General features: G+C 42.4%; 2 protein-coding genes across 6 annotated transcripts; one reads left to right on the forward strand and one right to left on the reverse strand.

The window, feature by feature from the left end:
- The first annotated feature begins 5,833 nt into the window (after window positions 1-5,833).
- Window positions 5,834-24,081, forward strand: LOC115655754 (E3 ubiquitin-protein ligase RNF170-like). 2 transcript variants are annotated; one of them, XM_030571523.1, is made up of 6 exons: window positions 5,834-5,918; window positions 11,689-11,764; window positions 14,643-14,751; window positions 18,591-18,664; window positions 19,187-19,297; window positions 20,826-24,081. In XM_030571523.1, exons 1-6 carry the CDS (start codon window positions 5,881-5,883, stop codon window positions 21,129-21,131), a joined length of 714 nt encoding a protein of 237 aa, XP_030427383.1. In that variant the 5' UTR covers window positions 5,834-5,880; the 3' UTR covers window positions 21,132-24,081. The 2 variants fall into 2 exon arrangements, with proteins under 2 accessions (XP_030427383.1, XP_030427384.1); XM_030571524.1 differs by lacking the exon at window positions 5,834-5,918 and adding an exon at window positions 7,778-7,862.
- Window positions 24,082-24,172: 91 nt separating this feature from the next.
- Window positions 24,173-221,073, reverse strand: FGGY (FGGY carbohydrate kinase domain containing). Of its 4 annotated transcripts, none has more exons than XM_030571519.1 (15): window positions 220,957-221,073; window positions 203,315-203,526; window positions 199,373-199,484; window positions 198,628-198,779; window positions 182,968-183,056; window positions 123,193-123,317; window positions 108,732-108,838; window positions 80,991-81,098; window positions 78,537-78,598; window positions 74,036-74,183; window positions 71,628-71,702; window positions 67,609-67,729; window positions 63,520-63,614; window positions 26,157-26,218; window positions 24,173-24,818 (listed from the first exon to the last, which is right to left on the reverse strand). In XM_030571519.1, the coding sequence occupies exons 2-15, from the start codon at window positions 203,513-203,515 to the stop codon at window positions 24,737-24,739; spliced, it is 1,539 nt and encodes a 512-aa protein (XP_030427379.1). In that variant the 5' UTR covers window positions 203,516-203,526; window positions 220,957-221,073; the 3' UTR covers window positions 24,173-24,736. The 4 variants fall into 4 exon arrangements, with proteins under 4 accessions (XP_030427379.1, XP_030427380.1, XP_030427382.1 ...); XM_030571520.1 differs by having other exon boundaries at window positions 108,732-108,835; window positions 123,190-123,317; XM_030571521.1 differs by lacking the exon at window positions 63,520-63,614 and having other exon boundaries at window positions 24,732-24,818.
- Window positions 221,074-288,358: the final 67,285 nt, after the last annotated feature.

The raw sequence follows: 288,358 nt of genomic DNA on the forward strand, positions 1-288,358 counted from the left end.
ATAATCAGATGAAGGCTGTTCTGCATAGCTGAATTTTCTTTCTTTCTTTCTACAGACTCATTCTGCTGCTGAAGACAAACATAATTATTCTGGTGTGAATAAATCTGTCATTTGACTGGGGCCAGAAAATAATTACCAGTCTTTTACCAGACATCCTACAGCAGTGGTGGGCAACCTGCTGCCCATGGACTTGCGCCGCTTCCCGCAACTCCTATTAGCTGAGAACGGCGAACCGCGGCATTGGGAGCTGCGGGCCGGCGTGCAAATGTAAACAAACTGTCTGGCAGCCTGCCAGCAGATTACACTGATGGGCCGCGTGCGGCCTGCAGGTTGCCCACCACTCTTGTATGTGATTGTGAATGGGAGTAGAGGTGGTTTGTGAAATTGGAATAGGAGGGATGGTGGACAGACTGAGTTACCATTACCTGTCATAGGCATTCCTTGCAAATTGGGAAGGATAAATGTAGCAGATGAAACATTTATCCTCTGCCCTCCTCCCTGCCTGATTCCCATTGGTCACTCATTTAGGGGCTTCTACAGTGTTGGGGAAAGGAGGCGATAATGTCATAGAAATAAAATTCCCCTCATTCCTCTATACCCCTAAGTCACATGTGCCAGATTTCTGTTCCCTGCATGGAGAGAGGTAAAGGGGAATAATCTAGCTCACATATAGGAATCTTACTAAATAAAAGGCTGCTTGCACCCAGAATGCTCCAAATACATCTTTGTACTTGTACCTTTTTGGCCTGTGGCAGATACAGCAGCAAAATAAATTATTAACTTTTTCAGGAAATGATCAATATGGATCAGCTGAATGAAGCACGGTCTGATCCAACCAAGTGTTAAAAGATCCATCTGGGAGCAATACAGTAACTTTAGAATGATAAAATATTACACCTGTGCCATACTTCAGCATTCTATTTCCCTCCCGCCTTCTGACTGTAGCCTTCCCTTCTATTCCTTCCCCTCTTTCTGTCTGCTCTACCCCCCGCCAGTGGCTTGTCAATGCTCATATCTATGCTTTTCTACTTCTGGCTTTTTATTTACTTTCTTGTTGATATCTCTTCTTCTATTTTGGTGCTCATTCCTTCTGTATTCCTCCTTTTTTCTGTGTCTGAGGTCATGAATGAAAGAGAATTCGGTAGTTTCAGCATTGTCCCTTGCTGATGTTAGCTGACTTCACTGAACTGCTTACATAATGTGGGGCTGCAGTCCCTATTTTTAATCTTTCCTATGTACTAAAATTTGATCATTTGTGTCCGTGACAAAAACCCCATCTTCTGGGGACCAGGCTGACCTGAGCAAATGCTGGTAAATTATTCTGCCTGACACACAGTGGTCTTTTAGTGAGATTGAAAGGAGACCTATTACAAACAAATCTTACGTTCCCAATTTCAAATTGAGACATGACATGGCTGTTGTTTATGTACCAGCAACATCATTCAGCACTTAGTCCTGATTCTACAAAACTTTACGCACATTGTTAACTTTATGCATCGAGTTGTGTCAATTTCCACTGAAATCAGCGGGACTGTGCATAAAATTAAGTCCAATAGGGTTGATTCCAGTCTTAGGTGGAACAGAATAGATTACAGAGCAACATATGTTCCTTTAAAATGGATTTTACTTTGGCTGTAGAAGGGTTAGAGATAGTCCTATTGCTGTACACCACCTTCCTACTTACTGGAAAAGAAGAACTCTAAAAGGACACTTCCTTTCAGGAAATGAAGTTTTGCAATGTTACTTTTTAATGAACTCATAGCTCGTACTAGATTGGGACATAGCAGATGGCATCATTTACATAAGGAATACATTTGGTGTGCAAGAGTGATGAAATCTTGAACCCAATGTCTTCATCTTTTATTCTTTTAAAATATTGTGTCATGAGTTTGCTCGAGCATTTTGGCCATATTTTCGTCAATGCTTGAAGGTTCCCTGGATATATCCTATTCCAGCTACAAGAGAGGTCGCTGTAAGGATCTATTCTATTTATTCATTCTAATCTATTGTATCAGTATTTCCAACAAAAAATATGTTTTTGCACATGTATTATTTTCATGGCAAAGGCTCCAGTTGCTTAGATTTTACTAGCAGGCTGGCTTGTTGCTAATTAAATGGATACTTCTCTTGCTCTGATCCACTGACAGCTGGTATGTCATGTGTTGCTCTTGCATGGAAACCAGGTTAATAGCTGCCTTAATAGCTAAGATTTTGCTTTCAAGCAAAATACAGTAAGGCCTGCCTGTGTACACAGCAATCAGCACTCTCCACTCTCATTTCCCAGAATGGAACTAGGTCACATCTTGGACACATGAGATGGTCCTTAATACGAAACTCCATCTCCAACATAAAACCTGTAGGTTGCCATTGTGCTGACCTTGTCCCAAAGCATTACAGGGACAAGTTATTTCATATTGTTGCACTTCTTGACCCTAGTTTTGTTACTTAGAATCTTATTTTAAAACCCTGATGTCGAAAAGTAGGAACTAAGGCAGAGGCGGGCAAACTTTTTGGCCTGAGGGCCGCATCAGGTTTCCGAAATTGTATGGAGGGCTGGTTGGGGAGGCTGTGCCTCCCCAAACAGCCAGGCGTGGTCCGGCCCCTGCCCCCTATCCAGCCCATCTGCTGCTTCTCACCCCCTGACACCCCCCCAGTACTCCTGCCCCATCCAACCCCCCTGTTCCCTGACAGCCCTCCCAGGGCCCCTACCCCATCCACCCCACCCCTGCCCTCTCTGTCCCATGACCACCCCTGGAACCCCAGCCTCAGACTGCCCTCTGCCACCCCATCCAACCCCTCCTCTCATTCCTGACTGTCTCCCTCCCCCAGGACCTCTACCCCATGCAACCACCCCTTCACCCTGACCTCCCTGGAACCCCTGTCCCTGGTTGCCACCCGATGTCCCATCCAACCCCTCCTCTCCTTCCTGACTGCTCCCTCAGAACCCCTACCCCCGTTCAAAGCCCCTGTTCCCCACCCTCTGACCGCCCTGACCCCTATTCACACCCTGCCCCCTGACCATCAGCACGAACTCCCTTGCCTTCTATCCAACACTGCCTTCCCGCTCACCCCCTGCTCCCTCCCTGGAGCACTGGTAGCTGGCGGCACTATAACCGAGCCACCCAGAGCACTAGGACAGGCAGCCATGCCATCCGGCTGCCTCCAGCCACACCACCACGCAGCATAGAGCACCAGGTCAGGCCGCGGCTCTGCAGCTGCGCTGCCCGGCAAGAGCTTGTCGCCCCGCTGCCCAGAGCATTGTGCCAGCAGCAGGGCGAGCTGAGGCTTTGAGGGAGGGGGAACAGCAGGGGAGGGGCCAGGGGCTAGCCTCCCAGGCCATGAGCTCATGGGCTGGGCAGGAGGCCCGCGGGCTGTAGTTTGCCCACCTCTGAACTAAGGGCTTATTATTGCCTATGAGTGACTTTACTCATGTGAGTTGTCCTGTTGGTTTCAATTGCATTGGTTTACTCAAGTGAGTAAAATAATTCAGGCACATAGGTTTCTGTAGGATCAAACCACAAGGTACAAAACAACAAGTCCATCATTGTTATCACTAGTCTCTATTGTTTGTATCTTGGTGGTGCCTAGGGGCCCTAATCAAGCATCATCAGGACCTTTTTGTGCTGCCTGCCATACAGATCTGTAATGAACAAGTTAGCCTGTGCCCTAAAGAGCTCACCATCTAGATTTGTGCCAAGACACATCGGGTTAATGAAATAAATAGGAGGGCAGGGAGACGGGAAAATGAAGCAGTAATAAAACAAGCGTGTTTTTGCATAATGTCCCAGCTTGCCATCCACCTAGCTGTTATCAGCTGGCAGTCACGTTTCAACTGTTGATTTATTTTTAATATTCATACCACTTTACAGGGTTTTCTTGTCCCTAATCTATGTATTCAGAGTACATTCTGTAGTAATGAGTGTGAAGGTTTGCTAGCCTCTAACTATACCGAGTGGAAGGGATGGAATTTTGTTCTGAACCAGCAGCTAAGCAATGAAGTGAAAACGTAGGAGGGAAAATTGAAAACAGGAATTCCATTTTAATATTATCAATTCCAAATGTTTGCTGGGATCAAAAAAGGGGAAAAAGTGAACCTTTCTGCCCAGAGAAACAATGCAGAATGTATCATTCCCGTTCCTAAGACTGGGAGGTGTTAGTTATGGCATTAGCAGTTACAAACCACTCACTCAGCCCTCGGAACTTTCAAGTTAATGTTGCTTGTAGAAAAAAGTCTGTTGTTTCTCACATAGTCTTTTAAGAAGGGTTTATATATATATTACATTTTGTTTGTTTAATGAGAGGCAGCCTTTCTCCTTTACGTTAAAAGCAGTTCAGATCCAGCTCAGGTTCCTGGCGATCAAATGTGACCACAGTTAGTGATCTAACTAAAATGGCTTTGATAGTTTTTGTCCAGTTCCCCGGTGGTTAGGCATCCACATCTCAAAAACACGATCACAACCAGTAACAATTGACAGCCTTGCTGCCAATCTTAGCACAGATCGCAAAGCTTGAGCAGACAGTTGAGGGGCTTGGAGCATGAACTACCTTCAGATCCCTATGGGTGTTGGTATCTCTATGTCAGAGTTAAGGCAGAGGAGCACGAGGGAAGCTTGCATAGCCATTGTCTGTGCAGTGTCTGTTCCCTAGATAAATAGACTTCAGCCTCCACAGCTGTCAGTCTGGCACCTTTCAAAAATAATTAACTCACATTATATATCTTATTATACACACAGCTACGAATAACAAATTCTAGATATATACATTATACACAGACTGACACAGGTATGTGCATATGTGCACAGCCACACACACAGGTATGTAATTTGTCATCATTATATTTATAATGATCAAAGTGGAGGGCATTCCTGGAGATTAGTAACTAACAAGGAGTGCTGTGCAATTGCTCTAATCCCATCTGGTCATTAATCTCTAGGGTAGTGCTTTGTTTGCCATATCAAAACTGCTGTAAGGAATGTCACTCACAAGAACAATTCCAAGGACCAGTTTTTGCTATGAGTGCCATTATACTGTTACATTGCTGACATTTTTCCCCATAAGTGTCGGGGGGCTACTCAAGGGCTGAAAAATCAAGCGTGTTTAAATGTTTTGCAGGATCAAGGCCTGAGGGCTCAGCGCTATGCAGGACTGAGCCCTTAATAGAGCTTATTAATTTTTTCTGCTTTGCTCATTAAATTGTAAAAGAACCTTACAGGAATTAAAATGTATTCTTAGACTAGCTAGACCTTTTCTTGAGAGGTGTATACCAGAAAAAGGGACAAATCCTCTATGAAGATTACAGGTCTATCAGTTAACATTCTTTATTTCTTCTGCTGTAGACCAAAAAAGCCCAAATCACATGATTAAATTGGATTGTGTGCTGCACAATCAATTTAAATCGTTATGCAATATTAAGCTATCACAAGTGTCTGGCAAGTATTAAGCTTGTTTCACCACAGTACTCTAGCTAAACTCTTATCTGCACACTAGATAGGCTGCTACTGTATCATATGATCACAATACTAGTGGCACGACCTTGATCAAGTTAATATTTGAAGATAGTAATGCAATATTGCAGTTACATTTGTGTATCTTTTTAATCATGTTAAAAAAATGTTAAAATTCTAGAGGACCCTTGGGGGATCTTAAAAAAAAAGAAAAAAGCTAAGTTGCTTTATTTGAAAGGAGGTTTCTTTCCTTAGTGGAATTTAGACAACCTTACAAAACCTTGACATTAGGCAACGCAGTTAATAATTAACCAAGCTGAAGCCTGCCTCAATGAATTGTGTGTGATGACCCCACATCATAACACTTCTCTGTCAGCTGGCAGAAGAGAGAAGAAGTCTAGCTGTTACAGCCCTTCACACAACTATAAAAGTAGGAATGCTAAGCCATACTTTATGCAGACCTTCAGAACCAAGGTAAGATGAGTGCATTAGAATGATTGCTGTGGTCTTTTATAGTAGAGTAAATGTTCCAGGTAAAAAAGATCCATAGCATTTTAACTGTTGGAAACCTAAACTTAAATCTGTTTTTGAAAAGAGGGAACTTTGGCACCACCAATTTCTCCTTCCTCGCAGGATGTCTAATATTTTTAATGTGCTTGTGGCCAGTCTTAATATGTACGTTAAATAGTGATTGTGTCCGATTGCTGAAATTTATGTTCATGTTTGCAGCACAGTACAATCAGCTTTTGCAGTGTATTATTTATGTGCACCCCTAGCAGCAGTTTTAAAAACACTGTACTTTAACACAGCCATAGCTCATGTATCACAGGGGTTTGACCCTGAGATAATGTGGTACCATAAATTCTAGCAAGTTTAAACTTCAGAGAGAGGTCTGTTTTAATTCTGCATGTCAGATGTTCCTAGCAAAAAGCATTAATAATAGTTAACACTTTTCATCTACATAGTGCTTGGCAAACTTTAATTAATTCCCTTAAAACACCCCTGTGAGTTGGGCAAGTATTGCATGCTTCAAATTAAATAAAAATTGCATATGTAAAACTGAGAGGTTAAGTGATCTTCCCAAGACCACTGAGGCAGAAAAAGGATTACATTTTCTGGCTCCCCATTCAATGCTCCAACAACTAGTTCACACAATTCCTGTGTGCACTCTTCTTAACCATATGTAAGGCACAATAATGCCAGCTAAACACTATGGGTTGGATTTTTCAGAAATAGTTCAGCACACACAGTTAGGGACAGTCTCTCCACCCCACCCATCCCCCAAGAGCTCTGCTTGCATTTAGACCTCAAAATACATGACCAGATTATAAAATAGCTCAACTTTCTTGAAAATCTGACCCTAAGTGTCATATTGGGAGCTGCTGGGGGCTGAACATCTTTGAAAATCTTGCCTTTGTTTAGGTGCTTAAATGGGAGCAGAATTCGTTTGAAAATCTGGCCTTAAAGGACATAACTGTGCTCTCTGAGAAAAGTATATAAACATAAGGGTCTGATTTCAGAAAGGGAGACCTTCCAAACAATTTTAAAAAAGGAACAACTAAACCAACCCATATAAACCTGTAGCAAAGGTAAGATTTGACATCAAGCATTATATATCAACATCCAGTATAATTCTGATATTTTTAGTATACTAGTCTTCAAAGGCTGTCACAAGCACATGTTGCATAAAGAAGGGGTTCTAGCTCTCTTCCAGTTGGGAAAAGCTTGACTTAGAAAGGCTTTTTGAGCTGTCATCTATTTTTTCCTGTTAATAGGGACATGGTCTGGTTAAAATTATGAACCAAATTTTCTCACTTAGCTTTGTAAAGTTTAGCACTTAAGTCTGTAGGTAGGTACCTAAATAACTGTGGTCTGATTTGCAGTAATGCTGAGCACTCACAATTCCCAATGAAGTCAATGTGAATTGTAGAACAACACTGAAAAATCAGACCATGCTTTTTAGGACCTGAATGCACATTCTCATGCCAAGCTTTAAGCACATAGATTTTAAAAATATTAGCCAAAAATTTCAAGAATCAGATTTCATGGGCATGCTGCAAATAACACGTGAGGTTAGTAAAATTAACTTTTTAACCTTCTAATTTATTGTCACACTGGTTATCTAGTTTCTGGTCAGATTATAGTCAATTTCACTTTTAAATTTTACCATAAACTTGAAATATTTGGACTGCAAACACTGCAGCGTAGGACAGTATTTTAATTTAGTTAAAGCTGAATCTCTGACATAAAATTATGCTACCACCAAGAGGTGCTAAGGGTAGCACATCATATTCTCTCATCAGAAATAAGGATAAATTCTGCTCTCAGATCTGCATGGAGGATCTTAACTCTACTATTCTTTTACCCTACCCCTCCACCTCCGCCCCACTAACACAATGGGACTTCTCGAGTTATAAGGTGGGTGCTGACTATAGGATGTGATTAACTCTTTCAGATATATTTTTCATCATTTGTCTAATTCTGATCTCATACCAGCATTCTATCTATTGACATCAGTGGGGTTACTCCTGATTTACAACAGCATAAATGAGATCAGAATCTGGTCCAATGTATTAAATAAATGCACATATCATACATTTTCCCCACAGAATAATAGACTATAAGAAAATAGTTTACTGTGAGACAGATCCTCAGCTGGTATAAACTGTCAAAGCTCTATTGATGCCCACATGGAGCTCTCCTATTCCCACCAGCTGAGAACCCGTTGCTGTATATCTGTCACTAATAGTCACTAAACAATTTACTGCTCCGCATCTTGTCCTACTGTGATAGTTCTTCGCAAGAGGCCATACAAAATGTCATGGGCCTGATTCTGATCTCAGATACACCTCTATAAATTAGGGAGTAACCGCTGTGAAGTTAATGATGTTACACCAATGTCAGAGGAGGATCAGGCCCTGCGTTTTGGCAACCTCTGGGACAAAAGTTAGCATTCATCTGCGACCCACATCAGAGGATAATGGATTGTCTTGGTCTGTCCCTAATGTATACCCCAAAATGAGTGGCTGACTGGTTTTCTGGTAATTTTCAGCAATGAAAGGACAATCATTACCAGTTTTTCACATGTTAAAAATAAATTAAAATAATCTTAGATTAAGACTATAATTGTAATTTCCCCTTTATTTTGTTTCTTTTTTAAAATTAAACTTTCTACTGGGACATAAACAATTTAAATAGAATAAACATTTCAAGACAAAATGGGTCAGCAGCAATATGGGGCTAGCAAACAGAAGAATTAACCTGCAAGGTTAATAGATATATTATGATTCGGTTGTTGATTGGTCTGATAAACGTGGGGCGGGGGGAGGGGGACTGCATTAACAAGGACACACGCAGCTCAGGGACAGACTATTTCCCTTGCGGCATTCCAACTCTTTTCTCTTTGCTGAGACCTATTTTAGGTGTTGGATTTAGTTCAAGTTAAACAGATGGCAGCTCTGTTTCTTTTTTTAAACCACTAGTCACTTTAAACTACATGTGGGAGACTTGGGTCGGAGATAAGGATGCAGCTTATCTCAACTCACTTTTTATGGGAGTAGTCTGGCCCCATTATCCACAAGTCCTTTGCACTGCTGAAATCTACCCAATTCTGGGCATCACATTTGCATTGTTTAGAGAGATCAATACAACTGGCTTCTAGAAGATGCTTCTCTTTAACCTGCAAAAGCACTTAAACTAGAATTAAACCTCCAGGTGCAGTACAAGAATGTATCACCTTTATCAGGCACTTCTACCAGCACACCAGCTCACCGACACCACCTGGCATAATCAATCCTTTAGTGAGTGGTTTCAAATCTCACCCTGCATAAAGCCAGCCCAGATCCTGCAAACATAAATATGGTGCTTTACTCACGTGAGCAGTGCCGCTTCAGTGGGACAACTCACCTGAGTAAGGCTACCTATGCCTGTCAGCGTTTCCAGGAGCAGGGTCCAAACCTCTCACAGGACCACTGAGATGAGCAATAATAATCAATGTAAACTGACCTCTTTAAACTTATTTTTCACCTTGTGGCAGTTAATACCGCTACGCTAAGGAAGCTATTTGATATTCTTGTATTGAACGCTAATATTGAACCTTGCCTCTGCATCAAACATATTTTGTATCATTCTCGGGGGCATAGTGGATTGTTGTGACATTAACCAAAAAGAGCACATCTTGAATATTTAATATTGACTAAAGTCATCTTTCCAGACACTGCACACAAGTGATTTATCAAGACTGTCCCTGGTTTCCTTTGGGCTACAAAAGGCAGGCCTGCATCAGCAGAAAATTATCTATTGATTAAAAAGGGTTAATTCTTAACTATGACAATGAAAGGTAACAAAAGAGGGAGAGGCACCTGAGTTAAGTTACTTATTTCCTTTCCCAGTGATGACAGTTTATTTCTATATTAATGAGTAGTGCACTGGCCACAGAGTCCTCCGTTTGGAAATGGTGTGCTTTTAGTTCCCCTGTGTAAAGGCTGCATACCTGAATGCTCCTCACATACCTCACCATACTTGGGGTATGTTCCTACTTCCACTAAAGTCAACTGGAGTTTTGCTGACATTGACTTCAATGGGAGCAAGAACAGGCCCATGCATTTTTCACAAAAGCAATTTTGTTTCCCATAGGGGCAGATCAGTGAGCATCTAGTATCTAGTCATCTTGCATAAATAATTTTGCCATGTACAACACTGGCAGTATGGAAACCCAATGTGACAAGACAACATTCATTACCTGCTTGGCAGTCAGGCTGAGACTCCCCCCCCCACTCAACTGCCTTATGGATATGGGCTGTCCAGCTCCCATTAATTGTAATGGGAACGAAGCATCTAAATCCCTTACCTGGCTTTGGAAATCACAGCTTTATCACTCAAAAATTACAAAATCTAGTCCTCTTGGCTGACCCAAACACTTCTCTTGTAGCCACTGAATAGGAGATTTCTCTTGTTTCACTCTCTAGAAAGCCCCCAGCCTTCTTTCCCAGAATGCAGGTGCAAGCATTTATATGGAGGATCAGAAATGCACCTTTTAGGGATGGATTCTGACATCAGTTACACCACTATAACCCTGTAGAAGTTCCACTGGCAGCTTCAGAACCTGGCCCTCAGGCTTTGACTCTGCCAGGGAAAAGTCAAAGCCATTGTAGCTGTGGTCAGAGTGGTCTTCCTCTGGATAATTTTGTACAATCTGAAGAATTCCAAAAGGCTGGGCAGGGCAAGGAAGCAATGAAAGCTCTTCAGATGTATTTTTAGTTTATTTAAAGTGTGCTAATTTTTATGGACCTATTTCCCCCAGTCAAAAGACAAAAACATATAGGGGGTTGAACAAGCCACTCTAATAATGATTACTAAAAGCCTACACGTACCCACTTTCACCCTCTTTCCCCAAAGGGCATGGCTGTCCTTTTCTAAGATGCATATCCACAGAAAGATATTAGATTTTGTTTCTACTGCAGGAAAGCTGTTTTTATAGCTAATGGAGATTATTACAATATATGGCCAAATCTTGCAAGCCCTCTGCATTCTGAGTAACCAGTAATTTCAATTAGGGCTTTTATCTCAGTAAAGCTACTGCCATTCTAGTCTGGCCTTTTCTTTTGATTTGAAATTTGTCATACTGCATGAAATATACAATGAAACAAAATAAGATCTTAATCTTGCAAGTGTCCCAATGTGGGTAGATGCCTGAACTGTATGGAGCCCCTTTGAAATCAAGAGACCTGTATAGGTGCAGAGGTGCGCCCATGTAGAACAACTTGCAGGCTCAGGACCAAGAAAGTTAACACATTAATCTTATTGTGGTAAGATCACATTGCAGGAGTTAGAGAATTTTCCATCTCACTTCATTCAATAAGCAAATATCACAAGAAGATAAATAACTGTTTGCTTGGTAGCGCTATATTTAAATTTCTTGGCTTTATTTACATATTCTTGGGGTGTCATAATGAGGAGATCATTGTCAGATTGTCATCTGACTTTCTGATGTTTTTAAAAAAAAATGATTCACATGATGCCTTGAGTATAGTGGCTAGTATTTTCAATGTCTAACCACGATATCACTTAATGGCAGCTACTACTAGAAAAAAGCTTATCACTTGATGAGTTTATGCACCCATTTGTGCAATGACTCAACTCAGGAATTGGGACTAATATTGCATGACAACACAGTAACATCAGTCTCCCATTTTCTAAATGGCATAAACTCTGGTTTGCTTTTTTTTTTTTTTTTTTTTAACAGGTTTGCTAATTTAAGTCAGCAGAAGATGAGTCATCTGGAAAAAGACTATAAACATTTGTCCCCTAGGAATCCTATTGTAAGTTCAGTATTTTAAAACTTATTTCAATATAAAATACCCAAGCAGTTTATACTTGTTGAGGTCCAACAGTCAGGTGAGCTTTTGAGAATTTCCATCAGTTAGTCTGGGAATGCTGGGTTTCCCTTGATTCAATAGCTCAGTTACATAATTAGAAACACATTTGCTGCCTGTTTTTGTATCAGATAAAGCTTAAAGTGAGGGTTTTATTACTTTTCAAACAAAAGGCTGATAGATAATCCAATTAGGTAAAATATGCAACACATGTAAACAAAGGCTATGGACTCTGGGGCAGCTCCTCAACTGTCATAGTTCCATCAGTGGAGCTGTGACAATAAAAATCAGCTGAGGATCTGCCCCTTTATGTCAAATTTTGATAAAATAAGAGTTTACAAGTATCCGCCATGAATGTGCTGTGCCACATGTGTTTTTTAAGTCATATTGCGTTAAAATCTGTTTACTGTGAGGTCATTTTTCAGGGCTGCTGCTGCTGTTTGTAATTCCATTTCTCCTACTTTGGGCTACAGTGTTATCAGTATCTCAGCAGCTAAGCAGGGTGCAGCCTGGTCAGTTCTTAGGAGATCTTTAAGGCAAACCCAGATTGCTTCATGAAGTGGTGTTGGATTTTCATCAGGTGAGATTCTTCCTTCTAGATACTGCTGAACTAGGATCATTCCCGAATGTTAAGGTGGTCTATGCTGCTGGAAAGGTCTGCTCTGATGAGGGGTGTTTTAAGGGGTGAGGTTCTCCTAGTAATTTTTTCACAAGAACAATTGTTCCCAGTGACCTGGACAAATTCCAGTGGAGTAATTAACATTCTGTCCATCTTAAATTACTTTGTCACTTAACTAAGTGTGGTATGACACTTCCTGTCCCAAGGTGTTATGTTGCTGTGTACTATTATTCCTCTCCAGAGGTGGCTGCATTTCAGTGGTGGGTGAAGCAATTCATATGTCTCACACACAGCATGTACAAGAAAGATGCTGTACACACTTACAATATCATGACTACAGGAGGAAGAGAATTTTATCAATAGGTTTGATATATTTTTTAAATGTATTCGTCTTAGTTACAGATCTTTGTCATGCAAAGAAAAGAATTAGTTAGAGGGTGCTGATTTCAAACATATTAACTCAATGAACTGATAATTTTAGACTATGCTGTGGCATGAATACCTGGATTCATGCTCAGTTATTTTGCAGAAATACATGTTAGCCTGTCTCTTTCTGTTTTCTTGGAAGAGCAAAATTAATAAAAATTAAACCTATGCCTGATTTTTAAATGTGATTGAATCTTCATTAGTTTCTCTGGCTCTGCTGATGTCTGACATTCAAAGTTCTAAGTTCTATTTTTCCCTTTTATCACATCTTCCATAAATAGATCAAATATGTGTGAAAGTGGGTTAATTGATTTGTCAGGAAAGTATATGCCAACTTGGTGTTTGAACTACGAATCAGAGCAAATAAGAAAATTGGCACTTATGATCTTGTTGAGCAATAAGGTATGACAAGCATATGGTGATTGCATAAGATAATATGTTTGCCTGATTTTTCTCTGTGGGGGGGGAAAAAAAATTCCACAGAATTTTGTCCGTCATCATATGCCACAAATACTTTACACAGCTTTCTGATCAAAGTGCAAAATGAAATTGTGGAATTGATGCTAGTCCTCCATCTGTACCCTTTGGAAGTACATAAGACATGAATGACAAATGGCATTACCCACTTTCAGCATGTGCCTTAAAACAGATGAATGTCTGTGGAAGTTCAAATTCGGAAGACCCCAATACTTAATGCGAGTGACATGAAAATTAGAATAACTATATCTCCAGGAGGATAAACTAACTGCACTGTTATTAGACTAACTTCATTGGCTGATCTAAGAGTAGCTATGAGAAGTGATGATTACCTAAATGCAAGTTTTTCATTGATCTGTATAAATAATACAAGACAAGCATATTCTGTCTCATGATCCATTACAGACCAGCTCATAAATCAGAACAAGTGAAGCCGGCAAAAAGTGTCAATGACAGCCAGGATTTGAGATGCAGTAAGAAAAATTGCACCTGAGTGGTTTCCTCGCCACTCACTAAATCAGACTGGCAGAGATGAACATAATGCTAGGTAGACTGGCTTTTTAGCAATGGGTATGTGGGTAATCTAGAAAAAAAACATCTGGAAACCTTGGTAATCCCTATGGCTTTCACAGATTAGAATTGTAGGCTAGGATACTCTAAAGGTATTGTAACAAATGCCTGGCCACCTATGACCTCACAGTGCTCCTCTAGAGCGTCACAAGGGTAGAACTCGTTTCGTGCTGCTCTGAAACCATGCCCTCTATTTGAGGTGTTAGCTGTAGAGGGCCTATGACACACAGTTGACAGGTAACGATGCCATCCCACAGCAGGCAGTAGTACACATACATCCTATTCAGTTCATTCCAGTATATTTAGGACGTTCTTGAGGAAGATGGAGGAGAACAATAGTGGCAATGGAGGCCAAAGAAATATTTGGACTGCTGAGGCAGAATTTAGAGCTTTGAGTTAGTGGTAATGATGACTAATGGACTAGGCCATTTACAGCCTCCAGGAAAGAGGCATGATCTACTGGTCTGATCACATGACTGGAGGCAAGGAATCCCCTAATTCTACTTCTGACACTGATCCCATCTGTGGCAGTGGACAAATCACTTAACTTCTGTATGCCTCATTTTCCCCATCTATTTCTGTGGAGATGATTTCTCATGCGGCTGTTGTGTAGTGAATGTTTATGAAACCGCTTGAAGACAAAATATGCTATGAATAATTATTAATAAACTGAATATGTCAATCAAAATATACATCTACTAGAAATGTTTGATTTTTTTTTTCTCCTTTTAGGAAGCTCTCAGACATTGGCAATCTCCTTATCACAGTGATTTAAGCTGCCCAATCTGCCTCCAAACAGCTACATTCCCAGTAGAAACCAATTGTGGACATTTATTTTGTGGTAAGTTTTCCAGAATAGCATGCACAGTGCTTGTGTAAATGAGTGTGTACACCACACACATCACTGAAATCTCAGGATGAGTGTACTGTGGGCTCAGATATGAGCCCACTGAATCCATGGCAGTTCTGCCACTGAGAGTAGGATCACATTCATCTTTGTTAATTTGAAATCACTAGAAAAATCGGCAATAACATTTCTGTTTGCTCACTGCCTTTACATGTATGAGGCCGTGGAAAGGTTTGACATACCCAGAAAGTCTTGAGGCAATAAACAGGCAACAGATACCTCTGAAGCCAGTCTTATATTGATCAATTCCAGTGGAGCCCAAGGGATGCAAAAAGGGTAGGAAATACAGATTGTAATAGTTATGCAAACCAAAGAGTACAAATCCCGCATTCCTATAATGTTATGGTTATGATTTTAAACACAAAGAAACTAAGAAATGTAAAGTTCAATTGATAATGTCACATACATTTCACACAGGGGGCCCAGTTTTGATCTCACATCCATCTATACAGCTCCCATGGAAGTCCAGCTTGAATTACCCCTATGTATCTAAGAGAACCATTGGTCTCTCTCTATGGGTATACTTTTAAAATCCACAATTCTCAATGGGATTGTTCTGGTCACATTTACACTGGTATAAAATTGGAGTAAGAGAGATCAGAATCGGGCCCAATATGTGCCATGAGGTGAGTTAAGATGACTAGGAGAGCCTTAACTTCTGGATGTCTTGACTTATGAGTGTGTAAAATGGTAACCTTAATGTTACATAAATACAAGCTTTAATATTTTCCTATTTGTTTTAAAGTAGGGCGAGGGGAAGCTTAAATATCAGGGTGATTCTCCAGTGCTGAACTGAATTAAAATGCTGATGTAATTATTGACTTAAAAGGAATTACACTAGTATAAAACTGGAGCAATCTATGAACTGATTTCATGATGTACTTCCACGTTTCCATAGGCAAAAAAATTGTGCAACTATTCCACTCTGGCTGTGTAAAGGGGCCTTAAAGCAGATGTAAATTATATTTACATCCAACTGACACTTTAAGCTCCCTTGACAGTAGCGGAACGGTATGAAGAGACGTTAGTGTAAATGAAAATAAGACCATCAGACACTAATGCTGTGGCACAGAGGAGACACCCCCACACCCCCACCATAAGCATGTTCTGAAGAGAGTTGTGGGACCATCTTCTCCTAGAACATCATCACATCCACTACTATGTGCTTTGGAAAGAAAACAGATCTCCCACTAGATGTGGGTAGATGCATGGAAATGTGCTGGAAGATTTATTTTCTATTACAGAAACTAGAAAGTATCATTGTTCTGCACAGCTTATTCAAGAACACTACCTCCATCTTCACAATAAAAAGCACAGTGCAAATAAATAATTTATCAAAATCAGGGAGCACTTCTTAGGAACCAGCCACTATATGAGAGTCTACATGGGAATACTTGAGGATTCTCCTTGCATGGATTGGGTTGGTGTACATGCATTGCTTGATAAAATGCACGTGCATACAGAAAAAGATCTTGAATTTAATCCAAGTCAAAACAAATCTGAGCAAAACATATGGCCCCAACACACTTTTCAAATAATATCAGACAAGTTGCATTATACAGATTTTTTTCAAGTGAGGAGAAAGATGTAGCAGTGAAGAATAATATTATCATCTTTTCCTCTTCTCTAGACTTATTTCCCTTTCTTTCTTTAGACTTTGTTTTCCTCCAACTGTATAATCATTTATTCTTCAAAAACATGATCCCACCCCAGTATTGTGCTCATATTGTAAAATACCTTATTTATATAGAATTGGCCCCTTGCACAATGCCTGCTTTTCATGTCTTAAATGAATAAAACTTTAGGGTGGGACTATCAAAAAAGTGCAGCATAGGCCTAGATTTCCCTGACTAAAGTCAATGGTAAAATGCCCACTGGTTTCCATCAGAACAGGATTAGGTCAATGCTGAGCACTTTTGATGTATCCCACTCTGACACAAAGTTTTGTTTGTTTTTAAAATGTGGCCAACCCATAGCTGTTCAAGCAAATTAACTGGAGATTTACAGAAAAATCAGAATATATTATTATTGGTAATTCATACAGTTCGCCCCTGTGTTTTCATTTTCAGATTCATTTTGAACCGTATGTTCAGGAAGTTAGGAGGAAAACTGATCCTGAACCAATATTTCTTTTTTAATTACCAATAAGCAGAGAGTATTTCAATGACGCCCTGTGAACTCCCTCAAAAGGCAGTGTAGCAAACTTGATTAAAACAGGATTTGGTCTAATTTATGAAAACACACTGACACACAAATACCTGAACTTCAGAGGGTTCTTTCCCTTCCTGTGATCCTTTACAAATGATTCAACATGCAACATTTTTAATTGCCATGGGTTGCTTTCTTTAAAAGCCATTGGAAAGCTAAGGTTTGACTGTGCACTGAGATCCTGTTGTCTTCAGGAGGGGTTGGCATAAAGCAATCTGCCCACATGGATCCTAGTGCAGGGTAAGGGCTTAAATGGCCAAAGCAACCTCTGAAATCCAACATGAAGTTTTTTTCTATCTTAGCTTTGCACATGCAAAAACTTGGAGCTGGGTGCTGGGCTGCATTTATACAAACAACACGGGGATTTAGATCTAGATGCTGTCCGTTTTCAAAATTGAGATTTTGCACATGCAAACAAGAAATAAAGGCTGTAACAAACAAACCTGCACTCAAACAAAAACAAATGTTAAATATTGCAGCCATTGTTTCAGAAATTGGGGTGAGGCTCCCTTGCAAAACACAAAAAAAACCCAAAAACTTTTGGGCCAAATTTAATATCCCTAAGAGCATATCTATTATATAATATGCCTAACAGCTATATACTTGATTTCATATGCATCAGTTAAAACATGGTTTCCATATAGCCACCCTTCTGAAGCATGATCCTAAAAAAGAAAGTATAATTACTGATTTTTTTTCCCTAAATTGTGGACTCCCAAAGACTTGATATTGTAGGGTTGCTCAAGAGTGCCCATCGGCTGGTACAGGTTATTTTTAAGAATAAAGACAATTAAAGTACAGTTCAGCTCTATACAATGACAATCAAAATGGCATTTTGTGGTGCCACGGTTATTTTCACTGGTGTTTATAGCAAATCTGATCAGTTTACAAGTTAAAAGATTTGTTTTTCTCACGGTCAGGCTGGCAAGCAGAGCGTGGGATCTGAAAGTCAAGCTGGGCTCTTTCTGTGTTTCGAGCTGTTATATCAAATACTGCCCTCTGCAGCGCTTGTGCAATCACTCTGTCCTCAAACTGTGGCCTGAGTTATACCTGTGCAACCCTCTGTCTTCAGTGAAGTTGTGCAGGTGAAACTGAGGATATAATATAAGGACAGAGGCGTTGCCTTGATGGGCATGCAGTTGGAACTTACCCATTCTGTTGACGATGAGGACAGAACAGAATCCAGCAACTGTGGCAGTTCCACAGAGATGACAGCAATAAAAAGGAGTAAAAAAATTTTTAGTCACTAAGAGCCAGTTTCTCATCCCCTTATTCACAGTGATGAGCACCTTATTCCAAAAAAGTGGCCCTGTGGAGATCAATGGGGCTCCTTTTGGAGTCGGGTCCTATTGTACTTCAGAGTCTCACCTGAAAGACGCAGATACGTCTCTGAAAACACAGAAGGAACAGTGCCATTTTTCAGTCAGTCACTTTTCAGAGTGTCATCTAGGCAGATATAAGGGGAGGAAAGGGGGCTATTAACTTAGCTGGCCTCCCTGTAAATTCTTTTTACCTAAATATTCTCCAGACCATATGCCTTAATATACCAATTTTGCTTTTTGTAGGTTCCTGTCTAATTACATACTGGAAACATGGTTCCTGGTTAGGAGCAATAAACTGTCCTCTCTGCAGACAAAAAGTAAGAGTAATTTCTATTCTTTACATCTGCTTTTTGACAGTTAGTGAATTAAGAGCAGAGATACCAAGGGTAATATTTGTACAGCCTCTCATTTTCTAGCATCTCAAAACCCATTTAGGCTGGAATGGCACTACAGTCATTTGCCTCTATCATCTGAAGCCTGTCATATCAGGGAATGCTGTAAAATATTAAATGTGCTTTCTCTCCCCTCCCCCCGCATAGTCGTTGAATCTCTGGCATAAATATTTCATAAAACCAAGACAGAACTTCTTATCCTCATCTGACCCTTGCCAGAGGCTGCACATTAAATTGAGAGAACATCCACCCCTTTCAGAAGGAGAGAGTTTGCATGTAAGAAATGGACCCACTGACAAAACTTGGAGCCAGACAAAGGTCATTGTGACAAAAATATTGACAGGCATAATAAATTGCAGTGGAGTATTTTTCTTCATGCTGCAAGACCTGCATCGCTTTACATTCGGCTGCATAGTTCCAATGCTCATTTTTGTTTTCCATGGGAAGGTGATTCTTCTGTACAATGCCTCTTGTGAAAATCAACAAGATAAGCCAAGCAAACGGATTGTACGTGACATCAGAGATTACAACAAGCGTTTCTCTGGCCAACCTCGACCTGTAAGTGTGGATATTTCTACATTCACTTAATTAGCCCTGTCCCAAGCTGCAGTGAGTTAAAAGAGACTGAACAGTGTAAACTAATTGGTCAGTAAGGGAGTTCCGCCTTTGGGTGTTCACATTGTGTGTAGCTTTGTAACAAAGCCGTGCCAGTTACAGCAGGGCTCAACATTCCTATTAGCCAGGTGCCCTGCGGCAGGTGCTTCTGCTTAGGTCCCTGCTCAGTCATTCTGGAAGTGAGGGGAAAATAAGTGGGGAGATTAAGCAAGGGAGAGAAAACTGAACTAGAGATGGGCCAAACTGGAGTATGTGGCTCAGCTTTGAACCCCAGGATCTTAGCTTGCCTCTAGCGATCACTTCTAAGTCCGATCCAAAACCAGAAGGGAGTTATCATATTTCTGCCTGGAGGTGGCCAAACTCTCAGGGGTGAAGCTAGCATGGCTGTTCACAATGTCTACAGTGTAAACTACTCACTGAGGCCAAAATCCCAGCAGGCCTGGAGGCTCAACGGGCAATGGGACAGCTGTGTAAGATGAAGGCTAGATGTACATGTGCTCTATAAGTCATTCTCATTCCTTGCTAGACAACATACATTTCCTGCCTTAGGCAGCTCTTCCTTGCCTCCTGGTGGAGGGCCTGCAAAGGGCTACAGATCTTACTTTAGCCTCTGGACTGGAGGTTATTTCTTCAGGTTAATAGTTTTCCTTACTTTGTTAAACCATTACAATGGCCAAGGGAAAATCCAGATATTATCTTTCCTCTTGTATATTTACTCCAGGCATGGATTAGTACATAGTTTATCAATTTAATATACTAACAGAGCAACGGAGTATAGCAGGAGCTAGCGATTGCCTGTATCATATGGAAAAACTGGTTATCTTAAAGGGTCACTGGGTATCTTGGTATCATAGTACTAGGGTGACCAGATAGCAACTGTGGAAAAATGGGACAGGGGGTTGGGGGTTATAGGCACCTATATAAGAAAAAGTCACAAAAAACGGGAATGTCCCTTTAAAAACGGGACATCTGGTCACCCTACATAGTACTTGCTATTGCCAGTAGGGGCTCAGTCTTATGGTCCTTTAATATGTACCTCCCCATGCCTGGAGTTTGCCTGAGTAACGATTGCTGGATTGGGCTGCCAAGGCCAGATTTTGAAAAGAGCAGGCAGTCTGCCGTTGATGCACTCCGCACCCACACCTGGGATGACATTTTCAAAAGAGATCAGCAGTCAATACAATTGTGTGCCCTTTAAAAATCCCACCACCACATATAAGGCATTGTTTTGAAAATCTTTTATTTTGGTATCTGAGTGGGAGCTGAGCTCTTCTGAAAAAAATCTGTCTCTGAATCTTGGAAAATAAGTGAATAGTGTAGCTGGACTTGGACATTAGAGGTAAATCTTGCGATTAAGAAATTTTAGACAAAAAATGTTGATTAGAAGCTTATCTGGTAACCAAAAAAGCTCCATGAATTAGAGTTAGAGAAAATAATATCACTTCATAACCCAGTGCAACTGAATATTTAGTTTGCAGATTACCTTTATGACATGCCGCTACTCCTAAATCTTGCCTTAAGAGGAATCTTCACCCTGGGCAGTCTCGTATGGATCTTCTTCCTAAGAATTGTTGTTTGCTCCTTTGGGACCATCATGTGCTTAACTTCCCGATTTGACGTGATGCGTGAACCTCTTTGTGGAATCCTTGCAGCAGTCGATGACCTAGTTGTCGTTTTCCTCCTTTTAATTTGCATGTTTAACATTTGCCAGCAAATGGAATCAGAAGATATAAATATGGCAAGTTCTACAACTCAGACCATGCTGTCAGAATCCTGATAGACTCAAACTTCTACTTCTTCATGAGCCTTCATCAGACTGTGTCAGGCTTCTCCCTGACTCCGGGGGCAGCATGCGATGGACTGATCTTTTGAAGAACGTTTCTAAGAAGATTCTAACGTTGACCTATAGTGGAGTAAGACTCAGTACACTTGCCATGGCCAAGTGATTGATTTGTGCAAATGCTCACAAGCCTAGGTTATTAATACAGCTATGTATTTACTAGGTTCCTGCATGGTGAAGCAGCCTTTTATGTGACTTCCCTTAACATACAAGACCTGAAATGACAGTGTCTGGGAGCTACGTGTAACGCACACACCTCCTGGGTGTGGTGCTCTGTTCCATGCAGTGGCACCAAGACTACTTAGAGAGAGATTAATGAGTCTGTTCTACATCCTTCGCTAAGAGCCATATGGCTTTTAGCTCATGCACTAAACTCCAGAGGTCTGAGGTTTGATCCCGCCCACCGACAACTGGGGTCTGCTGGCGTTACATACGCACAAGGTCTAAAATTACAAAGCCAGTCACTTTATACCTGAACATTTTTTAGGAAACCACTTTACATCTAACTAGTTGCATCTCAGTTCTGGTTTACTATACTGTAATCTCGAGACCCTACATAGTCTTATTACTGTAGAACTTTCTAAGACACCACGCGTGTGGCATGGGGAATAAAATGCCAACTACGTGGTTCCTCTAAGCGGTCGTCTGTAGGTGCTTTGTGCCACCAACATTTATTATGATAAGCTCATCCATCGGATTACAAACTCTCTCAGGTATCTGTTTAACAATTGTAATCTTGATATTAAACAGACAATATGAATATGTTCATAGTATTAGCTTGAGTCAAAATACAAACTGACATAAAAGAACTCTAGGGAGAGTGAAATAAAAAGGGATTAAAAGGGATTGAAAGGATTATGCAAGGAATCTGAACAAATCTTTATCCAACTCTCAAATATATGAACACAAGGTACATTTTTAGCAGCTTCCTTAAGCTCTGTGCATTTGAGTTTTAACGAAGTCAGCATTGTTATTCGTTTCCTGTAAACTTTGTATGCTCCCTGTAGTTTCCTTGTAAGTCCCTGTACTAGGTCAGCAAAAAACATCAAGGCCAAATTTATGATGATATAGTAGGAAGCCCATGACAGTCTTGTGGGTTTGTTTTTGTTTTTCTTGCAAGTAGTTAAAATTATTGGGACACTGCAAGAAAACACTGCACTCTGTCCATAGATAATCTGTGATATGGATTGAAAATAACACAACTACTCTTCACATGTTACACGTGTGTGTGTGTATATGAATATTTATTGTTTACAATATACTGGTCTCTAACAGTCATGTTTGTTGGATTTTTTGGGTGACATTTTCAATTGACATAACTTATCATCCTCTTGAAGTTCATCCTATGCTATACCAATACTGAACCCCACTTTTCCCTGTTATTTACTGTGTTATGTCCCCCCCACTTTATACCTTTCAGCTGTCATTGGTTTTAATTATGAACTCAGAAAGCATAGATAGAGAACTCTTTCCTCATACTAAGTACTATGGAGAGGCCAGCACCTGCTTTTCCATGAGCTGCAAGGCAGGAAATATATTCTTTTCTTTTTTAAAAAAGAGTTGCCAGATGTTTTTGAGCACTGACTACTAACATTAATTTTTTTTCAGAACCTGGCTGTTATTTTTAAGGTACTCGGAGTATAATTTTGTCATCAGGTGACTCCTGTTTGCATATACTAAAGAATGGAATTTCCATTAAGCCCAGTGAATAAAGTTGGGGTCACATTTCATATAAATGTACTATAGTTATTGCTGTTGTATAGTAAGTGCTCAGTGTGAGTGGCCAAAGAATAGGCTGGGAGTCTAGGAGTTAAAAATGTTGTCACTGGTGATCTAGAATAGAGTCACAATTAGTTTGCATGGTCGGCTGTGTGCTAAGATACTTCTGTCTCTAACTCCACCTTTGTTCCCCTTTCATGGTGAATGCTGTCTCCTTTTGCTTTTTCAACAGAGTTAAAACCCTAACTTGCTGGGCACTGCTGTTCAAACAATAACAAATACACAAATCATGGATAAGTAACAGAATGTGTCTCCTATGAAACTCTTAGTGAAGTCACTGGGGTTGCTCAGATTCTTGCAGGACTGGACCCTCATATCTCACAAGGGAGCCCTGTTTCTCTTTGGTTTGCAATACACAGCATGGGAAGTCTTTTGTGCAGACACAAACGCAGGACTGTGCCTCTCCTGCACTTACGATATGTCGGGGCTCCATGCTCAACACTCTCAGTTTCATGTCTATTCTGTCACCAGACACAGACCCTGTCTATGATGCGAGGATGGGTACGGATTCATATGAACAGCTTTACTGGTGGCTATATGAGAAGCAGCCAGCAGGATGTTTTATTAGCATCCGTGAGTCATGGAAAGGTACCTGCATTATAAACATGCTTAAAAAAAATCGCTTCGGCACAATCTGATCTTTAAATATTAATGGCTGGCTGTTTTTCCATCTTCAAAATGATTGGTGCACTTTAAGGACGAATCACGTGCCATAGACAAAATGGATTGAGTTATCTGACAGCCAAGTGTCTGACACTGCAAGGAGGGGGAAATCACCCAAATAAAAAGCAATGCCCATCACACTTTTTCCCCTTGAAATTACTTTTGAAATTTGTGGTGTGTCAGAGAAAAAAAACCAAACACAAATTCCAGGTCACAAGCATGTCTCAAAAATATCAGCACCCAGACAGAAATGATATCATCAAATTTTACACTCTGGACAGTAGGAGTTTGACATTGAATTTTCATGGTAATCTTAACTGTATCAGGGGAGTGGTGCTAGAATTAAACCGAGCAGTAGACCTGCTTTGCTAGTCATCTTATGAAACAGTACAGCAGAATCCATGTTAAAAATGCAACAGCCTTTCTAGCCTAGCCACTAGTGGTTTGCTTTGGTGAGCCAATTAAATGCTTTCTTCTGCTTTTCCAGCTTATGGTCATTACCTGAGTGTTGGCCCTGGTGGCATGTCTGTTTTTTGTTTTTTTAACTGGAGTCAATGGTCTCTATAGCAGTGGTTCTCAAACAGGGGTCTGGGGCAGGTTTCAGAGGGTCCACCGAGCCTGGCCGGTATTAGACTCGCTAGGGCCCAGGGCAGAAAGCCAAAGCCCCGCCACGCAAGACTGTAGCCCAGGGCCCCAGACCCCATTACCTGGGGCTGAAACCAACAATTGAACAACTTAGCTTCGCCCTACCCCTTGTAGCATGAGGCCCTGGACAATTACCCTGCTTACTACCCCCTAATGCCGGCTCTGGCTTTTATATGCAGAAAAAACGTTGTTGTGGAGTTTTTATAGCATATTGGGGGGGCTCAGAAAGAAATAGGTTGAGAACCCCAATCTATAGTCCAATGGCGTGCAGTGGCTTGACAGATTACTCAGTGCAACGGCACGTAGTGAAAGTACTAGATTTTTACATTAAAATTAGAAAGAACAATTTTGTTTTAAATTGAATGACACAATGAGACAAAATTCCTATGAACTTTTAATTGTAAACCTCTGGAAATTCTTTGATCCCTGTAGTTCCCAGACTATATGACTGTTGATTATACGCCTTGCATGATGGCTTTATACTCTCTCTGATGTTCAACAAGTTTCAGAAACACTTCATACTTCTTGTCATAAAATCTGTGTAAAAAAAATTAAACAAATTTAAAGTTCTGAGTCAGTTTAAATACCCCACAATATGCATGTTTACTCTAGCCAGGGAAGCACCAGAAGTGGTTTGGATTCAGTTATAAATGACAAGTTTTATTGGCAGTAGAGTCCTGTGTTTTGCCAGAGCTGAGTTTTTACCCAGACAAGTGATTTCAAGTTATCCTAAGCCTAGCTTTGATTTTCAGACACCCTCTCCTATGGCAGAATTCTCTGCGGGTGTAAATGAAGGCAAGTCCATTGACTTTTAATAGCACATTGCCCATTTACACCCACCAACAGAGAGAACTTAGCCTCAAGGGCCTAATCCTTTTCAAATATGACTAATACCTCCCTTACATTTAGTCAAATCCTCCGTGCTCTTTGTGCTGTCTCATGTTAAGCGATACCGGTTACTCCTTGTTCCCCAGCTGCCTATGAATATGGGAGAAAGCAAGATTTTCACTCTATTCACTCTACAAGCCTGGAGAAAACTAAAGCAGTGGCTGCATCACATACAATAATTTATAGTTTCCCTCTAGCTGAAAAATGTTTTGCTCTCTCTGACTGAGTGTTCTTAAAATTTTGATTTGTCCTGCATTTTACCATAAACCTCTTCAGTTTCCTTCAGCAACAGAGGAACAAACACTTACTTCACTTTCTAAGCTGTATGAAAAATCAGACTGGATAGTACATGGACCTGAGTTATCTACAAAGCGGAACAGTCTATTAATTTATTTGTAGATCTCCTAATAGGCCTGCAGGTGGCGCTCACACACTGCTACTGCATATTCATCGCCTCCCCTACAGAACTGCTGTCTAGTTTAAGGCTAGTGATAAGGTTTAGGCATTTTTACTCAGTGGAATAGCTCAGAGCCTTGATGCTATGGTGATGGATGCCTTTGAAATACACAGCTGGAATGGAGCTATTCCAGTATAACATATAAAGCAGCATAATACAGGTCCTTAACTAATTCAGCACCTCAGAAATGTGTGTGTCCTTTTCTTTCAGCTGAAGACAGTTGTAGTGTATGGAGATTATACTGCTAGTTTTTTTAACCATGGGTAAAATTTTCAAAAGCACCTCAGTGACTTAGGAGCCTTCACCACTTCTGCAAATGAGGCCTAGACTCCAGAATCATTTAGGCACTTTTGAAAATTTTACCCCATGCCTTTTTACGCTTCGTTTGTGACATTTCCCTGCTAACATACAACAGTAAATAGGGACACAGCTGTTATTGCATTCAAACAGGGCTAGAGACAGAGAGGCATATACTTTGGTTGATGTGATTTCTTCACTCTCATCAATGGATACTTAAAAATCCAGATTACCTTTTATCCCTGTGGTTTGGTTGCACGATTTTCCCGATTTTTCCCATTCTCTCCATGGCCTCCTGTTACAAGATAAATACAAGCTGGAAATGCCTACTTTAATTTAAAATACTTTTTGACAAGAACAAAAAGTGCCTCAAAAAGCCAATCAGAACATTACTAATGTATTTTGTTTCAGGTTAACAGACCAGATGTCTTAAAATATGTTCAATCCCCTTACACAGCAGTCATGCGAACAACGTACAGTACTATAGACTCATCAGTGAGGCAAAAATCTGTTCCTTTTTCTTACTAAGAGTCTGGCAAAGAGCAGCCTCTCTTATTATTTATGGTAACTAGAGGAAATGTTACACACATCCCTGGGGAGCTGATTTCTCTAATAAAGTGGTATTTCAGAAGAGATCTCTTAATCCCTTTTCCGAAGTATCGATTCCCTGAAGAGAGGCAGGCCAAAATGTGCTCCAGGAACCAAATGTAACTTGTGAAGTTCTGCAGTGCAGCTCGCAGCTGCCCTCATCCTCTAGTACTGAGCTGCAGCAGGCAGAGCTCCATCCTGATTGGGGTCAGGTCAAAGCAAAGCCAGGTATGGAGACTCCCATGTTCCTGGAAAAGGATCCTCTTGGGCAGCCATGCTGCAATCAATAGGGCTCCCTGCAGGTGTCAGCGTATGGGGAGAAGGATCGCTGTGCAGGACTGAGGAATAATTTTGGGGGACTCGCACACATAGTCCCATTGGAGTTGGATGGATTCATCACCTCATGATTGAAGGAAACAAAAATGGCAGGGCTGTACCATTTCAAAGCACAACATTAGAGCTACGACCCACAGACAGTTCAATGTCAAGGAGCCAAAGAATTATACAGATCTAATCAGAACACTGCAGGCTTTTTAATTTCCCAAGCAGGAGCCTAAATCTGCCCTGTTATTAGTGCCTGTAGCACGGTACTCAGAGGGCCAGGTGGCCTAGTGGTTAGTGCACCGAGTTTCCAGTCTCTTGATTCCCAGGCAGAAGTGGGGCAGAGATGTCTGGCCCCTACCCCTAGGCAAAGGCATCACAGTAGTTGTCCCCTTTGGGATCTTGCTCTCAACCAGGTGTGGAATGGGGGACCCAGGCTGGCCCCTCCTTCTCCACCAGGTCCTGGCTCAGGGCCTTTTGGGGAGATGTACCAGCAGAGTATGTTTAGATCAAAACTGTTTAGGCTCATCTGTGAGCCTACATATGCACACACATATGTCACCCACCCTGACAATACATTTCTTATGTTTTGAAAAAGAGAGGAAGCTGGCACCCAAGCTGTCTTTTTAGTCTATCAGGTAAATACTTTCGTATTTTTAAATACATCGGAGTCACATTAATCAATATTTAGGTTTGTTAGTGATTTATATATAGTGTAAACTGATCCCAGTCAACGTGATAACAAAGCAAAGAGAGTTAAAAAAATGGGTAGTCAGAAATTTTCAAATAACAATTCACCCATTTTAGGGTGTTCAAAATATCCTGAGTGATTACTCACTGTACTTTCTTCTTCTCTTTTTTTTTTTGTATTTCAATGATTTTTTTTGTTTAAACTTAGCTTGGCCATTATTAATTTGACCAGAAACTTTACTCTCAGCAGAGATGTTATTCAGCAATTTTGAAAAAAAAAACCAGAACAAAACACTGAAAATATGAATTTATAATGAAAACAGAAACAAAGGAAGATTAGAATTAGATTAAATGGTCAATCTATTCCAGTATCCTGTCTCCAACACAGCCTTAAATATAGCAAATGCATAATACTGCTGTTCAGAAATAGTTTATTTGAGGTTTACATCCAAATCCATAATGCCAGTCACCAAGAATTGTGCGTTCTTAATTTGAATGATGATATAACTTCTTTGTTTGCCAGTCTAGACTCTACAATGAATACAGTGATTTAAACGCAATGAATTCTCTCTTAAAACAAAATATTTTGTAAAATTGCTTTTTAATCATTTCTCTCGTTCCATAAAAGCTACACTATAAATAAACCATGAAAGTTCACATTTGATCCTCATTTCTAAAGGCTGGGCAAGAGGCAAGTGAAGGGTTTTTGCAGAAAAAAATAGAGGCACTGTGGCGCATAAATAAAAGAATGCATTCATGATTACTAACCTTTTGTTATGGTGTCAAAGCTGAGACAGATACAAGCCAGTAAACACCCTGCTTACCAATGAGAAATGTAGCAGAATGGGAATACCCACTTCTGTATGTGGGCAGAAGATAAACAGGGCTAGTGAACACAGTTCTCTAAACACCAGTAATGTTCCACAGGAGGACACTGAACTACAATGTTGTGCTGAATAATACCAGTAATGCCCTTTTGTATTCAGAGGTCTAAAGCGAATCTATCCATACTATTTCTAGGGCAAACTCATTCTGTAATGACTAATGATTGAGCTGAATTTCTTTTCTATGCATGGTCTATGGGCAGAGATATACATTTAGGACTCCATACTCCCCTCAATAAACAGCAGATCTCCCCATAACGTCAATGTGGGGTTTGCTGGGTGCATGAAACCAGTCTTCTTCCAAATTATCCATCACTGAAGAATCTAAGTGATAAACCACTAGTAGAAGCGATTTACACAAACAAGAGCATATATTATTCAAACTGCTTATTTTGAACCCAAAACAGGACTTGAAAACCTACAGGTGGAGCAGAATTGTCCATTGGTCCCATAACACCAGTTTCCAGAGAAAACACTGTTTTAATATAATAGATAAAACATGAAGCAAATTCCAACCTCTGCCCCTTTAAAAATGGAAGGAACGCGAGAAAAAATATATATTTTCAAATCTAAGATGTAATGGGATGTAACTCAGCAAGGCTCTACACACATTGGGTAACATTTTGAAAAACACATACCTGAGTGAGGAGCTTAAGTCTAAATTTTCAAAAGTGAGTTAGGTTACATCTACACTGCGATAAAAGACCTACTGATTTGGGCCAGCTGTGGAACTTTTGCTGGAGTGTAGACCTACCCTTAGGTACCATGAGCTAGATCCACAGAGGGATTTAACTGCTACTTTTTAGCTATCTAAGTACAAAATTTAAAATGCTTGTTCAGTTGCTGCCTCACCTGGTAAGCACCTAAATTCCCATGGCATCTATCTTTTCATTGGTAAAGTCCCCTATATTTCTGCTACTGGGCATGCTCAAAGCCACCTAAGTCCTGATGTTGCCAACCTACTCAAAACCTAAGCACCAAGAGGATCCACAAATGTGGTTTTCCCCTGCCTCTCTTGCCTGTGTGACCAGATCTGGCAGGTGTTCTCAGGGTCAGCCTAAGAGTATACCTATCAGATCAGACTCCACATAAAGCAAGAGTGGTGGGTCGGCCCCCTTCCACCCTACAGTCTAGTGTTTAGAGCACTTAGCCAGGATGTGGGGATACATCAGATCAGGGACTGGAACATGGTTCTCCCAGGGGAGTGCCCTAACTGTTGAGCCAGAGAGTCATAAGAACAGCCATAATGGGTCTCCATCAGAGGCCTGTACCAGAGCTTCAAGGACAGCGTATAGAACAGAGCAGTTTGAGGTATCCACCCCATCGTCCGGCAATCAGAGGTTTAGGGTCACCTTGAGAATGCAACCATGACCATGTCGGCTAACAGCCATTGACGGACCTATCCTCCATGAACTTATTTAGCTCTTTTTTTTAACTTTGGCCTTCACAACATGCCACAGCAATGAGTTCCACAGGTTGCCTGTACATTGTGTGAATACTTTCTTTTGTTTGTAATAAATTTGCACCATAGTCTCTGCACATACTCCCTGCAGAAGCATTTATTGAGGGAAAAGAGTAATTTTGTAATGCTGATGGTTAGGAACTACTTTAAAATTGTCCTTGTAAGAATTCTAAACAACTTGCTTTTATTTAAGAATCAGTTTGTTTGACAGATTAATGATCCTGACTGTGTATTATCTGTGCTTATAGGACTCAAATAAACTTATTTATGTAACACTTCCTTACCAGAACATTGCTTTTTGGTGGTATATGACTACATGAAGAAAGTATGTGATGGACTGTCTACTATGTTAACGCTAGTCTCCTTTATTTCTGAAAGTTGTTTGGGTTATAGGGGCAGATCTTGGCAGAGTGTACAAAGCCTAGAGTCCATAACTCAATTTCCTCTGGCATTTGGATTGTAGCAAGCCAAGTTTCAAATCACATTATGTATCAATATTAGAGCTATACCAAAATTTCAAATTTAAGACTAAAGTGTGAAAATTTGGCCTTTTACTGGTTTGGTAGAAAGCTGGAACGTTTCACACTGTCCCCTTGTCCTGTTGTGTGTTTGTAACCCTAAGACCTCAGGAATCTTTGGCTGTGAATGTGTGTGCTTGCAAGTAAGAGTCAGAGAAGGCAATGGGAAGGTAGGGGAATAGATCTAAAAGATGGATAGTTAAGTGGTTAAGGAACTAGACTTTTCACAGTTCTGCTCTGCCACAGATTTCCTATGTGAACTTGGGCAAGTCGCTTAGCCTCTTTGTGCCTTGGTTCCCCAACCTACAATGTGGACAATAGCACTTCCTTATCTCAGAGGGATGTTGGGAGGAGAAATGCATTGAAGACTGAGAGACAAGGTGGGTGAGATAATCTCTCTTATTGGACCAACTTCTATTGGTGAGAGAGACAAGCTTCTGAGCTGCACGCAGCTCTTCTTCAGGTCTGGGAAAGGTACTCAGCCTGTCATAGCTAAACACAAGGTTGGACAGATAGTTTGGTATAAGTAGTCAGCATATATTCTAAGGGACCATTTGAGGTGAAGGCCGGGATTGACACGGCTACAACACTGCATACATCAATTAAAGATTGTGAGCCACTCTGGTGAGGGAGGCCATATAGTAGGTTAGATAGAGGAGTAAAGGAAAGAAGGAAACATGAGCCAAAAAGTATTATACCAGTAAAAAAACCAACCAAGTTTCCTTGGGAAGGGTGATATTAGATTAGGAGTTAAGTGGGGCCTGGTTCATAGACCTTGCATAGGCCTTTCATACCAAGGAAGGATGGTTTTCTGCTTAAGACACTGGACTGGGACACATGAGAGCTGCCACAGACTCCTTGTGTGACCCTGGGTATGTAATTTAATCTTTCTGTGCCTTAGCTGTCCATCTTGTAAAATTACTTTCCCTCTAACCCTTGCTTGTCTTGTCTAGGGCAGTGGCTCTCAACCTTTCCAGACTACTGTACCCCTTTCAGGGAGTCTGATTTGTCTTGTGTACCCCCAAGTTTCACCTCACTTAAAAACTACTTGCTTACAAAATCAGACATCAAAATACAAAAGTGTTACAAAACGCTATTACTGAAAAATTGCTGACTCATTTTTACCATATAATTATAAAATAAATCAACTGGAATATAAATAGTGTACTTACATTTCCACGTGTAGTATATAGAGCAGTATAAGCAAGTCATTGTCTGTATGAAATTTTAGTTTTTACTGACTTTGCTAGTGCTTTTTATGTAGCCTGTTGTAAAACTAGGCAAATATCTAATAGAGTTGATGTACCCCTTGGAAGACCTCTGCGTACCCTCAGGGGTGTGTGTAACCCTGATTGAGAACCACTGGCCCAGGGTACGTCTACACTGCAATTAATAACCTGTGGTTGGCCTGTGCCAGTTGACTCAGGCTAAGAGGCTTTAGTTGCGGTGCAGATATTCGGGCTTGGGCTGGAACCCAAGCTCTAGTAACCTGCAAGGTGGGAGGGTCCCAGAGCTCAGGCTGCAGCTCAAGATGGAACGTCTACACTGCAACTAAACAGCCCCATATCTATAGATGCTGACTGCAGGTGTGCTCTGGGGCTGGAGCACCCACGGGGAAAAAATGGTGGGTGCTGAGCACCCATGGGCAGCCCCCTTATCAGCTTCTCCCCTCCTCTGCCCCGGCGCCTCCTGCCTGCTGGCGGGCCCTGTGGATCAGCAGCTCCCCTTCCCTCCTAGTGCCTCCTGCCTGCCACAATCAGCTGTTTTGCAGCAGGCAGGAGGCTGGGAGGGAGGAGTAAGGATGTGGCGTGCTCGGGGGAGGGGGCGGAACTGGGTAGGAAGGGGCAGGGTGGGGGTGGAGCAGGGGTGGGGCCTTGGGGGAAGGAGTGGAATGAGGGCAGGGCCTGGGATCGACCACCCTCTGGCATATTGGAAAGTTGGCACCCAGGCCTGTATCCTGGGCCCCACAAGTTCAAGTCAGCTGGCATGGGCCAGCTGTGGATTTTTAACTGCAGTGTAGACATACACTTCGACTGTAAACTTCTCAGGGCAGGGACTGTCTCTCCCTATATGTTTGTACCAGGCTTGACCCAAAGAGGCCTCGATCTCAGCTGGAGCCTCGAAGCGTCACAATAATACAAATAAATATTACACTATATATGGGTGAATTTCATCCTAAACAAGAAGAGGCAAGAGCAGATGTACAAATGGTACCAGATAACAGCAAAGGCAAATGCAGAAATGGCCATGGTACTAACCAACTCCCCTTCCTAAGCACTTAGCTGTCCCGATTCAATGACTAGCACCAATGCGACGTACCCACCATAGTGAAGTCTCCCAGTGAACCTGCTCTTTCCCCACACTGGCAAGCAGATGGACAAAGCCGGAAGAGGAGCAGCAGTGGCAGTGCTGCTGTTGCCGAGGGTGACTGTCGTGCAGGCTATGATGTTAATCATTTATTCAGGAGGTCAAATTTAGAATGGGAATGAGGGTTGACTCTCATTGTCACATCATCTGTCAGCTGGAAAATATGTTTGGGTCTAAGTACTGGCCACAGTTACTAATTTTAGGTTGTTTTGCTGTTGATTCGACTCCATGCATTTCTGTGACCCCCTGAGTTGCCTGTGACTAACAAATCATTAAGCAGCTGGCTTTGTGGGTGCTTTATAGCTGGCACTTCACCGTGCCCACAGCAGGTCAGATGCCAGTTTGACCACTTAGGTGTGGTTTCAGTTTACACAGGCAGTGGGAGCAGCCCAACAATTAAGCTCTTGTTTCAGTTTCAAGGATCGTTGGCATTGAGTGCAGTGACTCAGTTGTCTTTGAGCAGTGCATCAGCAGTTCTCGCCCTGGTACAAGTGTTATAGCTATCCATATGCACACGCGTATGGAGTAATTGTGTCACTCACTGCTGAAATGCAGCTGCTTCTGGGGTGGAACAAAGCAGCTGTGTAACAGCACACAGCGGCACTACCAGAATATTTTAGGAGAGAGAGTGAAGAATACTGTATTTCATTGAAACTGCAGAGGAATATATGCTAACATGTCCCAGACTTGAATGTCTTGTGTTGTTTGGCAGCATGGTCTAATGGCAAGGGCACCAGCCTCAGAGTCGAGCAATCTGAGTGCTAGTCCAAGCTCTGCCACTAACCTGTTGTGTGACCTCGGTCAAGTCACTTCATCTCCGGGCTTCTTCTCTCACCCAGGAAATGTAGGCGCCTTGGAGCAGGTGTGTGGGATTGGGACCTCTGGAGTCAATACAACATTTTGTATATATATGAGGAATATAAGGAGAGAGGAGCAGGAGAGAGGAGCAGGCATCTTCTGGGGAAGACGGGGGATGGGTTGGGAGGAAGAGATTAAGAAATCGGCACCTCCTCACCTGGCTATGGATTTGATTCAATATTTGCTGGCACAGGATACAAGTTTATTCAACTGATTTCTTGTCATGTTCATACTGCACATACAGCTTTCCTCACCTTTAATTCAAACTTTTATTTGCCATCTGGCAACTGTATTTTTTAATTTTATTTTTGCATCTGTATTTGCTTTATGAGCAGGACAGGGTTTGGTCAATTCATTCCATACGTTCGTTTACTCTCATAACATTTTTTGGCTCTAGCCAATCTATACACATACCTCCCTTAACCCAGTCTCCACACAGTGTCTTCCAACCATGGTCCTGGGGTATCCAGCTGGGATTTTGTCTCGAGAACAATTTCTGAAGCCACTCTGCTTCACCATTATTGCATTAAGAAAACTGTCACATTCTCAGTAGCTCCTAGTTCTCTGTGTAAATGCAGCCAATTATTCGTTCACATCTTTCCAACACCAGCTTAGTGGACTTGACTTTACCTCCTCCCATTTCAAGTACATTCTTCACTATACTCCAGCAGCTACATGGAGGTTAACGTGTGAAATCCCAGCTGTATGTTTTGATTTGTGTTGATTTCTTTTCTAGTTACAGTTGCTTGAGAAACGCCAGAAAGCACGTGAGAATATCCAAGGAACAAGATCACCTTCTATACAGACTGGGTTGTATTAAGGGAATTAACCTGGATAGTGGCTCATATAAAAAATAGAGGCTTTTAAAAGGTCTTCTGTTATTATAAATAAGGATAAGAGTGAGATGTCAAAACTGAGAGAGTAGGCTTGCATGAAAGTATCAACAGATCTCTGTGTGACAGTCCTACCAATATCTATGTAAAGTCAAAGTTCACTTACATTAGCTTTAGGTAGCATAGCTCCATCAGGAGAAGTATGCTGCTTTTTGAGGTGCTAGAAGCAGAACCTGGAAGAGTTATGGTCTGGCAAATGAGTTAGTTGGAAATTTAGAACTGGGATGCAGGACTACTTTATCCTTGTGAAGCGCAGCAGAAGGAAGTCAACCGTCCAAGTCTGTAGCTCACTCAATTTCCGTGCCGATGTTATAATCACAATAAAGACAGACAGAAGTAGTCGTCCCCTGATCCTTTAAGCACTGTATTCTGGTCCCCAGACGGAGCCTATTCTCAAAATGAGGCACACACACGAGTAAGATATTTTAGAAACCTTTTGACGGTTGAATGACTGATGAAGCTTGAACTGGCAGATGGAAGGGTGATACTGCTGCCAAATGCACTTGGATGGAAGCAACAGAGAATCCTGTCCTTTTAAAGGTAAGTACAGAGACCAGAACATTGTGATTCACGTTAACCAAGGTGACAAATAAGTAGCCAGAGAGCACACTGACCTCTTCCACACAGAGTAACACTGCCTCTTTGACACTCTGCAAAACTGCTACAGCATGTCCTTCAGAGAAAGGCTGCCCTATGCCTCATGACCAAATGAGCCAGGGAATGGAGTCCTTGTGCCTGTTCACAAACTAGGGTCAAATAGATTTTGATTTCTGACAAGTTTATTCATTATTTGTATTTATCCAAATATCTAATACAACTCTATTTAGCCTACGCCTGTTTCACAGACTATCCTGCTCTGACTGTTGGTGTTATTAGTTAGATTGCATTGGTGCCCAAAATTTTCTAGGTCCTTTCCAAACACAGAAAAAAAAAAAGAGCATATCATCTAACCTTACATTTAAGCTCATCTGTAGCCCCATTGACATAAGCACAAACTTAAATGCTTTGCTAACTTGGGGACTCATCCCTCAAGTGCAAGGGACAGATTGTCTTCTCCAGCCATCTCAATCTGACTGTCCTTACACCCCTCCCTGCTGCCCTGCCACTCCCTCCCTTGACATAAATAGGTAGCTCACTCAGTAAATAAACAGATAACTGAAGGCTAGATTGGGACTTAATGATCTGCCTGAAGTACGGGGCAGAACGTTGATGCGCTGCCTCTGAAGCAGTCCGGGAGGGAGACTGTGACTTGGAGACGCAATCTCCCTTTTGGTCTCCCTGCTGCTCCAGGGAAGGAGTATCCCCTCGCTAGGTTTGTACCCAGCATCGTGTGTGCTATGTGATGCACTAGCTGGAGGGTTAGGTGGAAGCAAAGACTGGGTGCGTGCACCACCCACTTGCCCAGGAAAGGATCATAGTGGCTTTGTGGAGCCTGTTCCCCCTCCTGTGTTGCTTTGTAAAGTGGGCAGATGGAGCAGGGGGGCATCCCCTTACATGCCTGCACCAGCTGCATCACAATTTGTTAGTTTCTTGTAGATTTACTGGAAGATATGGGTCTTTAGGAGGGAGGATATTGTCATAGCCAAGTGGATCATCTCAGGGAGGACATTCCACTGCAGTGGGGAAGTCTGGGGAAAAAAGTACATAATCTTAAGGGAGATGCAGCCACATAGCACCTCAAAGCTCGTGGTGCAAAAGGAAGCAATTATGACACAGTCAGAGAGTTGTGTAGAGCCTCTTCTGACCTCCTTTCTCAGGCTGTTCTACTAAGGAAGCAGGTGCTTCTCAGTGGGATGCACCCTTATTCCTACTGTTAATTCTCTTGCTACCTCCTTCTTCTCACTGACAAGGGCTTCTCGGAATCTGGAAGGCTGCAGGTTTGTGATGAGCCTTTGGGCTGTGGCAAGGCTGTTGTCTCTCTGTTTCTGCATGTTGTCGATCTGCTCTCCCTTTCATCTTTGCTCACCCTGATTGTCTATCCGATAAGTTCCCCCTTGCTCACAGGGCAGCCCGCTGTGCTGACCCATTTATGTTATTTACAGGGGGAAAGGCTCGGCTTGTATTCAGAAATGCAGCACGAGGAGCTTTGCAGGTGCTGCTGGGGTAAGGAGAATACATCATGCACATTCCAGAGATTGTCGAACTGAATCCAGCCATTCTGAAATGAGAATAAAATTTAAGGAAACTCCTTAGGGTCTACTGCTCTTTCAAGATGTGAACTTGTCCAGTTCTGCTCCCCTGGTTATTATAAATGCTGGCTTATATCTCTTGGAGAGAGTCTGCCAATGGGAAAAATAGCTCTCTCTGTTAGTAAAACCTCTGTGTAGCTTACAGTGTCTTTTAGTATTTCAACAGTCTTTCATGCTGCAGAAAAAAAATGTGGCAAGTCAACTTTTTGGATCATATTTGGAAGAAGCTAGCCATCCTTGTCAACAAATGTCAAAACCTCCCGTGCCCTTTACCTTAGCTGTCAATCAGGCTTGACTTTTTTTAATATATGAAACAAAACCAATGACTATTAATCTCCACCTGTCCCAGAGCCACAAAAGAGTCTTTGATTTCAGTAATATTTCATAACCTGTCTTACTAGCAAATGTAAACATGCCGCACGGTTTTGCCACTTGGAATTTTAAAAGGTATGGAGTGTCTCCTTCCTAATGAGACCTTTAAGGGTATGTCTATATTGCAATAAAACACTGCAGTGTGGGCCTGGGTCAGCTGACTCAGGCTCACAGTGCTCGGGTTGCAGGGCTATAAAACTGCATTGTAAATATTCGGGCTTATTCATAGATTCTAGGACTGGAAGGGACCTCGAGAGGTCATCGAGTCTAGTCCCCTGCCCTCATGGCAGGACCAAATACTGTCTAGACCATCCCTGATAGACATTTATCTAACCTACTCTTAAATATCTCCAGAGATGGAGATTCCACAACCTCCCTAGGCAATTTATTCCAGTGTTTAACTACCCTGACAGTTAGGAACTTTTTCCTAATGTCCAACCTAAATCTCCCTTGCTGCAGTTTAAGCCCATTGCTTCTTTTTCTATCAGGAGAGGCTAAGGTGAACAAGTTTTCTCCCTCATCCTGATGACACCCTTTTAGATACCTGAAAACTGCTTAGGCTGAAGTGTGGCTGGGGGACCCTCCTCCTGCTTGTAGGGTCTCAGACCCTGGCTCCAGCCTGAGCCCAAAGGTTTACACTGAAATTTTATAACCTCCCAGCCTGAGCGCCGTAAGTCTGCGTCAGCCTAGCTGGGCCAGCGTGGGTGTAGATATACCCTTAAAGTGCATTTGTTTTAATTTGGTAAAGAGAGAAAGAGCAGATTTGTAACGGACTGTGTCCAAAACAATACACAGTTCTGTCTGAAAACATACACGTCAGAGTTAAAAGTGCAGTTAGCGTGTAAGTGAGTCATCAAGTGGTTGCAGGATTTGGCTGGCTTGCGGCTGAGATCTAATATAGCACCATCCTGGCTCAGGGGTTATCTTTAAAGTTTAAACCCTGCAGAAAGGAGATCAGTAGGCAGGACCCTTTGATTCAGGCTGGGTTTGTATTTTTTGAAGTTGTTCCCTTAATGCTGGGCAGAGGTGAACCAGTTCCTATATCTCCTCAACACCCAGATCTGTCCATAGAGGTAATTTCCTTCACTGAAAACCCAGGCTACTTGCCTTTCCTCTTTTTATGGGGTCCTTTACTGTTCCCTGCCACTTCTTGTTTTGCTAAGAGCAAGTAATTAGCCTGGTCTCCATGCTGGCAGCTATATATTACTTATGGGGTGAAGCCTATTCCATTCTTTCAATCTAGTTAGGCATTTTAACCCTGTTCTGTCAAATCACATATGGGGTATATAAAGCTCTTCATAGGGCAGTTCCAGTGAACTAAGGCTGGGACTAGGCGACATCAGCTCCTGAGTTCTAATCCTGCCTGTGCTAGTTGCACCCTTTGAGCCCTGGATAAATCATTTCAGCTGTCTGTGCCTCAGTTTCCCCTTGTGTAAAATGGGAATTAAAACTCTCACCTCACTGTTTCTATTAAGGGATTACTTCCTTATAGGGAGATTTGACTCTCAGTGAGAGTCAGCACAAATACAGCATCAAGCACAAAGCTAGATCGACTGAAGAGAAAACACATCCTGCCTTAAACTTCAACTGATTCCAAGAAGGGAGTTACACTGCAGCTGAGTATGTTGTTCCTGGTCTGTGGATAAACAATGTAATTCAGGCCCCAATCCTGCAAAGACTTGCACATATACTTAACCTCATATGTGAGGGGACCATTGAAGCCAACAAAACTGCTCATGGGAGAAAAGATAAACATATGTGTAGATGCTAGCAGGATTGTAGTCCTCCTCTGCATGGAATTCACCGTTAGAAATGAATGAAAATGAATATCATCTTGCTGAGATGTAAGCAGAAATTGGCGTAAAAATCCATATTGCTTACAGCAGTCCAAAACGAGTGTTACCCAAAATGAGTCTAATGGGTGCTGAAGGTATGTGAATGCTTAGCACATCCAGTACTAACATATTTAGTTTTCAATCTTTTCCTTAGTGCTTATTTGTCATTTCAGGATTAATGCTTCTTTTGTAAGGACTAGTCAATTGCACAAATACTGCACTGGCTCTAAATCCCAGACTTGTTTCGATTTCCCGTTAGCAGCTATTTTGTGCTGTGGAAATTGTTTAATATGGTGAATCTGAAAAAATAGCTAGTTTTAATTCCAAGGTATTTCTGAGGCTGTGCCAAGATTGGACTGGGGGAGGGGAATTTACAGCAGCATTCTTTTGAGGAAAGCTTTTCTCCTTTATAATTTTTCCAAAAACATGTTCCTGTTATTCTAACTTTGCTCTTTTTTCTTGGTCTTTGGGTTATTTTGGGTAGATTTATATAAAAATTTGATTAGATTAACAATTATCGCAACTAAGCTGTTCTCTCCTGCATCAGCAATCTTCTGCCTTGTATGTCAAAACCGTGGTAGAACTGATCCCTCTTCCTCCCCACCCCCCGCCCCCATGACACTCATACCCCACAACTGGAACTACAGGGGCATGTGAACGTGAAAATTGTCAGTCGTTTCATTTTACAGGAGTAGAAGGAATGCAGACTCTTCTGCAGTCTAATAATTTAATTTAAACACAAATACAACCCAGCCATGCAAGAGAAAGGATACCGTTAGAACACGGCATTCTGGTCATCCAGCTGTATATGTTTTATGGTTCTTTCATCTAGTTGCTGGGATGTCATAAAACAGCTTCAGATACGAGTCCAAAAGGCTCAGTGCTTCTAGTTATAACTGCTGCGGCAGTGCTGGTTGTTCTGACTGGGCCAAAGACTGGACCCACTGTAGTCAATGGGAGGTTCCGGTCTGATTTTCAGAGGTCACTTCTCAATGATGTCCAATGGAGTTCTGAATGCTCAACACTTTGGAAAAACTGGGCCTCTTATTTCAGGTGCCTAAATGTGGTTTTAGGTGCCTTAATCCTAGGTACTCAAGTTTGAAAAGCATGGCCTTTGGAGCTCTGGGGGACGGCCAGTGCAGCCACCAGCTGGACAAAATGTGAGCACCTCTGCTTTAAAGCTAAGGTTTGAGGTCTCTATGCTCTCCCCTAATCAACAGGGACACTGCATATTCTGCAAATATTTCACTATTACATTGTAGTCCATTTCACTGTAAATACATTTGGAAATGTCTAAAAATGTTGTAAATATAAAAATTGAAAATATGCACAAACATCTGAGCCATGCTTCCACCACTGACATATGGGAGTCATCTTTCAGAGCCGCGTATGATGAAATCAAAATCAGCACGTACAGTAGGTTGTTTCCACATGTAGGAAAACTGAGACTGTTGAGTTTCCAAATATGCGTAACCAGATTGCCTGTGAGTTCAGCTTATTGCTCCTGACTCCACCAGACAAATGTAATAAATAATACCCTGCAATAACATAGCCCCCTTCATTAATTGCCTTTAATTAAGCCACATAACAACCCTGTGGAATATATAAACGTTATTAGATCTGTTTTACAGATGAGTTGGGTGAGGAATAGAGCAGTGGAATGACTTGCTCAAAGCCACAAAGAGAGTCAGTAGTGGAGTCGGGAACAGATCCCAAGAGCTCTAATGCCCCAAGTCTCCCAGGTAGCACATATCATCTTCTCAATGGCAAAATCCTGCCCTGGTTTTCTGGAGTAAATTCAGAATAACCTCACTGCTTGCAGTGGATTTATGCTGGATGTATAGAAGCACCTTGTCTACACTTATGAGAGTGTGTAGTGTATAAGCATTACACATGTAGCTCTACATGCTACAGTGAAAGTCAGGCTGTGTCCACACTTGTTACTGTAGTGTGCGGCTACATGGGAGCCTTTCCCACTGCCTCCCTGCTGCCAGGTGCGTAGAGAGCAAAATAGGGTCTATACTTTAGGCATTCATGCATGTAGGTACTCTGCTTGCCTAAGGCGTGCTTACCTGTCTACACTGATATTTATATGTCTGTACTCAGCACACTGCCATAAGTGTACACCAGTAAAACCTGGTCCAATATGTATGCACTATCTCCTATTATTATTCTGCTAGTCAGAGGTACACAGGCAAATATACCCCTATGTATCCTATTCCAGTGAAAGCTACCAATCCTTTGAACCACTACACTGGAGTAGAGATTTTGTTTGTTTGTTCCTTAAAGCCAAAGTGCAAATCTGATCTCGGGGACATCCATGCAGCCTGACTGAGCAGAGGGCTCTCTCCATTCTGGGTGTTCATTTTTGTTCATATTTGATAAGAAATTACAATGAGAATGGAGACATTTTTAAGCAAAATGAAACTCCGCTTTCTTGCTGCTAAAGCCTCAGTAGAAATCAACTACACAGTTACAAAATATATGCAATTGTCTCTCCAACACCTGAAGTCCTATTGCACTGTATTTAAGTAATCCCATTACAAAAATAAGTATATTCCCTAACAGCTTTTTCTGCTTGTGGAAGCTATAATCAAAATGATGGCAAATGTCACAGGTTTAGAAGAGACAGAAAAAAAATACTGTTATGAATTTGGATAGGGAAAAACTAGGCAGAAATGTTCAGATGCAGCCACATAAAATGTCCAGGTGAAATATGCACCTTGGAATTAACCACAAGGGGAGGACTAGGGTCATGCTGCGTAATTAAGGGGAGATTGCTCTTGGCAGTGAGCCCTGAGAACCAATCACTCTCTAACAGCTGCATAGCTTAGTGGAGAAGGCACCAGCTTAGATCTTATAAGCTTAGGGTTCTAGTCTCACTGCTGAGTGACCTTTGACAAGTAACTACACCACTCTGTGCCTCAGCTTCCCCATCTGTATAATGAGGTTGATCTCTATTGTAAAGCACACTAAAATTTACTGAAGAAAAGTGCTACCTAAGAGCTATGTATTATCAATGGAGCTGAATGCTGGATCTTTTGCTCTGTACGTTTTCAAATGGGATAAAACTTTTCCGATTGAAGGCAGTTGCACATTTACTTCCAAGGGCGGCTCCAGGCACCAGTACGCCAAGCGCGTGCTTGGGGCAGCAAGCCACGGAGGGTGCTCTGCTGGTTGCCACGAGGGCAGCAGGCAGGCTGCCTTCGACGGCATGCCTGTGGAGGGTCTGCTGGTCCCGCGGCTTTGGCGGACCTCCTGCAGGCTGCCGCCAAATTCGCAGGACCGGGGACCTCCTGTGGGCAAGCTGCCAAAGGCAGCCTGCCTGCCTGCCTGCCGTGCTTGGGGTGGCAAAATACCTAGAGCCGCCCCTGTTTATTTCTCTGATTTTTATAACCCGTGGCCACAAGTAGTTAATTGGATTTGCAAAATATGCCTTTGGGTTTTGTGACAGACCCAGATCAGTGGGATATAGGAGTCTGATAGAAGGCAAATATACTGGCCACTGGATGAATAGTTTTCTGTTCCCTGAGTGACCAGAGCAGGGGCTGCCCTACAGCAATCAGGAACATGCTAGAACCAATTAAGACATGCAAGCTAATTAAGAGACCTGGAGCCAATTAAGAACTTACTAGAATCAGTTATGGCAGGCAGGCTAATCAGGACACCTGGTTTATAAAACGACCTCCCATCAGTTAGTAGGGATGTGTGCAAGGAATGAGAAGGTGCTGCTAGAGGACTGAAGAGTACAAGCGTGATCAGGCTTCAGGAGGAAGATCCTGCAGTGAGGATAAAGAAGGTGCGGGCGCGAGGCCATAGGGAAGTAGCCCAGGGAGTGGTAGCTGTCATGCAGTTGATACAGTGGACATTGCAGACAGCTGCAATCCACAGGGCCCTGGGCTGGAACCTGGTGTAGAGGGTGGGCCTGGGTTCCCCCATCTCCCCAACTCCTGATTGGACACAGGAAGAGTTGACCTGGTCCATGAGAAACACCAGAAGGGAAGGTCTAAATTGGAAAGGGATCTGGCCTGTCCCCGACCCACTGGGGGGGTCACAGAGACTGTGGGAATTGTTCTCCATTTCCCCCATGCTGGCCAGTGATGAGGTTAGCTGAGTGAATGGCAGGTTTGAGCCACTAGCAGAAGTACAAACTGAGGGCTGCTGTGAATCTCTGAGGCAAGCAAAACCGCCAAAAAATAAAAAATGCAGGACCCACCAAGGCAGAGGAGGAACTTGGTCACAGTTTCTCCATATAGATTTTCCACATGCACATACCCAGTTAGCCCTTTAGGTGCCTGGTGAAAATCTGACTATTTTGTGAAGCAGGACAGTATGGAAAGGAAAATATAATAGGCAGAAATTGTCTTACCTGTCAACGGTCATTCAGGTCTGGATTGTCACAGCCCCTACCTACAGCACAGCGGAGTAAGACCCTTCACTCTTACTCGGACCTGCTGCAATTACGACTCCAGCTGCCTGGGGGATATAGACGCTGCTAGCCTGATACTCCCCTCTGCAAGTAGGTGGGTAGGGAAGGGATGGAGTAGAAGGAGCCCGAGCCAGACGCACACTTACTGACCAAAGCAGCTGGCCAAGTGCTGCTCCCCGAAACAAGGTGAAGTAACTTCCTCCTCCCTTAGAGTAAGTGGGAAGGAACTGAGACTCTTTCTCTGGTCTGCTCCTTGATAATGCAGCTCCATACACAGAGCACAGTGTAAAGTTAGAACTGCTCCCCATGGGCTAAATTGTATCAACAAACATTAAACTTCCCTCCTTCTCCTGCTTCCTCACTCCATTCAGTTTTATGTTATCCTTTTTCAAGGTGGCTGACGCTGCCTCAGCTGCTCAGAGGAATAATGGGTGCATAACATCTCTCACAGACCTGTCTCTCTTCTACTCATGGAACTACTTGATGGCACGCCTGCGACTGAGTCACAGACAAGTAGAATCCTTTCCATCATCATAAAAACAACAAATAAATAATAGCTACGGCCTGTAAACATGACTCTCAAATTAAATGGAGGTTGTGAGTGGTACATTGTATAATCCACTCAAAGTCAACTCAGCCTAAAGAGTATCAGATGTTCTTCTGGCCTTAGAAGTTCTGACACATAAACTGAGCATGCAGGAGAATGAGAAGTCAAATGACTCATGACAGAGTTTATTTTAACATTAATTACTTTTCCTGGCTCCTTGCTTTAGAAGACTGGCCCTTTTTCGGAGTTCTCACAGCCACCCCAGGCAATTGGTTTCGCTAGCCAATGCCCTTCATTTTGCTTACAAAATGTTGGCCTCTACAAGCTTGCATTCATTAGATTAAGGACAGCCAGCTTATTTTAGCATTGTGATCGACGCAATCATAAATCTCTCCTCTTCCCCTGTAATGAAGCCAGAGTCCAGGCGCCTTGACAGTACCCAATCAGCAGCACTGCTGTGTGAATGCTTCATAATAATAATGTCATATCTAAAAAGAAATCTATATGAGCAAAATGCTACAGCCCATAGACTAGACCTGGCCTGTTAAAATGGGGCTAGTACAATGAAAGGGCCACAAACTGAACTTTCACCTCCCTCTGTGTTTAGCTAGAGTACCTGGGGAAGGAGAAGAGACAGGAAAAGAACAGATACTGTTTTGGGCTGTGGTTTGAGATCTTCCAGGACCCAGACAGCAAGAAACACCAACGATCCTGATTCAACCATGAAGACTCACGGACTCCGACAAAGTTCAAAGCCTTCTAAAGAACAACAGCACTGCACCCACAGGACAAGGAGTCGAGAACCTGGTAAATCATTATAATTGTATGTCAGCCTTGACCATTGACATATTGGCCCCTCAAATAGCCCCTTCCTTCCCATCATGCACACAGACCTCCACAGTTTTCTGACACCCTGTGACGCATGAACAGAGAGGAGTGGAAACACAGGTGTGAATTGTGGAAAACAGAGACTGATACAGACAGGATGAAACATAATTAATTCCTCCAAGCCTATGCTGAGACTGTATTACAGGCGAAGAGACCATTTCTGTCAGCTTCCATTGAGGCAGTCAAATTGCACCCCATTTGCTAACCAGGGTAGTAAACAGCTTCATCAAGCTTGAAAGCCAACAACCGGCATCAGAGCAGAGCACCAAGCACTGCAAAGAACTACCATCCTATTTTGTGTATTCAGGATGCCTTCTTGAACAGCATGGATCTACTCTGTCTGCACCCACCAACCAACAACCCATCTGCATTCCCAGAGTTCAGTACATTCACTCACCAAGAAGCTCTGCACACCTTAAAGGAGTTCTGAATCAAGACTTGTGAATCCAGCCCATGCCCTATCTGGCTGGTGAAAGAGAGTCATAAGAAACCGGTGCCATTCCTGAATGAAACAGCCAAAGCCTCATTCAGAGAGGGAATCTTCTATTACTACGTCAACACACAGGAATCTGACCAACTATGAAGAAACTCATGCTAGATACATCAGTTTTAGGCAAACTACCACACAGTATCAAACCTCCTATTCCTGAGCAAGCTCACAGAATAGACAGCTCAAGGCCAACTATAAACTCATCTAACTGAAGCTAACATTCAAGACCTGGCACAATTTGGATTCAGGACAGGACACAGAACTGAAACAGCTATAATGGCACTGATGTATGATTTCATCCTGTTAATGCAAGGAGGGCAGACATGCATTTAGATCCTCCTGGACCTCTCTGCAGCATTTAACACTGTTGATCGTAAGATATTGTTGTCTCCCTCAAAAGAGATGGCAAGGGTCCATGGTTATGATAGGAAACTGCACCTGCACCATAAAATTCCTCACTTAGGGAGTCCCACAAGGATCAATTCTCTCTTCAGTCCTTTTCAACATCGATATGAAGCCGCTAGGTGAACTGATCAGAAGACATGAACTCAAATGCCAGCAATATGCAGATGATATGCACCTCTATCTATCCTTCACCACATATTACCACACCACTGTCACCAACATGGTCCAATGCTTAGACAAGGTCAGCTCAAGAACAACTGGCTGAAGCTGACGTTGAACTTGAGCAAGACTGAGGAGATGCTGGTGGGCAAAGAAAAGCAAGTTTGCAGCTGCATGGCAGTCTCCTTTGGCTGGAGGTACATAGCCACAAGTGACCAATTCACCACGCAGTTTGGGAGTACTCTTGGATTCCTCACTGACACTAAATGCTCACGTAGCAGCATCTACAAGGAACGCTTTCTGTCATCTTCAGTTGTTTATGAGACTTCATCCCATCCTGAAGGTTGATGACCTGGTCTCTGTTAATCTCACCTCTGTAACTTCTCGGCTGGAGTACAGCAATGTGATATAAATGGGCATAAAGCCTTCAATACTTAGGAAACTCCAACTAGCACAAAACACTGAAGCGTGTCACCTCAGTAGCAGAGTCATCAGCATGAGCACATCAGATCTGTCCTCCGTTCTGTATACTACTTTCCAATGGAATATCAAATGAATTTCAGAGTCTCAGTCCTTATTTTCAAGGTGCTCCAAGGCCTGGATACCTAGAGGAAGCCTAAAGCTCCACGATGAAGACCTTGGTCGACAACTCTGTTCTTTTGGCACAATGAGACTTTGTGCAATAAAGGTAAAGCTCGCCTGTTTGGGAGACGGAACTGTCAGTGGCTGGTCTCAGACTGTGGAATGAACTCCTTCTGGAACTAAAAACCATGACAAACCTCACCTCTTTGACCTTGCCTCATCTAACAATATGGTTGCAAACCATCCAGGATTGTCCTGGAGTCTCCAGAAATTAAAGATTAATCTTTAATTAAAAATTATGTCATGCAATGAAACCTCCAGGAATAAATCCAGCCAAAATTGGCAACCCTATCTAACAAATATATAGCGTCATAAAAACACCACCACCAACAAAAAGCAAAGCAAGACACTTCCCAGCACACAATTCTCCCTCTGCTGAGAAGATGATAGAACAGTTAGTCACATTGGTTAACACACTACTGGGAAGCGCTCAGGTAGTATGATGAGGAGTGCAGTATGAGAACCTATATAGAACAGACCTGGAAAAGAATGAAATGGAGTGAGGAAAAAAAGAGGAAGGGAAGAAAAGAGGAAAAGAAGGATCAAAGGGACAGAAACAGAAAGGATAAATGAGACAGAAGAAAGGTGAGAGGAGGGTGATAGACTTAATGACAGAAGACAATGAAAAAGGAAAAGTTTATTAGAGAAATAGCCAGATGACACAGGGAAGGTATTGGTGTCTGGAGTGGAGTTTCATGAAAAAGAAAAAGGTGACATTCTGGACAGCCTCTGTCATCCCCTTTCTTCTTCTGTCTCATGCTTCTTGTATGCCCTTTCCACCTCTTCTCTCTGTCTCTCTTCAAAGGGAAACAGGATATGACACCACCCCCCACCCACGAAGCAAATCCAAAAAGCCAAAATTCTGACAGTTTGCCCCTTGTGGGAAAAATCTTGGCTGCTCCAATACCTCCATCTCCAAAGACACACAGACAATAACAAGAAGCAGAGAACATGAAAGCAGAGCTAACATAGCCTCCTCTTGTTCAGTGCAGTACAAGAAATATCCCCTAGGTGGGACTATTGCAAAATTAAACAGACTGTGTTACTACCATTACCAGCAAGTAATGAGTAATGGGCTACATACAAAGCTTTTATATAAAATTTTTAAAAAGTGAGAACAGCTCATCCCCCAAAGACCCCATTTATTACAAGAGCTTCGAACAACTTAGCATCTTGAAGGCAATTATTCATCTCTTTCACCTAAGCTATGAACTGGCTCCCAAACCAGAGGCGAACGCACAACTAATGTATCAGCTATAAGAAGTTCAAGCACAGCTTCCCCCCAGTCCAAAGATTCAGGGTTCAATGTCTAATCTATGCAAAATGAATAGAGATAACAAGGTTTTTCATGCCAACACAAAGGAAATAACTTGTCAGGGAAAACAAGTCCTCGAAGGTTAAATAAGAGCAACGTGAGTGAAATGATTTGGCTGGACACAGCAGCCACATGTTATAAATATCCTAGCTGCTTAACTATGCACTGGGGAGGGGGTAGAGAGGTGGTCTGGGTGACAAGTGGGCAGGACAGAGGAAATGGGCATCATCCCCCAACCCCATGTACATCCCAGTCCAACAGAAATCCCCCAGAGGAGACAATAGAGTTCGGACTCGTTTCATCTTTTTTGATCCTGGGGGGTCACTTGGTGACAGTCCAATGGACTCCCACTGCTAGGCAGATGGGGATTCACCACCTTGCTGCCTAATTAGTGGCAAGGAGAAGTGGATACGCTCCCCCCATCCTAGATGGGATGATGTGGAATGGAGGCCACTCATCACCTCACAGGAGATGCTCAGCATCTTGCAGATCGATCAGCATGTATTATATATTGAAGGCTAATAACTGTGCAATAAATGCAGTCCATAAAAGGATTACACATTATTAATTTCATACCATTCGCAATGGAAAACAGTGCTGGTGAAAGGTGCCGGGCCAACGTGCATTTTCTATCTATCCACAAATCAGGAACTGCACAAGTTAACGGCAGTGCAAGCTTCTCTACCAATGTTCTCCCAGTGTGTCTCAATCCTGATATAGAGGGAACAACACCAGGAATAAGGTAGCAGCTAAGTCTCGATGCCCACTGAGTCACTGGCCTTTCTCTTGAGTCTCCTCACAAGAGCACCAATAACTGTAATGCCAATTATCATAAGGTTACCTGTCCATGTGAAAATGAATTGAAAAGATCAACCAGTTTCACATATGCTCTCTGTATACACCACTGCCCTGCTTCTGAAGTCAAACCATGCATCACAATGCCAGCCAATTACATAGTTGACAACTCACACAAGAACAGTAAGGGAGCCAAGGACTTGGAATTTTGACTCCTGGAATTTTGGGTGATGACCGCATAGCTGTGTCTGACAATTAGATACCAAGAAAGTGAAACACATGAAGTAGATCAACAGATAGGAGAGAGGGAGAAATGCATTCGAACTCTGAGGATGAAGAAAATCAATATGCTAATAAAATCAACTTGTTTTTAAATGGTGATAAAAGTGTTAATGATTTTGGACTCTCCCTCTGTTATTTATAAAAGGTAACAAAGAAGTCTCCATTCATATTTAGCCATGCAAGGGAATCTAAAAAATGCCCAGGTACCATGGTGAACAGAGTTGTGTTAATTGGCCAGATATAGCAGAATTATCTTAATTTTATGGAAACAAAATTCTATAGGTACCTTTGGGACAAAAGCCAAAAGGTGTACATGCGAGGTAGCAATACTTCTTAAGATCTAGGGTGATAAAAGTATGTCCTGGTGTTTCAAACCACTGGTGTCAAATTCCCAGACTAAGTAATCGGAATGTCCTTTGAGAAATGCATTTTAAACCCCCCCAGGCATTTCAGACAGCTAGCACTGTGACTTTACATGCCTGTGCTTCCTTACAGAACAGTCTGATCCTCTGTACCGACACAGCAGAGTTCAAATCCCATATGGAAAATTAATCTCACAATGTGGCCTGATTGAGTTTCAGTTCTCTAGTGCATAGCTTGAAGGTTGTTCTGCTTGGCTATGGAAGAGGTGAGGATAGGAAGACTTAATCTGTCTGACATCCTGTACATCATTAAGCAAGGCACACTCTGAAAAGGACACCACTGGCTACTACAGCTATAAAGAATCTATAGTACTCCCACATACTCATCTTTCCCCCAAAATGTTGTCATTACACTTTTTTCTTACATAACCCAAAGACCAAATGACTTCAGTGGGAGTTGTGCCTTTGTATCTGTGGGTAGAATTAGGTCCCAAAGTAGGAGGATATAGATAGCTATACATTTTAAGAACTATCTCAAAGCTATAAAGGCACATTTACAGTTTCCTTACAAATATATGAAGAGAAAATAGTGCCATGGGTTATAATAAGCACACGGTAGCCCTATTATTGCACAGTTTATAGTAAAAGCTGATATTCAATCTTAACCTCCTTACAAAAATCGATTTACTCCAGCATGGAATCTTCCTGACTGATTTACATAGTCCATTTAAAAGCAACCCCATGTTCCCCATTACAGAATGACCAACCTATTCACAAGCCACTACAGAGTGGTACCAAGTCCTTCTTATTAGCATACTGTTACTTTGCATGTTTAATATACTTTTCCGCATGTATCCATTTCATTACCAGTTGGCTGTATATGTCTCTACACTGGATAATCAGATCTTTGGTTTATTGTGAAAAGACCCAGCAGCGGAGACTAAACTCTTCTAACCAGTATATTTCCTCCTGCTTCCCACCTCTCAGGCTTGCTGACAGATGACATAAATAGTACTGTCACAGGGGGAATCTCACTTGATTGATCCAACACAAATTCTATTCTATGCCAAGGTGTCAGCTGATAGGAAGTTACTAAAAGTTATTAGATGGAAAATCACAGTCTCCTACTATAGATCACCAGGATCACAAATGCAGTTATCAAACCTACTGACAACAGAGATGTTACATGTTTACCGTAGGTTGCTTCTGAGAGTATCTATCTATGAAAAGGCCTGGTCAAAAGGCCATTGAAGGTAATGGGAATCCTTCCATGCTCTGCAATGAGCTTTGGATATGGTCCACGAAGAAAATATTGAACTTTTCAAAATACTGTGGGCCAAATCTTGAGTGAGTGTAATATGGCAGAGCTCAATTGAAGTCAATTGATTTATACCAGCTAAGGATCTGGCCCTCTCTAACTGGCCACATCTTCTACATGAAGACACAGTAAAGGAGTAGGTTTCCTGGATCATTTTAGTGTTCCTGAAGGAATTAACTGCCTTTTCAATCCACTCTCGTAAATGTAAGTGATAAGTAATAAAATCTTTATCACTGCTCTCAGACAGATAATAAACAGATAAGTCAAGCTGATTTCCCAACAAATGGTAACACACACTCTTTCCCTGACATCTAAACAGAACATAACGTTTCATTTCACTTTATGAGTGTGGTATTTTATTAATCATTTACTTTGAAAAAAATTGTATCGCCATATTTTTAAGTATTGCTTAGACAGTGGCCTCCAGCTGTGAGAATTCTTGGCCAGACACCCAGTCATTGTAAATCGGTATGACTCCCTGGCAGTCAATGGTGTTACACCAATTTATACCAGCTGAGGATCTGGATTTCTTTGTTTATTACAAAGCTACAGAGAAATTACAAATTTGAATCCCAATCTCATGTTGGATGACATGTAAAACAGTTTCTGGGTAGCAACAAGAATAAAGAAAAGGCTATAAAGTACCTTTGTATCCTATCACCTATCATATTCCATTGCAGCTTGTTGAACGGGTATTATTGTGAGCCAACAGCAGAAGCCATAATAATCCTCATCACTTCAAGATGTATCATCTACAAGTGATCTTCAGCTGAGCACTGATCCAGCAAAGCACTAAATTAACTTGTGGGTAGTCCCACTGTCTTTAATGGGACTTTTGTGCACTTAAAGTTAAGCATGTGCTTACGTGTTTGGATAGATCAGGGTTCTGATGTAAACTGGAGTCACGCTAATGAAATCAATGGAGCTATGGTGATTTGCACTAGTTGGAAATCTAGCCCTGTATTGCAGTCCAGGATCATCTGTTACTTTAATAGTTATCTAATCCATAGGAACAATCTCTGATGTTCTCCAAAACAAGTTTTTACTTGTAATAATTTCTAGTGATATGAAATGACTACAAATCATCTAACGTGACAATGAATGAAAGTCTACTGTACAGCATGTACTGATCTGATAATACATCAAACAGATGACAGCATAGAACATGAGACACGGCACGGCTGAAAATACTTAACCGTGGTGGGGATCTTAGGTAGTTTTCTTTCAATATTCAACTCTAACATGAAGATGTGTAGGCCAGATGATTATGCCAAGCCTAGCAAACAATGAGCGCTCTGCTTGTTATATAATGATTGTGGGCCTCCGAGGGGATTTTTGTATCGGTGAATTTCAGCAGCATGGCAATGTGAAAATGTTAGAGTAAAGCAAGCTCTCATCAGGCAAGAAGGGTAACAGATGTCACCCAGTATCACATATCAGTAAACAGTAATAGCGTAGGAGGCTACTGATCTTAGGGCTTTCATGAAAACATCCCGGTTATTGTTGACTGCCACATCCCAGTTGTTTGGATCTTTAATGGTGGTGGTGGTGTTTTCCCTGGATTAAACTACCAGCAGCTGATGAGATTCAGTCATATGTAAACATTCGTGTCACTTAAAATAAAAAGGTAATGCTTCTGCATTTAAAAAGTGAATTTAATGCTCATGAAAAGTACCAGGCTGAAGGGAAACTCAATCCTCTATTGAGTGGTACAGCAAGCTCCCCACACCTGTGTGCCTCAGTCTTAATCCAGAGTGATCATCTTTAGGGGGGCGAGAGTAGTTGTATCTCCATTCGGTCCTCATCCTCTCTGCTGAGAGTGCTGACAAGGATGCCAATATATTCCAAATGAAATGGCATTTTCTGTAATGTGAACGAACACAGTCCACAAGGACCTGGACAGAGGCCACCAAATCTCTGCCCTTTAATTTTTCTCCCTCATCTTTATTTCTCTAAAGAAATTTGGTATGCACAAAGGCTGGAGCCATTGCCAGTCTCTTGGTGGTTTCATACATGCCAAAGGGAACACATACTGCACCTAACTTCTTTATGCACAATGGATTTTCGCACAGGCAGAGAATCATTTTCATTTCAGAAAAGTGGACTAAGAAACTGGTAACAGGATACAAACCCTTTCGCCACTAAGTCATTGCTTTGGGTCTGGTCTTGGTGAGTGGTGACTACCTTATGTTACCATCTGATACTTTACTAGCCTAGGCTAAAGACCGATTCCTGCAGGACTCCACTGGAAACACACACCTCAGTGACAAATTCCCTATGTGCAGTTACTTTTTGAGATCTAGTAGTTAGGCAGTTTTTAATCTATTTAATGTGGGCCATGTTAATTTTATACTGTTCTAGCTTTTGAATCAAAATCTTGTGTGGCACCAAGTGGTTGGAAGAGTCCTCATCATAAACTATCTATGACTCTACATAATATCTTTGTTGGCAGTCAGAACAGAGACGTTAAGAATTGAATGGGTTATGGAAATTCAACTGTTTTCTCCTCTAATGCAGTGTACCCAGGGAAGAGTACATAATTTGTGTATGGAAATTTGAATCCTTCCCATGCCGTATCTGTCCTGTGGATGACTTTGACTTGTGGGGAGGCATCTTTCACAAGAACTAAATTTACTTAAGTAATACAAATCAGAAGCAGTCCCTTTAAGAAAAAGCAATCACCTGCCCTTGTCCAGGAACCACACCAAATGATCTTCACTGAACTGTGAACTCAAATTTCAAGCATAAGAATTCAACAACTCCAATGGATTTCGGATAAAGAACAAAACCACAAGATCAGACCACCCAAGCCTATTTCCTCCTGTACTTCTTGGTGTCTCAGAATAGCCATCTCTTTTGTGTATCAAAAATGCTTTGATTAAAGGAGTAGAGAATAAAAAACATCCCAACACCGCAGGAAGCCCCTTAGTAAAAGGTACATTAATAGGGTAAAAGCAAGCCAACAAAATGATTAATTTGCTTCTCTGTTTCCATACTCTGTTTACACAAGTTGATTAGAGCACTTAATTACTAATTTACTCTGCTTAGAAACAAGAGTGCTTTTCATTTTTAATGAGATGAGGGAAGGAGACTTGCCTGACAACAGGGAGAAGTCATTTTATTTCCTCTGATGATTTTGTTTACCCAGTTATTAACATTTCTAAAGGAAAGAACTATTGCTCTCCAATTTTCCCCTGTTTTTTCTCATTAAAGACATAGATGCAAGTACAGATTTCTTCTCACATCAATCCTTGACCAAACTGGCAATGGTTGGAAGAGAAATAAATATAGGATCAGATCTTCAGCTGGTGTAAATCAGTGTAGCTATACTGAAAAAAAACAGAGCTATGCCAAATTATACCAGCTGAAGATCTGGTCCAAAAACTCAAACAATATGATCTGTGGCTATAGTCCTTTCTGGGTGAACCAGTATGAATCTCCTCTCAAGTCAAGGTAATAATCATTGGTACTCTTACAATACATGTTACATGATTCTACTATATTTAGAAGATCCAAGCAGCAATATACTGATGTCAAAAACAAAACTATGATCTCACTACTGGATCAAACAGAAGGTGAGGTTGAGAAGTGGGAGCAAATGATCTCTGTCAGGCACACACAAAAAATATCAGAGGGGTAGCCGTGTTAGTCTGGATCTGTAAAAGCAGCAAAGAATCCTGTGGCACCTTATAGACTAACAGACGTTTTGGAGCATGAGCTTTCGTGGGTGAATACCCACTTCCTCAGATGCATGCTCCAAAACGTCTGTTAGTCTATAAGGTGCCACAGGATTCTTTGCTGCTTTTACACAAAAAATAGATTGCGAATGTAAGCATAATTATGCGGGGAATGAGCAGGGGACTTTCTCCCTCAAATTTGAGTGTGTGGTGGAAGAGAAGTGAGGGAGGGAGGGAAGTGGAGGCCATTTCCAGACCCCAAAGTGCTGCTGTGGGACAGCAGGATCAACACTTCCTCATCTGTGGGGCTTCCCAATAGCTGATAAGTAGAGATGAGAGCTCGGCACACCATCTGGTGGACAGAGGCAACCTCAGACTCAGTCTGCAGGAGCAGCCAGAAGCACGAGTCCAGATTCACTCTAGTAGCCCTACTCAGAGTAACCGAAGAAGACGACATTTTGATTACGAGGCACAGGATAATCCCATAAGAGACCCCAAACAACATTTCAAAGTTGAATTCTTTAAGCAGGTGCTAGATTATGCAATACAGTAAGTTGAAGAACGTTTCATGCAGCTCAAGGAACACAGCAGTATATTTGGGATGTTTTATAACATTCCAAAACTTCTCACTATAGCCGGAGAAGATCTACACCAGCAATGCAGGGCACTAGGGACAGTGTTGACACATGATGACACATGCGATATAGATGCGAATGATTTAGGTGATGAACTGAAAGCCCTTTCAAGATACATGTCAGCTGGATCAACTCCAAAGGCTGCTCTGGAATATATGTGCAGAAATAAGATAACCACCCTCTTTCCAAATGCTTTTACTTCTAGCACTTCCTAACTGTTGCCAAAGGAGAACGCAGCTACTCCAAGCTAAAGTTAACAAAAACACATCTACACTCCACAATGACACAGGAGAGGCTGGTTGGCCTTGCAACCATCTCAATAGAGCATGAGCTGGCCCAGACTGTGAACCTTCAGGAAGAGGTTCAAATCTTTGCAACCAAGAAGGCATGGAAAGCACCACTTTGATTACTCAAACAGATACAAATGCCAGTGTTTACTATGCAGACAAGAAAAGTTACATTTGCTGTTCAGGCATTTCAAAGTTAAGTGTTGCTTAACATTTTTGAATAAGGCATTTTAAGTTGTTAGTTCTCCTTTATGAAGTAGGTAGCAGAGCAGTACCATGAGAGGAGTAGAAAAGGAAGAAGGCAGAATTGAGACCTTTCCAAGTTTTGGCCCAAGCGAGGGGGCATGGGGTGTCATTTGAGCTCCCCGACTCAGGTGCCAAAATGTTGTGGGCCGGCCCTGTGCACATGTAACCCACTGGTCACACTTGTTGTGATATTTATATCTTATTATTTCTTTGCAGTCGCTCTCACTATGTGCTAGATGCTTTCCAATCACTGCTGACAGTTAAAATGGTGAAAATGCTCAACGTGGGTCTGTGGAGAGACAAGCCCAAACCGAACTTTTATCGCCCCCTTGATATTTGTGTCAAAATGACTCCACCGGTTACAGAAAGTTACTGGTCAAACACATTTCATTGCCCTGTATAAAGTTTCTTTTCTTTAATCCTTTCCTCATGGAGAAGATCCCACTTTAATTTGCCAGGTCCAAACAAAAACTGGTAATTAAGTTTCCTAAAGGTAATTTTATTAATTGCTTTAATGGGCAATTAAGGAATAAGCAGTGGGGTTCCTGGTTTTTACAGGTCAATAATCCTGTTCCTGAGTGTATGTGCTATGTCTGAATGAGTAGGACATCCTGAAGAAAGAATTGGACAATTGCCAAATCAAACAGCCCTCCCCCCCTTTCCAATTTTTACTTACATACAACTGAAGCTGAGTAACAACAATATATTTGAAACTTTGACATTTATTTATTGAACACTTTTACCTAGGAGAAGTTGCTGATGTAAACTGGAAATGATCATAGAAATGATCACACAGAAATGTGCATAGACAGTGAACCAGGATCCTGGTGCTCAATAGACAGTAAATAAACTCATCTTGGTCAGCAACGCTAAGGCTACTTCATTCACTGGCATATAAATTTAAAAAATCCTTCACATCATGCAATTTTATATGGCAACAAACCACCATGGATTGTCTCCTGTGTCAGCATTGAGTCAGGTGGGCTGTTTTATAGCTTGTAGCTACAGAAACATTAAAGAGACGCAACTAACTAGCTAAAAGAAAACAGTGTATGGCTGGGGCAAATTAAAAGAAAAACTAAACAGCAAAAAGAAAAACAGAAGGTTTTTTCCCTCAGGAGACTCTAGAGACTAAATAATCAAGGATGAAATAGGAGATAATTCTGATCACCCTGAGCATTCTTTTATTGGGTAGACCAATTGTTTTAATTCCTCTTTACCACGGAGGAGAAAAAATGCAGAGGGGACACATGAAGAGGAAAACAGGGAACTCAACAGTCTTTGAAGGAACAACATATGGTGACCAGGCATCAGAAATGGATGTTATAAATCTTTACTTAGTAGAATTACCTAAAGATGAAATTGCAGTTTTGAATAAAGGCTTGGGCTTTTAAACCCACACTGGAATCTGGCAAATTAGATTGTAACGCAGACTGTTACAAATTTTGCAGTAACCTTCATTTCAAACATTTCTTTGCAAGATGTGCAGGATACTGAGAACTCAACTGTTAGCACAGATGTGGTCAATAAAGATAATGAATAAAAGGGGAATATGATATTTTCAAAGAAATCCCCTTTAATCCATGAGTCACTAATGCATGCCTGTTCACTTGCTCTCATCTGAAAGTTAAGGATTTGGGTACTTTATTTGGACTATTCTATCAAGACAAAAATCTGCAAGATTTAAAAGTTGGAATCTGACTGCTTGGGAAAAAAACTATATATTATACTCCTTAAAGAGCAATTAGAATATTGTTATATAAGAAGGAAGAAAGTAAGGTGATAAATTGGTGCTTAGTGTCTTCTGAGAAGAAACATGCTTTGGACTACAGTATGACTTCTTCAAGTAAGAAACCATTATTGTAGCAGTAAATATAAATAATGGGTCTGATCAAAACCCCAGGAAGGTCAATGGAGAGATTTCCATTCATTTAAGCGGACTTTTGGGTAAAATATATTGCTATACAGATAATTCACGACCCTGTATTAGGAATGGTGTTCATCAGAGATGTTCAAAATCAGTGGTCACCAAGCCGTCAATGGTGATCAATGGGTCGATTCTGGAACCTTGGACAGTTAATCGTGAACTCCGGAGCTAAAAGTCTGGTGGTGCAGCGGTCTCAGGCAGGCTGCCCCATACTGCTCCCGGAAGCGACTGGCTGCTAGCACGTCTCTGTGGCCCCCGGGAGAAGGAAGATGGGAGTGAGGCGGCTTCGCCCACTGCCTCTCCCCCAGCAGCATCCTCGGTTACTGGTCAATGGGAGCTGTGGGGATGGTGCGGGCAGTGCATGGAGACCCGCTGCCCCCCTCAAGGGCCACACACAAAGATGTGCCAGCAGCCAGCCGCTTCCAGGAGCGGCATGGGGCCACAGCAGGCAGGCAGCCTGCCTGAGCCCGCTGCGCTGGCAACCAGGAGACACCTGTGGTAAGTGCCTCCCAGCTAGAACCTGCATCTCGCTCCCCACACTGCACCCAACTCCCCAGCCCAGAGCTGAAGATTTTTACAATCATGTTGTTCATTCTATTTATCCATTCATATTCCTATGCATATATCTTATTTTCATGCTAGGACATTTCCAATATTTATAATTAGAATTTAATATTGAGTATAAACATTATATTTTGTAAGAAAAAAGGCAGCGAAATAGGCAAAAAAAAAAATCAGTAAGTACACAGCTTGCATCTAATCCCAAAGACTGCATCCACCCTGCCAGTTTAACCCACAAAGCTTGCAGCTCATATGGAAATGCAACTTTTGTAGTCTTCTCAAAAGCTGAAGTCCTCCAAATTAGTTTAAATATGCAGTAAGTAAATAACTTTTTAGACAATAATTAAAATTTGTGTTCCTTAGAGTGCGTTTAGTCCTGGGTCTGAGTCACCTGTACAATGCGGGCTCTTTTGATCAGTCAAGAATAGTATTAGTCATATTAAGAACAGTAATAGTAGTAACTTCATCATCATGCAGGGAGGAACTGAGTTGTTTGTGTAATGCTGCTAAAACCTCCAATAAGTTCCTGCCACTGACAAAACCCACCTTGAATCTGCTGATTCAGCATTTAAATTTGTACTCTGATCTCCGCTAGTCACCACTGTGCTATAACCCTACCCCTGTGGTTATTTAAGGCTCACTGTGTGTTCAGAAACAACTTTCAGCAGAATCCCAGCCCTCCCCTATAAACGCATCTGAAGGACCCGTGCCAGAGCTCCCTCCCAGACCCCGCACTCCCTCCCACACCACAAACCCCTACTTGAGCCCGGAGCCCCCTCCTGCACCAAACTCTCCCCTCAGAGCCCACACCCCTCATCCTCTCCTGCACCCCAACACCCTGCACCAGCCTGGAGCCCCCTCCTGCACCAAACTTCTTCCCAGAGTCCGCACCTCTCACTCCTGCTCCCCAACCCTCTGCCCCAGGTTCAACATTCACAGTTGAGAATGTTACATGATTTGTGACAATCCCTGAAGGATTTTGGATCTACAAACCACAAATGACCCTAATAAAAAGTAAAACTCATGAAATGTCCAGTGGATTCTATGAGATTAGGTGCAGTGTCACCATATGACGCCTGTACCCGAACTCCCTCCCAGAGCTTGCACGCCTCACTTCTGCACCCCAATCCCCTTCCCCAGGCTCAGCCTGGAGTTCCCTCCCACACTCTAAACCCCTCGGCCCCAGCCCAGAGCCTGCACCCCTGCCCTGCACCCCAACCCCCCGCCCCAGCCCAGTGAAAGTGAGTGAGAGTGGGAGAGAGTGGGCGACGGAGGGAGGGGGGAATGAACTGAGCAGGGCAGGGCCTCAGGGAAGGGGCAGAGCAGATCCTGGGTTGATCAAAAAGTGATCTTGGGCATAAAAAGTTTGGAGACCACTGTTCTAAATTATATTACTATTATACATCTTTGTTCCCCGTCCCCCGGATCAAGGATCTCCCCATGCTGTGAGGTCTGTCTCTGCAGCACCATCCTCTTGGAACCTGAAGAAAGTATGCCACATGATTGGGGATCTACAGAGAGCAAGTTGTGAGCAGGAGAGGAAGGCAAAGAGAGTCAAGTTCCAATGCCTCTCCCAATCATGAGTACAAACAGGCAAAGTTCAACTGTAATTACTATTGATTATTATTATTATTATTATTATATTTTAACTTTCTGCATAGCACTTGGCACCTTGGTTGGCAGAGCACTATAGATCAAGGCCAAGATTTAAAAAAATGCCTAGTGATTTTGGAGGGCCCAGTCTGAAAGCGGCTAACTTGAGACACCCTAAAGAGGCCTAATCTCCAGAGAATTGTGATCACCCAACCTCAGAAAGTCAGACCACTTTAAGGAACCTCACGTTGGGCATGCAGAAACCAAAGCACCCAAATCCAGTCAAAACTCCCACTTAAATGAATGGGAGTTCTGACTAGATAAGGGCTGAGTAAATATCAAGCAAAGGCCTTATAATATGCTCCCTTATTGTTATACAGGACAAACAAAGCACTCTGAACAATGCTACACTATATCACTAACAGAGTACAGTCAATAATGTCTCCTATTGGCAAACATTATAATGAAGCTAACCATAATTTATGGGTGCAGCACTGAGAATGGTATTGGTTGGGAAGAGGCCTGCAAGACCGTGTGCTAGAGAAAGAAGATCAATATAATGAAAATGAGATTACAACACTGGATATAAGCTTTGCATGACAGCTTTAACAAAGAGTATGGGGTTTACATGGCTTCTTGTTTCTGATTCTAGTATAGTCAATAGATTCCTTGTTAAAAACTATTATTAATCATTTCAATTGTCTCTGGTGCTGTGCAACTGGTACTGCTGTATGTTGTCAGTAGCCTATTTTAACCAGTGGTGTGTTCTGAAAATGCATTCAGTGGAAACACTTATGGTGTGATTTTTCCAAAGCTGGAATAGATCTGTGTGCTGTGACAAGATTCAAGTGCACGATGTGCTCCCCAGTGAACAAGAAGCTCAGATACCATGGTAACGAGCGTGATATAAATACCTAGAGAGGCAGATCAGTTTTCCCCTCTCCCATGAACAGAGGCAATAAGGAATGGCTATGGTCCTGATTCAAACCTCATTAAAGTCAATGGAAACAGTGCTATTGACTTGCACAGGCTCTGAATCAGACCCTATAAGAGTGGCTGCTTGGGGGAAGGCTGCCTTTGGGAAGGTCAAGCCCCAGAGCCAGGGGTCATAAGATTGGGCTGAACTTCAGACCAGGGAGTTTCCTCTTCATTCTTTTTTTCTGTTATGTTTACTTATTTTGATTTCTTATATTAAACTTTTTTATTTAAAGAGGGGTAAAAAGCATTGCTGAATGTGACTGTTTTTTTCTGCTAAATCCTCCCATGCATTTATATGGGCCAAATCTGTGCACAGTTACTGCGATTATTCATTCAAATAACTTATTTTTACACTCAAAATGCCAGGTATGCATCTAACTGGCCACCGGTGTTTGAAATTGCCAAGCTGCACATGCAACTTCAGTAACAGCACATATAAATTAGCAACATAATTGTGCCTAAGCCGTTTTGAACGTCACACCTTTAAAGTTTAAATGACAGCCAAGCGTCTTTGACTTTATAAGCTAATTCTTTTTTGCATTTGTATTTTGATCATGACAAAGTCTCCCAGCCGAAAAGCATAGGTTCCAACTGATTGCTGGCCATGTGCCATCATGCAATGTCTTTATCAAAGGATCAAACGCATTGTTTTGAATGTTACGCTGCAGTGAGCCACTGACTGATTCAGGAATGCAACAGCTGACTCAGATAGGCTGTCAAAATATGTTGCATCCAGCACCTTCAGAAACATTTCTGAATGTTTGAGGTTAATGGGAAATGTAGGTGTTCAGCACATCAGAAAAATCAGATCATTTTTACTTAGGTGCCTAAGAATGGATTAAAGTACGAAATATTTAGGTAGTCAACAATTTTAATTTCAAATTCTACAGACACTGATGGGGACAGCCAAAAAGTGCTGGTGCCTGACCTCAACATGTACTGTTTCAATAGTACTACCTAGGTATTAGCTCTTATACAGTGCTTTTTATTAGAAGATCTCAAAGTGCTTTACAAAGGAGGCCAGTATCAGCATGTTATGTTAAATGGGAAAACAGAGACACAGAGAGGTTAAGTGACTTGTCCAAGGCCATCCACCAGGGATTACTGGTTTCTTAATTTAAAAATGTGTACTTAAACTTCTAGAATGAGGTCCCACTGAATGACTTCATCACAATATTTTCATTCAAGGAAGCAAATATAATAGTTCTGTGATGTAATTGGCTGAAAGAGTCCTGTTGCAGTTTACATGAGAAAACTTTTTGAAGGAATACGCTACATTGTAGTATGAGACACGATATTTAATCCGACTTTCTTGGATATGTTATACTTTTGAAACATTTTGGGTACACCAGCATGAGGAGACATATTTAAAATAAAAAAACACATAAGAGAAAAGGCAGCTGAGTCTGAGCAACTTCACAGCATACGATTTTACTAACATTCACAAAACCAAACATAGTACTGTGAGTTTTGAAATATTAATTTACCAAGTATAAGCGTGGATGACAGTTTAAACTTTAAACTAAGCACCTATATATTCCAGGCCAGGTGGTAATCTTCAAAAGATTAACGGAATAGGAAGAATTAAATATGAAGCCCTGTCACAAGAGGCTTTTACTGAAATCAATTGCATTTTTCAGAACGATCGAGTTCTAGCTGCAAGCACCACCACGATACAATACAGATACACTACATAACAAGATATTTAATTTGCTGCAATGGGATTCACTTTACTGAGAGAATTCTCATGAAAGGAAACTGCAATTCCCAGGTAATGCATATAATTCAGCAGAACCTTCACTCTTCCGTTCCACATCTGGAAAAATTTGAAACACTGTGCCAAAGGCTCAACTGGTGTAAATCTGCGTATTGGCTTCAGTGGGACGATGGCAATTTAAATCAGCTGAGCATCTGCACTACTATTCCAAGGGACTCCTAACTCAGTTTCAGTTCAAAATTTCATTTAACAATTTCTGTGCTTGCTTTAAAAAACGGAGGCAGAGGCTGTTCTGGTAAGAGACTATGTGCAAACACATTATAATATGCAGTCCAGTGCCTATGTGTGCAGCTGCAACATGAAACCAGGCAACACCTGTTTAAATGTTTGTGACTGTGTCACTCTCTAGCAGCTGATCTACAAAAGATAAAAGTTCTAATGCTACTTCTACTAGAGTTAATGAAGTTAAGTTGCTGGAGTCTGCATTTTTGGAGCAGACATTCCTAAATTCTATCCTTAGGCCATGGCTACACTGGCACTTTACAGCGCTTCAGCTTTCGCGCTCAGGGGTGTGAAAAAACACCCCCCTGAGCGCTGCAAGATACAGCGCTGTAAAGCCTCAGTGTAATCAGTGCTGCAGCGCTGGGAGCGCGGCTCCCAGTGCTGCACGCTACACCCATAAGGGATGTGGTTTACATGCAGCGCTGGGAGAGCTCTCTCCCAGCGCTGGCGCTCCGACCACACACACACTTCAAAGCGCTGCCGCGGCAGTGCTTTGAAATTTCAAGTGTAGCCATACCCTCAATGGTGACCCTAGAGTCATTGTGGTGGATGACTGCAATACTTATGTGGGCACGGAAGTTTTACAATGTGGCCCATGTTTAAGATTCCCAGTGCCAGGAAGTGGAAGCAGGGCTAACCATGAATGTGATAACTTGGGATGAAAGGGTGGATGTACTAGCAGTGGTCACAATCTTAGGATCTGAGCCTGTATTGAGCTCCATGTGAAGCTATATTCACCAGGAGTTCATTGCAGGATCAGGGCCTTACTGAACACCTTCCTTGTTCATCTGCCAAATTGCCTGGGTGAACTCTACAAGCAGTGTCTTGTGCTTGCCTCACTTCCTCACAGCTAAAAGACAAGTTTCGCCAATACGCAAAAGAAACACAGGTATAGCAATGGTAGGGCATGCTTCAATGAAAGTGAGAGAGGAACCAGTAAATATATCTGAGATTGGAATCTTCCTTGCTGAGCAGAACCCACATTTTTCTTCCATCTTAATTATTACCTGTATGTGATGCCAGATATAAAAGTGCACACGAAAAGTGGAAACAACAGGACTCGGGTTTTTCCATTAGTGCATACCTGTACCGAAGCAAAATCTCCAGAAGCACAAGCTCCAAGAATAGCAGCACCAACTAAAACAGACTCCACCTCTTTGGACAGGACAATGGGCTTGCCTATACAAGAAAGTGACACACCTCTGTTAGGAAGAGTGAAATGGCGCAGCGCTAAGGACACAACAAATAATTAAAGTGGGGGAAAAAAAGGAAGTTTATTCTATCAGCCAACTACACAAACCCCATACATGGCTAAGCAATGGCACTTCTACAGTACCTATCCCAGGCTCTAGGCAAAATACAGAATGTATATAAAAATTTCAGTAAAATGTTAACACACACAGCATAGAGTATACCAGAACAAAAACCCAGACCTCTTCCCAATTACAAACATCTTTAAAACTAGCCATCCACACCCTCAATATCAGTCCCCTGCTTAAAAGGTGACCTGTAGGGGCAAAATGAGATTGTGTCATTTTTTTTGCTTCTTTACCATGTGTTTACTAAAACAATGCTTGAGTTCTTTCCCTCTTCCCCCACAAATATGTAACAATGTCTGAGCTTCTCTTCCCTCTTTTTTTGAATTGTTTGTTTTTTTATTTTCCTGGAAGACCCGAAGTGATAAATTGGGAGTTTTCCTCATTCTTCAGCGAAGAGACTGAATCCTAACAGAGATTTTTTCATCCAACAGTTTGTAAGACATGTTAGTTAAACAGGAGATTTATAACCGCCACATAATAAAATATAAAAACAAATAGCACCTTCCATCTACCTTCCTGGCACCTGTGATATCAGATACCTACTAATTCTCTATCCTCTGCAGCCTTTTCCAGGAAAAACTGAGTAGAAAAGAGCTGAGTTTTCAGTGTAAAAAACACAAGTAGAAAAAAAAGTGAAAGAACAAACAAAACATGAAACCTTTTGGCCTTTCTCACACCTCATAAAAAAGTCAAACATGAGGCACAAATTCATGTCTTTTCCTAGCTGGAGTCTCTCTTAGTAACAGTCATTACCATTAGGTGAAACAATTCTTTAGTATTCCTGCAGTACTTGGCATTGTTGTGAATTCCCTGATTATCATCATTGGGTTAGTTGCATTCTGTGGCTGGATTTACATAGCAAAGGCCCATACTGAAAACAATACTGGAATAAGTGCTTCCTGCAAGGTGTTAAAGTAATCGAGAGGCTCTTGAACTGCTACTCCTATGTAGGCCTTCCCTTGTAAGGGGCTAGGAAACAATTTGTTAACATCAGCTCATGGAGTTTCCTTCATCGTCCAAAGAGGGAAAGCACAAGGACAACTCATGACAACATTCTGGGAGCTAGATACTCAGCGGTCTTGTGACAGCTTTGCACCACTCCACCTGCACAATGCTGCCTTACCCCAGCTCTCTACGATGGTGGGATACCTGGGTGGCACAAAACGACTGTATTTGCTCCTATGCCAGCTCCAGTCTCTCCAAACAGCCTCTCTGTACCCCAGCAATCCTTCACAGCTGGAATGGCCCCTTCAGGCCACAGGCAGCCAGTGTTACTCAGAACATTCCTCAAGCTTCTATAAATTGTATCTAGAGGGGATCAGCCCAGCATAGGTGGACATAGGATTGGTAAGGTGATCACATTTCCCAAAGGGAAAACGGGACACCATGTGGGGCTAGCCGTAGTCCCCCCACTTCATTATCACACCCTGCACAGGGCTGGCCTGAGCCACTCACCTGAGCCCTGCCCCCCTCTCCATGTACAGCTGGGGGTTGCTGCTTGGCCAAGCCCTGCCTGCCCCCTGTGTGAGTCTAGGGCTGGTGTTGCTGCTCGCCTGAGCCCTGCCTGCCCCCCTCTCCATGTACAGCTGGGGGTTGCTGCTTGGCCAAGCTCTGCCTGCTCCCCATGTGAGTCTGGGGCTGGTGTTGCTGCTTGCCTGAGCCCTGCCAGCCCACCGCGGGAGGCTGGGGTCACTGTTTGCCCAAGCCCTGCCTGCCCCCCATGCAAGTCGGGGTCTGGCATTGTGCCAGCCCTGCCTGCCCCCTGCCTTCCTTCACTGCGCAGGGCTAGCATCACCGTCCTCTCACTCCTCACATGTTCCACCACACCTGACTTTTTTTGACAAAAGCTGACAACTGATCAAGTTGGCAAGAGCAAACAGGACAAATGCCCACTTTTGTCAAAAAGTCAGGACAGCCAGAATAAGGTTTAAAAAAGGGACTGTTCTGGCCAAAATGGGATGGATGGTCATTTATATTCCCCCACTTGAGCTGCACCCACAGCTTAGAATCTGGGCCTGGATCTTTGAATATTTCCGGATACACTAGAAAAAAATGTTACTCTTAGTATCAGTGTTTGTCGAGCTTTGAAGCACTGGGCAACATTCAGTGTGCTGTAAAACTTTACCGCTCACTTTCTTAAAGTGCCCTCAGAATGAGCATATTCATCTTAGCAGTGAACAACAAGAGTCTGATGCTTTTTAAGCCGTCTATGAAATTATCAATTGGCAGTCCACATGGCTGAGTAATGGCACTTGTATCTAACAGTAACATATTCAGATTTTTTTTCTTTTCCTGAAAGAATGGGGGATTGATCCAGGAATGTTAGTTATTTTATCTGATAGGCTCTAATGAGTTCAACAGAAGCAAGAGCATTTCAGTTGGATGAACTTTGACTTCCCTTGTTAGTCACACATTTTACAAATGGGGGTATTCCAAGAGTGGAAAAAGGCCCTTTTGTCCTTAATTGTATTTAGCCATTAGTTATGGTCAAAAGACTCCAGTTTAAATTTTAACAAGAATACCTATTAATAGATCTTTTATTACAGACATCAGAATGCAGCTTTCTATTCCAAGTCTAGTTGCAGCAAAACTGACCATATGTTTCTTTTGAATCAGATAAGGGAAGGTGTGGACTTGATAAAATGTTGTTTGACAAACAGAAAGCACCAATGTGGCAATACCGAATATACCTAGCCTAGGTCAATGACCATTGTGTCATCTGGTTCTCTGTTTCTGCTTTCATTTAATATAATTACATGATGCAGATTTTCATCTCTTTTCCTGCATCAAGGTAGGATGTCTGTTTTGATGTCAGAGTGATGCAAATCTGCACACCAAATTCCTCAAATCCGAGCTTTAAAGTGGATCCAAAACATCTTGACCATTCTTAATGTGAAATATGCCCCAAAACACACACAGTTCATAGATTTTCTGAAGTCTCTTAACCAAATGACATTATTTTCCACATTTTAAAGAAAACATATTGAACTGACTTACAGATGTTCAAAGACACCCAACCTATAAAGACAGAATGGAGATTACAAATAGACTGCAAGCTTGGACTCTGCTCCTGCAAATATATCCACATATAGAAGCCCTTACATCAATGTGAAACCTTATCAATGTCAATGACACTCTGTGTAGGAGTCACGTTCTGCAGGATTGGATCCTAAATTATTTTAATAACTTGAGATACTGAAGGAATTCTGATTATGTGGGCTTTGTATAAACAAGAAAATGTTCAACGTAAGCAATTGAGGTCAGGGGGAAGTCCTATAGAATTCAGATGGGATGAAACCAACAAGGGTTTTTATAGAAACTAAAAAGTTTCTATCTAAAACTTATTCTAAAAACTTACATGGCTAGATTCTCAGCTGAGGATCTGGTCCATTTAATTTAACAGAAGAATAATTTCTATAGAACGTGTAAACCAATTTATAGAATTTTATAGTAAATAAAATCCCTGCTATACAATTCTACAGGCTGGTTTAAAAAAATCTATAGAAAGGTTATAATTCTCAATACTCTATAGCATTGTCGTATAAGGATTTCAGAGAACAAGGTCTAGGAGTGGGAAATCACACAGAGAAACTGTCTGTGTTCTCTGTTTGCTAACAACATGGATTAGGGACCTTTGTTTACACCAGGTCTTTGTGTTATTCCAGTGTCTTTAGATTTCAGGAAATCCAGCCTTTCCGGAAGTAACATTTCATTATACAGTTTTTGGCCAACCAGCAAAATAGAGTTCCATATAAAGGGCGTATATATTTTTCCAAACAGAAAGTTTTTAGCCACCTAAAATAATAAAAGTAGTTTACTGTCCTCTTTTTCCCTGCTTCCTTTGTCTAACTTACCGGTAACGTCAGCATGCATCTGCACAAAGAGTGGATTCTTGCTCAGTCCACCGCACAGAAAGAGAGTGCTGATGTGATGCCCGGCAGACTGTAGAGTTTCCAAAATATGTCTTGTTCCCAACTTGAAAGACAGAAAAAGCCTGATGAACATGGAAAACTTACTCAGAAAGAGACCTGCACTAAGTGAAGGCAAGGGTTAGGCCCACAGGAGAAGGGACTTGGTTTATCCTCAGGTCAGTAAGGTGCATTGTATAACCCACAGTGACCAGGAACAGGAAAATTCATACTGAAAGCATTAGGGATGAGGAACTAGAAATGAAAGGAATGTATGAGGGAGCAGGCTGGAAACAGCACCTTGGGAGTTGGCTGTAGGAGGAGCAGGGCCTGATAGCTGTCTGTATGCACAGCTGGGGAGAGTAGGGGCTGGGAACCTAAAGGGCAAGGAAAGTGGTCCAGGGCTGGCACAGAACCAGGCTGTGAAGGATCAGGAGAAATCAAGGGGAGACACTCAGGAGTGGCTGTTTGTGACCAACAGAGCAAGTGACAGGAGAAAGCAATTAAGTAGCAGCCAGGGCACCCAGGAGACACAAACAGTATCAGATGCACCCTGCCAGAGCTAAGACATCTCCACCATCCCCTCCCATTTGCTTAGCCCTCCTGCCTCTGGCAAAGCCTTGCAGCACAGATGAGCCTTGCAGCATGACATGAAGGTCAATAAAGTTGGGATCTGTCAGACTAAGGGGAAAGCAAGTCAAAGAACCATCCCTTAAAATGTTTGGTCTTCAGCACCTTCCCTTTTAAACCAGTGGGCTGTTATCTCAAGTGCCAGCTTGAGTTTTGGGCTGCTTCTGAAAACTGAGAGCAGTTGAGTAACACCAGATTTGGGATGTTTACTGTGAAACGCTGGCACAACTTTGGATAGGTCTTGAAATGTAGTTTGATTAAAGGCAAAGTGGTTATGATGAACTAAAACAGCCACAAGGCCAGCTGATTAAATCGCTCACTTCCCTATTGACACAGAGGGCTAACTTTCCAAATCATACAGTTAAGATTTTAAATGACAGAAAAATAAAACTACTCTAAAAAGAGTCTCTCTCCTAAGAACTGGCATTGAAGATGACAATTATATTTCTGATTATGCTCACAATAGTCTCACTGTTGTACTGAATTTTGTCACATGAGCAGCCAGAGGATAGATACTCCCTTTCACAGCTGATATTTACATTTATTAGCAAATTCCCCCAACACACAGACATAGACACACCAAATACTTTGAAAAAGAACATGCTTTGAAAATTATTGTGTGTTTACCTGCCTGGAAAATTTTATTCAGCAACATTTACATTAAAACTAGACATTCCACTCAGGGAGGTAAGGGTGGGGAGGGGTGGGAAAGACTAATCTTAAATTAGAGAATATGCAAATTGAGGGGCTTGAAATGCAAATTTTATTTTTAAAAAAATCTCCCATTGTAAAGAAAACTAGAGATTAACAGTCCGTGGGTATGACTTGGATTTTGACAAGGTTTGCACATTTGCTGATGTTGGGTTTAATGTCTGATGTTGCTCTGATTGAAGTCAATGAGTGGTACAGGACTCTGGCTCTAAGGAACAGGAAATTTTTCCTTGCAAGCTTACATAATAAACATAAAGCTAAAATTAGCGGGAAGGGAATTTTGAAAACTAATTTTGTATATAATAAAGATAATCAGGAAAGGCAGGCATAAATTTCCCTCAATCCATTTATTTTGATTGCCTACTGTTTCAATGGAATTTTAAAAGCAAGTGTGTATTAAGTTACCATGAAGAGAAATTTAGTGCATATCTTATCTTGATATTCTGTATCACAGACAAAAAGTTATTATACAAAGAAGCCTATTATAAAAAGATGCTGAATTTAATGTTAAAATGCCGTATATGAAACAAAGCAATCAGATAATAGGTGGTTTTCCCAGGATGTCCAACAGAGAATGCGTCTACTTCATTAGCAATGGGGCACGTGTTTGGTACTGAAATGGTTTTGTTTTCGGCCTCTTTCAGGGGGCAATATCAGGAAAACAAACACATTCTTATATTTAAATCATACTATTGTATTAAAGCACCAAGTATACCACAATTATGTTCAGCTGAAAGGGGCCAATCATCAGCACTAATGAATTCCAGGCTCAGATTAAATGACCGGGCCGGCTCTAGGTACCAGCGTTCCACGTATGTGCTTGGGGCAGCACTTCTAAAGGGGCAGCATTCTGGCTCTTTGGGGCGGCCCTTTTCAAGGGGCGGCACGCCAGCTTTTTTTTTTTTTTGGCTTGGGGCGGCAAAAATCCTGAAGCCAGCCCTGTTAAAAGATCAGAATTTGCTGAAGGAGTGTTAACACCTCAGACACATAATTCACAGTAAATTTCCCATGTCTGTCCATGCTGCTATTCCAGACGGTGTGGCATGACACTGGGATTTTGCATGCCATATTGATCTATGTTATCCATAAACCCTTGTCCCCATTAGAAAACAACGGCCAGTGTTAACTCCCATGATGGCAGAAAAACGTGGCCATATTATCTTATGACAGCTGGAAAGATCATTAATTTCATCACTGTACCAGTCCCTGTCTTATGCACAGTGTAACTGCAGGGATGTATGTTTACACTTACGCAGTATAGTTTTGTGATGAAATAGGCAGAAATCAGTAAAGAGCTTAGGTGTGAAGATACTGCAGTGATAGGCACCAGTACAAAAGACAGACAAACATATAGATAGGTGAACCACTGGGAGTATATATCTATAAATACAAGCTGACTGACCCACTCCAGCAAAGATTTTTTTGTTGCTGTTTAATCAAACAAGTCACTGGGATAAGTGGGGCTAAAGTCTAAATTTATTCCAGTAAAATCACACCCACACCTTATACATATATTAATGGACATCTGTGGCTGTTTGTTTAATGTGGAGGTATGGTGGTCTCTCCATCTACTTTAGCATAAACCGGGGTGGGGGTTGAGAGGGGAAATAAATCATCCACACGGGTCAACATCATGCCCTGCAACAGAAAAACTGCAGGAGGAGTGAAATGCCAGGAGTTTCAGCCTGCAGAATTACTGACTTCACACTACAGGGGTGAGGAAGGAGAGGTTTGTAGCCACTCAGGTCCCTGTCCCTACACAAGCTTCCTTTCCCACCCAACCAGCACCACACCATACAATCTACAACATCAACACTGCCCCATGTCGCATAGTCTCTGATGTGTGCCTGGGGAAAGCACTCCCTCCACGACCCTGTAGGTTTGGTGGGGATAATATGGCATACGGCAACTACTCACACCCAGGCATATCTCCTGAACTGCACTGAACTGCACCTTGCAGGTTCATGCAGAAGTGTACCTCTAGGATTGGGAGAGACTAAGGGCAAGTCTGCACTTGAAATGCTGCAGCTGTGCCACTGTAGCACTTCACTGAAGACTCTACTATGCTGACAGGAGAGCTTCTACCATGAGAGGAGGTAGTTACGTCGATGGGGAAAGCCCTCCCATTGACATAGCACCATCTACATCAGGGGTTAGGCTGGTATAACTGCAACGCTCAGGGGCATGGATTTTTCACACCCTTCAGCCACGTAGTTATACTGAAATAAATTTATAATGTAGACCTTGTCCTCCTTATAGACTTGCCATCTCCTTTTGGACTGTATTTACACATCTTTCACCTCAGACAGAAGAGGAGGTGGCTCCATAGTGGTGCATACCCAGCATTCCTTGCCTTGTCAGAACAATTTGAGGAAAACTCTTCTAGGGAATTTTCCTCCCTGCAAAGAGGATCCTTCAGGGGTTTTTTTCCATGGGAGGGGCAAGCCTCTCCATACATGTGATGTTTATCTTGCTCCTTTAAGAACTCATCTGGTGAGTTCATTTGTAATTAGAAATCTATTTTACAGGAGGGCATGATCAATCTGCAGTCTGACACAGAGTGCAATTCCTTTAAGTAAGTCCTTCATGCTTTTATAAAAAGCAGACTCTTTAAAATGGCTTACAGCAATGGCTTGAATTGTGGCCAAGTAGATAAGTGCGAGTTCATCAAGGCCTTGATACAATGTCAGTCCAACAACCTGCGTGGAACACAAGAAGAAAATGTTCAAATCTAAGAGAGGTGGAATTTCACCATTTTCTGTGAAACACAAGGCATGCTTTCTTGTTGCTACATGTTTAAATGCAAATTCTAATCCTGTCTTTGTGAGCTGCACATATACTGTTATGTTAAATATATTACTCCCGATCTGGGTAAGAACCACAGAAACTGATTTTGCCCTTGCAAAGAAACGGTGAACAAAATATCATTTTGTAAGTGATTTACATGTTATGTTTTCACTGATACAGTTTTCCTGTGAGACCTGCATATTCCTTGGGAGTATATTTAGTCTAGTACTATGAAATGAAACACAGTGAAAAAAAAATCCTATATGCCCTTCCACTGAAAGACAATTAATAATTAAGGATTAAATTATTATTTCATTTTCTCTGGCATAAATCCAAATTTCTTCTATTGAAGTCAGTGTAGTTACTCTGGACTTGTATTAGAACAAGTGAGATCCTAATTTTGTCTCTAAATGTGGCAGAAAAGATGCACTATCACTGCAAGTATTTGCACAAGAGACTCAAATGAGGGGAATAAAGACCCTCCTGGAGAACATATTTCTTGTGGAAAACAGAACAGCTTTACTATGGATCAAAATATTCATGGGTCACTCCCACAGCAAAAGATAGTCAGGTGCACCTAAGAGCAGAATTTAGCCTTAACAGTTTTACTCAAATTACTGGTATAACTACAGCTCATAGTGATGTCCTTTAGAGGTATGACTGCTGAAAAACAATGTGAGTATTAGTGCCAATTGAAATGAAGTGCATAGCACTGTTCCTGGCACTGGTTCTGAGGTGGGAACTTATTTTGTATATATCTTTACTTGCAATAAAGAAGTGTCTTACAGTTTTTCACAGCTTTTTGAAGGATAACTAAACAGGTAAATCCTTTTACGATAACAATATATTTCAGCATGATGCTGTCTTCTCAGAACAGATGATTCAGGGTGGGATTCCTGTGTCATTAATTAGGATCAACAAGTGCCATCCTTTTCAGTTCAATAGTTGAAAAAGAAAAAAGTTTTGAAACCACCAGAAAAGAACACTCAAATTATCTGTAATTATTAGCCTCATCTTACTGTGCAAGAATTTACAGATCTATCCATTTATCCCCTGAATGCTCCCCAACCCAGTATATTGTATGAAACCTCCCATTTTTAGTAGCAGTAATTATGGGTGAACTCTCCCCCCCCCCGAAAATGTTTGAAGTTTCAGTTGCAGGGATGCTGGGGATGCTAATGACTGAGATGATCTATTGGGGTTATTTGCCTGCTGTCAGGGACCAGGGACCATTTTAAGGTGCGTTATTACACAAACTATCTGGGACACAAATCAGAACTATACATCATTATGATTCAAGAGATATCAGACCTTAAAGTCACACAGATTATACCCTTATTCACCTCTTCAGTCATGGTCTTGTATAATAACATCCTGAAATGCGATCCAGCTATTCTGCCTCCATTTTGTTCAGCTAGCAGAAGCATCCAAATGTGTGGATGTTTATGTTAGCCTCATGAGTCCACTTATGCGGAAAATCTCACCAGGAGAGATTCTCTCATGAGCTTCCTAATTCTGCTGCTTCAGGTTCTAGATTGAAATACTGTGAAAACTGCTCTTCTCACAGTATTTCAGCCCTTCCAGAAGAAACATTTCATAACCTCAAATCAGGATCAGATTCAGCTCAGTTTTGGAAAATGAATAAAAATTCAGGAGGTATCTTGTTTATGTATTTATTTTTAAATCAGCACATGCATGCCCATGGCTAATAATTACACAGGAGCTTTCCAGCTTCTGATGAATGTGACCAATAATCAACTGAAATAGTGTAATATGCCTATTCAGCAAAATGACTGAAAATTTGAAAATCTTTCCTTGCAACATTTTATATCATTCTTAGTCTCCGGATACACCCGTCCAGATTTGGACTGAGACTCACCAATTCTACAAGGGGAATGCAAGATTAAGCAGACTGGTGAGTGCACAAAAACAATGAGTGGCACTATTCAGTTCTCCAAAATATGACGGCCAGTAAAGATACTGGATGGAAGATGTACCTCTTAGTATTTTCAGCAAGTAAATGAGACACTAGCGATATTAGAAGTATCCTGATTGGTGGCTGCAAAAACATTTGCTATTTTCAACAACAACAACGAATATCAGCAAGAAACCCAAATCCTGTGGCACAGTCTGAACAACTAGGAAGGAGTATGTTTAAAATAAAAATGCTCCTTCCAATTTTTTAAAATTAATTTTACCCCTTTGTTCTGTCTTGACCTTTTTGCAAAGACAGGCTGTTTCTTACCATGCCCTTCAGTGTCAGATCTGCTAAGGGAGATCGGTTACCATGGAAATCTGGCCAAACGTGTAAATCAACAGTGAGGAAACCCACAGGCAAAGATTTCTTAATCAGATCCAGGTGACTGTTCAAGTATGTATATATATTTTGAGCACTAGAAGAAAAACAAGTTGGGAAAGAAAAGGGGAGGGAGGTTATTCGGTGAACATAAAACATTTGCACTTCTAATGTCAAATACAAGAAAACCATCAAAAGGGGCCCAAAAGCCAATCTTTAAAAAAAGAGAGAGAATCATTTCCTTGCCAGGCATATGGCAATGGAGAGAGGGGGTAATTAAACTCCACTATCAGCCAGTAGAATGACTGAGATCCCACAGTGGGCAGGGAGGTGGAGAGACAGTGAAAGCTGAACGACGTTCTGAAGCAGTAGCAGCTGCACTCCTTGTGCAATGCTTCCTGCTGGTCAGTCCTGAAACTGCAGCCGACTGGCATAATGGTGGCTTGCCTGTGACACAGAGAGGGGGGAAAGCAATGGCACAATGAAGACCGAGAGAGGGAGTGAAGAAATAAAAAAGATTCCCAAAGAGGAATGAAAATAAAATCCCTTTAACAACAGAAATGACTAACATTTGTAATCAAGAGGGCTGCATATTAAAGTTTTCAATATTCAAGCATAGGGTATAATTAAAACAAAGCAGTGAGGGGAGAATGGGGACTGCAAGATGCTGCTTTGCAGGGGAGGGGCTGACTAAGGTTCCTAAATTTAATTCTTGAAGTTTTTATAATGCACTCATCTCCACATTATCCAAGTGCCTTTTTCCTGGGCCAGCCATGGTTGTGGGACTAATGATGAACTCTTCAATGTTCTGGCTTGCAATGGCACTAGTGACATTCCAGTTAAAATATGTTGCAATTATGGTTAGAATCTTTCTTTAAAAAAAACTTTTGTATCATCATAAAAAGATTTATAATTTTATTTTTGGTCTTGACTCCTAAGAAATCAGAGCAGGGCATTTAGTTTCGGGCATCTTGGTCATTAATAGCATCTACCCTAATTACAATTGATTAGCCATTGTCTCATTTACTGTAGGTCCAAAACAGTGATATTCATTTAGCCCCTACATGTATACTCAGTTGTGCATTAATGAGATCCTCAAGGGAATTTGGCATATGTTTTACCACATTGACTTCTGACCTCTGAGCAGCTGTATATTTATACTTTGCATTCAACCATTCAGCAGCATGTTTTTTCAATTATACCTTTCCATGTGTGTGCTATCAGAGAATATCATTCAAAATGAAGTACGCTTGGAAGACATTAAAATAACTAATTCACATCATTATTCACATTCTTTTAAATGTGCTTTCTGTGCCTTCCTGGAACTGAATTATGATAATTTTGAAAGTTACAATGATTCTTTTTTTCATATTGTGGCCTTATTTTCTGCCTCCCTAAAGATCATATTATAAACAGTACCTGTTAATAACCAGTCCCTGCATTTCCAGTAGAAGCCCGGCTTTTATGGGGTGAGAAGGAAAAAGGAAGAGGGCAACTTCATTAAACATGAGGCCTATCCTACTTCCCAGTTTCCATCTGGCCCTCTTGTTACTTGGATTCCCAGGGGGAGAAGTTATTCCAGAGCACAAACCCTGTGTAGCAGAGGTTAACATTTAACCATGCCTTCTCAGGCAAGCAGATATCCCTAGAACTACATGTGTACACCCTCCTCTTCCTATATATCTAGGCCCTACAACTCTATGTCTGGTCAGAATGAATGGCAGAGCTCCCTCAAATGCCTGCCAGTGCTACTTGTCAGCCAAGCCCATTGAACAGTGTTTGGCTACTAATTTTCTGAGCCAATCCAAGTTCTATTTAAGAAAAGGGAAAGACATCCATTAACTTCAGCAGCAGTTGGATTGGGCATCATGTTCTGGGACCTAGGGCTTTACCAAAGCCAAAGGTTATGGCTGTCATCTGGCCACCTGTTCTTTGACCATTTAAAAATTATACAGGAGTATAGTAATAGTTTATATTTGTAATGTGGGTCAGATTTCAAAAATCAATGGGAATTAGGCACCTACTGGGATCTTCAAAAGTGTCTATCTGCATTTTTAGGCCCCTAAATACCTTTGAAAATCTAGGCCTAAGATCCACAGATGGAAGGAACTACCAAATATTATTTTTATACATTGCTTGAAAGATCTCAAAGCACTTTACAGACATACATCACTACGAAAAAGCAGCCACCTCTAAGGTGGGGGAAGAGCAGTCAAAACAGCACACTGCTCACTAGTGGGAGGCAGAGAAATTCTGTCCAAAGTCATCAGGGCAAAACACTGCTCTTACAAAATCTGTCATAGGATCTATGGTGTCAAGCAGAGAGGGTCTTCTTTCTCAAGGTCTCATCACAGAGGGACCCAAACAATGTAAAGTACATGGAACTTAGTATGTCCACCATGAAAAAATGACGGAGTGACCCAAGCCAGTCAGGCTTAGAACCTGTGATTCTAGGAAGATGAGGTATTTCAGCTCTGATGCTTCAACCACAAAGTAATCTTGAGTCCACACTCTAGCCTGGATACATGGAATTTTACTATCTCAATAATGCCTATATGGTGTTATCATACAAAAAAGACCTGATTCTTCATGGTCTTGCATCCTGTATAGTTATTTACACCTATGTGAAGTGGGTTTAAAATGCCACCAGACATGTGAGTAGAGAATTCTGATGTGTTGGCATTTTATGCTCACTTTACATAGATTCATAGATTCTAGAGCTGGAAGGGACCTTGAGAGGTCATTGAGTCCAGTTCCCTGCCCTCATGGCAAGACCAAATACTGTCTAGACCATCCTGGATAGACATTTATCTAACTTACTCTTAAATATCTCCAGAGATGAAGATTCCACAACCTTCCTAGGTAGTTTATTCCAGGCATGCGCTGGACCAGTGTAATGACAACACAAGGTGAAGAATCAGGCCCCGTATATCAGAATAGACCCCCTAAAATATTTCAAAGAGATCTGTAGGCAATTAACTCCCCATCCCCCACCATCAACAACCCCCAAAACCAAAACAAGACTCTATGTTAATATTAAGAATCTGACTAAATTTGAGAAAAGACAGGAAATTCAGACCAAAACTTTGCACTAAAACTCCCCTTCTATTTGGCTGTTTCCACTGATATAGTTCTCCGTGATGATGCCTCAGAACAGTGGGTGAAGTTTTAGGCCTCATCTGCTGTAATAGCTAGGTACAAGGTGATGTCTTAGGGATGGAATTTCAACCCAAAATGCAAAGTTCCTGGCTTATGTCAGTTTAAGTTAGTCCCTTAATGCTACCCTTTTTCGGGGAAACGGGGAGGTGGGTGAATTTATAAGCGGCTTGTTTACTAAATTTATAGCTATGAAAACATATCATTAGAATGGCAGTGTCTGGAAAGCATTATAGAAATACCATTGGTATATTAACTATATAAAATATTATGACCCTCTTTACCAACACTCCTACAGTTTTACTAACTGCATGAGCCTCAAGTAAGAAGTAAAGATGCAACGCGGTATCACAGAGGACAGTTATATCACCTTACATTCAGTATATAAAGAAATAAAGTTCTCTCTACCTCAGCACTCAAGGATTTTGCATTGTGTAAACTGTGTTTTCTCATTCAATGCAGTATTAGAGTTAGTCTAGAATCGCAGATGCCTCGAGCAGACATGTTGCACTCATGCAAAACATGGATGGTACTGGGGTGATCCATCTCTTGGTTTTAACTATCCCTTTATTCTGGGTTTGCATTTCCCTCTACACTACCGTCTCAGTCTTTTTTTCATATACTAGCTGTTCTTTCATATAACAGATTTCTCCTAATAGTGCAACGTAAGCTAAACCTCATTCCTGGAGCCTGACAACATCACCTCTGAAGTATGAGACATGACTAGCCCTAGGCACCCAGGTCTGCAGCATGGAGAATATACTCTACTACCAAGAAACATATTAGGTTGGATACGAAGAAGACTTTGATGTGCAAAGCAGGCGGCCAGCCATACCATTTGGGTAAGTATTTGAACCTATGGGTGGATGTTTAAGGTTTTTAAAGCTTTGAACCCTGAATTATCATTACAGAAGCCTTTGCAAATACTTCCAATTGGTTCAAACTTAGGGGACTGAGTTCACAGTCAGGCTGGCTGAGCCCCACGTCCTGAAATGAGAATGCTGCAGTACAGGGATGAAGGTACAGTGTAGTGGGGGGGAGGGATAGTTCAGTGGTTTGAGCAGTGGCCTGCTAAACCCAGGGTTGCGAGCTCAATTCTTGAGAGGGCTGCTTAGGGATCTAGGGCAAAATCAGTACATGGCCCTGCTAGTGAAGGCAGGGGGCTGGACTCAGTGACCTTTCAGGGTCCCTTCCAGTTCTATCAGATAGGTATATCTCCATTTATTATTATTATTTTAGTGTCAAAATGATCATTGTAAGGCCACTGTTTTGATAAAGAAATAAGAGTGGTGACCTGGCTGCAGCTTTTGCTTGTAACTCTGGGAAGGCAACGTGGCCTCGGACTACGTGATCTATCTGAAAAAGAACAAAAAGACAAACAACCAGATTAAAATAAATTAAATTTAAAAATTAATTCCTGGTAAAATATATTGAAACTCTGTCATTCTACGATGACAAAAGAGCTTCCAGCTTACTCATAAAGTACTAAAACCTGGTCCTACTGAAGCCAATGGCAAAACTCTATTGATTTCCATGGTATCAGGATTTGGCTCAAAAAGTTTAACAGCGATATACCAAAAATGAGCAGAATGATAAGCTTAAATCTTCTCGAATAACTGATTGCCCATTAGCTTGACGTAGCCAACACATTTGTAATGGCTAGTGTGAACACTCCACAAGTGTTTATTCAAGGACATGAACATTTGTTCTTCACCATGAAAATCAATTAACTCAAGGTTAAAAAAGACTTACCCTAAATAGAGTTGACATGTGAATTAGAACCCTCCAGGGAAAAGTGTCTAGCGTTATACACAAACCAATGCCTTGTGTAGGATCATGTGGAATTTCAAGATGGTAATTTAGCAACTTCTGTGGCCAGTCTATAGTGCTTGTCAGAGGCATCCGTAAAGGTAATGAGGCAACATTATGGCTACCCAGAGTACTGAATATATAGGCAAGTGATTTGGCAAGATCTGCAGGCAGCAAGTCAGGACAGGTGTTTAATTTTCATTAGTATTCATTAGTTTGGGTGCCTGGGTGTTAACAGTATAATAAAATTTATTTTAACTATGCACACACATCTGTATACAGGAAAAGAACTAAATACATCTTGATTCCCTCTGGAGTTTGTGTAGGAGATCAAAGAAAGCCGTTTATAAAAATGTAAATGGTGTTAGAAACAAAGCTGTGGGCTGGACTGAGGTCTGCTGATTGAAATGTCAACATCAGAACAAGCCAACTCAGGGCTGACACTGGCCGTTATGAACTGTGCAAGTCTGCCCAGAAAATGTTTGATGGGATCTAAATAAATAAAATGTGGTTATGCACTTTGTGTGTGTATGTGTATGAACACATTTTACTTACAAAAAATCACTATTAGTGCAATGATAAGGTTTGTATAGTTAAATGCTTAGAAATCAAGAAATGCCAAAGGCTGGTTGTGTAAACTTACCACTGCCCCCTTGTGGATATGCAAAATTATGTGATTGCATCTTATTTCTCGGATAATGCAACAGAACATAATTCTGTACAATATTTCCCCGTTTTTTCCCTATTCATTCTGAAAACATAGTTCAAAGGCTTAGAAATTCCTTTTAAAAAACACATTTTTTTCACCAGGACAAGCAGAGACTCCAGTGGCATGAAGTCTAGGCCTATTTACAAATTTCAAACTTTGGCAGGTTTTAGGGTAGCCTCATATAGAAAATGTTGTTAGAACTTTTTAAAGGGAATGGGATCTTTATTTCACTTTGGCTTAATTCTCAATGAGTTCAAGTGATTCTGTTCAAACTTTGCAAAAAAAAAAAAATTCTCCTTCATCCAGAGATCAACTAATAAAAACATAATCCCCAAATATGAATTTTCGCCCAGAAAGTGAGAAGTGTGTGAAAGCAGGATGTTATGATGGCTACTGCTTTGCAATCTTAACTATAATGGACACAACCAAGCATCCACCATTGTGTTTATTTTACATACACACTTCCTCTCCCTATATATACAAAAAACACACAGAGATATAATCTGAAAAAGAGCACGTGAAATATTTGATAAATATAAACGTTCCCCAATATACTGAAGGTTACTGCTAATGTTTGCTATAGGCCCTACCCAAAATATCTGTTTCCAAAGTCCTCCTTAAGGACCCAATCCTCTGAGGTAGCAAGTGCCTACTAGGAGCTGAGAAAACTTGGAACTTTGCAAGATCAAGCCTTTTATCTGTTAACAAACTAAATGGAGACCTATGTATCTGTATATCAAGTCACACTCCTTGCACACAAGGGGAAGATTTAGATGACAATATAGCAGGGGTGAGCACACTGTGGCTTGTGAGCCACATGTGGCTCTTTTATAGTTAAAAGTGCAGCTCTTTAAGCCCTCCAAACCTCCCCATTCTCTTCCTATTAGACTGTTTGGGGGAGCTCGGGGCTTCTGCCCTGCAGCAGGGTGGTGGGGCTAGGAGCTTCTAGAGGCCTCCTTCCCCCACTCCTGCAAGCCAGGGCCAAACACAATAGCTTCTATCTACCCTTATCAAAATTAACAGACTTCAGCTGCCATTCCAAAGCAGCCAAACATGTAGTGCTGTTTGCAGCACATTTGCTACTATGATATTATAGTGTTTGAGACCGCCTCTCGGCTGGTGTAAAGTGGAATATGTCTGCTGATTTCAGTGGTGCTATGCTGATTGATACCAGCTAAGGAACTGTCCCTATATTTTAATAAGAAGCTATCTGTGCCTTTGCAGACTCACCAGTTTTCCTGTAGCACTTTGGCCTCCCTCATTCAACCAGAATCCAGGCACCATGGCTGAGTAATAGGGACCCCAAACACCAGGCACAAAAATGGGAGCATCACTTATCTGGAAAGACAACAGTAAATCTAGTTATTCTAGTTGTCCTCTGTTTGACACAGTATTTCAAGGGCTAACATTTGACAGCAATTTGGAGCTGATTCTGCAAACACTCATGGAAGTCCTCTGAAATGGTGGTTGAAGCATGAAGGGACATATGAATCTTTAGTGCATCTGGCACATAAATATCTTGTGATGCCGGCTACAACAGTGTCATGCGAACACCTGTTATCACTTTCAGATGATCTTGTAAACAAGAACTGGGCAGCATTATCTCCTGCAAATGTAGACAAACTTGTTTGTCTGAGCAATTGGCTAAACAAGAAGTAGAACTGAGTGGACTTGTGGGTGCTAAAGTTTTCCATTGTTTTATTTTTGAATGCAGGTTTTTTTTTTTTCACATAATACTACATTTGTAAGTTCAACTTTCATTATAAAGAGATCGCACTATAGATCTTGTATTAGGTGACTGAAAAATACTATTACTTTTGTTTTTTACAGTGCAAATATTTATAATAAAAAATAAATATAAAGTGAGTACTGTGTACTTTGTATTCTGTCACAACTGAAATCAATATATTTGAAAATGTAGAAACTATCAAACTATTTAAATAAATGGTATTCTATTATTGTTTAACAGTGAGATTAAACATGAGATTAATCATGATTACATTTTTTTAATCACACAATTAATCACGATTAATTTTTTTAATTGCTTGACTACCCTAGTTTCAGTGACTTTTTAATTGGATGATGTTCTCTTTGCCAGATGGTGATCAGACACTGATCGCTGATTAAACCAACTCTAAATTTTAGTCACCTGTCTCACTGGCCAGTCCTAGCATGCATATCCTGTAAATTTTCACAGTTGAGATTCAACACGGAACTTCATGGTCCATAGGGAATGACCCTCTCTATTTCATACTTTGTACACACAATAAATGAAAGCCCCAGTCCTGCTCCCAGTAAATGCAATGCAGAATTCCCATCGACTTCAATGGAAGCAGGGTCAAAACTTTAGTAGTAGAAGATTTTGCTAAAGTTTAAGGAGCGGCCACTAGACAAAGCTTACTGGTATGCGCGTATCATACGTTTAGTAAATATACCAGCAGAAAGGCTTTTGCACAAACAATAGTCTGCTCAAACCATCATCTTAAATTACAGATAATTCTCAAGAGTAACAGGAAATTAAATAAGAAAAACAAAGAAGAGAAATTGGCTTCCCAAATATTTCTCAACAATCCCCAACCCTGATTTCTCTGGGGAATAACACAACTGTGTGTGAGAGAATCTCACTCAAGTGTACCCACACTATCAGTCTCAATGTTTTGAAATACTTTTGATAAAGATCTTTTGTGCTGAATGACATTTTTGCACAACTAACTGCAGCAAAGTCTCATGAAAAAAAAAAAAGAAGATAAGAATGGCTGCCCTGCCACTGAATTCAACAAGTCATGCAGGACATTAAGCAGATGGATCCATCAAAAAGATTGCAAAGGATTGTTTTTTTAAAATACTGCAATGGGTTTAAATTACAGAAAGGGCGGTTTACGTTGGACATTAGGAAAAACTTCCTGTCAGCGTAGTTAAGCACTGGAGTCCTAACCCACAGCCCCCTACTCTAACCCAAGACATCACAGCATCTCTAAAGAGAAGAAGGACCTTGCAGAGCAAATAGGACCTGGATTTTTAAAGTCTCATCCAAAATAGTCTCAACACACCAAACTTTGTGGTAGTCAATTTACCTATCTTGAAAGGATGAAGGGCTGAGCTGAACCTGCAGTTCTAGAAAGGGTAGCTAATCTAAGCCAGAGACTCAGACCACTGAGCTATACTCTCCTACACATTATGGATAAGAGATTGGCTGCACAGACTAAGTATGCTAAGTTAAAAGACCCTCTGAAAATCAGATGTTTACAGACTTGCAGGAAGGTTGGAACATTGTTTTTGTTGCATTGTTCTTTTCCATATTTCCTAAATTACTACTCCAGGATTCCTAAAACTGTCTCATATGCTGCCAACAGTGACTAGAAGAAGCAGATCAGTTAAAAGACTGAACTGCCCTTGGAGCTGGTACTGCTGGGAAGCTGTGAATTCTGAGTGTCAGCAGCCAGGCTCCGTATTTTGGAAAATACCCACAGGAATTTGTCAGGACAGGATGTTTCTGTGCTGGCTCATATCTAGTTGCACTGAGACTTTCCTATCATCTTACTACCGAAATACCATCTGTACGCATTCCAGCAAACTTTCAACACATGTATGGCACAAAATGAGAGAGTCACGTATCTGTGCATTGGTGAATAAAGCCAACGGGGCTTGACTCTTATTTCTTCTGCAGGGCGAAGCTTCTCCTTCCTCTCCCTCTTAATTACTCTGGGACAAGGGAAGTTGTGCTATCATGCAGAGGATTATCTGCCCTGTTCCCAGCATCATTAGATTTTTCTCTCCCTCCAGCTGTTTCCCCCACCTCAAACAATTTCATACATTTCAACTTTGTCAGGGTAGGCAGCTAAGGAGCATAACTGAAGATAGTGGTCTCAGTGGAAAGGGAGAGCTGAAAGGATTCCTCTCTCACCAGCACAGACACAGAAAGTCTTTGAAGAGCAGCAGAGTGAATCTTCCTTCACACCTGTACGCAGAATATAAACAAAATAGCTTGGCATTTCTCTTCCCTGGATTAGATCTGGAGGATGTGTGATGGCTCCAAGCCACTCTGCAGCTGCCATCTGTATTTTCATAATAAAAAGCCTACACTCTGTCTCGACTTACATCATATGCAACCCCACTGGAGTAAATGGGCCTATACAGGGGAAAGGGTGCAAAATTTACTGCAGCTCTGCCATATTTACAGTTTTTTATATTCAAATAGATATTTTTTTCCCTCTGCACTAAAGCCATATCCTTTCCATATTAACCTGTGTATTGACTTTCAACAAGCTGGCGTAGATAGATCATTACTAGTGCCATTACTTGTCTTGCTGAAGCTTGGGAAAATCCATAGCCATCACAGGGCAGAAACAGCCATCTTGGATTTATGAAAAGGTGATTTTTATTTCCAATGTGAATAGAAGAGGTCACCATTCTGGTCTTGAAAGCTGAAATGGGTATGAGGAGGGAGACCCAGATTTTCTACCTCATATCTAAGCAAAATTGTTACTTGAAATAATGAGACTTAGCATTCAGATAGTGTTTTTTTGTCTTTAAGGCACTTTACAAACATTAATTGATTTATTACTTATAACACCATCACCACCTCCTTTGGCCAGTTTTACCTCCCTGATGAGGTAGGTTAATACAATTAATTAACCTCATTTCAGTAACAAATAGTGAGACTGACGCACAGGGAGGTTAAATGACTTGCCCACAGTTACAGAGAGAATCATTGTCAGAACCACTATTAAAACCCATGTCATTCCTGGCTCACAGCCCCCTGCATGATATTTACTGCCACAAGAATTTGGGGAGTGAGACAAATTTGGACCTATTCACACGGTGAGCTCTAATACGAGGAAGCATAGTCCAAATCTATACTCATTTAAGTGGATTAAACATATTCAGAGAGAATACTGCTCTCTGTGATGGTTACTTACAAAAGTTCTCTGCTGCTTTTAGAGAACAATTTCTGTCAAGTGGCATTTTAGTTGGAATGGCAGAATTTTTTTATGGAGAAAGCTGCTGCCTTCTCCATGTCTTCCCCAAAAGCACATGCCCACTCATTTATCAAAAATGTTTGGGAAGATTTAAAATATCCCATGGATTTTGATCTAGACAAACTGAAAAAATGGTCTGAAATAAACAGGATGATAGTCAATAAGGACAAATGCAAAGTACTCCACTTAGGAAGGAACACTCAGTTGCACACCTACAAAATGGGAAATGACTGCCTAGGAAGGAGTACTGAAGAAAGGGATCTGGGGGGTCAGAGTGGATCACAAGCTAAATATGAGTCAATAGTGTAACACTGTTACAAAATAAACTCCAAACAACTCCACCAAAACAGTCACCTTTCTGGGAGTGTTGTAAGCAAGACAAGAAGTAATTCTTCTGTTCTACTCCGTGCTGATTAGGCCTCGGCTGGAGCATTTTATCCAGTTCTAGGCCCCACATTTCAGGAAAGATGTGGACTAATTGGAGAAAGTCCAGAGAAGAGCAACACAAATGATTAAATGTCTAGAAAACATGATCTATGAGGGAAGACTTAAAAAATTGGTCTTGTTTAGTCTGGAGAAGAAAAGACTGAGAGGAGACATGATAACAATTTTCAGGTACATAAAAGGTTGGAGAGAGAAAAATTGTTCTCCTTAACCTCTGAGAATAGGACATGAAGCAATGGGCTTAAATTACAGCAAGGACAGTTTAGGTTGGACATGAGGAAAAACTTCCTGCCGCAGTGGTTAAGCACTGGAATAAATTGCCTAGGCATGTTGGGGAATCTCTGCCATTGAATATTTTTAAGAGAAGGTTGGACAAACACCTGTCAGGGATGATCTAGATAATACTTAATCCCGCCATGAGTGCAGGGGACTGGACTAGATGACCTCTAGCCATACACTTCTATGTTTCTATATTTCTACTCTTCCGGTGAAAGAGAAGTTCTTCATTTTCTAGCAGGGAGGATAGAAGAAAAAAGAGTTATGTCTGGGAAGGTTTAACCTCAGTGTGTTCTCTATACAAGATTATACTAATATGTAAGATATGTAAACATTATAGAGAAATCAGAAACAACTGAAATGATGAATTCAGTTTAACAGTATTCAGCTGTGGTACAACTGCCAGAAGGCACTTTTTGTTATGAATAGATCATTTGGATGAGATACAGACCTGATTTCAACCCTGGCGTGCGCTAGGAAAATCAATGTCAAACTATCTGGGATCAGAAGGCATCAGGAGCACATCTGGCAATGCATAAAAATGTAAAAAGGCTATAAAATATATGATGCTACGTAGAACTATGCTATGGTACCAAAGGACTGGTTTAAACAGCACTGGAATGAGATTATAAAAAGCGTGGTTTAAAAAAAACCAAAACTCAATTGCAAAAATATATGTGGAAGAAACAAATTACTTACCAATTATAGTTAAAAGCTAACTTGAAACGAATGTAAGTGAATCAGTGGAGTCATTGTCTTTAATCCAAATTAAGCTTGTGTAAATTTTCAACACTGCCATTTGCTACAATGAATGGAGCAGAACACAGACCTCTGCAGCATGGAATCATCTTAGCCTCTACCCCATCCATAAAATGAAGTCATGAGGTAAGCAATATAGATTGAGTTTAGCTGGTATTGTTTTGCCAGAACAACCACAATTGACCAGGCATGCATAGACGTTTCCTCCTCATTTTTATGTAAATGTTACAGTAATTAGAGACAAGATAAAATAAAACAAGTGAGAGCAGTTTTATAGAAGCATGAATTCCAGCAGAACTTTCCTTTTCAGTTGACTCCACGTGTTGATGGTATAACCTTACATGATTTCCTTCCCCGACTCTATCTGAGAAGTTGGCTACCATCCGAGAAGTAAATCTTTGTATTAATAGGGTACACTGCGGTACGTGTATCCTTTTCCATTTTCATCACTCCATCCAAACGGGGCCTTTGTGACAAGCTGGCAGAGTTACAGTATCAAGGTCGGATTCTACTCTCGTTCTCAATAGTTTCACAAGGGTGTAATGTCATCGATTTCAGTGGAACTACTCTTGATTTACATCAGTGTACATGACAGCAGAACTGAGCCCTCAATATACTGTCAGAGCATTTGGCGACACGAACACTTGTTAATGAGGAGCTAGGTTATAAAACCCATTTGAAATTTTTTCAGCTTTTACAGACGGTGATACAGAATAATAGCTGCCGTTGTTAGGGTAAGGTACATAAGTAATAAGATCCAAGATATTTAGTGAGACTGGACAGAAAGAACAGCTCTGTATCAATCACCACCTAATAAATGCTATCTACACTTCTGGTCTTTGATCTTTGACAAGTCAACTACACGCATTGACTAGTGTGTTGTCTGCTAACTTTCAAGTCTATGCCTTACTATAGGTTGAGAATACTAATCTTCATTCAACCCAAGCAAGGCTTTAACACTGATGGGTATGATCTTATTTTAGCAAAGAATCCTGTGGCACCTTAAAGACTAACAGACGTTTTGGAGCATGAGCTTTCGTGGGTGAATACCCACTTCGGCAGATGCTGCCGAAGTGGGTATTCACCCACGAAAGCACATGCTCCAAAATGTCTGTTAGTCTATAAGGTGCCACAGGATTCTTTGCTGCTTTTACAGATCCAGACTAACATGGCTACTCCTCTGATACTTGATCTTATTTTAGTAATCATTCTATTGTTTTGCTGCTCCTCGCCAAATGTAGCTAAGTGAACACACCTCCATGACAAAGAATGAAGACCAGTTAAAAAAAAAAAAAAGAAAAAAAGAGGGAGAGAGAGAATTCAGAGGTAACTCAGAGCCTTTCATCTCTAGGTCTCTGGTTTGAATCCAGCTCATGTTATTAGCTATTGAATATTATGATTTGGTGACTTTTCAATGGCCTGTATTAATTTTGGTGGACTCAGTCTAGTTCACAGACATCCACTCTGCAATTGCCAAAGAGAGGCAAAGAGCTAAATGGCCACGAAAACTGAACTACCTTTCAATCCTAGAAGCAATTGTCCAAGGCCAAGTTAAAGAGAACTAAACTAACCTTGTAAATTTTTTTTAATCACTTCAATAATTTCTACTATAAAATGTAATGGAGTTCAAATTGCAGCCTGATGCAAAAGATTAAAAAAAAATCAATTAACATATGGCAGTTCAGACATGTACTCAAAAGAAAGGGAAAACATTCACTGCAATCTTTGTTACAGGTGTGTATATTTTCAACATTGCAAATCCTGTAATGTGTACGTACTGTGCTGATATTTTTGTTTGATTATATTCTCCATAAAGCATGAGCTCTGTGGCAATTGTTGGCTTGTTACATGGCTGCACAGTTTTTGTGGTGTCAAATCACACACCATTTTATGGCTATCCACAGCAACTGAGCTGCATTGCAATGATACTGGAACCAAGCCTGCAACCATTTGTGCTTGTGAGTAACTATAAACGAGTAGCCCCATTCAGGTTACGGAATTCAATGGGAATTTGCTTGAATTAGGAAAGAGTAAACACAGAGTAAGGACCTCAGGATTTGGTCTAAAGACATTTGTATGAAAACAGGAACTCTGACTATTCCTCTGATTCCTCGAATCCTCTATGACAATAAAACTTGTTGCTTTGGCAATTGTAAGAATTGGAGATAGACTGATCTGATGACATTTGGATCAGGAGTAGGTTTGGAATCTAAAGATTGCTCACATCTGAGGCTTGGATCTAGTGTTCCAATTCAGACTCTCAAATTATAATGTCACAGAGAGAGAACTATCCGGCAGAAGCAGATGAGCTCTTAAAGGTTTCTGTTTGTAAATATCCTGAATGCCAGCACTTATAGGAGCAAAAACAAAAAATAAATGATATGTACGCAGAACTATTTATAATTTTGTAAGTTTTCCATGAAGCATTAACTGCTCTTCCAGCAATAATCCTAAACAGGGTGTATGATTAACACCTAAGTAACAATATTCTTGATTGTCTCAGCCCTGCAAATGTTTCAGGTGAGTTATTATGAAATAGACTGATGTGCTGCACAGTTTGGCCTCATATCTAACATGAGTTAATTACAGGAAATTATTAAACATTTCCACTATGAAGTGTTCATTAAAAACTAAATAAGGAAAGGTATTTTAACACTAATTTTATGATCATGATTAAAATATTATTACATTTAACAAAGCATAAGATTTACCTAATGGAAGGTATGTCTACCTTTACTTAGACTGCATTTTTAAGTGGGGAAGGGATGTAGAGGAAAATCAGTCTAGGCCAATATTTTCAAACTTGGGGGCCAGATTTTCAACGGGTGTGTACATGAACTGATTGAGACCTGCCGAGGATCTGGGCCAGACCCCACACTTAGGCACTTAAGTGATTGGTCTGATTTTCAGAGATGCCAAGAACCCCTAGTTACCATTAACATCTAGGTTTGACATTTCAGAACCCCAGCCCAGCTACTCTGGTGCCCAAATATGGTGCTTAACTTTAGGAACCTGAGTTTGAAAATGTTGTCCCTTCTGTTTGAGACTCTATAATTAGAAGTGCCACAGATTGTCTGTACAGCTAAAAAAGGCACCTTTTCAAGTCCGGAAAAGAGAGTGCCTGGACATGGGAAAAGGGTGGAATTTGTCTGCCTTGAATGCTTCTATCCTTTACTTCCTGAATGTAGAGGAGCAGGAGAATACTGGAGGACATGACTCCTGCAGTAGGAGATTTGCCTGAATGAAGAGTGCAGCACCAGCCGTTTGATGTAGGCTTTCAAAAATTAGGAAATCGGTGTGAATCTACCAAAAGGATCCCTGAGTACACAGCTTCATGGTGGACAACCACAGCCACACTGGGAACATTTCATTTAGCTGCAACCACACTAAATACTTACTGCATTAAATAATAACCAAGGTCTTAATAAAGCCGGGGTTTTGTTTTGTTTTTTTAAAAGGATACCTGGCTGTTGACATTTTAAAAACAGCTCAACTACAATTGTTCACAAAACATCTTCATGCTGAACATTTTGAATACAGAAAAATAAAAGGGTAAAAAAGTTTAGCAGTAAAGCATCCTCCTTATTTAATTTAAACTTAACTATATGATTCAATGCAAGATATAGCAGGCTTGGTGTTCCTTTGTACCAACAGGGGGAAATGTAAGAGTTGACAGGCAGTGTTTGTGCAGCCATCCGGCTGGGAATTCTGCCAAGGAAGGACAGCTTTCAGTTGCAGTCGGGGGAACCCATCTGGCAGAGGCTGCTTTGGGGATATAGTACATCATTGTATCCCTTGGTGACCTGGTCATGCCCCTCCTAGGCCAGCTCTGCTGACTTTTCAGACTACATTGGCCAACTCCAGTTTCTCCAGAAGAGTCTGAGGTGTGGGTGCCTGGTGCCACACAATATCACTCCTGGGGAGAGATTTTCCATTGCCTGAGATGGACAACCCCGCATTATATTGGTGACCAGGGTCTCTCAAGGGTGAAGCTATCTACTCATTATTTAAAAACTACACACAGTAATTAAAACAAGTCAGTGTTATTTAATAGAGCAATATATTTAAATACTTCATTTGTATTCACTTATTTTTCATGGTTACTCTGTAATATTAGCTTCCTGACTACTGCATTTTCCAGCATTGACAGTGCCTGCCCGTGAGAGACTTGTCAGATATTTAAGCTATTATAACCAACTTACTTTTGCCTATTCCCATTATGCCTGTTTCCTATACTTGTACTTTGGCCTCTTTTCAACATTGCCTGAATGTTAAATACATCTTGAGCATGGGAGTATACACCAGGTACAGCACGGCATATAATTATTTTCTTTTTATTCCCAAAGCCCAATGCTTCTTATGGCAATTGAAAAAAACAAAACAAAACAAAGTTTTAATCTGTTAAATTGTTTTTTTGAGTTAAAAAAATAGTAAATTCCTAATGGATTCAGAAGCTTTTTGCTAAGCACTTAAGCACTGCAGTACGGCATTGATTTATTTTATCGTTTTATTTAATGAAATGTCTGGATACAGATTAACCTTTTTTTTTAATCATATTTACTGTGTCGCCTGCCTTGAAATGGGAACTACGATTGCTTTGATAAATGGACTGAAAGGTTGTCTGGTTACACGATAGCTTCTAAGAGCCTAGCGGTGTCCTCAGCTGAAAAGCTATTTTGTCCTGTTCTAAAGCAATACTGCTCAGCAACTCACAAAAGATAACTCCCACCCCTGCCACTCATTGCAATAGCTCATTGGGGATATTGGGCCTCAATAGAACTACACACCAATTTGTATCACCCCCTTATTTTTACTCCTTTTCTGTTGTCACAAAACCACTGTTCTTTATGAAGATTGTAACACTTAGACAGACACGAATGTGTCCCAAAGTTAAAGAATAATCTTAAAAAAGGCACATTTCATGACTACGATCAGTTAAATTCCTGGGAGTTCATTGTAAACATGGACTAATTCCTCTTAACATTTCCAACTAACTAAAAAGCCAAAACATTCAAATCTGAAAGTCAGTTAGGGAATTTGAATATCGGAAGAAAAGGAAGAAACTTACTATAATACTGATTTCAATTCAAATGTAGAACAATGGCAGTGTCTCAAAAGAACATTGGGGTATGTACTTTTAACTCTAAACCTTTTACTTCAGACTGTAACTCCTAGGCCATGTCTACATCTAAAATTTTGCAGCGCTGGTTGTTACAGCTGTATTAGTACAGCTGTATAGGGCCAGCGCTGCAGAGTGGCCACACTTACAGCAACCAGCGCTGCAAGTGGTGTTAGATGTGGCCACACTGCAGCGCTGTTGGGCGGCTTCAAGGGGGGTTCCAGGAAGAGAGAGCAAACCGGGAAAGGAAACCAGCTTCCCCGCGGTTTGCTCTCTCGGTCCCGGAGCCACCCAGCAAACCGCAGGGAAGGAGACCTGCTTGCTCGGGGTTCCGGGACCGAGAGAGCAAACCGGGAACGCCGCGGTTTGCTCTCTCGGTCCCGGAGCCACCCAGCAAACCGCAGGGAAGGAGACCTGCTTGCTCGGGGTTCCGGGACCGAGAGAGCAAACCGCGGCGAAGCTGGTTTCCTTTCCCGGTTTGCTCTCTCGGTCCCGGAATCCCGAGCAAGCAGGTCTCCTTCCCTGCGGTTTGCTGGGTGGCTCCGGGACCGAGAGAGCAAACCGCGGCGTTCCCGGTTTGCTCTCTCGGTCCCGGAACCCCGAGCAAGCAGGTCTCCTTCCCTGCGGTTTGCTGGGTGGCTCCGGGAACGCGAGAGCAAACCGCGGCGAAGCTGGTCTCCTTTCCCGGTTTGCTCTCTCGGTCCCGGAACCCCGAGCAAGCAGGTCTCCTTCCCTGCGGTTTGCTGGGTGGCTCTGGGACCGAGAGAGCAAACCGGGAAAGGAAACCAGCTTGATTACCAGAGGCTTCCTCCTTCCACGGAGGTCAAGAAAAGCGCTGGTAACTGTCTACATTGGATTACCAGCGCTGGATCACCAGCGCTGGATCCTCTACACCCGAGACAAAACGGGAGTACGGCCAGCGCTGCAAACAGGGAGTTGCAGCGCTGGTGGTGCCCTGCAGATGTGTACACCTTCAAAGTTGCAGCACTGTAACTCCCTCACCAGCACTGCAACTTTCTGATGTAGACAAGCCCCTAGAATCATACCCAGGTTATGTCTACACTGGAAAAAAAAAACCAGGATATTCTTCATTCAGGTTAAAATAGCTGTAACAACACGGTATCATGACTTTTAAGTTGAGTCTGCACCTCAAGGGCAGCCTGGGGTTGTACCAAATTAAAAGCCATGATACTGTATCTTCACTGCTATTTTAAACAGAATTAACTAATGTAGTTTAGCTAAAGTGAGTTAAGATCACATCGTTTGTGTGTGCAATGCAGACACAGCCAAAGAGCAGACTAATCAGCAGCACCATGCCCCTTCTAGACCTCACGGGGGCCTCTCCATTGGTCTAGGATAAGGGAAGAGTAGAGGCTGAATGGCTGGGCTTCAGTGTGTGCGTCTTGTACACCTTGGGAAATCTGTGTGGCCAGAGTGAGGAACAAAGAAGTTGACAGAACCCCAGGTTATCTCATCTTTTCCACAGACCCCACCCCATCTAGGGTTCTGGGGTAGCCCCAGACGGGAACAGTCTTGGTCAGCATGATTGCAGTGGAGATGTGTTGCCTGAAAGCTGGGGTGTGATGCCAGGGGCCAGAGTCAACACAGAGACACAGGGCCTCTATACATTCCTCTGCACAGCAAGTGGCAGCCCGAAGCTGCAAGAGTCAGAGCCCAGGTCGGCAGACTTGGGCTCATGCTACAGCTGCGTTGACATTGTGGCTCAGTCTGGAGCTCGGTCTCTGAAGCCTAGGGGGCAGGATGGGCTTCAGAGCCCAAGCTCCAGACTGAGCTGCAACATCTACATAATTATTTTTCATGCCACGGAGCAAGTCCTGTAAGCCCAAGCCTGTCAACGCGGGCTCTGAGCCCCGTTGGGTTATCCTGTCCCATATCCCTTCCTGAAAGTTATGCCATAGAAGCTGGGCTTCTGCTACCAAATGTCTTTATAGTTCCTCCAGGTAGGGCCAAAGCCTGAGGCCCTTACTCACATCTGTCATCAGATCAGACAGATACCCAGAGAGTGGTGAAACTCCTGCATGAACTGGAGTTTAACTGCTGGGTAAAGTGCCATGAAAATTTAGCTCCCAGAAGGAAAAAGAAATCCAAAAAGTTACAACATTAAAATAAACACTTCCCTTGTGTCAACACCATGACTCATATGATCCTTTATAATGCCCTAATCCTGTGAGGGGCTAAGCACCCATAATCCTACTGAGAAACATACCAAGAATCTCGCTCAGAATTGGGCCTGTTTTATTTTTTCAGCCTGCATGAACGTCCCATGTACCTTATGATTGTACAGTGGAGTACAGTTCAAAAGATGTAGTTTCCCTTTTTAACAGTAGATAAGACATCAGTGGTTTGAGCCGGCACTCTCTCTGTTTGTAATGGGGAATGTCACTAGTACCAGCAACATCTCACCTACTGGTAACAGGAAACTTCAACTGCACCTCCTAGGTATTACTGGAAGTGGATTTACAGTACACAGGATGTGCCATCTCACGCTGTGTTTTAAACAGGCTGTTATCTGAAAAATTAAAAGGGCAAAATACCGAGTGCTTTATTCAGTGTTTACTTGCTCCTTACTTACTGAGACAAACTCCCAGCAACTGCATAAACACAGAGGGGACCTCAGGATTTCACCCCCAGTTATAAACAATGAGCTCAGAGTAAACTCTGATTCTCAGGCACACGGAAAGAGAAAGGCAGCAGCTAATGCATCACTGTACTTTGCTAACACAACTATTGTACATTCTCCCTAATTAATTCTTCCCTCACCCCCACTCGTATTTGTAGAGGGAAGAAGAAACTCAGATAAACAACTGTTGCTTCAGCAAGGGCTGTGTGAGACAGGATGGAGAACGAAAGTCCTTTGTGGTAAACCTGCTGCCCATGCGTCAATGGACTCTTCCTGAATTTAGTGGTTTGCTGCTGTTTACTGAAATTAAAAATTTATGATTTGTATAGTACTGTGGCCCAGACAGTCCTTAATATTTGGCACTTACTGTATATAGTACCTTTCATTCCAAGATCTCAAACCACTTGGCAGACAATTAATTCAACTTCCCAGCACTCCTGAGACATAAGTATTGCCAGTGGGGCTGGAACAAATTGTATAGTGGGGGTGCTGGGAGCCATTAAAGCAAATTGTAAACCGTGTACAGGATGGAAATCACTTCAAGCCAGGGGGTGCAGCGGCAGCAGCCCCAGCATCTCTAGTTCCAGCACCTATGAGTATTGCTATACCTATTGGTACTCAAATTGGAAATCATGTATTTGTATTACTGTAGCAAAGGCAGTCTTGAAATCCTCTTCAAATGCCTTCTCTTCACAACTCCAGAACCCTAATTGACCCCTCCCAAGCCTCTTATCTCCCCTTTTCTTTTAGGAAAACAGGATTAGAGGGGCACTGATACATTAAAGAAGATGCAATAATCTTACAGCTGTGTATTCTCCTGCTTTTCACTTTTTTCCATTTCTTTATTGTCATCACTCTTTCTCCTCATATCTTACACTTCCATTCTTTATTTATCTCCATACCATTTTCAGTTATTCATCTACTCTTGTTCCTTTTCTGTCTTATTCCATTCTCCCCTTCTCTCTGCCGTATCTCTTTCCATCCTCCTCTCCCCTTAACCAATGTGCCTGCTCCTCAGTGTTCTGGCTGTCCTCTTCTTAGTCTCCTTGGTCCTCGTCTTCACCCGGGTGCTATGACTGCATACCCTGAGGGTGCAATCTGAGCACTCATTTCCATTTTCCAGGTGGGCAAACAGAGGTGCAGAAGAAGGATAAGTGATTTGGAAAGATAGTAGAGTAAGTTGATGACATGGTCATAAACAAAACCCAGGAGTTCTGTCTGAAAGTTCTATGTTGTAGCCACTATCTCTTACCACTGAGTTGCAAACATTGCAATTTTAAAGAGTTTAAATCCCATCAACACAAACATTTTTTTCATTGAAAATTAATTTTTTTTTAAAAAAAGCATCCATTAGACTGTCCTGAGTCAAGAAGCCATCTGAACAAAGTATGTTTCAGCTGTACTCTAGCCACTTCATTACAGTTTAATTCAGGGTCATAGGAGCTAATATTAGGGTCAGCATAACCTCTTCTCTTCTCTCCATCAGGAAGCCTAGCACATGGAATAAAAGTGAACTGTTTAATAATCACCTACCCAGTCACATGAACAGAGAAGACCAGCAAGGTGGAAGGACAGTCAAATACTCTTAAATCTACTTGTAATCAGAAGGAAATCCTGTACCCAGTTGTATTACGGGCAGATTATTCTGATAAGAAGCTGGGATTTCATCTACACCATGGGTCTCAGGCTAACTGATTTTTCTAAATCAGGAGAAGAGCAACAAAATTGGATACCTTGAGTGTAGTTGAAATTTTGTACCTGTCAAATCTGATAGTTCAAAAATATATTAAAAAGGAAACAAAGGAAAATCACCTTAAAAACAACATTAAAAAGGAAGCTAAAATTCTGGTTTGTATCTTCTAAAGAAAGGAATTTTATAGTGAATGGTTATATCTTCAGTGTATCAAGTTACAATGGAATACCCTCATTAATTATGTGCTTTAGTGAACCTAGACAGGAGAAGTTTGATGTTTCAAGTGTGAATGTTCATTCTTTACCTTTGGATTTAGGCCAGAACTAACGTTATTTTAATGTAATTTCTATACGGGATTATGCAATGATGCTGCAAGAAAATGCCAACAGAAACAGATTCTTAAAGTTCAAACACCCTTACAACACAGTCCAGCACATAGCAGCAATACGATTTACATTCTCCTCTCATCCCCTCCCTTCTCGAACACCTGCCCTCCACCGTTTGCTCCAAACCTAAGGAAACCATAGTTACAAAATGATGTCTCAAGGTGTTATCCTCTAGACTCTCAGTGGTCTCACCTTGGCAGGATAAGAAGTGGAGTCTCTTTGGAGTGAGGGAGGAGTCTTGCAAGGAAAAGCCCTACAAACAGCAAGCTGTGTAGGAAGCCTCAGCCAAAAGCATATGTTTCTAGCCCTGAAGTTAAAAAAGAAAGGAAAAGCCCAGGAAAGAGATGCATTTTGGACACAGAGTCAGACCTTGTCCATATTTCATTGTGTTAGAAATTTAACACATATGATGTTCAATAATATTTGCCCTTAACGTGGACAAGGACTGTCACGTTTAAACACATGGTTGCTTTGTCATTGCCCCTGGAGGGTGGAATTTATGCCCCTGGAGAGTGGAAGGTAGGCGGAATTTGTAAATCTAAAGAGACAAACATTTAAAAATTCACTAAACTCTTCTGTGCCTCAGTTTCCCACCTATAAAATTGGAATAAATCTCACCTCTCTTACATAGAATATTAGGGTTGGAAGGGACCTCAAGAGATCATCTAGTCCAACCCTCTGCTCAAAGCAGGACCAATACCCAAATGCCCCCTTCCCGATTGAACTCACAACCCTGGGCTTAGCAGGCCAATGCTCAAACCATTGAGCTATCCCAGAGGAGCTATAAAGCTTAATTCATTCATTACTGTAAAGTTCCTTGAGATACCTCGAATAGATGGTATTGCAAAAATACATAGTATTATACATCAGACATCCCAATATACAGCTTTATGTCACACAAGGGTAGCTTGCAGTCAATCACAGAATGAAAATCACTGAGTCTGATGGAATCTTCAAAGCAAAGTATTCTCACTGACATCAATGACACGGCTGCAGAGTATTAGCCTTAGTCCAGTTTTAGAGTGGATTATTTTCCAAAGCATTTACTCTGTCCATATTTGTACCATGACTCTCATTTTGAATTCTAATGGCCCATTCACAAAAGGGAAGGGGAGCTGACAGCAGGGTTTTCTGGAAACGTTATTACGCATTATTTACTTATATACAGTACAGTTATTATACTGCTTTCAATTGTATTCTCATGCATAGGTGGAGTTTTGGCCAAGTGTTGGGGAGGAAAACCTGGATTTCAGTGATAGGTGAGCTAAATAGGAACTTCCCACTGTCTCAGGCCTGGTCTACACTAGTGCTTAAACCGATTTTAGCAGCGTTAAACCGATTTAAAGCTGTACCCGTCCACACAACGAGGTCCTTTATATCGATATAAAGGGCTCTTTAAATCGGTCTCTGCTCTCCTCCCCGACGAGAGGAGTAGCGCTAAAATCGGTATTACCATATTGGATTAGGGTTAGTGTGGCCGCAAATCGATGGTATTGGCCTCCGGGCGGTATCCCACAGTGCATCATTGTAACCACTCTGGACAGCAATCTCAACTCGGATTCACTGGCCAGGTATACAGGAAAAGCCCCGCGAACTTTTGAATTTCATTTCCTGTTTGGCCAACATGGAGCTCTGATCAGCACAGGTGACCACGCAGAGCTCATCAGCACAGGTAACAATGCAGTCTCCTGAGAATCAAAAAAGAGCTCCAGCATGGACCACACAGGAGGTACTGGATCTGATCGCTATATGGGGAGAGGATTCTGTGCTAACAGAACTACGTTCCAAAAGACGAAATGAAAAAATATTTGAAAAAATTTCCAAGGCTATGATGGAGAAAGGCCACACCAGGGACTCAGTGCAGTGCAGAGTGAAAGTTAAGGAGCTCAGACAAGCCTACCAGAAAACCAAAGATGCAAATGGAAGGTCCAGGGCAGGACCGAAAACATGCCGCTTCTACGCTGAGCTGCATGCAATTCTAGGGGGGTCCGCCACCACTACCCCACCCCTGTCCGTGGATTCCGAGGTGGGATTAATAATCTCAGCCATGCCTGAGGATTCTGCGGAGGGGGAAGATGAGGAGGAGAAGGAAGAGCAGGACGAGCTTGCAGAGAGCACACAGCACTCCGTTAGCCCCAACAGCCAGGAGCTTTATCTCACCCAGACGGAATTACCCACCCAAGCCACTAGCCCAGACAGTGAAGCCATGGAAGCGACCTCTGGTGAGTGTATCTTTGTAAATATAAAACATGGTGTAAAAGCAAGTGTTTTTTAATGACTGAATTGGCCGTGAGGACTTGGGATGCATTCGCGGCCAGTAGTTATTGGAAAAGTTTGTTAACATGCCTGGGAATGGAGCGGAAATCCTCCAGGGACATCTCCATGAAGCGCTCTTGGAGGTACTCCAAAAGCCTTTGCAGAAGGTTTCTGGGCAAGGCAGCCTTATTCCGTCCACCATGGTAGGACACTTTACCATGCCATGCATGTAGCTAGTAATCGGGTATCATTGCATGACAAAGCATAGCTGTGTATGGTCCTGGTGATTGCTGGCATTCAAGAAACATCTGTTTTTTATCTTGCTGTGTTATCCTCAGGAGAGTGATATCGTTCATGGTAACCTGGTTGAAATTCAGGAATTTAAGTAAGGGGACAGAGATGGCCATTCCTACTGGGCTGTTTGCCTGTTGCTTAAAAGAAATCCTTCCTTGCACGTAGCCAAGCGGGGGGAGGGGAATAGCGCTGAGCTTTTTTGCGTTTGGCTATCAGGGATTTTCCCTGCTACAGCCACGCGGGAGGGAGGAATAGGGGTGATTAGCAGTGATCTTCCATGATACCAGCCATGGGGCAGGGGAGGGGTAAAGCGATCATTCCACAGAATTGGAGGGGGGGGTGGCTTCTGCTGCTGCATGTTAACAGGAAAGAAGCATCATTGAATGGGATTTGCTTGGTATTTGGGAAAGGAGGGCACTGTGTATATGAAGGCTGCAGAAGCCGAAAGCCAATGGCTTACCATGGCTGCATGCAAGCTGAATTCTGCTGCCTGGACCTGCATCTGTGAGATCTGTAACACTAGAGCCGCACGCACTCAATATTAAGATGCAAAATGCGATCTTGTAGTGAAATCACATGTGCTATATAAGGTGAATAGTGTTGTTCACTGTGAAAGAGTATAAGCATTGTTCTGTAAAATGTATCTTTTAAAATACTTCTCTCCTTTTTTTCCCTCCCTCATGCAGCTGCAAATTTTTCAAGCCTCCCTACTCCATTCTGAAGGCTATCTCAGATAAGGCGGAGGAAAAAGAAGACCCGAGACGAAATGTTCTCGGAAATCATGGAAGTAACCCACAATGAAAGAGCTCATCTGAATGAGTGGAAGGACGTGGTATCAAATTACAGGAAAGATGCCAGTGAACGTGAGGACAGGAGGGACCAACGTGAGGACAGGAGGGACACTCGAGATGAGAGGTGGCGGCAGGAAGATCAGAGGTGGCGGCAGGAAAATCAGTGGTGGCGGGATGCAATGCTGGGGCTGCTGCGTGATCAAACTGATATTCTCCGACGTCTGGTGGAGCTTCAGGAACAGCAGCAGGATCACAAAGTGCCACTGCAGCCCCTGTGTAACCACCCTCACCACTCACCATGTTCCATATCCTCCTCACCAGAAGTGTAAGAAGGCGTGGGGGAAGGCTTCGTGCACCCGCCCACTCCACCCCCGTGGACAGCCCAACCAAAAGGCTGTCATTACTTTGAAATGTTTTTAGTAGCCTTTTCCTTCCCTCCTATCCTCCTCCCAAACCACACCCGGGGTACCTTGTCAGTTCTCTCCCTCTTTTTATAATGACTTTTTAATAAAGAATACATGACTTTTAAAAGGATAGTGACTTTATTTCCTTAAGCAAGCTGTAATCGAAGGGGAAGGGTGGGTTGCTTACAGGGAATGAGTCAATCAAGTGGGGGGTTCATCAAAGGGAAACAAACACAACAGTTACGCCGTACTCTGGCCCGTGATGAAACTCATTTTCAAAGCTTCTCTGATGTGCACCGCTTCCTGGTTTGCTCTTTTAATCGCCCTGGTGTCTGGCTGCACGTAATCAGCGGCCAGGTGATTTGCCTCAGCCTCCCACCCCGCCATAAAGGTCTCCCTCTTACTCTCACAGAGATTGTGGAGCACACAGCAAGCAGCAATAACAAAGGGGACATTGGTTTGGCTGAGGTCTGAGCGAGTCAGTAATGTGCGCCAGCGCGCCTTTAAGCAGCCAAATGCACATTCTACCACCATCCTGCACTTGCTCAGCCTGTAGTTGAACAGCTCCTGACCACTGTCCAGGCTGCCTGTGTATGGCTTCATGAGCCATGGCATCAAGGGGTAGGCTGGGTCCCCCAGGATAACTAAAGGCATTTCAACATCCCCAACTATTATTTTCTGGTCTGGGAAGTAATTTCCTTGCTGCAGAAGTTTAAACAGAGCAGTGCTTCTGAAGACACAAGCGTCATGAACCCTTCCTGGCCATCCCACGTGGATGTTGGTGAAACGTCCCTTGTGATCCACCAGTGCTTGCAGCACCATTGAAAAGTACCCCTTGCGGTTTACGTACTGGGTGCCCTGGTGTTCCAGTGCCAAGATAGGGATATGGGTTCCATCTATCACCCCCTCACAGTTAAGGAATCCCATTGCAGCAAAGCCATCCACTATGACCTGCACGTTTCCCAGAGTCACAACCTTTCGCAGCAGCAGCTTAATGATTGCTTTGGCTACTTGCATCACAGCAGCCCCCACAGTAGATTTTCCCACTCCAAATTGATTCCTGACTGACCGGTAGCTGTCTGGCGTTGCAAGCTTCCAGAGGGCTATTGCCACTCACTTCTCAACTGTGAGGGCTGCTCTCATCTTGGGTATTATGGCGTTTCAGGGCAGGGGAAAGCAAGTCACAAAGTTCCATGAAAGTGCTCTTACGCATGCAAAAGTTTCACAGCCACAGCGAATCATCTCACACCTGCAAAACTATGCGGTCCCACCACTCTGTGCTTGTTTCCCGGGCCCAAAATTGGCGTTCAATGGCTAGAACCTGCCCCATTACCAGCAGGATCTCCAAAGCGCAGGGGCCCACGGTTTGAGATAATTCTGTGTCCATGCCCTCATCACTCTTGTCGCTGCGCTGCCGTAGCTGCCTCCTCCTCCTCACCTGGCTTTGCAGGTCCCGGTTCAGCATAGACTGCACGAGAATGCACGAGGTGTTTACAACATACACGATTGCGGTATTGATCTTAGCAGAGTCCATGCTTGCCGTGCTATGGCGTCTGCACAGTTCACCCAGGATAAAAGGGCGTGAAATGGTTGTCTGCTGCTTTCAGGGAGAGAGGGGTGAGGCTGTATCCAGAACCACCGGCGACAATTATTTTTGCCCCATCAGGCACTGGGATATCAGCCCAGAATTCCAAGGGGCGGGGGAGACTGCGGGAACTATGGGATAGCTACGGGATAGCTATCCACAGTGCAATGCTCCAGAAATTGACGCTAGCCTCAGACCATGGACTCACACCACCGAATTAACGTGCTTAGTGTGGCCACATGCACTCGACTTTATACAATCTGTTTTACAAAACCGGTTTATGTAAAAACAGAATAATCCCGTAGTATAGACGTACCCTCAGTCCAACATGTACCTGAGCTGAATTATGTCTGGCCATGAGAAAAGGAACCTTGCTCCTAACAAAAACTGTAACAACTAATTTACCCAGAGAGCCTTCCTTTCATCTCTGCCAGGCTGTAGGAGAGGCTGGGAGGCGAGCTAAGTAAACATTACACAGGCTCGGCACTGCTGGCTCTAAAGTAAACTCTTCGACTTCCTAGTTACATTTCAGGATCTTAAGCTTTGCGGTTTTCTAGCTCTGCAAGTAAGTGCTTGGGGTTTGGGAGGCAGCCTGCACATGGGTCTCCAAGCCTCACCAATATCTTGTTAGCCTTTATTAAGAAAATAAAGTAGGGTAAAAAAAATACACAACAATCTTTTTATACATCCTTCTAGTGAAAATATTTCACTTCTCACAAAAAATATCAGACAAATTAATGCCAACAATGGGGAAGTGGAGAAGGATCCTCTTGCCAAGAGAGAGGGGAAAAAAAGGTTTAATGAAAGAAAACAAATAAGAGAAATATTTGAGGAGTGGTTCTCTTTTTTTTTTTTTAAAGTATGTAGAAATGTAACCCCTGTAAAGCCACGTGCTGAACAGGAATAGTACCATGGCATCCAAATATGCTCTGTGACCTTTTCCAGCTGCAGCGCCTGAGTCATGGGTACAGCAAGGATGGGCAACCTCTAACAGGGTGGTAAAATAAATATGGTTTTCATTTCAAGCAGCCCTCCCTGAATGCAAAATGTCTTCGTTAGCTGGGAAGTCAGCATCGTGACTGCTGCCAAATGCAATATATAAAGCAGCAGAACTGAACTGAATGAGGACAGATTAAGGGAGAAGTTCCTGTGCTACTGATTTATTTCCCTCACTCAAAAGACACTAGCTTTATGATTCATATTCAGAGGACAGGCCTTTTAGCAGAGAAGAATATTAAAAAGCAGGGAGGGCGGAGGTTTATTGGGTGGATGCTCTCAGTTTCACAGCTCCTTTCAAACCTTTTCCGAGCTGCTTTGGTTTCAGTTTTGTTTTTGTTTTTAATTTTTACTGCACTCTCCCGTCCTGTCCCCTCGCCTTCTCATCTCAGCACCTCTCCTCTGGTTCGATGGACAAATTGTTGCCTTTGCTAAATGCTGGACACCAGCCAGCTGGCACCAATTCACTGTCCAAGGCCTCAGAGACTGCACATTTAATTGCAGTGATATGAGTGCAGCAGAGACTGAAGAGTGAAAGTTTGAAATCTGGCATGCGGTCCATAGATCTACTTGCCAGAAAGGAATTGCCTAGTGCCACCCGGCTAGATTAATTAGAGCTGGCAAATTGAACACAATGCTTTTTGATTCCTGCAAGTTTTCCTCTCGGAGACAGTTTCAAGCAGCTGAGGAGTCCCTTTGTAGTAACTATTCAAAAGTCTGCTGCTTTAACAACGTGGCATGTTCTGAAGAGGAGGCTCTCGTATGAGAGCCAAAATATACAGAATCCACTTGCTGGTCTGGCTCCCACTGAGATTACAGAGATCAGGCTACAAGAACACTTTGAGCCAGCGTGTCTCTGCAGTCTCCACCCCAGGATGTACTGCAAAGGACACGTACTGTGCATGCTCTGGGGCTGGAAATGTGCTTTAGACTCTATTTGTGTGAACAAAGCTGGCAGCTTGAGTGGATATTGTGGAGCAAAGAAGCTCTATTGTGTTTCACAGTTGTCATGAGAATCAGATGAACAGGTTTAGAATAAGCTGATCGGACTGAAGTTCCTTTAACAGAAGAAGACAAAGAACAGCCCTGCTTGGTAAAAATAAGCATAGGAAATTACTTTAAAATAGTCCATAGTAAATGATGGGACAGCTTCAGATATCTCCCATTTTACTATGTACATAGCTGCTCAACGACATCTCAAGAGAAACTGACTCTCATATCCCTGATGGGAGATAGTCTCACAAAACAGAAAAGAAGAATCCCCCAAGGGATAAATTACTGCAGATTATTCAGGACTAACGTTGCCAAATTATTGAAGTCAGGCTGTACACTGCACACACATACTACCCCTGCAAAACCGGTTCTTTCGTGTGTGACTCAGTACCTAACTACCCACATGTGTGTGCTCCATTTACTCACATTTACAGTGGAGTCAAAACTGACACAGGAGTAACAGAGAAGCAAAAAGAGAAAAATCCATCGGATCCAGAAAGGAAACTTCTTGACCGTCACAAATCAGAAGCATTGTCTCCAGATCAGTCAACACAAAGGAGACAGGAAGTGACAAAAATATCATGGGAGTCAAGTCACCTAAGGTAGGCAAATTAAAGAAATTCTGAATAGGGACACCATACTTTGTGTATTTGGAATTCAACCTGCCAGAAAATTCAGATCTCCCCCACCCCACATTAAGATGAATTAGAGGCCTGAAAACGCCTCCTATTAAAAATCTCTCTGGAAACTCTCTTTGGCTATGAATCCACAGAGAGTGGATAGTGGAATGGCTGTTTTGGGAAGTAGGGAAGGCAGAACACTGCTCTTTCGCCAAACTTAGTGAAAACAAAAGGTCCAAATCACCTATATATATTTTATGAGCAGGGCTCTTTTATGTAATTATCTCAAGACCTTCAGTTAGAACGTACACATGGTGCATATTCTGTATTCATGGGACTTCTGGCCACATGTGAACACTGTTAAAAACAATAGTGAATAGTTCTGACGATTTCATGTTTGTACTGCATCTTCTCTCTGTACTATACAGCTTTGAATAAATTTGTCTGACTGTACATAGCCCAACAAGTTCTATGACAATAATGAGATACTTTCCCCTGTAAATTATATTGAAAATAGGCACTATTATTATTTATATAGTAGTGGTGTCAGACGCCCCAGCTAGGACTGGGGTCCCATTGTGTTGGCACTGTAGAAACAGACATGAAGATGTGGTCTCCTTCCCAAATAGTTTACCATTTAAGAAACATTTTACTTCAAGGAAAAGGTTGTTTACTTATTTATTTAAATGAATTTGGTGCTCATGAAAAATGCTAGTTGGACAGCTCTGGAGACTGCATTACTCTTATCCACTGGACAGAGGCAGCAGCTATTCAAGCCTCCTCTCATAGCCCTGCTGTGAAGAACATGGGAAATGGTCATAAAAATAAATAAATATATGTGTACCTTTGATTATTTGATTACCATTGCATTGATGGCCACCAAGGATCAAAGAGTTAATTCAGTCCTGGTTTTACATGTCTACAGGAAGGCAGGCAATGGTTTTAGAAAACCCCAGTAACCTGTACTTAAGGGGACAATACAGATGTCGATCCCTACAAAGTCTACCCCTGACAATGTTGGGGCTTCAGGGAGAATGACTGCAACAAAGGACTTTTGGAACTATTCAAAACCTGAGCCCCAGATGACAAAGCGGAAGAAGCAGTGTCTGGAGGGAAGCCAACAGTGCTCCATTTCCCCGCATGTGTAGCCTTTTGTTGTTTTTCTGATTGCTATGTTCCTACAAATAAATAAATAGTATTTGGATTGAAGAAGCTGTCCTGGGACACTGCAGTTGCTGAAGGGAAGTCTCTTTTGGGTGGCGAAACCTGCCAGGCCTTCTAAGAAAACATGGCTTGAGAACAGGGGAGCTGTAGCCTGGGGACCTGGTCTGAAAGTTGGTGAATTGTGGGAATCCATCCTGAGAGAAATGCAGGCGCTCTATCACTTGAAAGGGGTGGGGAGCCAATCAGGATCCATGAGTCTGCTGTCATCAGACCTTTTGGGGCAGGACTTTCTGTGGTCTGTGTCAACAGTGAACCGTGGGTAGTGAGGTGCAAGGTGGTTATAGCTGCTGCTGGGTGGCAACATGGAAGTCTCTCTACCTACCAATTCTGAGTTCAGCACCTGTTAGGCCTTACAGGTAGCTACAGAGACTGATGAAAAGTACAGCTAATCCTGTAACCATGACACCGGGCAATGAATGGCAACCCTGAAATGAAGAAACCACCTTTGAAGATAAGAGGATAACTCATTTGCCATACCAACTGAGAATGGGCTTCTGCTTAGATTTACTTTCAGAGTAGACAGCTGAGGATTGTGTGATGTGGATAATTGTCCAGACTGGCCAAAAACTTCTTTTACAAAGGCCACAGACCAGACTTTAAATAATAGTGACTTTCTGGTGACTACTAACCTAGAACTGGATTTGAACCAATCCACTAATTAGTTATGAAACTCCCTTTGGCCCATTGCTTGAGCCATCCAAGTCTCTCAGTGGAAACAGTCTTACAAAGTGGCCTGGGAGTCTGAATGCCCAAGAAAAGCAGTAGTTAATTCCAAAAATGAAACCTCATTTGAAAGAAAAATGGGAATTTTACCATAAATGAAACTATTATATACGTCAGAAAAATTATGTTCAACATTTGTAACTTTCAAAATATCAAAGGCATGATTAGCAAAATCTTTTGTTCAAATTCTTTAGATTCCTTGAGGTAATGAAAACTAGGTCATGGAGCTTCTCAGTAAGTTTAAAGTAAATGCCCTTCGCAAGCAATATCTAATTCTGTGACTCACGGAGCATTCAGCCTAGATAATGGCAATACTATATCCACACACATATACCACCAAAAGTACTCATACCAGTGCCAAAAGAAAAAATAATAATCCAGTAGATGATTTTGAACAGTTTCCTGTAAGAGGCCTGAAAGAAATCCACTGCCCAACTGACGCACTTTAACCCTGCTTTCTGTTTTCTGAATTCCTCCTGACAGTTGGCTCTTTCGTTCGCCAGAACCACAACAAAGGATGGCGTTGAGTTTCCATACAGACCATTTCTCTCTCTCTTCTCTGATCATCTCACAAAGGTATTATTGTTGCTGGCTCACTGGGGCTCCATGCACCTGAGGCAGATCAAAGGCACTTTATAATGCCAGCCTGACCACACAGGTCTCTCTCCCACTGCATTAAATTAAACCTGATGATTAATCTCTATTGCCTTGAGTGTCCCTCGGTACAAAGAGAGAAAGAGAAAAAATATATTTCTAACAAAACATGAGTATAATAAACTCCCATATTATAGCCCTAATTAAAAAAGGTACAGCTAAGTTCAACCAACTGCAGTTGAATACACGTCTCATTAAAAACACACAAAATTGCCCTATGTGCTCTATAGTCACTTGGTACAATATAAGCAGATGGGGATAAAGGACACGTAAACCAAAGACCTCCCATAGATTTGATCCAGAACAGCTTAGAATTTGCTTGTTGTCTGTTGATTGGAAATTGTGGTGCCTTTAAAATTGAAAAAAAACCAACCCAACAACGCTACAACAAAACCCTACAACCAAAACACACACCTGGGAGAAGGGGGGAAATAAATACATAGCAAATGCTGAGTTGTTACATTTAAATGAAAACCAGTTTAAGTTTCTCCAAGAACCACAGAAAATGCCTATCCCCAAGCTGGGGCTCAAGCCATTAAGGGCTCCTTATTTACATCAAGGAGTATCTTATTCTATGAATACTTCACTGGGACTACGCTCACAGGAGTAGAGTACTAATCTACAGTATATCAATTAGAGCTTGTCTATACTGGAAAATTCTGCCGCTTTAACTATACTGCTATGGTTAAAATGGCAATCCTCCCCCCCAGATTCCACTCCCAGTGTGGATGCAGTTATACCAGTATATAAGTTTGGGCAGCAAAATAAGATCTATTTTGGCACCTGTATACCAGTATAACTGCATCTCCCAAGGCTTATACCTCTATAACTACATCAATTAAAAAAACCACATCCCTAAGCAACACAGTGATCTCAGTATAGCTTTTCAGGTGTAGACCAGGGCTAAAGATGTTGGGATTTGAGACCTAAAATCCTGATTTAACAAGGAATTTAAACATGTGTTTAAGTAGATAATTAAATCCCATTGACTTCAAGTACCTGCTAAATGCTTTGTCTTAATAGGGACATGATTACTGGCATGCTTAAAATTAAGCACATACTTAAGTCCTTTGCTGAACTGGGGCATAACTGACAAGGTCACTGTCTTATTAACATGCTGCTGTCATGGCCTATTCCATGAATACACAGTATGAGGACAAGCTATAGGCACGTCTGTTATGTGTAGTAATGACATTATTTAACAGTAGCTCTCTTTTTTCACAATCTGAGATGCCTTTCCTTGACAGCAAAACCTCTACCACCCCTGCCCCAATTTGCTCATTCAGGAAAAATTCAAGTTATAATCAGTCTAAATTTAAGAGCATAATGAGTTTTAAATAAAAAATATGGCAGAAAAGGGTAATTCTCTAAATGGAATAGCTTTCAGACTCATACATTTTAATTAGGTATAAATTTCCAAAGCAGACACTAAATTTTAATTGCAAGTTAAGGAAAAGCTTTTTCGTTAATTCACTGGGAAAAATTAACAAAGCAAAAATTGCTTATCTGGTTTTTTTTGAAGTCATCATACATATCATAATTCAATATAGATCATTGCAGCTCTCAGAGAGAGATGGATTTATATTGATGGAGTGAGGAGGTGGGGGAAGAAGGGCTGCTGGAGAACACACACTACTTCTCTGAAGACGCTACTCAGGAACACATTAGTGACATGCTTGTCATGGATAACTCAAATTCAGAGTCTTCAGCTCCGATTTCATGCTGCTCTCTTTAAGCTTCTGCAGCGTTGCGTTAGACTTTGCTTTAGCACTTCATGTCAGGGTTTTTTCCCCAGTATTGATTTCCACTATTATGTAGGGTGACCAGATGTCCCATTTTAAAGGGACAGTCCCATTTTTGGGGATTTCTTCTTACATAGGTACCTATTACCCCTCACTCTCTGTCCTGTTTTTTTCACAGTTGCTATGTGGTCACCCTACTACTATGAAATCTCCTGGTTGCTAGCAAATGCATAATATGTAATTAAAATCTGAAAGTAAAAAGATAAAGAACACACCAGAGTAACAAACAACAAAAAAAAACGGGGGAGGGGATGGGAAAATAAAGTGTAATTTCTCTTCAGAGACATTAGCTACTATACAAAACCATCTCTGTGACCATGTAGCAAACCTACCCCCATGTGACAGGAAGATGTTCCACAGATCACAGCAAGCCGGGACGTAACTGGCTGATTTTCACAGGGCAGGTTATATCCTTTCACATCTGCTCCAATCACTCCTATTTTTAAAAAAATGTATCTTAAAAAACAACCCAACCTTCCATAAAACAGAGTTGTTTAGTATTTGAATGGTTGCAAAGGATCCCACACTACTTATAGGGCAGACCAGTTTCACAATTAAAAAGGGCTACTCCAGTCTGGCGACTGTGGACACTGTTCTATTGACAAGATAAGGATGTTCCAAACATATGGGGCATTACACAGATTAATTACTCTCCTCTATACCCATTATTATTATTTTATTTATATTCCAGCAGAGCCAGGAGGCCTCAACAGTAATCATGGCCCCATTGTACCAGGCATCATATAAATGTGTAGAAAAAGACAGCCCTTCTACTCAAGAGTTTACAGTTTCAATAGCCTAAATAGAGAAAAGATGAAAAAACAAAAGGAAATATCACCATCATGCCTGTTTTACAGATGAAGAACTGAAATGCAAAGAAACTAAGTGACTTGCCTAAGATCATACAGGAAGTCTGTGGAAGAGCTGGGAATTGAACCCTAATCTCCTGAATCGCAGGCAAGTGCCTTCATGATTTCTTGCTTTGTCCCCTCCCCATCTACTGTCTGACTGCTGTGCAGGGTGTTTGTGTGTGTACCTCCTAGTAGCACTGATCAAAGCCTAGGCACATTTGAAAATCTTCCTAAGTACTAATATGCATCTTCAGGCACCTAAATACCTCTAAAATCCTGACCCTAAATCCTTGAGTACACAAGTGTAAATGCAGAATCCAATTTGAACCAAGAAATATACAAGTGGAAGACGAGGCCGAGATTATGTCTGTGGTATTCTGTACATGTATGGGATTCATTTATTTGTACAGATAAACAGAATCCTTAAAGTGTTGGTGCTACCTATTGTGCTTTATCTTTTACCTGCCAGACAGTGACATGCCCCACTACACGTTAAGGATTTTGTATAGTTTAGTCTAACAGGTGGTTTCCTGAACTAAGAAGTACTATAGTTATAGACTCATAGATTCTAGGGTCAGAAGGGACCAATGTGATCATCTAGTTTGACCCCCTGCACAAAGCAGCAGGCCACAGAACCCTACCCATCCACTTCTATAACAAACCCCTAACCTATGTCCGAGTTATTGAAGTCTTCAAATTGTGGTTTGGAGACCTCAAGCTGCAGAGAATCCACCAGTAGTTAGAACTACTAGAAGGCATTCAGAAGTCTATCTGCCCACTACAGCAAACAAATCTACCCAGGTGTGACGTCTCAGTGCAACAGGTAGACATTTATTTGTATGTCTCCCATAACGTTACTAAGCCTCGTGGTTCAATCACTGTTAAACATTAAGAAAATGTGTATCGCTTCAGCAGAAATCTTGGCTCTATTGATGTCAGTAGGAATTTTCCTATTGATTTCAGTGGGGCCAGAATGTCACCCTTAGTGTTTATGCCAACTTTACTGTCAATGAGTTCTCAAAAAGTCCTATCTGTGATTGACTGAAGTGAGATATAATTATAATATGCTATAATTAATGTTAATGAATAAAAAACATTATATATAATTACAGTTGTTAACCCTCTAGGATTGGCCTGGAGTCTCTAGGAATTAAAGATTATGTCATGTGATGAAATCTCCAGGAATACATCCAACCAAATTTAGCAACCCTAATTATGACATAGAATTATAATGAAGATCAAGCCATTTAATTCAGCTCTTAGAACAATTTAAGTGCTGTTATAAATAGTTTTTACGTTTATTTTTGTCAGAATCTGTAGTACACTGGGACAGCCTCATGGGATACACAATTTCTTTTGTGAAGGTCCCCAAAGGACAGATTTAAGACAGCAAACTTTAGTACCATACAAAACAATATGACACTCAGTATCAAATGGCAGGAAACAGCAGTCATAATTTCAGGTTTTTTTTCCACAGTAACAAAGTATTTCAGATATTGTGCAATAAGAGATCTACAATGCTGGAGCCTGTTTTAATGGAGCAGGTAGTTTATTCCAGCTTTTTGAGGTCACAGGCTCAAGAGCCAGACCTCTCATACTCAGTTTTAACTCAGAGCACTTTAAAATTAATAGACTAGGTCAAATGAAGGGCATGTATCTATTCAGCTTCCAGTTTTCAGCTTTTCAGTAACAGATTTCAGATGCACTAGCTTGGAAGCTACTCAAGACCTCTGTAGCAGTAAATATCAAATAACTCTTCATCTCCTTCCTACCCCACTCTCAGACTTCAAAGCTGTCACAGATTCCAGAGATCAGAACATCCAAAAATCCTAGCCAAATGCAGAAATGGACGGCGTGTTAAAATTTACCGGCTATGAAAACTAAATCTTCACTATGTCACTGTGGTTCAGTCTGCATGCTGAGAAAGTGCTGTTTTTACTGTTCTATCTTTGAGGACCATTTTTGATACACTCAGAAGAATGTATTTCAATGGAACAATTATGACATCCAATGGAAATTAATGTACAACTGGTTAATCTAGAGCAGTGGTTCTCAAACTTTTGTACTGGTGGCCCCTTTCACATACCAAGCCTCTGAGTGTGACCCCCTCTTATAAATTAAAAACACTTTAAAATATATTTAACACCATCATAAAAGCTGGAGGCAAAGCGGGGTTTGGGATAGAGGCTGACAGCTCGTGATCCCCCATGTAATAACCTCGCGACCCAGAGGGGTCCCGACCCCAAGTTTGAGAACCCCTGATCCAAAGCATATCCTCTATACACTATGTGTATAGACTACACTATGACAAAATGGTGAAAATGCCCAAAACATGTGACATCACATTTTTAATACATGGCAACTTTTCATTAACTAGAGCAGTTAATTATTCTCAATATTTCCTGGCTTAAATTTACCATGTTACAGATGTTTCTCTCTTCTCCCTGCATTCTCTTTCCTCTGTATATTTTTATTCAATATTTTTCTACTTTTAAAATAATAGCTGCATTATCTGACACTATCCTTTTCCCCCTCATTTTCATTAGAATTTATTTTCAGTGGAAACCTTCAGTTTCCCCCTTAGTTTTCTTATTTCCTCTCCTCTCCACCACTATTTTTCTTTAGGCTCTTTCAGTTTTATTTCCTGAACTTTATGATTAAAGAAGCTGGAAAGAAGGGGTGGAAGGGAAGCAGGAGTTCTCACCCAACCATGGAGAAAGGAGAGCTGTTCTGCATTACCAGGGGCGGCTCTAGGTATTTTGCTGCCCCAAGCCTGGCAGGCAGGCTGCCTTCGGCGGCTAGCCTGCGGGAGGTCCCTGGTCCCGCGGATTTGGCAGCACGCCTGCGGGAGGTTCACCAAAGCCGTGGGACCAGCGGACCCTCCGCAGGCAAGCCACTGAAGGCAACTTGCCTGCCGCCCTCGAGGAGACCGGCAGAGTGCCCCCCGTGGCTTGCCAACCCAGGCAAGCACTTGGCGTGCTGGTGCCTGGAGCCGCCCCTGTGCATTACAGAGATCGCCCTCTGCTCTGGTTACCCTCTTCTCATGTGCACTCTCATGCTCGCCCTCTCTTCCCCGTTCTCTCCTCTGCACTCTCTCTCTTCAGTCCAAGTCTTTCTTATTTCATCTTCTTCTCTACCAGCCCCATATTTGGCAACCCTTCCCAGAGCAGATTTACGTCTCACAGATTCTCTCCTCCTACAACCTCCTTCCATCTCTCCTTGATTTGCACTCAATTTGTCCTCGTTTTGCAGTGACTCTCCTTGCTACTACCCTGCGTCAGCATCCCTCTACCACAGAGAGACATCCCTTTTCCAAGCCATCACCTGTACAGCACTGAGGAAAACATACAGAGAGATCCATGTGACTGGTTCTCCAGCCCCTAAGCAATTAAATGTCACCCACTATGTGAAGAGCCAGAACAGGGAATCTGACTGGTAGAGCTCCTGTATGGGAATATGGAGGCACTGTGGAAAATGGTGTCTGGACTGAAAATTCTAAAATATGAAAAGTTATTTCCCATCCACATTTATTCACTGATATGCCATGTGGCTGGCAGTGTAGATAACAAGAGCTGTTCATTCCTCTGTATAGGAATTAACACTATGTCATCAGGCCAGCTTTCAGTATATTTCCCCACACACACATAATCAATATCTTGTTGATTTCAAAGGATCACTTAATTCTGGAAAGGCTGGACCTTTAATGCAGTTTTGTTAAGATTCAAACTTCAAACTCTAAAGAGGTTGGGTGCAGTAAATTATTCTCCATGTTTAAATAAATGCATGAGTTTAACATATACAACATGAAGGATGAAGAGATGATGAAGAGAAAGAGAAAGTCACTGCCTAAAGGTTCATGACTTAAGCCTTACAAAGGCCTTCGGTGATGCATGTTTACAGCATAAAATCAAATTGTATATTTTATGTCCTAAAAGAAAGGATATTTTGTTACACAAGTCTATATTGTATTTAGTGAATGGTATACATTTTAATAAACCTAAGCAAATGGAATGTAAAAAAAATATGAGATTACAGGCCTGACTTTGAAAAGCAGTCTCTCATTTTGCTGGCACAATTTTGCTTATATTTAGGGCCAGATTTTTGATCCACCCTAGCCTAGGCCTCCATTTTCAAAAGCACAAAATTGCAAGGGCAAGTAACCATTTTGCACACAGTTTTATGCACCCTTAATACATCTCACTTAGCCAGTAAGGCACTGATTTTTACTGCCTTTAGACATTTAAGTTCCTTAAACTGCAGGGGCTAATGACTGTGGGGACAAAAAAAATCACCTACATTTATTGCACTGACAACTTGAGCTTGCAAAAATGCCATCCCAGTTTTTGAAAATCTGACCCTTGCTTTGTAGCATTGTACATGAAAACTGCAAGGGTAAAAGCATGTGTGTTTCCACGAAAATTAGGTCCGTTGGAGTGTTTTGAAGTGTTGAAATTTGTGTACCAAATATTCATCTACCTCCACAAAAATAAGATGTGGAAATATTTCTCACAGTTCAATATGAATTTGTTTATAAGATAGTTCATAGCAACGTGATTCAATGTGAGATTATACATTATCATGTATATTCTACAACATGAAAACGTTAAGTCCTTCTAGTGAAAAATATGCTGATTTTCCCTATTTTTAAAAAGCCCACCCATCCACATAATGAGACTAATTGGTTTCCTAGCCAGAGTACAGATGCTCTGATTAAATGATTAAATATGGTCAATAGAAACTATAATAATATGTACAGTATATGGATAATCTAGGAGAAACAACTATTGGAAATCATAAAAAAATGCTAAAATAGTACCTGCTGTTTACTAAATATTAATTTAGTTCTTCTTAGTTTTGACCAGTGTATTTAATAAACTATCAGAAAATGAGAGAATTCCACTTACTAGAGAGGCATTGTGGTCCAGTGCATGGGGCACCAGACTAGGATTAGGTTTAGGACACAGATTCCATTCCTAGCTCTGCCACTGATTTGCTATGTGATCTTGGACAAGATGCTTCACCTCTCTGTGCCTTTGTTTCCCCAACCAACACTGTGTGTGTGTTTTGTTTAGTTAGAATGCAAGCTCTTTGGAAGACTCTCTCTCTATGGGTCTTCACAGCACATGGCATGATGGAGTCCCAATCTCTGTTAGATTTCTAGATGCTATGCTAGTACAAACTAACAACAACAAATTCTCTTCTCTGGTTCTCTGATTTACAAGAATTCCAAGCATTTCTGACACCAGCAGGACAGCTGGGGCCGGATCTACCTTCAGAATTTGTTTACTGAATGACATACAGCATGCCAAATTTAACATGGAAAGAGGAGAAGATTTCTAGTGCTCGCAGCATTTGGTCTGACATCTCCGCATCTCGGCAATAAACCCCCACACAGGGAGGTCTCCATGTTTTAATATCGAAACAGGCTGACTTTGAAAATAGAACCTTGCTGGATTAATAATGAAACACACACATAAATAAAACAAACACATTGTACATGTGTGAGAGAGACTTTCAAACTTTGATGTTAACTGTGGTTGGAATCCTGAAATCAGGGTACCTAATTAAAAAAAAACCACCACCTAAATTCAAATTGAGGTATTAAAGGCCAGATTTACAAAGATGTTTTACACACTAAAGAGCCAGCTAGGCACCTACAGGAATATACAAAATTGCCTGTACAGTTTAGGCACCCATCTCTCATTGAAAGACAATGGCAGCTAGGCACTCTCTTAGGTACTCATCCCATTACGTGCCTATCTGCATCTTTAGGTGCCTACATACTTTTGTAAATAATAATATCTGGCTCTTACATAGCGCTTCTCAGTAGTTCCCAAAGGGCTTCACAGTCTTTAATGTGTTTATCCTTGCAACACCCCTGTGAGTTACTAATAGCCCCATTTTACAGATGGGGAACAGAGGAAGGGAGGTTAAATGATATGCCCATGATTGCACAGGAAGTTAATGGTGGAGCAGGGAACTGAGGGTATGGCTACATTTGGAATTTCGGAGCGCTGCCGTGGCAGCGCTTTGAAGTGTGAGTGTAGTCGGAGCAGCAGTGCTGGGAGAGAACTCTCCCAGCGCTGCATGTAAGCCACATCCCTTACGGGTGTAGAGTGCAGCGCTGGGAGCCGCGCTCCCAGCGCTGCTGCCCTGATTACACTGACGCTTTACAGCGCTGTATCTTGCAGCGCTCAGGGGGGTGTTTTTTCACACCCCAGTTGCAGCGCTGTAAAGTGTGAGTGTAGCCAAGGCCTCATGAACCTGCATTTCCCAACTCCTAAGCTAGTGCCTAACCATCCATCTGGCCTTAAGTCAAAGAAGCTTAATTTTCAGAGGTGATAAACACTTGCAGCTCTGGCTGATGCTCATGAGTGCTCTGGTTGATCAGTAACTCTGAAAACCAAGTCTCCATGAACACCTCTGAGACACATCCTGTGTGACCTGCAGATGCAGTGCTTGGCAGGAGAGTCCTCCACAACATGATGCCTTCAACAGATACTAGTTTACAGCATGATGGTTAACAGGAAATTTAGTATTGTAGAGGTTTTGTGTAGCAGGATGGTTACCCACTCCTGCCCTGCGTGGCTTGAAACAGCCCAGGAGAGGGCTGTGGTTGGGGCAAGAAGCCTGGGCTGATTGGGGAAAGTAGGCTCAGCTGTGGCCATACCCCAGTCAGGCCCAGCTGGCCCCTATAAAGAGGCTGTGAGCTAAAGGCCCAGACAGTATCCCTCTGCTTGTAGAGGGAGAAGGGCCTGGCTGAAGGGACTTAAGCAAGACACTTAGATTGGGAGCAGGGCTGGGGAAGAGCCAGAGGAACTGGGAGCTCTGGCCCAGAAAGCCCCAGGCTGCAGGTCTGACTATAGGCTGAATAGGTGCAGGGTTGCAATGGGGAGGCAGAGGCAGCAGGTCTGAACCCCTTTGCCTGTGATGAGTGGCTTATACTGCAATCTGCCCCAGTGAATGGGGTCTAGATGGAGACTGGGTCAAGACTGAGGTGAAGTGTGGATAGTGGGTGGGGGTTCCCCTGGGAAGGGGAGACCCAGAATGGTTGGGGTACTGCCAGGGGGCAGCTCCTGGTAAAAGGGGCACTGGGGTCCTGGGAAGAACATGGGGGCCAGCAGTAAGGTGGATCGCTGGCCAGCAGAAGGCGCTCTGGATGCTGGAAGCTAATTCCTGAGGCTAACAAGCAGGAGGGGCCGCAAGGTGAGTCTGTGCCCGCTTACATTTGGACACTATCATTCTGGGAAAGTGTCAGTCCTGTGTCCCAGCCAGAACAAAAGATCAGTTTTGACTCCCCATCACCTGAGACTGGGGAGCCAGACCTTATGTTTGTGGGATGTGAAAAGCTCAGAAAAGGAAATTCAGGTAACAGGAAATTTCCCCACCTGTCTATCCAACTCCAAGCTGATCATAATGGATTCAAATTAAATGGATTAAAAACTGGCTACCTGATTGGTCTCAAAATGTAACTGAAAACAGAGAATCATCATTGAGTGGGTGTGTTTCTAGAGGGGTCCCGCATGGATCGGTTCTTAGCCTTATGTTACTTTAACATTTTTATCGATAATGTGAAAGAAAACATACAGTCATCATTGATACAGTGTGCAGATGATAAAAAATTGGAGTGGTAAATAATGAAAAGGACAAGTTACTGATCTGGATTGCTTGGCCAGCTGGACACAAGCAAACAAGATCTGTTTTAATACAGCTAAAAGTAAATGTCCACATCTAGGAACAAAATCTAGGCCATACTTACAAGATGGAGGACTCTATCCTGGGAAGCAGTGACTCTGAAAGGGATTCAGGGGTCATGGTGGATAACCAGTTGAACATGAGCTCTCAGTGTGATGTTGTGGCCAAAAGGACTAACGAGAGCCTTGGTTGCATAAACAGGGGAACCTTAAGTAGGAATAGATAGGTTACTTTACCTCTGTATTTGGCACTGATGTAAGAGCTGCTGGAATACTGTGTCCAGTTCTGGTATTCGCAGTTCAAGAAGGATGTTGTTAAATTGGAAAGGGTTCAGAGAACAGCCACAAGAATAATTAAGATTGAAAAACATGCCTAATAGAGATTAAATTCCTTGAGTCTATATTTTTAGCTTAACAAAGAGGGATCACTTGATCACAGCCTATGAGGGCTTGTCTACATGGAGCAGCAATGCACACTAGGGGGTGTGATTTCTAAAGGGCACCAACATGTTGCATACTAACTGGCCTGTGTGAGAACTAAAAGTTCTCTTGTGCACATTAATGTAATACAGTCTGAAAGAACATTTTTCCTGGGATCCAAGATTAAGTAATTAGTACCAAAGCAACCACGTTGGTGAAACTTTCTATGGCTACCCAGTTTGCAGGTGTGGAGCTAATTATGGGGGAGCCTACAATAGTTCCTCTTCCACGTCCATCATTTCTATTTTCATCCTGGTCCCTGCATCTACCTCCCACTGGGGCTGCACAGACTGCAGGAATTAGTCCACCCCTAGGGCTGCAGTAGCTCAAGCAGGGAACTAGAGAAGAGGATCAGAACCAGGTGGCTTTGTTTTAGTAAAAACTAGAAGGGAAAACCAGTTTCTACAGGGTAGTGTCAGGAATGAGGGCCTCCAGCTGCACCTGCCCAGCCACCAGGCAGCCAATGAGAGTACTTGGACCACAGCAGAACCACCTGATTGGATACGGCAGAGAGGCACTTGCTCTTGCTCTTAAGCCACGCAGCTGCAGAGGCTTTGTGGCTACTCAGTGCATGCAGCTGCGGTGTCTCTGCCTCCCTGGGCTTGCCTCAGTCCAAGCCCTGCTCCAGCCCTGACCCTGCCCTGTACCCAGCCTCATTCCAGTTTAGATCGTGCCCCACCCCCTGCATTGTTCTAGTCCTGTTCCAACCTTGCCCCTACTTGGAACCAGCCCTGCTCCTGCCTTTCCATATTCCAGGTAATCTGGTTCTGACTCTTGGCTCCAATTTCTGCATCCGACTCTGTTTTGACTTTTGGCTCTGACTTTGCTTCTGACCTTCTGCTTTGACCACTAGACCTGACACCTACTCCAACTACTAGGCATGACTGCCTAAGACCATCTCTGAGAGGCTCTTCTCCAAGCTCCACCACTCACTGCCATCCCCTTTGTGAAGTGTGTATCTCCAGACAGACGGGCCTCAGTTCAACTCTATGGAAAAGCACCAATTTGTAGCTGACGGCCAAGAACAATGCTCTTTGGGCTGCATAGTTCAGTTTTTCCTCAGCAGTCAAACCACTGGGACATCAAGTAAGCATTGTCCATGCTCATGCCTCTCTTGACATAGTCCACCAGACCCAAATGCTTTACTGGCAGTTGGACATAGGAAGTACGAAAGCTCTGAATTACAGAGGCATTTTTGTAAACACTGGTAAATCCAGTTTGAAGAGCAAAACTGTCCTTTCAGAATGACAAAGTGGAGCAAGACACAGATCTTTGTTTTCCCTACATGCATGAAGCTCCCACTATAAACTCTATGCATGTAGAGAAGCACAGAAACTTGAAATCTTGTGAGATACAGTTCTCGGGGAACAACTTTTACCCGAAAATCTGTCTTCCTTTTTCCTACTTCCAAAGGTCACAAATGTATTTCAATAACCAGATGATGCTGGAGCTCTAAGACTAAAAACTACTGGTGATAAAACCAGCTGGAAGGAAAATGGTAAATAAAGCATAGTGGGCAAATTCATCCCTTGAGTAGTTCTACTGAAGTCTTCATGAAGTATGACTGAAATGGCATGTGGATGACATGCATTAAAGATGAAATGAAAAACTTTCAAAAGCAAAATAAAATACACCTTCCCCCAAATCAGTACAAAAAAGTATGCGGGCTTCAAAATTTCAAATGCATTTCATTTTAAAAGACATCTGAAAATAATTTCTATCAATACTTTCACTAAGCTACAAGCCCAGAATTAAGCATCCTGCACTTTCCTGGCAAGAACAGAGAGCAGCTTTGTGAAGCTCGGTGATCTCATTTTGCAAGGGAGTATTCCAGCTTATTCCCTTTTCTTTCTGATGCATTTCACATCAAAACCATGCCAAAAATGCGATGAGTACCCGCATGGCCCACAGTACGCCATCATTTTTATGGCTGACTTAGAACAACACTTCCTCAGCTTTCATCCCCTAACACCCCTGCTCTACTTGCGCTACATTGATGACGTCTTCATCATCTGGACCCATGGAAAAGAAGCCCTTGAGGAATTCCACCATGATTTCAACAATTTCCATCCCACTATCATCCTTAGCCTAGACCAATCCACACAAGCAGTCCATTTCCTGGATGCTACTGTACTAACAAGCAATGGTCACACAAACACCACTCTATACTGGAAACCTACTGACAGCTATACTTACCTACATGCCTCTAGCTTCCATCCAGGACACACCACATGATCCATTGTTTACAGCCAAGCTCTAAGATACAATCACATTTGCTCCAATCCCTCAGATGAAACATCTACAAGATCTCTATTAAGCATTCTTAAAACTACAATACCCACCTGCTGAAGTGAAAAAACAGATTGACAGAGCCAGAAGAGTACCCAGAAGTCACCTACTACAGGACAGGCCCAACAAAGAAAATCACAGAACACCACCAGCTGTCACCTTCAGCCCCCAACTAAAACTTCTCCAGCTCATCATCAAAGATCTACAACCTATCCTGAAAGATGATCCCTCACTCTCTCAGATCTTGGGAGACAGACCAGTCCTCTCTTACAGACAGCCCCCCAACCTGAAGCAAACACTCACCAGCCACCACACAACAAAAATACTAACCCAGGAACCTATCCTTGCAACAAAGCCTGATACCAACTCTGTCCACATATCTATTCAAGTGACACCATCATAGAATCTAATCACATCAGCCAAACCATCAGGGGCTTGTTCACCTGCACATCTACCAATATGATATATGCCATCATCTGCCAGCAATGCCCCTCTGCCATGTGCATGGGCCAAAATGGACAGTCTCTATGCAAAAAAAATAAATGGACACAAATCTGACATCAGGAATCATAACATTCAAAAACCAGTAGGAGAACACTTCAACCTCTCTGGTCACTCATTAACAGACTTACAGGTGGCAATTTTGCAACAGAAAAGCTTTAAAAACAGACTCCAATGAGAAACTGCTGAACTTGAATTAATATGCAAACTAGACAGCATTAATTTAGGCTTGAATAGAGACTGGGAATGGCTGAGTCATGACACAGATTGAATCTATTTTCCCCATGTTAAGTATCCTCACACCTCTTGTCAACTGTCTGAAATGGGCCATCCTGATTATCACTACAAAACTTTTTTTTCTCCTGCTGATAATTGCTCATCTTAATTAATTAGCCTCTTAGAGTTGATATGGCTATTTCCACCTTTTCATGTTCTAGATGTATATATATCTCCTTACTATATGGTCCATTCTATGCATCTGAAGAAGTGAGCTGTAGCCCACGAAAGCTTATGCGCAAATAACTGTGTTAGTCTCTAAGGTGCCACAAGTACTCCTGTTCTTCTTTTTGAAGAGATTTAGACACCTCAAACGTGTAAACAGCAATTATTTCAGATTTGTTTGAAAGATTTAAGCCTTCTGGCAAATCTGGGCTAGACTTTTAAGTTTGTTTTCAAACTCAAAGCTAAAGACTGGTGAAAACCAAAAGCTTTCAGACTGAATCTAGATTTCACATACACTCGAAGTTCAGGAATGCTCAACAGAAAGTCGGCTAACGAATGACTGACACCAGATCAGATTTTTAATAGCTAGATTCCATTTTTTGTGGCTACAAACTGTGGATGCTATGTGCCATGTTAGTCTGTATCAGTAAAAACAATGAGGAGGCCTTGTAGCACCTTAGACTCTAAGGTGCCACAAGGACGACTCGTTATTTTAAATGAATTACACCCATAATCCTAATAAAGCAAGCAGTTTTTGTGCTACGTCCCACATTGGGCTAGTATAAAGGAAATGCACAAAGGTCTCCATTCCATTATTTAAACAGAGGGAGATTACCCCTACCACTGGGGAGTTATGGGGCTGAACCATGTTTTAAGTCAACCTAAATTCAGCCAATGAAGTACGATGATGCACACATCCAACAGCTCCATGGAGTCTCAAAGTAAAAGCCTTCTGAAAAGGTTCAAGGTTTTACCAGTACATTTAAATTATTTTAGCACCAAAACAGTTTGTTCTATAATCTCTCATTTATGCTTTATACGGGATACTTAAATAGACCCAGCTTCCTTTTGTTTTTTTTAGACTACTGTTTTCTTCCTAAACTCTATTAGTCTCATTGACACCTAATCCTCACCAGTTCCCCTCACCCCCACCCCTCCTTTCATCTGTCTCTTGTGTCCTATTGACACTTAAACTGTCAATTTACTGGGGCAGACTCTGACTGCTTTATTTGTCTGTACAAGACAGAACACAGGGGACCTCATCCCTGCATGGTAGTCAGAGGTGGTACAGTATGAACCGTACTCACAATAACCATAGTCTCAATTTCTGAGCATTTACAGATGAAGGAGATAGCCCTTTGTTTGCCAGAAGCTGGGAACGGGCTACAGGGGATGGATCACTTGCTGATTTCCTGTACTGTACATTCCCTCTGGGGCACTTGGCATTGGCCTCGGAAGACAGGATATTGGGCTAGATGGACCTTTGGTCTGACCCTGTATGGTATCTTCCCCATTCCTTCCCATTCACCTGCAGTGGAATGTGGGATGTAACAGCTCTGTGAAGCCTGCTACCCCTCATTACCTGTGATCAATGGTACAGGTAGCAGAAGCAAGCTTGTCAGGAAGGGTCATTTTGCTGCAGGGAACAATCTGTATCTATGTGACATTGAACAAATTATTTAAGTCTCTTTACCTCTGGTCTATGAAATGGACATTATAATACTACGTAGAGCTGAGTGAATACCTTATAGTAATACTATCAGAGGTTAGTGAAATATTTGCCGTTAAATGTTTTTCCTCAGAAATTTTACAACTTTTGAGCTCAAATATTTTTGTTAAATTAGGGAAATATGAGTGAAATTTTTTGAAAAATGTCAATGAGGTTTCATAGATTTTTAAGGCCAGAAGGAACCCTTATTGTCATCTAGTCTGAACTCTATGTAGCACAAGCCAGAGAACTTCCCTGAGAGATTCCTGCATCAGGCCCATGATTTTTGGCTGAGCATTTTATTTTGTACTTGAGGTGGGTTTTTCCTAATGTGTTGAAGAAATGGGAAGCTCAGTGGGAGCACTAGACTCTCAGCCCCTGAGAATTAGGTCCTTTGTGTCTCAAATTGAGAACCTGAAAATGGAGGCAACAAAAATGAGTGGACACTTGAAAATTTCAAATTGATTTTAGTGACGTTTACACACACTCTTTTTTTGTATCATAGAAGATTAGGATTAGAAGATACCTCAGGAGGTCATCCAGTCCACCCCCCTGCTCAAAGCAGGACCAATCCCCAACTAAATCATCCCAGCCAGGGCTTTGTCAAGCTGGATCTTAAAAAACCTCTAAGAATGGAGATTCCACCACCTCCCTAGGTAACCCATTCCAGTGTTTCACCACTCTCCTAGTGAAATAGTTTTTTTTAATATCAGACCTAGACCTCCCCCACTGCAACTTGAGACCATTGCTTCTTCTGCTGTTATCAGCCACCACTGAGAACAGCCAAGCTCCATCCTCTTTGGAACCCCTTCAGGTAGCTGAAGGTTGCTATCAAATCCCTCCTCACTCTCTCTTCTGCAAACTAAATAAGCCCCAGTTCCTCAGCCTCTAATTTATAAAGATTTTTTTAAGTGTGCTACTTGATAAGAATTGGTCTTTCAGCATAAGAGCAACGTGCTGCTTAGTTACCTGTGTTTGTAGAAACATAAAAATTTAATTTCAATAATATCCCTGTTCCGAGAAACAGTAAATATATAAGAATACACTAGTCCTCCAGCATGTGCATCAATGAGAGATGCTGCTACTGCAGTCCCTTCAGCAAGACCGAGGTCTTTTGCAGCCTCTGGCGTAGGCCATTTCCAACAGAAGCTTCCAGGAGACAGGACTGGTTTCCTGAGCAGACACAAGTAAAGCAAACACCCATCAGTTTGATAAACAGAAAAGCAAACATGCATTTTCCTGAAAAAGCACTTTTTCCCACCGCTGTTTAATGCACTATCCCTCAAAAAAGTGTATTGAAAACTCCATGTACTTAGCAAATACCAGTTGCACTGTGTGTATATTAAACACAACTGTGCTGTATCATGCTGCTCACAAGAGTTTAAGAACTGATAACTATTCAATGCCCAGTATAGCGAAGAGGAACAACTTTTACTATAACCTGTAAAAATTCCATTTAACATGGTGTGATCTTTTTACTAGGTATATCAACAGACTAACAGGCTCATGCTTTACATTGTAGCCACTGACTTCATATCTGCAGAAATAAAGGTATTTTAGAAATTGTAGGGATATTAAAGAAGGTTCTAACAGTGATTCCCTCAAGTGACAGTGACCCTCCCAGTTTCGCCAGGTACAAAAATCTTTCCGTTCTTCTGTCTAAACTTGTAAGCTCCTGTCTGCAGAAAACATTGATTGTATCTGTCCTGTGAAAGATACTCTATTACTATGTAAAATTTACAAACAAGTTAATTGACTTTGTTCTTGAAGTGGACACTATGTTATCACCCCTGCTGTGAGCCTTAAGCCATTAATTGACTCTGCCTAAAATATGGAATGTATGTTGATGAATGCTTGCTGTATGTGAATGGCTAGGGAGGTGCCAGCCCAGAAACGATCCATCGGCCGAAGAATGTGTCAAGTGGACCACCAGACAACCCGCGTAGGGTAAACTGGGATCCACCCCAAACACCTGGAAGGAATGTGCCACTTTAGACAGTGTGGAGCCACCAGGAATGTGCCATCTGCTGATTGAGTCAGCAACAGCAGGATGAAACAGCTCCCATACACTAACATAGGAATTAATTCCTATAAGAATGAACTCCAAAGACTGAGGACTTTGAGTTTCTGGTTCTGCTGCCAACCTCCAGGAGCATCAGGTGCATCTGACACAGACTCGGCTCCATCCTCATGACCAAGATACCTGGCCAGTAACTTGGCATGAGCAACTTCTAGGCTGGTAACTATAACACCTATACAGAACCTGAATGAATGATTGTGTGAATATAGATAAGGAATAAATAGTCATAGGAATAAGTGGTTAAACAACGTTGTTTATTTTTATCTGTTGCTTTATTATTATATTTACAATAAATGTGGCATCTTTGCCTTATCCCTCTTAAGATCCTGCTGCTTTTTATTATATTGGTATAACAAAATTAGATACCTTGGGGCAGATTCACTTGTGCTGATGCAAATAAGTGAAAACTGTACCTCCTGCATCAGCTTGGCCCAGAGGCATTTCCATCTCCACTCGCCTTCAGGAGTTCCACCAGAAAAGTGGTGCCTTTAATGTCCATTAGCGTCTCTGTAGTAGCCAGCAGAGGCTGTTCAGAACCATTAAATCAATGAAATCCTGCCACATTTCCTTCGTGGCTAGGACCACCCACTTCTGAGTCTGTGTTGGCTAGTTGCAGTGGAGGCTACGTTGAACCACCAAAAACTACCCTCCCCAATCTGTCTGGCATTCTGCAACAGGGCCTTTCTGCCATGTTCTGTGCCACCACACTGGAGGGAATCTGAGCTTTTAACTTTTTTTTTTTTTCCCCCCAACAGGAAAGATTTTAACTAATCAACTATGACCAGGACTGGCAACCTTTGGCACACAGGCCAGGCCTGTTTGTTTACCCATCACGTCCACAGGTCCAGCCAATTGCAGCTCCCAGTGGCCTCGGTTCACCATTCCAGGCCAATGGGGGTGTTGGGACCTGCGGACGCAGTAGGTAAACAAACCGTCCCGTCCCACCAGGGTGCTTACCGTGGCAAGCTGCATGCCAAAGGCTATCAATCTCTGAACTATGATAAAGATAGGGATAGGCCCAAGCTATGAAGATAGGATCCAGGTCTGGATACTTCGGAGTTCAGGTGTTTCAGGATGGGGGGTTTGATTCAGGCCCATCTCCATGTAAAAGGTCTTTCCCTGGGGTGGTGCTGGAGTATAGCTAGATACAAAGCAGTAAGACAGGACTGACAGCTCCTGGAATCCACGCCTCTTTATTCATCCACAGGTTAAATGAATGAGGCACACAAAGGCACAGTGTGAGCTTCCACACACTTCCTTGCCAATGCCTTGGCTCTAACTCAAACTCCAAATTCATTCAACAGGGCTTATCTTTAAAACTTGCTTAGTTCAACAAATCTTCTGAGCACAACTGGCACAATTTCTGTTTAAAATAAGAGTTCTATTTTCTCAGTGGGTTTTCATGAGCGTAATGCATTCCTCAAGACTAAACATGCCTGGTTTTTTTAAATTTTTCCTCAGAAGTCAGGTTTTCTAACCGTTTTATCATTCTTGTTGCACTTCTTCAGACTCTTAAATTTGTCCACATATTTCCTAAAGGGCAGTGTTCAGAACTGGGCACAGTACTCTAGCTGTGGCCTCACCATTGCCAAGTAGAGTGGGACAATTATCTCCTGTGTCATATATACAAGAGCCTGTTAATAGCCCAGTATAATCAGTGTTTTTCACAATTGCATCACATTGTTGACTCATTCACTTTGTGGTGGGCCTTCAAATCTTAGTATATATGTTACAGTCATGAAAGACATCTGGCCGTGCTGCTGCTGGTTTTTTTGTTTTTTTGTTTTAAGACATGGTATACAATTGCCTTATCAAATCACTTACAAATCAAATGTGTAATGTATTTTGAGATTAAACAGGCTTATCCTGCCCCCAAACACAGAGCTTCTGGGTGTTAAATCACCAGCCAGGCTGTGAAACACTCAGCAACAGAGGTCCCCATGATCTCCCCTTCAAAGTTTCATATTGAGAATTTTAAATCCACACACATGGATTATTCAAAGCTTTCCAACTAGCTCATTCAACTCATTATACTACTAACCAAAAGTGACCATTTCCACCTCTTGATGGCTTATGTGAAATGAATTGCTGGTCTCCTCTAATTCCTAGAGGACAAATGCCAATGTTTTATTGCTCATAGGCTCAGAAAAATCATGCTCAACTTTCTAAGTATATCACAAGTTCACTTTTTTAAATAAGGTTAGACAGCAAGATATTTCTATTTCAGAAAGGTGGAGTTAAAGTGAAGACATCGGAGAGCAAGACTAGAGCGACCTTGCAGCTAGGAGGAGGCTCAAGGAAGTTCATGCAGCTACAACCACAGCTTTTGCTTCAGAATCAACTGCACCTCCTTAATGTGCACAGCTAGCTCATTTTGTACATCCAATGTCAGATGAAATTATTCTGATGGAAAATCACCACTCACTCCCACAGAAGATTTGTTTGTTCAGTCTGAATGGTCAAGTATTGTAACATGTAATTATTAAGTGGTTAGAGTCCATTCTAAAGATCGGTGCTACTATTAGACAATATCTTTTCTTACCAGTTATTCAATGACTGTATCTATGACTAATGAGCTTTTAGGGAACAATTTTAGAGATACAGATAATTCTCTTCTTGATGTAAGCAGTAGAAAATGACCATATGGATTTCTTTGCAACAGAAAGATCATTAGAATAGTCTACATTATGGTTTTCCCCTTTGGAGTGGAATATGGGGAGGTGAGTTTGTTGTGAATTTCAGATACAGTCATTTTGTGTTTTAGAAAAAGGCACTAAACACACAACACGCCCAGGTGGTTTTAGAAGAAGTCAGAGTGAGCAAGAATAATTCTTCCCTAACTGAAGCCACTTTCTGACAGCATGAGAGATCTGCTCATATCACTCCCACATTGCCAGTTCTGCTGGAGCCTGATTTTAGGCATAGCCCTTGGCATGACCTAGGGAGAACAAGTGACAAACCAACTTGAGAAGCAATCCCGCTCTAAAACGCTGAGCAAATGGATCCAGCAGTGCAGCTCCCACTGCCTCCCACTCCTGGGCGGAAAGGCAATAAGAAGCCATTCAGAAACACACACCAAACCCCTGTTGGGGAAGAAAGAGAACGGAGTGCTTTGGGGCTACAGGAATAAGATGAATGGAGACCCCTTTCCTCCTACCAGCTCAAAGACAGATAAGGGAGGCAACAGTTTTCTTCGTCTCCATCAGCCAGGAGAGGAGAGTCTCCTTTTCCTCATCCAGCAGTTAAGAGAAGAGAGAAATCCCTCTCTCCCACCCAGCAGCAAGCAGGCAGAGGCAAGGATGAGATGAAAGAGACTGGAGAGAAAATGAGAGAGGGGAGCCACTTCCTCTAGAACAGCAAAGATAATGGGCCGAGAAAGAAAGCATCCCCCGGGTCACCCAGCAGCTGGGTGACAGGCTGTGAGTGTGGTAAAGAGGGAATGCTGTATTTTCCCCTCCACCTCAACCCCTAGGCCTTAGAGATCAGTGAAGCATCATGAGCTACACCCGCAGAGCCCTGTCTGCATAGCGAGTCTGGGTGCAAGGGAAACAAGCTCCAGGGGGCCAGGACTTTATCCCTCAGAGTGGAATTTGCTCTCCCACCCATGCACCTGTAAGTGGGTGTGGAGTGGGCAGAGCCTTGATTCTACCCACCAATGTGCAGGGAAGTGGGAAGGAATGGTGACCCATATACTTACAATAACTGAGAAGTTGGAAAAGTCAGCTCAGCATCAAAGTACATAGAATTTGGAAGGGCAAGGATCCATAATGGTGAAGTAAAACACACAAGGAATAGGAACACAATAGGATACCACCCAGTTACCATGCCTTAGCTTCCCATTTTAAACACAAGGTATTAGGAGGTAACTCAAACACTACCAGGATGGGGGTAACCACAGAAAATACTGGTTTCTAAAAGTGGTAACTGTGTAAAGCACAGTCGATAGGTGTGGGCTTGCCATTGAAATAAAGACATTAGCCCCATGGAGGAATGATGTTGACTCCTACAAAAGCAACACAGCAAGGTACACACTGGCTTAGGAAGCAAAGTAGTATCACAGCAAGAGCAAAAGTGCTAAACAACCACATATTTCTAATCCAACAATAGGTAACACCTTTCAGGGAAGGCAAAGGAAGCAAATTTTCAGAGTGGAGGAGAGGGAGATGAGAACTCTGCAAACAAAGGCAGGCACTGAGAGTACTGTGTCCTCATTGAGTCTTTTCAAATAGACTGCATACCGTCTTTGGTTTAAAGTAATCACTTGTGCAAATCATCTGCCTCTTGTAGAATTAAGCCTAACACAACAGACTCATAATTATTTAAAGGCAAAAAACTTTCTTTCACATTCACACAACTGTTCCACTAAGACACACACAGCCCTTCTCAATGCACTGCCTTGATTCACATTTTTATTTTGAACAATATCACTCATTTTTAGTAGGGTTTTTTCCCCTCCTGCAGAGCAGCAAGTTTACAAAAGAAAAAAAGTCGTTTGAAGCCTTTCCTCCTCTTTTATCCTTCCTTGAAGACTAACTCCGGAATTTGCTATGATCTAGTTTTGTTTAAAGAATTTATGTGGTACCAATGACCCACCACCTTTCTAGACAGTTGCCACAGCAACCACTTATTTACCAGACGCAATACACAAAGCAGACAACAATATGTCTTCAGTCACTTTAGTAAGCAAAAATGAGAGTGGCAGAATCTTACTAATATTTAACAGAAACAGACTTTTAGTGCTTACCAGTCTTTTTAAAAACAACAAAAGGAAAGCACAGCAGGGGGCCTCAGCTGACTCAGCTCTTACACATTCACTCATTTAAGAGCAGCTTTTAACCTGCCATGCAGAACTCAGTTGCATTTTGTGTTTAATTGTATTTGGCTGCATAACTGTGGAAAAAAATACAAGCGTAAAAAAAACAAAAGGAAAAGTTTCCTTTCTCTATTAACTTTGCACTTGAAAACTTAAAGAGCTAAATTTCATTGTTGGTATTAACTTCACTGACTTCAGATATGAATCTGGCCAAAGGACTGTTCTGCCTCATCTTTGGACCCTGGTAGACTGGAATTTCCAAATGATGTTCATTGAAAAACAATCAGCAAAATGTAGTGATCTTTCCTTGAAATAATAACACGTATCTCTTACCTGGCGCTTTTCAGCAGTAGATCTCAAAGCGCTTCACACTCTGTAATGTATTTATCCTTACAACAACACTGTGCAGTAGGGGAGTATTCTTATCCTCATCTTGATTTATTTTTACAGTGGGGAACTCAGGCAAAGACAGACTAAATGACTTGGTCAAGGTCACACAGGAAGACGGTGATGGAGCTAGGAACGGAGCCCAGGTCTCCCAAGTGCTAAGCTAGAGCCCTAATCACTGAACAATCAGGAGAGTTACATGTTAAATAAAAAGATGCACAAGCAGAGTGCCAAAGGAAGGTGGAACTTTGTAAAGAACACTATCTTCTATTCACATAGATCCCACTTCACTTAAACTATGGGCTTACTCCTGGCCCATGTTTGGTAGGGTATTACTCAGATTGCAGGCTCTTTGGGGCAGGGATTGTCTTCTTTGTTCTGTGTTTTTACCAAAGGGGCACTCAGACGGCTCAGGTGTACAGGTAAACATCTGAATAAACAGTTTCAACCCACATTTACCTAATGCACAGTATGTACACCAGACTTCACCCAATTAATCCAACTTAGTGAAGGTATATATATTGAGGTGACTGTTTAAGAATTGTTACATGCAGCTGACGAGCACAAAAGGGAATAGGATGCAGTGGATTGGAGTAATGGATAATGCCAGAGAATACCACCTAATTTTCATGCTTATTTAGAAGTGAAGAGTCCCTTAGTTCACTTAAGCTGATATTTAAAACTAATGTCTTTTACCATAATGTTAATAATGAGTGGACATCTACCTAGAACTGGTTAGGAATTTTCCCTTCTAATTTTTTTAAATGGAAAATGCAGTTTCTGCAAAATCCAAGTTTTCCTCAGGAAGATTCTAATTTTTCAAAACTTTACAACTCTCCAGCAGGAAAACTGGAATGAAATAATATGTTTCAGATGGGAGTGATTCAAATTAATTTGTCAAATCAGATGAAAACGTTTTGTTTAGGGCCAATTCAACATGAATCTGCATCTGCCTAAGCTGCCCCGGTACCTTATGGAAGTTGTAGTTTGGGGTGTGTCATGCCTCCATTCTCCCATATGGGCCAGGTCTCTGGCTCTACTACATCTCAGCTCAGCTACTACAGTAATGGAGGCCATATAACTGCCAAAGGCCGATACACATAGGGATGGTGAGGTAGACATGGGCATTGGCAAAGTCAGATGACCTATATGGACACTAGACATTGATCCCCTAAACTGAAAAATAAAGTAGGTCTATAGTTTGTGAGTGCATATTTTGGGGGTGATGGCTAAGATTTACATGTATGCTGCCTACATTCCTGGCAAAAGAAGAACAAAAAAACTAAAGTACTGCCTGTTATTTATTTAGTAGGTATGCACAGGATCTATCCAAACCCTGAGGGAAACAACAGAGCTTTGGTTAACTGGATTTGGGTTAAATAGTGCAGCATAACCCTCTCTTTATGGATGGAGCATTACTTAGACATATGTGAGTTAGCCATGTGTAGATGGTTTAGTAAATGTGTTGCCCATTCAGACATGAATTCAGCTTCCTGTCTCCATCCTTTCACCTGCAAATAACAAAGATACATTTTCACAGCATTTTAACATAGTTTCTTGGTGTCTTACAGTACATCATCATAATCAATGTTCTCTTTAAACATTATTGGTCAACAAATGGCATCAATATATTTGACTAGTGTTATATTTGTTGAAATCGTAGGTTATGTGACTTGGCTGGATATTGGGTACTGCAAGTCTCTATTTAGGGGTGCATGTATAATTTATCACATATTAATTATGGATTATTACTAAACTGATAGCTTTCTGTTACTGCTTCTTTATTAATAATGCAAGTGAGAGCAGGTCTCCTTTGAAGTATTATTTAATTACCCTTTTTTTCAAATCCAAAAGAAATGAAACTTAATCAGCTATTGAAAGAACCTTTTGCATTCTTCACCTAAGCTTCTGATGTCTGCACAACCTCATTTCTCACGAAAAGACTTCTAAATATTTTCTGTATTTATGTGGTGCTCACAAAACAGATGTCCCTGTGTTGGAAGCATAGGCTCAAGCGAAGCAAGAAGGTGAAGATGACGAGAAAGCATTACCAGAAAGGGGAAGCATCAGACAAGAGGAGGAAGAGGACAGATGGTCAGCAGAAAGCCTCTGATCTGGAACTTTTGGAAGCCAGTCTTTTTATTACCACTCTATGAAAAAACAAAAAAGTAAAAACAAAAACAAAAAGTGGGACAATGTTTTAGAAACAGATATTTAAACATTACCAATGTGCCAAGATGAACAGAGGAAAGATGGGAGTGAGAAGGTCGGGGGGGATTCATTTTAGCTTTTTACTCCCTTCTTCTATTACAATAGTGTGCATACTTGTAAAAAAATGTAAGTACTGCAGCTTTTACATCACAACCCTATTTAACTGAAACACATGGTTCAGCAAGGGTCAGTTTTATCCCCTGACATGTTCAGAGGCAGCTGTTCAGCATATAGGATCTTCAACATGCCCCAACCAAGGCTTAAGTACCTAAATACCTTTGATTTCAAGAAGTGACAAGTTACTTCCCCACTCAGGTGAAGGTCTCAGATAGCTGACAATCACTTGAAATGAATACTCATGTAATGTCGTCCTCTCGTGAGCATGATCCTTGAATGCTATGTGTGGTTTTTACATATGCTGGTGATAGCTGCTTTAGAAATGCTCAGAAAGATAATTTTGCCAGAAGCTGGGAATGGGCGACGGGGGATGGATCACTTGATGATTCCCTGTTCTGTTCATTCCCTCTGAGGCACCTGGCATTGGCCACTGTCAGAAGACAGGATACTGGGCTAGAGGGACATTTGGTCTGACACAGTATGGTCGTTCTTATGTTCTAATTTATTTATTTCACAGCACCCAGAAATGTGCTAGATACCTCACATTACGACAACTGTTCCTGTCTCAAGGGGCTTACAATAAATTAAGATCCCCAGGGAACAACTGATAGCAGATAAGCTGCCTGTTGCATCCCCGTGGAGTCCCAGTGAATTCTAAGGGCTCTGCGTGGGAGCAGCAATTGCAGGACTGGGTCTGATTTCTGACATGACAATGAAAGGGGAACACAACCACACAAAGGGGTTGAGGCAGGAAGGAGTAAGTTTGCAGCAAGAGATAAATGTCTCCACTCAGTTATCTTTTTTCCTCAAAGAGGCGTATTTCTCCAGAAATACTTTCTCCGCTATTCTCTCACACTCTATTCCTTCCTGATATCGTTTAAAGTTAAAATGCTTCTGTGGTAATTGCCATAGGCAAGCTTTTGCTAAGAGTGTTGATTTAAACTTTCACTGTCTACTAAATATGAAAATGAGAAGTATAAAAAGCTCCTGGATTTCATTTTTAACAGGAAGAGAAAGTTTAAATTGGCGTAATATAAACTAAAACACCACTTACTGTTACAGCATGAAGAAAGAATGCAATCATGCCTGTCAGATATAGAAGGAACAAATACCCACCCCCCCCCCAAAAAAAAATAAAAAATGAAGACTACATCTACAGACAAACATCAGTTCCAAGAGAGTAGTTTAAACCCAGCCTGCTTTCTTATGAATTAAGTTGTTTGGCTGGTCTCCAGGAGGAAGTCTATTCAACCTAGTTCCTGTGCATGACACCAAACGATTAAGCAGAGCTTCCCTACTTTCGGCTGATGCAGGTTCATGAGAGCATGACAGTAAGTTAAATCTTCCCTCTCCACTTCCAGTGTCTTTACCAGCATGACAGAGCCTACCAGGAGCGATCAGCCCTAACAATCTCCTCTGAAGAATTTGCTCCTGCTGACTCTCAGATTATAAAGCAGTGCCTGAGGCTTTCAGGGACGAGTCACCACAGAGTACCTCTTTGTATGGTGCCAGCTTCATCCCCTTTCTAGCTGTTACAGCTCTTGGATGGACTGAAATTACAGGAAGTCAAAGAAACTTTGGCATTTTTGGAGCACTACTCACTTGTAAATTCTGTGGATTTTGACAGTATCAAATACTTGAGTATCCTGTGATTCAAGCCTTTATATTTTTTTTGAAATTGCAGCTTATTGTAACTTATTGTGGGTGGGTAGGAGGGGGGGTGACACATAAATAGGATCATCTGTTTTGAGAAAACTTTGTGTTTTACTCACTTCTTTATCATGTGCAAAGTTCAGTGTTCTCGTTCTTCTTTGGTTCTGTGAGCAGACAGCAGAATCCAGTGGACTGGGATCAGAGAAGCCTGGAATGAAGGACTTCACCTTCAAGGAGGCCCCTCAATGTGTTGTGTGGCCTCTATAGCCTTAGAAAGGATGGGAAAGGAGCAGGGCCGGTGGAATGGCAACTCTCTGGAGCACCAGTTATTACTGGTTCCATTCACCCAACCCAGAATGGAAACTCCATCTCCAGAGGAAAAGAAGGTCAGGTTACCTGCCAGCACAGGAGCCTGGGAGAGCTCAACTCCTGAACAATAGCTCCCATGGAATGGGAGGCTCAGGGTGGTGAGGTGGTCAGGAAGCAGTATGAAGACAAAGATGCTCTGCACACTGGCCCTGTCCTCTACTGAATCCTGGGTTGGGGGGATCTGTGGGGGCTAAACTCCTTCCCTTTTTGAGGATGGGAGGCTTAAGAACATCTCCTCCCCCAGATATCAGAATGAAGAGGAAACTCGGTGAATACGAACTGATAGCGTCCTTGCCCGTGTGTGGAAAAAAAAAAAACAGTGCAAGGCAGCATGTGGCTCTCCATCTTTATTCGGCAGTACCGGTCTCCTCCCTATTTATGGTTCCTTTGTTATGGTACCATTGCTGGTAGTGTGTCAGCTGTGTACTCCTTCCTGTGTGTCCACAAGCAAACTGAAAATCTAAAGGGTTGCCTTTTCAAACAAAGGCAGGTAAGCTGCACCCAAGAAAATACAGGTAACAGCGAACAAATACAGAAACAATTACATGTCTGGTCATGCAATTATCCATTTGACATATGTATATTGCTTCCCCTTTTTCTGACTCCAGTATCCCATTCTAACAGAAGTGTTATCCCTCTGTCAAGTGGCAGCTGATGGCTAGGTTGGCTTCCCAGTGGAGGAAAGATCAGTGATGCAGAGCCTGGCTATATTCAATGTAATTTGCTTTATTTACACCTATACACCAGGCCTGAAACGAGGTGCTCAAACAGCAAGCAGGGCAACACCTTCTTTCAGGAATCTCAGCCCAACACCAGTGCCAAGTTTTCAGGAGCAACTCTGCCTCAAGAATTAACTCTAATCAGAGACCACAGAAGAGGACAAGTTCTCCTAACACTGCCACTGCATAACCCAAACAACAGCAGCATTTCTTTCCAAGAGACAAATTTGGTTGCAAGAATTTAGAAGACTATGTGTAACAGCACCAGCTGGAGATGTGTGCAATAACAATACTTCTGCATAGGGAAGCAGGTGCTTGCAAAAGCAATGATGTGTTTATCCACCTAACATTTTCATGTTCAAATAACCAGTAGAAATTCTCTATTACTCATTCGAATGCATGAAGTGGTACAACACAGGATTTGTCTACATAGCGCCGGTATAGCACATTAGAGCAAAGGTGGGCAAATTAAGGTCCATGGGCCACATCTGGCTCATGGGACCGTCCTGCCCGGCCCCCAAGCTCCTGGCCCAGGAACCTAGCCCCTGGCCCCTCCCCTGCTATCTCCCCTCCCCTTCAGCCTCAGCTCGCTTGATCTGCCACCGGTGCAATGCTCTGGGTGACAGGGGTGTGAGCTCCTGGGGCAGCACAGCTGCAGAACCCAGCCTGACTCGGTGCTCTGTGCTGTGTGGTGGCGGCGGCACCCACCGGTGCTCTAAGCAGCATGGTAAGGGGGCAGGGAGGGTTGGATAGAGGGCAGGGCAGTTTGGAGTGGTGGTCATGGGGCTGGTGTGTGGATAGGGGTTCAGGTGGTCAGGGAGGAACAGGGGGTTGAATGGGGGCAGGGGTCCTGGGTGACAGTCAGGGAACAGGGGGGTTGGATGGGGCAGGAGTCCGGGGATAGGGCAGATAGGAGGTGGGGGCCAGGCCACTACCCCTTCCACTAACCAGCCCTCCATACAAATTTACAAAACCTGATGCAGCCCTCAGGCCAAAAAGTTTGCCTGCCCCTGCACTACAGGGCTGTGATTTGTGAAATACTCTAACGCACTGTGCTATCACTGCCCCATGTTAGACCCTGCTTGTCAGAGCTAAAAAGATACATCATACAAACTGGGTACCTTTTAGAGCGCACCAGGATGGGACAGTTAGCATGTCAGCAAGCTTTACAAATCATACCCTTCTACTGCCCTTTGCCATGTGGTTTAGACAAGCCTTTAGGCACCTATGTTTGAAAATTTAGCTCCAAGTTTTTTCAACTTGTACATAGTGAGAAAACAGCTTCAGTCACTGATGGTGCGAGCTCCCTTGCTTATGCCCAAGACTGTATTTATTCTCAGTCTAAGAGCAAGTGCTGCAAATGAAATAACTTTTGGATGGCGTGACTTTTAGAAAAAACAACTACCCTGCTTTGCTCTTCTGTGGATCCTTCTGTTCAAGGATTCCAAAGGCAGAGTGCCAAAGCAGTGTGCCAAAGTGTCCAAGGCTACACATCAAAGCACTGAGGTTAAAAAACTCCAAAGCTCTGGAGTTGAGTGCCACAATGCCAAGGAAGGGCTGCAGTGTGCCAGGCTTTGCACTGAAACACAGAACCATGGTTCCAAATTGACAAGCCCAAGCACCGCAGCACTTAAAAAACAGGCAGGGCGCATGGGGGGGGGGGGGAAAGAATCTTTGCATCAACTCAAAAATCATCTGAGAATCAGTTGGACAAGGTTAAAAATGACAGAAAGTGACCATGGAGACAGGTTGATGCAGTGCTGAAATCGTGGAAGACTGGGAGTTCCTCTGCTGACCACAGTCACCAAGGAACTGGGTGGAGCATTTGGAGGATGGCATTTATATACAGGAAAGCATAATGGCCAGTAGGGATCCTGACTCAAGCTGTACCCTGCAGGGTCAAAAATCTATAAGATGAATGACTTCTGCCAGTCTCAGTCTAGGCTGGTGAAACCCGGGACGATCCCTTCGAAGAAGTATTACTATCCTATTTACAGATGAGGAAACAGAGACTGAGAGAAGTTAAGTAACCTGCCCAAAGGAAGCTTGGAGTAATGTCAAGAATAAAACTAAAATATCCAGGTTTCCCAGTCCTATGGTTTAACCACAAGACCCCATTCTTTTCCTAATATCCTATTTGGATCATGACATTGATATTATGCAACAAACATCTTTATAAACATGTTAATTTCAGGACTTAAAGCCTTTTATACTATCTGTCATGAATATGTTATACACAGAAGATGCTCGTCTTTATTTCCTGGGCCCAGTTACCAGACATGGGTCCGGATTACAAAGGATTAATACCTCTCTTACGTGCCATGGTTCAGTATCACTTGATTCCAGTAGCTACTGTTAAAGTATCCCTCTCTAAGCATTCCTTTACCACAGTGGTGTAGTTTATCTAGGAAAAGTCAGCTCTCTTGGAAAATCTGGATTTCAGTGAAGTCCTGCTCTTCACGCTATTCTATAGCTGGGCTGAAAGGCGGTCGAGTGACTTGCGCAAGGTCGAGATTTTCAAATGTATTTAAGTACCTAGTAGGATTTTCAAAAGCACCTAAACAGGTTAGGTACTTCACACTGAAATCATTTTCAAAAGCACCTAAACAGGTTAGGTACTTCACACTGAAATCAATCAGATTTAGGAGCCTAACTTGCTTAGATGCTTTTGAAAATCCCACTAAGTGCTTATGTGCATCTTTAGGTACCTAAATACCTTTGAATATCTGACCACAAGTCTCTATTTACAGCTGGTTCTGAAAATATTGGGAATTGTATAATCTTTCAGGAGGCAGAAGAACTATGTTTCAGAGTGTTAAGTCTGGTGTGAACATAAATATAGCAAAATCAGAATGTAGCTCCATCGCAGATGAAGAGACAATAAATATCTATTTATAAAGTATCACTGCAATATGTCAACATAGACTCAGACTCTAGGACTGGAAGGGACCTCGAGAGGTCATCGAGTCCAGTCCCCTGCCCTCATGGCAGGACCAAATACTGTCTAGACCATCCCTGATAGACATTTATCTAACCTACTCTTAAATATCTCCATCAAAACACATAAGTTACTACACCAATAGACATAACTATTCTACAATACCTACAATAGTTTCTTCTCCGAGACAAATGCACCATCCTCTGGGGGGGTAAGAGGTGGGTGGGGAAGGTTAGGCATAAGTTATTACAATAGAATATAAAATTATTTGGCCCCTGAAGTAGGAGATGGTGGTGAAAATTTATCAGACTTCCCTGACCCTCAGCCCCGCAATACATTGTACAATTCAATACCTACATTTTCATGTACTACGGTCCTTTTAACAGAATTGGTAATGCCTTTCTAGGTTTTATAATGGTCACAAAAAGATGCTCATCATGCGATCTCACCACAGCAGATAAGTGCTAGTGCCTGTGGGGGGTTTCGATGCAAGCTGTCTTCTACTGTTTGTTTGCAGTGGGCACATTAATGAGGTCAATAAAGTTTGCAGCAACTGCGTATGAATCTATACCTTCAACAATGTGATTAGTAAACTCTATACATGCAGAAGTGACCACAGGAGCCTATTGTGTGGATTCCCTGCAAAGTCAAACTGCTCTGGGTAACGTAAAAGGTCAGAAGGCTGGTACTTTCACAGCAGAAACCACCATTTGATGTGGAGAATGTTCAGCGGAGATCCTAAAGGCCAACGGTGGAGGATCTCTTTTCAACAAGGTCACATGTCAAGCTAGAGTGAAACTAAAAGGAGCGTATTACATGAAACCACAAGCAACACTGTGGATACACTAAATGTCTTGCCCTTTAAAAATACATTTTATAATATGCACTAGTTCAGAACATACAGTAACTATTCCCCTGTAATTTCCACAAATTCTTTTCAATGTCCTGGAAGTTAAGGGAACTTGAAAAAAATCTGTTTTATATTCCAGTCATAACTATCCAGCTATAGTTTCCTCTCATTGGAGGGAATATTGTTCTCACCAGAGATTAGAAAAACATGTTGTGTTTCCCTATTCCATATTCAGTAACAACACTTTGCTTCTGAAAACAATAAAAGAAGGCTCAGCTAATTTTCCTCTGGTTTTTTTTTTATTTGACAACAAAATGACTATTACGGTTTAGTGCTGCTAAGATTTTAAGCAAACTGCATTAAAGACATATAAGTAAAACGCCAGTCTCTCTCTTTCAGTGGGATTGTGATGGCATTAAAATACAGTAAGTTCACATAAGAATTTAGGATAAACAAACCTTGAATAGAAGTGTGGAGTTCTGGCTACATTGTGCACTAGAGCAAATGGGAAATTCTATTAGGGGAATCAGATTTATGTATTTATTTAAGAAGAATTTGACAGTGTCCCATTTCTTGTCTCATACTTATTGCTTTCTAGCTTGGTTTTACAATCTCCAGCGCTCCTGGGTTTGCAAGGATACTTTGACCTACTGCTTGTTCCCCTCCTTGGGTCATGCATAACTTTTACTATATGCATATAAGTAAGGTTCTTCTTAATGTGCGATATTGCGGAAATGGCAGATTCTGCAATATTAGGCTCCCTCTGCAATTTTATCTGCAGGAGCCCCCACTCTCAGCCCTGGCCTGCCATCAGCAGAAAAATCACACAAAAGTAACAATGGACTTTATTACCACAAATAAGGTTCATTATTACTTTGCCACAATTTTCTATGCCTTATCTGCAACTCAGCTGCAATTTTTTGACAATCATCCTGCAATTCAAGTAGGGCCTTACATGTGAGAGAGAGCGAGAAGGTGGGTGAGGTAATATCTTTTATTGGATCAAGGCCTGTGGATTGACAAGACTCTTCCACCAACAGAATTTGGTCCAATAAAAGATATTACCTCACTCACCTGTATCTCATACCCTAGGACCAATATGCTACAACATCTTCTGGAAACGCCTGCTCAGGAATTTATTCCGTTTGTTGAAGTCGATGGGAGCTGAAGCTGTTCAGCACCTTGCAGCAGGATTATGTCCTGCAGAAGTAGCATAAATGCAGACAGAATTAAAGGGCAAATGGGGCCTGATCGTGCTCTCATTGCACTTTATGGCAGAACTCCCATTTACTTCTTTGGGACCAAGTTTATATACAGTAGATTCTATTTCCCTACTTAAAATCAATACGGGCAACAACAAAGTAATTAAGAGTCTTGCACACTACAAGACAGTCCTATTCTGGGGGGTTTGAAGTCCTACAGTCCAGCTGAGGTTTGCAGCAGGGAGGCAAAGTGACAACTGAGGGCTAGCTATCTCCAGGCAATGCTGAAGGCCTGAAATAACTGCAATAAAGAAAGGGAGAGCTGAGATCATCCCAACTGCTTTATCCAACCTTCTCCCCAGCCGAACAATGCAATCAGCCTGCAGACCCCCTGAAGAAGAACAGCTCATGAACTGTGATGCCATTCCAGAGAACGGAAGTTTCTGGCTCTGTAACCCAGTTCCTAGAAGTACGCTGTCCAGAAGCAGCACTTCTGGGAATGACAGTAATAAAAATGGGAAGGCCAGGAAAGAATTTCTCCCCAGAGCATATCGCATGGACCTTAGAATGGCTTTTTCTTTTAGACTCTTCTCAAGCACTGAGCTGAAACCATCCATTAAGATCTAATGGGCATAGCCCACAAGATCAGTTGCCTTCTGTTGCAGAAGAGCAGTCATTGGTGGACTTCATCTCCTTCCTCCATGCTTCTATTAATACAGAGGGCTCCTTATTCCCTCTTCCTCCTTTCATGCATCCACACAGGCACAGCCAGTATCTAACCCTGGGACCTTAACACAGGGCTAAATTCAGTAAGCTCAACAGTTTTGGGGTTATTTTTGTTTAGCTAATTTAGATAAAACTTGTAGGAGTGGCCATAGCTTCCCAGTCATTTCAGGCAAGGTTCTGATACCATTACTCACATTGAATAATATTTCACTCCTCGGATAGCCCCACTAAAATCAAAGTAAGCACATGAGGAGCAAAACACTATTCATTGTGAGCAAAGGTGTCAGGATTTGGCTCTAAGTAACTCTTACATTCGCACCCGACATGTGGAGTGTATGAGCATTTTATCCTTATGTGCTGCTTTTATGGGAAGCATTGAGTTCCATCACACAGTTTCTTATAAATACTCCAGGCCAGATTGTCTCTGCCTCCTACGGAGTAGCACACTACTCCAGCAATAGTCCCACTGAAGTCAATGGAACCACTTATGGAGCAATGCGTTTCTCTGTCTGAGTGAGAAAAACAGATTCCAATTCCCCATGTAGTTCTTCTGTGAACACCTGGTTTCAAAGAAGAGAAATGTCAACATTATTATAGTTGAAATTTAAGATTTCAGCCTTTCTAAGTTCTGATACTTGTGTTGCTCATTTTTATGTGGTGTCCATCATTACAACCATGCCCTTTTTGTTGAAGGTTACTTTATCATTTGAAACATGTATGTTTAGTTACTTAAAATGGTAAATTGCTTTGCACTGTCCTTGAAGTGCACCATATAAATATTGTATTCGATCCTTAGCTTACACTTCATAAATCATTTATTTAAAAAATATTCCTCCATGAGACCATCAGCTGCTGAAGTGTTCAATTTTCTGGTCAAACATTTATTTACAGCATGTGTTCTTTTGGCTTAGTAACGATCTGCTAAAAGCTACATCTGGCTGGAGTTATAGGAATTGTATTTATGCAAAAAAAATCTCAAAATACTAAATGCTCAAATCTGTTAACAGGGTTTATACCATAGTATAAATGTTTTAATGAGCGGTGGAGATGCTGAAAGCTATACAGGGGAGGCTTTCATAGAGGCCTGACTATTACTTAAAGCATCCATTTGTGACTATTGGAAAGATTTACCAGTTGCATTGCTGCTATCAAGTTATTCCTAAATTACTTCTATTTCATGTTACTACAACTGCAACTGTTGTAGAAACTTGTTCAAAGTGCTAGACATTTAAAAAAATCTAGAGGAAATTTCAGATGATTAACTTTGATGAATGGACATATTTGAATTCATGTACCATAATATTCTTGTTAACGACATGTCTGCTTAGGACATCCATTAAAAGTCCATTAACTTAACAGAGAAAGTCTAATAAAGTTACCCTGGAAATTTTCTGGTAAATTAACATTATGGATTTTTAATGAATATTTGCTGTAGGTATTGTAACAAGGCTAACATTCTAATTAAACTTGGGCCCTGAGCAAGTAAAACAGTCCCATGAAGACACTACAAAGCAGAGAAAGTTCTTTCTCAAAAGCTTTCATAAGCATGGTTGGCGCAGGTCACAAAATATGATAACAATAGCTACAGCCATTATCATTATTTTCATTGGCACAGTGGGTGGTGTCCCAGTGTCAGAAGCTTACTGAACAAATTCAAGTTCTAAGGTTCCCATATTCTTCTGCGCCTGCTATAGAAATTGCTCAGTTTTGGGGTGGCCATTTTGAAACCATTTGGGCCTGATCTCAGTAGGCATCACCTTTGAAAAAAAATCAAGCCCTGCCAGTATATGTCTCTGATGATCAGAATAGTTAAGTGGAAATGTCTGAACATTTTGACCTAAGAGATTTTGTTAAAGCCACAAGGAAAGTTGGTATCAGTGCTGAAGTTTTCAGGAGTGACCAATTCCTGTGCCCATGCTTCTCCAAAGCTCCCCAAGAACCTTTTCAAGTACATCAGTAAATGATATCAAACAATCAAACAATGTTGACTGGCCAATGTGATGATGTCATGCTTTTTAAGAATAGCTTTCCCAAAGTGATTCTTCCAGCAATATTAATAATTCTGTATCACAAGGTTTCCACCACTACATTTCATGGCATCCGCAGGTAAAGAGTATACTTGGGAGATATACCACGTGGCACCCAATCTTTTAGTTTTTTGCCCATTCATATCTAGTTTCAGTAAGGCCTGATACTTTTCTGCTGACAAAACTAATAAACAATGATACAGGATATGGATTTAATTTTTTAAAATAACTTAATTTACCTATTTTTTCATACTTATCTGCCACCAAATCTTCTAAGCCAATCACCTTCCAGAAACTATCATCCCAGCCCGTCTCTGGGGAATATGTCCATTTGCACACCAATGGACAGAGAGACCTAATGAGAAAAGACATAAATCCAGAATCAGGACACTTATTACACTAGTTCATTAGCTCATGAAACTTAGGAATGACACAGTAGCGGATTGGCTACAGGGAACCTTGGGATAAAATTTTCAAAAGTGACTATTGATTTTGGGGGCCCAATTTAAGACACCTTAAAAAGGACCTATTTTTAAAGGTGTCCCCCACCAATAGGAGCCGTGCACATGGCCACTCCTCCCCTTCACATACACCAGCCAAGTGAACAGCCACGCATATCAGGCACATTCCAAAAGGACAGTGCAGCCTGAACACCATATACGCAGCATGGAGTTTAGGGAAGTTCCCAGCAAATGGAATGGGACTTGTACCAGGACTGAATTTGGCCCATAAAGTTTTGTGGCCTGGTGTGTAAAAGCAAAACAGAGTTAAACTAGTAGTGCTTCTGTATAGTGTGTATTCAAGTTTCAGTGCCACTGGCTCTGTATTTCATCAGAACTTGATGACAGTTCAGTGACATACTGAAATAACATAAGCTGTGATGCAACCCAGTGCAATGTTAAGTTACTGTTTCAATTAACATTGATGATAGAACTGTTTGAGCCCCACTGTGTTGATAGTGTCATAAGGATACAGTATAAAGGCACAAGGCAGAATTAACTCTCTACTGTAAAATGGATTTTTCCCCTCCCCAAACTTTCCTTACAGCAAAAAAGCATAAATAACTAAGTGACAAGATATTGTGCAATGAACAGCATCGTAGGAGATAATTTTTAATTGTGCTCTGTAAGTAAGTTAACCAAAAGGTGTTAATAATTCTAATCACTACTGAAAAAGTCAACTAGCTGTAGACTTGGAGGTGCCATTGTGGTCTACATGCAAGCTGGCTGTGTCTCAGTGAAATGTTACATGAGTGCTATGATTGGTTTCGAGAGATGCATACTTGGCTATTACATTTCTTTTAGATCTTATTTTGTGAATTCTGTATTACTTGTGTTTTAGCTTAGATTTACTTCTGCTGAAATATTACTTTTATTCAGATGCTATGATTTAAAGAAATGTTAAAAATACAAGTGCTTGTTTGCTATTTTATACAACTTATTCATGGCATCTGGAGCTATATCTCCTTGCAAATAACAAAAATGTTATAAATATCTTCTCTCCCTGACCCTTTCCTCCCAAAAACTTCCTATAGACCTAACAAGAGGAAATAAACTAAAAGTTCATTACACACACACACACACACACACCTCCCCCAGCACACAATAATGTAAAGAATGTTTGGGGTGTGTGTGTATATATATATATATCACCTAGAAGCCCTAGCCATGGACCAGAACCCATTGTTGTGTGATTGTTCAGTGCCTGGCACAAACAGACAGTTCCTAGCCCAAAAAGCTTAAAATCTAAGTATAAACCAAGAAACAGCTATATAGTAGCAACAATATATTTTACATTAATTCATCCTGAAGTATCCCAGTGTTGCAAACCTCAATACATACAAATAGCACCAATAAAATGCACTTGAGTCTGGGTTGGAAGACAGCAACCAACTGATTACACATTATATCTTGCACAACGGTGCATGAGTGGCTGGTGGGAGGATTTTTAACTTAGGACACCAAGTCAAACATTTACTCTTATGAAAACTACCATGGGATCTTTATTGTCCATTTAGAGTACAGAGAATCTCTTACTTCACAGTTTTGTCCACAAAACCCCCCTACACACCATCCCTCCATAGTAAGCTATATGGGATTTAGTCTATCTGACCTGATCCTACCATGCTTAGCTCCTAAAATAAGTGTAGCCATTTCAAACCTCAGAGTTGGACGTAACCATAATCTCTGGCTGTTTAATAGGACCCTGCATTGTACTAGGCTCAAATGCAATGGAATTGAGAATTCGTCTCTCCTCAGAAACATTCACAGAAACAAATACTGAGGCTACTTTTTATTCAGTCCCGAATACAAATCAAATTCAAGTTTTATAGATGCTGCTATAAGATAAATGATTAAGACAAATAAGAACTGGAAAAGTTCCTTTCCTCTTCTGCTGCAAAACTACATGCTGCCCAGTCCTGGTATGGTTTCTTATGCAGAGAGCTAAAGTACATTTGAAGAGGATCATGTTACATTTTATTCCATTTCTTTAGCATTCCCATATGTTTTTATAATTGTATGACTCTTGATGCTTATTTACAAAACTGATTTGTTAAAAAAAAAAAGATACATCCTAATTATAGTGACATTTCCCATACGTGTGGTTTTCATTCCATTTTTGTACAACAGTTTGCAACAAACAAATGACATGATGAGTATTAGCCATTTGGAGAAACTGAAATGGGAATGATTAGTTACATGCTAATAAACATGGAGAGACACAGATCACTTTGGGGTTAAAGTTCTCAGGCTTCTCACAAACTACCTGGAGCACAAGCTAGTTCAAACAGGGTTCTGCCTGTACATCTGAGTTTTGAATCTGCCCTGTTCTATGGTTAAAGAAAGGAACGATCAATTATCATTCTCTGACTTGAAAACAAACACACCCCAAAATAAAAAGTATGTGACATGTAAGTACAGCTATGACACTGTTGGTAAGAAACTCCAGTTTCCAGGGGTTTAAAAGACAGACCTTAAAGTTCAACTAGGATCCTTGGCAGAAATTGTATAAATAAATTCTCAGCATAGGAGCATAGTGAAAAAAGCCAAACATTTTCTCCAAAGTAACCTGATCCTTCCAATTATAAACAAATAAGTAAAAGACTTTCACCATTTTAGGAAGATTTTACATAGAAGTAAATAAATAACATTGCAGGGCTTTCCAAAATACGGTAATTACCAAATCATAAACTAAAATCATAAATGACTATTTAAGTAGTTCTCTGTGCTCTGAATTATGATGACACCTCTTTATTTAGGTGCTAGCTTGACAAATACTTTATCTATGTGCTGCTGCTAATGTACTGGGGCCACTGCCTATCATGCTGACCAATACTATCTCATTGTTGACTTGTATTCCTTCATCTGTGTCTGTCTGTATCCATCTATTATCTATTAGTATTGTACTTAGATTGTAAGCTCTTTCGGGCAGGGACTGTCATTTTGTTCTATGTTTGTACAGCACCTAGCACAATGTGGTCCTCGTCTATAACAGGGCTCATAGGCAGAACAATAATACAAATGCATAAATAATAACGTGGGTGAGAGGGCTATATAGGAGCTAAGGAGTAAGGCTTCGAACTCTCTAGGAGCCCAGCTAAGGAGTAAGGCTTCGAACTCTCTAGGAGCCCAAAGGAACTCCCACTGAGTCTCTGTATTTAAATAGGAGTTTGTAAGGTGCTAGCTTTTCCCCAGCTTGTGAAGTACCCACTGCCACACCCAGTGTCTCTTTTCAGGCAATTTCATCAGGGGCTCTGGCAGCCACTCCCACTGTGATGGTTAAAAGGGGTTGAATAAGCTGAATCTCAAAAGCACCTGCCAATTGACTTTTCATAAAGCCGGTGACCAGCGGCTGACCTGTGATGAAGGACTGAGATAAAAAGAATTGGTACTGTTCATTGTGGTATATTCCTGTCACTTTTCTGACTGAGTGGTTAGAAGTATCAAGACTTGTGATAGCTGAAGATGGATGAACCAGATGAATAAAGTAAACACCCTCTCCTTCTTTCCAAACCATCATCCAGAACCAACGAAGTTCAAGAAATTCAGTTAAGATTCTGTAATGTAGTCAGCAGTCCCTTTATAACTGCATAATCCAGGTTTCTGGAGTCTTGGAGTGGTCTCCCTAGACAGCACGGACTGCGTTTAGTCAGTCTGGGATAGACCTGCTCATGAAACTTGATTATCCTCAGGAATTTTCTAAACAAAATGAAGTGAAAATTTTCTACTATCAATTCTGAACAAAAATTGTGTCTGAAGTTTTGCCATCAGGAGAAACCAGAAAACTATCAAAAATCAACTTTTTGCCATGGAAAATTTCTATTTCAATAAAACCACATTTTTTAACAGGAAAATGTTACTCCTGAAAAATTTCTGCGAGCACTAGTCTGGGATATACAAAGAACTCCAGGATCTCGCCTATGCACAACAGCTTCAAGAAAGAATCCCCTTTGTAGTCAATACAAAGCAGACTGATCTGTGAGGGGCCACACCACACATCCCTTTCCATTATTTTCTAACTTTCTGCTGAGCCCTGGCACATCCATTTTCAGTCCTCATGAAAACACAGATGTGCCAAAATACTGCCATTATACAATTTCCAGCGTGACCAGAAGCTGGAAGATCTGGAAATCTCACTGGCAGCCTGTCCTCATCAGAGACCCATGAGTTTCAGACAGTCTACAAGAAGCCAGACTTTTGGGGTGGTTACTCACATGAACCTGAACTTCCAAACATTTTAAGATCCACCTATCACTAGTGTTTAGCTCTCATTGGCTTATACTCTTGAATAAAATCAGTCTGGGTCCCTCTGCAGAGGCTTAGGGCCAGATTGTGCCTTGTCTCTGTGAGAGCATGTATGGAAGATGAAAAGCACAAGAAGCTGCCCATCCAGTCTTCCCCCATACAAGGTCCTACCACATTTGCAATCTCTGTGGTGTGCTGAGACCAGTGACTGCTCCCCACTAACACCCTCCCTCCAAAGGGAGTGGAAGGAAGCATGGACATGACTCCCTAGTACTCCAGTCATTTGAACTGGCCTCCCATGCATGCGAATGTATGCTACACTCAGTGAAAGGGTGTAGCAACAGGTACATTCCCAGAGCATGCAGCGGTTCTTTGGGAGGCACTTTGCTCCTTGGTGCTGCTTGTGGGGTAATGCAGAGCCATCCTACCCTATTCACAAGGGTGGTATCTAAAAGGTCAAGTCTGGCCCACTATGGACAATGATCTAGGGTTTGAGCATGTCATCCATGTGTGGCATTCCTGAGCTGGAGGACTTGTGGATCAGGCTTCTACTGCACCTCACATTCATCCCCAGCTCTAGATGAAATGTTAACAGTTTGGACTGGAGAGAAAACTAGCATGCATTGTAAAATAACCGTCGGCATTAAATCCTAGCCCCCCATGAAGTCAGTGGAAGTTTTGCCACTGACTTTAATTGGACAAGGATCTCGTTCAATGGTCCTAACAGGTCAGAGATAAACTTAAAATTTATGCAAAAAGTGTATTCTATAGGCATCAATTTCAGAGTAAGTATATCACAACTGACAAGACTGACGAATGTTCAATATGCTCCCAAGGTCACAGCGGACATTTTAATAAAAAAAATACTGATAATTCTTTGTTGGCTAACAATTTATATAAGGATGGCCCTTTGGTTTCCCCAAAGCCTGGGTTCTATGCTGACATACAGAGCCAGACCCTAAACTGATATAAATAGGCGTACCTCCACTGAAGTAATTGTAGCTACATTCATTTACACTTGCTGAGGATTTCAACCACAGTTCAATTGCTAGACTAGTTAGGGTAAGCTGCAGTTAGGTACCAAATAGGTAGCGTGCAGTTGCACAGAGTGGCTTTCTGCCAGTGGTTTGTAGGCCAGAGTTTTTTAAAGCCACAAATCATCAAGAACAAAGAAAGCTATGTGAGTTTGCAAAGAGAAAACCTGTGACAGTGGAGTGTGATTGATAACATCAATAAATGTTCTCATTAATTCTGCAAACTTGAAAATTAAATAAATTCATTCAAATTAAAACCCAAGACTTCGGCTCTGCTCAGCTGAACTTCTCCATGGTCTGACAGCTGTAAAAGTTATTAGTATCCCCCCAAATTATGCGACCCATAGTCTTAGTGCTTTCTACAGAAACAGGAACGGTACTGCTCTGATGCAGTCATAAAACTGAGTGTGGTTTTTACAAAAATGCCCCAGACAGAACACTGAGATACAGCACATGTATCCCCTCCAGCAATACTTTGTATTAAAAAGTACTGGGCGTTGGTGTTGTAGAAGCCTAAAGAGCAGCACAGGTTATCACAGGGCAACAAGAGAACACACAGTTATATGCTCCTCTTTATGGCTATGGCTGTACATGTTAATTCACGCCCTTTCTGAAATGGAACCAAATTATTAGTGCTACGCACACTGACGTTTATACTTGACACAGCAATGTCTTTGCCTACACTATATATTCCTCTACCCTGGTATAATGCCACCCGATATAACACGGTATAGCAGCGCTCCAGGGGGGAGGGGCTGCACGCTCCGGCGGATCAAATCAAGTTCAATATAACACAGTTTCACCTATAATGCCATAAGATTTTTTTGGCTCCTGAGGACAGCGTCCTATTGAGGTAGAGGTGTATTATCCTCTTTGTGAAGAGTGGGTGAAGGGGGTAAGTTTACCCGGAGGTGACATTTCTCAGTCAGAAGGAGAGAAAATCTGGCACCTAGTCATTCAGCCTTGAAACAGTATCATACTGCTATAAAATGTATGAGATGCTGCCCATGCGGGACGTTTGGTGGAGAGAATCAAAGAACAAGTGGTGGGTTAAGTTCACAGCAGTGTAAGAAGAGCTGCACCTGTTGTCACTCTGTTGCTACTCTAGATCTCCCAGGCAGATTAGTTTTAAACCACAGGGCCACACAAGGCTGGGTCCAATACATTTCACATAAGGCTATCTACATTTTACTCATTTCACCTATTCAACAGCTCTTTAATTGTATTTATACAAACTGAAACATGGCTCTGTAAATACCATCAGCTCCATCCGCTAAACTGTATAAATGCAAAATTTCTAATATTTAACATGTTACATGGGGTTCTGCTTTTTTAAATTACCTCTGACCAAAAACAAAAGCAAAAGAAACCCCTGTTTGTCTGAACTCATTTTCTTAGCATAAATGTGACTTTAACTTGAAATGTGTTTTTTTTCTTTTGATATACACTAAATATATCAAACAAAAAAGACAGGTGGGGAAGACTGTTTGGGACAAATAGCAGACACATTCCAATTGTACGCTGGGGCCCTGTTCAAATCTTTGTAGCTCTAAGGACTTAAACCTAGCCAATGAAAGTCAACACAGAAATTACTGTAATCAGTATTGGCACAGCCAATAGTTGTATGAATTCTCCTCCACATCATAGTTTTTATTTGTGTAACCTTTATATTTGCAGAATTAAAAGAAATCACCCTAAGGTTTCAATTTTTTAAAAGTTAACTGCGAAATAGCACAGCAACATCAAAGTTTGCTCCCCAATTATAAGAATCCTTAGAAACTCTGGATGGCAAAAATGTAAGTATACTGTGGATTTCCTTCCATTTACGTATGCTGATTAACAGCTCTATTTCTGTTTACACTGAGGTCATTGTGAATTTTGGGATAGACATAAGCTGCAGCAGGATTGGGACACAAGTCTCAAACTATTTCAAATGAACACCTCTGGATTAAAGATGTGAGAATCTGGCAAAAGCTGCCAGTCCAGCTAGCTCACTAACATGCACAGTTTGTGAGATACTGTTTAGATAAACAAAATTTAATGAAGATTAATTCAATGTAATTAGACAATACAAAACAACAATCTCTTACCCTTTCAGACCAATAGGTCTTTTTCTTTCTCCATGTTCTGTTTTTCTCTGTGATATGTTGGCAAATCAAAACCATGAAGAAGTTCTGCATTTGACAGAGATTTCACAATCCTTCAGGCACATATATTTTAAATGTTGGTTTGAGTTTCTACCACGCGCCTTTTTTCTCTATTTCTCTCTAATCTTGCTGATTCAGTAGACTTGCCTGGCCCTGAGAGACCACTTCACACTCAACAAAAACTAAATCTTGATGGGAATTGTGAACTTTTGTTTCACCAGCTGTGTTCGTCCCACATCTGGGAAGTCTGAAATCCACCATTGAATTGGTGGCATGGCTTTTATTTAAAAATGTACAACAGTTTTTCCCCTTCGTCCCCATTAGAGTGCATTCAAGTTCATGAAGGGTTAAGCCTATTAGAGGCATAGCAACTACAGCACAATTCTTGAGGGATTTATTTCACCACAACTCTGGTTTTGACTAACAGACAGAGGCATTCCATTAGTGTTTCCAAATCTCAGTTATCAAAGGAGTCAACGCCTTTGATGACTGTGGTTCATTAAGGGCTGAGTCCAATTTCCACAGAAGTAAATGAGGAGTTTTTCTGGTGACTTCAATGGACACTGAATCAGGCCCTCTGGCTGTTCAGGAAAGTACACATTTCAACTCCCTGCACCACACGGCCCTGACATTTAATGGGAATCAGAAAATGAAACTAGAAATAAAACCTTTTATTTACAAGATTCAAACAGTAAGTTATTTCTGTGAAGAGAAAAAAAATAATTACTTCTAAATTGGGGGCACTATTTACTTTTGATACCGCAGCTCTTGCAGAGTTTGCTTCTCTTATTTATTTATTAAACTGACAGAATTTTCTAAGCAAATGTGCTGTTTACTTAAAAGGAAAGGATTTTATTGTCTGAATATGTTCCCATCTGCAATTTTCTACACCCACACACAAAATTAATCTTCTCTGATTGCAGCCACTCCCTGGCAAAGATCCATGTTATATTTAACACTGGACACCACTTCAAAAATGGAAAGAGAACAGGATTGTTTTCAAAGGCTACATAACAAGATAAGGTTTAGAAAACACCACAATCCTTTGATCTTTGGTACCTTTCTAGTAGCCATGACCCCAAAGTTGGAAGTGACCTTTAATTACCATCACACCTGCCATACAACTCTATTAAAAAACAATTTAGAGGCAACACACAATTTCCAGAAATCCATTTACTAAATATCTGAATAGCATATGTGCTGTACCTTGTGCTTCAGGGTATAAGACGCTCTCTAACTATTAGAGATCAGGATGATACTTCAGCAGAGCGGGGAATATTATCTCACATTTGCATACTGTGGGGGTTCTCATACCACCCTCTGAAGCATCTGGTGCTGGCCACTTTCAGGGACAGGGTGCTAAACTAGACGGACCATGGGTATGGCAATTCCTATGTTCCTACCATAGAAATTGGACATAAGATTTTATGCTAAAGCAAGGAGGGCTCTGAGCCTGCTATTGGATTTGCATGGCTGTACCCTGACTTCAGTAAGACTTCATGCACAAAAACTTCAATGAGACTCCAAGGGGCTCTAAGGGTCCCACCACATGGACTCAATTGCAGACTTGGGATGGGAGGAGGAGTGTCTCAATATTTGTCATCATCTTCTATACACCTCACAGTACACATCTAACATACAGCATTGTACTTTGGGGAGAAGGGGTGCATCTTTGATAGATGATAAACAGGGAAGAGAGGCTGTTACTGGTTGAAAGCTATCAAATCTTTTTTGAAAAAAAAAAAAAAGTTGAACAGGGCAAATGCCAAACTACTCATACAACAAGAAAATAAGACACTTCCATTGAGCCAAGAAGCTGTTTCCTTTGTCAGTTATAGTGAGGGCTAATAACAAAGTGTTTCTCTGTAGGGATAAGCCTTCAAAACACCAAAACAAAACTAACAAAAAAAAAGACAATTCTTCAGCTTTCCTAGAAAAAATTATGTCAACAGTCCTGAAGGGAAACACCCATCTCAAGTGCCAGATAAGTCAAATTAATCCCTTGTGGATCTTCACTGATTTCAGTGCCATTGTACCTATGATGAATTTCAGTCAGACCAGAAAATATAAAATAAAAATAAATAAATAAATAAATAAATAAATAATCTTTATTCACCTCCATAGCATGTCGTGGAGCAAGGGGAATCAGACATTAGTTTGGCTGCTTGTTACTTACTATCGGTATTGCAGTACTGTATTACAGACAACCAGACAAAATTGCAGCCCCATTATTCTAGGCCCTGTCCAGACACATAATAAAAGTAGTCCCTGCCATGAAGAATGTACAGTCTAGACAAAAAATGCAGACAAAGCATGGAAGACAGGAAATACTATCGTCATTGAGAAGATGGGGAACTGAGACACAGAGAACTTAAATAACTTGCCCAAAATCAAAGAGGAGGTCATCAGCAGGGTCCCGAACTGAACCTGGAGCTCCTGAGTCCCAGTTCAGTGCCTTAACCACAAGATCATTTTATGAATTTATAAATCCAATGATAGCACCATGATGCTGGATGTGTTAAAAATGCCTATATAGGCAGATCAGGTTTAAACTTTAAAAGTTTTTTAAAAAGTTAGTGAAACCTTTGAAAGGTCAAATACAATACTAAGCATTTATACATAAAATTATAGCACTATTCCACTGTAGATTTTAAAAATGCCTTACTAGGGCAGTTAAGTACTATCATTCCCATTTTAGAAAAGAGGAGCTGGAACCATAGAGACGTTAAGGATCTTACCTAAGATTACCCAGCAAACCAATGAAACATCTAGAAACAAAGTTCAGGTATCATGATTTCCACTCCAGTATCCCGTACATTGGACACTCTCTCTCAAACTGCCACTTCAGCAGCACTTCAGCTCAATCAATTCAGAAAAATGCGCTCTTTCAAGCTCAATATTTCATCTGTACCAGACTGGACTAAAAGCCCAATATGCATTTTAATGAAAGGGCTCATTTAAAAAATATATTCCTCTTGTCACCATCTTTAACCAGCTAAAACTAAACAATTAAAGCTGAAAATGTAGCCTCAGACAACTATAAAACTTCAATAAAGCTTAATTACTGGGCCAAATTCTCCCTTCTGTAACTACATTCATTTAAATTGAGGTCCCTCCCTCAAGGATGCATTTGGCTCTTCACTTGGTGTCATTGCTTAACTTGATCTTGTCATTCATAACTCACTGCAGATAGTCTACCGTGTAAAGCTGTACACCAGAGCAACAGCAGCAATGTTCCTTCCTCATATCAAATGCTGGGAGGGGTCACTATGAAAGGCTGGGCAAATCTTTGGTTAGCAGATCACAGACCTGGGCAAAAATACTTGGGTTTACATTTCATTACACGCTTAGTCCAAGTTTGTTAAAAGAGTCTCAGAGGACTGAAAGCCTGTTCAGAGAAACTAAGGCAAGTTTTGAGCAAAATCCTCCTCTCCTTGTGAATTTATGGTGGTCAATCAACTATTATCATATGACAGCATGCAATTTATCCAATACATCAATACCAGCATGTCACTTCAAACATCGACCCATGTACAGCATAGAATGACCTGTGAATGTTTGACTACTGGTCCACGCATGGTCAGATGTATCGTTCCAACCGCTAGGTATGCTGTAATGAAGCTTTCACTGCTCCAGGAAGATCTGACACAGCCTACTGGGAGGTGGAGGAAGGTGAGAGGGGACCACAATGGCTTGAGCACACCCAGTAGAGTGGCCACAGCCAGTAGCTCCCTAAAACCTTCCACCATCCACATAGAAGAGGACCGGAGTAAGTACCATCTCCTTTGCACAGGCAACATTCCTTAACAGAGCCTTGGAGTCATTTTTAGACCCTCCTCACATTCTTAGCAGGGGTGACTTCTAATGGATCACTGTTGATGTACTCTGGGTGCTGGTTGTGTCTCCCTAACAGTGGCAGTGCTTGTTCTGACAGACACACTACATGCTGAGGAGCAAGATTCCCCTCCACATAAGCCATGCCACTTCCCACCATGTGGTTCTCGCTTAAAAATAAAAACAGAAACAAACAATAAAACCTTTATCTGATTGGGCTTGACATAGTTCTTCCATGGACAATGTACCACTGGAGAACAAGTCTGTGCTCCCTCATCTGCCAGCGTAACAGCAATACAGACCTGCAGGTATCTTCTTACTCCCCAGAGCCATGACCTGAAGGCTATTATGTGGTGGCCAACATTTTAGATGTTGGTCCTTTTAGAGCACTCTTCAAAAAAAAAAAAAAAAAAGCGACTGGTTCTTTTGCATTGTTCAATTTGGTAAACAAATATATAATCTTATTTTTAAAGAGAGTTTTGCTTAATATACATTAAAACCAAAAAAGGGAGCAGCCCTGAGAGTTAAACAAGAAAACTGACATTCTTCAGGATGTTGCAACACGCACAAGCTTGGCCGAGACATTGAAATAAACAGCAATAGATGGTGGGTTCCTCTGTCTGATTGCCTTAAGGTAATTCATACTAAGAGCTCATAAATTGAATGTTGACTGTAGCATTAGGTAAAGACATCACAACCCCAACTCCATTACCACCATTCTAGAAGGAAGAAAAATTACTTATCTATTAATTAGAGGTCTCTGAATACATTCTCCACATAAATACACTTTTTATGCTACTAAGACTGAGGGAATCTAAGGTCATAATATTCAAAGGAGAACAATGTATATGTTCCGGAACAGTGAATTTATTCTGGCCTTGATTCAGCAAGGTATGTGAGTACATACCTAACTTGAATGGAATTTCTCCATGTGCTTAAAGTCAATGGGACTACTCACATGCTTAGCCTTGGGCATATGCTCAATTGCCCTGCTGAATCAGAGCCCAGCTATCATGTAGCGGTAGCCAAACAAATCCTGAATAAATCCCGAATAGAAGCAGAGAAATTGCCATCAGCAATGCATATATTTTAGAGAAAACAAGGAGGTTTTAATAGCTCCATAAATTTTGTTGCAGATTAGCCCAGTCCTGCATTCTTTATGCACGCTAAAACTCCTGAAAAGTAATCTCAATCCTTACTCAGGCAAACATATGTCTCTTGTGAAGTCAGTGGAAGTTTTATTTGAGTTAGGATGACTGGGTTTGGCCAACGAGAAATATCAAAGATGTGTATCAAAGGTTCCTGGAACATGAAGTGAGGGAGATATTTTGTCTCTTCCTTTTGGAAACAACTAATTCAGTTGATGAATGTTCTTAAAAATCATAAGTACTCCTAAAACCCTCAAGATGCACTTGATAAGAACATCAAATGTTATACTCATTAGCTATTTTAAACAGCACTTTGGAATTTGAATGTACGACGGGAGGGGGAAAAACAGTTTAAAAGTTCCAAGAAACACAAATCTATGCATAATTTGTTTTTTATTTTCAAGAAGTTTCATTGAATTGCTTCAGCTTCTCCTCCCTTTTGTTATCTCAAAGAACGCCTAGTCTAAGAATCTGAAAATGCAAGTCTTTGTCAGATTTCAGCCCTGGGAATCTGTTGCCTGTTTTAAAATTCTGATGTAAACATCTGAAGCTGTATAAACCAGTTTCTGGAACTACAGACTTGAGACAACTGCTTACATAAAAAAAAAATTCTTCCAAGGCCCACTTGCATTAATGTGCTGAAGGCTTGGGTGAAAATCTCCTTTTGTACACTAAGCACAGCTCACTAGCTCCATTACTTCTCATTAGCAATAATTCTGTGAGCCACTGAGAAGTACTAATTTGGGGTAAAATTTGCCTCTGTTCAGAGGACAAGCACAAGCCTATGTATCATTTAAGTCCCTTTTAAGCCCTCTTTTGAGGAATTAAAATGGGCTTGATGCACCTGGTTCTGGGCTGAATTTTACACTTTGTGAAATATGAGTACATAAAACAAACAATAAATTAAAAAAATATATCTATACTCTCTCTCTCAAGGCCCCAGCCTCATAGAAATCACGTAATGTATTGTGTTCAACATGTGTAGGTTAGTTTAATGTATAAATAATCCATAACAGATGTCAATCCTGTAGAGTGTATTTTGTAATACTAGTGTAGCCTAGTTTATAGCCCTTTGGTATTACATTTACGCTAAGAAGAGAAGAGAGACCACACCTTTTGGGTGAATTATAAAGTGTGTGGATTAGTAAGGTCCTACTATGCTATTTATAAAAGTCATTATGTAAATCAATAGTACACCCCTACTTGGTTTGCTGGATTTATTTCTCACCACTCAATCAAAAAATAAATGGACCAAAACACAGCAGCAAAAGAAAGGGTACAGAAATGGGTGACAAAAGCCATTACAGGCACAGAGAGACTTCCACAGGATTCCATCACAGGAGAGATAATAAGAGCTATACAAAACAATGAAAGGTATCAAGAAGACAAATCAGGTGCTCAAGTTTACCTTCTCTCATAATACAGGAGCAGGAGTACATTCAATGGAGCTCAAAGGCAATACATTGAGACCTGAGAAAAGGAAATAATCAATTTGTAGACCTCTCAGCCACAAGGTACCATTGAGGCAATGACCTTAGCAGAAACCAAAGAAGGATTAGAACACATAAACATCCCCATTATAATAAGGCTAGGCTATATCTACTGTGACAAAGTTCCTCCTCTACCTTGGTGGGTCCTGTGCTTGTTGGTGGATTTGCTTGCCTCGCAGATTCACCCTGTGGGTTGGGAAACAGCCCAGAGACCTTGCCCTCTGGTAGAAGTCACAGTCCAGGTCAATTCCTCCTGTGTTTGATCAGGAATTGGGAGGTTTGGGGGGGAACCCGGGCCCGCCCTCTACTCCGGGTTCCTGCCCAGGGCCCTGTGGACTGCAGCTGTCAAGAGTGCCTCCTGGTACAGTTGTGCGACAGCTACAATTCCCTGGGCTACTTCCCCATGGCCTCCTCCCAACCCCTTCTTTGTCCTCACCACCGGACCTTCCTCCTGATATCTGATAACACTTGTATTTCTCAGTCCTCCAGCAGTATGGCTACTCACTCTCAGCTTCTTGCACACCTCTTGCTCCCAGTTCCTCGCATGCACTTCTGCTCCCTGGCTCCCTTTGGCCTGACTGGAGTGAGCCCTTTTGTAGCATCAGAGGGGCCTTAATTGGAGTCAGGTGCTTAACAGCCTCACCTGACTCTTAGCAGGTTAATTGGAGGTCAGGTGTTCTCATTAGCCTGGAGCAGCACCTGCTCTGGTCACTCAGGGAACAGAAAACTGCTTATCCAGTGGCCAGTATATCTCCCTTCTACTACTCTGCTGGTCACAACTGGCCTGGGTCTATCACACTATGCTAGCACTTTTATTGCTATAACTTATGTCATTCAGGGGTGTGAAAACCCCGCACTGCTCTGAGCAACATAAGTTATGCCAACAGAAGCGCCAGGGTGGACAGCGCTCTGTTGGCAGCAGATGCTCTCCCACTGACATAGCTATTGCCGCTTGTTGGCGGTGGTTTCATTATGTTGATGGGAGAGCTCTCTCCCTTCACCACAGAACAGCTACACGAGCGATCTCACAGCCACAGAGCTGCATCCACACAGCTATACCTCTGCACGCTCACTAATGGGGAGGGATAGCTCAGTGGGTTGAGCATTGGCCTGCTAAACCCAGGTTGTGAGTTCAACCCTTGAAGGGGCCACTTAGGGATCTGGGGCAAAAATCTGTCCAAGGATTGGTCCTGCTTTGAGCAGGGGGTTGGACTAGATGCCCTCTTGAGGTCCCTTCCAATCCTGATATTCTATGATTCTATAGTGTAGACATGGCCTAAAGAGGCTATAGAATACAAACAGCTATAAACCAACCCTCAGCTGACTGGGGTTAGAAAGAAACATCCACTACTGGAAGGTTAATTCAGCATTGTACATAATAAGATTTTTACGCCTTCCTCTGGAGCAACCAGTACGGCTGCTATTAGGTGAAAGATATTGGATTGGTGGGCCACTGGCTGCCCTGCTATAATAATTCCATGCATCTACCCACGGGTTCTCTGAAGAGTGGACACATGGAAGACACATTGTGGAATTAATTGTGTGTTTGGAGCTTGGTTAACAAGCAACATAATTATCAGGGGTTTTAATTTCATGTCGAAAACAACATAGTGGCCTAGGGCAGTGAGCATACACTGTGCTCTCTGGCCTAAGCCTCCCAGGTGAGTTAAGTAATGCCTGAACTTGTCCCACACTAAATGGTGTCAGAGGCATGGTTGAACCAGAAGGGTGGAGTTCAGCACTATTCTAACCTCTGGTGAACTCTTCAATGCAGCTCTAACAACATCACTTAAGGCTTTTTCTTTCTCCTTCTTGAAACCTTAATTAAAATCAAGCAGTGAAAGAGCAAAGGAATGGGACACTAACATTTATTTTAAATACCCTTTTCTCCTACTTAGCAAGGGAAAGAAAAGCCTTTAAACAAAAAATGTACAACATGAGAATTTCCACATATGCATTTCCAGTGAAGTTTGCCTGTAACTGTGCAAGGTACTATGTAAGGGCTCCACCTTACAAACACATATGCACATGAGTACCTTCAACTGAGTAGTAGTCCTTGATGTCAATAGAATCATTTATGTAAGGAATAGGGTGTGTAAGCAATTGCAGAGTTGGGCCAAGTCTTGCAAACCTAGGTCTTGCTCACCCCAGTAATCGAAGTTGAAGCTGATACGTCAATCTTTTACATACTTAAGCCATTTTCTTGAGTCCAACGTGGAAAGGGAGACTAGCAAAGAAAGAAAGTTAGCACACTGATGTTCTAATATGGTTCTGGAGACTAATGGCCCATGCCCACTGCTGCAAGATGGAGATAGAAATCCTATGATCCTACTTTTATTGAATGAGTTTTCATGACCTGACTTACCATGGGTGGTAGGAGAGTGAGGAGGAGGGGCAGGCAGAAGGTTCATAACTCTACAGTGATCAGAAGTATGCAACTCTTGAGTTACAGCTAAAACTAAAAAAATAAATAAATGAAAAGTCAATGCGGGTCTACAACTAAAGCCAAAAATCTGATATTGGTGTGGAACCCATTAAGTACTCACTCTACAGTCTCAATAATTTAAGAGACATTTCCTGGGAGGAACAGGAGGTTGTAGAATCTAGGAGGAAACACTAGTAATCCCCTATGTCCTTAGGTACCCTGTTAGGTCACAAAGGTAGCTGGTCAGAATAGCCATTGTGAGCAAAACCATCAGAGAGTAACTTTCTCCTTTTGTGAATTGCTCATGAACTGATCCAAATTTCCATAACTAAAATTAGGATGACGATATTTCTCTATGCTGAATATTGGATAGCTGGTAAAATTACTCGTATTCAAGTGAGTTCAGCAGCAATCAATCAGAACTATGCAGTACAAACCTTCAAATTAACATCAAGTTGACTGAGCCTGCCAAAAAGAAATACTGTGTAGCTGGATTATTTTTATTTACCTTCTCATCTTTAAGGCTTTAGAGTTCACATGGGCAGGGGTGATACACCCACCCCTACCCCCTACCCCATACAGGCAGGGGTGAGACACACAGACTCCCATATGCCTCTTTCACATGGGGAGGAAGGGGTTTGACCAACCGACTCGACCCTCCTTGCCTGGTCCTCTCCACCCTCCATGCCTAGCTGACCTCCAGGACAGACCTGCTTCTCCTAGTACCTGGTGACGCGTCTTTCCGAGGCAACATGTGTGTGTGGGGGGGGGGGCAATGCAGGGTCACATATCCCCCCTCCCCAAATTTCTGCAAGGGTTCATAACAGAATGTGGCCAGCAGCAACCTTGTGGGAGGGAAGGGACGGAAGCTGCTTCCAGCCATGGGGCTGGGGGGGGGAGAGTCCTGGCCGTGTCTTTACAGGGCTCATCTCTTCTCCCCCTCCTGCCCCACACCCCTCACGTGGCTGGAAGCAGCTTCTCCTTTCCTGCCCGCACAGTGTCAAAAGGCAGTTAACACCTCCAGGCTACTGCTGGCCACTGACATAACCCAGCCACTTCCGGATACTGTGCAGGCAGGAAGGGGTTAAGCCTTAAGGATGCATTGTGCACCAGGGCCAAGGGAAACTGACTGCAGGGGCTTCAGTAAACCCGTCCAGAGATACAAACTTAGATACAAAATAAAAGCTGCAAACCAGCAAAGCACTTATGTGCATGCTTTAATTTTAACAGTCAGGTGGCTCAGCAGGAGAAGGTATCTAGGGGACGCGCACTCACTGGGGGCAAGAGCAGGAACAGGCTGGAAATAACTTCCTGCCCCAGCTCCGGAGCTTAGCTGAGAGGCTTCCCTGTGCCAGCGCTATGCGGGCCTTTGGCACATGCAGGGCTCGGCTCCTCTTGACCAGTGCCCTGGGCCGGAGGGTCTTGGACTCTGTCCCGGCCGAGCCAGTGACAGTGGGGGAAGGAAGGAGCCTGCCAGCCAGGTTGTTGGTAAGCTGAGTGCTGGCCCTCTGAATGGCTCTAACCTGGTCTACTATTACCTTATTTCATGAGCACCTAATTTACCCTAAAAACTAAAAAGGAAGAACTTCATCAAGGAATGGGGTCACGTTATCCGATATCAAATTGTTGAACTTGTAAAAAGACTATGGAAAGGGCACAAAAATGGAAATAAGATGACTGGGGGAGGTGGGTGGAGTTAAAATAAAAGCCCCCAGAAGCACATCATATATTCATAGTTCTTGAATCATTAAAGCTCTGCATGACAGCTGTCATCAGCCCTGGAATGGCAAACTGGCTCATTTTTAAGCAGGAGTCAAAGTGGTTAAGCCCTAGGACAAATAACTTGAAAATCTAGGCATAAGTCTGATCTCAGAAAGTTTAAAGGAATGCAGACTGCCCAAAAACACAGCAGCTGTTTGTTTTTTCTGCTACCTTTCCAAGGTTCATGTCTGGAGTGAGGATAAACAGTTCTGAAAAAAAAGTTATGTGGAGTTCAGACTTTAAGAAAATAAAACATCAGACTAGCATTTCTTACAGAGATATTTTTAAAAAATCCTAAATTATTCAACTGTGTTAAATTTTTAGGTATGGCACAGAGGAACTGAGAGATGGATGGCTTAAGGCTTCAACATATTAAATACTTCTGAATTAGTTTGCATTTTCAAAAGGTTGGACCACTGAGGTTTCCTTGAGCAATATTCCTCCAAGAAAGGTTTCAGATTTATTTAATAATATGAAATTACACTACTTACAATACACACACTTTAATAAACTGACAAATTAAAGAGCCGAAGTTGATGCCTTACAGAACTGCCTAGAGTAGTTTCTATCAATTTTGTGACTATCATATTCCTAAGTTAATTTGTGTTGTATCTACCTATGCTTTCACTTCTCTCTCTTTCTCTCCTCACCTCTCAACAATTCAGTATGAGTTAAACCAAATAAGCAAACTACTTCAGGTAGGAGAACAACAGGAAATTAACATCGCTTGGTATGTTCTTCAAAGTTTGCTTTTTCATATGAAGAGCTTTACATTCATCCACATTTATGGGGACAAAACCTTGAATAAAGAAAACATTTTAAGGAGGTACGAAGGGGCCAGTTTTGCAAACCCTTACTTACTGTTTTCAGTGAGACTCTTGCATTGAATAAAGGTTGGCCATATTGGGGCCTATGCTATTACAGATGCTCAGAAATAACACTGCACTTCAAGACCCACTGTGAATTCCTAGGCCTGGATATATCAACTGTCCTTGCATTCAGAAGAAGGAGTTCCCTATAGACCTGAGTGTGGAAAGCATCACAAGAACAGTGGCCTGAACTAAGTGAATTCTTATCTAGAGAGGTCTACAGCTGTAGCCAAATCTGCTGTTATCAGTTCAGTATGTAAAGCGGAGAATGATAAACAACTCCATTGTGCCTTTAAGGCACAATCCTATGCTGGGGATATGGTGGATAAACACACCCTAGTAAAACCCAGGAAAGGTATCATGTTATAAAGAGGGCAAGAGCGCATAGCAGCGATTCCATTCTGCATCCTGCCAGTGCTGCTCTGTCCTGTGTGTGGGCAGACAGGGATGTCAGGCAGAAAGACGGTCACTAGCATGCCCAGACCCCCACTGCACCCTTCCTTGCCCACTGTGGAGAGGCTAGTACTGGCAGAAAGAGGCCACTGCTGGCAGAATCTCTACCCTGGTGCAATTCTTGTTTTGAGGACAGTGTAAAGACCACATTATGCCCAATCTCTCCACGGGAACTCCTGCCACCTTACAAAGGCAGGATATGCTCACACCAATTTTTTTGTTACAGTAAGATCACATTACAGTGTTGCTTTCCCCAAGAATCACTCACTAAATTAATTAAATATTAGCAACTGTAATAAACAGATAGCTAAGGGTTAATGTTCTTTTACCTGTAAAGGGTTAACAAAGGGAACCAAACACTTGACCAGAGGACCAATCAGGAAACAAGACTTTTTCAAATCTGAGTGGAGGGAAGTTTTGGGTGTGAGTTCTTTGTTTTGTCTTGGTTCGGTGACCCTCTCGGCTCTGAGAGTGATCTTTCTATCTCCAGGCTTTCTAATCTTCTGTTTCCAAGTTGTAAGTACAAGGATAGTAAGACAATAGGTTTATATTGGTTTTTTTTGTAATTGCATGTGTGTAGTTGCTGGAATGTGTTAAATTGTATTCTTTTTGGATAAGCCTGTTTATTCATTTTTTCCTTTAAGCAATTGTCACCTTGATACAGAGACCATTTTATGTCCTTTTTCTTTCTTTTTATATAAAGCTTTCTTTATAAGACCTGTTTAAGTGTTTTTCACTGGTTAAGGCTAAGAAACGAAGGGAGGGGGAAAATCTCTTTGTGTTAGATTTACTAAGCCTGACTTTGCATACCCTCTGGGTGAGGGGGGAGAGAGATTAGATCTCTCGGTACTTGTGTTTCAAGGACTTGAAGCAGGGAGTATCCTAGGGTCCCCAGGGGGGGAAATCTGGGAGGAGGTAAAGAGGGGGAAGGGAAATGGTTTATTCCCCTTTGTTGTGAGACTCAAGGAATCTGGGTCTTGGGGTCCAATGGGAAGGTTTGGAGGGACCAGAGGGTATCAGGCCCTAAAATTCCTGATTGGTGGCAGCGATATCAGATCCAAGCTGGTAATTAAGTTTGGAGGTTTCATGCTAGCTTCTCATGTTCTGAACTCTAAGGTTCAGACCTGAGTAGGAAAGTTATGCCAACAACCAGTGACAAATCAACTTCGAAAAACCAGAGTGCAAGTTCAGGTTTATATAAATGGAACCCAACGTTTGGAATCTCAACCAATTACTTGTTCCTGCCAGAGTGGGATGGAAGTCACATGAGAACAGGCTCCCTCTCATGAGATTTCTGCTACTTCCTAACTCTTCTCATGTGGTATTACAGTAGTACTTCTTACAGACTCAGCCTGAACCTGTAAAAGCAGAAAGTACACTGTGAAAGTGAAAATACCATGAGGGGAAAAAAAGTTCAGTTTTTTCAAACCTCTAAAGTTCAGCTCAGCTTTGGTTAAAGTTTTGAGAAAAGGCTGGAGTTAGTTCTTGCTTCATCTGAATATGTTCACCCATTCCTTCTATAAAACTTAGATCCTGATGAAAAGTATACGTGCCTTTTTCAAGTGACTAGGACATGCTCAAAGCTGAAGTCAGGCCTATTGGTCAGAGCTCGAGTCACAGACCAGATGCCAGAGCCCAGGGTCAGAGCTGAAGTTAGAGGTCAAGAATCAGAGCCAAGAGTCAGAACAGGCTGGGGCCAAGACAGGTATAGGGCTGAGAATAAGCAGGCATAGGAGCTATCGCAGCCAGGGAACTGCTGCTGGCCTTAAGAGGGGATCAGCTGACTCCTTACACCAATCAGAGAGCCTACCACAGGCCAGCTGTGCTTGCTAGGTTGCCCAAAGACTAGCTCTGCTGCAGGCCCTCCTCCCTGACACCTTTATACCATATAGAAACACAGGGCCGGTCCAACCATTTAGGCACCTAGTGGTTGGGGGCGCCTAAAAGCCCGCTCAGGCGAGGAGGTGGAGTGGAGGGGGGCGCAGGGAGGGCTGCCCGCAATAACGGGGTGGTGGGGCGCACAGGGGAACCGCTCCCAGCCCCAGATCACCTCCACTCTGCCTCCTCCGCTGAGCACACAGCCCCTGCTCTAAGTCTCCTCCAATTGGCGCGGCAAGCCTGGGAGGGGAGGAGAATTAGAGCAGCGCCAGTGTGCTCAGCGGAGGAGGCGGAGCCAAGGTGAACTGGGGTGGGCTCCTCAGGCAGGGTTAGCTGGGTGGGAGGGTGGCGCAAGTTGGAAGGTTTGCCTAGGGCCTTAAAAGCCCTATCTTGGGGAGGGCTCCTCAGCCACAGGCAACACACAAACAGCTGTAAGGCTACCATCTCAAGAGCAACGTAGGGGGCATGGCAGAGATAAGACGGGCATGTCAGGGACGGAGCCACAGCATGCAGCACCACAGAGATTCCAAGCAACGCTGCAGCCTGTAGGCAGCCTGGGGTCTCTGCCCCCAAAGGAGAGGGCACCAGGATGGCTTTAAAGCTTCAGAGAGACAGCACCAAAACTCACCCCTTATCTTTAACATGAAACTAAAATCCATGGCGATAAGCTGAGCCTCTAAACATCTCGCACCCAGAAGAATGTAGTTCCTTCAGTAGACAGTGCATGTGACACTAATGAACACAACTTTTAGTTTTTACTGCCTTGCCCTGCTACTTTCACTGTTCCCCAGGGGCTGACTTAAGAGAAGCAGATGGACCTTACAATTAAAATGTAATTGCACACAGCAGGTAATAAAAAATAAACACTCACGGAACTTCTTTGATTCCACAGGCACAAATAAACTTCACCTGCTGAAAAATGAATTACAACCTTTCATCTAACGAGCAGCTTAATGGAATGGCATCGGAATAAAGGAGAGAAAAAAGCCAATCCTCAATGATTTTACAGAACACATTATATACTTACATAATGCTGGTCTCACTATCTGGGAGCATCAATTTGCAACATACAGTAAAAGCGTACAGAATCATAATGTAAGTAGAGGCTATAGTCAGGCACTTACAGCAAATCAATAACCATATTTTACTTAGACTTCAGGTGGCAGATGGTCTACCACAATCAAGAAATGACAGAACATATAAGTTGAAATGTCTATGTTCGTTAGATACATTCTTGAAAGCATTGTGCCCTTGATCTATGATGACTTTTACAGGCAGATGACAGGTCAACCATAAAAGTATGTTATTTTAAAGGTCACAGCACTGGCAAAACTGCTATCACTATTGTGGGCAAGGAGGGCTCTGCCTTTGAAGTTTGAGCTGTTAAGATAAAAGGCTCCTCTATGGACAAAGTGAATGCAAAAATAAATAAGCAAAAGAATAATGTAATTTTAAAGGGATAGCATAAGTTAAGCCCTATATCCCCAATGTAGTCAAAGGTATGATCAGAATTTCCAGTAAAAGTTACTAAAATTAACAGATTTGGACAGCTGGCCACTGAAAATAACACAGAACATTTATAAAACTGCATCCTAGGACAAGACTATTGTTACAACCATGCCGTTACAATAAAAAAAAAAAAACAGGAGGGAAGACTGGTACTGAAAGCATAGGTTTGGGAGTCCGGAGGAGTGGGCCATAATCCAGGCTCTGACACAGACTTGCTTTGTGAAGTAGGACAAGCCACACAGGCTGGGATTTTCAAAAATACCTACATGAGCTAGGTATCCAATTCCCATTGGAAGTCAATGAGATTTAGATGCCCAACTCTTTTAGGTACTTTTGAAAATCTCACTTTTAAAACACTGCCTTGGTTTCCCCAACTGTAAAATCAGGGTAATTCCTCTCTACTCAGACACATATTTTAAGGTCTAATTCACTGAGACTTCCTCATATGCAAGGTACTGTACTATAGAAGGGAACAGTTTAAAAACAACAAACAACAACAAAAGGAATCTCCCACTGTTAGATTTATTTGGAATTTATGGCCAAGTGGTAATTAATGTAAGCATGCTGTAATCCTTTAAGCATTGTGTCCAAGCACACGCACGCACACGCACACGTGCGCACACACACACACACACACACACACTTTTAAACAGACAGATAGATATTCACACACACACAACTTGCATACTACATAATATCTTTTGGTTTTATTGATGGGAACTCTTTTGGCATCTGGATTATGGTACTCAGAAGCCTGTGTTTAGGAATTTACTGAGTAGTTGCATTATATACATATACATACAATAAATGTATTATTATTGCTGAAAAGGCCCTAAGAGAAATATAAACAAAGTTGCTTTCTATTCTATTTTAAATCTAGACAAAAATAGCTGCCATAACACCAGTTACTTCTGCTCTTGTTGACTGGAGAGGAGAGCTCACAAATGGAGATGGGTTTGTGCAGATTATCCACCCACAGTGTTTTACACAAACAGGAGTTCAGAGAAGATGCCATGGAACTGTGATGGCCAAGGGCTTTGTACAGTATATGAGCCCTGATGGTGTTCTCAGGTGATACTGCAATAGAGATCAGTAACAGAAATAATAACCATGTGATCTCCACACCCTGCCCCATGTCCTAAGGGAGCCATGGTGCCAGGGAAGAGCACTGTGAAAACACAATCCCTCAGCTGGGTTGGGTCTACCATTCCCTGCCAGTTTCCAGGATCTGTGGGCTTTGGCCAGCACCTACCCCCTCCAGTTCCTTAACAGAACCCCAATCCCACTCCCACTAGTTAGAAACTCAGTAAAGTGAATATCAGCATTTCCTGGTCTTCTGCAGATACTGGGAGAAAGGAGTTATTATCTGAACCTTAACAGAGAAGGTAGTAATTAAGATTTTCATATATATGAATATATATTGCTCCAGCACATGATAAACAAGGAAAGGGTTGCTTAAATACAGGCTTCTTTTCCTTGATGGAAAACTTTATCTTCTACCTACCCGAAATAAATGCAAATGACTATTATGGAAAAATGAAAGGTATAGGATCATTTTCTGTGGTGCAGTAATTTGTTTCTCCAAATCTTTCCTATGATGTACAAGGTTGCATTTAGAAGATGAAGGAATAAAAATGATTAACAAGAAGTGAATACATGACTTCTGATAGAAAGTGCTTAGGAACTTCTCACCCATCATTAAAAAGAAAGAACGAACCACTATCACACTGGGCGAGATCAGAGCTTAACAGCCAACAGAACACACATTCAATCCCTGAGATCATTTTCCTGAAATAGAAAACTACATATGTTTCTCAAATTTCACATCAAGCCACTGCATAGCCCAAACGGCAGGGAACAGCAGAGCCAAGCCTGCTTTTGGGCTTGTGGGAGTAAGCACCAGAAAACAAGATGATTCTTTCACATCACCACATTCCTCATTTGCTATCTAAACTTACAAACACCCCTGTTGAACAGAATTTGTAGCAGGGCTGCTTATCAAGCAGTCTTTACTTTGTCAAATTAAGACACATTGCCTCGGATTAGTGAGACTCCTTGAGTTCAAAATGACTTCATGCTTGGCTTAGAGTTCAGTGTCTCTGTGGCAAGCTGCCAGTAATACATCTACTACAGCTCCTGCCCCCACTCCTTTTCTATACTGACCTAGCTGACTTTTTCCTAAAGGCAAACAAGCACAATACAAATTTAAGGGCCTGGCTCTGTCACTGTTAATTAAGAGCCCAAACACCTTTTTTTAAAAATCTTTATAGAAGTAACCATTTACATTAAGATGTGAATGTAAATCCTTGAAACATATTGAGAGAGCGTATTTAAAGGTGTTAAAAACTTGGAATGCAATTTCATTCCACTGTACAGCTATAGCTAGACATTACTAAAGCCCTACTAAGAGGAAAGATGTGAAGATCATTTGGAAAACACATCAGTTTCTCTTGCTAATGTTTTGTAAAGGACATTTGTACAATAACAATAGCTAGCATTTTTTGTTTGCCTGTATGCTTCCTGGCAAACATTTACAATACATGTTAACAATTTTTATAACCAAGACAAACAGCACTCCTGCAGACTATTTAGTAACTAGAGCCGCCTAGGACACAATCTTTTAAAGGGACATGTCCACCTGAAATCTAGTCAATTTCTAAAAATGAGTTAAGTCATGTTCTGTACTGCACCTGTCCTTGAGGCCCCAATTTGTGTGTGTATACAATCATATTTTCCTATTTTAAAGCATGTTTCTCTCCCCTCTTGCTGTGCATACAGAAAGAAGTGGAAAGTAACTGCCTATAAAAGGAGAAAACAGTGAAACTGGTTATATACAAATTGGTATCAAATGCACAAAGTAAACAAGCTGAATAACTAGTAATAACTATTCCTCTTTAATTTCCTTTAATTTTTCAGTTATAAACATCTTAGATGCTAGCTGTAATAGTAATAGGTGCAAACTTTCAGACACAGTGTGATTTTTAAGTTGACAATTTCCCTTTAAAGTTTTGATTCTTTCTTCAAACAGCCATGATACTGGCATAGAAAGAAACAGGAATAAAATGAACTTAATATAAACTTTTTAAAAGATGAGAGGAAAATCTGGAACATGGAGAGAAACAAAACCTCTTTGCAGGGAGGTCTCAATTCTGCTCCCACTGAAACCAATGACAAAAATCTCAAATGATGTTGATGGTAGCAGAATTGTGACCATAAAACAGACATTCACTGCCAGGGTAATAAGTGCCTTGAAATACAAAAGGTTGATACCGTTAGAACTAAAACTACTCAAGTAATCAGAATCTTGTTACTTTATGTCTAACTTTCTTATTTTAAAATAGAATTTTCTGGTCCAGTTTGCCAGTTAAACAGATTTTGGTTAATACTAATGAGAAATTAAGGTGATTATTTTGACCATCAGGAGAGGGGACTATATTATTCCAGAAATACAAAAGAAGCAAAGAATTACAGGGATACATGCAATTCACTGACTCATCCAAAACTACTATGAAAGACTTCTTGAATATGGATAGGTCAAGGACAGAATGGACATGGAACCTTTGCTCCGCTCCCAACACTAATAATAATAAAAAATAATCATAGCTAGCTATTATATCATGCTTTTCATCATCAGATCACAATGCTCTTTAAAAAGGAGGTCAATATCATGATCCTGGTTTTACAGATGGGGAAACTCAGGCACAGAGAGGGGACGTGTCCTACTCAAACTTACCCAGCAGGCTAGTAGCAGAGCCAGGAGTAGAACAGAGGTTTCTCAAGTCCCAGCCTATCCACCAGTCCACACTGCTTCCACTAGGCCATACTATAGATGCACAATTCCAGTAGGTCACACTACAAGTACAGTTATATAATGGACACAATTATTGCACACACTAGCACAAAAAAATAAATTAAAAATGGAGGGCTCATGAAAAAAAAAGAAAAGAAGTCCCAGCTTCCCCACAAAAGAGGAGTCACCAAAACCCCTCTCCTCAATAATGAGGGCACTCCCACTCTTTCAGGCACAATACTTTTCTACCTTAGCTCCTTAGCGTGTCCGTATGAAACACGTCACTCTTTTCACACTGGTGACTGGGGCAACTGAGCTAGTCTCAGATGACCACATTCTGAATTCACTAAAAGCATGGAAAACTGGGACAGTCCAAAAGGGAGTGGAAAAGCAGGAAAGAGTCCTGTGGCACCTTATAGACTAACAGACGTACTGGAGCATGAGGTTTCGTGGGTGAATACCCACTTCGTCAGATGCATGAAAGGGAGTGGGTCTCTCTCTTGATTTGGAAAAGTTTCAGTCATAGGGCAGCATACTGTCGCCTCTGGCACAGGAAGTTCACGGACACTTTGTCCTACTTAAGAAATTAAAATATCATCCCTTGTTCTCTAAGATAAATTCCCCCTTTTCCCAAATGAGTCTATGTCTGAAGTCTTGGGTTTTATTTTATAAACAGAACCCCAAACCCCAGCACAATCGAGGATATTGCCTCTGCCACATGGGCCATGATGCTAATCAGTGCAGCCTTGTAAAAGATGCCCAGGCCCTTTTCTTTCCAGAGAGAAGCCTGATTTTTAGACCAGGCATCTTTTGAAGTTGGCACAGAATGTAAACAAGGACAAGCCGAACACCAGAATCCCAGCCAAGGAGTATTCATCAGTCATCATGGCAGTGCTGGGAAGGAACGGGAGGGAAGTTGATCACAAGACCCTGAGCTGATCCAGTTACTGCATCTTATTAACCCCCTTAAAAAGACTCACACTCCTCTAACAGAATCATTTCACTCTTACCAGCCTGTTCCTTCTAATATATTCTTTAACAAGCACCAGTTTCCCCCAACAAACTCTCTCTCTTTCAAGTTTTCAGCACTGAACTATCTACCGATCTACATATGGTAGTCAGTATAGACCCCCACTACCTTGCCTTGAATGAATTTATCCCCACAACCTGTCTGTGAGGTAGGGAAGTGCAATTATCCCCATTTTACAGGGGAGGAACTGAGGCACAGAGACTAAGTGACTTGCCCAAGGTCACAAGAGAAGACTGTGGCAGAGATGGGGCTTGACCCCAGCTCTTGTAAGTCACTGACTAGTACCATAACCACTGGATCATCCACTCTCCTGTTTTACTAATAGCTTCCATTGGTCCAAATCAATCAGGAGATGGATACTGCCTTCTGTTACACTGGTGCACATCTGAATGAACTCCGGTGATGCCAAAGGAGTTATTTTGCAGTCAATGCTGTGTAACAGAGCAGAATCTGACCCTAATGTTGTGCAAGGGTCAGATCTCCAGTTGGTGTAAACTGGCAGCAAGTCCAATTTACACCAGATGAGGAACTGAACTCAGGTATTCAATAGCATGATCACAAGAGAAAGAAAATCTATGTCCTTTCAGTCTGGTCTGTTTACAGGAATTTCTGTTTTTTTAATATATATTATATACGTACTAAATCTAATAGTAGTTGACCACATCTCACCAATGTTTCTTAAAGACCACAAACGTCTTCCTTTGGGTCTGTGTAATGTAGACAATGCCAATAAATGTACGAATCAGCTTCTTATAGAAATCATTTTATTTGGGCTAGGTTTGGACGCTGAGATCTCTGTGAGGAAGCCACCTGCAGGTACTTTCCTTTCTGTGTGAGGGAAGAGAAATTATCAACTGCCTGCATGGCAACATCTTCTCTTCCAGAGACTCCAAGGGGCCAGTAGCTAGAGAGTAATAAAGCAGGGTATCTCTGCAGGACTTTAAAAAAAAAAAAAAAAGGCTGATCAAATTTTGTGTCAATCATTTTGTCTGAATGAACCATGTAGACTTTCAAATGGGATCTGAACCTTAGGTCTCCTCATCCCATTCTAGACTTCTCAAGTTCTTACTTTCACTTTCCCAGCATTTCTACCTTCCTATGTACAGTAGGTAACTGTATTCTTTCTTTTACAAGCACACCCTGTGCCACATAGGACACACTCCATCTCTGTTATGGATCAGTTGATATTCTTAACTATGATTCCAAATCCTGTTCCACAGCTTTAATTTTTTTTTAAATGGTTAATCTTAAGCCAAATAAATCCACTGGAGCCTCTACCTTTCCAATGAGTGAATTGCTTTTAATTAGAGATGTCCCTGAAGCAAAATCCTGGATCAGAACACCCCTGATGTGAAAATTTGGACGTGGATCCAGATCTGACTTTGCAGCCCAGCCCCATTCTTGTTTGTTTTGCAGTCCTTTTTAACGAGATTTCAGAAGCATGCAGAAGAGGGGTGTATCTCTGACAACAGTTCTCCATTCCACAATACAGTCACCTGTAGCTGGACCAATTGTGCATGGAAGATTATTTTTTAAGCTATCTTGACTCAAAGCACCATATAAAGAAAAAGTTAGAGGTAATAGGTGGAGGAGGGTGGTGGTGAGTCATACTCACCATGAGTAAAAGTGCTGAGCCTTTGAAGAGCATTACTAACACATCTGAGAAAAACAACTCTCTCCTCCCTCCCCCCAATAGCTTTGTTGAAACAAGCCAGGTGAAAATCTAAATGTCAAGACTGATGCCCAACCTTTCTATATTAAAAAAGTGTCCATACAATTTTTTAAGGTAGATCCTAGCTGGGGAAACACATCAACCCTACAAAAAGCAGCACTGCATATCATTTAGAACAAAGGCCTTATTTTTCATTGTTCCTAAGTAAGAATCTTAGAAAATGAATCCGTTTTTGTATAAGGAAAATCCCAGACAATAATTCTCTGTGAACAGCTGGAGTTTACTGGAAACCTCTAAAAATACAGCAATTTTGAACTCGTTCTATGCAGCTACTGGATGCATGGTGTCTATCATCAAGACAACCAAAAGGTAGTTGTTCAAATCTCAGAATATATGTTTGAGCTGCCTGCCTTCAGATACATAAGGATATTTCTGTGGATTTTATGTAGATCCATAGTACAACTCGTAGATATGCAGTGAGGAGGATTCAAAGCCAAAGTTATACAAATTTAAGCTTCCAAACACACGGAACTGTTTAAGTACACAGTTCCCTGATCCTGCAAAGATTTATACATGTGGTTAACTCTACACATTGTAAGTAGGCCCACGGAAGCCAAAGGGGCTATTCACAGTATGTAATGTACGTGTGAAAGTCTTTGACAAATCAGGGCCTCAGACCTGTACAAATGGTAATGAAGCAGGAGCAATGGAGTGTGTAGAAATGGAAACATTTCACAACAAAAATCCCTTCAGGATCATAGTTACTCTACCAAGGTATCAATCAGCAAAACTTACAAGATTCCTCCTTTATTGTGGACGAGTTCTGCCACTTTTACTCACACAGACTAGTACTGTGCCTCACTCTTAGTAGTCCCACTGAGAAAGGGTGCAAGAATCTAGCCCTTGGTTTGTTCACACTTGAACAGCACTTTGAACAGATGAAGTACACAGTCAATTTGGAGTATACACCAGTATTCTACAGTATCATTCATAACAATTGGTGAGATTCAGCCCAGCACAGAATTCACAACCCAGCAGAAGATGGGCCCAACACAGCTTTAAGCCACCACTGTGCCCTCCCAAATCTGGAGCAGAACCGAGTGTAACTCCAACAACTCTGGAGATCCAGCTAACTTATAGCAGCCTGTCGCCAGCTGACTAGGGACAGCATCATTGCTGAGAAACTCCATAGCATTACCCTGACATAACATCACACTCAAGCCCTGTCCCTAACATACCTCTTATGACCAGGTTTATAAATGGAATCTTGATGACAACCTGATGTTGTCCTCCTTAGTTCTTGCACTTGGAGAATTCTCCTATCTGGATCTAGGGAGTTTAAAACTCCTTTTCTGCCTCTTCCAGCCTCTTTACCTGATGCACAAGGGCTGGAAGGAGGCTGCAAATTTCACCCAATAAGCTAACAATAGCATTACTATAGTGCTTGGACCATCGGAGTAGAATATTGTGGTTTATTTATAAGAGCTCTCTACCCTCGCATTATTGTTATTTGTATTGCAGTCATGTCTAGGAGGCCCACTAAGCGACTGGAGGCCCGTTGTACTAGACACTGATCACAGAAAGACTGTCCCAGCTGCAAAGAACTCACAATTTCTTAACTAACAAAAGACGACAGGCAGATGTAACAAAGAGATGGGAGAGCACCAGGTAACAGTAAGAGGACTATGTTTAGTGTAGTAAGCAGTGATCCAGCAAACCACCAGCCTTCCTACAGTCTAGCGTTTTGTGGGAAATCACAGCAGCGGTGAGTTTTAAGGAGTGATTTGAAAGCAGACACAATAAGAGGCTTTAACACATAAAGGCAGCTTTATCATCTCATTATCCTGGTTTCCATCAATCTTCCTCACTACTTCAGCAGCAGTTGTTACCAAACATTTGGATCCATCAGGTATTACAAGCAGGATGGCTGCAGACACAGCGTAACCCTTGCAATTTAATCTGATCATATGTTCCCCCAAGAGAGACTTAAGGATTAGTCAGCATGACAGTGAAGTTTTCCTTTTAAGTCTGGGGGAAGACTGTGTTGTTCTTTCCCATCTGCTCTCCCAAGCTGCAGAAGGCTGGAGGTTAAGTGATCGTGTTACCAACAAAAAACAAACACACACAAGGGATAGAAATATTTTATTTAAAAACTTTCTGCCAAAACTATCCAAGAAGAGGCTGAGTGGCCCAACTCTTGTACCCCCTAAACTGGCAACATGACTGTCATTAAGAGAGATGATCGCTGGCTCAACATACTAAACGCCGGTGACTTGATCCTCCTACTTTCAAAGCTGTTAGTCTGTATCCTAGTGGGGTCAGGTTAAGACTGAATTACAGCACAAGCAGCTAGTTTCTGGGTCTGAATGTGCCAGACAGGGAGGACTCTTGTTCCTCAGAGGAAGAGAACATTTAAAAAAAAAAAAGAAAGGCAGATCTCTTTTACACAGAGTGTGACTGCCAACATTGAAAGCGGGAGGGAGAAAGAAGGCCTGGGAGTACTGTAACTTGATGCATCACAGCTATGGATTTCTCTCCTCTTAACAAGGTAAAAAATAGCTTTTTTAACACACCTCCATTTGAAACCATCTCCTTCATTTAACAATGATCTGGAAATGCTGTGTTTCAGGAATTTCCCTGTGTTAGAGTTACACACATTGTTCAGATGATACACGGAGTGCACGCCTTTTAGCTTCCCAAGTCTTTACCATGCTGAGAACATTTCACGTTTTACTTATGTATTTTTTTAAAGTATTAATCATCTGGCCCCATGGCCTAGTGGTAGTGCCCAGTATGTTTGGGGAAAAGGGGGGGTTGAGTCCCACTCTGCTCTCTTACTCACCAGGTTGTCAGAGGGTGAAGTACTACAGAGGGCACTCACACCCCAATGAAAAATAGCTCAAAATTATCCTCTCCAGCTTGCTAAGTAGAATCACTGGAAGACTGCAAGGACTTATAGCTAGGTAAAGTGGTAGCAACAGGCACATATCTTCTGTGCACCCCGGAGCTCTAGGAGGAAGCCTATCTCACAGTGCTGTCTATGGGGTGGCAGGTCCTGCCCTATGCCACACTCATGGGCAGGAACAACGCGAGGGAGGAGCAGGAATGGTCACATGCCCCTCCCTAGATGCCCTGGGGGGGCACATTCCAAAGGGAGGTGGGAAGTTACAGCTGTGCTCAGGTACCTGCCTCAGGTCAAGAGAGTGCCTTCCTGTGCTCTGCGGCTGCTTGCCCTGCCCTGCCCTGATGAGCTTCTTTCTTGCATTGAGGGGGGCAAAATTGGAGGGAGGGAGCAAGGAGGAAAGTGGGGCTGCTAGGGACACTGGGAATGATCGTGGGGGATTATGAGGGGTCAGCATAGGCCAGAGCTGGGAGTCGGAGTGGGGGAGGGAGTGGCCGCAGCAAGGAAACAGCCACGTGGGCCTGGATGGATAGGCATCTGGTATTCTTTAAAGACTGAAACAAAGAGAAGCACCGAGGACATCTCTGGCTTGTAGGGAAAGAGTAGGGTAGAATCTGTGTATGTAGTGGTAGCCCAGGGGTGAATGCTTGCCCACTCACTCCATTGCCCTCCCAGAATCCCAGGTCAGAATTAAAATACCCTGGATTTCCTCACTCACATGATGAATCCCTTAGGATTAATTATGGTAGGACCACAGTTCCCATCGTGTTTGCAGACAAGTCAACTTCACCTTGCTAAGGCCCCTACTATTGGGGTTAACAAGAGCGGCTCAAGGCCATGGGCCAGCTGTATTCTCTGGGCCGGGGTGTAACTGCCAGAGCTCTCTGGTTGGATGCTCAAGTGGTTTGAACTGGGACTTTCTAACACGCCCAGGGCCCCTTCCTTGTCTCCTTGCCCCTCTTCTGAATGGGCAGGTCTAAACTGGGGAAATAGGCAGTGTTTAAAAACGTGTTTCCTAACCTGCTTGAACTATCACATTTTTCAATAAAACCTATTTCCTAGTCTAGATGGGGGGGCCAATGTCATAGCCCCACATTCCATTCTTCCCTCAGGTATAGGCTTTACAGAGGGAAATTGATCTATTGTATAGTAAGCAGGGCTGTAGGTGTGTTTTCCAGCAATGTGTCTTTTGATTTTTAATTATTCACCCTCTCTCAGAGCCTTGAGACAGAAGCAGTTACCTACTGTAGTGTCCTCTGAGAGCCACAAACCCCTCTCCTGTTTCTGCTGGGAGTGTGATTTGTAGCTAATGCTGGAAGAGCTGCACAGCATGTTCAGCTGATGGCCTCTTTTCACGCGATGCCCTTAGCAGCACATTCCGAGGTGGCACCTCATTTCATATGTAAAGTCTTTTGAGTGAGGAAGTTTGGACAGGTCATGTGGTTTGTTTGCATTAGCACTCTGGTTTCTGTAAGTCTACAGCATATGTGCCCTATTCCCAGAGTAGCATTTTGGTGGTCTTGCTATGTAACAAGAGAGCCATTTCCAGCTCATATTGGAAATACAAAAAGTAGCGCTGATGGCAATGGTTTCACTGCAAAGAGTTTGCCAAGAAAGGAAAAGGACAAAGTGGTGTTAGCTGCTTTCTCCCACCAGGTGCGAAGTACACAACAGGTATGCAGTGATCCTGAGTGTTACCTTACTGCATCCATCCCTGCAGTGGCTGAATGTTACATTCTATCACAATACGTGGATACCTAATTGGGGCTTATAGAAGTTAGAAGCTGTGAAAATACTGTATACAGAGTGGGTTATTAGAAGGTATGCTGTATTGTATACACTGGTGGGTTGGAAGGTATGGCATATTGTGTACAGTGGGGTATGGGAAGGTATGCTATACTGGATTGTATACAGTGAGATATTGAAAGGTATGACACATTGTTGCACTTTGAAAGCTAGGGGTATAATTAATCTGTTGCAATTCCCCTGACTCCAGTGAAATTACACCAGGGGTAAAATTGGCCTAGTAGATTTAATTCTTTTTTCTGTACTGCTGCAAAAATATCTTATGGCTTACATTGTTCCAGAAATCCTCAGCAACATACAGTTAGTTATTGTTTGCTCCCTGCACTTTAATGTAACAAAAACTAAAATGAAAAGAGCGATTTAAGGCTTAAGCCACAAAGGAAGCAGGTCAAATGTACAATTGAATTGACTGAGCAACACAATAGGTGTCCCAAAGCTGGGCTGCTAAGGAGAACCCGGTGTCTTGTGGAGAGATGCAATAGATCTGCTCTGCTCCCAAAGCCAAGCAGAAAGTAGCAGGTCAGCGGTGATGAGGAGGTAAACCTGGTCTAAGATGATCACACCATTATCCATCCGTGGTATTACAGACCAAGGGGCAGCTCTCTGCTTATGCAGCACTGAGTGAACTTGAAACAGCCAAAGGAATCGCCCCAGTGCCAGGCCATACTACACTGGCGCTTTACAGCGCTGCAACTTTCGCACTCAGGGGTGTGAAAAAACACCCCCCTGAGCGCTGCAAGATACAGTGCTGTAAAGCCTCCCTGTAAACAGTGCCAGCGCTGCAAGCTACACCCCTAGAGGATGTGGAGTACGTGCCGCGCTGGGAGAGCTCTCTCCCAGAGCTGGTGCTCCAACCACACTCACACTTCGAAGCGCTGCCGCGGCAGCACTTTGAAATTTCAAGTGTAGCCATACCCCTGGTCTAAGATGATCACACCAGCGCTTTGAAGTTTCAAGTGTAGCCATACCCCCAGCGATGGTTCTACTGCCATCTGCATCTACTGTGCTGGAAACCACTGCGTGGCATAAGGGAAAGCAAAGGCTTTGCAGAGGCAAGGAGGAGACAAAGCATGTGAGGGAAGGGGAGGAGGCAGAGCTAGGCTCTGATATACCCAGTTCTCAGCTGGCTTAAGGTCCTTGGGGGATCTTGCCACTTGGACACAGTGGAGAATTAAGCCCAAATCACTGAAATAAGCCTCTTGGCCTGGTATCCCCATTTATATAGCTGCTGTTACAGGAAAACAGTCTTGCATTTTTAGCCCATGGCTGGTCTTTTAAAATAAGCATAGCACAGCACAAACTCATCCCTGCAGCACCTCCTGCGAGTCGTCCTTGGGAATTAGCTCTTTGACCCAGGCGTACCCTCTGCAGGCTAATGATCCACTTGCTGTTGGCCCCCATGTCCCTCCCAGGACCCCGGTGCCCTTATCTCGGGGTTCTGCCTCCTGCAGTACCCCACAGTCTTACTGGGTTTCCCCACCCCCTATCCCCACGTTGCCTCAGTCGTGGCTACTGCCAGTCTCTGTTTAGCCCTTATGCCCTGGGGTGGACTGCAGTCTATCAGCCAATCACCACAGGCAACAAGGGGTTTGGACTAGCTGCCTTTACCACCCTCCGGCTGCCTCTCTGCAAGCCCTATACCTAGGAGGCCGAGAACTAGGCCCTGCAGCCCAGGCAGGACCGGCGTTAGGGGTTTGAGCGCCCTAGGCGGACAGGAATTTCGCAGCCCCGCGCTCTGGTCCCGCGACTCCGGTGGAGCTGCTGCAGTGGTGCCTGCGGAGGGTCCGGTGCTCCGTGGCTCCGGTGGAGCTGCCGCAGTCGTGCCTGTGGGCAGTTGACCGGAGCCGTGCGAGGAGCCGACCATCCGCAGGCACGACTGCAGCAGCTCCACCGGAGCCGCGGAACAGCAGACCCTCGCATGCACTACTGCGGCAGCTCCGCTGCAGCCGCCTGCCGCCCCCTCCGGCAAAATGCCACCCACCAATTATTCTGGTGCCCTAGGCGATTGCCTAGGCTGCCTAAATGGTAGCGCCGGCCCTGAGCCCAGGGAGTTGCTGGCCTATGGCTTCCCAGCTCCTAAGGCCTTTTCCCAGCAGCCAGGCCTGCCTCCCTCTCAGGTCAGAGTGAAACTGCTCCCTCTCACTTCCCCGGCCTTCTTATAAGGCCTAGTTGCTTACTTTGGGGTGTGGCCCCAGCTGCAGCCACTTACCCCAATCAGCCGGGGTTTTATTCCCCGGCCTAGCCCCAGCCCTCTGCAGGGCTTTTCCAACCCCTTCTGGGCTGGAGTGGGTGTTCACCCTGCTACAATAAGTAATACAGAAGTAAAGCTGGATCAGATGTCTCATTGGTTTGATGGGGATATAGCAGCTCAAGGGCATAACATTCTCATTCACTTTAGCAGGGTTCAAAGCCAGCTAGATAGCAAATCAATGACATATTTTTGTGCACCATCTGAGCAAGACCTTGCTAATTTGTGTCTAAGTCCCCATTCTGTTGTCCAAAGTGCACCACCACAATCTTTAAATTGTGCCCCCTTACTATCAGCAGTTACTAGTCGCCTAGGCTCACAGATGTGCCTATACAGCACAACTAAGACCATAATTTTTGGCATTCTGTGAGCAGATGGAAAAGAACAGTAGTATCTCCCTTTGTCCATCTTCAGCCAGAAAGTCGGTGGCCAGAAGTGAAAGTCATGCATACTTTCACAAAGCACTGCCGTGCACGATATCTCTGTTTGGAACCTTGGGATTCATCCTCTTGACACTAGTGCAGTTCAGACATGCTGTGGGGCAGCTGAGAGGGAAACTTCAAACTACAAGCTCTTTGGGACAGGGACAGTCTTTTTGCTGAGTGTTTGTATAGTAAAATGGGGTCCTGGCCTATGACTGGAGCTCATGGGAGCTAGTGCATGACAAGTAACAAGAACACTAAGTAAGTTCTTACAATAAATAATACTCTTGCCAGGGGTTGGTTGTTTCATTTGGTTTGTTTTAAACTAACCTGATACTGGTCCAGGCGTGGAAGTGAGACTCTTGACAACTGACGGCTTGTCTTAAGCAAATGGAAAGAGAGAAAGTCCTAAGCTGAACGCAAAAAGGTGGGGGGCAACTGCCCTATATTCCTGGAGAATCCCAGGGTACATCTATGCTGAAAAAAAAAAAAAAAAAGATCGGGGACAGTGAGTCTCAGAGCCTGGATCAACTGACTCAGGTTCACACTATGGGGATAAAAACGTTCTGACATTCTGGCTTGGGCTAGAGCCCGGGCTCAGACTCTCCCCCAAACCGGATTTCAGAGCCCAGAATACAGCCTGAGTTAGAACATCTACAGTGGGATTTTTGCCCCTATAGCACAAGCCCGAGACAGTTGACCCAGGCTCCGAGACACAGTGTTGTGAGTCTTTTTTTGCAATGAAGACATACCCTTAAACTATGCCGGGTCAGAGGCTTGGTCTACATTACGCATTTAAACCGATTTTAGCAGTGTTAAACTGATTTAACGCTGTATCGTCCACACTACGAGGCCCTTTATATCAATATAAAGGGCTCTTTAAACCTATTTCTGTACTCCTCCCCGACGAGAGGAGTAGCGCTAAAATCAGAATTACCATATTGGATTAGGGTTAGTGTGGCCGCAAATCGACGGTATTGGCCTCTGGGCGGTATCCCACAGTGCACCACTGTGACTGCTCTGGACAGCAATCTGAACTCGGATGCAGTGGCCAGGTAAACAGGAAAAGTCCCGCAAAATTTTGATTTTCATTTCCGGTTTGCCCAGCGTGGAGCTCTGATCAGCACGAGTGGCAATGCAGTCCCAAACCCAAAAAGAGCTCCAGCATGGACCGTACGGGAGATACTGGATCTGATCGCTGTATGGGGAAACAAATCTGTTCTATCAAAGCTCCGTTACAGAAGACGAAATGCCAAAGCATTTGAAAAAAAAATCTACAGCCTACACAGTGCTGCATGACAAGCGTAACGGGAAGCCAGAGACTCAAATGGACGCTCAAGGAGGGAGGAGGGGGTACTGAGGAATCCAGCTATCCCACAATCCCCAGCAGTCTCCAAAAAGTATTTGCATTCTTGGCTGAGCTCCCAGTGCCTGTAGTTTAAACACATTGTCCGGCGTGGTTCAGGGAATAGATCGTCAATTTACTCCCCCCGCCACGTGAAAGAAAAGGGAACGAAATCGTTTCTTGACTTCTTTCAATGTCACCCTGTGTCTACTGAATGCTGCTGGTAGATGCGATACTGCAACAGTGAAGAGCAGTATCCACTCCTCTGCCCTGCCTGGTTGCAGATGGTGCAGTAGGACTGGTAACCGTCCTTATTATCAACCCGTTAGTGCTCCTGGCTGGCTTCAGGTGAGGCTGGCCGGGGGTGCCTGGGTGAAAATAGGAATGATTCTCGGTCATTCCCAGTAGATGGTACAGAAAGGCTGGTAACCGTCCTCATCATAGCAACTGGGGGCTGAGCTCCATCAGCCCCCTCCCTTTCCTGTGTAAAGAAAAGATTCTGTCCTGCCTGGACTATCATAGCAGCGGCATGCTGGGCTCCTCTCCCCTGCACCGCTTAATGTCCTGCCTGGACTGTCATAGCACCGGGAGGCTGCCTCCCCCTCATTTTATCTCACCAACAAGTCATTGTTTCTTATTCCTGCATTCTTTATAACTTCATGACACAAATGGGGGGGACACTGCCACGGTAGCCCAGGAAGGTTGGGGGAGGAGGGAAGCAATGGGTGGGGTTGTTGCAGAGGCACCCCCCGGTGAATGGCATGTAGCTCATCATTTCTGCGGGATCTGACACGGAGCGGCTGTGCTCTCTGGTTCTCTAGTACACTTGCCCCATATTCTAGGCAGGACTGACTCTATTTTTCAAAACCATAAAGGAGGGATTGACTCGGGGAGTCACTCCCAGTTTTGCTTTTGCGCCCCGGCCGATTTCAGCCAGGGGCACCCATGATTGCAGCAGACAGCACAGAAGCACAGATAACCGTCATCTCATTGCCAATTTACACCAGCAGCAGACAATACAGAACAACTGATAACCGTCTCTGCTATCATGCAAAAGCAAATGAATGCTGCTGTGTAGCGCTGGAGTATCGCCTCTGTCCGTGGCATCCAGCACACATACAGTGACTGTAAAAAAAAAAAAAAGCTGAACAGGCTCCGTGGTTGCCATGCTATGGCATCTGCCAGGACAATCCAGGGAAAAAGGGCGCAAAATGATTGTCTGCCATTGCTTTCCCGGAGGAAGGAATGACTGATGACATTTACCCAGAACCACCCGCGACAATGATTTTTGCCCCATCAACCCAGAATTCTAAGGGGCGAGGGAGACTGCGGGAACTATGGGATAGCTACAGAATAGCTACCCACAGTGCAACGCTCCAGAAATCGACGCTAGCCTCAGACCATGGACGCACACCGCCGAATTAATGTTCTTAGTGTGGCCGCGTGCACTCGACTTTATACAATCTGTTTTATAAAACCAGTTTATGTAAAAATTGGAATAATCCCATAGTGTAGACGTACCCTGATTCCCCTCTTACACTAGTTTTACATAGTTACAACTCCACTGACTTATACCAACCTAAAAGTAGAATCATACCTTATGTATTTTTTAAATAGCTAAGTATTGTATCTTACTAAACGTTCAAAAGTACTTGTGCATCTGTGGTGTAATACTCTCTTTAATCAGGATTTTAAGTAATTTTCTCAAGGCCACACTATTAATCGCTCCCTACAATATACATAACATACACTGATATTTGAGGTTAAAGTCTGTGCTTTTCTGGGATTTTTTTGGGAGTGATTTTATACTCATTGTTCATTTTTAACAAGATTTATTAGATCTCACATAGGCTGAAAAAATGTTTTGTTTGGGGTTTTTTTGGTCAAAAACTGCAGCAATTTCATTTGTCAGTGAAAAAAAATTTCAAAGAACTATAACTTGAAATAGGTAAAGCAATCTTGCTTATGTTCCAAAAATGGAGCACAAGGTCAATTAATTGATGGTTGTAGCAACATACTGTATCTGAGGATTACAGCGCTCACAGGAACGACGGTGTTCAGGAATGTACACTGGAAGTCGGAGATAGGTTCAAGATGTTTTTGAATAGGCTAAATCACATACAGATGTACATAAAGCATATCCAGTCAAAATGATTTAAGGCAGAAACATGCACAGGAAAAATAAATGAAGAAAAACAAATCATGCAGTTATAATTAACATACCTTGCAGTGACACCTGTTGCTTTCCATGATAAGAAATCTGGAAGATCAAAGAAGTAGCCTGCCTTTTCCCAGCAAGACTGTCTTAAGTTCTGACAAAATTTAAAAAGAAATAGACGTGAGTTGCAATCATGGTCTGCCTTCATTTTTAAAAACAAATTCTAAGTCACCTGCCAGTTACCTAAAAGAACCCTCATTTTTTCCTAACGTAAAACTCTGATCATGCCACTTTTCAACCTGTGACTACTCCACTGACTTTAAAATGATTTACTGGCTACAGTGTTGGGTTTTTTACTTGCCGGATGGTGCTAATGAGAACACAGTTTTCCCAAATTTGGGTTTACAGAGTTTAAAAATGACAGTGTGGAGCCTTCACCTGCTAAAATTAACAGCAATTTCCCCTTTGGAGCGCCACTATATCAGTCTCCTTTTAAGTTCAAAATGCAAGAAGAAAAATAAAATAAATCGAGTGCAATAATCAAGGCAAATTCTAGCAAATACTCTTAGCAGGAGTGTGGTCCCTGCAAGCCCAGGACAGTAATATGGCGTTGCCAAATTACTAAAGACCTCCCCACCAGGCTTGATAGTCTACAGAGAACCCCAAACTGTAGTCAGTCACTTGCTGGTCTATCTGCAGAGAGATGGCTGTTCTCTTTGTTACCAGCTTCTAAATTTAAGACGACGATGGCTAAAATTAACAAAATATTTTCTCAATATTACTTTTCCATGTAAGCAATCATTGTACTTGCCATCAAGATGTCAAATGATAAAGAATGGATGAGGATGTGGTCTGGACAACTGTGAATCGGACGGGAGTTTTCCAAGGAGTTGGTCTATATTAAGATGTGGTATATACTATGAAAAAAGTGCAAGAATCACTGGCCTACAATATATAATGGCCCTGACAAGCAGCCACTTATCAATCTATCAAATTGTAAGTAACACAGTAACGAAACTATTACCATAACTTACTGCTGCCAAACCCAAGCGTTCAAAAATCATGAGTCAGGCCTTCAAAAATTGTGAGTTGGCTTTAAACAACAAAAAATCCCACAAGATTTTTTTTAAAATAAATTGTGAGCCTTTTTGTTTGCTTCTTTCTTTTTGAGCCTTTTTTCCCTAAAAACAGGAGGTCTTGAAAATTACTTTTTTTTTTTTTTGTAATGACAGCTGAGATTCTCATGTAATTACATGACTCCCAGATCTGGGACTATATGTAAAACATTAATTATTAAGAGACTCACACTAAAATCATTGGGTTTACTCTTTCCTTCACTCCATGATTGACAGTGGCTGTAATTCCTGATTATAAGAACATAATGTCTCAAATTTGTCTTTGAGATACCTAGTGCATTAAGGACAAATCTATGTGCTAGTAGTTTTGTTATTAAACTGCTGCACAGTAAGTACAGTGCACATTCTTGCTAGTAACAGAATTTTTTTCCCTCAGAGAGAGCGAGGGAAAGTGAGCTGGAGCTGGAGAAAGTGATAATGATGAAGAAATAGTCATATGCAGATAGACTTGGAGGCTTAGGGTGCTGTAGATTGGACAGAGGTGCTTGGCAGAGCTGCCTGGAGATGTTTAAAAAAAAACCACTTACCTTCACTATGCTTAACTTTTAGGAGTGCTATGCGCCTTCAAAAATGTAGTAAAGCATAAGTACCAATAGTAATAAATATAATTACCATTTTCTTATTCGTATGACAGTAGCTTCCAGCTTCCCCAACCAGGATCAGGACCCAGTTGTGCTAGGCATGTACAAATATAGTAAAAGATAGTCCCTGTTCCAGAGAACTTATACTCCAAATAAATATAAAAGGTACTTACAGTTTAACTAACTCTGTGTTCAGCACAACACAGTACTATAATCTTTTGACTCCATTTATTATGTGATTGCAAATTTAAAGTCTCAAAAAGTTATTGGGGTTGAGTCTGTAAGGCCAATAATATAGGTAAATGTCATTTCAGAAATTAAGAAGTAGCCAGGTAAACAATGAAAACAAGAGCATTATTTTGGTTTTGGATCATCCAAAGAATCCAGCTCCATATTCTCTGAGGTTTCAACCCTTTAGAGGTCTCAGGAAGTACTGTACTCCTATTGAGGCCTGAAAACAAAAGCTTCAATCACAACCTTCAATCATAAAAAGCACTAGTGTTGGATGCCTATTTCAGACCACTTTCCTCCCAGACATGTATGGCTGCTAGTCATTAACTGTGCATTTGCCTCCATGGCTAGAATTTGGCCCTTTATATTTTAATTCAAAAGACTAGTCAGCCTGGCTTTTTTGACAATATAAACCCTGAGCTACCGGTAAAAGTAGGATTTCTGTCTGGTAATCTTGTGTGTATGAAAATAGACACCAGGCTAGGATTAATCATGTAACTCAAACAAACTCAGCTATTTAGCAAAGAGAGTCACTGAATCCTGGTTTCATTATTTCATGAATCCCCAAAAAGTTACAAGTTAGCAACCCTATGGTATGGTGTTTCATGGGTGCCCAAATGATTCATTCTTTGTCATGTTGATGCTATGTCATTACTAGCTAGCACAGACAAAAATCATATCATGCCCTGATGCATTTTTCAAATGAGTATAAACATCTCCATATTCTCTACACTTGTTGAAGTTCACTACTTGATTTTCACTCCCAGACAAGGAATCCACAACCACATTAAACGCATTATGGAAAAGTCCCAAGTACATTCTCAATGCCATATTCATATCCTGCGACTCATCCTCCAAACTCACGTTTAAAGAAAATTAATTCAGTCCCTGTGTTTTCCTGGGGCTCCTCTAAACTCTCCTCCACTCATTTTTCCTTTCTTCATGCCCAAACCATAAACTACAGTTAATCCTCTTTCTGAGACTGTCATAGAGGACCCTATAAACACCATTTCTGAAACAGCTTGGGGTGACACATTTGAACAATATGAAGCTATCTCCTCCCTTGGGTGTTTACCTTGCTGCCTCTTCAGCATTCTTAGCACCCTATGGGAAGTAAAGAGAGAAGAGAGAGATTGGGAAAACAGATCAACCCTAGCTCTTTGGTACAGCAATACTGCACTGCCACTGTGTCTACATACCAGTCTCCATCTTTGAAACAAGAGTCCCAGTCTCTTTCTTTAAAAAATAGTTTTTCAAATGGAAAACGATGGACTGGTAGCTGTGGTAGTAAAGACTACAGTCCACTCCTTATCCACAGAACAAAGCTTTCTCACATTGCCTTGCCAGCGTGCTTCGGCCTGGACGTGGAGGGTTTGCTTGTCAGGGTGCGTGGCTAGGTCTCAACTGAGTGAATTTGTCCCTGGTGAATGTTTGCTTTTTAAAGCTGATGAATATGTTATGCTTAAGGATTAAGTGAGCACCTAGAGCTCCTGCACAGGGGCATATTTTTACTATTACTTAAACCTAAACTCAATAAAACAGGCTACCAAACACGTACTAGATGGCACGGACTCTAAGCCATTACCAATACGGTTAGCGTTTGAAACAGCGATCTAGTGGGGAAAGGCTTTGTATCTCATATCCTATTACCGCCCACCTGCATCATTAGAATCCCAGTGACCCTGGGATTGATGAGAGATGGGCCAGAAGCAAAAATCCCAGGTTCAAACCAGCGTATCGATCTAAATTCCTTGGCTGCTCATCATCTCTAAAAGTGGGCTGTATCAAAGGCCCACGTTCAAACATCTAAATTTGGAATGCGTGAAATCGAGGTTTTAAATCAGAACTCCGTGACTTGAGCATGCCCTTACTGTACATGAAGTTGGCTTACTTTCCGGCAAAGCCAGAAAGCTGTACAGCCACCTAAAGCAGACAGAACAAAAAAAGCCATCTGTAAAAACAGCGACTCAGAGAACATGGATCAAGGAGCCATTGCCCTGCGACCACCAGCATACCAGCCATTTGCCTCCCCTCCATGACAACAAGCATGGTTTTAATGGTTTGTTGCTGTGCATTCCCTTCTCCATTTGGCTGGTTATTGCAAGCAAAGGGTGGACAGAAGGAATAAGTCTAAAAAGGAAGAACAGAACAGTAACATCTAGTGAGATCCTTGGGCAATCTGCCAGAAAAAGTAAAAGAATGATTCAAGAACCATCAGTCTTTGGTTATTAATTGCAAAGGAATTATACCCTGGCAGTTTGCTCTGTGAGGCGATTCTTGCCAAAGGGAGGATCTTCTTTGCCTGTATTCCCCATACAATAAATGAGGTGTGAAAGAAACACCTCAGAATAGATGCATTTCATTTGGACACAATTACAAAAGAAACACTTACTCCCAATCCACCCCACCCTGAACCAGAATATGCTACAGCACCACTGATTTAATGGGGCGAATATTTTTTAGAAATAATTTAAATGAAATGTCATTAATCTAAAGAAAAACATGCCAACCTTCCTTCGGTTTCTGGCACAATCCACAGCAAAATATTCCAGACAGAAATTAATAAATATGGAATTTTCTTCTGCTACTTCTGAAAAGAATGCACAATACAAAAATTCTGTATTGCAAACAAATTTCACTCCAAATTTACATTAATTTGTTTTGTTCATGTTCACCTTTTTTGTTTTGTTCACTTCCACAAACATTTATTGAGTTTTTCTGACAAATATTTGCAGCAAGTGAAATTCAAAGTTGCATGCATAAGTATTCATAGAAACAAAATTTTAAATTCGCACGCATGCATATCCATCCCAGAAGTACTTGTGCACTCATCCGATCAGGGAACAGAAACAATACCATGCAATTTAGCTGACCAAGCACAACTAACCGATACAGCTTGAATAGTGAAACCTCACAGAGTACTGTTTGTGACCACTGCAGAGTTAAATAATGCAAGAACATTTGTCAAATATTTTTGAATAATAAGTAAATGTGAGGAAAGAGTCTGTTTTCAGACTGTCTGCAAGCAGAAGAAGAGGCTGATTTTAACCTTTAATGTGAATTGGGAATATAAGCCAGGAATATTTATAGTACTTCCAATGAGGTTTACATTTAGAGTTATCTCACTGACCTAATCAGAAGGTTTTTTGCCTTGTTTATCCATCATCTAAAAAAGCATTCCTGTATATTTCTGAGAAGAAAATTAGTCTTTCTTCCCATTTCTGTCTCATCCCTAATGCTCACAGCAAGCACATTTCAAAGTCAAGTGTGCAATTATGTATGGAAACCAAATTTTAAAAATCACATGACAAGCCTAGAGACTGAATTCTTGTTTACAATAGCACAGGTGCTCCACAGACAAGAAACAAGTGAAGTGCCCCACAGTCCCCTATGAATTTGCTTTCACCATGTTCTACCAAGGCCACTCTATGGGTTTGGAGTAGTTCAGTCTGATTGCCCATTCATTCCTTGGCCAGGCAGCTGAGACTCAAATAAAGGTTCCATTTCATCCCTTATGTAGTGTCGATTTTGTGACATGGACACCTGCTTGCTGGGAACTTGGTCAAGACCCCCTCACAAATAATTCCACACAGACTACCAGCCATCAGATGGTGAACTCATTCAGTTACTACTAAAATAGACTGCATTTGAACCTGTGATCTAGAAGTTAGAGGTCCTATACTCTAGACTCACCAGAGCCTCAATGATTCAACCTTTTGTTAATCCTTTTTCTTGTTTTCCCCTTTTTCTTTGTTCCAAGTGAAAGTGTGGAATACATTAAGAGGGAGACCATGGGCCATGAAGACTCTGCATATGAGAATGGAAGTCTGAGAGGAAAACAAATCCCACAAAATAAAATAAAGCAAAAGAAGAGCAAATAAAAAGGAACCAATCAGGGCCACCCGGGGGTAGGGAGGGCAAGAGGGGCAATCTGCCCCAGGCCCTGAGCCCCAGGGGCCCCAACAAGATTTTTTTGGGGCCCCTGGAGTGGGGTCCTTCACTCGCTCTGGAGGCCCCAGAAAACTCTTGTGGGGCCCTGGCCCCCGGAGCTTCTTCCTCTTCGGGTCTTCGGCGGCAATTCAGCAGCAGGGGGTCCTTCCTCTTTGGGACCCACCGCCGAAGTGCCCTGAAGACCCGCAGCAGGGGGTCCTTCCGCCCCGGGACCCACCGCCAAAGCTCCGGGTCTTCAGCGGCAATTTGGCAGCGGGGGTCCCCCACTGAAGACTCCAGGCCCCCCTGAATCCTCTGGGCAGCCCTGGAACCAATTATGATTTGGAGGGGAAAATACAACATAGCCCTAGAAACAGCAACCCTGAAAGTAACAGGAAACCAGCAAGAAGTAAGGATCATCATCTACTTCCCAAACTATGAAGTCATCTCAGTCCTCTGGGTGAATGAGGTCATCGTCCACTTCTCCTCTTCTGAATCAGAGATTGGATGTAGAAAAGTTCCATTAGGTCATCTTATCCCCTCCCTACCCCCACTGCCAACCAATGCAGGATAAATTTTTTAAGGTATATTCTTGAGTGGTGCTTTTTCTTCTTTAGTTTTAAATTACTCAAGTGATAGGACTTCCGTCCCTTCCTTTGGGAGATATAACCACTTGAAAGCTACCAATATCACTCAAAATTACTTGCTTTGAACTCTTCCTGTCCAGAGACATTGTTTTTTTTTAATTCTACAATAAGGAAGGTGCAGGCCAAGCTACAGTAAAGATGTTTGCCACAGATTCCTCTGAAGTCTGCAGACAGGATCTGCTCATATGGTTTCCCAAGGTAGCAGATGGTCTTAATTAACATAATAGAAAGGAAAAGGTGAATAATTTGGATTCTTTTATGATATACACAAGGAATCTGCAGTTCATATGCAGTAAGAAGATGGTGGCCCACAACTTGATTTAACATCAAGCTTTTAATTCAACTCTACTCAAACAGTATCTCATGTAAACCAATCTCCTAATTTATCTTCTGAACAAAATAACTTTGCTGACAATTGTGTTCAACTAATTATTCTTTCTAGTACTGGCAAAGTTGCTAATATTTTTGGCCCAGTGGTAGAGCAAAAGTTTTGTAATGCAAAGGGTCATGTGTTATATCAGAGCTGAATTAGCATCTCCACATGGAACAAAGGAAAAGTCAATCGTTCATCTTGAATGACAATCCATTCAGAAAATCTTCTGTAGTTCTTTCAGTACTTCATAGTTTTGAGCAGAGGATATGCAGTACCTTTCTCTATATCTTCTTAAGAGCTTCTGTTTATGTCGCCATAATACACAAGATGTACTTTGCTACTGAGTTTATGCTCCATTGGTTCATTCTTGTGCCAAAGGAGGTCTGATAGAATTCTAAATGGCATAAGAGGTCTGATAAAATGGAAAAATAGTATAGGAGGACGCAACACTAATCCTCAACAGACAGCTGTTTGGGAAATACATACTATTATAAAGACATCACCTCTTTTATTGCTAAGTACCAGTGTTTTTGCAGCCTCAGAAAATGTTCCCGTTAAAGCCAAGAATGGTATGTTGCCCAGAGGATGGTGATATAGCATTCCAGTACCAAACATCACAGACTTGTGCAGTCATGGAAGATGTACATGCTAGGACAAGTGAATTAGTGTTTTGCTACAGGAATCCGTATTTAGGGCACAGATATTAACAAATGTAACAAAAGAAATGTTGATCTGAACCCATGATATAACAAAACAGCCTTCCAAGGCATTCCTTGTCTTAGTGCTCTTGAGAGCAAACTTTTTATATATTAACCTTTCTTTTTGGAGTTAAAGAATGAATACAAAATCATTTCACTGATTCACCACACCTATTAAATATCCTTGCTGTATTGGATATGAATGGGACAGTCTGCATCTCAACCACAGCAGAGTTTGCTTTCCTTTGATATGTTCAGTATTCCCATTCCCAAGCATTCAAAAATCATGAGTCAGGCTCACACAGTCATGAGAATGGTAATAAAAATGAGATTTAAAAACTGTTGGCTTCTTTTCATTCCTCTTCAGGAGCTGGAGTGTTTAGGTGTAATGATTTCAAGATTGTACTCCACAACCATGAGGGCTAGAAACTTACTTTATTTTAAAAAATGAAAGATGAGATTCTCACGAATCACAAATTCAGGATTTGGCACTTTATGAAAAGCAATAACTATTGAGAGAGTTGGCAACACCGTTAATGCTCATAAATAGCGGGGGGCGGGGAGGCATGGGATAACATTAATAGAAAAAACAGAATATATGCCACTGCAGTATTTTTCAAAGACAACTATTTATACCTAGGCCAGCCAGAATAGATCATTTCTCTTAATCTCATTTAAACCACATAACAGAGTACTTTTTACTTTTTGATTTTGGAGAGTTGTCCAAGCCTGACAGTATTCCAGGACAAAAAAAATTAGGGGTGACATGGAACTGTGCTGGCATCAGTAACAGAAAACACAAACCAAAATACAACCTGCAGTGTGGCATAAGCTACAGAAATTAGAAGTCATAAAGAAAATGTTTCCTTATGCTGAAAGTGCAGTCAATAGAAACATTTCACCAATGACTAACCTTATGGATCACCAGCATGTGTTCTGTGCAATGCTATGCTAATACTGGAAGAAAAATGTCTCCAGTTAAACAAGAGATTTGATGCAAAGAGTAGCAAATCCTTGTCCCACTCAAGAGGATGTAAGCTTTGCCATTGACCCAATGGAAATAAGATTTGGCCCTTGTATTAGCTCAGATTATACCTGACCTGTTCCTGGATATAAGGTGTCCCTCTAATGCAGCACCCAAGTAAATGCCAGGCAGATTTGCAGACCATCTGCTCTGGGGAACACACGGACTGCTCCTTCCCCATCCTTCTGGAGGTGCACAACATGCACCACAAAGGGACAGAGATGGACAAGGAGAACGAGGCAGACCTCTCTCTGCCTCCTTATGCACTGCCCAGAGGACACCACGTAGGGGAAAATTAGCAGCATCTCAGAAAGGGATGTAGCAATGTGTGAGCAGCATTTCAATGTCCTGGCATTCAAAAAGGCATTCATTCTGCAAAATCCCCAGGGCTGCATGGCTTCACGTGGCCCTTATTATTGGATGGAACTTCCCAGCCCTTAGTGAATAATGAACAGAGTTCCACCTTACAGAGATGTCCATCTGCAAATACATCAGCTGAGGAGCCCTGCAGTTGTAAAGAACTTTGGAGACTTGTTCATCTTGCCACCACATTAAGAGAAAGTCCTGTGTTACCGCACTCCAGTGAAGATCATCCACAGGATTTTAGCATCTAATTTTTCAATAGGTGTCTGACAAAATCATGTGCTAATTATATTCTGTTATTTCATTGTTAGTGACTGGGTTGTGCCCCAGATGATGTTACACAGAGACAGCATCATCTGGACTGATGTACAGCACCTTGTTTATCCAGCAAATATTCTGAAGACATATGCTTGCTGAGAGAAGGCAGTGAGGGAGGACAAAGAATGAGCTGCTAACCACAAGCCATAAACAGCAGACATTAGCATTGTCACAAAGAAACCCAAAGTGGAAAATAATCCCAGAGAAGGAACAGCAGTGGCCTGAAGTAGAGATGTTTTTGGTGCTTGAACCAAAGGTACAGTTGATGTATTTTATCATTTTAAAGTAAAAAAAAAAAATCCCTGTAAATCCCATTTTACAGAACTAGCCCAAGAACATAGGCTGGATTGCAGGAAAGACTTAGATTAAGCTAAGTACAGTATTGTGCTTTCATGCTACCCTTGTCTTTATTTTTTTATTTCTCTCTACCCACTCCTATTTTCTCTCTCTCTAACAAATAACTTAATTCCATTATTTCGGAAGCATCTGAGATAACCGCAGCTGGAGATGGGCACTCAATGGGGTGGGCTGGTGTTCTGAACATTTTTTATCACAGTGCTTGGCTGGCTGGCTGGCTCTCACTCACATAGTCAGGGTCTGATTGCCATATGTGGGGCTGGGAAGGAATATTCCTCTCGGTCAGATTGGCAGTGACCTTGGAGTTTGTTTTGCCTTCCTCTATAGCATGGGGCACAGGTTTCTTGCCAAGATCATCTGGGTGTATCTCACTTAATCAATTCCCTGCCATTGCATGGCCCTCAGGCACTGGTGCACCTTGGTCCCTCCTGTTCTCCATCGGTGGCACACAATCATTTTGTCTCCTGAGGGCTGTAATACTTTGGTCTACTTCTGGCTGTCGGGTTTAGTGTGCAGAGGACTGGGTGATGCTGGTGGCCTGTGATATACAGAAGGTCAGACTAGATGATCTGGTAAAACTCTATGACTATGACTAGCTTCTTTATTCATTCTCTCTGACAACAACTTCATTTTCTCCTCTCTGTTACTGATCCTTTCTATGATGTCTCAGCGCCCCCGCAATATTGCTGCTGTTGACAGTAGCTCCTGCCTGGTCCCATTTCACCTGTAGGTGGCTGCTCCTCCTTGTTGCCCTTTGTAATGGTGCTCCATCTCTCAGGGTGGGGAGGGGGGATTTCTCTACCTTTTGGCTGTGACTGCTTCTCCTCCTCAGGGATCTTGGAGGACTCCTCTATTGCAGGGCTATGATGAGTGGCTCCTTTCTTCCTGCTTGTAACAGGGTGCTGGCCAAAAAGGTTCTGGCCAGGCCCTTGTTAGCCCAGCTCCAATTAAGGGGTATTAATTGGTACTGGCTGGGTGTGGCTCGGCAAAGGGCCAAAGGAAAACACCTGTGGGGCTTGTGCCCAGCTCTTCCTCCACCACTCTTCCTGAAGACTCAGATGCCAGCTGCTTCTCTAGGCTTGGCTACACTGGGAGTTGCAATGCTGGTGGTGGGTTTACAGCACTGCAACTTAGTAACTGTCCACACCTGAAAGGCACATTCAGCACTGCAACTCCCTGGCTGCAGCGCTGGCTGTACACCTGGTCTGCTTGGGGTGTAACGATTGCAGCGCTGGTGATGCAGCGCTGCTCATCAAGTGTGGCCACCAAAAGCGCTGTTATTGGCCTCCAGGGTATTAGGAGGTATCCCAGAATGCCTGCTCACAACAAACCGGAAGAATGGCTGAACTCCACGCTCCCCCGAGCTGCTTATCTAAAAAACAAACACAGCTCCTGTTTGCTGGAGTGAGCGAGCGGAGCCAGGCAGGGGAATTGCTTTGGAAGGTTCACAGCTGTTTGCTTGAAGAGAGAAGTCACACGGCAGAGGGAATGGGGGGAGTCCGTGTTGAGCAGCTGCTTATGTGGTCTGAAGGCTATTTAGGACTGCATAATTTGCATTTAGTGAAGAGAGGGGTGGGAGAAGGGCTCAAAACTTTTAAATTGATTGCAGGTTAGTGATGTGTATGTTCCAGTCCTTAGAACTTGCAAGGCAGGGAGCGGACAGATCCAAAAATCCACTCTCTCTCTCTCCCCCACGTTCCTGCTCACCCCCCTCTTTTGAAAAGCACGTTGCAGCCACTTGAATGCTGGGATAGCTGCCCACAATGCACTACTCCCAACAGTGCTGCAAATGCTGCAAATGTGGCCACACTGCAGCGCTGGTAGCTGTTAGTGTGGCCACACTGCAGCGCTTTCCCTACACAGCTGTACGAAGACAGCTGTAACTCCCAGCACTGTACAACTATACGTGTAGCCATACCCTCTGAGATTCTCACTGTTCCTCCCTCTGGCCTTCTCCTCTGAGAGTCCAGCAGGTTGTGCTGCTTCTCCTTGCAGCTTCCTCTGCCAGCAACTGTTAAACTCCTCTGCTGTTTCAGCGAGCTCTGCTGCTCCCCTTGGCACTCTCTAGCCCTAGCCTATTGTGGGGCTGCCTGAGGTACAGCCTGTCTTTTTTAACTGCACGGTGGCTCCCCTCGGGTTACGTATACCAAGCGTCAGGGTGTACCACACACAGCTAAACACCTAGTACAGGGGTGGCCAACCTGTGGCTCCAGAGCCACAAGTGGATTTTCACAAGTTAATATGCAGCTACTTGTACAGGCACCAACTCCGGGCCTGGAGCTACAGGTGCCAACTTTCCAATGTATGGGGGGAGCTCACTGCTCAACCCCTGGCTCTGCCACAGGCCCTGCCCCCACTCCAGAGGCGTAGCGAGCGCCCTCCATACCCTCCGACCGGAGGGGGCCCCACAAGGAAGGGGGCCCCTAAAAGTGGCAAAAAAAAATGTAAGGTATAACTAGGTAAGTGACATTTATTGACGCTATTGCACAATCCATGTTGGTTTTACTGACAACCGTACATATACAAGAACAGCCTTCAGGAGATATATCCGAATCTTTGCATTTGCATCAGAATTCTTCTGACCACACCAGTTACTGTCGCTGGTGCTGAAAGGAGCTTCAGCAGAATGAATCTGATCAAGAATATCCTGCGCTCAACCATGACAGATGACAGGCTTTCTGCGCTTGCAGTTATCTCAATCGAAAACAAGATTGCCAGATCTCTGGACTATGACGCATTGATTAACCAATTTGCGGAGAACAAGGCTCGAAAGAAGCACTTTGCGTAAATACGGAATACATGTACACTGTAGGCCTATGTATACATAATATGAACCCTGTATATTGTATAAAATAAATACCGCATTCCAGTTTCTGCATTGTAAGGGGCCCCGGACATATGTTCGGAGGGGGCCACGTTCTTTGTTGCTATGGCCCTGCCCCACTCCACCCCTTCCTGCCCCCTCCCCTGAGCCTGCTATGCCCTCGCTCCTTCCCCTTCTCCCCTCCCCCAAGCCTCCTGCACGCAAGGAAACAGCTGATCAGGAGGTGCGGGGAGGGAGGGGGAGACGCTGATTGGTGGAGCTGCTGACTCTTTGGCAAAGTACAGTGGTAAATTCTGGCTCCTTCTGGCTCAGGCTGGCCACCCCTGATCTAGTATTTGCATCAGAATGGCTCTGAAAGGAGGGGAGGGGTATCCAGAGTCCAACAGAGTCAGATCATGGGCCCCTGCTAGGACTGGAAGGAATCTTAAAGTGCTGAGAAATGGCTACACCATAGAGGAACAGACAGTCAAGATGATTTTAAGGCAATCAACACAGCTACTTAACAGGCCTATGCCTGAAGCTGCTCTGGAGGCAGAACCATTCACTGGAGCAAGTGGTAACTTGTAAGGAAAGATTATTTCACACTTCATGGAAGAAAAATAAGCAGCAATGGGAATTTAAAAAACAAAAAATAAACTACTTACAGCTGCAAGAGACTTTAAAGAAATCTTGTTAGTCATGTATTTGGTGCCATTTAGTACTCATGAAAGTTGGAGACTAAAGGCACTGATCACAGCCATGCACACACAGGGGGCAGACACTGTGTAAACTCCCTCAAACAGTTCTGCCAATACATCTCACTCCTACAATGCCATACCCAGAACAATCCTTTCTGGGCCTCTTCTTAGCAAGGCTCAGGGCCATATTTTTAAAAACAGACACTAATTTCATGCTCATAAAGTTCCCAGCGAAGCTACTGACTTACTGTGTGTCCTGTGTGAATTACTTACAGCACAGTTGTAGTCTGAAAAGTGTTGCTAAAAAAAAGGCACACTGCGGATTCCAAGGCAGGCTGGCCTTCATATGATATTTTCTGAGTTAGGAAGAAAACAAATGCTTTTTCCTAACTGCTAGTCTTGCACTCACCCTAGGATCTGTAAAAAAGTGACCAAGAGTCTTGTGGCATCTTATAGACTAACAGAAGTATTGGCGCATAAGCTTTTGTGGGTGAATACCCACTTCGTCAGATTCACCCATGAAAGCTTATGCTCCAATACTTCTGTTAGTCTATAAGGTGCCACAGGACTCTTGGTTGCTTTTTACAGATCCAGACTAACACGGCTACCCCTCTGATACTTGACCCTAGGATCTGAAAGCCAAGCTTTGATCTTTTTGGCTCGTGCATCATTCCCAGTATAAAATAAAAAACAAAACAAAAAACCCTGCAATCAGAACTTAATTCTGTTCCTGATACATAAGCTCCATTAGAATCTAACAGTGCCATACCTGTGTCAGTTCTGCAGTGCTAACAGGAGTCCAAAAACAAATCCTTCTCTTTAATCAGAAAAGTGGATATGACTTTGAAACATGCAGAGAGAAAGCTGTTAAGTACCATTGTACAGGTAGTTTTCTGACCCTAACTGCATTTTATTTTCTCTGTGCCACAGTTTACTCATCTATAAAATATTAATACTTACCTCACTCTGAAGAATATTGTGAGGCTCAATTAATGTTTGTAAAGCACTTGAAGATTTTTCAATCAATAGCACCAAATTATTATTATTCTAGTCTAGTGGAAACCAATATTGCAAAGTTAGGGTATAATTCACTCCAATGCAACACGCCTCCACTCTTATAAGGGCTACTACAGTGGGTCTTAAGTGGTGCAGAGGATTGCTAGTAGCCCACTTAACAGGGGTGAATTTCACCGTTACTGAGGGCTAGAATGAGCTTTGCTTCTAGCCCCAAACATGCAGCAGTATGTAGCTGTACCACTGCAAACAGCCCTGTGACAGAATTCTGATTCAGTTACAATTTCTTCCATGCTCCCACACCGTGTGTGTGCGTGCACGCCTGTGTGCATGTGTTAATTCGCATCACCCTTTTACTACGTGAAGAATAGTCCTCACTTGCTGGTGTGCTGGGTTGCTTCTTTAAGACTTTCCTAAAGAATAATGCAAATGTCAAACTATAAAATGACCAGCTATATGCTACTCATGCCTCAGAAATGGAAAGTCTTTAATAGATGGATATTCATGTTTCACTACAGCATCCACAAACATTAATTATCGTCTATTAACATTAATCTGTCAGTATCTGCTTCTGCCAGTTAACTCCCTTGACCTTCCCCAGTCTGCACCTTGTTACTATACCATGCTTCATGTTTGTAAGGAGAAGAAACATCAGCTGTTCAAAACTGACAAAGTAATTTACATTTGGCCTTCATTAAGACTACAGTAAGCATCATTGAGACCAAATGTAAAAGCTAGATTGGTGAAGGTTATGAAAAATTCAAGTGGCAAGCATTTTTCCTTTTATCTGACAGTTATTATTAAGAAGCCATATGTCAACCTACAACACATAAAATTTAAGCATAAGAGACAGTATTAGAATTCTGCATTATGAATAGAGTGTCTTCCTCCTACAGATGGGCTAGTTACAACAGATGGGACTGAACAGGTTAGGTGCTTTTCTGGAGGCCTGCAAGTGTGTTAAGGATTTGACTGAGCAGTTTCTGTACTAGTGACCAAAGCCATCTTGAATCATTTCACTCCTGGATGCAGTAGCTCAGAAGACATCCTTCTGGCTAGGCAGTTCCTTTTGGCAGTTCATTTTGAGACAATGCTGATTGCAGATCCCTCTCAGAAATATCACGGACACCCCTAGAGAGGAAGTACAACTATGGCATTTGGAGTAGGCAGGGTACCCAGGTAATTAAAGCCTCATCTATTTCCAATCCCTATTCATCAGTAAGACAACTACATATGCCCGTCTTCCTTTTAAAAAATGGACGGCCAAAACACATGACATGTTCTAACCTGAAAATATTGAATTACCTCACACAAACAGAAATTTAGAAGCAGTCCATGAAAAAAAGGAAGCTCTTAGGGTGGGATTTTCAAAAGCACTTGAAGTTTGCCTCTCTCAGTTCCCACCACACTCCATGTTGAAATGCCCCCTGCCTTCAGCAGGAGCAGTGTTCAGCCAATGCTGAGTAGTTTTTGTTTTTTTTTTAAATATCATTCTTAAAATGTTAACTTTAACCATCAGCCAGAAATCTGTCACAATCTAAAACATACTCACTTCTTTCATCCACAGCAACTTAGGCGGCTGCATTTCTACAGACATCGCTCCCCCGACATAGCTCAAAACACTGTGTTGCGTTCCATTGATTCTGTCCACTTGACTGGCTGCACGATGGTCCATCCACATAATGATGTTTCTTTTACATTCCCCTTACCAAAAACAAAGGCAGACAAATATTTTAGTCTTGGTTAAATTCTTCCTCATTATTATATATCCCCAGGTGCCAAGCCACTTGGCAACATCACTTAAGAGTACAGAATATGAGTACTGCTCTCTGAAATAACACCAGGTGATACTCTTGGCTCCACTGAAGCCAATTTTCAAACATGCTGAGCAACTACAACCCAAACTGAAGTCAATGGGAGCAACGAGTGCTCAGGACCTCTGGAAATCAGGCTGTAATATAGAACCTTTCACCCCAAGAACCCAAATCACATGACAAAGTGTATGTATTTTATTTATTTACATATAAAAATATACAAAAATGCCTACATTCCCTAACATTATTAAAATCCCAGCAACATTAAAGTAGTCATTTTACAAGAATTCATGTTTAGAATTCAAAATGACCCTGACAAATTAGATAATTGGTCTGACAGCAACATGATGAAATTCAATAAAGACAAGTGCCCATGTCTACAGGATTTGGCTCTTACATAGGCCATTATGGTAAAATCCTGGCTCCACTACAGGGAGTAGCAAAATACCCATGTCAAACTTGGTTTCTGTGCTGAGGTCTTACCTTCATAATTAACTGCCAAGGGCTGAAACTGCTTATCCACAACAACAAGTGAACACGTAGCATCAAAACCGAGCCCTCGAATCCAGGCAACCTCTACTTGTTGGATGACTTTCTGTGAACATTCACAAGAAGTTCTTAGATACAAATATGCCCAGATGCACGCACATGCTAATGCTTTACAGACAAGAGGTTATAAACTGGAATTATAAACAGTGATGAGTCAAGGTAAAAGCTTCTGAGATTCAGTTTACTTAAGCACCTAAAAATCTGGATGCTAACCCAAAAGGTATACAAATTATGCAAGCCTTTTGGGTCTGAAAAACTGGGACTTGGTCTCATGAAAACCTCTATTGCAAGCTCTCAGTCCTGGTTTTTACAGTTCTGGTTGGAAGCAGGAAGCACCGGGTGCACAAAAAGGAAAAATAATGCAAACACATTATGTTAATTTTATCTTCTTTCTGAAAGGTTTGGGTCGAATTGGGTGTGCGGGTCAGGCACAGGTTTGGGGGTGAGCATTTCATCTAGACCAGGCTCTAAAGCTCTGATCTCTGCGCCACTTCTGGGGCAAAACGTGTCAAGCAGTTTTTGTTTTTAACCTCACTTAGCATCTTTTCACAATTAAATATCCTAGAAGAAGATTCCCTGTAAAATTGGTCTTAAGTGTATACTAGGACTAATATCACTGCTCTGCACATCGCCTTTGAAAGGCTACACAGCAGAGATAGGCCACCGTTAAAACCCTGGAACTCACTGATCCCTGAGCTTATGGAAGCTCTGAACTTTGTGGCTTGCTTGTGGTATTGTAAAGAGAGAGAGGAAAACAAGGCACCCACACTGACTAACTGGCAAGTGAAGTTGCTAAGCTTCCTAGGAGGTAATTATGGGTATGTCTACATAGCAATTAAGCACCTTCAGCTGGCCCAGCTCAGCTGACTTGGGCTCATGAGCCTAGGCTGTGAAGCTATAAGACTGCTGTGTGAACACTGGATCTCAGGCTCTGGGACGACTGCGGGGGGGAGGATCTCAGATGAGTGGAAAGCAGTGGATGTGTTATTCCTTGACTTTAGCAAAGCTTTTGATATGTTCTCCTACAGTATTCTTGCCAGCAAGTTAAAGAAATATGGGCTGGATGAATGGACTATAAGTTGGATAGAAAGCTGGCTAGATCATCAGGCTTAATGGGTAGTGATCAGCGGCTCCATGTCTAGTTGGCAGCCGGTTTCAAGCGGAGTGTCCCAAGGGTCGGTCCTGCGGCTGGTTTTGTTTAATATCTTGATTAATGATCTGTAGGATGGTGTGGACTGCACTTTCAGCAAGTTTGCAGATGACACTAAACTGGGAGAAGTGGTAAATACGCTGGAGGGTAGGGATAGGATACAGAGGGACCTAGACAAATTAGAAGATTGGGCCAAAAGAAACCTGATGAGGTTCAACAAGGACAAGTGCAGAGTCCCATTCACTGTTACAGCCTAGGGACCGAATGGCTAGGAAGCAGTTATGCAGAAAAGGACCTAGGGGTTACGGTGGACGAGAAGCTGTATATGGGTCAACAGTGTGCCCTTGTTGCCAAGAAGGCTATGGCATTTTTGGGCTGTATAAGTAGGGGCGCTGCCAGCAGATTGAGGGACGTGATCATTCCCCTCTATTCGACATTGGTGAGGCCTCAGCTGGAGTACTGTGTCCAGTTTTGGGACCCACACTACAAGGAGGATGCGGAAAAATTGGAAAGAGTCCAGCAGAGGGCAACAAAAATGATTAGGGAGCTGGAGCACATGACTTATGAGGAGAGGCTGAGCAAACTGGGATTGTTTAATCTGCGGAAGAGAAGAATGAGGGGGGATTTGATAGCTGCTTTCAACTACCTGAAAGGGGGTTCCAAAGAGGATGGATCTAGACTGTTCTCAGTGGTAGCAGATGACAGAACAAGGAGTAATGGTCTCAAGTTGCAGAGGGAGAGGTTTAGGTTGGATATTAGGAAAAACTTTTTCACTAGGAGGGTGGTGAAGCACTGAAATGGGTTACCTAGGAAGGTGGTGGAATCTCCTTCCTTAGAGGTTTTTAAGGTCAGGCTTGACAAAGCCCTTGCTGGGATGATTTAGCTGGGAATTGGTCCTGCTTTGAGCAGGGGGTTGGACTAGATGACCTCCTGAGGTCCCTTCCAACCCTGATATTCTATGATTCTATCCTGGGATCTTACCCTAGCCACCCAGCAATTTTACAATCCCATAGCCCTAGCCTGGGTCAGCTTGCCTGGATCAGCTGTGGGTGTTGCAATGCTGTGCAGACTCAAAGTGATACATTGTTACTGCTGTGTAGACCCAAAGTGATAAATTGTTATTGAAAAATATTTTCTTCAGAACTGTTTGGCAGTAAGAAATCAGACCCACTCCCCTGTAAGGGGATCTGCAAGGTCTCTACTACTAAGAGAAGATATTTTAGGGGTAAAAGGAAGCCCGAGTGCAACAGCAAAGCAATTTATAAAGAGAAAGAAAATTAAACAGGCAGCATAAAAGGGCTGCTTTGCTTATCCAGCTAGCCACTCTTCCCTCTCCCTCTCCATCTTATTCACATCAGGGCACTTGCTGCAGAGCTAGGCTCATTAATGTTTGAAAAGGCTGATCAATAACAAGAGAATGGTGAACTGTCCATCTGCAAATTACCAGGCATCTTATGAATATTTAAAGAGCCAAGCTCGGAGCACAGAGCAGTCTAAGACTGTGGCATTTTTAAGGAAGACAAAAAGTGCCTTTTTACATTCACTGCCAATCAAGGTCACCGTACACTTTTACTAAGGGGATGTATAAATTAAGATTCCTGCCTAATAGATACAAGAGGAGAGAGGGAGAGGTGATCCTTTATATATTCAGCATAGTAGGGTTTATTTCAGTTTCACAATATGTGAACCAGTGACCCATATGCCAGTACTGGGGCTATTTTTGTCCTTGTATTTCTTCACATTTGTATTACAGTCAAGCCCAGAGACCTCAGTCAGGATCAGGAGCCCTATTAAGTGTACTAAGCACCATCCCAGCCCCAAAGAGCTTACAGTGTCTCAGCTCTCCCTCAATAGCTTAATAATGAGCCCCTTTTTGGCCCCGGTGCAGTCCAGTTGCTCATCGTCAATTCACTTGTACATGCCAGTAGGTTTTGAGCACCCTTGACTCCCAAAATGGAGGATGGTCTTGTGGATAAGGGAGAAACAAGAGGGGTGAGGCAATATCTTTTATTGGACCAGCTTCTGGTGGTGAAAGACACAAGCTTTCAAGCTCCCCAGGACCCAAATCATAGAATCTCAGGGTTGGAAGGGACCTCAGGAGGTCATCTAGCCCAACCCCTGCTCAAAGCAGGACCAATGCCCAGACAGACTTTTGCCCCTAATTCCTAAATAGCCCCCACAAGGATTGAACTTGCAACCCTGAGTTTATTAGGCCAATGCTCAGACCACTGAGCTATCCCCCCCCGCACCAGAAGAACAGATCTGTGAAACCTGGAAGTGTGTCTCTTTCACCAACAGATGCTGGTCCAATAAAAGATCTTACCACGTCAACTTTGTCTCTCTCATATCCTGGGACCAACACAGCTACAACAACACTGCAAACAATTGTGGATAAGGCTCAGACCAATGAATCAGGATATCTGGGACTGGATCCTATGCTCACTGAAGTCAGTGATGTAGCTCCCATTGATCTTAATACCCTGGCTTCTATTTCCAGTTGTTTCACCGTAAAATGAAGATAGTGTCTGAGAGGCTACATCAGCCGCATCTCGAAAGTACTTTGGTGCAAAAAGTTTTTTTTATCATCATCAACCGTTCTGTATGGTAGGGCATGCACATCAAATGGGAGGTGGAAAGCACGGACTGCTATCCTGCATCTCATTATAGAAGTTTAAGTACTGCCTGAATCATACATTCCTTCCATTTTTTTACTCCCCTACATATACCTTTGTCACTGTGCAACAAGCAGCCCAGATGTCATCAGAGGATTGCTCATAGTGGTCTGGTTGGGGTTCCCAAATTTGGATTGGCTGATCTGCATGTGCCACTATTGTCCCAAATTGGTCTACCAAAGCTGCACGAACACTTGCCGTTCCAACATCAATCCCAACGTAGTAATTTACTGGATCCTGCTTCTCACTCTGCATTTTCAATAAGTCTGTAAAAGTGCAACAAGTAAAAAATATCTGGTTTGAAACACATTCACATTTTACATATAAATAATTATGGTGATGATGTTTACAGTGATGATGAAAAGTTGTACCCCATAAAACAAAGTGCAGATCCTGTGTAGGCATTTTGACTGTTTGGTATTAGAGCGGAACAATTTTTTGCAAGTCTTCACTATAATTTTTTTAATGAATTTGCTTCTTCAGTCCTCCTACAGCTTGTGTTCTTTTTCTGAAAACATTCCTGTACTTGAGCTTTAGTGGTATAAATGTTCCTGGAAAGCAAGCTTCAAATTTGCAAACAAGAGTATGCATGATAGGCACGTGACTATTCATCCAATCAGGTGAGCATTTATATCTCAATCAAGCGGAAAGAATTGCAAATAATAGTTGAAACTAAACGTTCGAAGGTTCAGATAAGCACCTAAAAGTCCAGCTGCCTTTATGAATAATAAATCACACCAGAGAAACCTGCACAATTAGACAGAAACTTTCATTTTGCAGAAATCAAAAACTAGTAGTCAAGCATAGTCTCTGGGCACACGACCGTAACTATCAAATGCCAAAAAATTACACACATACCCCAAAGAGAAAATCAGCTAAAAACCTCTCTCTAGACATTAAACAAAACAATCCACACAAGTCACATTTTAACAATCTTGATTTTGTTGTTTCTTTGGTTTTTTACATTTTCCCCACAACGACATGGCTTGCCTGCAATTCCAGCTCATTTTCATCCAGCTCCAGCCCCTTTTACAAATGCCTCACCATTATTTATTAATTTTGATTATTAGACTGATATAAAGGCTCCTACTGAACAGCTCGTTACCCTGCTGTCACTTAAGTACATCACCAGTTTTATAAACGTAGACAGCCAGACTGCTTAAGAACAATCTAGCCACAAAGCACCAGCCCAAACCACCTGAGATCCTTCACCATTATATCCCCACTCTCCCCAAATGCCCACAGAAACAGATCAACCTTGCATTGTGCACAGAAAGTCAACAGATCAAGTGATCTTGGAATGTGGGGAAAACAACCTTAAAAAGTCATGGTTCCTTCCTGGAGATCACTCTACCAGCAGCTTCATCTCTTGTCATAACAAGGGAATTCCAGTTTGACCACCTCTGCTAACTCAGATGTGGCAGTATGTCACAAAGATAGAGGCAATCTGCAGGTCCCACGCATTTAGGAAGCCAATGGAATCAATGGAAGTAGAATCAGATGCTAAGCCCCGATCCTGCAATGACCTGCACATGTACTCAACTTTAAGCATCTGAGTAGCCCCCATGGACTCAGCAGGACCACTCAAATGTGTAAAATTATGTGTATGTATAACTCTTTGGAGGAATAGGACTTCAGTGGCCAGGTGCCTTCTGAACCAGTTCCAAAAAATAGTGACATACTGAAAACAGTGAGAGCCCTCTCTCTTAAGACCACAACAGCCTACTGAAAGATCTTTTCATGGATTGAGAACTGGTTAAAAGACAGAGAACAAAGGTAGGAATAAATGGTAAATTTTCAGAATGGAGAGGGTGTTAGTGGTGGTGTTCACTAAGGGTCAGTCCTAGGACCGATCCTATTCAATTTATTCATAAATGATCTGGAGAAAGGGGTAAACAGGTGGCAAAGTTTGCAGATGATACTAAACTGCTCCAGATAGTTAAGACCAAAGCAGACTGTGAAGAACTTTAAAAAGATCTCACAGAACTAAGTGATTGGGCAATAAAATGGCAAATGAAATGTAATGTGGATAAATGTAAAGTAATGCACATTGGAAAAAATAACCTCAACTATACACACAATATGATGGGGGCTAATTTAGCTACAACTAATTAGGAAAGAGATCTTGGCATCATCATGGATAGTTCTCTGAAGACGTCCACGCAGTATGCAGCGGAAGTCAAAAAACCAAACAGGATGTTAGGTATCATTTAAAAAGGGGTAGAGATTAAGACAGAGAATATCTTATCACCCTTATATAAATCCATGGTACGCCTACATCTTGAATACTGCATACAGATGTGGTCTCCTTATCTCAAAAAAGCTATTTTAGCATTAGAAAAAGTTCAGAGAAGGGCAACTAAAATGATTAGGGGGTTGGAATGGGGCCCATATGAGGAGAGATTAAAGAGGCTAGGACTTTTCAGTTTGGAAAAGAGGAGACTAAGGGGAGATATGATAGAGGTATATAAAATCATGAGTGGTGTGGGGAAAGTGAATAAGGAAAAGTTATTTACTTGTTCCCCTAATACAAGAACTAGGGCCCACCAAATGAAATTAATGGGCAGCAGGTTTAAAACAAATAAAAGGAAGTTCTTCACACAGCATACAGTCAACTTGTGGAACTCCTTGCCTGAGGAGGTTGTGAAGGCTAGGACTATAACAGGATTTAAAAGAGAACTGGATGAATTCATTGAGGTTAAGTCCATCAATGGCTATTAGCCAGGATGGGTAAGGAATGGTGTCCCTAGCCTTTGCTTGTCAGAGTGTGGAGATGGATGGCAGGAGAGAGATCACTTGATCATTGCCTGTTAGGTTCACTCCCTCTAGGGCACCTGGCATTGGCCACTGTCGGCAGACAGGATACTGGGCTGGAGGGACCTTTAGTGTGACCCAGTACGGCCTTTCTTATGTTCTACTGCATGTTTATGACATTCCAGGATGCAATCCAGACCAGTGAGAGGTTGTATCACACCTGCCCTGCAAACTTGGGTGTTCCCAACACTTTGGTTCTGTAGCTCCCACTTGGGCTGCTCACAAACAGCCTGCCAGCATCCAGGTAACACCCTGAATATCTGAGTATATCCACAGCCACACATCAGTCAAACTCCGGCTTCCATCAGCCTTGGTTACCACTTGCGGGGTGACCCCAACACATTCCCAGTCTCAAATTTTCCCCCAAAACGTGTGTTCTTCCCTCTCCTGGACAGTCCAGATATATTAGGTCCGTTGCCCCTTAAGGGGCTCAATATACAATAGACTACTACATTTCAATGGAGTTATTCACACAATTCACAACACTGGATTAGTTTTAGTTAAAGAATAAAGTTTATTGAACAACAAAGACGGATTTTAAGTAAGTACAAGTATTAACGCATCAAAGCCAGAAACGGTTACAAGAGAAATAAAGATAAAGTGTTTTCTAAACTTAAACTAGACTTGGTAGAAGGTGAAGTTCTTACCACAAAAACTTGGGGTGTTTTTGCCCCTCACTCTTATAGTTCAGTCACCCTTCGAAATGCATTTTCCTGAGGGTCACCCTGGGATAAAATTCCTTCCTGCTGTCGGGGTTGGGACACAGGGTCTCGTCATGGAGGAGGCTTCATGCTGCTGTTTGATAAAATGCATATTTGCCTAGTCTCCCCCTTGCTGTTTCAAGGACCTTGTTTATTAAATATATGTAAATTGAGGTAAACACAGATTCCTTTCTTTAACACCTGCTTGACCAGTCCTGCCTCATCAGGGCTATGTGGGTTTGAACATGTGCTACCAACATTATTCCGGGGGATTTCATAACTTTACACATAATGTTGCTGCATACATTTCACCATGATATTATTGACCAGCAAGTTACTAGTTTTCAAATGATACCTCACAAGGCATATTTTGCACAAAGATTATTACAATGGTATGTAATGTAGATACAGAGGTGTATTTGGTCACAATGTTCAAATAAAGAATACTACATTTTAGAAGTTTTTACAAGTTCTTCTATACTTTTCCCCCCTGAAACTAGAACTTTTCTTCTAAAATTAAATATCTTTAAAGCTATGATTATCTGTGTAGGACGGTCTATCACCAGTACTGTTGTGCATGAAAAAGCACCTGTTTATGTTGTGTGGCTGGTTAGGTCAGCATCGTACTGAATCAGCAGCAAGGTATGATGGATGTAGTCACCATTATTATTGATCACTTCAGCTGAGGGAGCCCCCAACCAAGATTATAAGGGACGTGAATTTTTTAAAAAAAATAGCCCATGCCCCAAAGAGCTCATAATCTAAACATTTGGCAAGGCAACAGCCAAACGAGGAGGAGGAAAGGGTCTCAGAGAAGTGGCTGAATTAGGAACAACAAGCAGAAGTAGATATTTTCAATCTTTACTAGGTATCAGCAGAGGCAACTTTGAAGGAAATGTTAAAAGAAAAGCAATGTTGTGGCTGTACATATCTGTCCCATTTTATTCAACATTCCAGAAACTGGTTAGGCAGGGATTGACAGCAGGTTGTAGTGTTGGTGCCAAGATGCAAGTTTCCTCTCAGTTTCAGATAGTTTATATTTAGGTAAGAGTTTACCAACAAATCTCACCACCACTTCTTCTCTGACCTCCTTTTGTGACCTTCTAAGTAGCAGTTACATCATGGGCTAGCTCTGCAATAACCCAAGAGTTTTGAATCTGCCATTATCAGCAACTTAAGAAAATTCAACATTGTCCAATCAGGAATTTCTTGATTAGAAACTCCCAGGGTGAGGGACTGCAGGGGGGAGGTCACAGGCTCATGAGTCCAGTGAGAGGGTACTAGTGAGATGTTCAAAAGGCCAGATTTGGGTGGGGTGGACAGCCAATAAGTAGGGCCCTACCAAATTCAAGGCCATGAAAAACATGTCATGGACCATGAAATCTGGTCTCCTGACATGAAATCTGGTCTTTTGTGTCCATTTACCTTTTGCTATACAGATTTCATGGGGGAGACCAGCGTTTCTCAGATTGGGGGTCCTGACCCAAAAGGGAGTTGCAGGGGGGTCACAAGAATATTTTAAGGGGGTTGCTGTATTGCCACCCTTACTTCTGCACTGTCTTTAGAGCTGGGTAGCTAGAGAGTGGTGGTTGTGGCTGGGTGCCCAGCTCTGAAGGCAGAGCCATGTCAGCAGCAGTAAAGACGTAAGAGTAGCAATATCGAACCATGCCACCCTTACTTCTGCACTGCTGCCTTCAGAGCTGGATGGCTAGAGAGTGATGGCTGCTGACTGGGGGCCCAACTCAGCAGGTAACAGCACAGTAGTAAGGGTGGCAATACCAGACCCTGTCACCCTTACTTCTGCGCTGCTGCTAACGGTATCTCTGCCTTCAGAGCTGGGATCCCAGACAGCAGCCACTGCTCTCCAGATGCCGAGCTCTGAAGGCAAAGCCGCCGCCAGCAACAGCATAGAAGTAAGGGTAGCAGTACCACAAACCTCCCTACAATAACCTTGAGACCCCCCACAACTCCTTTTTGGGTCAGGACCCCCAATTTGGGTCAGGATCCCCTACAATTATAACACTGCGACATTTCAGATTTAAATAGCTGAAATCATGAAATTTATTTTTCAAATCCTATGATGGTGACATTGACCAAAAGGGGCCACGAATTTGGTAGGGTCCTACCAATAAACATGCTTGTTTTCTAAGAAAATTCACTAAGACATGAAATAAGTAACTGGGGAACTATCTGCCCCACTATCTGCTACCTGTGGCTGATTTTTGAGTTCCACTGGGCAGGAGGAACACAGGCACTACTGAACAGTGGTCTTCTTATGCAGCTCAGTTGTTCAGGTAAAGATTGGCAAAATGTAATAATGGTGGCTATATGCCTTTGGTCTGCTCTAACAACAATCTGATACATAAACTCAAGGTTCTTACCAGTACTCTTATTTCCTGGCCTTAGTCAAATGACCTGGTCAGGGTGACACAGATTAATATCTTTGTCAGATTACAGAGGTCACAGTCACTGACTCCAGTAATTATTATTACATCTATACCAGTCTGGGGATGCCCATTACAACAATCTGTATCCTGCTCTGCAACTTATTTCTTGACTGTTGATTGGATTGTTAGGCATCATCTACATAAGATAATGTTTCCATTGTAATTTCACACTTGCTTTCCTCAAAAATAGTTTAGAAAGTTGGCTGCAAATGTTGATAACTACTTGTTAGAAAAATCACGAAGTACACTGCTCTTGATATTATCTTGTGCATTTCCCTGTTGTTTCTCTTTATTTTGGCACTGCCTCTGACTGCTGACTCATTTTAAAAAAGGAAAGAATCAGGAGAAAAGTAACTAACTGGATTTAATTTTTAACATAGAAAAACAGTGTTTTTAAGGTCATTCAAAGAATATGGAAATAAAAAAAATACTTTACACACACGCAGATACAGAGAGAGAGAGAGAGAGAGAGAGAGAGAAAGAACGAACAAACTACTTCTAATTTTTTATTCCTCTTCCATATATGGCAGCCTTGATTTTAGATCCTTAATGTTTTTTGCTACATAGAGGCCAATTTTAACAGCTGTTAGAGAATTAAGCTATATAGTACATCACTACTCAGCACTTAAAATTATGGCTTTGCAATGGATTCTTACCACAAGCATTTGAAAACTGGAACCCAGTCAACCCATAAAATGTTTACTTTCTTTTTTCCCTTACTAAGCAACAAGGGTAATATGCGTGTGGCCATGTGAACAACAGATTATTTATGTACCTATACAATATATATTACGGTATGAACAAACACTGTTTGACAGTCACCAAGAGTAAGTCAATTAGCAGACTCCTGAAAGACAAATTCCTCATCTCTTTTTACTCATCTTTCTCTGAGTAATGACTCTTGATTAGACTTTTAGGAGCAGTAACTTAATATTTTACAATAAAAATAAACTAACATTAAACATTAACCTTTTTTTCAAACCTATCACTTGCAACAAAGGCATTCTGAGCCATCGAGCTTGTTCAAAGGACAATGTCTCTGCAACATGATCTAGTACACCTACATGTCATCTGGATCCACAAGAAAGCACTGTTATCTCTTCATCACAAATTTCACTGACTGGGGTCTCTGGTGAACAGCCCAAATCCCTGCAAAACTAAAAACGCAGAGAGGTTGGTAAAAAGGACTTGGCCCACGTGCTTTAACATAAATTTAAAGAGAGAGAGCATGTGTTCAATTTTGTTTACAAAATAATCCCGTTACCAGAAAGGCTTCTGAACCAGGACTCATAACACTAGATCCAAGTAAATTCAGAGCCAGAGGTGGATCCCAATCCAAACTTCATGGCTTGGAACCCAAAATGGAAGTTCTCTATGTAATTTATACAACAAATACTTTCTTCTCTCTTTTCTATTAATCGGGTTGCTATTTTAGAATTATTGCAGTTACACCTCTACCTCGATATAACGTGACCCGATATAATGCAGTAAAGTAGTGCTCTGGGCGGGGCGGGGCTGCACACTTCGGTGGATCAAAGCAAGTTTGATATAATGCAGTTTCACCTATAACACGGTAAGATTTTCTGGCTTCCGAAGACAGCATTATATCGAGGTAGAGGTGTAATATGATTCTGACCAGGGTGGACTGACTTAAACCAAAGCCATTTAATTCACCTATTTTGATTATGATTTAAATTGGCAAGCAGACAACCTTGCTTATATTTTATTCATGTTTTGCATTTGTACTTTTTAGTTATTTGGCTAAAGAAAACTTGATTGTCATTGGTTGGTAACCATTAAAACGTGCTGATTTGCAACAAAATATAGTCTTTACACTAAATTTGATGCTTCTTTTTGCTAACCAGGAATATATAATGTATCTATATACGTTTATTTATTAAATTAATAGCTTAATTTACTCTATTTAGATTTTTAATTTTTATATTTTGTATTACATTAGAAAATTGTAAATGATGCATTTCTTTATTAGACTATTAATGTTTTACTTGTGATTTGTGTCAAGCTCTATTTGGATGGAAATTCAAATCGACTGAAATGTACAAAAACAGAATTTTACATTTCTTTTTAATTAGTTAAATCAAAATACCTTAAATGTGCTGGATACATAGGGAACAAGGTTTATAAAACTATTTTGTATTTAAAACTAACTAATTTATTAAACAAGGGAAGTATTATCTATAGCTAGTTATTTGAACTGATTGTTTCTGGACATCACGTCCTTCAAGATTTTCGAACTCATCCTCTCATGGCTAGTTTTTATTCATCTGTTGGAAGAGGAATTATAAGCTTTCCTGCTTTTTCTACTGCCAAGTGGTTTCTTTTTTTTGTATAAAACTAGTTATTGAACTAAACTAATTGAATAAACTGAAATGAAGAAAATATTCTCTCTCCATCTGCAGAGGAAGCTACTGCTGTCCAAAGCTCCTTTAGCTCTTTAACAAGCTCTGGTTCAAGGCCTTTAGCCAGTGACTTCCACCAATTCAGCAGTTTGACTTTCTTTTAAGAGGTGACAGTAAACATGTGCTGCTTATTATTTTTTTTTGTACGTAATTTAAATGACTACTCTGTTATAAGTCGTTCAGATCTTAACATGGTTGTCAATTTAATGTTAAGGTTTTTTTAAACAAATACATCTGTATTTAATTTAATTTTTTTAAAAGTCTCAAGTAAAATAAAAGTCCAATTTTTTTATTTTTTTTTAAAAATCAATTTTTATCCACCCTGATTCTGAGGAAAACAGAGTAAGTGGGAGCATGATACAGCAGAAAAAACACAGAGACAGTCAGCAAGGTCTTTTCTTCAGGAATAATGTCAAAAATAAGAAGCAAAATACAATAACAGAAGCTGAAAAGGAAACAAAACTCCGCATCTTGGTGTCCAACCCACTGCTATGATTCCTGATGGTGGAGCCCAGCTTTCCCCCACAGGTCATTCTACTCACTGTTTCCCACACACCCAATTTGCAGTTCTTTGCTTCAGCACATGTGCCAGGAGAGAGAGAAGCTGAGCCAAGATTAACCTCTGGTTCACTCTGAGCAGAGGATGCCTCTGCAGCCTTGTGGCACAAGAACATTGAGGCCTCTAGAACCCATGCTGCAATGGGCTCCAAGCAGGCAGTTTCCTGCTGCTGTGTGGAACAGCCTCAATTTCAATGGAGCTCTACTCACGCAGAATTCAGGCCTTTGATTTTTTAATGTTCTTATTTGGACTTTGCAAGCAGAAAAATAGGAACACCAGATATGAGGAAAAAAGGAGCTACCAAACTGACAGTGTCACTCTGCAATACAAAAAGAATGAGGAGTACTTGTGGCACCTTACGAGACTAACAAATTTATTTCAGCATAAGGTTTCGTGGGCTAAAGCCCACTTCATCAGATGCATGCAGTGGAAAATACAATAAGAAAATAGATAGATATACACACACACAGAGAACATGAAAAAATGGGGGTTGCCATACCAACTCTGATGAGACTAATTGGTTAATGTGGGCTATTAGCAGGAGAAAAAAAAACTTTTGTAGTGATAATCAGGATGGCCCATTAGCAGGCCACTGAGCCACTATCCTTTCAGAGTAATAAGGCACCAATCCCCTCCTCCTTCATGAGTCACAGGAGGGACAGGACAGCTTTTGAAACAAGGGACAGGACAGCTTTTGAAACTTATGATCAAAGGGCTGCAGCATATGATAAATATTTATAAACTCTATTAAATAATCGTCTGTATAAATATTATTCAAAATATGCATGGTGAAAACCACAGACTTACCAGTTTATTCTTAAACAAATGTGCTAGTATTCCCACATAGGCAGTGGGAAAAAAAAAAACTAACTGCCCTTTGCAAAACATTTCATTCAAGAAAAAGAAAATCCCGAACGTGGTTTGTTTAAATTTAAAAGGAATGACTGAGAAACCAGACAAATATTTCATTACAATTAAGTATTGAGCTCTGTTTGTCTTACCTTACTTTATGGTTATCAAACTGCCTTGAGTCAAAGCTATAGTGCCAGGATACACTACACCCACACACGCAGCAGACAGGTGCTCAGCAGAAATATTTTATCAGCTGTAAGTACAGATTTTATGGTATCGTATAATTAAACTCAGGGAATTATAAAGGATTGACACTCTTTTTTTTAAACTTTGATCTTTGGAACTTTGCAGGCTGCCCAGGCCCAGGCCAACAAATCATGTGTAAATAGCATGTTTTTGGTAGTGCAGCTGTTCTTTTTCTAGGGATTAGAGGGGAAAAGATTAGCAAATTAGGTTTTATAATCTTAATATGAAAGTTTTTAAACTCTGAAATCTAAACAGTGTGTTAAACAAAAGTTGCATGCCAATGTCAGTCTTTATGAAAGGGAGATAAAATGGAAGGGGTATATCTTCGACAACACTGTGCCTGGTAGAAAGTTCAATACTATGTTGGCCTTTAAGCGATACAAAAAGCTAACAACAAAACAATTTACGGCAGTGTAATCAGGATCTCTTCTTAAAGGCAAAGTACTCCAGTTCTCTTTCCAGGACAGCATAAAAGTCACCTGGGGGGTGAGGGAAGGATAAACCAGAGGACACTAGTGCTGTTTTCTCACAATGTGATCCTCTAATTCTCTGAATGTCCCCGGGGGCAGTGCTATCACCCTATCAACATTGGCTTACTTCCCACTTAGGCAGTGCCAAAAGAAAGATTACATGCACAATCGCTCTGTGGTTCTGGAGTTTGTACACATGCTAACAATAAAAACAACTGGAACAGATAACATACTTACCCTAAGGTTGCTCTTTATCACTATATTGTTCATTTTTTAAAATAAAATCTTCCTCCTCAACACAACTTTTTTCCTTCACTAATAAATACTTGGCCATGTGAAAAGCTCCATTGGCGTCCCATGCACTTTACAAGGATAGGGAAACTGAGGCACAAAGAGGGGAAAGTGATTTGCTCAAGACCAGTGGCAAAGTTGCACATAGGACCCAGGCCTCTGAACTCTCAGTTTCATAGTCTGTCCACTAGATTGTGCTGCCTCAACATTTCTAATTTGACCATCAGGCATTAAAATATTTTCCTTCAATAAACTACACTGCAGGCCTGAAAACTAGTATGATCAGCTTCAACTTCTTATCTCTTCCTATCCTCCACACAAATAACCCTCCAAACCCCTCCTAACTGCTGATCTGCCAGTGCCTGCCCACCATGTTTTCTGGACACCATTAAATTAGGCTTGAGTAAAGACTGGGAGTGCATGGGTCATTATACAAAGTAAAAAATATTTCCCCATGCTAATTTTCCCCTACTGTTACTCAGACCTCATCAACTGTTGGAAATGGGCCATCCTGATAATCACTATGGACTATCTCCAGCTGATAATAGCCCACCTTAATTGATTAGTCTCATTATAGTTGGTATGGCAACACCCATCTTTTCACATTCTCTGTGTATATCTATCTTCCTACTATATTTTCCACTCCATGCATCCGATGAAGTGAGTTTTAGCCCATGAAAGCTTATGCCCAAATAAATTTCTTAGTTTCTAAGGTTCCACAAGTATCGCTTGCTCTTTTTGAGGATAGAGCTGCATCACATTCTTTTTACTCTTTTATGTCTATTTTTTTTTAAGTTTTAAGTACTTATAGAACAAACCTCTGGTCTCACCTACGCTGGTGTACGTCTGGGGCATTCCTGATTTATACCAGAGTAACTTAATGCAAAATTTGGCCCACAGAGCCATTCTGAAATAGACAACATAATTCAAGTCAATCACTGAAGCAACAGAAAAAGCAACATAGCTGCAAAATATGAAAACGTACAAGAATTGCCAACACTGATCATAACTGAAATAATAAAAAAAAACAATTCAGCAAACTATCAGGACAAGAGGGATCCAATAATGGACTTTTTTCAAACTCCACTGTCTACAGAGAAATCTCACTCAAGCAGCTGAGAGATGTTGGCACAACCAATGTCAACAAAAATCAGACTCTGCCAAATGAAAAATAAAGCTAATATCTGTATAATTAAACCAATCTGTAGTGAAACAGAATGCTGATGCTCTCCTTCTTAGAGCTCTTCTCCTGAGTTTGCATGCAAGGAGAAGGCCCTTGATCAAATTATTAGAACAATAGAGTCCTTGCCCATGACTAAGGTGTGAGGCATTTCCACAATACAAATAATAATGATAACAGGTACAAATCTTGCCCTTCTTTTCTGAGCTGGGATCATTCAAGAGCACATTCTGATCTCTGCTAACCGATTTGCTACTTTCAACAATTCAATGATCAGTTCAGATGAACAAATCTCAGCCTATGAGGTGTCTCCAACCAGTTCACCTCAAAGATTTGCAATTCATTGTTCGGGAGCTGTGACTGGGCAGGTGGTAGTATTTCTGGTGCCTGACGGGATGACCTAAGACTTTTTATAAACAAGAGAACAATAAACGATGATTATTAGACAGCTGGCAAGCAAGAGAGCAACAACGCCACCCACTAATCTCGATAGGTGGAAAACATGATGGGGCCATTGATGATGCGGCCATTGGTAAGGGTAGGAGAACACACACTGGAGCATGCCCCTCCCTCCTCCCCTCAAGTCTCCAGCCACTCATTGGCCAGTCTGATGATGAGGGGAGCTGAATGGTCCCTCACTCTCCCCTTTCATTAATTTAAACCCTAGCCTGGGTCATGTGGAGTCTTCTTTTGTTCTTTTTCAGCAGCCCCCTTGCCCATACTGGTAGCTTCGGAGTTGCGTTTGCAGATGTTGAAGGTCTAACCAATCACCTATTTTGGAGTCAGAAAGGAATTTTTTCATTCTGTAGGGGGCAAATTGGCATAGGCCTAGTAAGTCTGTTCACCTTCACTGCAGCATTCTGGAGGCAAAGTTGAGTTAAACAGGAATAGGATTTAGAAATTAATGGTAGTATGTGGTAAGGATATTAGTTCAGCACCGGTTTCCAGCAGTTTAGTTCCCAGAACTAAAAGACCTGGAATTTTACTGATGTGTGATGAGGGAGTCATGGTGGCCAAGGTCTCCCCCTTTTGTACCTTCTGTCCCTTCTGCGGAGGGGGTGAGGAAGCTATGGAGGGTCCAGCTCAAGTTATGGGTTATGTGGTAGAAGCCCTATAACACCCACATTGAAACTAGTTAGAATGCCTGATATGTGAGAGTCTGGGTAACAGGATAGGTAGCGCCCCTCCTCATTTTACATTTAATAAAGTTGTGGCCTGCTGCTTAAAATCCACCCCCCATGTTTGTTCTCCTTGACCACTGTGTCCAGATCAATGAGAAGAGTCAGATGGGCAGGATCACCCTTTGTAGTGGCTGCCTGGCCAACCAGCCAGCTAGCATGTACAGCAGCCACAGCTATGCTAGTTGGCCCAGGAGAGGAACTACTGCTCTTTCCCATACGTTCCCAGTGCAGAAGTGGTGTGCCCATGAGAAGTGGCAAGAATGAAGAGCTTGTGGGTGGAGTAGGAACTACAGAGCTGGCTAAGGATAGCTCTGGGAAAAGACAGAGATTTGCAACCTTTGATCCCTGAGCAGCAGCAGTGCATTGAGACTAAAAGATGAAGACCAGAGAGAGGACAATTATATTTTAGGACTAGGAGTGTGTATTGGATTGATCTGGCCTTCTTTGCTCCATATTTCCTGGTCCCTTCTCCATTATACTCTGCCTGCTCCCCATCCCCATCCTTGTTCCCATGTAAGAAATAACACACTGGGCTTTACCCTACCCCACTGGCCACTGTGTAAAGTGCACGTCTTTACCTGTTCCCCTTTAACCTTAAAAACACAGGAAGCTGCTACCTAAGAAGCGGTGGACAGGGCTCAGCAGGAAGAGAAAAGGCAAAGATCACTCCGTGCCAGGACACAACCTTTGCTTAGGAAAGCTGTTACAGTGTGGCTGGCCATCAAACCTAGTCTATGTGATATTACAGTGCGCTTGAAACCAAGATTGGAGATGCTGATTTGGCTGTTATGTCAAAGAAGAAATGTTACAATCTGAATGCTCCATGAGAGTTGTGAGACTAGCCAACAGGAGATAAGAAACTCTAAATAATGCATAGATCCACATGGGACAGCCTACTGCTAATAAGTACCAGTACTGAGAAGGACCTTTCTGTGCAATCACTTTAACCTACTCCATGCAGGAGGAGGGATAAAACAATGTCAATGAGGCAGTTACAAGATTCCTGAATTTTAATATGTGTTTTTATTCCCTTCTCTTTTATAATAGGCGTGAGAAAGAAGAAGAATCATAGGCTAAATTAATTCTTAGCATAACTGCGGTGGAAATAACTTAGTTACCTCAGGGATGAATTTCCCCTGTAAGTTTATTTACATCAGCAAATCATTATAAAATGATTTGCCCTGAGTTCACAATTCTATAAAATCACAAAATAGCAAAATTAGCATATTGGCTGACATCCACTGTATTTCCCAGCAAGCTTCCACCACTTAAACAACATCTGAACCCACTGTCTATAATAACCCATGGCAGATACTGGAAAGCCAAGACCAATAATAGATGTAACAGTTAAATCAATTTTTAAAGACATGCTGTAAACCATTTCTGCTGAGACGCTTTCAGCCTAGGAGCAAGTATATTTTCTGTAGTCAAATCCAAAGTTTACTGTACAATACTCGTTCAGTCTTGCATAGTAATTGGAAAGAGTGACAGCCTTAAGTAATTTGTCATATTAAGATTAAACATTTATTTGGGTTGCCAGACAATCTGCAATTCTAAACACTCTGGCCTCGAAGTTCCTGTCACAACTACTTAGGAAGAAGCAAGGTTGCATATTAGGCTAATTTAAGAGAAACACATACTCAGCACATAAATCAAATAACAGGACACACTGTACATATGTAATGTGTCTGCATCTCTTTCTCTGCATGCTAGAATCCCTAACCGTGATGGACAAACCTCAAATGTGTATCTGAACTGAATAAGGTTTTTAACTTGTCTTCTCCCACTCCCTGGCCCGCTCTATTCTATAAAGAGATTTCCCTCCTTAGTAATCCTCCAGCCTTGTGTGCTCTGTGGCTTCTCCCACAGAGCACAGAACACCTCCAAGAGGAAAGCCCAAAGCTTGTAAGTTTGTGCACCTCAGAGATTTTCAGGGACCTGCATGCAGCCTTCTCTTTCTCAATGAGAAGCTGCGGGAGATGTGAGTCAGACCACTAGAGGTCTGCTTCCTCTTTTGAAGTCCTCAGGCAGGCGGACAGAACTATTTGTGATCACCCTGGATGCTCTCCCCACCAGCAGATGAAACCTGAGAGAAAACTTCTGCTAGCACAAAGCCCAGAACAATTTTCAAGGGAGCTGGAGATAAAAGAATGACAACACTGACACCCCCCTCATAACTCTTAACCCTACAGAAAAATTCTCTGTAGCAAGGCGGTGGGATACCCCACAGCCCCATGGAGGAACGAGCCTCCCCTAATACCAATGTGAGCAGAGCCAGTGGATCCTGCGCCCGCCCCCCAGAGGTCACAGCGCAGGACAGGAAGTAGAAAAGCCCCGCTGCAGAGCTCAGTGGAGAGCTACTGCCGGAGAGGCCAGATGCCTGTGGCCTAGCTCCGCCCTAAAGGCACACCCTAATGGCACACAGACTGCCCCCGCAGTCTGTGGCGGCAATTCGGCGTGCTGCTTGGGGGCAAAAATACACAGACTGCCGCCCCTTGCAGATTGCCGCCCCAAGCACCTGCTTGGAATGCTGGTGCCTGAGACAGCCCTGCCATAGTATAATCATTCTCTTCTTGTTCCATAACATTTCAGGATGCTCAGAAATAGGTCAGAATCAGAACTCCACCTCTAACACAGAGAGAACATGGGTCCAACAGTGGTAGGTTTGCAAGGAAGGAGCTGTTAAGGATGTGGAAGCAAAGGGATTACGGAGGAGTCACGAGAGGAATGGATGAGGACGGATGAGGACAGATCACTCATTTGGGGAAAGGATAGTTATTTGTCCAAAATGACCATAATTTTCTAACAGATCATCTCTTCAAAAACATTCTGGCATTTCTCCTTTGACGTGGTTGTAGCACAGGACAGAACACAGACGAGGACTGCAGAAGCAAGTGAGGCTCCATATTCAAAGTCATGGTGTAGCTCTAGTTCCCTCTTCTTTGACCCTGTCAACAAATTTTTGCTCCAATTCTTAGATCCCCAAGTAGTGGCAGCTGTCCAATAGAGGAGTACACCCCAGGCTGTGGGAAAAGAGAAGGGCTCTGTCTCAATACCGCAGTGTATTCATGTAGGAGAGGAAACTAGTAAGTGTTGGAAAAACCCTTTTAAAAAATGTTTTAATACTATATTTTACTAAATTAGAAGGATCAGTCTTACAGGACAGGGAATGCAGGAGGATGGAAAATTGAAGTATGATGGAACAACTGACCTCCTTTAGGAGTCTGGGAGAAATTTTGAGTCCCAGCCCTTTCTAAGTTCTTCAGTAGGGTCTCTCTCTCATCCCACTCCCTTATATTTTCTTTCTCCTAAACTGTTTCCAGCCACTGGCTTCTCAGGTTAATTTTATTAAATAGCCTTCAGCTCCTATGCCGATAACGAGGGGTCTCAAAATATTTCCACTTTTCAGAAGAAAGAGAAAATCCCACTAGAGCCAATATACAAGCAGCATGTTGTTGGGAGCTTCCCTAAAGATCAGGACGATCCACTAAGCAAAACCGCAAAGAAGTGCATATCTCTTGTGCCTATCTGCTGAAAACTGGCTGCCGTCATTTGCACATCAGGAACAAGTTGAGGGTAACTTAATATGAAGCACTACTCTGATATCAGATTTTATTAATAAAAATATTATGAAGGTTAAAGACATGCTGAGATGAATCCTGGAAGATGCGGAGCACTTCCTGAGGGGTTCCACGTACTCTCGATTCTGACTGAATGGGAAGTGCGGGCAGTCAATACATCGCAGAATCAGGCCCACTCTCAATTATATTACATCCAATAAGGAGGCTGTGTTTTAAGAAAATGTCAGTAAAAACAATTTTTGGGGAACCGACAACCTGAATCATCTTGTACCATCTCACTAAGTGCATAGGCATCAGGATGCTGAAAATGGCTAAGAACAAACTACCGGTAGTTTAATTTTACTTTCCAACCTGAGTAACATACATGCAAGAAACAAACAGACCACACACATGATTTCAAAAATCTTTTCACACAGATAAGCAATCTTCCCGCTACCCTTGCTAGTAACTGAATTTTATACCTTTTAAAACAGAAACATTTTATATGAGGAAGGCACAAAACAGACAATTTTCTAAATAAAACCTCCTTACAGTCCATGGAATCATTCACTAAAACAGAGATGGTCACACCGGGGTCTGAGGACACCAAGTGGTGCCCGATACTACCACGAAGGGCATACTAAAAGAATGCAGAGTAGATACACAGCCCAGGCAGAAAACATTATCAGTTTGCAAAGTAATTGGATTTTCTATCTAATCATCACAACATTAACATTTCGACTTTTTAAAAAGAAAAATTATCACCACATTTTTAGAGGAAAGCCTCCAAAAGTACCAAAGGGGCCCTCAGCTTGGGAGAGCTGAAGAATCACTGGTCTGAACTAAGAGCAGAGCAACAGTAAAAGGCCTATCATGCATGTTTGCCTAAAGAAAACCCTGAGTTGTATGCATTAGTGATCTATGACTTTGCTACACAGCTAATCATTGTTGGATTGGAGAACAGTGGTCACTTACGTGTCCAAACTGAAATATTATATTAGCTAGCAGTGGATACGCGACAGCAGTTTAAAGAAACCACAATTTTCCTCACAGGGCAATTTCCTGACTGCTAGCAGTTGCCGGAAAGCCTCATGTTCTTCTCTTGGCTGGAGCACATTTGTAATGCATTTTCTGATTGGTTAATTGAACGTAAGCCACAACTGGTTGAAATTCTCCTCTCTGCTTTCTTTGAATCTGCTTGAGCACTCAGCAAGATCTGTACTGACTGGCGTAGCTGTATGTTTTTCATTCTGGACCTGGTTATAGTACTTCATTTTGAACTCTTTTACAAGGATCTGCTGACTGTTCGTAATACCTGTCAAGCTGCACTGCTCTATAAAACAGAAGTGTGTGTTATACCTCATCAAGAATTCAAATGACACAAGTACTTTTATTTTAAAAACAAAATCAAAGCGAACTAGGTTTTAAAGTACTACAGATAAAATTATAATGCAGGCCAAATTCTGCCAGCAGCTACAATCCTGTAACCTTGTGAGACTGTAGAAATCCAGGGGGATTTCTGGGCATAGTTTGGACAGTATTTCTGCCTTAGTGAACACAGAAGCCATACAGCAACTCAAAGAAAGATCAACACAAGGAAACAAAATACAAGCCTAGTTCTGAACCAGGGAATGGGCACTGAAATTGGCATTGTCAGCATTGGGCCAAAAATATATAACAGTAGCCAAAATCAGCTTGGTGCTCGTGTGGAGGGCTACCACCTTTGAGACTTTTGCCCTGAGGGTCAAAAGTTGCAGTACAATGTCATGAGCGGTCAATCCTGAGTATGTTTAAGGTTTGTTTTAATACCCCTAAGAGATGGGGATAGGATAGTACTATCCAAATGGGGAGAGCTCCCTGAAAAAAGGAACAAAGGGCAGTTGTTGCCACAGTACATGCATTCTGTTGCTATCTCAATATTATTTGGAAAGAAATCTTGTAATAGGAGGCACTCTTACAAAATTCCTAGAATTTTCTCATTTTCGCAGAGACACAAATACTGCAAGAAGAACCTTGCTCGTGGAAAGATGGGTGTTGTCATATGGTTAAAGCCCAAAGTTAGTTGTCAGGAGTTATGCGTTCTATTCCCAATCTTGTCAATGAATCACTTTCTGCCCTTTGCTAGTCATTTAATGTTTGAACTGGGCAGGAATTTTCCATTAGAATGATTTTCTGACAGAAAATCAGTTTCCACAAAATCATAATTTTCAGTGGGAAATTTTGCCCCCAAAATTTCAATTTTCCATTGGAAAAATCTAAGTGAATGATTGCATTTTGGATCATTTTGACTCAAATTGAAATATTTACTTTTGTTGAACTGGCCCAAAACATTTTGTTTTGATTAAGTTCAATAAAACGTCAAACTATTTTTCCTTATCAGCACATTGCCTTGTGGGAATTGTAGTTTTTATCCCCATTATCGCCTACAGACTGTGCTCTCTGGAGGACAACATCTCCAATAATGCAATGTAGATTTCCCTCTGATCAAGTTCTGTGTGGTGCTCATGGGAGATGTAGTCCAGCCAGAATATCTACCCCATAGGGGAGAATGGGGCCACCAAGCTTCTAAAATGCGGCAATGTGGCACAATGGGAAAATTCAGTTTAATTCTGAATTGATTCAAAACAAATCAGGTCAGTGTGACAAACAAAACCTAAACATTTTTGATTTTGGCAATGTCAAAATATTTTGTTTCAATGAAAAATCTTGAAAAAAAAAATTTCAACATTTCTATATCTCAATTTTTTGGAATTTCCATTCCATGAATGAGAACAAATATTGGAATTTTCCACAGGAAAGGAATTTTGAATTTCATTCAGCCCTATTTAATGTGGTAAGGTAAGTGGGACTGGAGAGAGAGAGTTTCAAGAGGGAATGAGTTTAGGGTTGCCAACCTTTTAACCACAGAAAACCAAACACCCTAGCTCTGCCCCTTCCCCGAGGCCCTGCCTCCACTCAGTACATTCTCCCTCCCTCCGTGGCTCGTTCTCCCCCACCCTCACTCAATTTCACTGAGCTGGGGTGGGGGTGGGGGTTGGGGTGCAGGAGGGGGTGAGGGCTCTAACTGGGGGAGCGGGCTCCAAGATGGGGCCAGAAATGATGGGTTCAGGGTGAGAGAGCAGGCTCTGGGCTGGGGCAAGGAGTTGGGGTGCAGGAGGGGGAGATGGTTCCAGCTGGAAATGCAGGTTCTTGGATGGGGATGGGAATGAGGCGTTTGGGGTGCAGGAGGTGGTTCCCGGCTGAGGGGGTGGAACCAAGGGATTCAGAGTGCGGGAGGGGGCTATGGGTTGAGGCGGGCATTGGGGTGCAGGAGGAGGCATGGGCTCTGGGCTGGGGGTGCCGGCTCTGGGATGGGGCAGGGATGAGGAGTTCAGGTCATGGGAGAGGACTCTGGGCTGGGGAAGGGGGTTGGGGTGCAGGCTCTGGGGTGGGACTGGGGATGAGGCATTTGAGGTGCAGGAGGGGGCTCTGGGTTTTGGGAGGCTCAGGGCTGGGACAGGGGGTTGGGTCTCTCGGTTAGGGAATGGGCTTACTTTGGGCAGCTCCTGGTCAGCAGCACAAAGGCAGACTCCTTGCCTGTACTGGCTCTGCGCTGCACCCTGGAAGCAGCCAGGAAGTCTGTCTCCTAGGTGGGGAGCCCAGGAAGCTCTGTGCACAGCTCTCACCCGCGGACACTACCCACCCAGCCAATGGAAATGTAGAACCGGTGCTTAGGGCGGGGGCAGCATGCAGAGCCCTGTGGCCCTGCCATCTAGTAGGTGGACCTGCTGGCCACTTTCAGGGAACAGCGCAGTGCCAGGACAGGTAGGGCTAAACCTGCCTTAGCCCCGCAGCACCGACGACCAGACTTTTAACAGCCCGGCCAGCGCTGCTGATCGGAACCGCCAGGGTCCCTTTTTGACTGGGTGTTCCTGTTGAAAATCAGACTCCTGGCAACCCTAACTGAGTTTGATGTGCCACCAATGTGCCACCAGGGTCCCAGGAGTACAAGCTGAGGTCAGGCTGCTAACACACACACACACACACACACACACACACACACACACACACACACACACACACACACACACGGCTTCCTAGTGTACTTAATAAACATCTCTTTCCTCCAGCTCTGATTGCTGTATCACTCATTGCTATGAAACAAAGACAGACTAATATTTTCAAGAGCCGTCACTGATTCTCGGTGTCTCTATTTGCTGGGTGCCCAGTTTCAAACATCCAGGTATCTCTCTTCATAAATATAAAGGGAAGGATAACCACGTTTATGTATACAGTACTGTAAAATCCTGCCTGGCCAGAGGCACAAAATCCTTTTACCCTGTAAAGGGTTAAGAAGCTCAAGTAACTGGCTGGCACCTGATCGAAAGGACCAATAAGGAGACAAGATACTTTCAAATCTGTGGGGGGGAGGCTTTTGTTCTGTCTGTCCCATGTGGCTTTGGCCAGAGACAGATCAAGAAGGCAAGCAATCCAACTCAGTTAGAATTAGTAAGTAATAATAAGGAAATATGTTAACTTACTTTTATTTTGGCTTGTGATTTTCCTTGTGTAGAGGGAGGTTATCCCTGAATTTGTAACATTAAGGTTTTGCCTAGAGGGGAGATCCTCTATGTTCTAGAGTCTTTAGTTAGTCTGTAAATTATTTACCATCCCAATTTTACAAAGGTAATTCTTTTACCTTTTCTTTAATTAAAATTCTTTAAGAACCTGGTTCATTTTTCATTGTTTTAAGATCCAAGGGTTTGGGTCTCTGTTCACCTGTACCAATTGGTGAGGATATATTCTCAAGCATCCCCAGGAAAGGGGGTGTAGGGGCTTGGGGGATTATTCTCAAGCCTGCCCAGGAAAAGGGCTGTAGGAGCTTGGGGGGATATTTGGGGAAGGTAGGGCTCCAACTGGCCCTCCCTAAATGTTTGTTTAAATCACTTGGTGGTGGCAGCATTACCTAATCCAAGGTACAAGGAAGGGTCTGTGCCTTGGGGAGTTTTTAACCTAAACTGGTAAAAATAAGCTTAGGGGGTCTTCATGTAGGTCCTACGTCTGTACCCTAAAGTTCAGGGTGGGGAGGGAACCCTGACACTCACGTTGGGCACCCAAAAAAATGGAGGCACCCAGAATTGTGACCACTTTTGAAAGTTTGGCTGCTAGCCAATATATAAAATAGAGATAACAATATCTTCACCTCTGGTGTGCAGTATTGGCAACATCAAGCATTCAACCATCATGAGGCAAGCCTAAAAATATCATGAGATTGGCTTACAAATCATGTGATTTTTATAAAACAGATTCTGGGTTTATTTGTCTTCTTATTTCCATTCCTTTACGGTGTTTTTGAGTCACATTTTCAAGCTTTCCTCCAAAATCAGGAGGGCTAAAAACATACATTTTAAAAATGAAAGCTGAGGTTCTCACATAGTCACATAACTCCAAGTTCTGCAGCTTTAAGTAAAACACCAAATACTGTGAGGCTCACAGTAAAATCACAAGAGGTGACAACACTGAGGGTGTTATGAGGTTTAAGGAATTACTGTTTTAAACATATCTTGAGATCTGAGGTTGGGAGGTGTTGTATCAGTTCAGATGATTATTAAATTTTTGTTTCATGTCAAACCCAGCAAGCACAGTTGTGTGTGCATTAAACCTTCTAGAATCTCAAAACATAACTACAAAGTCACAAAATATGCTGTAGATATTTGCCTCTTTGTTCTGTAAGGTACAGGACCGGCTCCAGGCCCCAGCATGCCAAGCGCGTGCTTGGGGCAGCAAGCCACGGGGGGGCTCTGCCGGTCACCACGAGGGCGGCAGGCAGGCTGCCTTTGGCGGCATGCCTGCGGAGGGTCCGCTGGTCCCGCAGCTTCAGCAGACCTCCTGCAGGCATGTCTGCAGAGGGTCCACTGGTTCCACAGCTTCGGCGGACCTCCCACAAGGACGCCTGCGAGAGGTTCGCTGAAGTCGCGGGACCAGTGGATCCTCCGCAGGCAAGCTGCCGAAGGCAGCCTGCCTGCCATGCTTGGGGCAGCAAAATGCCTAGAGCCGCCCCTGGTAAGGTACCATCTAGTGTATTGCAAGGCATGCAAGACAACTGAATTTTCCTTTGTTTTATTTCAAATGTTACCACCTGGTATAATTCAGGAAAACTTCAATAATGAGAAATTTCACCTTTTGCTTTTCAAAATCTCCCCAACCTCCATGGATTATGGATAGGCACTTTGTAGCATATGTGCAATGTGCCTTAGGTGTCACATGACCAGGATTCATCACCGAATTTGGTCCGCTGGTTAGATCATTAGCTTTCCCAGCCCGGGACAGGTACTAACGGGGAGTGCGACATGAATGCTGATCCATGCCCTCACGGATAGACACTCTTAAAATACATCACTTTTCCTTTTAATTACATGGTAACTAGTGAAAGCTCTTCTTTTTAATGTAGAAGAAAAGTTCTGTTCCTTATTTAAAAAATACTGTTGTAAGCAGTAGTGCCAGATCCTTAGGTGGCATAAAGCAGCCTTAGTGTGATCTGTTCCATAGTCTTTTTAACCAGTGCTGTAGAACAATTTAGTGTTTTTCAATGACAGTTGGCATCTTTGAAATATTCTCTTTTACAGAACTAGACTAGATGTGACATTTGCTGGAGAAGAAACTCTTTGCATAAATCTGTCTAAAAAGACTCACTTAATCATATTACTTCACTAGCAGTGGTGACCTTTGGAGGCCAAAGTCCAGACAGGTTGAGAAATGGAACATGAGTACATAAAGGTGACAGTTCCATTAACTGCAATCAAAGAGGGAGGTCGAAGGTAGGATAGAGATAAATGACTTATTCTAGAAGGAAAAGAGAGAATGAAAACTCCTGTGTACTTGAGGAAAAGTTGGGATTAAGGGTCCAGCCCTGGTCTCACTGAAATCAGTACTAAAACTTCCACCGACTATATGGCAAGATCATGCCCATAGTTCCGTGTCAGTGGACCGTCATTGCAGGAGTACGTATGTGCATACATGTATGTGTTTTTATGTGTCAGTAATAAAATCGTATGCAGAATGACTGAGCAAATTGCCCCCAGAAGCTCTGATGGAAAGGCTGTCTTTGGACCTGACTTAGCAGTCAATGGGAGGGAGTTCCATAGGAGGGAGTACTTTCAGGATCTGAGCCTTTATCAGAAATGAATAACTGGAAAACAATATCGGCATTTAGGCACAGATGAAGGAAGTACACCTTCTAGCTATCTAGCCATTCAAGTCCGCAATTCTCAAATACACACACTAGACAAGATCAATCCAGTCTGACCAGACTGTGCTCAGTGCAAGACCAGAGGATATGTGAGGATGTGCAAGGAGGCTTTAAGACACGTTTATCGCCCTATAGCAGGTTTCACGCTGGGGCCAGAGTCCTCCGGGATCTCTCAGATGGCTGGGGGGACTAGGGAAGGGTAGGAGGACCTGGGGCCTCCTTCTTCACTGCTTCCCGGCCCAGGATCAAGGGGAGAGATGCAGAGAGTGTGTGGTGTTTAGATGTTGCTTGTAATTATTAGAACTGGGAACACTGGCTGTTGGGAGTCTGAAAGGACAGGAAAGAGGAAGGAGGGGGAGGAGTTGAGGAGGCTGAGTGACAGTTACAGAGGATGCAGCAGCAGCTTGGTACGGAGGTTTCCACTGTAAAAATAAAGTCCTTGGCTCAGACCCCTCTGGCTGCTACTCCAGATCAGCCTCCCCAGGCCTCTTCCTACCTTCCCTGTTTCCCTTCAGTTTGGGGATGTGGGCCCAGCCTTCTCCTTCCACAGTCTCAGTAATTTAGAGCCCTAGCAGGTTGGGTGAGAGGGGAAAGGCAGCTTCCAAGCTCACTCGCAGAGTCCAATTGTTCCCCCTAGTCAAAGAGAAGAGGGAAAGGGGGTGGGAACAGTTCCCCACTCTCCTAGGTGAGTCTTACTCAGTCCTGGTCTTCTCCCACAGATGGCTCTGCTTCAGCAGCTACTAGCTGCCTGCCTTCTTGCAGCCAGTCTCTCCCTTACTCTTACCCCCACTTGACTGCCAGAGCTCCCCTTTTAAGCAGGTCCTCCACAGGGAACCAGCCTGGCAGCTGCAGAGCCTCCTTGGCCCAGTACTGTTCCACCACTCCTTTAATGTTAGTGAGGGGTCTGTAAACCCCATCATAGGACCCCAGGTCCTAGGACTAGTCTCCATTTGTCAACACAAATTAAAGCAGTTTGAGAGCTGTTCTGGCAATCAGGGACTCCCAAGGCACACGGACTACCACCCAGCCATGCACATTTCCCTCGGCCACACCCCTGAACCAAGGGCTAAGGATGGCGGAGACAGTAACACTAACACAACTCTACCCTAACCACATGTTCCCCAACAGAGGTGTAAACTTCAAGGGGCTGGTAAAACTGGCTATAGAATTGCTTTGCATCATTGGAAGCAGGTAGAGTGCTGCTAAGCATCTGGCCCACTGTCTCAAGAGTCTTTTCAGATCTAGCAGGGAAGTGAATAATCCAGGGTCTGTATATACTGAAAATAAATGTATGTGCTATGTAATTTTTGATGATTGGTTTTGTATACATAATAATCTACAACCTTGCTATGTCTTCTTATGTACATGTACAGCTGACATAAAACCAATGCAATTGCAAAAAGAAAGAAAGCAGATAAGAAAATTCTTTTCCTGATAAGTTATGCCTGTAAAAAGACTAGGTCCTTGATCATAAAGAATTTCAATTACTTAGCTATTGATTGGGATAACAATCAGGCAAAAATTAAAGAGAAGAAAGGATGCATAAAGGGTCATGGAGAATTGCTTACTTAGGCAGCTTGTGAAACAACCTGAAGAGTCTGGGGTTATTATAGACCTAATCCTAGGAAGCGGGCTAGTCCTGATATATCAGGTTGAGGTTGGGGAGCACCTAGCATCAGACTCCTCCTGTATCACTAGGCTTGAACTATTCATACAGACAGGCAAAAAAAGAGAGAAGTAATAACAACTGATGGCTTTAATAATGACAACTAAGGGAATTTTAAGTAGAATTGTAAACTATGAGGAATGCACCACTGGGGGAAAAGGGCATATCCTATAGGGATTTTTCAGAGAGATATTAAACTTGCCCACAGATACTAAAAGGTACAAAGAAGGGTAACCCCAAAGCTTTATACAGCTTTAACTATATCTGGGGAAATAATGATTAAGTACCTATGCTTTTGATCCATCTGCTCAGTTTTCTCAGCATAAGAGTTTGAATACAAAGACCACAAGCTGATCTAAACGGGACACTGATCCAACAAACTTCTAGATTCTCCAAAATATTGAGATCTTGCACATGGTCTGCCCCACCTGTCTCCCTGGATGGACACTTGATTTCATCTTTTTTCCCATCCTCAGATAGGGTTGCCAATTCTGGTGGGACGTATTCTTGGAGGTTTCATCACATCACATAATATTTAACTGAATAATAATCTTTGATTCCTGGAGACTCTAGGACAATCCTGAAAGGTTGGCAACCCTACCTCAAGAAAGGCAGCCTAATAAGTGGCCAGCTGGCACATAAATTAGTGATGCATGTTCCTGATGACACCCTCTGTATTCAGGTGTCATCCATGGAGCCCAGAACCTAAGGATTCTAGGGGACATATTTTTTATTGTCCTGAAGTCACAGTACAAAGGCTATAAGAATCAGTGATCCTGATAGCAAACAGGCTGGCTTATTTGCTGCCACATGATAAAAACAATGAAAAACCACCACCACCTTTGCTTCATCCTCAAACTCAGAGCCTACACTCTGAGTGCTCAAAACGGCTAGAAACTTTTCCTCAGCTGGCTCCCCTCTTGGAAACCTTCCACATCTTCATGCACTGTGAAGAAGAGATCACAGTGCAGGACCAGACAAGGAGCCCACTGACAGCGATGTAGTAGAAGTAATGCCATGTTTGACTGTCACCCCATGCATGGTCATCTAACCAACTGTATTCACCTTTTGCAGCACAGAGGTGAAATGGCCCATCATCTCTTGCTGAGTAAACAGGGCCTACTCAAGGTCCTCTAGTGCCTAGTAAGAGCATATCCAAAAGAAAACTGAGCTCATATGGGTCCCCACCTGTTCCTGCTCAGTGGAAAGATCTGGTATCTGCTATCCACCTAGTGCCCTCAGCACCTTGGTGTCTCAGCTTGTCTCCCAGTGCTAGATGAATCATGGGATGGTGAATCTACAGATTCCCATGCAACTTCTGGATATCAAACCAGTGTGCTTAAGTCTCTTGCCATTTCATTCCCAAGTTTCCTGGTTTGTGTCTCTTTATACATCATATTATACATTTACATTTGGCTCTGATTTGCAACAATTTTGCGAGCTGTTGAGCTGGAAATTGATTTCACAAACCAAGCTTTGAAAATCTGTTGAGCTCTTTACATTTCACAATACGCTAAAAACCATCCAAAATTTTGCCAGGACTATACCACCAATTGTGTCCAGCTCATGTCAGTACTTTCACTGGGGGACATGGATCAGAGTTCATGTCACATTCCTCTTAGTACCTGGCCTGTGCCGGGGAAGCTAATGATCCAACCAGCGGATCAAATTCAGTGATGAATCCTAATCAGGTGCCACCTGAGGCACATTGTGCATATGCTAAAAAGGAGTATATTCTTTTTGGTTTTGATCTACCATACCATGTAACAACAACTTGTCAGTGAGGAAAAAGTATCCAAAGATCTTGCCATCTCCCTCAGACATATCCTCTACAAATGATATATATGGACCAGCTCTCTTCATTTCCTAATTTTTTGGAGGAAGTTTCCTACCTCACAGCTACTCTACACATTTTCCCCACTGTTTGATTTCAAAATCTGATCAACATGAAAAGACGCTGAAGATGGCTTTAACGCATTTCAAGCAGTGTTCTAACAGCTTCAATGACTGTGGGACTTTTCCCCCCTTAAAGCAGATCATGCCTTTCCTGCGATGCCTTTTTGTATTCAGACACTTGTGAACAGAGTCTCCAGTCAGAGGTTCAACAACATCTGTTAGCTTGCAAAAAAAAAAAAAAAAAATTCTTCCAGTGATTAGGTGGTTAACTGAAATATACAGCATCCTTGCAAACAAACTGCTATTCTGCTAAATTGATTGCAAAATGTACAACAAAAGGCTTCAGCCAGCACTATAATTTTGTGTAATCTTAAATACAACTGGGGCTCATTCAGACATTGGAAAAAGAAAAAAAAGAGCATGTAAGGTCATTTAGCCACCTGCAAAACCTGGACAACTAAACAAAAGAGCACTAGAGATACAGGGATAATATATCCATATATGTAGTTAGTGCCTATAGCAGTTACATTTTCATGCTCTGTATTCAATCCAAAACAAATTGTCTGTTTATAATTAAAATACAGTCCTGCTTCCAAGAGTCCTGCCTCAGGGGGACTAGTTGTATACCACAGGCCAGATCTATTTGTGGTGTAACATCACCGAAGCTGATGGAGTTACACCAATGCAGAATTTGGCTTTGTGTCTTATCTACACTGACACAATTCAACTTTTAAGGGACAATTATGGGGTTTCCTCCTAAGTTTAGGCCAAGTTTTCTCCAAAACTTGTCAAGGAAAAGGCTACAAGAGAAAGAGCTGGAGGCTCTGTTTTTTATTTTGTTTTTTTGTTGCATTTAAGAATATTCAGATATTACAAACTTTCATTGGATCTGTTTTGTATATATTAAATTTTACAACCTGTTATTATTTCTCTCTTATTTAGAAATGTATTATAGGTAAGAGGTCACAGCAAAATACTGCAGTCCTAAGGACATTAAATACTACAATTACAGAAAGCCTAGTCGGAAGCAATTTGTGGATCCAGGAAATTCCGCTTAATCTGAGATGAATTTAACAAAACCTATTTTCCAGCTTGAATGTATTGCTTGGGAGCCTGGAGGCAAATATGTGATGTTAATTCTAGGGCATTTTAAAAGCAGTTTTAAATGCTATAGGCTCAATTCTGATCTCACTTATACTGATGAAATTTCATTGGATTTACAATGTTGTATAAGAGAGAAGAAGCAGAATTTATATATGGGAATGGAACTAAGAACACAGGGCCAGATCCTCTGGTCTTGATGCAAGACCAGAGGAAAGGAGGAGACATTTGCAGTAGTAAGCTATCATAACACTCACTTAATCCTAGGGCTAGGCTGGTCTCTGGTGTAAATAAGAGCAACCTTATGGTTATTCTACATTGAGATGCCCATGGCCCCAAGGGTCTGATCCAGAAACCAGGGATTGTAATGGCATAGGAACCCCCTGGCTATGCCTGCTTTCACCAGAGAATATTCCCTGTCCTGGGCACTGGAAAGAGGTGGTTGCACACCATGGTACTTGTACTCCAGCAAAGGATTCAGGGAGCTGATTCTGCTAGTTTTACAGTTGCCAGAGCCGTACAAACAGCTGAAGTGGGGTCCAGGATGTGGCGTCCTGGAAAGGGTGGTAAGGAGGAGAAGTTAACTGGTGAATGTTACATCTGCTCAAGCTCATTGCTGAGCTCCATATAAGAACTGTAATATTGAGTGGATTTTTTTATCTTCTTGACTTTGTGTTAACACCAAGACCATTTATTGATCAGGACAATTATGGTAATCAAGCACAAACTGACCAACCTGCATACAATTTATTCTTTCCCGCTCGCATTCTTGTTTTGAGTCGACAAGCAAAGAAGTCTTCTTACAAATCAGTGTAGAACAAATGCTATCAACTATTTAAAATACTTTTAGTTATGAAAAATAAACTACATCATACGTGCAAAAGTTAAAGGCACTTTGATCTAATACAAGACAGCCACAAATTCAGACCTTCTTCCAACATCAGGCACAAGCAGCAGAAGAAAAATGCTTTAGGCATTCTTCAGAATCACATTCCAGAAGTTAATCTCTGGATCATACAGCTTTTCTTTCTGAAGCAATGATAAAACCATAATGGCTTTACTCAGCTTCTTAATGCAAAGATCAGTCTGAAAAAATGAAAGTGAAATAAATAGTGCAGACAAAAATTTCATAAATACAGCAAATATTTTTCGTGGTGTTTTTGTTTTAACTATAGCTGGGAAGTGTGGTAATGAAGGAGGGGAAAATGTTGAGGAAGGAAATAAATTGCTGCTATTCTTTATTTTAGGATACTTTAAATCTGATTAATTTTGAAAGTAGGGAGAATGGCAAGGCTGGTTAGGCCACTCCATCAGTGCTGTTTATACGAACGATAAATGTTTGCACATTTTCCTTGCTTACAGTGCTTGTTGGGCATCAAAATAACATGGGAATTATTTAACCTACAAATATCTGTCCCCATCAATAGATCAATTTTGTACTCCATATTATTTATTAGCGTATATAGGCATTCAAGATCAGAAATAGAAAATAACGGCTCTATAACTTTCAAAAGTGCCCAACAGTGGAACATAATGCCCAAAGTCACAGGCCAAGAGCATTCTTTATTTCCCGCTAGAGCTTCCTTTGGTAAGCCAAGGGAAAATGGATTTCTCTAAAAACGCCAGTTAACATCGCATATACATTACTATTTATTACTGGTTTTGCAGCAGTATATGGCATCCCCAGTCATTGACCAGGACCCCATTGTGGTAGGCAGGACAGGCGCTAGGGGTTTTAGTGCCCTAGGCGCATGGCAATTTCGCCACCCTGCGCACTGGTCCCACGGCTCCGGTGGAGCTGCCGCAGTCGTGCCTGCGGGAGGTCCAGCGGAGCCACGCAAGCAGCCAACCGTCTGCAGCCACAACTGTGGCAGCTCCACCAGAGCCGCGGGAGCAGCCAACCGTCCGCAGCCAAGTCCGCACCCTCCGACAAAACACCACCCACCAATAATCCTGGCACCCTAGGCAATTGCCTACGCCGCCTAAATGCAAGCGCCAGCCCTGGTGGTAGGTGCTGTACAAATGCAGAACAAAGATGATCGCTGCCCCTGAAGAGCTCTCAATCTACGTTGCTTCATAAATGAAAGGAAAGAACTAACGTCTACTCTCGCAACTGCCACTGATCATCACTTCCTTCACTGTTCTCATCTCTAGTTTTAAAGGGGATGACATTCCCTTCCACACATCACCTCCCCTGTTGCTTTTCCCCGGTTTACCATCTCTCAGCAGAAACAAGGTAGTTGGATTTTTTCCTGAGCAGCCGCAGCCAGCAACGTGGGGACTCAAGTGGACTCCACTGTGCTTTCTATCAGATTCAGCAGCACTTCAAAGGATGCAGCAAAGAATTATGTGGAATATCGGAGATCCAAATGCAGACTATAGACATCAGTAAACTTGATATATTAAGGAAGGTAGAAAACATAACCTCAGAAACCTGAAGTAGTAAAGGAAGGATTGAAAACAACACCACAACTGTCATAGTCGGCAACAGTTAAAGCATGAGTTTCATAAAATATGACCTTAACCTCTTCCAGCAGATATTAGAGTCTATCTAACTGGATGCGGCCATGGCTGGAGATTGCTCAGTTTCTCTTCTCCTGTGTAGCTTATTATATGACTCTTAAATCAAGAGTGGGCTAACGATTTCAACTAAAGCTATTTTGTTTTCACTTTTTTTCTAAAAACAATGACCGTCTAAGAAGCATTTGGTCAACATTAAGCTTTACTAAAAGACCACCTTACATCTTACTGAGGAGAAGGAGGAGCAGTTACACTAGTTTTAGTACAATATGCGGGTGAAGGGAAAGAGCTCCATCCAAATTCTCCTTTATAGACCCATTGGCATTATTGTGCATGCATCACTTCTTGTAAAAAAATATTTACTAAATCACCAGGTAGAACTTGCGCCAGTAAATTCTTAGCAAACATAAGAAACATCTGATTGGAATATTTTACATTTTGAAATTTAAACAACATTTCAAATTTCAGAATATTGAAATCCAGAAAAATGTTCCCCCCTTAAAGGGCTGAATTCAGGGCATTAGGAACTAAAGTTTTAGCCTCCGCACCTTGGGCTAAACAACTGAGTCTTGTAAGGGGCACCTGTAGCAGATTTATAGTCACTTTGGATTAGGCACAGTGGGGGAAGCATTACACACACTGAACAGCAGGCTGTATATAGGCATTTGTCTAGAACATGTACCACAGACTACAAGAAAAAAAACCTACAAAAATAAAAAATTTCAAGTATTTTCCTTCACACAAAAAGGTTACTTTATCTAAGAAGAATTTCTCTTGTATGTTGCCTGATGGACATGTTATTGTTATCATCCTCAACCCTGGGAAAAATAGAAGTCTTGCTAATGGGTGGAGGTCACCATTATGAGATTGCTTTCTCTGTCATCATGCTCCTGATTATTGAGAGAGCCCATTCAGAGGCAGTGAGTGAAGGATCTTGGTGGTACTTTTAATCTTTTAATGACAGCCTTTCCAGAGAAATCCATGTATCAGTTGCAGCACAAAGTGTTATTTTCAGTTGGAAGTTGTTGTCATATTTATTCTGTAATGACCTTGCAACAACAACAAATAGCCTTGTGACCATGAGGGCTCCATTACTGTAATTTCCCCTCAGCAGGACTTCCGGTACTCCATCTCAGTCACTTACTGCTCATGTAGAATGCAGAAAAGTGCATTTGCTCCTTGGATTGAGCAACCATGTTCACATTACGCCCACCCTGTGTTCTTCACCCTAGGTGAGAGGAAAGTGGCAGATTGATCATTCTGACCAGATAGCTCTTGGTTTTTAAGGTCCTTAACTGTGTAGACCCTGGCCTTGTACATATAGATATCTCCTCTTTGACACCTCCTGCCTAATGAGGATCCCACCTACTTTAACTCAAGACAGGACGATGGTTGTGCCCTGGATATAGCAAGTCCTTCAATGAACATGAGCCAAGTTTTGGAGCAAAGCTAGGCCAGTTTATGGCCTTCAGTGGAAACCATGTTTGTTCATGAATTAGACATGAAAAGCAAACAGATCTTGGCTGACTTTTGATTTGAATCCATCTTGTTTAAACAAACCCTGAGTGCAGGTCAGGCATGAAACCTAGGGGAGCAAAGCCCAGGAGGACCTGAACTCTGGTGAGACAAAACTAAGAAGAAAAAATTCATAAAATTCCCCCCAAGCCAAAACTATCACATTTTGCTGAGCACTGAATTATTTATGAACCAGTTAGTTAATGTTTGTAGAATGCATTGCTTATGTAAATTGCTACAAAAATGCTAAGAATTATTACAGTTTCCCCTGCAGTCCCAAATGTAATGAACTTTCCTTTGGAAGCCATATGAATCTGTAACAGCTCATTACAACAGTTCGATAGCCAGGCTGTCCCCACTGCTTGGTGTTTTGCAGAAATTTGATCATATCACTATTAAACTGCTGATTAGCTGACGGACTCCAGTCAGACCCAGACTGCATCATTGCATTTCTCCACAGAAACCTTTGCTCTGGATCATGCTTGTTTTAATTCCTTCATGGATCACATTCTGTTTAATGGTAATTTGATTTTGCATGGCAAGACCCAGCTGTACATTAGGAGGTCACAACCTTCCCATTTATCAGTTAAAGTAACTATTTTCCCCCAAGTTCCATCAGGTTAAAAGAGTTAGCAATTTTTCTCCTTGAAGTGTCCCTTCAGCATGACCGAGCGTAGCTATGAAAGCATTACAACATTAGTCATCAATTAGTTTTAAGCCACCACTACAATATATCATTTATCTAGCCTGCTGTAGCACTATTGTGAACATTTAATTTTTTTAAGGCATCTTGATTTTTAACCTGGTGGCTGCATCCCTCTTTTGTCTCCTCTACAGACATCTCCTTAAGGAACAATAAAAATTAGATTTGTTTGACCTGCACTCAGGGTTCGTTTAAGCAAGATGGATTTTAATTGCACTGCTTGGTCTGCCAGACAGCTTTTATGTAATATTCCAGACATTTACGCTCTGTCTTTTGCCTTTCTGTAAGCAGGTGTATGCACCTACCGATGCCTGTAAAGCAGCTTTTACAATTCATTTCACATCTCTCTGATAATCCACTGGGAAATTGCTTACTCTGAGATACCACTGACATCTAATTAAGGGCTCAAGTCATTGCCACATTTCCTAATAACATTTTCTTTCCTCTTCAATGTTCAACTTTTACTGTATGGGTAACTCTCAAAGGACGTTGCTACACACTGAACTCCCTGTGTTATCATGATACAATATGTAATGCTCATCTCTGTATTGCCTGCTGTTGGGAATGCATATGATACTGAGACTTATTTCTTTAGCTGTTTGCCCTCTCTGCCACCGCACCTCCCCACCTCATACAGACAATGTCTTTGTAACATTCTCAGGACACTTTACTACATTTATGATTTGAAGGGATCTAGGGTACAAAAGGCAGTGGAGAAAACTGGCATGTGAGCTGCGTCTCCATTGGTCCAGCTGTTTCTGTGAGTGGAATCTAATGGAGAGTCTTCTCTCCATTCTGATTCTATTCTTGATAGGGGGTGGGGGAGAAAGGATAATCTGGAGATGACATCCTCCTCTTTCCCTTTTCTTCCAGCTTCTAAAGGGTAAGATTCATCTGGCCTATAAACTGCCAAACCAGCACAGAGCTGCAAGCCCCCTAAGTAGTTTCTTGTGCCAGCGTTTGGTTCTGATCTATTCTCTGCTTGATTCCCATTCACATAATTCCCATTAGCATTGGATGCCTAATGAAAGAACAAGTCTGTGAGTGAGAAGAATCTCTCCTATTCATGTCAATGGATGTTAAGTGCATAAATTCTTTGCATGCTGGTGGGAGAATCCTCAGGAGAGCAGAAATATAAAAAGGTAAGTGATTTGTTATGCTGCAGTGTCACTGATCCAACATGTGTGGTTGCTCTAGTGTGCACATTACTCTAAACAACATGTAAATAGGGACAAATCCGGCTCTTTTCTCCTCAGCCTTGGAGGGCTCACAAGAGCAGAGCCAGTGTGGTTCCACTACAGAAGACAAGGACTGGATTAGTGAGACCATTTCCACAGAGGATCCTTGTGCAGTGGGTGGGGATGGGGATACGGGAAAGTGAGCAAAGGGGTGGGGGCCAACACTGAGGAAGCCTCCTGTCTTTTCTACATGGAGGGACATGCTAGAAGCTGGGAAAAACTGCCACAGAGTAACCACTTGTCTACTTCCTCTCACACAGAATATCTCCCTTGTACCCACTCCAGTAAGTCAGGCTGGGCACTAGGGAACGAGGTTGGCCCATAGTGGTAGGTGTATTACAAAACATTTACATTAAAGTAATATTAAAGGACTGGTTTTGGAATATAGATATTGATGAATTAGAGCAGACTACTGGTCCATCTCTGTCTCAAGACTCTTTCTCTGACAATGGCTTATGCAAGCTATTTCCTACAAAAGCATGGAACTCCTATATTATATTCAATTGTTCAATATTTTATGATGGCGCAAAACTTCTCTCTTATCTCATCTGGTCTTTGGTGGATTCACTTAAATCCTAAATGGGGGAGACTGATAGATCCTGTAACTTTCTATACCTTAAACTGTAACCTTAACTTGCTATTCTTGTTCATATAAATATTAGATAGTGGACCAAGCTGCAGAGTTTGGGTGCCAATCTGAACTCTTCCAAAGTGTGAGAGCTGTATGATCTAGGGTTTTGATTCACGCTGAAGCCTAACAGATCTCTCTTTTTATATCATAAGGTGTTTGACATAAAATCCTGTCTATTCTAATGCCCAGAGATGGAAATTTCTTCAAGGTGCTCAGTGGCCTGAGCCCAGGATATCTAAAAGATCATCAAACACTCCAGGATGAAGACCGTGGTCAACAATTCCACTTCTGAGACATACCAGAGGCTAAAGCTCATCTGTGCAAGAGATTTCTCAGGGGGCTGGCCGTGAAATAATCTCCCACAGGAATGAAGGACCATTGCAAACCTCCCCAGGACCATTGGTGCTGCTAGTCCATCAATAACTACACTGCAAGGTCATGTAACAGTACTGTTCTCTTATCTCCTCTGACAAAATCCATGACACTCGGGAACCATTCCTTTAGAACATTAGGCAAAAGCCAATTACAGATGGGCCTGAGCTACAAAATGTAGATCCAGAATTCTAACTCCTTAATGCCAGATGAGTTCAGATCTAGGGTTCTGGATTGGCTCATTATAGAGAAACAGGCTGGAATGCTTAACACCGAGGAGTCAGGTTTGCTGGAAAGAAGGCACAATACTCATATTAAATGTACAAACATCCAGTTCACACTGAGTTTGCTCAGGCTTCCGGCAACATCTAACACACACTGCACACATTTGTTAGTATAAGTTACTCCTAAATTAGCATAATGTCAATTCATTTGCACAGTTACTCCCACACTTGCAACATGAGACCACTTCTTACAAGGGCTAGCAGAGGAATTTGGATTCAGATCTGAGTTGGGATTCCAAAAGCCCCTAGTTCAGAGGTGTTTGGATCTGGGGGGTTGGCTCAGGACCATCTACAAAGCCAAGGGAAAATTAAATGCACATCAGCACTGCTGTGCATTTGTTCCTCTAATAACATTTTCTGCATGTTTGCAGAGCAGCAGCATGAACTGACGCAGTTGCTCCCAATAAGATTTACGGAATGTATACACTGAACAATGTTGAGGTAAACCACTGAGGAAGGGCCAAGTACATCAATTAATCCTGTCCCTCAATCGGCTGTATTTTCACAAACTGAAGGTTTGGATTATTGGCGAACTTTTCCCTTTGTGAATTGGATTAGGAAGCATCTCTGTGCAAGGGAGTTCATATAACAGAAGTTGTTACAGTATGTGTCACACACACGAGGCTGCCTGTCACATGTTCCCTGATATAGGACTTTGTTGCAGTGAATTTGTTGTACATCACCTTTTCCCCCATCCTCACCAGATACTACATTAAACAGACAGGAAAATATAGCGTTGACACGTTTGGTGCATATTGCGCTTCCTTAGCAGAAATTACATCAGTTGTGTATTGGTTTGTTTAAATTATTCAGGTCAACTCAATGCTAATAAAAAGTGCTGCTCTGACATCCCTGAAGACGAAACCCTCTCTTTATTCCCAGAACAAGCCCAGCTCCCACGGTGACAATTAGAGCTTCCCACACACTGCCTGTTTCTCATCCCGAACCTACTTGAAGGCACCACTGCAATGAACGAGAAGGTACTTCAGTCTCCAGGCTGACTCATTCTTTGTGGCCTCTGTGGAGGCTGCCGTGCAGGGAACAGTTAGTGCCAGTTGGGATGGTAGTAGGAAGGGGGCGTGTTGAAATGCTGCCAAACGTTTTACAAACTGCGTACCTGAAGCCATCCACAAAGCTGAGAAATATTTAAATCACTGTCTTCAAGGTGAGTCAAAGTGAAACAATTTCCTCAGCATTCCCTCCTCCTCCCACAGATACACCAAACTTTGGGTAAAATGCAGGGCCTATCTGACTGGTTTCTTGGGACTTCTAAAACACAGCACACAGTGAGCACCAGCAGAGGGCTCATAGACTATTTAAAGAAATACTGCCTGCCTTCTAAGATCTAAACCAGTAGTTCTCAAACTTATTTGATCGGGCCCCCCCTTTATGTCTAGTCGTTTAACATGCCACCCCCCACGTACACATACCACCATCCAGCTCTGAAGGCAGCACATGCCAGCTACAGCACAGAAGTAAGGGTGGCAATATGAAAAGTGGTATTCATCAAGATCACTTTTCACAGCAGACTTAGGGTTTGTCTACACAAACCCTTGTGCTGGTAAAACTTTTGTCGGTCAGAGGTGTGAAAAAACAAACCCTTGACTGACATAAGCTTCACCGACAAAAGTGCTGGTGTGGACAGTGCTATGTCGGCGAGAGACTCTCCTGCTGACATAGGTAATGCTGCCCATTGGAGGTGGTTTAATTATGCCAGCAGGAGAGCTCTTTCCTACAGGCAAAGAGTGACTACATGGGAGACCTTACAGCGGCAGAGCTGTAACGGTACAGCTCTGCCGCTGCCAAGTCCATAGTGTAGACATAGCCTTAGCAGTAAGGGTGCAGCAGCACAGAAGTAAGAGAGGAAATGTGAAAAGTGGCATTTGTCAATATCGCTTTTGACAGCAGACTTAGTGCCCCATTGCCACTCTTAACTTCTGCACTGCTCCTGCCACGCCAGGGCTGACAGCCAGAGCCCCACCACCTCCAGGAGAGGGACTAGGGGGAGCAGGGGAAAGACAGCCCAAGCCCAAGCTGTTTCCCCATGAGGAATTGAGGGAGGAAGGGAAGGGAGAGCCTGAGCCTGGGTGGCAGGGCTCCAGCAGTGCCATTTATCCTCGCCTGCTGGGTGTGCACGGCCCTTCTGCATGAGCCCCAGCCACCCATGGCTGACAGCCAGAGCTTTTCAATTGAAAAAAAAAAAAAAAAAAGCACACAACTCACACCTCCCTTGACACATTCCTGTGTCTGCCTTAGGAGGCCCGCCCCATAGTTTGAGAAAGCTGCTCTAAAAAATTCAAATGAACATAGGTCACTGTTTTCAAGCTTTTCTCTGCAACCATGAGGCTAGAAACCTACTTAAAAAAAAAAAAAGAAGAGGGCTAAGATTCTCATGTAATCACAAGACTCCAGGAGCAGAAGCTTTAGGAAGAACACCAAAGACTCAGAGATAAAATCATGAGTGTTGACAGCATTGTGTTGACTCCTCCTTCCAAATTTCCAGGCACTCCTCCCTGTCCCACCAAACCCCTCTCATTCTCCCTCATCCCAACCTCTCTCCCTCAAAACACCTCTCTCCTTTCCTCCCTGAAACCTGTCTCTTTCTCAGCTTCCAGCCATAAGGGCCCTCCCTGGGTCTGCATCCCTCCTTAGCTCCCCTCTCCACCCCATTCAAGCCTGTGCCCCCTTGGGTTCCCTTCCATCTAATGTCCCCAATAATGCCCTCCCCTGCCATGTTTCCAACCCACCCCCCATACATAACTGACTCTTTTATGGTGGGGGAAGGAGGAGGCGGCGTTAGTGCCAAAGCTCAGTCTCTCCTCTGGTCCACTAGCCTGTGCTCTGCCAAGCCCCCATGCTCTGCACTCAGGCAGCCTGTAGTTGCTCCAGAACGGGGGCCAGAGGCAGGGGACTGCCACTGTAGCTGCCCCTTCCCTGGCCCTGATCAGTGGATGAGGTGGGGATAGAGTGTGAGCTGAGCCTGAGGCTGAGCCTTACTCCTACATCCCTTGCTGCCTTCCTTCTGCCCCTCAAGAGGTGGGGGGGCAGGGGACGAAAGTAGGGGCGGGTGGAGAAACACGTTATCCTCCTCAAGCTGAAAGTTGGGGGAGGGGAAGATGGCTTCCTCCCATTCATCCTAAAATTACACCAATGGGGTCTGAAGAAGTTTGTCTGGCCATTTTTGTGAGGCATAGACAAATAAAAGACCAGGACTGGTGCTGCTGGGTGGTGGCAGGTACCAAGGAGGTGTCTGTGATCTCTCCCGTGTCTCCCCGCAAGACTGCCTCTGTGCTCTCACCCTCACAACCGTACATTTACACCCCTGGATTAGAAGGGGCTGATGGATACACTCTCTTCCTGCCCACTTGAGAGCCAGCACTTTCAGGGGGCAAACTGACCTTTTGCCTTTGTCTTCCCCTGAGGGAAGAGTCTGACACTGTCTCTGTGCTGCTGAGCAGAGCCCCATAGGGGTGGTGTGGATAGGAATGGGGGTAGAACTTGAGAATGCCACAGGGACATATATCAACTCTCCTGAGACTGGCTTGCTTCTCCTGCACTCTGCCCACAGGAGAAGTCTATCTGTGACCCTACTGAAGCCCTCCCATAGCCCCATGGGGGTCAGAACGCTCCCTTGAAAGTCCTCTTGAAACAGGTTAGAGTGGAATCACCATGGCCTAGGGGTGTTAGATATTTTTCATAGCATGGACAATAGCATGGATTCTTTCCTGGCCCACTTCCCCTCCTAATTCTAACAGCAGAACAGCCCTATGGTAACTACAGCAGATTTGCTGACAGGAAAAGTAGCATTAGGAAAATATTTAAGGTATATTTAGCTTTCTTTTAATGCAATTTAGCAAGGGGAGAATCAGCACCAGCTCCCAGTAAATAACACACATCCACGGAGCACAGTTTGGAAACCTCTGCCCTAGGGTATAAAAACTCGAGAGGTGCAACTGCCCTAAACAGAGCTTTGTGGGAAAGCCCTCACAGAGGGCAGCCAGCTGCTCTGTTTGGAACACAGAGCTAGGAAACCTGGTTTCTAATTCCAGTTTTGCAGACATCTTGCTGTTTAAGACTGGGCAGATTCTTCAACTTCTCTTGGCTTCAGCTTCTCCATAATAGACGCTCCAATAATAAACCAGTTTGAGGTCTTCTGATGAAAGATGCTTTTATTATTATTTAATATTTGTTTGTCGTAGGGGCTGGGATAAGCTGGGAGCTTTCCAAATATGCATGAAAGGACAATTCTTGAGCTCACAGTCTAACGACCAGTAGAAAAATAGACAAAGGGTAGGGAAGTGGGACAACAATAGACAACTTACATAAGAATGAACCAGGCATAGGGGCTAGGTGGGGGAAGGCCTGGAGTAGTTTATGGGAGAAGCTGATAAATGAGGGGACCTGGCTGGGAACAATGGAAGAGCAGAGAGGGTAGGGGGGCAGTATGAAGTATGTAAATACAAAGTATTATTAGGATTAATAAATTCTCAGTTTGGAAGGTGATGAAGCCTGAGTTCCATTGCTTAAAAGTGAAACAGCAACAGACACTTATTGGATCCTGCTACAGAACTCTAAAATAAACAAAGATAGGGGAGGGCGAGAGAGGAATATACCATTGCAGCTAAAATCAAGCCATCTCTCTAGAAATAATGCAGGCTCACTGCATTATCTATGGATCTCAACTGCTTCTAAAAGCAGTGTTCAGAGCCAAGTACCGGCTTCAGGCAAAAGATTAAGTGAGAGAGTTATCGTCGTTCTGTAAATGCATTTAACGGTAGCATATTAGCCAAGATGCTCTACCGGTCCTTCCTTTAAAAATAAAATCAAGTAAATATGACAAATTCCATCCCAGCATAAGTGTGTGTCACTCCTTTATCTTCAGTGGAGTGGCACTCATTTACCTCTGTTGTGAATTTAGCCCATTAAGTCCATTCTAGTGCTACTGGCTTCCAGTCAGGGTTTGCATAGATCAAGTTCTCCTGCTGAAATATAAAGCCCTAGATAACCTGTGTCTAACTGATCACTTTGATCTATGGACCCCCTTTATCTGTAGGGTCAGTTGAGGGTTCATGAAACACCCAGATCTCCATGGAGACAGCAATATTGACAAGAGTCAGTATAGAGATAAGTCACCTTGGGAAGTCTCAATCCACTGTCCCCATCTCCCCTGACTACATGTTATGGCGACTGTTATCTAAAGCTGATTGTACCATTTGTTATGCTATAAGAAGAACATGCTGATTTGAGCACACAAAGAATGGAACCCAAGAGGTCTGTGAGTATGGGTCTTCCACACTCATTAAAGTAATATAATAATCACCTTTCATGAGGGAGACATATGATATATGCCTCGAGCTATAAAATTCTTAAGAGCATCATGAGCTGCAGATTATTAGAAGAACAAATGAACCCAACCATGCAAGGAGGAAAAGAAAACCAGCTGGTTTAAATATTCAGATTGACAAAAATCTGGCCAGCTGCCAAATGTATCCTTCCCACTCAGAAACCATTTGGATTTGATGGGAGCATAAACAGTCTTTAAAATTCTATATCATTAACTGATTATCCCACTGGGTGTCCAGAGCCTAGAATGTCAGCATCTGAATTTGAACTTGATACAGCACTGCTCATTAACAAGAAACTACACCCTTTGTTTTTCAGCACACTCCAAAAAGTTCACACAGGGAGAAGTATTTCTTGCCATATGGAAACTATCATTTGTGTGTTTTTATTTTACATTAAGTCACTTGGAATCTTCTGTTGGTGACTGCCATGCTACAGAAAAGTGAGATCGTTTAGCTTTGTCCAATCTCAGACGCTGCAAATCAGTTTCCATCTAGTTTCAATGTAGTTTAACAATCCCAACAAATAATTTTGCTGTTATGGCAGATTGGTAGCAATCTGATGCATGCGAACATGCATTGGCACAGAGTAGTATTTCTTAATTCAGCATGCATCTCCAGCAGACAAAGGATTTCAGGGCTGATTTTACAGACAGAGAGGCTGTGATATCAAAGAAGGACACATGAGCAGAAGGTACTCTATTACCACTATTCTATTAAAGGTCAGAGTCCTTATATCAGTGCTATAATGTGATCAGAAACTGAACTGAAACTATTCAAAAAGGTTAGTAATAAAGAGTTGAATGCAACATGAATATATTACAGATCACTGCAGGACTTTAGCTAGAAAGAGAAGGATATATATATATACACACACACACACACATACACGGAGAGAAAGAGAGAGAGAGAAATGGGAGAGTCTTTAATTAAAACGTATTGCTGGGTTAAATGTGGATTTTCCAAGCAAGACTGGGGACAGAGAATTGTAATTGCTTCCAATTCATATAACAACGAATCAGGCATATTCATTTTACTTCAACATCCATACTCAGTACTTATTCAAAGTTCCATGGACTTAGCTGAGAGGAGGGTTCTTTGAGTAAAGACATCAGTAATAAGATCTATCTCATAGGAGGAAAAAAAGGGAGGGTGCAGATTGGGGGGAACGATCAAGATTCTCATACATAGTAACATCTCAGTAGACTCATACTTTTTTTCAGGGGCGGATAGTAGGAGTAATGAAAGCTGGTAAAAAAAAATCACAATTTTACGAAAAAAAATCACGAAGATGCTTGCAAACAGATTGGATACCCCCACCACTATTTATTTTTTATTACTACTATCATTCTGCCACATCTCAGAGTTAGAGTAGCCTGAATACCCATAAAACTCTGAATATTTCTGTTAACTGGATGATTTGCAATGATGGTGAGAAACAATGGCCAAACATTGCAAAAAAAATGAATATTTGAATAGAAATTGCAGTTGCTTCAAACATATTCACAGCCTCTTCTATTGGTTTAAGGTGGATATTCATAAGAATTAATATTTGTTCACAAGAATGTTTGCAGAAAGAAAAGAATGTTGAAAATACTCAGCCAACTCTAGTTGTATAAGTATATATTTCAGCAATGCTTATGTGGCCATTCTGATTGTTCTTTGTAGGTTTGGGAATTATCCAATCAGTAAGCAGGAAACAATACCCTGTGATTTAAGTGGCCAATCACAAACCTTGATTTATGAATAACAAATACTTAATAGTCACGGAGAATAATTTGCAAGCAACCCTTAGGCTGAAATGTTTGCTAAACCATTCACTGATTAGTTTTGAATAGCAAACAAATCTAAATCTGTCTGTAGATAATTTGCATTAAGAAACAGGGACTAAATTTACTGAATAAATTGTTCATTGTAAATAGTTCTCCAGCTCTCCTGACAAACTTAAATAATTGCCTGCCAAAAAAAAAAGTCTACCCAAAGAAAGGTGTTTCTACATCTTCTGATAAGGCATAGGGACTATAATCCTCTAGTGATAGTCAACCAATGTCCCTTGGATTTCAAGTCTCTCATTGTATAAATCAGATTTAAGTGTATCATAAATACTTCTGTAGCATCTATGGTAGGTTCTACTAAATCATGTTAAGCACAAGTCTTGTATAATTCCATTTAACAACCTACTTGAAATGGAATTGTCACAGCAAGAGAAGAGTCAAAGCGGGGGAAATCGAGGTGCAAACAGAGATTAGTAGTGGAGTATTAAATTGATTCCTGGCAGAACTCCCCAATGAATTTACTCCAGGGATGATTTTGGTTGTTGTTTTTGGTTTCTGAAGGGATATGAGGAATGGTAGGGTTACATCACTGGAGATATATAAAAAGGTCAAAAGTAGTCTGACCCTATCATAACCTGAGTTCAGAAATAATAAAATAAAATAATAATACTGTGAATTTATATAACATTTTACATCTTCAAGGTGCTAAACAAACAACTAATTAAGCAACAAGTCAGTAATTAGAAGTTCAGGCTTAAGGGTGCTGCTGTGAATAGGGGTAACTGGTTGAATGGATGATCTTTAGACAATGAAAGGGTAAAAAAACCCCAAACAAACATCTACAAACATGAAAGAAGAGAGAACTCAGTATGTAGAGTACATTAAAGCTACTAACAATAAATTTGTATCTGTCAGTGGAAGGCAAAAATAAAACTTCAGAAATCTCTGAGAGGATTAGGGAAAACAGTAAACAATGGACTGTGAAACAGAGACAAAGCTGGGAATGTAACTATGAAGTGTTCAAGGAAATCCCTTGGTGTTAAAGTCTTAACAATGACATTTAAAAGTTGGGCTCAATCCTGCTCCCCTGGGAATTCTGTCATAAACGTCAACGAGAGCAGGATCAGGGCCTAACATTTAAATGTAACAGCAAGACCACTACCTCGATGGGGCTTGAAGCTTCTCAGCAAGACAGACCAGTTGTGATCTGATTAGAAAGATATAAACAACTAGGTGACACCAACTCTTGTGAGAGCAAGCGAATCAGTTTGATGCTAGAAAGTGTGTTCTGATAAATATCCTAGCTAAGAAACAAGTTTTGGTACAGGGAATGGAGCAAGCACTAGCAAGTGCAATACAGAGATAAACGGCACGGAAAGAGGGGTGAAATTCCCACGGATTTCAGTAGCAGCAAGAGCAGGCCAAGATGTTAGGAAAAGGGAAAGGGGGGTGCACTATTTTGTGGGAAGCAGATCCAAGGTACTTGCACAGGAGAACAGGTCAAGCTAGTTTTACTGGCCGATCTCCAGCAGCCCACTTCACATTCTGTACCAGCTCCTACTCTGCTGACTGCTCCTGTCAACACTACAGTACTGGGGGTCTCATGTTACAGCTTTACAGTATGAGGGCCTTAAAAGGACATAGCAGCAGCATTTTGGGACATATGCTAAGATCATCTTCCTTACTCCTTGTTCTGGACGTGACAGCCCTGCTGCTTTGTACTTTTGCTGGTTCGCACATTCTGAATCAAAGTCAGGCTCCCCATCCTGACTTCCAACAAGACTCTATGAACCGCACCCCCAGCCTACACATCCAATTACCAAGCCACAATAATCCTCCCTCACCCTGCCTACCACCACCTCACAGCTTCACTGGGGAACTTCCTGTGTGTCCTCTTCCCACTCGCAGGCCTGTACCTTTTCCCACTGGGAATGCCCCCATTGGTGGCAATTTCTCCTCCTCCAAATCCTTCTTCAGAACATGCTTCTCCCACAAGGCAGAAGTTGTGGCAAATGCCATAATACTGAACTTTTTTTTTTTTTTTTTTGGTAAATAACCAGAGAAGCATTTCAGCCTTCGTCACTGACTGTCTTCACTGAAAATGATGTTGCTTTGAAACAGCTGAGTGTTTCCAAGGTAATTTGCTTTATGCATTCTTTCTTCACATAGTAACCATCACGAGATAAAAAGGCAAATGGAGCAAAGTCAACCTATTACTTAAAAGATGGGTATCCTACTGTAACCCTGATTTTCCCTTTAAACCAGACTTCCAGATATCTTTTTACTGGATTACCCTATGGTTTGCTTTGGTTGGTCAATAAGAATTTTTCTAAGAGGAAATGACAGACTTTCAAGCGTCTTCTTGTCCTAACATAGCAAGAAAAATAATAGTTTCTAAAGCCATTACTCAACAATAAACCAACAATGTGAGACATATTGTAATACAATACTAAACAGAGCATAAAAATCTGTTCATTGGGGCCTGATCCAAAAACCTTTGAAGTCAGCAAAAAGATTCCCAATGGCTTCAATCAGCTTTGGATCAGGCCCTTGGTGAACACAACTATTAGCTCAAACTAAAGCTGTGACTGAAATAACTTTGGGGTTTATTTAGTCTCCTCTCTGTGCAAACATGTGTAAGTAACAGCAATGGAAATTATGCATGTGCAGAAAGAATAGACTTAGCCATAAAGCAGAGAATTCACTTTTACTCAAGTGCAGAAGAATAAAATAGTATGGCTGACTAAAATTAAGTACCATCAGTTAGGAAGGCTGAAAACATGTATAGTTGTACACTGTTCACTAATGGACTCAAAGTAATGATTTTGGAAGGCCCTGGACTCATAGGGTATGTCTGCACTGTAATTAAATACCAATGTCTGGCCCATATCAGCTGACTCAGGCTTATGGGGCTTGTGCTACAAGACTATTTAATTGTGATGTAGACATTCGGGCTCAGGTTGGAGCCAGACCTCTGGGACCTCACACCATAAGGCCCATTCCAACAGGGAGTTATCCAGAGGGCAGTAATGCTCCAGCCACACACCCTCTCCCTACCTACACCCCCATGGTATGAACTGATACAGGGATGGTGGAGGGCCAACATAGTTGTAGAAATAGCCCAGGGGTCTGATGCCCCAAGTTTTCAGGTTGTTTTTGCCACCAGGGTGCTGCAGAGGATCTACCCCCTGGGTGTCAGAACTCATTTATTCATAGTCATTAAATTTAGAAGTCCCCCAACCACTACGTATGTTGAAACTGCTCAGACACTTGATCATCGCTAGCGACTGAAGAAAATCATCTAAACTCTATTGCCTCAACTGTCAAACAGACACATTACTGCTATCAAGTAGTTCTGGAGACTCAGTACACCAAGAGACTAGAAGGGTTGAGTGTCACCAGAACGCCAAGAAATACACTACATGAGTGGAATCCAGAAACTCCTGAGCTCTACTGTTGGCTCCTCCATTGACTCACTATTTAGCCTTAGAGAAGTAATTTAGGGTTTGATGCTGCACCCACTGAAGTCAGTGACAAAGCTCCCCTTTACTTCAGTGGGGCAGAATCATTCCATGTCCATCTTATTTTTGAGGGATGATGCAGAGATTAATATTTGTACACTGTTTTGAAGATTCAAAGCACTATGGTTATCATCCCACAGTCCTTACTCATGCTGGGTAATTTTTTCTCATGGGACTAGTGCCATTGGCTCTATCGTTGTTATTATTATTCATAACATAACCAGTATTATTCATAACATATCCAGTTTTCTGACACATATTCTTATGACTTTAAAATAGGGACAATGTTGTCAACATATTTTACATACTGAATACACAGGCAATAGATTTAACCCAGGAGGTGTGGTAAGAAATGTATGGGAAATATTTTTCTCACAGATGTACACTTACGTCAAATGCTTTGTAGCATTTGTAGGTATTAGTCATATTTAATATCTGACTCCCCACAGTTATGCTCAGCTCAAAACTTCGACTGTTATAAGTGCATTATCACAGGTAAAAAAATAATTGAGGTTCTGTCAGGCACAGTTGCTGTTTCATTGGGCTGTTTCCAGCTGAGGAAGCATAATCATACCTTTCGATCTGGGGGTGGCAGATTGAGAATGACATGTTAAGACCCATGATTGCCACTATTTCCCACTGCGTACGTCAGCTCTGTTCTGTCCTACACAAGCACTCAGCATTTTCAATTATAAAATGTGTTGCAAAGACTTATATGAAAACTCTTTTTTTTATGATCAATGACAAATAAAAGCTTTCAGCTGCTCTGTAGCTGTTCAAATGTTTATGCGTGGCTGCAGCACCTCGGTCATCTTCAATCCCTTTTTGTAAATGCAGCAGAACTCCTTGCAGCTGGCCCTTTTCTCCACAAGACAGCTTCATGATAGGCTAAATCCTGGCCATAGCAGTATCAACAGCACGGAGTGCTCAGCAGCTCCGTAGTGCTGCTGGGCTTTGCAGCCACAAATACCTCCCTGAATCCTGAAAGGGAAACACTGCTGAAGCAGACAGAGTACCTATGTTGCTGCCCAATGCCACCACATTCTCAAGGGAGGAGTCTGTGACTCCGGCCAGCCTGACTTCCTATATATTGCAGTGCCTCCCCTCCAACTTCCCAATGGTTGGGTAGGAAGAGTTCGTTCCTTGCTGATTGATAGGTGGGGAAAGACTGAATGGGCCAAACAGCCCAATAAAGGTGCCCTTGGCTTATGTTTCCAAAATTCAAATTCAATGTCACAAGTTGGATGCAGCCCCCAACACCCTTCTCCCTCTGCTTCCATCCTCAGAGGAGTTGTGCTGGGGCAAAGGCTGAAATTAGCACCAACAATAAAGGGAGAGAAGGTTGAGCACCATCTAGAGCTGTTTGGGATGATGTGAGTTGTAAATTCCCAGCCCTTGGGCATTTCCACATGCCCCACTCACACAGCAGGTGCAGATCCCTTCCAACCCCGAGACGCAATTATCTCCAGGATTAGACACCTTGTTTATTCAGCTCTATGGGGCTTACCTCACCTGCCCGACTGTTTAAATGTGGGTCAGGATTGGCCTTATAAGTAAGGGGTGATTGAAACACTAAGGCTATGTCTACACTACCATGGCAAGTCAACCCACACTACGCAACTCGTTACGTGAATAACGTAGCTGGAGTCAATATACCTTAGGTGGAGTTACCGCAGTGTCCACACTGCTGGGGGGTCAATGGGAGAAAATCTCCTGTCAACTGACCTCATTCTTGTCAGGGGTAGAGTACAGGGGTCGACTGGAGAGCTATCTGCAGTTGATTGGGAGGGTCTTCACTTGACCTGCTAAATCGACCGCCAGTGGATCGATCTCAGAACTTTGATCCCGTGGTAGTGTAGACCTGCCTTAAGGGTATGTCTACACTGCTAATCGCCGAGTGTGATTGCAGCTCACAGAGACATACCAGAGATAGCTTTAAACTAGATAGTTCAGCTACTAGAGCAGTGAAGCCACTTAAGCCTAAGTAATTACCCAGGGTCCCAGGTGGGTTTATACATTCTGTGCTGCCACTAGGAGAATTATACTTTATGTCACTATCAGAAAGTTCACCTGTATATCACAGTCTGAATGCAGTCGTGAGCTGCCTACCACCTTGCTCACAGCCTTTCAGTTATGTTTTCAGTTGTTGATCTTTGCTGTAAAATTTTCTTTCCTACAAATAAGAAGAAAAACACTGCCTCCCTTTGTAAGTCTGCTTCTGTGAGCCAAGTGCTTTCTGTACTCTAGCAAGGTGTGGGTGTAGTGAACTCCCTGTTGGTACCAGATGTCAATGGAGCTGAAGCCAGCGAGGAGGAGACGATTTTCGAAGCCTGCCTGTGAGCAGTTGGTTGACCTGCTGTTGGGAGAATTCAGAAGCCGGCCAACTCTGTGTCAGCTGAGAGAACAGCACACTAGAAAGGTTGGGACAGGATTTTACAAAGAACTGAGGAGATTTAAGTGCCATGGAAATTCAATGGAAGTTGGGTATCTAATTCCTTTAAGATCCTTTGAAAATCCCAGCCTTGGGTGTTATATATCTAATTAAAGTATTTGGCGTGCACATGTCAAGTTTGTAAGAGAAATCAAAATAGCTTTTGAGTCTTCTGTGCTTTCCAAAACTGTACAGCAAAATCTTGACATCCTTACTCAGCGGCTACACTGGCTTTCTCAATCCTTACTCACACAAACTTGTAATGGGAATTTGCCCAACTAATAAATGAATCGGGATCTCAATATCTGGCCCATCAAGACTTTCATGTGAAAATTTCAAAGGTCACTACAAACATTAAGTGAACTGAGAAGGATAGTCCAGTGGTTAGATTGCTGGCCTGGGATTCAGGAGACCTGGATTCAATTCTCTGCTCTACCACAAGCTTCCTATGTGACCTTGAGCAAGTCACTTAGTCTCTCTGTGACTCAGTTCTCCCTTTGGACATTGGGAATAATAGCACTTCCCCTTCCCCACAGGGGAGCTGTGAGGTTAAATGCATTAAAGATTGTGAGATGCTCAGATAATCCATGCTGGAGCATCCTCTACATTGATTTTAAAATACTATCAAAAGGACATTTCACTGTCTCCTAAATACTAAAGGACTTTCCCATGAGGCACACCTATCCTACTCCATTTCCCAGTATCAATAAATAGAGCTTTTATTTGCATACGTACACCTGACTCCTCTTCCTGAGCACTTTGGCAGTTCCTGAAGGAAGGTAGGTGGGTTAGGCTAATTCAGTCTCTATCCAGTTCTAATCAGAGACTCCAAATGCACATTTTATAATTTTGCCATAATCCTCGTCTGCATCAGGAAGAAAAAGTAGGGGGAAAAGCTGGAAAAAATGTTTCACGTAGTTTAACACACACACATACCCCTTCCCTCTCAATTTACAAAGTAAAGGTTTTAACAACATACAGAGTGAGTGCATAAATCTGGGGGCCAATCTTGGCACCACTGAAGTCACTGGCAAAAAAACTCAAATTGATTTCATCGGGTGCAGGATCAGGGCCTATGTTCTGCAAACAATATTGGACCAGACCTGCAAAGCACTGAGCAGCTCCTAGAACAGGGGTGGCCTTTTACACATGGCTCTTTTACAGTTAAAGCGCGGCTCCTGAAGCCCTCCATGCCCTCCCCATTCTCTCCCTACGAGGTTTTTTGGGGGAGCTCAGGGCTTCTGCCCTGCAGCAGGGTGGTGGGGCTGGGAGCTTCTGCCCCGCAGGCAGGGGGGCTGGATCAATTTTGATAGTGGGGGTGCTGGCAGCCATTGAAGCAAACTGTAAACCCTGTATATAATGGAAACCACTTCAAGCCAAGGGGTGAGGCAGCACCCCTAGTTCCAGCACTTATACCAGCAGGGAGGAGGGTGTTGGGGCTTCAGCTCTGTGGAAGGCACCTGCGAGGGGTCTTGGGGCTTCAGCTGCAGTGGGGCTGAAGCCCTGAGCTCTGGCAGGTGTGCCCCACGAAGCTGAAGCCCTGAGAGCCCCCATCCCCTTAGTTCCACCACCTCGCTGCAGGGCTGAAGCCCCAAGCCTGGCAGTTGCACCTTGCCTCTCGAGCTTCTGAAGATTGTCATATGTGGCTCAGACGGTCTGTAAGTTTGGCCACCCCTGTCCTAGCTCCCATTGAGTCTGATGGAAGTTGAGAATGCTCAGCCCCTTGAGCAACATTGTTACAATAGATTGTGTATACTATGGACTCAATCCAAAGCCCACTGAAAACAATGGAAAGACTCCCTTTGGCTTCAATTATCTTTGGATTAGGCCTTATGGCCAGAATTTTTGACAGCCTGTTATTTAACAAAGCATGTTATTGCAAAATAAGATGTTGGACATCAAATTCATGTGACAACACACTGTATGCCTGTGCGCCCTGTTTTGGTGAGGAACACAACTTGTTATTACTGTTACACGATACAGAGGGACACCATGTCCTCTTGATCAATTATAGCATGTAAATAGAGTGTAGGAGATTTGGTTTTGGCATAAAGTAGTATGCCAGCCTTGTCCATGCTGGAAAGCATACCAAATATTATTATTGTTTTGCAGTAGCAGCTAGGAGCCCCAGTCATGGGCCAAGACCCTTTTGTGCTAGATACTGAACGCACACAATATATATAGCCTGCAACACAACTGGCATTAATTACATCTTCGTCTGCAGCCTCTGCAGAGAGGCCAAGGACTGAACCATCTCTTCACCCCTAAAGCTGGCCACGCCGGGATAGCCTGAAGGCACCTTGGTGAGACAGTGCACATTTTGCTTTTAGACCAGGTTTCCCCTGTCCTATGGCTAAGCAGAGGGCCTCAGTTTCCTGGGCTGCCAATCTGGCTTCATTCACCAGCACTGAATTCATTAAAAATGTAGAAAGAAAGAAACAGGAAAAAACTGTATGTGGTTTCCATGGCCACTTGACTGTTTATTCTGTTTTTGACCAATATGACAAATTTAAACCCTCGCCAATTTGCCATCCAAACAAGCAGCAGATGTCAGCTCTGAAATAATAACTGTTGTTAGTGAGTGTTCATTTTGGATACATCACAGTGAAAGATATTGCCTTTAAGCCCAGTCAAGTGGCACGGTTTCATCTGCTGGCAGAACACAAAATTTAAACACCCAAGTTTGAAAATGTTGGCACTAGTTCAGACGTGGTTTGCTTTTACTTCTATTCAGTATGTCCCAATTACACTGAACGTTTGTGGTTTGTGTTCCTTTACTGTCCCTGGCTTTTTAAGATTGATGGTCGTTAACACAAGTTTGATTAACAACTGAGTTGTTTCTCCTGAAGGACAAATAGATAATACAAACATGATATAGTAGAACCCTTATTTTACAAACTCACTGGAAATTGAGGAGTTAATAAAATCCAGAAGTAACTAAAACTAAACATCTCAACATGGCTATAGATACAGTGAATAAGTTGCAGTATCTGCAGGACAGATTAATGCAGGGGCTTTAGGAGCTGTAGCCCGGGGCCTTGGATTTTGAGAACCCCCCCAAAATATATATCATTTATTGCATTGTTCTTCTGGCCAGATCTATCCCCTGAGGACTTCCCTGTGGCACCCCCGCCCCTAGCTGTTCCTTCACGCCTCCTGGGAAGCAGCTGCTAATCCCAGATGCTAGCCTATTCTCAGAGGAAGGGAAGGGGGAGAAGCCATCCCTGCTCACATGAGGGGAGGTTGGAGGAGAAAGTAGCTCAAGGTGGCTCCACTCCTTCTTCCCCCCTTCCCCACCTGTGAGCAGGGATGGCTCCTCCACTCACCCCTCCCTTCCCTTGTCTGGGAAGGGGTTGAAGACCCCCTGGAGCTGCCCCCTCACCTTGAAGGGGGAGGGAGGACCCTGCCCCCATTGCAGCCACTCCCCCGGACCTGGGAGAGGGGTAGAAGGACCACAATAGGAGCAGAGGCAAGGCTGGGGGTGGCATAGCTGATGAGGAGCTGGGAACTGGATGGCCCTGGCAGATGGGCGACGGTTAGAGGGCAGAAGTGATGGGACCTGGGGGGCTGAATTGATGGGAGCTAGTAGGATGCATTTCAGTTCATTTTCCCTCTGTTTACCAGCATGCCCTGTATTTAATTTAGAAACTTCATTTTCCTTAACACACTGGAGCTAGGCTGCATTGATATATTTTGATTTACGGTAGTACTCATTTAATCAGGTACTTAATCAGATACTTATGCAGCATCAATTAATCAGTAATTGATGTGTTTTCGTTAGTTATCTTGATTGCATACTGCGCAAGGCTTTTTCGGGAAAAAAGAAAAAAGATGGCGCGAGCAAATGTGAAAATTTCAGGCAATAAGAAAAGGGTAGTTAGATGTCTGTTCATTTCTCATGTGTTTAACTTCTAATCTTAATTTCATAGTTTGAACTGAATTAATATTAACAACATGCTGTTTTAATAGCATTACTGTGTATAATTATAATTATTTGTTTGCTGGAATGTTGTCCACCAGAAGACTTAACCTTTTATTTTGAGATTAATAAAATCCAGCATACCACTCTTGAAAGGGTCTGATCCATGGCCAGTGGCAGGCTCACTAGAGAGCAAACACCTGAAGACCCCTTTGGCCTTAGAGAGAGAGTGTGCGCCTTGGCCCTCCAAGATTTGGACTTTGCCTTAACTGGCCCACCAATAATGTAACTGAATACTACTGTTAGCATTAATTAGCAGGGTTTAAATTCAGCCAGAGCCATCTGGAGCGGAGCTCCAGTAAATATTTTCAAACCCATGGGAGCCCCAGCGCCTCCCACGGGGCTGAAAGCCACAGCCCCACTGCGCCCTATGGGGCAGAAGCTCCAAGCCTCGATGATCATCTCTGAGAATTTAAGCCCTGGTAAGTAGGTAATCAAAGCCATAGCATCACTGTGTGTATTACTACCACTTTGGTGCCAAAATTAAAATGGTTTTGTTTGCTTTAACTTTCATTCAGCTTTACAATTGGTATATCACATTTAAAAAATGGAAATAAAATAACTAAGGAAATTTAACAGAGTTTTTGGCATCATGTATAAGTGCTGGTAAAACAGTGAAGGGAAGGAATTAAATATGCGACGAGGGGCCCCCAATACTATAACACCCCCAGACCTCCATTTATCTTAATCTGGCCCTGGAGTATATTGCTCTGCATCACTGTCTGCTTGTCCTTCAAACCACTGCAAACAATCAAAATGTGAAGGATGGCAACTCCTCCTTTTATATCATTTATGTTGTGTCATTTTTTTCCTTTGGGAAAAAAATTATTCACATGAACAGCCAGTTATAAGGCTGGTATTTTAAAAATTGAGGTTCCACTGTATACATATTCAATGGTGGTGGAATCAGAGTATTGAGGATGGAAGATAGCCAGATGGGATGGGGAAGATAGCAGATGTGATTGGTAGCATTTGAAGGTGGCCTAGGTAATTGGACAAGCGCAGGGCTGCACAGAAGGGTAGGCAGGGCTGTCTACATCTGAGGATTCCTCAAGAGGCCATTCAACTGCTTTTGCCAGTGCAGCATAAAAGGGGATAGAGTGGGGTCAGAATTTATCCCAGTCTCTCCCAGGAAGGATGGGGGAAAGTAGGAGGAAATTGCTTGTAAAGAAAACCCATTGCAGCCCATATAGCCCAATCACAGAAGCAAAGATATTATGGTACATCCAGTGTCCCTCATTGTTAAACAATCATTTGGAAGTTTGTTCTGCTAAATATATCACAACTGTATTAATTCAACTAGGGAAAAACTGTGGGTTCCATGTAAGATGGGAAGACAGGCAGCATCAAGGTTACTTGCAGCAAGTATTTGGGGGAGAGATTGCATCAGTCATGTCTATTAATGCTCTGAGTCATAGGGCAAGGGCAGAAATAGAGGCCATGTGAATGACTCTTCCATCAATTGTTTTTGGATCATATTCCTGCTCAACTGCTGCATTAATTTACAAAATATTCAAGAGTAACAGGTAGAAGTACTAGCACCCTTGCCATCCTGTTCTCCTGTGTGTCTCTATGGCCATCTGATCTATATTTTCCAGCCAAATACCCTGCCACTAACCCTCCACTTTGTTTTCCTAGTCTCTTATGTGCGCTCCCTTTGTAGTCTGGATTTCAGCTACTAGAACAGTGGTTTTCAAACTGCGGGTTGTGACCCAGTACTGGGTCACGGCATGTCAGGCACTGGGTCATGGCAGCTCTGGTCAGCTCCGCTGACCAGGCTGTTAACAGTCCCATCCGCCGTGCTGCCTGGCTAAGGCAGGCTAGTTCCTACCTGGTCTGACACCGCGCTGTCCCCTGGAAGTGGCCAGCAGCAGGCTGGCTCCTAGGTGGGGGATGGGGCCACAGGATTCCACACGCTGCCCCCACCCACCCCACCGCCTCTGCACTACCATTGGCTGGGAACTGGCCAATGAGAGCCGGGGGCCAATGCCTGCAGGCAAGAGCCACACAGAGCTGCTTGTGCGCCTCCACCTAGGAGCTGGACCTGCTGCTGGCTGCTTCTGGGGCACAGCGCAGTCTGTGGTGCCAGGACAGGCAGGAAGCTTGCCTTAGCACCCCCGCTGCACTGCTGACCGGGAGCCGCCCGATGTAAGCCCAGGCCCCAATCCCCTGTCCCAGCCTTGAGCCCCGCAAAACCCGGAGTCCCTGCCTGCACCCTAAACCCCTCGTCCCTGGCCTCACCCCAGAGTCCTGACCCCCTCCCATACCCCAACCTCTTGCCCCAGCCCTGAGCTTCTCCTACACCCTAAACCCCTCATCCCCAGCTCCATTGGGGTCATGAGCATCAATAATTTTCTTCAACTGGGTCACCAAGAAAAAAAAAAAGTTTGAAAACCACTGTACTAGAGCACACTTTCAATTACCCTACAGGCACAGTACCTACTGAGCCTTCTAAAGTCATTTCCCTCTCCCAAGCAAAGCCATCTCTTCTGACGTACATGCAGCCTTCATGAGTCTCTGGATCAAAAACTTGTATTTAGGATCAAACCCCACTACTTCCTTCTCATGCATACTAGGAAGTCTGGGCTGCCTTACTAACCACCCTTACAATTTTCCTTGCTGCTATTTTATTTCTACAGCTCCCAGAGTGTAACTAGGGTGACCAGACAGGAAATGTGAAAAATCGGGATGGGGGTAAAGGGTAATAGGAGCCTATATAAGAAAAAGACCTAAAAATCGGGACTGTCCTTACAAAATCAGGACATCTAGTCACTCTAAGTGTAACAGATGCTTTAGAAAAATTGCAAGCAGTCTTATTTGCTATCCTTTGTGCCTAAGCACCCTCTGTGAACCACCAGTTCTTCAAGGGTTAACTGAATACGATAAGATTCTCAACACTTGGATTGAAAGCACCACAATCTCTGAGTCATTGTAGTAGATTTGAGCTTAACCCTAAAGCCTTGTCATGCCACGACTTATTCTTAAAGCTTCCGGGAGGCAGGAAAGAGTCAACAATAAACCCCTAAGGTTTAAGACTGTAACAGCAGGTAAGCTGCTTTATCACGATCTAAAATATCAGTTGTGTCTTTTCCACTAAATCATAAAGCTGTGTGGTACTGCTGGAGGTAAAGCACATGCCTGCTGGTATATGCCTGAAGAGGTTCTAGGAATTAATTCTGCTCTAAAGAACTATTCCAGTTATTCATGTGACTCAGCTCTGAAACTGGGATCTTCCTGCAGTCACGTGATGCCATGCTGATTCAGACTGCTTAAGCAGCAGGGAACACAAGAGACACCTTGTCAAAAGAAAAGCCCCTGTTCTGGGACATACTCTTCTAGCTGCTCAAAGGGAAAGTTGCACTGTGTTATTTGTACTTGTCCAGCTAGGTGAAAGGATCGAGTCGCTAATAGATCTCAGTTTTCTTTTTTTTTTTTAATTCCTCCTTGTTTTGGGTAAAAGGAGGACAAATATTTTCAACCATTCATTACATATTTCTTTAGTTTCTTAGTATCAGCCTCACAGGGACAGCTGCACAAACAGGAGCTCAGGACTGAATGCTAAGGTCACAACACAATAAAATAAAACTTTGCATTTTCACTGCCTTTTTTATCTATTGATATCAGAATGCTTTGCAAAGGTTAGAGAACATTAGGTCACTTTATATTCAAGTTTTATTTATACATTGTTTACAAAGGGCTAATAAAATGATTAATATTTGTTATAAGCATGTTACAGACATGAGCAGTATGTGTTATGTTTATAAGAAACCTTTTTGACCTGCTGGATTTTATAACAATCTACAAGAACTGACTAACCTCATCTTAAAACACTTATTTATTAACCCTTTACCAAATATTACAAATGGCACCTTAATACAACGTGTGACTACCATCCTTAATATACAGGTGGAGATACTGAGGCACAGAGAGTTTAAGAAACTTGCCCAAGTTCACACAAATAGTCAGTGGCAGAGCAAAGAATGAGAATCCAGCACTCCTGACTCCTATCCCAATTCTCAGTCCATTAGCGCACAGCTGCCCTATATACACACAGTGATATATTCTTGTCTTCTTTCAGATAACTATTTAATATATGCATTTAAGGTTCTTAAATTTTCCTACTTCACCAGCCATTAGGAAAAAAACAAACTACTTTTAGTGTTCTACCAGACAACATTTTCAGAACTCTGAGCCAGTATCATCCACCTAGTTTACTGAGCCATCTCTCCAGGTTTATTCACTGTAGTATTTGAGTGACAGATTGAGTGACATCTCATGTTAACCATTATGGCTTCAGTTCATGCTGATGTTAGAAATAACAATGCCTTATTAAAATATTAAAGTATTGTTTCCGGTACTTAAAATTTCCACTCCCAATCCCTCATCCCCAATGGATTTTCTCTTCCAGGAAGATTATCTTCTGTCTGCTTCGTGGTTCATTTCCACTAAAACAAATGGCAGGTATGAACTATAGAGGAAACATTTTTAACCCCTTCATTGTCTGCCAGCATAATCAGAGGGGCATCTACCCAGGGATAAAAGAAAAATAAAATAAATAAAGGATGTTGTCAACTGACCTAGCCGTTGCTAAGTACCAATGCCTGGCAGTGAAAAGGGCTTCTACTTAGATTTTTGCATTTATCTGTCTTTAAACTATGAGAATGAGACTGTTCAGAATAAGAGTGAAAACAAAAAAAGAAAAAGGCATCTAAAAAGGCATCACTGAGCATTCTCTCCACCAGCCCTGAAACACTTCTTAATTACTTTTCATAATCAAGCAACTCCATGTACAGCCCCTCACTATTCCCTCCAGCCCTTATTGGTCCAGGTATAATATTCATACCAAAACCAGCAGTCAATTTTCATTATTATTTTTATTCTTTACATGGAGAAATAATGTGAAACATCAGGCACTCTGAAACATAAAAGCCACAAGGTACTTGAGGGTTAAAAATCAGAGGAAAATTCTAGCCTGGGAAAACTAGGGGCTTTCCATTCCCGCTGTAATGTAATGACAGATTTAAACTTCAGAGTGAAAAAGTCCTTGAAAGGAATTAGATTCTGAGCTTCCTGAGTCATATGAGCTTTATTTTTCAAGGCTATTGATAAATCTATCCACAAAAAAACCCTATGGAAATGGATTCTGCTGTCTTAATTGAAAGGAAAGAGGTTTAAAGAATATCCACTGTAAGGTCTCTCTTAAGAAGGAAAGTCCCTGGAGGCAAAACAATAATTGGTTTTGACCTTCCGCAGTTAAGGAGGCGTTGGTAAAGACTAGACTTAAACACAGCCTCACAACTGAGAGTTCCAATCAAATTCAGAAAGAGACGGAAATTGGATAAGCAAATTCCTTTTTGTTCATGACCCCGGTCCTACTTTCTTTTCCCCCTGCAGCATGACACATCAGAACCTTTCCTGTGTACCGTAAATCACTCGCAAGACAGCCATAGCCTTTGAATAGCTGTCTTATATTACATTCATATCTTCCAGACAAGCAGCATTAGCAGTGCCTCTGTCTGCTTTGGAACAGCTACAACATTAAAAAGAGCACAAACAGGCCAGCGACGGCAGTGAAGGAAGAAGGGTGATTTCAGAGTGGCGTAAGTTCTCCTTTTTTGGAATTTGAAAGAACTCTTAACGTTACCAGGAGTAGCTGCTCGTCCACAGAATGAAATTTGGTTTGATTTTTGAATGCAGAAACTAGCAAGCGTCCCTGTGTGTCAGATGCTGCAAAAGAGCAAATGTTTATCTTCTTTAAATTTGCTCGTTAATGATATTCTACCCCTTCCACTCCTGTGGGTAATGTAACATTTCCTATGTTGTGTTCCTTATGACACGAGTGTCCTGAACCAGTGTCCATGGAAACTCCTGATGGCAGCTGGAGGGTACCTACATGCCTCCCACAACTTGTTTCTGTCAGGACTCACTCATCATCACTGCTCAGCAACCCCGTGCTGGCCCACTGCCACTCTGCTTGCCATGCTTCACTCAAAAACCTCTCATTACTTGTACAAATAAAATCACTACCTTTTCCTTTAGCTGGTTTAGGTCTATCAAAAATCCTGAAACTAAGTTGTTGTCAGGACATTTTTACACTTAATAATCCTACAAGCAAAATCCAGGAGAGCAAGGTTTTGCTCACATTACGAGGGCCACCATAGTGAACATGGAGATGTCCTGAATCTATCAAAAGAGGGGAAAGGGAAAGAGAAAGAAACACACACACAGCATGTACCAAGTGAAAAAAGCACTAGCTAATGGTGAATTTTTTTCACCTTAAATGTCCAATCAATTTCAAATGGTCACCACTGAAATCCAACTCGTATAATTTGCAGTTATGACTCACAAGTTTGGAGATCCAAAAGCAATAGAGCACAGTCTGGAGACATTTCTAGTTTCAAACATTTGGAAATACAAATTGGTTATTTTAGGGTCTCATGAGAAACAGATTAAAAAATGGGGACATGGAAGGTAAGTGCGGTATCCATGTAGTATGTCAAGATATATGTATTTTCACTTTCTCCTGGTGGTAGACTGAAAGCTGGAGAACAGCTACTAGAGGTAAAGCTACACCTTCACTTGAGATGAAACTGACCCAGAACATCAGCTCCAAACTCCCTTCCCCTCTCACAAAATTTGCGGAAGTTGGGCTCTGGGTCTGAACATCACAAGTCAAGCTACTCTCTCTTATGAGCTATAGGGACACCAAACCTGACCACCAGTGACCTTTGGGGAAGGTCATATTTGGATCAGATATGGGATCTTAAATATGCATCACGTGCACCTTCCAGTTTTCTCGCATCAACATGCTTCCAGTAACATAAGCCCAATCTCAGTTCAAATATACAAATGCTCCCATGTGCCACTCTTTCCCAAACTCTGTCCCATGGGTGATGACCTCAAGAAGTGTCCCAGTTTCAAGATTTAAAATGCTGTCCACTATATTCAGAAGAATTTGATTAATTAATTCTAATTAGAGAATTGCAGCAGTTCATGGATCTCTTTCGTGCTCTGAATCTCCCTTTGGTGGACTCGGTCTTCTATTATGTACTGCTCATAGCTCTGTTATCTTTTGCCATGGCTTCTGCAGGGCATACAAATAGAGGTCTTCACCTAACAGACTGCAAAGTTAGAGGGAACACATGGACTGTAACAGCTTCAGCAATATCAGCTGATGCAAGACAATGCATATCTCCTAAGCTGGGTCATGTACCTAGCACGTCCTTGCTGAAAGGCAAGCAAAACAATGGAATGTTGTCACATGAAAGGAAAGTTATTACTTTCTACGGTGTACAAGTGTCTGCTGCAGAACTCAGGTTAGCTTGGAGCATGTCAAAAATCTATAAATACTATAAAGAGGCCTCTTCATAAGTGATTATTTTATTTATTTATGGGGCTCTGATGATGGGCATGGTGCTTTAGACCCAAATGAGAAGACAAAGTCCCTAACACTCTACATTCAAGGTTCTGAGCGCCCTTCAGCTCCCACTGAAGTCAAGACTGCTCAGCCTCACAGCATCAGTGATATTGGTTATTTACAGTAGTGCCCACTATGTGGTAGATGCTTTTCAACCATTCAGGATGGTCCCTCTGCTACCAGTGAGATGGTCATGGCACTCTCATGAAAATCTTGCATACTATCCTCAAATGCAGGACCAGAGCCATGGCTGATAAGTGGATTCTACTTGCTACCAGGAACCTGTGTATTGCAAGAAGGATACATCCCTCAATACATCCCTCAGATGAGGCCTCAGAAATAAATGTTTTAAAATCAGAACTATTGTGGATAAATTCAAATGACTGGCAAGTACTGTGTATCACTAAACTGACCCTTTTACAACCTCATTGTTCCTGGAAGGAAGCTCTGCTCTTGGGATGATAGCATGACCGCAGAAGGTGCCAGAGCAAGAGGGCACAGAGCCCTATCTTTCTCAGGTTGGAGAGCTTTTTGTCCTGCATATCTGAATTTTTAACTGCATTTGTTCTTCAACGAGAGAGTGATTTTGAACCACCACCGTCTTTGTTTTCTTTATACTCATCCCCCTTAGGTGCATAGGGCATCCACCAGTTTCCACCATTTATTTCTTATGCTGGTCTCTTCATCAACATGACACTCAGGAGCCTGAATCCAGCTTCTTTATTGTTGTGTGTAATGTTTTTCTAGTTTGCCCTCTTTTTCTCTTCCCAGGTGGTGTCCATATTATTACTTGCTGTAGAAGTCATGTAGCTGCCATCCTTAAAGCATGTTCTAAATATGTGCATTCCCATCTTACCATTTTTGATGCTTTAGATTGATTTCTTCTACTTAGAATTTCTGGTGTGGCAAGATACTCTTTCCAATAGGCTCTGAAGATTTGCCACAGGCATTGACTTTGGAATGAATTGTTCTGGTCAATTCAGTTATAGATTTCCATGACTGCTCCATAAAGGAGGATGGACATGACACCAGTGTTAAAAATTTATATTTTTGTCAGTGACAATTTTGTGTCACTCAAATGTAACAGCTTTAAAAAAAACCCACATAGACACACATTCTGAACCGCTTTCTGTGACACTTCTGCTGTTTCTCACATCCTCCCCCCCCCGACCCTTAAAGAGCAGAACAACCTCTCTTCCCCGCCCAGACATCCATGCTGTGAGAGTGACACACCACTGATCGCTTTGGCAATGTTCATGTTCACACCAACTGTGGAAGTAAACTTTGGTTCAACTTTGACATTCAGTTCCTGTACAGTGAATCATGATGATCTATTATGCTCCTGCTAGGGATGCAAGAAACAACAGCCAATGCAGAAGAAATGAGTGAGGCACAGGCATAGTTGAGAGGCATCTGGTGGAAAGAGGGTGCCTTATTTTGGGGCATAGCAGCAGGAGATAGTTAGTGCTGAGTTCCCGCTTCTGTGTACTTATGCAGAGAGAGGCTTGTAATTTATTTTACCGTTTTAATACCACGGGCAGTTTTTTAAATAAATATGACAATTGTTGGTTTCACCACAAGTATTTGGCAGAGTGGAAATGACAATTTTTTGCCAATTCCAGTGTTTTAATGACTCCAACAAGGCGGGGTTGTACACTGTTTTGGAAGCAGGAGCGCCGGAACAGCCATGCCCCTCCCCACTTTTTACCAGCCATAAGGACGAGCAACAGGGGGAGGGGGAAGGGTCTCTGGGGGTGGTGGGGAGAGGTAGTGCCAGAGTGGGGCCTCGGGAGAAGGGGAAATGCAAGGTGGTGTTGGGGTCCGGTGCCAGGGGCCCCCCACTGTTAGAAAGCTTCCATTGCCCCTGATTGGAAGGTGATGAATAAGACTATCAGAGATATCACAGGCATAGAACAAAGTGTTTCTCACTGTGGTGTTTCCTAAACTCCTTCCCACCCATCCTATTGTAGGGAAGACTCTTTATTCATTTAGCTATGACTCCCAGGAAAAACGCTGCCTGTCAATGGAAACTTGCACTCCTCCCATCTGGCTTTGAGCTTTCTCCGCAGATATGGGAAAGTATAGCCATGGAGAAGTTCCATTCCTGACAAAACAATGAAATAACCAAAATACATTCCTGTAGGGACCCCTCCCTATCTTCTTTCTGAGCAGGAAACCTCTCTGATGGACAAGCCAGCACAGTGGAACAATTCCTTCCATATGTGGTCCAGCTCCAACAGATTTACCCCATGCTCCAAATCTCAGTTTACTAGCAGCTCTCTGAGACTGACTTTTATAACTGATACTGGTGGGAAAATTAATCATTCTTAAAGTTATAATTGTTTCTATTTAATTAATTACCAATCACTTCGGGTTTTGTTTTGCTAATAGCCACGCTGCCCAAGGAGCCAATAGCCTGTATGAGTGGGGCCAAATAAACTGTGAAGCTATTGTTTATAAGCATAACACTAGTTTTCAGCGTGTAGATGCAGTCTAAGTGAAGCCTCTCTGAGCAAAAAGCAACAAGTGCACCTGGTGAGTGACTGCCAGACAGGCCTCTCTCCTCTGGACTGGAACAGCATTCCACTGTCAAAGAGCCTGAGCAGCTAGCTGCTCAGCACCCACAGAGCAGCAGATGCAGAATTTGAGCCCTTAAGAACATTAGAACGGCCATACTGGGTCAGACCAAAGGTCCATCTAGCCCAGTATCCTGTCTATCAACAGTGGCCAATGCCAGGTGCCCCAGAGGGAGTGAATCTAACAGGTAGTGATCAAGTGATCTCTCTCCTGCCATCCATCTCCATCCTCTGACAAACAGAGACTAGGAACACCATTCCTTACCCATCCTGGCTATTAGCCATTTATGGACTTCATCCCCATGAATTTATCCAGTTCTCTTTTAAACACTGTTATAGTCCTAGCCTTTACAACCTCCCCAGGCAAGGAGTTCCACAAGATGACTGTGTGCTGTGTGAAGAAGAACTTCCTTTTATTTGTTTTAAACCTGCTGCCCATTAATTTCATTTGGTAACCCCTAGTTCTTGTATTATGGGAATAAGTAAATAATTTTTCCTTATCCACTTTCTCCACATCACTTGTGATTTTATATATTTCTATCATATCCCCCCTTTTCCAAGCTGAAGAGTCCTAGCCTCTTTAATCTTTCCTCATATGAGACCCTCTCCAAACCCCTAATAATTTTAGTTGCCCTTTTCTGAACCTTTTCTAGTGCCAGTATATCTTTTTTGACATGAGGAGACCACATCTGTGTGCAGTATTCAGGATGTGAGCATACCATTGATTTATATAAGGGCACTAATATATTCTCAGTCTTATTCTCTATCCCCTTTTTAATGAGTCCTAACATCTTGTTTGCTTTTTTGACTGCCTCTGCACACTGTGTGGACATCTTCAGAGAACTATCCACAATGACTCCAAGATCTTTTTTCTGACTCATTGTAGCTAACATTAGAACGGCCATACTGGGTCAGGCCAAAAGTTCATCTTGCCCAGTATCCTGTCTGCCAACAGTGGCCAATGCCAGGTGCCCCAGAGGGAATGAACAGAAGAGGAAATCATCAAGTGATCCATCCTGTTGCCCATTCCCAGCATCTGGCAGAGGCTAGGGACACCATCCCTGCCCACTCTGACTAATAGCCATTGATGGACCGATCCTACATGAACTTACCTAGTTCTTTTTTGAACCCTGTTATACTCTTGACCTTCACAACATCCTCCGGCAAGGAGTTCCAGGTTGACTGTGCGTTGTGTGAAAAAATACTTCCTTTTGTTTATTTTAAACATGCTGCCTATTAAGTTCATTTGGTGACTTTTCAGCTTGGAAAGGAGGAGACTAAGGGGGGATATGATAGAGGTATATAAAATCATGAGTTATGTGAAGAAAGTAAATAAGGAAAAGTTATTTACTTGTTCCCATAATACAAGAACTAGGGGCCACCAAATGAAATTAATGGGCAGCAGGTTTAAAACAAATAAAAGGAAGTTCTTCTTCACACAGCACACAGTCAACTTATGGAACTCCTTGCCTGAGGAGGTTGTGAAGGCTAGGACTATAACAGTGTTTAAAAGAGAACTGGATACATTCATAGAGGTTAAGTCAATTAATGGCTATTAGCCAGAATGGGTAAGGAATGATGTCCCTAGCCTCTGTTTGTCAGAGGATGGAGATGGATGGCAGGAGAGAGATCACTTGATCATTACCTGTTAGGTTCACTCCCTCTGGGGCATCTGGCATTGGCCACTGTCAGTAGACAGGATACTGGGCTAGATGGACCTTTGGTCTGACCCAGTACAGCTGTTCTTATGACCCCCTAGTTCTTGTGTTATGAGAAGGAGTAAATAACACTTCCTTATTTACTTTCTCTACACCAGTCATCATTTTATAGAACTCTATCATATCCCCCCTTAGTCATCTCTTTTCCAAGCTAAAAAGTCCCAGTCTTATTAATCTTTCCTCAGATGGAAGCCGTTCCATACGTTGCCCGTTTTTTAACGTTTTCCAATTCCAATATATCTTTTTTAAGATGGGGCAACCACATCTGCACACAGTATTCAAGATATGGGTGTATCAGGGCTTTATATAGAGGCAATAGGATATTTTCAGTCTTGTTATCAGGGCTGCCGAGAGCGGGTTTGGGCCCCGGTGAAAAAAAAATTCCGGGCCCCCCAGCAAGGGTGGACCAGCTGAACAGGGCTGACGAAGCTGGGGAAACCGGGCCCCGGGCCCCCTTCCAGGCCGCTGGGCCCCAGTAATTTGTACAGGCTTCCCCCTGCCCCTCCCACCGTCGGCCCTGCTTGTTATCTATCCCTTTCTTAATGATTCCCAACATTTTGTTCACTTTTTTTTGACTGCCACTGTCATTGAGTGGATGTTTTCAGAGAACTATCCACAATGACTCCAAGACCTCTTTCTTGAGTGGTAACAGCTAATTTAGACCCCATCATTGTATATATATAGTTGGGATTATGTTTTCCAATGTGCATTACTTTGCATTTATCAACATTGAATTTCATCTGCCATTTTGTTGCCCAGTCACCCAGCCCTTGTTTTTTTCAGGGTGGATTTTTTTGCAAGCAGATAGTCTATGAAGTAGCTTCACAATTTTGTTATCTTCTAAACCCTGCAGAGTGTCCTGCACTTAACAACAGTGCAGCTACATTTTAATAAATAAATACGTTTCAGAAATAGTCATGCTACAGAGAACAATCGCCTTAATAAAGTCATCATCTGGTAGGACTTGGGCAATGGTGATACTCATGGTAGAACAAGAAACAGCTGTGACAAGTATAAGAAAACTACGGTGATATCTCTGGTATCATTGCATGGTAACCACTGGCAGATGGTGACTTTCTAATGGTGACCAGTGAACAGAGTGACAAAAGGCTTGTTAATCAGATAGACAATATAATACCCATTGCACATATTACATTACAGGTGCTACACAATACCCACTTATTTGCTACCTAATGCTGGTTATTAAAATGTTGCCTAATTACATATTACATGATAGCTTGGCATTCTCCCAAGCACATAGAAATGATACCAGATATAAAGAAACAGGTTAATTACATATTTACCTGAGAGACTAGAATGACTCTCTGGTACATAATACAATAGCAGATATGTTTCTTGGAGGGAACGTGAGGGTTGGAGAAAGCGAAGAGTTTGACCAACTACTGAATCTTAAAGGAATGGGCTGTGGGGAGTTAAAAGTACTATAGGGAAAGCAGTAAACAAATGGAAGAGGCAAATGAAACAGGTGACACCAGAAGTAGGTTACGAACAGACACCCTCATGTGACACAGGGTCAGTCTACACTAGAGTGCCTCTTTGTTGCAGCTGTGCTTCTATAGCAGGTCTAGTGAAGACGGTCCATGCCAACAGGACAGCTCTCCCATCAGTATAATGAATCCACCCCTGCAAGAGGTGGTAGCTATCCCAACTACGTAGCGCTCTCCACACGGGCACTTAGTTCGGTGTAACTTATGTTGTTCAGAGTGGGAGGTGGTTTATTCACATCCCTGAACGACGTAAGTAAGTTGCCCCAGTTCCAATTGTCCCTTATCGTTACACCCACAGCTAGCCTTGGGGAATACAGTGGGAGATGCAAAAGGTAACTTTTACCAACTGAAGTGCTAGTGTAGACATGGCCTAGCTCAAAGCTTCACTGCTAAATACAAGGTGCAACTGATTGTTCAGCATAAGTAGTTAACACATTTCAAGGGTCCATTCAAGGTGTAGGGGCCCATTAACACCCCTCCAGTCACAGGGAGAAAAGGAAGAGGGAGGAAAGCAGCTGGGGGGTTGTTAGTGGGTTACAGATGGTTGTAATAAGTCATAAATCCAGTGTCTCTATTAGGTCCATAATTGTTAGTATCTAGTGAAGTTATGAATTTAAGCTCCTAGGCTTGTCTTTTGAAAGTGATAGGTCACATATAGAGTGATCGCTTTGTGAGAAGTGTTCACCCACACACAATGTGGTGTTTTTGTCTTTTATAATTTTCCTGTGAGAGTTCATTTAAGAGCTTTGATTGGTCTCACCCACATAGTTGCTACTGGCGTAATTTAGTGCTCTGGATGAGGTACACCACACATTGTGATAGGCATGCACAGGAACCATGGATCTTGAAAGGTGTTCTGAGTGTGTGTGGGAATTGATCACTGTAGCAGTAGAGATATGTTTGTAGGTTTTGCACCTGTTGTTCTGGCAGGATTTGGTGCTGCTTTGAGTTGGCGTGTCTTGGTCATGGGCAGTGTATGAACCAGGGGCTCGGGGAGGCTAGCCCAGGTCCGGCCCACCCCTTCGTCCTGAGGCCATGCCCCTCCTGCCCCCTGTCCCCTACCGAATTCCAGAGGCTCCCCCTCCCCATGGCGGCCACCCCTCCCCTCCCCCAGGCCACTCGAGTGCCTCTAGTCCTGGTGTGCATCCCTCCCCAGCACCGGAGCACTGGCCTGACGGGCAACACGTGCTTCCCCCATCCCCGGAGCACCAGGTGGGCAGCAGGCAGCCCTCTCCCCTCCTCCCCACAAGCCCCAGGCAGGCAGTGCAGCCCCAGAGCTCTGGGCAGCCCCAGCTACCTCAAGTCCCAGCCACCCTCTAGCCCCACACCCAGCAGGTTTCCTGGAAAAGGAGCAGCCTGCCTGGGCTGGGGCTAAGTAGAGGCAAACAGGAAGGAGATCTCAGGGTGGAGCAAGGACGAGGTCACACGGGGATGTTTGAGGAGCCACAGCATTCCTCAGCCTATTCTATGACCCACCCATGGTCTGTGGGGAGCTTGCTTCTGAAGATAGATCGAAGAGGTTGGGGAGTTCTTTGAAGGCCAGAAGAGGGATTCAGGAAAGATTTCTTTCAGGATAGGATCCCCATCGAGTATGGGTTGTAGTTGTTTGATGACACTCCATATGGGTTCTAGTGTGGGGTGGTAAGTGACAAACAGAGGTGTGTGGTCGGCGGGAGTTTTATTTCTGTATTGAAGCGGGTTCTCTTGAGGTATCTGGGGAACCTGTTCCACGATGCAATCTACTTCTCTGGTGGCACGTCCTTGTTTGGTGAAGGTGGTTTTGAGTGTGTTAAGGTAACACTGGGGTAACATCCTGGGGTAACATCTAATGCCAAATTCTGCAAAGATATAGACACCTGCTTAACTTTACATAGGTGAGTACTTTCATGGGAGTTTAAGATAAGCAGGTGAATAAGTCTTTGCAAGATCAGAACCTGGACTGCCACATTTGAACCAGACACAGAGTGAAATCCTGATTCCTTTAAGTAAATGGCAGAACTTCTATTGACTTCAAACAGGGCAAGGATTTCACCCTCAATACTATAAGACGCCTTATTCTGCCATTACTAACCCATTGAATTGTCCAATTTGCAATAAATTTCCTTTAAAACTCTGCCAGATATGTTACAGGAGTACAGAAAGCTACATTTCTCTTCTCCCTTGAAATGGATCATAAAATGTTATGGATGGGAGGTTCAGAGCCTTGTCAGTGTGTTTAAGAAAGTTTTTCTGAACATATATGAACAATGAACATAATATCGAGAGTTGATCATCATCTCTTCATAAAGGGAAGAGAAAAATAACTAATGTCGGATTGTCTTGACTCTGACTGTCAAGATGGTTAGTGTGACACAAGAACTTGAATATGAACATAAAATGAAAACACTTTGGAACTGGCAAAAGTTCTGGATGGCAGATTAACAACATATGACTTCACTAAGGGATTTTAAAGACTAACCTGTTGGAAATTAACGATATATAAAGCATTACAAGCTAAGTCTTCAAAGTGTTTGAGTGGGGTTTTCAGATCTCTCAGGTTATATGCAGTTCAGTGAGAGTTTCCTCATCTAAAAACCCTTGCATCGTTTAAAAAGAATTAGCCCTTGAGCAGTGTGTAACTCACAGGGTTGGTTAGTTGGTTTTTTAAAAGGAATTTCACACAAACATTGTCACAGTTTCACATCCCCCAAATTTTGCTTTACTTACATTTTCAACTAAACAGCTATTTTTGTAGAGAAAGTTTCCATTTTGAACTAGAAATGGGCCATTGTTTGCTTAAAAGCTGGTTAATATTTTACCAAAAACTAGGCCCGTTATTCCTTTTTTAAAATTGAAGAAATAAGCAGTTTCATGCTGAAACAAACCTGCCTTGCCCCACTTATTCATGTTTGCACAGACTCTCTCCTGTTACCTACATTTCCCCTGCATATTGCTCTGCAGTCTGAAGAAAGCATTAGACCTGCATCAAGGGGGATAATGCTGCTCTAATGCAGTGGCTCTACAGCTTAGTTGTTCTGTGGACTCCCATCCCATCCAAACATCTCAATGCTCTAACACTGAGGTCTCAAAAGTCTTCAGTCTTGGAACACCATGAAAAGCTAGTGGACCAGGAACCACTGGTCTTCTATAGAAGCTTCAGGTCCTTGTCCAGGAATGGTATTGTACCTTTAAAGCAGGTGCAGCATCATACACCGCTCTCAGTATGACACCACTTCCCATCCTGTGTCATGGAGACAATGGACAATAAAGGAGACTGAGATTAATCTGGAGTGCAGTGAGCATCTAGCACCTGCCCTCTGGTTGCTTTTTTCAGTCCTAGGGTACCATTGCATATGGCTCTAGGGGAACTGCACTTTTACTGTTCTGCTGATCTCAAACGAGTCCTTTCTTTTTGTTTTGCATTTTGGCTTCCCTTTGACTTTGATTCTTTTGTGAGGGTTTATATCTGGCCTTCTAAATATCCCACCCACTAAGCTTCAGCTAAAATAAAAAGATTAGACAATCGCAAAGTATTTAATGAAAGAGAACAATGAATTTTACAGGAGGGTCTCATTTAAACTGTACAAATTAAAGATGAGTTTGTATTGGCAAAGGCCTCTCTTGATCTGTTAAGATCAAGGAAGACAAAATTATCCATGTTCTTTGAGAAGCAGCAGTTGTTTCAGTGGGGAAGGAAGCCAAGCCAGCTGTTAGCTAGTTCAATGTAAAATACTGACTGTAACACACCAACAACAATACTAGCAGTTAGGGATTTGGCTGAGCTGCCAAGTCACCAAATATTATTAATACTGTTTCAAAGAGTTTGAAACACTCTAATTGTTTCACAGGAGTAAGAGATTTCATTTCAACTCATCTTCATCTACTGGGTTTTTTTTAAACAGATTTACGTTGCCTGTGCCACTACCACTTCAGTTAGAAAGGAGACCGACTCTGAGGCAATTAACTTTTAACCTGGATCTGACGGTCCTGGTCAGTGTTTAAGATTTAGTGGAGGAGAATCGGACCATGTTTAGTTTGGATGCAATATCTCCCTCACTGATGAAGGAAGAGCCAAAAGATTTCAACAACTTTTCAAGGAGCTACTCAAACGAATGTTTTTGCTCACAAGACCTGGAGCATCCCCAGTCCCATGAACAGAGATTATGATACAGTTTCTTGCTCTTCCTTCAAACAGGATGAAAGGCACCATGCCTACTAGTTATATCAGGGGAACAAAACACATTCCTGACTTGGACATCGATCTGACCATGTGCTCTTGGTAAAGATGCTTGACTTCACTTGTATCTCATTTTCCCCATCTGTACTCGCTTTCCTCACGTGGGTTTTATAAAGAATAGTTGATGGACAGTGTGACAGTCCACGCCCCCAGGATCAGGGAAGCATGTCCCATCAGTCACAGTCTATAAAGCAGCCCTTGAGGACAGGGCAGTGGGGCCTAGCCACCAGAGTCTGTAATGCCACTTTTTGGTGCAGGGCAGCATGGGCTAGTGACTAAGGTCTATAGAGCCACCCTTTGATGCAGGGCAGTGGGGCCTAACAGCCAGAGTCTGTAGCACCACCCTTCGATGCAGGACAGTGTTGCCTAGTGGCCAGAGTCTATAGCATTGGGGTGCCCCTTATGGTGTGTGGCAGCCCCAGTAGTGGGATGTGGGCCCACCTGACTCCACTGGGCCCCGACCCAGGGCCCTAACAGTGGCATAGCGGCTTGCCACTGACTCAGCAGGGGCGTCCTACTGAAACATGCTGAGTTTCCCCAGGGTGGAGGTGTCCCACAAGATGTCGAGTCCTCTGTTCAGCAGGGCCAGTCGTCTCCAAGGGTTTCTCCAGTCATCGGGGTGCAGGCAGGCTGTGGACAGCTTCAATTCCCGGTGCAGTCAGGGGCTGTGTCTGGCCCTCCACAGGAGCTTCCCAGGCAGGTCCTTCCCCTGCGGCCTCCAACCCAGAATGAGCTGGGCTCCCTCCCTTTATACTACTAGAGCACTTGGAGCATGCCCAGTCTTGCCAGGGAGGTGGGACTTCCGCTGTTAATAACATGGGCTTAACCTTGTCTGGGCTAGTGCGGGGTAAGCAGACCTCATACAGACAGCTCTTTCAAATGTGCAGATGAAAGCAACATATAAGTACAAAGGACTGAATTCTGCTCTCATTTGCACCTGTGCAAGTGCACCCACTGAAGTAAAAGGGACTACGTTGATGCAATTATCTTGATGAATTAGCCAAGATCACTGAACTCCCTTCACTAGAGAACTGAAAGACTTTTTTAAAAAAAAATCCTGGCCTTCAGAAGCTTTTATTTCCCCTGTTGTTTCAAGATATTTAAACCTACTATAGCAATCAGACTCATACTAATTTTTCTCTGTGGGTGCTCCAGCCCCGGAGCACCCACGGAGTCAGCACTTATGATCACAATGGTCCCTCTGGCCTTGGAATCTATTAATACTATACTTCAAATGCAAATGTATGTATCTAATAACAAGCAATGCAGGCCATACCTACTAAATGGCCTACCTATATCCCAGAAAGCAGTGACTCTGAAAAGGGGTCATAGTGGACAAGCAACTCAACATGAACTCCCAAAGTGATGCTGTGGCAAAGATGACTAGTGCAATCCTTGGATATATACATAGACTCCAAGGCCAGAATGGACCATTATGATAGTCTAGTGTGGCCTCCTGTATAATCAGAGAAAGGCATAATAAAAGCCAATGGCTGGCAGCTGAAGCCAGACAGAACCAAACAAGAAATAAGACACCTTTTTTTTTTTAGAACAGTGATTGTGATTAACCACTGGAGCAAACTTCCAAGGGAAGTGGTGGACTCTCCAGCTCTTGGTGTCTTCACATCAAAGACTGTGCTTTGAGCACATCATTCTCCTCTTAATCCCTCCACTATTTTCCCTGCTTCACCTCATTAAATTCATAGCTTCTCATCCTCATTTTTCATGCCTTTCACCACTTTAGTCCTTCCTACTGGAGTTTTTTCTTATGGGGTCCAGCTCCACCTCTTCTGTTCTGTGTACAATGCCAGTCTTGTCCACCAGTTTCTCCCACAGTTCCATCCCTATCTTCTTCCATGTTGCCCCTCATTATGGGGCCCCTTCCCTCCCTCAAAGGGCTACTACTAAGAAGAAAATCTTCAAGCCTCAGAAAGAGATGGAGGGCCAGTAAAGTAAGCTGAAGCCCCAGTCAGAGAAGAAAGGGTCTTGGAGCATAGAAATGCCTTAGTATCAATGAGACAGAAAATTGAAGGTAGAGTCTGCTAAACAGCCAATAAATCTGTATACAGAAGAACCTCAGAGTTACGGATACCTCGGGAATGGAGGTTGTTCGCAGCTCTGAATTTTTCATAACTCTCAACAGAACATTATGGTTGTTCTTTCAAAAGTTTACAGGTGAACAGACTTCATACAGCTTTTAAAATTTACTACGCAGAAGAAAAATGCTGCTTTTAACTATCTTAATTTAAATGAAGCAAGCACAAAAATAGTTTCCTTACCCGTAAATCTTTTTTTAAACTTTCCATTTTTTTAGTAGTTTACGTTTAACATAGTACTGTACTGTACTTGCTTTTTTTTTTTTTTTGTCTCTGCTGCCTGATTGCATACTTTCAGTTCCAAAAGAGGTGTATGGTTGATCAGTCAGTTCACAACTCTAGTTTTCGTAACCAGAGCTGGCTCAAGCAAAGCAAAAAAAAGCAAGCCACTCAGACAGTGCCACCCCAGGCACGTGCTTCCTCCACTCGTGCCTGGAGCCGGCCCTGTTCATAACTCTGAGGTTCTACTGTATCAGTCTCCCTCAGTATGAAAGAGTCCAGACATTTTTATATCTAGTGTCCCCTTACACTAGCAAATATAATCCTTTTTCTTGTTCAAAAAAGGAACAGAATAGGATATAAAATATCCCAGATTTCACTAGTCTGGTTGGATCCCCCTAGAGTTCTCCTTCCCTAAAAGATTCAGCATTCCAATGATTTCTTCAAGTGGGTCTCCTCTATGCAAAAAACGTAGATAATCCAATCAGTAAAGAGAAACAATACCATGTGATTTAGGCAACCACTCAGAAATAAGTGTACATGGCTGTCCACGTGCATTATTCAATGGGCTGTTATGGATAGCAGAAACTCGCAGCTAGTTCACAAACAAAGAAAAAAATGGACTACATTTGTCAAATGAATTGTTCATTGCAAATGGTTTCCCCATTCCAACACTGTGAGAAGGCTGCTGGATGTAACTGCTTCAGAACTACTCCTGTGTACAGGTATTGGCCCTGGGCTGCTGCAGGATTCCACAGCTGCTGTTTGGGATTTACAAACAGATCTAAAAAAACAGGAGTACTTGTGGCACCTTAGGGTATGGCTACATTTGGAATTTCAAAGCGCTGCCCCGGCAGCGCTTTGAAGTGTGAGTGTAGTCAGAGTGGCAGCGCTGGGAGAGAGCTCTCCTAGCGCTGCATGTAAACCACATCCCTTACGGGTGTAGCGTGCAGCGCTGGGAGCCGTGCTCCCAGCGCTGTTGCCCTGATTACACTGACACTTTACAGCGCTGTATCTTGCAGTGCTCAGGGGTGTGTTTTTTCATACCCCAGTTGCAGCGCTGTAAAGTGTGAGTGTAGCCAAGGCCTCAGAGACTAACAAATTTATTTGAGCATATGCTTTCATGGGCTACAGCCGACTTCATCGGATGCATAGAATCTAAGAAACAGACCTAAGAAACACTAATGACTGTGACTCTCACTGCTAATTACCGCTTAACTGGATGCTAACGGATCTCATCCACAGGTGCAAGGCTTGCTGTAAAAGCTCTGGCAATTTAAAAGGAACCATTTTATTTATGAAACTGTCACTTACTTTAAAGCATTGTGGATCAGAGGCACCAATAATGGAGAAAACATTCTCATTTTTCATTACTTTTTTTCAATTACAAAGAAGAGTTCACAACAACATCACCTGCAGCACCAGGCATCTTAGGTCTGGTCTACAGTTAAAATTTACTGATGTAAACTATGTGAGTAAGGCCATGTCTACATCTAAAATTTTGCAGCGCTGGTTGTTACAGCTGTATTAGTACAGCTGTATAGGGCCAGCGCTGCAGAGTGGCCACACTTACAGCAACCAGCGCTGCAAGTGGTGTTAGATGTGGCCACACTGCAGCGCTGTTGGGCGGCTTCAAGGGGGGTTCCGGGACGAGAGAGCAAACCGGGAAAGGAAACCAGCTTCCCCGCGGTTTGCTCTCTCGGTCCCGGAGCCAGCCAGCAAACCGCAGGGAAGGAGACCTGCTTGCTCGGGGTTCCGGGACCGAGAGAGCAAACCGGGAACGCCGCGGTTTGCTCTCTCGGTCCCGGAGCCACCCAGCAAACCGCAGGGAAGGAGACCTGCTTGCTCGGGGTTCCGGGACCGAGAGAGCAAACCGGGAACGCCGCGGTTTGCTCTCTCGGTCCCGGAGCCACCCAGCAAACCGCAGGGAAGGAGACCTGCTTGCTCGGGGTTCCGGGACCGAGAGAGCAAACCGCGGCGAAGCTGGTTTCCTTTCCCGGTTTGCTCTCTCGGTCCCGGAACCCCGAGCAAGCAGGTCTCCTTCCCTGCGGTTTGCTGGGTGGCTCCGGGAACGCAAGAGCAAACCGCGGCGAAGCTGGTCTCCTTTCCCGGTTTGCTCTCTCGGTCCCGGAACCCCGAGCAAGCAGGTCTCCTTCCCTGCGGTTTGCTGGGTGGCTCCGGGAACGAGAGAGCAAACCGGGAAAGGAGACCAGCTTGATTACCAGAGGCTTCCTCCTTCCACGGAGGTCAAGAAAAGCACTGGTAACTGTCTACATTGGATTACCAGCGCTGGATCACCAGCGCTGGATCCTCTACACCCGAGACAAAACGGGAGTACGGCCAGCGCTGCAAACAGGGAGTTGCAGCGCTGGTGGTGCCCTGCAGATGTGTACACCTTCAAAGTTGCAGCACTGTAACTCCCTCACCAGCGCTGCAACTTTCTGATGTACGGGGATAGCTATACTGGGATATGGCACCTTTATACCTGTATGATTGTATCTACTTTAGAGGGGCTGTACCACTTTAACTCTAGTGGCCTAGTTAAAGCAGTACAATTTTTATGTGTAGATAAGCCCTTAAAGAGGTCTGGCTGGATGTCAGCTTGCACCCATATTGGTACTAGGAAACATCCTGATATGGAGAGTTGAATCTATCCTTGGGTCTACAGTTATTCAAGTATTCAAAGAACCAAATCCTTTTGTGGGTCCATTAATGAAGTCAAAACAATCTTTGCAATAGCTGTCTCTCCCTCATTTGCTGCATGCTACCCACACACCAGCTTTCGCTAGTTACAAGGAACATGAAGCAACATGATTCCATTGATGGCCACTTATTGTGATACAGAGGGACTAGAGATTGAACAGGTTCCCCAGCAGCTAATCATTTTCTTCAAGGTCTGAGCCTGCATTCTGCAAGTATCAAAGCTGAAGTTCTATTTCTTCCCGCATTAAAGCAGCTGCTCAAAGGAAGGAAAGGGCTGAGGCATGAGTTAAAAAACCTGTTTCCAAATAGTGACATATTTAATAGAAATCACAAATGTAGGGCTGGAAAGGACCTCAGGAAGTCACTTACTCCATCTCCCCATGTTGAGGCATGACCAAGTACACCAAGCTGCAGAGTGCAATAATCATGGCCCTACCAAATTCATGGCCCATTTTTGTAAATTTCATGGTCATTGCATTGTTAAAATCTTGAATTTCACAGTTTCAGATATTTAAATCTTAAATTTCACAGTGTTGTAACAAAGCATGAATAAGTGTTTAAAAACAGCAAAATATAAACCTGTAAAGCCCATGACTATTCTCCACCCCCCACCCATGCCATGCCCTGCTGCCCTCACTTCTGTGCTGCTGCTGGTGGTGGTGCAGCCTTCAGAGCTGGTGCCCAGACAACAGTCACCACTCTCAGGCCGCCCAGCTCTGAAGGCAGCAGAAGTAAGAGCGGGAATACCGTGACTCTCCTACAATAGCAATGTGACCCCCTTTTGGGTTGGGACCTCCAGTTTGAGATACTCTGTTATAAGTACACACACACACACACACACACACACACACACACACACACACACACACAAGATTTCACGGGGCAGACTGGATTTCCTGGTCTGTGACGTGTTTTTCATGGCCATGAATTTGGCAGTGCCCTAGCAATAATACTCAACCCAAACCCTATTCAAACATTGCTGATCACAGAGGGGGTTTTTAACTAGGGCCATGACTCTGCAAGTCCTCTGCATGTAGACCTCCCATGGAAGGAATTAGGAATTCCATGCAAAGCAGATTTAAGGATCAGGCATTATGCGGGCAGTAGAAGGAGACACAGACAGCACTATAATCACCTATAACCAGTGGTGAGCTGGAGCTGGTTCCCACAGGTTCCCAAGAAGCGGTTGCTAAAATTAGACTTTTGTGGAGAATCGGTTGTTAAAGGGCCACAGAGTGGCCCCAGGATTCCCAGCTGGGGAGGCTGAGGCTCCCCCGGCCCTTCCCCCGCTTCCCCCCAGCTGCAGCGTAGCCGGCATCATCTGGGCAGCTCAGTTGAGCTCTGGAGTCATCCTGCTACCACTTTTTTGAGAGTCCTGGCAAGGTGTGCGGGGTCCTGCTGCAAGCTCCAGGACTGGCCAGAGGGGAGAGGAGGGGGCAAGTGGGGCAATTGGCTCAGGCAATGCAGATGCCCCTGGCCCCACAAGGATGTCTCCCCCCAACCACCCCCCGCAGAGCTGCAGCATGGCCAGCAGCTGGGCAGCTCAGCTGAGCTCCTGAGTTGTCCTGCTGCTTTGAGCTGCCCGCACGGTAAGGGGGGAGGGGGCTGCAAGTTCTAGGGTTGCCGGGAGGCAAGTGGGGCAATTTGTCCCAGGCTCTGCAGGGTATGTCTCCCCCGGCCTTTCCCCCGCTCCCCCGCCTTAAATCAGAACTTTTTATAGGGAACCGGCTGTTAAGATTTTGGCAGCTCATCACTGCCTATAACCTTCCTCAGGCCAGAAATGGTTGAAATATTGTCTGTGTGCCCTTATTCCAACAGTGCATTTCCCTCTTGCTTGCCATTGGGAATAAGATTCCTGCCACAGACATCTGGTTTACAGAAATTTAACAGGAACCTGACAGCCCTAGAGGACAAACCCAGCCAGCTCTAACTCAGCCTTTCCTAAACCACCTCGGGAAACAAAATTTGAAAGTTAGGGTGAAAATCTGGTCTCTGAAGGAGCAGATCTTTGAAGCAAGGGAGATCCCACAGGTTGTCCAGATATAACGATCATATAATACCTGATATGGCCACATTGGGACCAGTTATTATTGCCTTCATACTGTTTTTCTCTGTGTGTGGGTTTTTTTTTTGTTTGTTTTTTTTTAAAGAAGGATCTTTTAAAAGCATAAGACAGGCTAGGAGAAGATGCAAGATAAACCCAGGCTTCAGTGGATGGAAAAGATGTCAGTAAAGGCTACAGCCTTCCCCTCCTAATTGGTTGGCTCAAGGGACTGATAAAGCAATACAGAGTCATTCATTTCAAAAGTCAAATTCAACCATGCTGGTATCCATCTAAGCCATTATTAGAACTGGTCAGAAAATGGAATTTCTGCCCCATATGAAATTTCAACACTGAATTTTTTTTGCCCCCAACAGGGATGAAAAAAGTCAAAATTCACAGTAATTTGAAGAATGGAAATTCTGAAATATTTTGATTCAGACACATTAAAATTACCCCATTAAAACATTACTCTACACAAAACAGATCAGCTTGGATAACTAACTTCTATGCTATAGAAGGTTGCACTTGTATTTTTCAGGACTTGTGCAGCACACAAATCAAACAATGGTGAATCTGGCCCATGATATACTAGATGGAGCTCAGATGATGAAGCAGACTTTGATCCAAATATTCTCATGGAAAAAAAATCACTAGTCAGGTTATTCTGCTTATAAATAACAGCAATATTTGGCACTTTTACATCCCTTTCTTTCTTCAAAAGTACTTTACACACTAATTCTCATAACACTTCTCCAAGTACATGAGCAAAATTATACTTCTGAACCTGATAAAGAAACAAATACAAAGATGTTGACAACTTTTTCACAAGCAGTCACTTGAAGTGTCTTAGGCTAGGCACCTAAAAACCGAAGCATCTAAAATTCAGCTTCAGCTTTGTAAAATGTTGGATTTGAAGTTACAGGATGAATCTGTGACAGAGCAGGGATTAGATCTCAGGGGCGGAGATTCCCAGTCCTGGTCTCATACCCCTAACACACACCTCTTTGCTAGTGGGATATTTAACTGAAAATCCCTATCACCACTGTTGCCATCTCTCGCAAGTTTATTGCAAGTATCACATGTGGTATTTTTCTTAAAAGTCTCGTGTCCCTGAGTCATGTTGATTATGTGCAAATTTCAGGGTTTGTCTACACTTAAAGGGTTTGCCAGCAGAGAGATATTGGTAGAGCTGTACTGGTAAACGTCACTAGCAAAGAAACAGCTAATACTTGCCACTAAGTTCTTTTGGTGGTGTATCTTAAGTCAGTTCCCCAAATGGATCCAAAGAATTCATTTGCTGGTATAACTATTGACACTAAATCTTTTGGCAGCATAGCTATGTCAGTTAGGGATGTGTTGGGTTTCCCTCCTACCCCCCTCCCCCACACATACACTTAACTATGTAAAACTGTCTAATGTACATCAGGCTTCAGGTTGTATTTCTTTAGATAAATGTCTAGCCCTAATCATGGAGAAAAACTGGAAAAATTGAATCATAGTGACTGATACACCAGAAGGCAAAAAGCAAGAACCCTAAAATTATTTTTTTCAAATCTTGTGACCTTTTGTTAAGCCTATCATGATTATTCTGGGGTTTGACGAATAATGTTTTAATTCTCAGGTCTGACAATATTAAAGGAGAGATTCCGTATGTGCTCAAGTGAAAAAGGAGAACACTATATGCAAACAAGTTTCAGTTTAGCTTTGGAACTATTTAATAATATACATTTTGGTCTTCAACTTTGTATTTTCCTCATTTTTTTTAAACACTCCATTTTGCAGGAATTTTAGAAACCCAGGGCCTGATTCTCCATTTCCTTACACCTTGTCTAGTTATTTACACCAGTGCGAAGTGTTGACCTGGTAGCATTTCACACCCATTTTGCCTTTACTTCTCACTTTCAATGACACTGCAAGGTGTTGAACAATGAAGATTCAAGGACATGGCTAGGTTAGAACCTAGGCACACGGAGGAAGTGGGGAGAGTACATGGTTATTATCCAACTCCTATACTTCTACATGGGAATTAGAAACCACATCAAGAATATAGGAGATGGTCTGATCAAATCAGAAGAAACAAGTAACCATAAGGTTGACAAAGGAGTGGTTTCCTGGTAGTCTAAAACTCCCAAACTGATCAAAGCTATCCTCCATCCTTCTTTTCCACTGCAGAGAACAAAACCTGCCCTAGCGATGCCAACCAGGCTGTTTGTTTTTGTTGTGTATGTTGCTAAGTAACAAGGCTGTTTTTGCTTATTTGTCTCCCTTGGGCTATTTCACAACACTTCGTAATACACATTGCTCTTTTTGGTTGCACATCTGGTTTGGATTTTAGATTTCAGAACCCTCCCACCCACAAGGGGTGTGTTTGTTTCACACTCCTGAGATATTAGTTTTCATATCTATTATCTAGGCAATCTGCATCAAATATGACCCACCTCAGCATCAGCCATCCAAAGGAATTGTACAAGTGAAACATTTAACCCTCTCAAGTATTTATTATATTAATCAAGAAAGCTCTTCTTCTACTTTCTCTACGGAAAAGGATAAATGGACACAAATCAGACATTAGGAATGGCAATATACAAAAACCTGTAGGAGAGCACTTCAACCTCCCTGGCCACACTATAGCAGACCTTAAGGTGGCCATCCTGCAGCAAAAAAACTTCAGGACCAGACTTCAAAGAGAAACTGCTGAGCTTCAGTTCATCTGCAAATTTGACACCATCAGCTCAGGATTGAACAAAGACTGTGAATGGCTTGCCAATTACAGAACCATTTTCTCCTCTCTTGGTTTTCACACCTCAACTGCTAGAACAGGGCCTCATCCTCCCTGATTGAACTGACCTCGTTATCTCTAGCTTGCTTGCTAGCACACATATATATACCTGCCCCTGGATATTTCCATTACATGCATCTGAAGAAGTGGGTATTCACCCACGAAAGCTCATGCTCCAAAACGTCTGTTAGTCTATAAGGTGCCACAGGATTCTTTGCTGCTTTTACTGATCCAGACTAACACGGCTACCCTCTGATACTCTTCTCCTACTCTTGCTGAATTTTGGAAGTAGAGAATGTGTAAAGCCTATATCTAGTTTACAGTAGGAAATGAGTGGCCCACATCACTAAATGGGTCATCTTTGTTCCAGACTTAAAGATGTTAAATTTGGTGGGAACCTGTTATGCTTCATAAATGCTAGCACAGAAAGAGCAGTCTGATGTATTAACTGACCATCTTCCCAGCAGATGTTAGGCAATTCATTTCAAGACTGCTGGGCTTTGTTTCCATGATAAGCAACGGCTTAAAGGAAAGCAAACTAGCACCACAGTCCTGTATCACTGAAAATTGGTGCTGCAGGAAACCAGGACTCCCCAAAACATATTTTGGAGCAGGTGTGAGGCCAGAGATAAACCCTAAGATCCCAGTGCAGAAGCTAGTCAAGGCCCCAGCTCAGAACACTCCTGAACTTTGTGCTAGGTCAGATCCAGAACTGAATTTTGCTGCTCAGGCCTTGTATCTGTTGCAATGTCATTGTGTTGCAGAAGCAGGTCAGAAAGAGTTTGTCCCACAGCACAAACATTTACCGTAAGCACGAGATAGCAGATAACACACTATCATCAGTCTAACAATTATCACCACTCCGCTGATACTTGTTCATCAAATGACAATTACCAGATCCTCACAAGAGAGACTTTTTAATTTCCCACTTTTAGGGGCAGATTCTCTCTTTCACATATACACCCCTTGGAGGTGGAGGATGCAAGAAGCAAATTGTGGCAGACAACTGGCCCCAGCATAAGCTGCCAGGGATCGCCTCAAACTTACATCACTGCTGAAAGGCCTCACCTGGACCTTATGCCAGTGCAGAACTGGAAGGAAAAGAGCTTCAACCTGTCTCTGGGATGCCTTCACGCACCTCTAGCTCCCCTTACACCATTATAAGGGTGGCTAGTGTAGCACATAGTGAAGTTGCCCCTTCCAACCTTATACTGATGGACAGTTCCTCAGTGCATGAATCTTCACTTCCCTTCTCCAGCTGCCTTAAGCCACTTGGTGGCTCTAGAGAGCCTGCAGCTGTAGATGAAGGCCATGATCACACTAGCAAGCTTACAGAGGTAAGATCGCTCAAGTAGCTGCGTTATGCCGACAGGAGAAAGCTCTCCCATTGATATAATACCACCACCTAAAAGAGCAGCAGTCGCTATGCCGGCAGGAGAGTGTTTCCTACCCACATAGCACCATGCTCATGAGTGCTTATGCCGGACAAAACTTAGTCCTCAGGGGTGTGTTTTCTTCACACTCCTGGGCAACATAAGTTTTGTTGGCATGAGTGGAAGTGTAGATGTGACCTTAGTAACTTCCTAATAAGTCTCATTATTTAAGAGCTAGGGAAAGCCCATTCTAATCAAATATCAAGTCAAGCTGAACCTCAGCCTATATTCCTTACCAACTCATCAAGGTTCAGAAAAGAAGACTGGAGCAGGTCCTTGGGGCAGGGATAAGGTCTTCTCCATGCTTTATATTAGCACTGACTACATGCTCAACATTTAAACAACAAAATGTGAAATTGCAGAACTATTAACTATGGTTTGTAATCTGCCCAATAAATCACCTTCTGTACCCAATGACTGGACAATAGCCAATGTAACACTAATATTTAAAAAGGGTCTAAAGGTGATCCCAGCAATTACAGACCAATACGCCTAACATCAGTACCGGGCAAATTAGTTGAAACAATAGTAATAATAAAATTGTCAGACACATAGAAGAATATAAATTGTTGAGCAAAAGTCAACATGGCTTCTGTAAAAGGAAATCATATCTTAGTAATCTGTTAGAATTCTTTGAAGGTGTCAACAAACATGTGGAAAAGGGGGATCCAGTGGACATAGTGTACTTAGATTTCCAGAAAGCCTTTGACAAGGTCCCTCACCAAAGGCTCTCACGTAAATTAAGTTGTCATGGGATAAGAGGGAAGATCCTTTCATGGGTTGAGAACTGGTTAAAAGACAGGGAACAGAGGATAGGAATAAATGGATATTTTTTCAGAATGGAGAGTGGTAACTAGTGGTGTTCCCCTAGGGGTAGCTAGGGGTAACTAGCTAGGGGTAACTAGTGGACAGTCCTAGGACCAATCCCATTCAATTTATTCATAAATGATCTGGAGAAAGGGGTAAACAGGTGGCAAAGTTTGCAGATGACACTAAACTGTTCCAGATAGTTAAGACCAAAGCAGACTGTGAAGAACTTCAAAAAGATCTCACAAAACTAAGTGATTGGGCAACAAAATGGCAAATGAAATTTAATGTGGATAAATGTAAAGTAATGCAAGCTGGAAAAAATAACCTCAACTATACATACAATATGATGGGGGCTAATCTAGCTATAACTAATCAGGAAAGAGATCTTGGAGTTATCATCGATAGTTCTCTGAAGACATTCACGCAGTGTGCAGTGGCAGTCAAAAAAGCAAACAGGATGTTAAGAATCATTAAAAAAGGGATAGAGAATAAGACAGAGAATATCTTATTGCCTTTATATAAATGCATAGTACGCCCACATCTTGAATACTGTGTACAGATGTCGTCTCCTTATCTCAAAAAAGATATACTGGCATTAGAAAAGGTTCAGAGAAGAGCAACTAAAATGATTAGGGGTTTGGAACGGGTCCCATATGAGGAGAGATTAAAGAGGCTAGGAGTTTTCAGCTTGGAAAAGAGGAGACTAAGGGGGGATATGAGAGAGGTATATAAAATCATGAGTGGTGTGGGGAAAGTGAATAAGGAACAGTTATTTACTGGTTCCCATAATATAAGAACTAGGGCCCACCAAATGAAATTAATGGGTGGTAGGTTTAAAATAAACAAAAGGAAGTTCTTGACACAGCGCACAGTCAACCTGTGGAACTCCTTGCCTGAGGAGGTTGTGAAGGCTAGGGCTTTAACAGCATTTAAAAGACAACTGGATAAATTCATGGAAGTTAAGTCCATTAATGGCTATTAGCAAGGATGGGTAAGGAATGGTGTCCCTAGCCTCTGTTTGTCAGAGGGTGGAGATAGATGGCAGGAGAGAATCACTTGATCATTACCTGTTAGGTTCATTCCCTCCGAGACACCTGACATTGACCACTGTCAGTAGACAGGATACTGAGCTGGATGGACCTTTGGTCTGACCCAGTAAGGCCATTCTTACGTTCTTAATATTATAAAGCCCAGCCCCCTACTTCCCTGCATATCCAGCTCCAGCCCCCTCTCCCAGCAACCCATTAATCAATTCCCAATCCTCTGTCTGTGACTGCCTCACAGAGCCATCATCCACTTCCAGCTACAAATACTTTAGGAGGATTCCCTTGTGGGGTCCAATAGGTTGAGCAGCTGCTCTTCAAGGACTGGACAATTCACTCTGCCAGTCTTCAAAAATGTTACAAAACTCACCATCTCTGTCACTACATAGTGGAGCATTGCAGCAGCTTTGCCTCAGTTTCCCCTGGTTTTCCACAACTCCACTCAGCTGTCAATGCCTTCCAGGTTACTTCAGTTACTTAGTGCTTTGGCTAAGTCACATTTAGTCCCATCTTTTCCAGGGTACCAATGTCCACAGGCCTTACACTTTTGCCTGTAACTAGTATTTCCTCTCCCATATCAGAACATACCACACTTTTCTTCCCCTGGACTCCAGGGGTCCTCTACAGCTCTCTCACTAGGGTCTTTGAAAAGTCCTCTGCACTCCCTACCTTAGTAGTTCCAAAGGCCCACAGTAATTCCAGGCATACACTGGCCCACTCACTGGTCTCTGGCCCTAGGCTCAGTCAGGCTTCTTTCCTGGTCCTTGCCAAAAAAGATCTAATACCTGTTTTCTGTCATGTCTTCCAGTGGAGAGACTCCCTGCTCTCCCTTGGGTCTCTGCCTCAGCCAGTCCTTGACAAACAGGTCTAGTCTTCAGGAAAGAGCAGTCAATCCAGTTAGCCTTTTCCCCAGTTCCCTTCCTCCCTAGCTGCTGGATTTTCTTCCTTTTAAGTTCCACACCTTGCCCAGGTGTGGAGGGGCAGGACTAATTGAAAGGGCTGGCCAGCCCCAGGCCTCAAAGGGGCAAGTTGCCCTGTCACACAATTCTATGGTAACTCTTACTAGAAAGACTGGAAGTGCAAGAAATGTGAAGGGCGCGAGGTCCAGTGATCAAAGAGCCAGCCAGATGGAAAAGGCAGATTCAGGATCTGACTAGTGATAGGGAGCTTACAGACACGTGAGGTTCAGAAAGAAAGATGTAGGCCTGCTGTGGGGGAGCTGTGACCTCTCTGAAGTTGTGCTAATGTAGCCCCAACATCATTTCGTTTAAGCACAAGTTCTAAATTCTCAACCAGTCCTTCAAACTCTTTTGAGCTACGCCTATCACTAGTTCTGCATAGACCTGCTCAAAGCACTAGGCTAGGAATTAGCCAGCTCACAAATTCAGGTTGATCAGGTCATTTTCAAATGAAACTTTTAGTGTGTCAGTGATCCAGTACCCAGTCCAGGCTGGTTGCGATGCCCAGAAACATGGCAGCTGTGGCAAGTTTAGAGTCATTATTCTGTGGGCTGCAATGCACAAATCGGATTACCCTTAAAAACATTTCATAGCAAAACTAGGAACTTGTGTGTAATGCAGCTGGACCAGAGAATATATAGGTGTGAAATTTCT

This window comes from Gopherus evgoodei, chromosome 8 (genome assembly GCF_007399415.2).
Source record: "Gopherus evgoodei ecotype Sinaloan lineage chromosome 8, rGopEvg1_v1.p, whole genome shotgun sequence".
Lineage (NCBI taxonomy): Eukaryota > Metazoa > Chordata > Testudines > Testudinidae > Gopherus > Gopherus evgoodei.

What these genes read in the sequence shown, in the direction of transcription:
- LOC115655754 (XM_030571523.1), top strand. Translation starts at nt 5,881, where the DNA reads ATGCTAAGCCATACTTTATGCAGACCTTCAGAACCAAG. An exon ending in TTGTGGACATTTATTTTGTG is followed by an intron (nt 14,752 to 18,590) that starts GTAAGTTTTCCA and finishes TGCTTTTTGTAG; the next exon opens with GTTCCTGTCTAATTACATAC. An exon ending in TCTCTGGCCAACCTCGACCT is followed by an intron (nt 19,298 to 20,825) that starts GTAAGTGTGGAT and finishes CTGAATATTTAG; the next exon opens with TTTGCAGATTACCTTTATGA.
- FGGY (XM_030571519.1), bottom strand. Translation starts at nt 203,515, where the DNA reads ATGCAGAGTGAGAAGCAGGATCCAGTAAATTACTACGTTGGGATTGAT. An exon ending in CCACAATTCAAGCCATTGCT is followed by an intron (nt 67,730 to 71,627) that starts GTAAGCCATTTT and finishes CTGTCTTTCAAG; the next exon opens with TTGGGAACAAGACATATTTT. An exon ending in CCAAACCACAGGGATAAAAG is followed by an intron (nt 24,819 to 26,156) that starts GTAATCTGGATT and finishes TTTTTTACACAG; the next exon opens with ATTTTATGACAAGAAGTATG.